General features: G+C 40.7%; 1 protein-coding gene across 4 annotated transcripts; it reads left to right on the top strand.

Moving 5' to 3' along the window:
* The first annotated feature begins 19,693 nt into the window (after nucleotides 1-19,693).
* On the top strand, nucleotides 19,694-210,878 carry LOC139766048 (uncharacterized). Of its 4 annotated transcripts, none has more exons than XM_071694191.1 (6): nucleotides 19,694-19,798; nucleotides 56,307-56,481; nucleotides 131,717-131,953; nucleotides 176,613-176,740; nucleotides 192,738-192,941; nucleotides 205,827-210,878. In XM_071694191.1, exons 2-6 carry the CDS (start codon nucleotides 56,315-56,317, stop codon nucleotides 205,880-205,882), a joined length of 792 nt encoding a protein of 263 aa, XP_071550292.1. In that variant the 5' UTR covers nucleotides 19,694-19,798; nucleotides 56,307-56,314; the 3' UTR covers nucleotides 205,883-210,878. The 4 variants fall into 4 exon arrangements, with proteins under 4 accessions (XP_071550292.1, XP_071550290.1, XP_071550291.1 ...); XM_071694189.1 differs by lacking the exon at nucleotides 19,694-19,798 and adding an exon at nucleotides 19,908-20,125; XM_071694190.1 differs by lacking the exon at nucleotides 19,694-19,798 and adding an exon at nucleotides 19,962-20,125 and having other exon boundaries at nucleotides 205,830-210,878.
* Nucleotides 210,879-228,442: the final 17,564 nt, after the last annotated feature.

Raw genomic sequence — 228,442 nt, 5'->3', positions numbered from 1 at the left:
TCACATTGGCAGCCCTGCTTTCATATTGTAATACATCGATTACTCAGGACATAACCTGTTATTTACCATAACAAATCTTATGCTGTTTTCACATTTTGATGAAAATACCATAAAGAAAGGCTACCATGATTTCTAGGAAATTTGTATCACATTCATGCTCACCAACCCTACCGAGACAACACGAGTCTTATTGATCATTTCTAAATTTATCGGACCCATCTGGGAAAATACTGTTTTTACCGAGTGTACAACGGGCAACAGTGCATGATACGAAGGCTGAGCCATTATACTAGCAAAGAAGTAGAATGCTCTTCCGGAGGTGTCAAAATTGCAAATGTAATCTTGACTTGCATTTATTCTGCAAGAGAAGAAATTGTCAAACATGTTTCTGAGAACAAATCCTGTACGTTAGTTACGTTTCGTTAGGACTAAGCTGTCTAAACTAGCAGATCAGACCACAAGAAACTTTTTGATATAATTGGACAAGGACTGTGATCAGAAATACACTCGATGAAGCTTGTGACCAGAAGAATAGATATCTAAAATCAAGTACAACGAAATATTATTTATATGATCCTATAAAGTGAACATTTATATAAAACGCTTCAACGTAAAAATAGGTGCGTTGGTTTAACCTTTTTAGTAATGAAATTTCTGTCTTGTAGACTCAAAAATACATATACACGTTCGCTGATAGATAAAGAAACTTTACACGTCAAGAGCATAGGTATGGAGGGCAGTGCAGGTATCCGAAATCCCTTAACCTCAGGTAAAATGTTAAGCAAAACAACTTGCAATTGACTTGCAGGTTGGGGAAGAAAGTGAAAGGAACATGGTCGCCAGTAAAGAATACAAGATGACTAATTTTCACTTTTGTTGTAATTCCAGATAGCGTTTACTTTCCCCCTTAAACAACACAGCTAAATAACTCAAGTTTAAGTGCAAATTTGCCCCCATGGATCGGCAGTGAGGCGTTGCCTGTAAAGTCTAGACCTTCTACAAGAGGGAAGCAGCTGCTAAACCCTTGACCACATAATAGAGTTCCACCTTGCCAAAGGCACAGCCCTTACCCCCCCTCAAAACACACACACACACACACACAGTTGGCTACTGCTATTGTTAATTAAGTGTCATACCAAATCCACCTCATGACAATCAACGAATGCAATAATATACGACCATACCTCGACACGGAAAATCTTTCAAAGAGTGTAGGGCGATATCCCTGCCTCGCTCCACCACCCTTCTCGCTCAGTCATAATTCACAGGACAGTGACGTGCCGGCACGCTCCTCAGCCTTCCTTGCCAGCGGTCATAATTCACACCTCATACGGTATCAGGTCCAACGGCTCCGATAAGCCGAGCATCGCTACCCTTAGAGTTCATTCGCAGCCTCACAACAAGGTGCATATGTGACAAAAAAAAAGAAAAGAAAGAATCAAACCGTGTGACCTCCGACGAGGGGTGTCGGAAATTAGCTAGGCCCCAAGATGTGTTGAAAGCCATCACGGGCCACAGGGGTGTTGAAAGCCAGCACGGGCCACAGGGGTGTTGAAAGCCAGCACGGGCCACAAGGGTGTTGAAAGCCAGCACGGGCCACAGGGGTGTTGAAAGCCAGCACGGGCCACAGGGGTGTTGAAAGCCAGCACGGGCCACAGGGGTGTTGAAAGCCAGCACGGGCCACGGGGGTGTTGAAAGCCAGCACGGGCCACAGGGGTGTTGAAAGCCAGCACGGGCCACAGGGGTGTTGAAAGCCAGCACGGGCCACAGGGGTGTTGAAAGCCAGCACGGGCCACGGGGGTGTTGAAAGCAGCACGGGCCACAGGGGTGTTGAAAGCCAGCACGGGCCACGGGGGTGTTGAAAGCCAGCACGGGCCATAGGGGTGTTGAAAGCCAGCACGGGACACAGAGGTGTTGAAAGCCAGCACGGGCCACAGGGGTGTTGAAAGCCAGCACGGGCCACAGGGGTGTTGAAAGCCAGCACGGGCCACGGGGGTGTTGAAAGCCAGCACGGGCCACGGGGGTGTTGAAAGCCAGCACGGGCCATAGGGGTGTTGAAAGCCAGCACGGGCCATAGGGGTGTTGAAAGCCAGCACGGGCCACAGGGGTGTTGAAAGCCAGCACGGGCCACAGGGGTGTTGAAAGCCAGCACGGGCCACAGGAGTTTCAAGAACCAATACAGCTCCCTGGTAAAGCAACATCCACCGTCCGCTCCCACTTCAAATGCAATGTTTTTAGAGGAACTTTCTCACTCTGTTTTTAATTTCATGAGAATCTACTAAAGAGAAAATCTCATGTTAGGGTAGCGGCGAGCTATGATTAACAAAGTCAAACTGCATTTAGTGTAATAAGTAACGATGACGAAGTGAGAACGATGGTTTGCACTCGAAGTAAGCGGAAAAAAAAAACTTGAAAATTATTTCTTGGCCATTAAAATCCTGGAGAAGATATAATCACAGAATTTTGTGTAAGATGGACAATGGAGATATTCGGAAGGAGATAAAGGAATTTAAGTAACTTTACCAACATTCTAAATCCTTAAGATGACGTAAATCTGATACAACTACGATCGCCAAATGGTGTTTGAAAATGAAGATCACTAGAGCGAGATGGCTCCGTGTTGGGCGTTGGTCGATCCACAGACGCGAGAACTTCCCTGAGGTTTAGATTGGAGTGGTGGGTCATCCTGGGCTACATGTGGGAATACACGTCGAAGGCCCATGAAAAAGAATCCGAAAACATATATGGATGCAGGTAGTGAAGCTTGCCCCAGCAGTAGCTCTTGGAGGAATCCAAAGCGTAGCCTCACGAAGGTTTCTCAAAGCATTACCAATACACAATGCTGAAATGAATGACACCAACTTAAGGTGCCCGTGGATTTGTTTATACAGGAGAGGTGCTTTAGTGGAGCAGATGCTCCTGCATGTGCTTCCAACAATGTTATATGGTTGCGGAGGAGGGTGGATGTGTTGGATATGAGATGTTTGAGGACATGTGGTGTGAGGTGGTTTGATCGAGTAAGTAATGAAAGGGTAAGGGAGAAAGAATACATCCCACGCATTCCTCACGTGTCGTAAAGGCTACTAAAGGGGACGGGAGCGGTGGGCTAGAAACCCTCCCCTACTTGTATTTTAACTTTCTAAAAGGGAAACAGAAGAAGTAGTCACGCGGGGAGTGCTCAACCTCCTCGAAGGCTCAGATTGGGGTGTGAAAATGTGTGTATATGTAACCAAGATGATAAAATAGGAGAGATAGGTAGTATGTGTGAGGAAAGGAACCTGGATGTTTTGGGTTAGTGAAATAAACCTCAAAGGTAAAGGGGAAGAGTGGTTTGGGAATGTCTTGGGAGTAAAGTCATGGGTTAGTGAGAGGACAAGACCAAGGGAATGAGTAGCATTACTCCTGAAACAGGAGTGGTGGGAGTATGTGATAGAGTGTAAGAAAGTGGATGGAGAATGATGGGTGATTATTGGTGCATATGCACCTGGGCATGAGAAGAAGATCATGAGAGGCAATTGTTTAGGGAGCAGCTGAGTGTTAGTAGTTTTGATGCACGAGACCAGGTTATAGTGATGGGTGATTTGAATGCAAAGGTGAGTAATGTGGCAGTTGAGGGAATAATTGGTGTACATGAGGTGTTCAGTATTGTAAATGGAAATGATGAAGAGCTTGTAGATTTATGTGCTGAAAAAGGACTGGTGATTGGGAAAACTTGGTTTAAAAAGAGAGATATACATAAGTATACGTATGTAAGTAAGAGAAATGGCCAAAAAGCGTTATAGGGGCAAGTATGCAGTCTGTTGTGGATGAGAGAGCTTTGGAAGTGAGTCAGATGTTGTTAGTTGATGATACAGCGCTGGTGGCTGATGCGGGTGAGAAACTGCAGAAGCTGATGCCTAAGTTTGGTAAAGTGTGTGAAATAAGAAGGCTGAGTCATTGTGAATAAGAGCAAGGTTACTAGGTACAGTAGGGTTGAGGGACAAGTCAATTGGGGTTTAAAATTTGGATGGAGAAAAACTGGAGGAAATCAAGTGTTTTAGATATCTGGGAGTGGATTTGGCAGCGGATGGAACCATGGAAACGGAAGTGAATCATAGGGGGAGGGGGCGAAAGTTCTGGGAGCGTTAAAGAATGTGTGGAAGTCGAGAACATTATCCTGGGAAGCAAAAATGGGTATGTTTGAAGGAACAGTGGTTCCAACAATGTTATATGGTTGCGAGGCGAGGGCTATAGATAGAGTTGTGCGGAGGAGGGTAGATGTGCTGGAAATGAGATGTTTGAGGGCAATATGTGGTGTGAGGTGGTTTGATCGAGTAAGTAATGAAAGGGTAAGAGAGATGTGTGGTAATAAAAAGAGTGTGGTTGAGAGAGCAGAAGAGGGTGTTTTGAAATGGTTTGGTCACATGGAGAGAATGAGTGAGGAAAGACTGACAAAGAGGATATATGTGTCAGAGGTGGAGGGAACGAGAAGTGGGAGACCAAATTGGAGGTGGAAAGATGGAGTGAAAAAGATTTTGAGCGATTGGGGCCTGAACATGCAGGAGGGTGAAAGGCGTGCAAGGAATAGAGTGAATTGGAACGATGTGGTATACCGGGGTCGACATGCTGTCAATGGATTGAATCAGGGCATGTGAAGCGTATGGGGTAAACCATGGAAAGTTTTGTGGGGCCTGCATGTGGAAAGGGAGCTGTGGTTTCGGTGCATTATACATGACAACTAGAGACTGAGTATGAACGAATGTGGCCTTTGTTGTCTTTTCCTAGCGCTACCTCACGCACATGCGGGGGAAGGGGGTTGTCATTTCATGTGTGTTGGGGTGGCGACGGGAATGAATAATGGCAGACAATATGAATTATGTACATTTGAACGTATATATGTATATGTCTGAGTGTGTATATATATGTATATGTTGAAATGTATAGGTATGTATATGTGCGTGTGTGGACATGTATGTATATACATATGTATGGGGGTGGGTTGAGCCATTTCTTTCGTCTGTTTCCTTGCGCTAACTCGCTAACGCGGGAGACAGCGATAAAGCAAAATAGATAATATATATATATATATATATATATATATATATATATATATATATATATATATATATATATATATATATATATATATATATATATATTTGATTTTATTTTGCTTTGTCGCTTTCTCCCGCGTTTGCGAGGTAGCGCAAGGAAACAGACGAAAGAAATGGCTCAACCCACACCCATACACAATGTATACACACACACGTCCACACACGCAAATATACATACCTATACATCTCAATGTACACATATATATACATACACAGACACATACATATATACCCATGCACACAATTCACACTGTCTGCCCCCATTCACTCCCATCGCCACCTCGCCACACATGGAATACCTTCCCCCTCCCCCCTCATATGTGCGAGGTAGCACTAAGAAAAGACAACAAAGGCCCCATTCGTTCACACTCAGTCTCTAGCTGCCACGCAATAATGCCCGAAACCACAGCTCCCTTTCCACATCCAGGCCCGACACAACTTTCCATGGTTTACCCCAGACGCTTCACATGCCCTGATTCAATCCACTGACAGCACGTCAACCCCGGTATACCACATCGATCCAATTCACTCTATTCCTTGTCCTCCTTTCACCCTCCTGTATGTTCAGGCCCCGATCACACAAAATCTTTTTCACTCCATCTTTCCATCTCCAATTTGGTCTCCCACTTCTCCTCGTTCCCTCCACCTCCGACACATATATCCTCTTGGTCAATCTTTCCTCACTCATTCTCTCCATGTGCCCAAACCATTTCAAAACACCCTCTTCTGCTTTCTCAACCACGCTATTTTTATTTCCACACATCTCTCTTACCTTTACATTACTTACTCGATCAAACCACCTCACACCACACATTGTCCTCAAACATCTCATTTCCAGCACATCCACCCTCCTGCGCACAACTCTATCCATAGCCCACGCCTCGCAACCATACAACATTGTTGGAACCACTATTCCTTCAAACATACCCGTTTTTGCTTTCCCAGATAATGTTCTCGACTTCCACACATTCTTCAAGGCTCCCAGGATTTTCGCCCCCTCCCCCACCCTATGATTCACTTCCGCTTCCATGGTTTCATCCGCTGCCAGATCCACTCCCAGATATCTAAAACACTTTACTTCCTCCAGTTTTTCTCCATTCAAACTTACCTCCCAGTTGACTTGACCCTCAACCCTACTGTACCTAATAACCTTGCTCTTATTCACATTTACTCTTAACTTTCTTCTTTCACACACTTTACCAAACTCAGTCACCAGCTTCTGCAGTTTCTCACATGAATCAGCCACCAGCGCTGTATCATCAGCGAACAACAACTGACTCACTTCCCAAGCTCTCTCATCCCCAACAGACTTCATACTTGCCCCTCTTTCCAAAACTCTTGCATTCACCTCCCTAACAACCCCATCCATAGACAAATTAAACAACCATGGAGACATCACACACCCCTGCCGCAAACCTACATTCACTGAGAACCAATCACTTTCCTCTCTTCCTACACGTACACATGCCTTACATCCTCGATAAAAACTTTTCACTGCTTCTAACAACTTGCCTCCCACACCATATATTCTTAATACCTTCCACAGAGCATCTCTATCAACTCTATCATATGCCTTCTCCAGATCCATAAATGCTACATACAAATCCATTTGCTTTTCTAAGTATTTCTCACATACATTCTTCAAAGCAAACACCTGATCCACACATCCTCTACCACTTCTGAAACCACACTGCTCTTCCCCATTCTGATGCTCTGTACATGCCTTCACCCTCTCAATCAATACCCTCCCATATAATTTACCAGGAATACTCAACAAACTTATACCTCTGTAATTTGAGCACTCACTCTTATCCCCTTTGCCTTTGTACAACGGCACTATGCACGCATTCCGCCAATCCTCAGGCACCTCACCATGAGTCATACATACATTAAATAACCTTACCAACCAGTCAATAATACAGTCACCCCCTTTTTTAATAAATTCCACTGCAATACCATCCAAGCCTGCTGCCTTGCCGGCTTTCATCTTCCGCAAAGCTTTTACTACCTCTTCTCTGTTTACCAAATCATTTTCCCTAACCCTCTCACTTTGCGCACCACCTCGACCAAAACACCCTATATCTGCCACTCTATCATCAAACACATTCAACAAACCTTCAAAATACTCACTCCATCTCCTTCTCACATCACCACTACTTGTTATCACCTCCCCATTTGCGCCCTTCACTGAAGTTCCCATTTGCTCCCTTGTCTTACGCACTTTATTTACCTCCTTCCAGAACATCTTTTTATTCTCTCTAAAATTTAATGATACTCTCTCACCCCAACTCTCATTTGCCCTCTTTTTCACCTCTTGCACCTTTCTCTTGACCTCCTGTCTCTTTCTTTTATACATCTCCCACTCAATTTCATTTTTTCCCTGCAAAAATCGTCCAAATGCCTCTCTCTTCTCTTTCACTAATAATCTTACTTCTTCATCCCACCACTCACTACCCTTTCTAATCAACCCACCTCCCACTCTTCTCATGCCACAAGCATCTTTTGCGCAATCCATCACTGATTCCCTAAATACATCCCATTCCTCCCTCACTCCCCTTACTTCCATTGTTCTCACCTTTTTCCATTCTGTACTCAGTCTCTCCTGGTACTTCCTCACACAAGTCTCCTTCCCAAGCTCACTTACTCTCACCAACCTCTTCACCCCAACATTCACTCTTCTTTTCTGAAAACCCATACAAATCTTCACCTCAGCGTCCACAAGATAATGATCAGACATCCCACCAGTTGCACCTCTCAGCACATTAACATCCAAAAGTCTCTCTTTCGCGCGCCTGTCAATTAACACGTAATCCAATAACGCTCTCTGGCCATCTCTCCTACTTACATACGTATACTTATGTATATCTCGCTTTTTAAACCAGGTATTCCCAATCACCAGTCCTTTTTCAGCACGTAAATCTACAAGCTCTTCACCATTTCCATTCACAACACTGAACACCTCATGTATGCCAATTATTCCCTCAACTGCCACATTACTCACCTTTGCATTCAAATCACCCATCACTATAACCCGGTTTCGTGCATCAAAACCACTAACACACTCATTCAGCTGCTCCCAAAACACTTGCCTCTCATGATCTTTCTTCTCATGCCCAGGTGCATATGCACCAATAATCACCCATCTCTCTCCATCAACTGTCAGTTTTACCCATATAAATCGAGAATTTACTTTCTTACATTCTATCACGTACTCCCACAACTCCTGTTTCAGGAGTACTGCTACTCCTTCCCTTGCTCTTGTCCTCTCACTAACCCCTCACTTTACTCCCAAGACATTCCCAACCCACTCTTCCCCTTTACCCTTGAGCTTCGTTTCACTCAGAGCCAAAACATCCAGGTTCCTTTCCTCAAACATACTACCTATCTCTCCTTTTTTCACATCTTGGTTACATCCACACACATTTAGACACCCCAGTCTGAGCCTTCGAGGAGGATGAGCACTCCCCGCGTGACTCCTTCTTCTGTTTCCCATTTTAGAAAGTTAAAAAATACAAGGAGGGAAAGGATTTCTGGCCCCCCGCTCCCGTCCCCTCTAGTCGCCTTCTACGACACGCGAGGAAAGCGTGTGAGGGATTCTTTCACCCCTATCCCCAACGATAATATATATATATATATATATATATATATATATATATATATATATATATGTATATATATATATATATATATATATATATATATATATATATATATATATATGTATATATATGTATGTATACGTTGAAATGAATGGGCATGTATATGTGCGCGTGTGGACGTGCATGTATATACATGTGTATGTGGATGGGTTGGGCCATTCTTTCGTCTGTTTCCTTGCGCTACCTCGCTGACGCGGGAGACGGCGATTAAGCATAATATATATATATATATATATATATATATATATATATATATATATATATATATATATATTTATCTTTTTTTTTCAAACTATTCGCCATTTCCCGCATTAGCGAGGTAGCGTTAAGAACAGAGAACTGGGCCTTTGAGGGAATATCCTCACCTGGCCCCCTTCTCTGTTCCTTCTTTTGGAAAATTAAAAAAAAAAATAATGAGAGGGGAGGATTTCCAGCCCCCCGCTCCCTCCCCTTTTAGTCGCCTTCTACGACACGCAGGGAATACGTGGGAAGTATTCTTTCTCCCCTATCCCCAGGGATAATATATTTATCTATTTATTTATATATTTATTTTTTATTTATTTTGCTTTGTCGCTGTCTCCCGCGTTAGCGAGGTAGCGCAAGGAAACAGACGAAAGAATGGCCCAACCCATCCTAATACACATGTATATACATACACGTCCACACACGCAAATATACCTACCTATACATCTCAATGTATACATATATATATACACACACAGACATATTCATATATACACATGTACATAATTCATACATTCTGCCTTTATTTATTCCCATCGCCACCTCGCCACACATGGAATAACAACCCCCTCCCCCCTCATGTGTGCGAGGTAGCGCTAGGAAAAGACAACAAAGGCCCCATTCGTTCACATTCAGTCTCTAGCTGTCATGTAATAATGCACCGAAACCACAGCTCCCTTTCCACATCCAGGCCGCACAGAACTTTCCATGGTTTACCCCAGACGCTTCACATGCCCTGGTTCAAGCAATTGACAGCACGTCGACCCCAGTATACCACATCGTTCCAATTCACTTTATTCCTTGCACGCCTTTCACCCTCCTGCATGTTCAGGCCCCGATCACTCAAAATCTTTTTCACTCCATCTTTCCACTTCCAATTTGGTCTCTCTCACATTATTCGCGTGATCTACTATATTCCTAGGAATTCACGGGGAAATGAAACACGGTAAGTTACCAAGTGCACTTTCGTGTAATAATCACATTATCAGGGAAGATTCAAAAAAGAAATATAAGCCCGTTGACATACAACGAAGAGACGTACCTAAGACGCCTTTTGGTAAACAAGTTATTGTCCAAGACAGACAACGAGCGTATCATAGACTTACTATGTGGAGAAAAAGGTTATAATTCCTTGTGTATTTAATAACAGAAGATACAGTGATATTTTTCGTTGTATTCTAGGTAGAGTTGATAACTGAGATGGCTTTATGCTCGTTGTCTGTGTTGGCTGTTCTGGCAGACAACGAGCGTATCATAAACTTATTATGTGGACAAGAAGGGGAATTGTTTACAAATCTTATCAACAATAAAGCTATCCAATTTTTATAGACCTTTACTAATATTAAGGTTATTATTCTTTGAGTATTTAATATTTAAAGATTCAATGATATTTTTCGTGTTAATAGAGTTAATAACTGAGACGGCATTACTCCAATCAATACAAGGATCATAATGTTAAACGTGATTAAACAAGGTATTTTATTCTTGTCCCATTGTTGCGAAAGGTAATGGTTCTCTTATCTAAAGTTTGTCGTCTTTGTCCCCTTCATTGCCATATATGTATGGACTTATCAAAACACATACACAAAATTTTCCAGCAAGTCCTATAGTGAGTTCAGTAGGCTCCATCACATATAAATTGTCAAAATGGTTAGTTTCTTTATTACGCCCTTTAGTGGGTAAGATATCAAATTCTAATATCATGAACAATGTAGATTTAGTTAACAAGCTTAACAATATCAATGTTAATTTTGATTTCAAACTAGTTAGCTTTGATGTTTCCTCACTTTTCACAAAACTTCCAGTTGATGACCTTTTAGAAAATTTATTTGATGTTTTGGATGGTATTTATTTACCTGTTTCAAAGTCTGTTTCTATTGAACTGATAAAATTGTGAATAAAAGACTGTGTATTTCAAGTCAATGGAGATTATTATGCTCAAAAATTTGGTATGGCAATGGGTAACCCTCTTTCATCTGAACTAAGTAATCTTTATATGGAATTTTTTGAAACAAAATTACTAAAGGATATCTTACTTTCTAATGCAATTTGGTTTAGGTATGTAGATGATGTTCTTTGTGTTTGACCAACAAATAAAAACTTACAAATATTTCTCACCTTACTTAACAATTTAGTACCTTCCATCAAATTTACTGTAGAAAATGAAAATAATGGTATGTTACCATTTTCAGATTGCATGATCCATAGGCAAGGAAACAAGTTTAAGTTTAGCATATACAGAAAACCCACCAATGTATGCTCATATATTCATTATTACTCAACATGACAGAGTTGAATTATCATCATTTCAATTTATGTTCCTTAGGGCATTACGAATTTGCAGTCCAGAGTTTATTGATGATGAGTTTGAGAAGATATATTCTATTGGATCTAAGTTAAACTACCCTAGATCTTTCATTGATAAATCCCTTAAGTTAGCAAAGAAATCATTTTATAGAGTTGAGCCCAAACCTCCCATTGACACCAAGAATCTTTTAGTTCTCCTTTTTAATAATAATTTCACTTTGCTTCCCATGTTGCTTAAAATCCTTTCATGTAAATGTTGTCTTCAGCAACAATGATATTATAAAGTATATCTTAATCAAGAACTCACCAGAAAATTCTCCTGGATGCATTTCTAAAGTGCCATGTAGAAATTGTGATAGATTTTATGTTGGTCAGACTGGTAAGGATCTTTCTGTTAAACTTAAACAACATGAATATAGTATAAGAACAGGACAAGAATAAAATGCCTTGTTTAATCACGTATGAAATTATGATCATTGTATTGACTGGAGTAATGACTTTTTAGCTATGAACTCTAACTCCAGTATCACAAGAAGTATCGTAGAATCTTCCATTATCAAATACACAAAGAATGATAACCTTAATATTCGTGAAGATCTATACAAATTGGATGGCTTTATTGTTGTTAAAATTTGTTAGCAATTCCCCTTCTCATCCACTTAATAAGTTTATGATACTTTCGTTGTCTGTCTTGAACAGTCACTTATTTACAAAATGGCGTCCTTCTGTGTCTTTTCGTTGTATATCAACTGACATATTTCTTTCTTGTATCTCCCCTGATTATGTGATCATTACACGAAAGTGCACTTGGGAACTTATCGTGTTTCATTTTCCTGTGGTCATAGGAATATACTTGATCACGCGCAAAATTGTGGTCCTTTCCAATATATATATATATATATATATATATATATATATATATATATATATATATATATATATATATATATATATATATATATATATATATATATATTGTGAATGTTGGGGTGAAGAGGGTGGTGAGAGTAAGTGAGCTTGGGAAGGAGACCTGTGTGAGGAAGTACCAGGAGAGACTGAGTACAGAATGGAAAAAGGTGAGAACAATGGAAGTAAGGGGAGTGGGGGAGGAATGGGATGTATTTAGGGAATCAGTGATGGATTGCGCAAAAGATGCTTGTGGCATGAGAAGAGTGGGAGGTGGGTTGATTAGAAAGGGTCGTGAGTGGTGGGATGAAGAAGTAAGAGTATTAGTGAAAGAGAAGAGAGAGGCATTTGGACGATTTTTGCAGGGAAAAAATGAAATTGAGTGGGAGATGTATAAAAGAAAGAGACAGGAGGTCAAGAGAAAGGTGCAAGAGGTGAAAAAAAAAAGGGCAAATGAGAGTTGGGGTGAGTGAGTATCATTAAATTTTAGGGAGAATAAAAAGATGTTCTGGAAGGAGTTAAATAAAGTGCGTAAGACAAGGGAGCAAATGGGAACTTCAGTGAAGGGCGCAAATGGGGAGGTGATAACAAGTAGTGGTGATGTGAGAAGGAGATGGAGTGAGTATTTTGAAGGTTTGTTGAATGTGTTTGATGATAGAGTGGCAGATATAGGGTGTTTTGGTCGAGGTGGTGTGCAAAGTGAGAGGGTTAGGGAAAATGATTTGGTAAACAGAGAAGAGGTAGTGAAAGCTTTGCGGAAGATGAAAGCCGGCAAGGCAGCAGGTTTGGATGGTATTGCAGTGGAATTTATTAAAAAAGGGGGTGACTGTATTGTTGACTGGTTGGTAAGGTTATTTAATGTATGTATAACTCATGGTGAGGTGCCTGAGGATTGGCGGAATGCGTGCATAGTGCCATTGTACAAAGGCAAAGGGGATAAGAGTGAGTGCTCAAATTACAGAGGAATAAGTTTGTTGAGTATTCCTGGTAAATTATATAGGAGGGTATTGTTTGAGAGGGTGAAGGCATGTACAGAGCATCAGATTGGGGAAGAGCAGTGTGGTTTCAGAAGTGGTAGAGGATGTGTGGATCAGGTGTTTGCTTTGAAGAATGTATGTGAGAAATACTTAGAAAAGCAAATGGATTTGTATGTAGCATTTATGGATCTGGAGAAGGCATATGATAGAGTTGATAGAGATGCTCTGTGGAAGGTATTAAGAATATATGGTGTGGGAGGCAAGTTGTTAAAAGCAGTGAAAAGTTTTTATCGAGGATGTAAGGCATGTGTACGTGTAGGAAGAGAGGAAAGTGATTGGTTCTCAGTGAATGTAGGTTTGCGGCAGGGGTGTGTGATGTCTCCATGGTTGTTTAATTTGTTTATGGATGGGGTTATTAGGGAGGTAAATGCAAGAGTTTTGGAAAGAGGGGCAAGTATGAAGTCTGTTGGGGATGAGAGAGCTTGGGAAGTGAGTCAGTTGTTGTTCGCTGATGATACAGCGCTGGTGGCTGATTCATGTGAGAAACTGCAGAAGCTGGTGACTGAGTTTGGTAAAGTGTGTGGAAGAAGAAAGTTAAGAGTAAATGTGAATAAGAGCAAGGTTATTAGGTACAGTAGGGTTGAGGGTCAAGTCAATTGGGAGGTGAGTTTGAATGGAGAAAAACTGGAGGAAGTGAAGTGTTTTAGATATCTGGGAGTGGATCTGGCAGCGGATGGAACCATGGAAGCGGAAGTGGATCATAGGGTGGGGGAGGGGGCGAAAATTCTGGGGGCCTTGAAGAATGTGTGGAAGTCGAGAACATTATCTCGGAAAGCAAAAAATGGGTATGTTTGAAGGAATAGTGGTTCCAACAATGTTGTATGGTTGCGAGGCGTGGGCTATGGATAGAGTTGTGCGCAGGAGGATGGATGTGCTGGAGATGAGATGTTTGAGGACAATGTGTGGTGTGAGGTGGTTTGATCGAGTGAGTAACGTAAGGGTAAGAGAGATGTGTGGAAATAAAAAGAGCGTGGTTGAGAGAGCAGAAGAGGGTGTTTTGAAGTGGTTTGGGCACATGGAGAGAATGAGTGAGGAAAGATTGACCAAGAGGATATATGTGTCGGAGGTGGAGGGAACGAGGAGAAGAGGGAGACCAAATTGGAGGTGGAAAGATGGAGTGAAAAAGATTTTGTGTGATCGGGGCCTGAACATGCAGGAGGGTGAAAGGAGGGCAAGGAATAGAGTGAATTGGAGCGATGTGGTATACCGGGGTTGACGTGCTGTCAGTGGATTGAATCAAGGCATGTGAAGCGTCTGGGGTAAACCATGGAAAGCTGTGTAGGTATGTATATTTGCGTGTGTGGACGTATGTATATACATGTGTATGGGGGGGGGGGGGTGGGGCCATTTCTTTCGTCTGTTTCCTTGCGCTACCTCGCAAACGCGGGAGACAGCGACAAAGTATAATAAAAAAATAATAATAATAATATATATATATATATATATATATATATATATATATATATATATATATATATATATATATATATATATATATATGCAGCGGATGGAACTATGGAAGCGGAAGTGAATCATAGGGTGGGGGAGGGGGCGAAAATCCTGGGAACCTTGAAGAATGTGTGGAAGTCGAGAACATTATCTCGGAAAGCAAAAATGGGAATGTTTGAAGGAATAGTGGTTCCAACAATGTTGTATGGTTGCGAGGCGTGGGCTATGGATAGTTGTGCGCAGGAGGGTGGAAGTGCTGGAAATGAAATGTTTGAGGACAATGTGTGGTGTGAGGTGGTTTGATCCACTAAGTAATGTAAGGGTAAGAGAGATGTGTGGAAATAAAAAGAGCGTGGTTGAGAGAGCAGAAGAGGGTGTTTTGAAATGGTTTGGGCACATGGAGAGAATGAGTGAAGAAAGATTGACCAAGAGGATATATGTGTCGGAGGTGGAGGGAACGAGGAGAAGTGGGAGACCAAATTGGAGGTGGAAAGATGGAGTGAAAAAGATTTTGAGTGACCGGGGCCTGAACATGCAGGAGGGTGAAAGGCGGGCAAGGAACAGAGTGAATTGGATCGATGTGGTATACCGGGGTTGACGTGCTGTCAGTGGATTGAATCAGGGCATGTGAAGCGCCTGGGGTAAACAATGGAAAGTTGTGTAGGGCCTGGTTGTGGAAAGGGAGCTGTGGTTTCGGGCATTATTGCATGACAGCTAGAGACTGAGTGTGAATGAATGGGGCCTTTGTTGTCTTTTCCTAGCGCTACCTTGCACACATGAGGGGGGAGGTGGATGGTATTCCATGTGTGGCGAGGTGGCGATGGGAATGAATAAAGGCAGACAGTGTGAATTGTGTGCATGGGTATATATGTATGTGTCTGTGTGTGTATATATATGTGTACATTGAGATGTATAGGTATGTATATTTGCGTGTGTGGATGTGTATGTATATACATGTGTATGGGGGTGGGTTGGGCCATTTCTTTCGTCTGTTTCCTTGCGCTACCTCGCAAAAGCGGGCGACAGCGACAAAGCAAAATAAATAATAAATATATATATATATATATATATATATATATATATATATATATATATATATATATATATATTTTTTTTTTTTTTTTTTTTTTTATACTTTGTCGCTGTCTCCCTGGGGATAGAGGATTAAGAATACTTCCCACGTATTCCCTGCGTGTCGTAGAAGGCGACTAAAAGGGGAGGGAGCGGGGGCTGGAAATCCTCCCCTCTCGCTTTTTTTTAATTTTCCAAAAGAAGGAACAGAGTGGGGCCAGGTGAGGATATTCCAAAAAAGGCCCAGTCCTCTGTTCTTAATGCTACCTCGCTAACGCGGGAAATGGCGAATAGTTTAAAAGAAAGAAAAAGAATATATATATATATATATATATATATATATATATATATATATATATATATATATATATATATATATATATATATATTGAGTCCACGGGGAAAATGAAACACGATACGTTCCCCGTGTGTGTGTGTGTGTGTCTGAGAGAGAGAGAGAGAGAGAGAGAGAGAGAGAGAGAGAGAGAGAGAGAGAGAGAGAGAGAGAGAGAGAGAGAGAGAGAGAGAGAGAGAGAGAGAGAATGTAACCGGACTCCGCTTACTTCTATACCGCTAGTAAAAAAAAGTCTCCTTTTGGTGAGGACATAGGAACAGTACACTACTCAAGGTAACATTAGATAAGACGAAAGAAAAGTCCCTCGAAGAGATGCAAGATCAGGGATCAGAGAAGCTGTACACTTGTATTCTTCATCTGAAAGGAGGAAAGTCGCTGTAAGCAATAATAAAGCGATCTAGAGACATGGATTTAACAGGAAAGGCTCATGATGCTATATAAGCAAGAGACCCACGATGGGATACTCAGTACCGGCTCTGAGGCATAGCTACCCTAACGTTTGAGGATCATAAATAGAACTGAAGAGGTTCCAAGAGTATCAATAATCAAATGGCTTCAATAAACTAAGCAACAAATACACAGAAGGGTAGTCTGACTATTGTCGGTGCATTGGTCTTAAATGAAAATAAATGTGGCATATGAAGAAAAGGTGAAGAAGCCAGATATGAGATAGTACTTGAGGAAATGACACAGAAAGAGATGACTCAAGCGGATACAATGGTTTTGTAGACACAAAGACGAGCAGCTAAGACTCGATTAGCCCAGATGGAGCACGAATGAAAGGAATATGCATTTGCTATTGTTAATTTCCCATTATTGTATATTATTGTTATCATTGTTGTTATCATCATCATTATTCATTTCCGTGAGGCTGTTTCTCCAACGGAGGAGCAAGGGCCTAAGGGTGTACTTATCACGAATAATGCACTAAAACCAGACTATGATATCTAAACAAAATCCCAGGCACCATCCCATCCATATTACATTATTATTAAGCTGAATATAAAGGTACAGTTTCCGAACGCCAATTTCTACAGCAGGAAATTCGATCCTGTGATATCCATGAAAGATATCACCATTGGCCAGATTTCTGCATTGTACGTCCATCTTGGTACGAGCAGAAGTGTAACATAATACACCCTAACCCTATCTCGACGCCCTAATACAATACGATTATTTTCGTAAGAAAATTACAGTAGCGTTAGTTTATTGGTCCCCAACACAGATACCAAACGCAGATGAGAGACTTTATGAGCAGATAGCAAAAAATAGCAATGAAAACGATTTGATCGTAGGAGATTTTACTTAATCTAAATGGGGAGAATCCCTGTTCAGATGCTGAGGGGGAACGGGATTTACCTAAATCTGCTGAATAACACATGATACAATTAAACCTACTGGCGACGAGAACATAGTAGATTTAGTTTCAGCAACAAATTAGGATCTGGTTGACGAGGGTCGAGAAAAGTTTGGTGCAAGTGATCACCGGGAAATGACTTTGATCTTTCACCAATGTCTGTAATGCTGGTCAACGTGAGAGTCGCAAAGAAAAAAAAAAAAACCAAATTCTAGACATGCAGATTCTAAAGATCTTCGCATTACTCTTTACAAGCAAACATGAGATGACGTCATTAATGAAAACGATAGGAATGTAGCTTGGGAAAGTCCAGTCAAACGTTCAAAGCAGAAGTACGTCTAACGATTTTTTTCCAGTGTGAAACCAAGACACAAAGAAGTGCCCGTTGTCTTCTGAGAAGCAACACATAAGAAACTCATAAAGACCAACAACCAGCATGATAAAGCAAATAATGTAAGTCTACGAAGAGAAACTAAGAAACTTTTAAGTCAAAGTAATCGTGATTATGAAACATAGATTGCCGAAAACAGCAAAAAGATATCGGAAGGACCTATGTGAATATGTTAGAATGCAGAGAGTCATTACCCACTCAACTGGTCCATTGATAACTAAAAATGGTAATGTGGTTCATGACAACGAAGACATGGCAAATATTTTGAATGATTTCTTGCATCTGCATTTACATGTGAGGGTACAACTCATGTCCCGAATCCATTTCCACTGCTAAGAGAAAAACATTTTGCGACACATGGATAAGAGTTTAAGATATGATATCAGCACTAAATGAAATAGAAATTAATAAAACAGCAGACCCAGGGAAGTTTAGTTCCGAAGACAATGAAAGAGGCGAAAATGAGATAGTTAAACCCTTGACTGCTGCTCTCCTCAATAAGTCACTCGCTACGGGGAACGTTTAGGGTAATGACAACTTGCTAATGTAACAGCCATTTTCACAAATAGTAACAAATCACTGCCCTAAAATCATCTTTCTATTATTTTAACGTTTGCTTTTGATCAAATTACGGAAACAATTACTCGGGACAAGATCGTCAACTATCAACAGGCCCGCCACTTAACTAAAGTCTTTGTGTTGCTTTCGACCAATTCCTACATGTCTGACTTGATTTCTTTAGTGATATAATCAACATGAATAATGAAAGTAAAGCATTTTCTTAGATATCCAAAAAATATTCGGTAAAGTTCCACACCAGAGGTTTCAAACTAAAATTGTCACATGGTATAGATGGGGTTGTATACTTCCTTAGTTTATGAATTGGTTGACTGGCTTTAAGGTGAGTTGTATATAATGGCCAAGCCTCTGGATGGTTAGAACTAACAAGTGGTGTACCGCATGGATCAGTTTCAGGAGCGGTTCGCTTCCTCTTATGTATTAATGGTAATGATGAAGGGCTGCATTGTAAGATATCGAAATTATCAAACAGTATTTCTTAGAAAACAGATTTCCAAGAGAAACAACGTTTCAAGCTTCAAATGGGCACATGCAAACTGATGGATGGGACCACAGGTGGCAAATTAATTCTGATATCAAGTGCAAGTTTTACATATCGCTACTAAGAATGAAAAGGCAGACTACATCAGGAATTCTCTTGAACTACAAAATGTAAACAGATAATAACAAGATTTGGGTTAATAATGACTGGTGCGCAGAAGCAGTTAAAAAGGTACATGACAAACAAGGATGGGAAGAGTACACAGACGAACTACCCCAGATGATTCCCAATCTGAGAAACAAATCCTGTGAGAGCCGACTAAACGATTTGAATCTACTTAGTTTGAAAAAAAGAAGAAAAGAGAGAATGTTAAGGGGTGATCTGATATAGGCTTTCAAAGTTATCAAATGCTTTCTAATCTCGAGGTTGCGAGCAGAATAGGAATAAATTCATTTGATTTCACTCGGGAGAATTGTTACAAAAACGTGGGAAAACATTTTGCCTCAAATAAAACGAAATTTTTTTCTTAATATTGTCAGCACATGGAATGATTGATTAATTACAGTGGCCAAAAGTGGTGCCATAGATACGTTTAGAAATAGACGTGATATATATTTGCTTCAAATATATATCCATGACTGACATTTTTTGCGTCTACTTATGTACAAGAAAATTTTATATAATTTTTCTTATATGTACGTATTTCTACTCTTACTATACTAATCTATGTGTTTCATATCTTTTCCTCTGTCACAAAGAGCCATGGAGAGACCCAATGGTGGCGTTGTTTGGATTCCTCTGTGTTACCGCAAGAATTACCAGAATCCACCAGTTATCGTATGACAGATCGTCTATGCTCGATAAGCTGACGTTTGTTTTGCCAGTGTTATTGTTATCTACTGTTGTTGTACAGTAATTGTGCATACTATTGTTTCCAAGGGAAATTTTTTCTGCTGGTGTTGGGATGGGGAAGGATTAGACGGTTCGCTATAGTGTAGCGGTGTAAGCGCTTTCCTCAGCATTGTCTTTCCAGGTTATGGCAACACTTATTGTCAGTCTCAATCCAGCCGTATCCGAGTGAACACCTGGTATCCAGTGCTCGTAAATATACATAGGACTATATAAAGAAAGATAAGATGGAAAGACATTTGAAATATCTCGTGGCCACTGTGGCGTTTACCTGTATCATCCATTGTGGTAATTTTATTGCTGATTTTGTTTATATCCGGTATATTGTTATCCTAAAATAGAATTGTTTGTTTTCCCGTAGCAAGGCATATTTGTCCTTGGTAAAATGAACTGTCCTTACCTAGCTTTTTTGAATTTGTTTACCACTTATAACTTTTATGTGAGAAGTCAGCAGCCATAATAAATACTGCTTTCTTTGTAGGTATGTACTAGGATGATAGAGGCATCTAATTAATGGTGTAAGGTGTGGCAGCAAGGAAGTGTTCAACCCACATCAAAGGTTAACTCGTTGAGCAAGAAGTTGAGTCATGGGTTTCCGGATATTAAGTGACGTATGGGTGTGTTCTCAGACGTGGGTGGAGGACCTAAATTATGGCAGTTGGAATAATATAGGGTATTAAGGCCTCGAGTACGACGGCATGACCCTTTGTTTACAATGACCTGTTGTCACACATTACCCTCAAAGGCTGTCATTGCTAAGGGTTGTGCCGTCGGGCTTAAGAAGTTCAATGTATGTCAAAGATATGAATGATGAGTAGAATGATATAGAGTGATACTACATGGGCATCATGTATTTTTTTCCCCATGATCTATATTACCAAGACGTTGGGAAAGAGGGAGACCTGTTCATGGGACTATCAACTTGGACTCTTGACATGATAACCATACAAGTTTTAAATGCAGTTTCCTTTCCAGGTTTGCTGTCCACATTGGACTGTGATGCTTTACTGTTGTTTATCTGTAAAGAAGTATGTTGTTGTCTTCATCACCAACTTTATGTTAAATAATCATTTTTTTTTTTTCTTTCATACGATTCGCCATTTCCCGCGTTTGCGAGGTAGCGTTAAGAACAGAGGACTGGGCCTTAGAGGGAAAATCCTCACCTGGCCCCCTTCTCTGTTCCTTCTTTAAAAAAAAAAAAAAAAAACGAGAGGGGAGGATTTCCAGCCACCCGCTCCCTCCCCTTTTAGTCGCCTTCTACGACACGCAGGGAATACATGGGAAGTATTCTTTCTCCCCTATCCCCAGGGATAATATATATATATATAAATATATATATATTTGATCAACCCTCCTGACACAACATATTGTCCTCAAACATTTCATTTCCATCACATTCACCCTATCCTTTATATTTTTGTCAAAGGCCTACATGCCATGTCCATATAGCACAAACAGAACTACTGAATTATCAAACATATCCATCTTTCCCATAAAAGACAGTAACCTCTTTCCACACATTTCTCAGTGCACCAAAGACCTTTCCACATTCGACCACCCAATGTTTCAATTCGGCCACCATGATTTCATTTGCTGCCATTTCCACTCCCAAGCTCCAAAAACACTCCACTTCCTCTTACTTCTCTCCATTCAAACTCACCGTCCAAATAACCTGTCTCTTTTCACTGCTAAACCAAATCATCTTCCTTTATTCACATTTATTTTCAACTTTCTCCTCTCCATACACATTCTCAAACTCATACACCAACTAGTGCTATTTCTCACTTGAATATGCCTTCAGCGTCATATCATCAGCAAATAGCAACCGACACCTAAGTTCCCCTTCCTTAACATACCTGCTACTCACTCCAAGACCCTTGCAGTCACCTTCACTACCCCATACAGTAACATTAAACAGCCATGGTGACATAACACATTCCTGCCACATACCCACCTTCACCTGGAACCACTCACCTTCTTATTTGCGTACTTGCACACACACCATACTTTCTTCAGTAAACTCCTCACTGCTTCTAATAACTTTCCTTCCACATGATAGATTCATAAGACCTTCCATAGATTATGAATATAAACCCCATCATATGCTTTCTTCAGATCCATAAATGCCACATACATATTCTTGTTTCTTTAAGACTCTGTCCATCTCTATATTGAAAATTCTTCACAACTTTCCTCTCCTTTGATTGTTCTATAGTTCCACCCCAACTCAATGAATATAAGTGGAATTACTGTGACATCCACTATGTTTTGAAAATAATCATAAAAGATTATTTTCATAATTGGTTGGGGATTTTCCTTTGGGTGTTGCTGCTTCACCAATGGATATTAATTATACTTGAAATTGTATTGGTAATATCCATCATTTTGAGTGGCAAAGCATGATCATCCGGAGTGTCATCTTCATCTCCATTTGCAGACTTGGGTACATGGCAACATATCTCTGATGAGATTGCATGTGCAACATTATAACTCCAACATTAGGAAGCCTCAGGGAAGTTTTACATGCTTGATATTCCAACGAATGTTGCATTTTTATGTGTGTGTAAACAAGAGAAAGAGATAAGCAATCCAAGATAAACTTTGTAAAGTTTTTGCTTACTCAGCATGTCTGACAGACAGTATTCCTACAGTCATATATGAATACATTAGGGAATATTTCCATACCCAGCAGGGAATTTTACAGTCCCCCCCCCCCCTTTCCTGAAATTTAGAAACAAAACTACATCACCACCACCCTGAGTGTGATAGAGAGCAAATGTAAATGCAAGTGCACGTGAGGAGAGAAAAATATGGGTTGTGCTGCAAAGATTGCTATGTGGCAGGTACTATTTGACACACCTTAATACATTCAAGATAGATTTCTTGGTTTATGTTGTAGATGGGTTCTTTGAGATCTTGAGTGTAATATGAAAAACTGTAAATCTAAGACACCTTTCTCAGAAGTGTAATGTGAATTGATGCATTCTAGGGCAGCAATTTTTGGTTATCCTTGCCTAAGTAAATATTAAAGACATGATAACTAAATATGTATTAGTACAGAACATACATAAGATACTAAAGGCTTGGTAACAAGATAAATCAAAATTGAACAGATTAAGTTTATGGGCATTACCAGACTCTGCCTACATGTTACACTGTGAGTGAAAAGTCACCTTTGGTGAGCCATGTGAATATTTAGGTCTGGAACCAAAATTACAACTTGTACCAATGTAACAGGACTAGAAGGCCATGTGGAGTCAGACTATATATGATAGATACTCCTGTAGCTAATGAATGTAACTCCTCAAATGATGCAGTAGAAGCACATGTCTTCAAGGTTGGAAACCAAAACTTGGTCATTGCATTAATCTATTGACCACTTCAGATCCTCAAGAGTTTTATGTAACACATAAGAAACATAAACCTATGTCTTGACCTCCCAGAAACTCGACCCCAAATGTACTTGTACTGGGTGACTTTAACCTACCACACATTAAATGAAGACAGGGAGGAAATGACATTGTAGCAGAAAATGCTGACACAAGAAGCAGCTCAGACAAACAGCTGAAAAAAAAAAAAGGGGTTTCAGACTGTGTGAAAAGTTCACCTTTAATCAACAAATAACAAAATCAACCAGAAGAAATAACACTCAGGACTTATTCCTTACAAATAATGTGGACTTGACATGTGACTTCACCATATCAAACACGCTGTTCTCTGACCAAATCCTAATCGAAGGAAAAAGAACCTTGCATGCTAAATTGCCTTGACAGAGCATATATAGTAGTGGAGGTGTATCGATTGATTTCAGTTTTATTGATAATCATATAATGGGAAGATGTGATCAATGAGATGTCTGTGACATGATAGGAAACCCTGTGAAGAACCAAACCAGAGGAGGAGCGTATAAATGACATGACTTTGGTAGCTGTATATCAGTAAGAAGAAAGCACAGAAAGGTGTATGGTAGAATGAGTAAGACAGACTCTTTATGGGAGGCAAAAAGAGAATTGCATACCCAAAGAAGTCACAGTTCACCCAGCAAATGAATGTAGTATGGAACACAAGTGTAGTATGAAACACAGGAAAAGGAAGAAGAGGAAAAAGCTATTGATGAAATAAGAAATAACCCTCAATACTTTTATGCAAAATGCAAATCCAGGGCCACAAACTCCATTGGCTTACTAAAAAAAGATATTTTTATTGAAGACTGCTCGGAAATGAGAGATTCTTTAAAGGCAATATGGATTTATTGATGGAAAACCCAAATTAAAGATATATGAACCAACACTTTTTCCTAAACAGTAATCCTCCATTGTTGTACATATCAGATATCACCTTCAACTAAACACAGAATTTTGAGGGGGCCACTCACTCAGCCCCAGGCCTGGAGTCGAGTAACTCGGTCTTCACAGTAAAAAGCAAAACACCTTTAGCACAAGGATTAAATATCTTCTAGAGAAAATGCCTAGATTCTGTCATCATTCTCAAGAGTTGAAGACTAAGTCACGTCACCCCATTCAAAAAAGATGGACAAAAAGCAATCCCAAAAAGCTGTTGCTTGAGAGCATTAGTGTCACATTATTAAAGTTGACTAAAGGGGATGTAACCAAGATGAGAAAAAAGGAGAGATAGGTAGTATGTTTGAAGAAAGGAACCTGGATATTTTGGCTGTGAGTGAAACGAAGCTCAATGGTAAAGGGGAAGAGTGGTTTAGGAATGTTTAGGGAGTAAAGTCAGGGGTTGGTAAGGGGACAAGACTAAGGGAAGGAGTAGCACTACTCCTGAAACAGGAGTGGTGGGTGTATGTGTTAGAGTGTAAGAAAGTAAACTCTAGATTGATATGGGGTAAAGCTGAAAGTGGATGGAAAGAGATGGGTGATTATTGGTGCCTATGCACCTAGGCATGAGGAGAAAGATCATGAGAGGCATGTGTTTGGGTGCAGCTGAGTGAGTGTGTTAGTTTTGATGCACGAGACCGGGTTATAGTGATGGATGATTTGAATGCAAAGGTGAGTAATGTGGGAGTTGAGGGAATAATTGGTGTATATAGGGTGTTCAGTGTTGTAAATGGAAATGGTGAAGAGCTTATAGATTTGTGTGCAGAAAGAGGACTGGTGATTAGAAATACCTGGTTTAAAAAGAGAGATATACATAAGTATATGTATGTAAGTAGGAGAGATGGCCAGAGAGCGTTATTGGTTTACGTAATTGATAGGCACGTGAAAGAGAGACTTTTGGATTTTAATGTGCAGAGAGGTGTAACTGGATTTTTAGAGGTTTTCAGAAAAGAAGAGAGAATGTTGGGGTGAAGAGAGTGGTGAGAGCAAGTGAGCTTAGGAAGGAGACTTGTGTGAGGAAGTACCAGGAGAGACTGAGTGCAGAATGGAAAAAGGTGAGAGCAAAGGACGTAAGGGGAGTGGGGGAGGAATAGGATGTATTTAGGGAAGGATTGATGGCTTGCGCAAAAGATACTTGTGGCATGAGAAGTGTGGGAGGTGGGCAGATTAGGAAGGGTAGTGAATGGTGGGATGAAGTAAGGTTATTAGTGAAAGAGAAGAGAGAGGCATTTGGACGATTTTTGCAGGGAAATAGCGCAATTTACTGGGAGATGTGTTAAAGAAAGAGGCAGGAGGTCAAGAGAAAGGTGCAAGAGGTGAAAAAGAGGGCAAATGAGAGTTGGGGCGAGAGAGCATCCTTAAGTTTTGGGGAGAATAAAAAGATGTTTTGGAAGGAGGTGAATAAAGTGCATAAGACAAGAGAACAAAAGGGAACATTGGTGAAGGGGGCAAATGGGGAGGTAGTAACAAGTAGTGGTGATGTAAGAAGGAGGTGAGTATTTTGAAGGTTTATTGAATGTCTTAGATGATAGAGTGGCAGATGTAGGGTGTTTTGGTCAAGGTTGTGTGTGAAGTGAGAGGGTTAGGGAGAATGATTTGGTAAACAGAGAAGAGGTAGTAAAAGCTATGCGGAAGATGAAAGCTGGCAAGGCAACGGGTTTGGATGGTATTGCAGTGGAATTTATTAAAAAAGGAGGTGACTGTGTTGTTGACTGTTTGGTAAGGATATTTGATGTATGTATGACTCATGGTGAGGTGCCTGAGGATTGGTGGAATGCATGCATCGTGCCATTGTACAAAGGCAAAGGGATAAAGGTGAGTGCTCAAATTACAGAGGTATAAGTCTGTTGAGTATTCCTGGGAAATTAAATGGGAGGGTATTGATTGAGAGGGTGAAAGCATGTACAGAGCATCAGATTGGGGAAGAGTAGTGTGGTTTCAGAAGTGGTAGAGGATGTGTTGATCTGATGTTTGCTTTGAAGGATGTATGTGAGAAATACTTAGAAAAGCAAATGGATTTGTATGTACCATTTATGGATCTGGAGAAGATATGTGATAGAGTTGATATAGATGCTCTGTGGAAGGTATTAAGAATATATGGTTTGGGAGGCACATTGCTAGAAGCAGTGAAAAGTTTTTATCGAGGATGTAAGGCATGTGTACGAGTAGGAAGAGAGGAAAGTGATTGGTCCCCAGTGAATGTCGGTTTGCGGCAGGGGTGCGTGATGTCTCCATGGTTGTTTATTTTGTTTATGGATGGGGTTGTTAGGGAGGTGAATGCAAGAGTTTTGGAGAGAGGGGCAAGTTTACTGTCTGTTGTGGATGAGAGTGCTTGGGAAGTGAGTCAGTTGTTGTTTGCTGATGGTACAGCGCTGGCGGCTGATTCGGGTGAGAAATTGCAGAAACTGGTGACTGAGTTTGGTAAAGTGTGTGAAAGAAGAAAGCCGAGAGTAAATGTGAATAAGAGCAAGGCTTTTAGGTACAGTAGGGTTGAGGGACAAGTCAATTGGGAGGTAAGTTTGAATGAAGAAAAACTGGAGGAAGTTAAGTGTTTTAGATATCTGGAAGTGGATTTGGCAGCGGATGGAACCATGGAAGCGGAAGTGAGTCACAGGGTGGGGAGGGGGCGAAAGTTCTTAGAGCGTTGAAAAATGTGTGGAAGTCAAGAACATTATCTTGGAAAGCAAAAATGGGTATGTTTGAAGGAATAGAGGTTCCAACAATGTTATATGGTTCCGAGGCGTGGGCTCTAGATAGAGTTGTGCGGAGGAGGGTGTGTTGGATGTGTTGGAAATGAGATGTTTGAGGACAATAGGTGGTGTGAGGTTTTTTGATCGAGCAAGTAATGAAAGAGTAAGAGAGATGTTTGGTAATAAAAAGAGTGTGGTTGAGAGAGCAGAAGAGGGTGTTTTGAAATGATTTGGTCACATGGAGAGAATGAGTGAGGAAAGATTGACAAAGAGGCTATATGTGTCAGAGGTGGAAGGAACGAGGAGAAGTGGGAGACCAAATTGGAGGTGGAAGGATGGAGTGAAAAAGATTTTGAGCGATAGGGGCCTGAACATGCAGAAGGGTGAAAGGCGTGCAAGGAATAGAGTGAATTGGAACGATGTGGTATACCGGGGTCGGCATGCTGTCAATGGATTGAACCAGAGCATATGAAGCGTCTGGGGTAATCCATGGAAAGTTTTATGGGGCCTTGATGTGGAAAGGGAGCTGTGGTTTCGGTGCATTATACATGACAGGTAGAGACTTAGTGTGAACGAATGTGGCCTTTGTTGTCTTTTCCTAGCGCCACCTTGTGCGCATGCAGAGGGAGGGGGCTGTCATTTCACGTGTGGCGGGTTGGCGACGGGAATGATTAAAGGCAGCAAGTATGAATTATGTACATATGTATATATGTATGTGTCTGTGTATGTATATATATGTATATGTTGAAATGTATAGGTATGTATATGTGCGCATGTGGACATGTATGTATATACATGTGTATGTGGGTGGTTTGGGCCATTCTTTTTTCTGTTTCCTTGCGCTACCTTGCTAACGTGGGATACAGCGACAAAGTATAATAAATAAATGAAAATTATTAAAGTCTTTGAAAGAGTCCTAAGAGGCAAACTGGCTAAATCTATGGACCTAAACAATCTGTGTATCCCATGAGCACATGATTTTAGGGCAGGAATACCTTGTGTCTTTCATTTGTTTGACATGATTGTTGAAGCTCTGAAAAACAAACCAAATGCTGATGTGGTTTGCACATGCTTTGCAAGAGCATTTTATATATGTGACCATGGTGTTATAGTACATAAAATGTGAAAGATGGGAATAACAAAAAAAAGGGAAATGGATATACAACATTTTAGCTAAGAGATCACAACATGTAATGGTAAAGTATGCCATCTCCAGTGCCTCCACTGCAAAAAGTTCAGTCCCCTAAGGAATTGCACTTGCATCTCCTCTGGTTCCTTATTCATGTTTCTGGCATTTGTCTCAGGCTTGAACCATAGTCTCATATGCAGATGATAAAAGAATAAATATGAAAATTGCATCAATAAAGGATGCTGAAAATCTACAGATTAATAGGAAATCTTCAACTGGGCCACCAAGGACAACATAAGTTTCACTTCTATCATGGGGAAATGAAAAAATCAAACAGTACCCAGTTCTGAGGCCATTCAGGCAAGGTATGAGGCATATCAGACTTGGAAAAATTCTCCTTTCTCTGGCTTCTATTCAGTTTTTATCACTGCAAGGACATTATCCATGAGGCAAAATGTGCCTTTATTTAAAGGGAGCGCAATAACCTCCCCTCGTCATCCACTGATAGGCTTTCTGGTTTTCAGCTAAGGGCATCTCGAACATTTTTGTTGCTCTACCTGTCCTTCAACTCATTTTGGTTCCCGTTTCTCCTCTAACTTCACCTTGGAAGATTCTAACATTCCTTCACCCCCTGATGCTCTTCTTACTAATCCTATGCTCCATCCTGTAATCTCTTTTTGGACGGTCCAGAAAGAACTCTCAGGACACAAGCAAGGCTTATGGTCCTCATGGCATGCATCCCTCCCTGTGTACTGAAGGAGTGTGCCTCTGAACTTGCACCTGTGCTTGTTCTGTTTCTCGTTAAAAACCAAAACTTTTCCTTCTCCTTGGAAGCATGTATTGATACATCCCATCCTTATGTAGGTTGACCATTTTGACCCCTCTTACTATCATCTCCCATTTCCAAAGTCTTTGAATCCATTCTTCACTCCTCTATTAAACTGCAAAAATCAGCCTTCTCTCTGGTCATCAGTATGACTTTGTAAGGTGAGATCCCCTTGTGATATTATTAATGTCTGGTCATCATCCCTGAAAGATTTTTGGGACTCATGTTCAATTGCCTTTGTCATATCTAAGGCTTTTGACAGTGTGTGGCATTGGGGCCTCATCTCTAAGCTCTCCCCTTTTGGTTCCCTTTCTCATTTTGTTGCTTCGTATCTAGCTTCCTCTCCAGCTGATCTGTATCTGTGGTTGTGATGGATTAGCCTCCCTCCTTTCCTCTATCAACAGCAGTGTCCCTCAAGGTTCTGTCCCGTCTCCACTTTTTCTCCTATTTTCTACAATTTCCTCTCTGCAAATAATCAAATGCTCTCATGCAGTGATGACTAAACGCTGCATTCGTCCACATCCTTCAATTCTGCTCTTTCTTCTCTCACTCATTCTGCATCTTGTCTTGACACAGCATCATCAATAAACTCAGACTTGGACTGGATATCTAATTGGGGTACACAGAATGTTTTTAAGTTTAAAGCCTCCAAGACCCAATTTCTACCCATCTTTCTATCGAAAACTCCTCACAACTGTCCTCTCTTCTTTGATGGTTCTGTAATTTCACCTCTTAACTCAGTGAACTTAATTGGTATTACTGTAACATCCTCTCTTTCTTGGAAACCCCACATCACAGGAATAGCTAAGTCTGCCTCTAAGAAACTGGGTGTCCTGTTTAGATGTTGAAACTTCTTTCTTATGAACAGTTGCTCCATTTATACAAAGGATTGATTCATCCATGTATGGAGTACTGCTTTTACTTCTGGGTTGGTTCTAGCTCTGTATCCTTACTTGGCAGAGTAGAGTTGAAAATTGTCCTGCTTATAAACTGTCCCAGGCTAACTTTCAATGTTGGTTCACTTTCCCTCTTCTATAGGTATTACTTTGGTTTATGTTCCCGAGAGCTGGTTGTTTGTGTGCCCACACCATTAACTAGACATTGCAATACTTGGCAAGCTGCTGCATCGGCAACTCAAGGTTGAGCTGTTTTGATAACTGCTGCTCTCCCCACCCATCAAGCTTTGCGACTCTACCTTTTTGTGTCTTTCCCAATGACTATCACCTGGCACATTTCAAATGACAGGTTTTTCACTTTCTCAGAAATTTGTAAATACTTTCCTTTGTCGTTTCTTTTTCCATTTCATAATTTTCTCTATATTTCAATTAAAGCCCAGCCTTGATGTGGACTTTTGTCTGTGACTGGAGCCTTCAAAAAAAAAAAGTTGAAGTGTGAAAGACCTCAGAGTAATAACACCAAACAAACTCACCCTCAGAGGTCACAGCAAAACATCAGTTACCTCCTCCAGAAGGATGTTGGGCAGGATTCTGCAGACTTTCAAGACAAGAGAAGAAAACCTAATGATGTTATTTAAAGCTGTAGTGCTTTTATGAGTTGAATACTTCTGTGTTCTAACATCACCAAATAAGGCAGGCTAAATTGCAGAATTAGAAAGTATTCAGAATCTTTCTTAGCCCATATTGATTTGGTAAATTATCAGAATTACTAGGATTGGCTGAAATCTCTTGAGGCTATACTTCCTGGAGCACAGGTGAGGGAGATGTATCATCATCTAGACTGGAAAATCCTAGGTGTGGTTCCCAACCTACATTGTATCTTGAGTTGTTGCTTTGACTTGTAGTATTTCTTCGTTTTTTTAATACTATATCAATTCCCATATCCTCAGAGACCTTGAATCTCACAATTTCCTGTAAGGCGAGATCCACTGGTAATATCCTTTCCTATTTTACTAATGTCTGGTCATCATCCCTGGAAGATTTTGGTGAATCCTATTTAGTTGCCCTCGATATATCCAAAGCCTTTGATAGGATGTGACATCAGGGTCTCACCTGCAAGCTTCCCTATTTTGGCTCCATTATATTTATCTTCCTCTCTGGCCAATCTAACTCTTTGGTTGTTGATAGACCAGCCTCTCCCTTTTTCTCCATCAACAACAGTGTTCTGTAAATCTCCTATAATATTTCTCCTTTTTACCAAGAATTTTCTGTCTTCCACAAATAACCAGATGCACTCATATGGTGACAACTAATGCTGCATTCTCCACATTCTTCACATCTGCTTTTTCTTTTCTCACTTGATTTGTGGCTTGTCTCAACATGACTTTCTCATTAAACCCAGATTTGGACAGGATATCTCAATGGGCTAGATAGAACCTGGTTAAATTTGATGTCTCCAAGATCCATTTTCAACCCATCTCCTGTCAAAAATTCCACACAATTTCCACCTCTGTTTTGGAAGTCTCACATTATGGAAAGCTACGTCTGCCATTAAGAAACTGAGTCCTGTATAGACGTCAAAATATCTTCTGAACAGTTGCTCCATTTATTTGAAGGAATGATACATCCTTGTTTGGAGTACTGCTCTCACATCTGGAAAGATTCCAGGGGGTAAAGGTTCTGGGAGCATTGAAGAATGTCTGAGTGTGCAAAAATGGGTAGGTTTGAAGGAATAGTGTTTCCAACAGTGTTATGTGGTTGCAAGGTTGTGCGGAGGAGGAGGATGTGATGGAAATGAAATGTTTGAGGACAATGTGTGGTGTGAGGTGGTTTGATTGAGTAAGTAATGAAAGGGTAAGAGAGATGTATGGTAATAAAGAGTGTGGTTGAGAGAGCAGAAGACGGTGTTTTGAAATGGTTTTGTCACATTGAGAGAATGAGTGAGGAAAAATTGACAAAGAGGATATATGTGTCAGAGGTGAAAGGAACAAGGAGAAGTGGGAGACCAAAGTGAAGGTGGAGGTATGGAGTGAAAAAGATTTTGAGCAATTGGGGCCTGAACGTAGAGGAGGGTGAAAGATGTGCAAGGAGTAGAGTGAATTGGAACAATGTACTTTACTGGGGTCTATGTGCTGTCAGTGGATTGAACCAGGGCATGTGAAGCGTCTGGAGTGAACCATGGAAAGTTTTGTTAGGCCTAGATGTGGAATGGGAGCTATGGTTTCGGTGCATTACGCATGACAGCTAGAGACTAAGTGTGAACGAATGTGACCGTTGTTTTTCCTAGCGCTACCTCGCACGCACGCGGGGTGAGAGGGGTGCCATTTCATGTGGCGGGGTGGCGACAGGAATGGATGAAGGCATTATGTATGAGTATGTACATACATATATATATATATATATATATATATTTTTTTTTTTTTTTTTTTTTTTTTTTTTTTGCTTTGTCGCTGTCTCCCGCGTTTGCGAGGTAGCGCAAGGAAACAGACGAAAGAAATGGCCCAACCCACCCCCATACACATGTATATACATACGTCCACAGACGCAAATATACATACCTACACAGCTTTCCATGGTTTACCCCAGACGCTTCACATGCCCTGATTCAATCCACTGACAGCACGTCAACCCCGGTATACCACATCGCTCCAATCCACTCTATTCCTTGCCCTCCTTTCACCCTCCTGCATGTTCAGGCCCCGATCACACAAAATCTTTTTCACTCCATCTTTCCACCTCCAATTTGGTCTCCCTCTTCTCCTCGTTCCCTCCACCTCCGACACATATATCCTCTTGGTCAATCTTTCCTCACTCATTCTCTCCATGTGCCCAAACCATTTCAAAACACCCTCTTCTGCTCTCTCAACCACGCTCTTTTTATTTCCACACATCTCTCTTACCCTTACGTTACTTACTTGATCAAACCACCTCACACCACACATTGTCCTCAAACATCTCATTTCCAGCACATCCATCCTCCTGCGCACAACTCTATCCATAGCCCACGCCTCGCAACCATACAACATTGTTGGAACCACTATTCCTTCAAACATAGCCATTTTTGCTTTCCGAGATAATGTTCTCGACTTCCACACATTCTTCAAGGCTCCCAGAATTTTCGCCCCCTCCCCCACCCTATGATCCACTTCCGCTTCCATGGTTCCATCCGCTGCCAGATCCACTCCCAGATATCTAAAACACTTCACTTCCTCCAGTTTTTCTCCATTCAAACTCACCTCCCAATTGACTTGACCCTCAACCCTACTGTACCTAATAACCTTGCTCTTATTCACATTTACTCTTAACTTTCTTCTTTCACACACTTTACCAAACTCAGTCACCAGCTTCTGCAGTTTCTCACATGAATCAGCCACCAGCGCTGTATCATCAGCGAACAACAACTGACTCGCTTCCCAAGCTCTCTCATCCCCAACAGACTTCATACTTGCCCCTCTTTCCAAAACTCTTGCATTCACTTCCCTAACAACCCCATCCATAAACAAATTAAACAACCATGGAGACATCACACACCCCTGCCGCAAACCTACATTCACTGAGAACCAATCACTTTCCTCTCTTCCTACACGTACACATGCCTTACATCCTCGATAAAAACTTTTCACTCCTTCTAACAACTTGCCTCCCACACCATATATTCTTAATACCTTCCACAGAGCATCTCTATCAACTCTATCATATGCCTTCTCCAGATCCATAAATGCTACATACAAATCCATTTGCTTTTCTAAGTATTTCTCACATACATTCTTCAAAGCAAACACCTGATCCACACATCCTCTACCAGTTCTGAAACCACACTGCTCTTCCCCAATCTGATGCTCTGTACATGCCTTCACCCTCTCAATCAATACCCTCCCATATAATTTACCAGGAATACTCAACAAACTTATACCTCTTTAATTTGAGCACTCACTCTTATCCCCTTTGCCTTTGTACAATGGCACTATGCACGCATTCCGCCAATCCTCAGGCACCTCACCATGAGTCATACATACATTAAATAACCTTACCAACCAGTCAACAATACAGTCACCCCCTTTTTTAATAAATTCCACTGCAATACCATCCAAACCCGCTGCCTTGCCGGCTTTCATCTTCCGCAAAGCTTTTACTACCTCTTCTCCGTTTACCAAATCAATTTCCCTAACCCTCTCACTTTGCACACCACCTCGACCAAAACACCCTATATCTGCCACTCTATCATCAAACACATTCAACAAACCTTCAAAATACTCACTCCATCTCCTTCTCACATCACCACTACTTGTTATCACCTCCCCATTTGCGCCCTTCACTGAAGTTCCCATTTGCTCCCTTGTCTTACGCACTTTATTTACCTCCTTCCAGAACATCTTTTTATTCTCCCTAGGTAGTATGTTTGAGGAAAGGAACCTGGATGTTTTGGCTCTGAGTGAAACGAAGCTCAAGGGTAAAGGGGAAGAGTGGTTTGGGAATGTCTTGGGAGTAAAGTCAGGGGTTAGTGAGAGGACAAGAGCAAGGGAAGGAGTAGCAGTACTCCTGAAACAGGAGTTGTGGGAGTATGTGATAGAATGTAAGAAAGTAAATTCTCGATTAATATGGGTAAAACTGAAAGTTGATGGAGAGAGATGGGTGATTATTGGTGCATATGCACCTGGGCATGAGAAGAAAGATCATGAGAGGCAAGTGTTTTGGGAGCAGCTGAATGAGTGTGTTAGTGGTTTTGATGCACGAGACCGGGTTATAGTGATGGGTGATTTCAATGCAAAGGTGAGTAATGTGGCAGTTGAGGGAATAATTGGTATACATGGGGTGTTCAGTGTTGTAAATGGAAATGGTGAAGAGCTTGTAGATTTATGTGCTGAAAAAGGACTGATGATTGGGAATACCTGGTTTAAAAAGAGAGATATACATAAGTATACTTATGCAAGTAGGAGAGATGGCCAGAGAGCGTTATTGGATTATGTGTTAATTGACAGGCGCGCGAAAGAGAGACTTTTGGATGTTAATGTGCTGAGAGGTGCAACTGGAGGATGTCTGATCATTATCTTGTGGAGGCTAAGGTGAAGATTTGTATGGGTTTTCAGAAAAGAAGAGTGAATGTTGGGGTGAAGAGGGTGGTGAGAGTAAGTGAGCTTGGGAAGGAGGCTTGTGTGAGGAAGTACCAGGAGAGACTGAGTACAGAATGGAAAAAGGTGAGAACAATGGAAGTAAGGGGAGTGGGGGAGGAATGGGATGTATTTAGGGAATCAGTGATGGATTGCGCAAAAGATGCTTGTGGCATGAGAAGAGTGGGAGGTGGGTTGATTAGAAAGGGTAGTGAGTGGTGGGATGAAGAAGTAAGAGTATTAGTGAAAGAGAAGAGAGAGGCATTTGGACGATTTTTGCAGGGAAAAAATGCAATTGAGTGGGAGACGTATAAAAGAAAGAGACAGGAGGTCAAGAGAAAGGTGCAAGAGGTGAAAAAAAGGGCAAATGAGAGTTGGGGTGAGAGAGTATCATTAAATTTTAGGGAGAATAAAAAGATATATATATATATATATATATATATATATATATATATATATATATATATATATATATATATATATATATATTTTTATATATTTTTATTTTTTATATTTATTTTGCTTTGTCGCTGTCTCCCGCGTTTGCGAAGTAGTGCAAGGAAACAGACGAAAGAAATGGCCCAACCCACCCCAATACACATGTATATACATACACGTCCACACACGCAAATATACATACCTATACATCTCAGTGTACACATACATATACACACACAGACTCATATACACATGCACACAGTTCACACCGTTTGCCTTTATTCATTCCCATCGCCACCTTCGCCACACATGGAATACCATCCCCCTCCCCCCTCATGTGTGCAAGGTAGCGCTAGGAAAATACAACAAAGGCCTCATTCGTTCACACTCAGTCTCTAGCTGTCATGCAGTAATGCCCGAAACCACAGCTCCCTTTCCACATCCAGGCCCCACACAACTTTCCATGGTTTACCCCAGACGCTTCACATGCCCTGATTCAATCCACTGACAGCACGTCAACCCCGGTATACCACATCGATCCAATTCACTCTATTCCTTGCACGCCTTTCACCCTCCTGCATGTTCAGGCTCTGATCACTCAAAATCTTTTTCACTCCATCTTTCCACCTCCAATTTGGTCTCCCACTTCTCCTCGTTCCCTCCACCTCGGACACATATATCCTCTTGGTTAATCTTTCCTCACTCATTCTCTCCATGTGCCCAAACCATTTCAAAACACCCTCTTCTGCTCTCTCAACCACGCTCTTTTTATTTCCACACATCTCTCTTACCCTTACATTACTTACTCGATCAAACCACCTCACACCACACATTATCTTCAAACATCTCATTTCCAGCACATCCACCCTTCTGCGCACAACTCTATCCAAAGCCCATGCCTCGCAACCATACAACATTGTTGGAACCACTATTCCTTCAAACATACCCATTTTTGCTTTCCGAGATAATGTTCTCGACTTCCACACATTCTTCAAGGCTCCCAGGATCTTCGCCCCCTCCCCCACCCTATGATTCACTTCCGCTTCCATGGTTCCATCCGCTGACAGATCCACTCCCAGATATCTAAAACACTTTACTTCCTCCAGTTTTTCTCCATTCAAACTTACCTCCCAATTGACTTGACCCTCAACCCTACTGTACCCAATAACCTTGCTCTTATTCACATTTACTCTTAACTTTCTTCTTTCACACACTTTACCAAACTCAGTCACCAGCTTCTGCAGTTTCTCACATGAATCAGCCACCAGCGCTGTATCATCAGCGAACAACAACTGACTCACTTCCCAAGCTCTCTCATCCACAACAGACTGCATACTTGCCCCTCTTTCCAAAACTCTTGCATTCACCTCCCTAACAACCCCATCCATAAACAAATTAAACAACCATGGAGACATCACACACCCCTGCTGCAAACCTACATTCACTGAGAACCAATCACTTTCCTCTCTTCCTACACGTACACATGCCTTACATCCTCGATAAAAACTTTTCACTGCTTCTAACATCTTGCCTCCCACACCATATATTCTTAATACCTTCCACAGAGCATCTCTATCAACTCTATCATATGCCTTCTCCAGATCCATAAATGCTACATACAAATCCATTTGCTTTTCTAAGTATTTCTCACATACATTCTTCAAAGCAAACACCTGATCCACACATCCTCTACCACTTCTGAAACCGCACTGCTCTTCCCCAATCTGATGCTCTTTACATGCCTTCACCCTCTCAATCAATACCCTCCCATATAATTTACCAGGAATACTCAACAAACTTATACCTCTGTAATTTGAGCACTCACTCTTATCCCCTTTACCTTTGTACAATGGCACTATGCACGCATTCCGCCAATGCTCAGGCACCTCACCACGAGTCATACATACATTAAATAACCTTACCAACCAGTCAACAATACAGTCACCCCCTTTTTTAATAGCTTCCACTGCAGTACCATCCAAACCTGCTGCCTTACTGGCTTTCATCTTCCGCAAAGCTTTTACTACCTCTTCTCTGTTTATCAAATCATTTTCCATAACCCTCTCACTTTGCACCCCACCTCGACCAAAACACCCTATATCTGCCACTCTATCATCAAACACATTCAACAAACCTTCAAAATACTCACTCCATCTCCTTCTCACATCACCACTACTTATTATCACCTCCCCATTAGCCCCCTTCACTGAAGTTCCCATTTGATCCCTTGTCTTACGCACTTTATTTACCCTCCTTCCAGAACATCTTTTTATTCTCCCTAAAATTTAATGATACTCTCTCACCCCAACTCTCATTTGCCATCTTTTTCACCTTTTGCACCTTTCTCTTGACCTCCTGTCTCTTTCTTTTATACATCTCCCACTCAGTTTCATTTTTCCCTGCAAAAATCGTCCAAATGCCTCTCTCTTCTCTTTCACTAATAATCTTACTTCTTCATCCCATCACTCACTACCCTTTCTAATCAACCCACCTCCCACGTTTCTCATGCCACAAGCATCTTTTGCGCAATCGATCACTGATTCCCTAAATACATCCCATTCCTCCCCCACTCCCCTTACTTCCATTGTTCTCAGCATTTTCCATTCTGTACTCAGTCTCTCCTGGTACTTCCTCACACAAGTCACCTTCCCAAGCTCACTTACTCTCACCACCCTCTTCACCCCAACATTCACTCTTCTTTTCTGAAAACCCCTACAAATCTTCACCTTAGCCTCCACAAGATAATGATCAGACATCCCTCCAGTTGCACCTCTCAGCACATTAACATCCAAAAGTCTCTCTTTCGCGCGCCTGTCAATTAACACGTAATCCAATAACGCTCTCTGGCCATCTCTCCTACTTGCGTACGTATACTTATGTATATCTCGCTTTTTAAACCAGGTATTCCCAATCACCAGTCCTTTTTCAGCACATAAATCTACAAGCTCTTCACCATTTCCATTACAACACTGAACACCCCATGTATACCAATTATTCCCTCAACTGCCACATTACTCACCTTTGCATTGAAATCACCCATCACTATAACCCGGTCTCGTGCATCAAAACCACTAACACACTCATTCAGCTGCTCCCAAAACACTTGCCTCTCATGATCTTTCTTCTCATGCCCAGGTGCATATGCACCAATAATCGCCCATCTCTCTCCATCAACTTTCAGTTTTACCCATATTAATCGAGAATTTACTTTCTTACATTCTATCACATACTCCCACAACTCCTGTTTCAGGAGTACTGCTACTCCTTCCCTTGCTCTTGTCCTCTCACTAAACCCTGACTTTACTCCCAAGACATTCCCAAACCACTCTTCCCCTTTACCCTTGAGCTTCATTTCACTCAGAGCCAAAACATCCAGGTTCGTTTCCTCAAACATACTACCTATCTCTCCTTTTTTCACATCCCTGTTACATCCACACGCATTTAGACACCCCAATCTGAGTCTACGAGGAGGATGAGCACTCACCGCGTGACTCCTTCTGTTTCCCATTTTTTAGAAAGTTACAATACAAGGAGGGGAGGATTTTTTTTTTTTTTTTTTTTTCCCCAAAAAGAAGGAACAGAGAAGAGGGCCAGGTGAGGATATTTCCTCAAAGGCCCAGTCCTCTGTTCTTAACGCTACCTCACTGTCGCGGGAAGTGGCGGATAGTATGAAAAAAAAATATATATATATATATATATATATATATATATATATATATATATATATTTATATATATATTTATATATATATATATTTATATATATATATATATATATATATATATATATATATATATATATATATATATATATATATATATATATACATATATATTTTTTTGCCACTGTCTCCCGCGTTTGCGAGGTAGCGCAAGGAAACAGACAAAAGAAATGGCCCAACCCACCCTCATACACATGTATATACATACGTCCACACACGCAAATATACATACCTACACAGCTTTCCATGGTTTACCCCAGACGCTTCGCATGCCCTAATTCAATCCACTGACAGCACGTCAACCCCGGTATACCACATCGATCCAATTCACTCTATTCCTTGCTCTCCTTTCACCCTCCTGCATGTTCAGGCCCTGAACACAAAATCTTTTTCACTCCATCTTTCCACCTCCAATTTGGTCTCCCACTTCTCCTCCTTCCCTCCACCTCTGACACATATATCCTCTTGGTCAATCTTTCCTCACTCATTCTCTCCATGTGACCAAACCATTTCAAAACACCCTCTTCTGCTCTCTCAACCACACTCTTTTTATTTCCACACATCTCTCTTACCCTTACGTTACTTACTCGATCAAACCACCTCACACCACACATTGTCCTCAAACATCTCATTTCCAGCACATCCACCCTCCTGCACACAACTCTATCCATAGCCCACGCCTCGCAGCCATACAACATTGTTGGAACCACTATTCCTTCCAACTTACCCATTTTTGCTTTCTGAGAAAATGTTCTCGACTTCCAAACATTCTTCAAGGCTCCCAGAATTTTCGCCCCCTCCCTAATGATTCACTTACGCTTTCATGGTTCCATCCGCTACCAGATCCACTCCCAGATATCTAAAACACTTCACTTCCTCCAGTTTTTCTCCATTCAAACTTACCTCCCAATTGACTTGACCCTCAACCCTACTGTACCTAATAACCTTGCTCTTATTCACATTTACTCTTAACTTTCTTCTTTCACACACTTTGCCAAACTCAGTCACCAGTTTCTGTAGTTTCTCACATGAATCAGCCACCAGCGCTGTATCATCAGCAAACAACAACTGACTCACTTCCCAAGCTCTCTCATCCCCAACAGACTTCATACTTGCCCCTCTTTCCAAAACTCTTGCATTCACCTCCCTAACAACCCCATCCATAAACAAATTAAACAACCATGGAGACATCACACACCCCTGCCGCAAACCTACATTCACTGAGAACCAATCACTTTCCTCTCTTCCTACACGTACACATGCCTTACATCCTCGATAAAAACTTTTCACAGCTTCTAACAACTTGCCTCCCACACCATATATTCTTAATACCTTCTACAGAGCATCTCTATCAACTCTATCATATGCCTGTTTATGTCTGTTATGTCTGTTTATGTATATACATATGTATGTGGGTGGATTTGGCCTTTCATCTGTTTCCTTGCGCTACCTCACTAACATGGGAGACAGCGACATAGTATATTAGAATAATATTAATTGAATTAGCGTTACACCAGTCAGTTTTCCATGAGACTCTGTGAACACAGCCCGCACAATTTTCTGGTGAGTTTTTGATTAAAATACTCTTTATCGCATCGTTATTGCTGAAGGCTACATTTACATTAAGGATTTGAGCAACCTTGGAAGTAATGTAAAATTATCACTAAATGGGAGAACTAAAAGATCTTGGTATCAAGGGGAGGTGCGAGTTGGATTCTGTAAAATGATTTCTTTGCTAACCTAAGGCATTTATCAATGAAAGATCTAGGATAATTTAACATGGATTCAATACAATATATCTTCTCAAACTCATCGTTAGTAAATTCTGGACTGCATATATGTAGTGCCGTGAGGAGGATAGACTGGAATGATGATAATTTAACTCATGTTGAGCTGAGTAATGATGAATATATGTACAGACTGATGGGTTTTCTGTATATGCTAAGCTTAGACATGATTCTATCCCTATGAATCATGCAATCTAAAGATGGTAACATATAATTGTTTTCCACTTCAACAGTAAAGTTGATAGAAGGTGCTAGATTGTTAAGTAAAGAGAAATGTTTGTAAATTTTCATTTATTGGCCACAGACAAAGAACATTATCTACTTAGCTAAACTAATTTGTCTTAAAGGGTAAGATATCCCTTAGTAATTTTGTTCTAAAGAATTCCATATAATGTAAAATATCTTTTTTTGTGATGATACAACGTACTTTAAACTTGCTAGAAATCCTGTAGAAGCAGTTGATTCTCACTTTGATAAAGAAGTGAAGCTGTTGTTAAAAGGTAATGAATCTCTCATCAAAAGATTTTCATCATTGTCCCGTTCTTTGCCATATTTGTATATATGGACTTGTCATAACACATTAGCCAAAGTTTCTAGCAAGACCCATAGTGACTTCATTGAGCTTCATCACATATGAATTAACAAAATGGTTAGTTTCTTTATTAAGTCCGCTAGTGATTAAGATATCAAATTCTGATATCATGAATGATGTAGATTTAGTTAACAAGCTTAATGACATCCATGTTGATTTTGATTTCAAACTGGTAAGTTTTGATGTTTCATCCTCGTTCACAAAAGTTCCAGTTGATCTCTTGGAATATTTGGTTGATATCATGGATGATATTGATTTGTTTAAAATTCTGTTTATTGAATAGATAAAATTATGTATAAAAGACTGAGTATTTCAATTTGATGGAGAATATTATGCTCAGAAATTTGGTATGGCAGTGGGTAACCCCCTTTCACCATTATTAAGTAATCTTTATATGGAATTTTTTTAAACAAAATTACTAAGGAATATCTTGCCCTCTAAGGCAATTTAGTTTAGGTATGAAGATGTTCTTTGTGTTTGGCCAGTAAATGAAAATTTACAAACATATCCCCCTTTACTTAACAATTTAATACCTTTTATCATCTTTCCTGAGGAAGTGGAAAATAATTATACGCAACCATTTTAGACTGCATGATTCATAGGGATGGAAACATGTTTAAGTTTAGCATGTACAGAAAACCCACCAATGTTTTTTTTTTTTTAATATTTTTATTATTTTGCTTTGTCACTGTCTCCCGCGTTTGCGCGGTAGCGCAAGGAAACAGACAAAAGAAATGGCCCAACCCACCCCCATACACATGTACATACATACACGTCCACACACGCAAATATACATACCTATACATCTCAATGTACACATATATATACACACACAGACATATACATATATACACATGTACATAATTCATACTGTCTGCCTTTATTTCTTCCCATCGTCACCTCACCACACATGGAATAACATCCCCCTCCCCCTCATGTGTGCGAGGTAGCGCTAGGAAAAGACAACAAAGGCCCCATTCGTTCACACTCGGTCTCTAGCTGTCATGTAATAATGCCCGAAACCACAGCTCCCTTTCCACATCCAGGCCCCACAGAACTTTCCATGGTTTACCCCAGACGCCTCACATACCCTGATTCAATCCATTGACAGCACGTCGACCTCGGTATACCACATCGATCCAATCACTCTATTCCTTGCCCACCTTTCACCCTCCTGCATGTTGTTTATATATTGATTATTACTCAGCTCAACATGACAGAGTTAAATTATCATCATTCCAGTCTGTGTTCCTTACAGCACAACATATATACAGTCTAGAATTCATTGACAATGAGTTTGAGAAGATATTATGTATTGGATCCATGTTAAAGTATCCTAGATTAATCATTTATAAATGCCTTAAGTTGTTAAAAAATCATTTTATATCAACCTCCCCTTGATACCAAGAGTCTTTTAGTTCTACCTTGTAGTGATAATTTTGCATTATTCCCTGTTTGCTCAAATCCTTTAATGTAAATGTAACCTTCTGCAATAACATTACTATAAAGAATTTTTTTTTTTTTTTTTTTTTTCTTTTTTTTTGCTTTGTCGCTGTCTCCCGCGTTTGCGAGGTAGCGCAAGGAAACAGACGAAAGAAAATGGCCCAACCCACCCCCATACACATGTATATACATACGTCCACACACGCAAATATACATACCTACGCAGCTTTCCATGGTTTACCCCAGACGCTTCACATGCCTTGATTCAATCCACTGACAGCACGTCGACCCCGGTATACCTCATCGCTCCAATTCACTGTATTCCTTGCCCTCCTTTCACCCTCCTGCATGTTCAGGCCCCAATCACACAAAATCTTTTTCACTCCATCTTTCCACCTCCAATTTGGTCTCCCTCTTCTCCTCGTTCCCTCCACCTCCGACACATATATCCTCTTGGTCAATCTTTCCTCACTCATTCTCTCCATGTGCCCAAACCATTTCAAAACACCCTCTTCTGCTCTCTCAACCACGCTCTTTTTATTTCCACACATCTCTCTTACCCTTACGTTACTTACTCGATCAAACCACCTCACACCACACATTGTCCTCAAACATCTCATTTCCAGCACATCCATCCTCCTGCGCACCACTCTATCCATAGCCCACGCCTCGCAACCATACAACATTGTTGGAACCACTATTCCTTCAAACATACCCATTTTTGCTTTCCGAGATAATGTTCTCGACTTCCACACATTCTTCAAGGCTCCCAGAATTTTCGCCCCCTCCCCCATCCTATGATCCACTTCCGCTTCCATGGTTCCATCCGCTGCCAGATCCACTCCCAGATATCTAAAACACTTTACTTCCTCCAGTTTTTCTCCATTCAAACTTACCTCCCAATTGACTTGACCCTCAACCCTACTGTACCTAATAACCTTGCTCTTATTCACATTTACTCATAACTTTCTTATTTCACACACTTTACCAAACTCAGTCACCAGCTTCTGCAGTTTCTCACATGAATCAGCCACCAGTGCTGTATCATCAGCGAACAACAACTGACTCACTTCCCAAGCTCTCTCATCCCCAACAGACTTCATACTTGCCCCTCTTTCCAAAACTCTTGCATTCACCTCCCTAACAACCCCATCCATAAACAAATTAAACAACCATGGAGACATCACACACACCCCTGCCGCAAACCTACATTCACTGTGAAACAATCACTTTCCTCTCTTCCTACACGTACACATGCCTTACATCCTCGATAAAAACTTTTCACTGCTTCTAACATCTTGCCTCCCACACCATATATTCTTAATACCTTCCACAGAGCATCTCTATCAACTCTATCATATGCCTTCTCCAGATCCATAAATGCTACATACAAATCCATTTGCTTTTCTAAGTATTTCTCACATACATTCTTCAAAGCAAACACCTGATCCACACATCCTCTACCACTTCTGAAACCACACTGATCTTCCCCAACCTGATGCTCTGTACATGCCTTCACCCTCTTAATCAATACCCTCCCATATAATTTACCAGGAATACTCAACAAACTTATACCTCTGTAATTTGAGCACTCACTCTTATCCCCTTTGCCTTTGTACAATGGCACTATGCACGCATTCCGCCAATCCTCAGGCACCTCACCATGAGTCATACATACATTAAATAACCTTACCAACCAGTCAACAATACAGTCACCCCCTTTTTTAATAAATTCCACTGCAATACCATCCAAACCCGCTGCCTTGCCGGCTTTCATCTTCCGCAAAGCTTTTACTACCTCTTCTCTGTTTACCAAATCATTTTCCCTAACCCTCTCACTTTGCACACCACCTCGACCAAAACACCCTATATCTGCCACTCTATCATCAAACACATTCAACAAACCTTCAAAATACTCACTCCATCTCCTTCTCACATCACCACTACTTGTTATCACCTCCCCATTTGCGCCCTTCACTGAAGTTCCCATTTGCTCCCTTGTTTTATGCACTTTATTTACCTCCTTCCAGAACATCTTATTATTCTCCCTAAAATTTAATGATACTCTCTCACCCCAACTCTCATTTGCCCTTTTTTTCACCTCTTGCACCTTTCTCTTGACCTCCTGTCTCTTTCTTTTATACATCTCCCACTCAATTGCATTTTTTCCCTGCAAAAATCGTCCAAATGCCTCTCTCTTCTCTTTCACTAATACTCTTACTTCTTCATCCCACCACTCACTACCTTTTCTAATCAACCCATCTCCCACTCTTCTCATGCCACAAGCATCTTTTGCGCAATCCGTCACTGATTCCCTAAATACATCCCATTCCTCCCCCACTCCCCTTACTTCCATTGTTCTCACCTTTTCCCATTCTGTACTCAGTCTCTCCTGGTACTTCCTCACACAAGTCTCCTTCCCAAGCTCACTTACTCTCACCACCCTCTTCACCCCAGCATTCACTCTTCTTTTCTGAAAACCCCTACAAATCTTCACCTTAGCCTCCACAAGATAATGATCAGACATCCCTCCAGTTGCACCTCTCAGCACATTAACATCCAAAAGTCTCTCTTTCACGTGCCTGTCAATTAACACGTAATCAAATAACGCTCTGTGGCCATCTCTCCTACTTACATAAGTATACTTATATATATCTCGCTTTTTAAACCAGGTATTTCCAATCATCAGTCCTTTTTCAGCACATAAATCTACAAGCTCTTCACCATATCTTAATCAAAAACTCACCAGAAAATTGTGAAGACTGTGTTTACAGGGTACCCTGTAAAAACTTTTATGTAGGGCAGACTGGTAAGGATCTTCATGTTAGACTTAAGCAACATAATTATAGTATAAGAACAGGGCAAGAATCAAATTCTTTGTTTAATCATGTTAAAAATTATGGCCATTGTATTGATTGGTGTAATGCTAATTCAGTTATTAATTGTAAAGCCTTTACCACAAGAAATGTAATGTAATCATCTATTGTCGAATACACAAAGAATTGTAACATTGATTTTGCTGAAGGTCTATACGAACTTGATAGCTTTGATATAGACAAAATTTGTAAGCAGTTCCCTTTCCTGTCCACATAATAACGATTATATGACAGGAAAGTGATTGGTTCTCAGTGAATGTAGGTTTGCAGCAGGGGTGTATGATGTCTCCATGGTTGTTTAATTTGTTTATGGATGGGGTTGTTAGGGAGGTGAATGCAAGAGTTTTGGAAAGAGGGGCAAGTATGAAGTCTGTTGTGGATGAGAGAGCTTGGGAAGTGAGTCAGTTGTTTTTTGCTGATGATACAGCGCTGGTGGCTGATTCATGTGAGAAACTGCAGAAGCTGGTGACTGAGTTTGGTAAAGTGTGTGGAAGAAGGTTAAGAGTAAATGTGAATAAGAGCAAGGTTATTAGGTACAGTAGGGTTGAGGGTCAAGTCAATTAGGAGGTAAGTTTGAATGGAGAAAAACTGGAGGAAGTAAAGTGTTTTAGATATCTGGGAGTGGATCTGGCAGCGGATGAAACCATGGAAGCGGAAGTGAATCATAGGGTGGGGGAGGGGGCGAAAATCCTGGGAGCCTTGAAGAATGTTTGGAAGTCGAGAACATTATCTCGGAAAGCAAAAATGGTTATGTTTGAAGGAATAGTGGTTCCAACAATGTTGTATGGCTGCGAGGCGTGGGCTATGGATAGAGTTGTGCGCAGGAGGGTGGATGTGCTGGAAATGAGATGTTTGAGGACAATGTGTGGTGTGAGGTGGTTTGATCGAGTAAGTAATGTAAGGGTAAGAGAAATTTGTGGAAATAAAAAGAGCATGGTTGAGAGAGCAGAGGGTGTTTTGAAATGGTTTGGGCACATGGAGAGAATGAGTGAGGAAAGATTGACCAAGAGGATATATGTGTCAGAGGTGGAGGGAACGAGGAGAAGAGGGAGACCAAATTGGAGGTGGAAAGATGGAGTGAAAAAGATTTTGAGTGATCGGGGCCTGAACATGCAGGAAGGTGAAAGGCGGGCAAGGAATAGAGTGAATTGGATCGATGTGGTATACCTGGGGTCGACGTGCTGTCAGTGGATTGAATCAGGACATGTGAAGCGTCTGGGGTAATCCATGGAAAGTTCTGTGGGGCCTGGATTTGGAAAGGAAGCTGTGGTTTCGGTGCATTATTGCATGACATCTAGAGACTGAGTGTGAACGAATGGGGCCTTTGTTGTCGTTTCCTTGTATTTCAATTTCTAGAAGGGGAAACAGAACAAGGAGTCAAGTGGCGAGTGCTTATTCTCCTCGAAGGCTCAGATTGGGGTGTCTGAATGTGTGTGGATGTAATCAAGAGAAGAAGGGAGAGATAGGTATTATGTTTGAACAAAGAAACCTGGATGTTCTGGCTCTGAGTGAAAGGAAGCTCAAGGGTAAAACCGAAAGTGGATTGAGAGAGATGGGTGATTATTGGTGCTTATGCACCTGATCAAGAGAAGAAAGATCATGATAGGGAAGTGTTTTCGGAGCAGCTGAGTGGGTGTGTCATCAGCAGATACATGAGATTGGGTTTTAGTGATGGGTGAATTAAATGCATAGGTGAGTAATGTGGCAGTTGAGGGTATAATTGGTGTTCATAGGGTATTCAATGTTGTGAATGGAAATGGAGAAGAGCTTGTGGATTTGTATGCTGAAAAAAGACCGGTGATTGGGAATCCCTGGTTTAAAAAGAGAGATTTATGTAAGTATATGTATGTGAGTAGGAGAGATGCTCGAAGGGTATTATTGGATTGTGTTAATTCATAACCATGCAAAAGAGAGACTTTTAGATATTAATGTGCTGAGAGGGGCAGCTGGAGGGATGTCTGATCACTATCTTGTGGAGGCAAAGGCAAAGATTTGTAGAGGTTTTCATAAAAGAAAAGAGAATGTTGTGGTTAGGAGAATGGTGAGAATAAGTGAGCTTGGAAAGGAGACTTGTGAGAGGAAGTACCAGGAGAGATTGGGTGTAGAATAGCAAAAGGTGAGAGCAAATGACATGAGGGGAGTGGGTGAGGAATAGGATGCATTGAGAAAAGTAGTGATGGCATGTACAAAAGATGCATGTGGCATGAGAAAGATGGGTAGAGTAGAAAGGGTAGTGAGTGGTGGGATGAAGAAGTAAAGTTGTTAGTGAAAGTGGATGGAGAGAGATGGGTGATTATAGGTGCATATGCACCTGGGCATGAGAAGAAAGATCATGAGAGGCAAGTGTTTTGGGAGCAGCTGAGTGAGTGTGTTTGTAGTTTTGATGCACGAGACCGGGTTATAGTGAGAGGTGATTTGAATGCAAAGGTGAGTAATGTGGCAGTTGAGGGAATAATTGGTGTACATGGGGTGTTCAGTGCTGTAAATGGAAATCTTGAAGAGCTTGTAGATTTATGTGTTGAAAAAGGACTGGTAATTGGGAATAACCAGTTTAAAAAGAGAGATATACATAAGTATACGTATGTAAGTGGGAGAGATGGCCAGAGAGCGTTATTGGATTATGTGTTAATTGATAGGCATGTGAAAGAGAGACTTTTGGATGTCAATGTGCTGAGAGGTGCAACTGGAGGGATATCTGATCATTATCTTGTGGAGGCGAGGGTGAAGATTTGTAGAGGTTTTCAGAAAAGAAGAGAGAATGTTGGGGTTAAGAGAGTGGTGAGAGTAAGTGAGCTTGGGAAGGAGACTTGTGTGAGGAAGTACCAGGAGAGACTGAGTACAGAATGGAAAAGGTGAGAACAAAGGAGGTAAGGGGAGTGGGAGAGGAATGGGATGTATTTAGGGAAGCAGTGATGGCTTCTGCAAAAGATACTTGTGGCATGAGAAGCATGGGAGGTGGGGAGATTAGAAAGGGTACTGAGTGGTGGGATGAAGTAATATTATTAGTGAAAGATAAGAGAGAGGCATTTGGACGATTTTTGCAGGGAAATAATGCAAATGTCTGGGAGATGTATAAAAGAAAAAGGCAGGAGGTCAAGAGGAAGGTGCAAGAGGTGAAAAAGAGGGCAAATAAGAGTTGGGGGTGGAAGAGTATCATTAAATTCTAGGAAGAATAAAAACATGTTTTGGAAGGAAGTAAATAAAGTGCGAAAGCCAAGGGAACAAATGGGAACATCAGTGAAGGGGGCTAATGGGGAGGTGATAACAGGTAGTGGTGATATGAGAAGGAGATGGAGTGAGTATTTTGAAGGTTTGTTGAATGTGTTTGATGATAGAGTGGCAGATAAAGGGTGTTTTGGTTGAGGTGGTGTGCAAAGTGAGAGGGTTAGGGAGAACAATTTGGTAAGCTGAGAAGAGGTAGTAAAAACTTTGCAGAAGATGAAAGCTGGCAAGGCACCTGGTTTGGATGGTATTGCAGTGGAATTGTTGACTGGTAGGTAAGATTATTTAATGTATGTATGACTCATGGCGAGGTGCCTGAGGATTGGCGGAATGCTTGCATAGTGCCATTGTACAAAGGCAAAGGGGATAAAAGTGAATGCTAAAATTACAGAGGTATAACTTTGTTGAGTACTCCTGGGAGGGTATTGATTAAGAGGGTGAAGGCATGTACAGAGCATCAGATTGGGGAAGAGCAGTGTGGTTTCAGAAGTGGTAGAGGATGTGTGGATCAGGTGTTTGCTTTGAAGAATGTATTTGAGAAATGCTTAGAAAAGCAAATGGATTTGTATGTAGTATTTATGAATCTGGAGAAGGCATATGATAGAGTTGATAGAGATGCTCTGTGGAAGATACTAAGAATATATGGTGTGGGAGGCAAGTTGTTAGAAGCAGTGAGAAGTTTTTATCAAGGATGAAAGGCATGTGTATGTGTAGGAAGAGAGGAAAGTGATTGGTTCTCAGTGAATGTTGGTTGGCAGCAGGGGTGCGTGATGTCTCCATGGTTTTTTAATTTGTTCATGGATGGGGTTGTTAGGGAGGTGAATGCAAGAGTTTTGGAAAGAGGGGCAAGCTTGCAGTCTGTTGTGAATGAGAGAGCTTGGGAAGTGAGTCAGTTTTTGTTTGCTGCAGAAACTGGTGACTGAGTTTGGTAAAGTGTGTGAAAGAAGAAAGCTGAGAGTAAATGTGAATAAGAGCAAGGTTATTAGGTATAGTAGAGTTGGGGGATAAGTCAATTGGGAGGTAAGTTTGAATGGAGAAAAACTTGAGGAATTGAAGTGTTTTAGATATCTGGGAGTGGATTTGGTAGCAAATGGAACCATGGAAGCAGAAGTGAATCATACGGTGGGGGAGGGGGCAAAAGTTCTGGGAGCGTTGAAAAATGTGTGGAAGTTGAGAACGTTATCTTGGAAAGCAAAAATGGGTATATTTGAAGGAATAGTGGTTCTAACAATGTTATATGGTTGCGAGGCATGGGCTATAGATAGAGTTGTGCGGAGGAGGGTGGATGTGCTGGAAATGAGATGTTTGATGACAATATGTGGTGTATATACATTATACATTATACATTATCGATATACATTATCTCCATGTGACCAAACCATTTCAAAACACCCTCTTCTGCTCTCTCAACCACACTCTTTTTATTTCCACACATCTCTCATACCCTTACATTACTTACTCGATCAAACCACCTCACACCACATATTGTCCTCAAACATCTCATTTCCTGCACATCCACCCTCTTGTGCACAACTCTATCCATAGCCCACGCCTCGCAGCCATACAACATTGTTGGAACCCCTATTCCTTCAGACATACCCATTTTTGCTTTCCGAGATAATGTTCTTGACTTCCAAACATTCTTCAATGCTCCCAGAATTTTCGCCCCCTCCCCCACCCTATGATTCACTTCCGCTTCCATGGTTCCATCTGCTGCCAGATCCACTCCCAGATATCTAAAACACTTTACCTCCTCCAGTTTTTCTCCATTCAAACTTACCTCCCAATTGACTTGACCCTCAACCCTACTGTACCTAATAACCTTCCTCTTTTTCACATTTACTCTTAACTTTCTTCTTTCACACACTTTACCAAACTCAGTCACCAGCTTCTGCAGTTTCCACCAAATTGGAGGTGGAAAGATGGAGTGAAAAAGATTTTGAGTGATTGGGGCCTGAACATGCAGGAGGGTGAAAGGCGTGCAAGGAATAGAGTGAATTGGAATGATGTGGTATACCAGGGTCGACGTGCTGTCAACGGATTGAACCAGGGCATGTGAAGCGTCTGGGGTAAACCATGGAAAGTTCTGTGGGGCCTGGATGTGGAAAGGCAGCTGTGGTTTCAGTGCATTATTACATGACAGCTAGAGACTGAGTGTGAACAAATGAGGCCTTTGTTGTCTTTTCCTAGCGCTACCTCGCACACTTGAGGGGGGAGGGGGATGTTATTCCATGTGTGGCGAGATGGCGATGGGAATGAATAAAGGCAGACAGTATGAATTATGTACATGTGTATATATGTATATGTCTGTGTGTGTGTATATATTTGTGTACATTGAAATGTATAGGTATGTATATTTGCGTGTGTGGACGTGTATGTATATACATGTATATATATATATATATATATATATATATATATATATATATATATATATATATATATATATATATATATATATATATATATATGAATATTTTTTTTTTTTTTCCAAAAGAAGGAACAGAGAACGAGGCCAGGTGAGGATATTCCCTCAGAGGCCCAGTCCTGTGTTCTTAACGCTACCTTGTTAACGCGGGAAATGGCGAATAGTATGAAAGAAAGAAAGAAAAGAAATTTTTATTATTATTATTATTTTGCTTTGTCGCTGTCTCTCGCGTTAGCGAGGTAGCGCAAGGAAAAAGACGAAAGAATGGCCCAACCCACCCACATACACATGTATATACATACACATCCACACATGCAAATATACATACCTATACATCTCAATGTACACATATATATACACACACAGACATATACATATATACACATGTACATAATTCATACTGTCTGCCATTATTTATTCCCTTCGCCATCCCACCACATGGAATAAGAACCCCCCCCCCTCATGTGTGCAAGGTAGCGCTAGGAAAAGACAACAAAGGCCCCATTCGTTCACACTCAGTCTCTAGCTGTCATGTAATAATGCACCGAAACCACAGCTCCCTTTCCACATCCAGGCCCCACAGAACTTTCCATGGTTTACCCCAGACGCTTCACATGCCCTGGTTCAATCCATTGACGGCACATCGACCCCGGTATACCACATTGTTATAATTCACTTTATTCCTTGCATGCCTTTCACCCTCCTGCATGTGCAGGCCCCGATCACTCAAGATCTTTTTCACTCCATCTTTCCACCTCCAATTTGGTCTCCCACCTCTCCTCGTTCCCTCCACCTCTCTGACACATATATCCTCTTGGTCAATCTTTCCTCACTCATTCTCTCCATGTGCCCAAACCATTTCAAAACACCCTCTTCTGCTCTCTCAACCACGCTCTTTTTATTTCCACACATCTCTCTTACCCATACATTACTTACTCGATCAAACCACCTCACACCACACATTGTCCCCAAACATCTCATTTCCAGCACATCCACCCTTCTGCGCACAACTCTATCCATAGCCCACGCCTCGCAGCCATACAACATTGTTGGAACCACTATTCCATCAAACATACCCATTTTTGCTTTCCGAGATAATTTTTCGACTTCCAAACATTCTTCAAGGCTCTCAGAATTTTCGCCCCCTCCCCCACCCTATGATTCACTTCCACTTCCATGGTTCCATCCGCTGCCACATCCACTCCCAGATATCTAAAACACTTTACTTCCTCCAGTTTTTCTCCATTCAAACTTATCTCCCAATTGACTTGACCCTCAACCCTACTGCACCTAATAACCTTGCTCTTATTCACATTTACTCTTAACTTTCTTCTTTCACACACTTTACCAAACTCAGTCACCAGCTTCTGCAGTTTCTCACATGAATCAACCACCAGCGCTGTATCATCAGCGAACAACAACTGACTCACTTCCCAAGCTCTCTCATCCACAACAGACTGCATACTTGACCCTCTTTCCAAAACTCTTGCATTCACCTCCCTAACAACCCCATCCATAAACAAATTAAACAACCATGGAGACATCACACACCCCTGCCGCAAGCCTACATTCACTGAGAACCAATCACGTTCCTCTCTTCCTACACGTACACATGCCTTACATCCTCGATAAAAACTTATATATATACACTTATATTCTGAGTACAGAATGGAAAAAGGTGAGAACAATGGAAGTAAGGGGAGTGGGGGAGGAATGGGATGTATTTAGGGAAACAGTGATGGATTGCGCAAAAGATGCTTGTGGCATGAGAAGAGTGGGAGGTGGGTTGATTAGAAAGGGTAGTGAGTGGTGGGATGAAGAAGTAAGAGTATTAGTGAAAGAGAAGAGAGAGGCATTTGGACGATTTTTGCAGGGAAAAAAATGCAATTGAGTGGGAGATGTATAAAAGAAAGAGACAGGAGGTCAAGAGAAAGGTGCAAGAGGTGAAAAAAAGGGCAAATGAGAGTTGGGGTGAGAGAGTATCATTAAATTTTAGGGAGAATAAAAAGATGTTCTGGAAGGAGGTAAATAAAGTGCGTAAGACAAGGGAGCAAATGGGAACTTCAGTGAAGGGTGCAAATGGGGAGGTGATAACAAGTAGTGGTGATGTGAGGAGATGGAGTGAGTATTTTGAAAGTTTGTTTTATGTGTTTGATGATAGAGTGGCAGATATAGGGTGTTTTGGTCGAGGTGGTTGCAAAGTGAGAGGGTTAGGGAAAATGATTTGGTAAACAGAGAAGAGGTAGTAAAAGCTTTGCGGAAGATGAAAGCCGGCAAGGCAGCAGGTTTGGATGGTATTGCAGTGGAATTTATTAAGAAAGGGGGTGACTGTACTGTTGACTGGTTGGTAAGGTTATTTAATGTATGTATGACTCATGGTGAGGTACCTGAGGATTGGTGGAATGCGTGCATAGTGCCATTGTACAAAGGCAAAGGGGATAAGAGTGAGTGCTCAAATTACAGAGGTATAAGTTTGTTGAGTATTCCTGGTAAATTATATGGGAGGGTATTGATTGAGAGGGTGAAGGCATGTACAGAGCATCAGATTGGGGAAGAGCAGTGTGGTTTCAGAAGTGGTAGAGGATGTGTGGATCAGGTGTTTGCTTTGAAGAATGTATGTGAGATATACTTAGAAAAGCAAATGGATTTGTATGTAGCATTTATGGATCTGGAGAAGGCTTATGATAGAGTTGATAGAGATGCTCTGTGGAAGGTATTAAGAATATATGGTGTGGGAGGCAAGTTGTTAGAAGCAGTGAAAAGTTTTTATCGAGGATGTAAGGCATGTGTATGTGTAGGAAGAGAGGAACGTGATTGGTTCTCAGTGAATGTAGGTTTGTGGCAGGGGTGTGTGATGTCTCCATGGTTGTTTAATTTGTTTATGGATGGGGTTGTTAGGGAGGTGAATGCAAGAGTTTTGGAAAGAGGGGCAAGTATGAAGTCTGTTGGGGATGAGAGAGCTTGGGAAGTGAGTCAGTTGTTGTTCGCTGATGATACAGCGCTGGTGGCTGATTCATGCGAGAAACTGCAGAAGCTGGTGACTGAGTTTGGTAAAGTGTGTGAAAGAAGAAAGTTAAGAGTAAATGTGAATAAGAGCAAGGTTATTAGGTACAGTAGGGTTGAGGGTCAAGTCAATTGGGAGGTGAGTTTGAATGGAGAAAAACTGGAGGAAGTGAAGTGTTTTAGATATCTGGGAGTGGATCTGGCAGCGGATGGAACCATGGAAGCGGAAGTGGATCATAGGGTGGGGGAGGGGGCGAAAATTCTGGGAGCCTTGAAGAATGTGTGGAAGTCGAGAACATTATCTCGGAAAGCAAAAATGGGTATGTTTGAAGGAATAGTGGTTCCAACAATGTTGTATGGTTGCGAGGCGTGGGCTATGGATAGAGTTGTGCGCAGGAGGATGGATGTGCTGGAAATGAGATGTTTGAGGACAATGTGTGGTGTGAGGTGGTTTGATCGAGTAAGTAACGTAAGGGTAAGAGAGATGTGTGGAAATAAAAAGAGCGTGGTTGAGAGAGCAGAAGAGGGTGTTTTGAAATGGTTTGGTCACATGGAGAGAATGAGTGAGGAAAGATTGACCAAGAGGATATATGTGTCGGAGGTGGGGGGAACGAGGAGAAGAGGGAGACCAAATTGGAGGTGGAAAGATGGAGTGAAAAAGATTTTGTGTGATCGGGGCCTGAACATGCAGGAGGGTGAAAGGAGGGCAAGGAATAGAGTGAATTGGAGCGATGTGGTATACCGGGGTTGACGTGCTGTCAGTGGATTGAATCAGGGCATGTGAAGTGTCTGGGGTAAACCATGGAAAGCTGTGTAGGTATGTATATTTGCGTGTGTGGACGTATGTATATACATGTGTGTGGGGGTGGGTTGGGCCATTTCTTTATTCTGTTTCCTTGCGCTACCTCGCAAACGCGGGAGACAGCGACAAAGCAAAAAAAAAAAATATATATATATATATATATACACATTATTAAAAAATTTTATTGCATATACTGAATAACTGATTATGGATAATGCATTTTTGTATACCAGAGAGTTTCGACTTGCTATAATCTTGAAAACAGTGATTAGGAAATTTTTGTAATATTTATTGGAATGTATTTTGTGAACTTTATGAGGTTTGTCTAGTTATATGTGCTGTGGCCTCTAACAGCTTTGTCTGCCAACAACCCAGCACAGGAGCTTGAACTTGGTCTGATTTATAATGAGATTATAACATCTCCAAAGACAGCATAAGGTAATCATAAGATAAAGTTAAACCCTTTTTATTTTTCTACTGTATAGTCCATAGTGTTTGTAATGGGTAGAGGCATTTTGTTAAACATTCATGAGACTGATGTTTACACATTTTAGTATTTGATGTGTTAAATGTTTCTATATTTTATAATCACATTTTGGAGTTTTCCCATGCCTTACATGTCAATAGGGAACTAGTTTTTAGTGTAAATTGGGAATCACATTGTCCATGATTTTCCAGCTGTGAATTATGATACACTTTACTGTCTGCTACAAGGAGTGTAATCTATGAGTTTGTTATTCCCTGTAGTTCAGATCCTAGACATAGTCACTGTGGGCTGTGAAGGATTTTTGCACACCTAACTGTAATTTTGCGTGTTCTAAAAGGTCTAACTAGTGCACAACAGCATTTGTTTTGGGAAAGCTTTATAGCCTTAAAGAGCATCATCATTTGTTTTGCCTCTGGTATTTGTGTGATGTCTACAGTACCTAATGTTATACTCAAAGCACCACACCTGCAGCACCCAGCAGCTCTCAGTATCATGCACACATACAGGATCTAACAACATATATTCAGGAGACGACGCCATACCTGCAACACCCTTATTGTCCAGCACACCTGCCTCTTCAACATTACACCTGCATCACTTGACACCATACCTGAAGTACTCGTCAACACACTTGCAATACCCAGTAACATACTTGCAGCTAATCATATTTGTTTTTTACAGGCTCAGCAATGACATGCAACAGAGAAAATATATGGGGACAAACGGTCTCCTTGACTTGCCCCCAGCCAACCAATTCGCCCGATGAACAGTATTGTTGTGGAAGCGAGGAAAATCGTTACTGCTGTAGCACCCCTTTTATGATTGATGAGGATGTTATCAAAGAATTGGCCGACAAGTAAGACTGGCTTTCTATATTTGGGATTTTTTCTTGTAAAACAAGATAACTTCAGAATATGTGGAAGGGTATTTCAAAGGGAAAATCTGAGAGTGGAAAGTAAGGGGGGCATTTATATTTATCTGACTGTCTTTATCTCTGACACCTGTTGCCTTTGGGAACTCCCTCAAGGGGGTGGCCATGGCATAAGTCTCCATAACTGGTAAACTCCAGTAATTTTTATCCTCAGTACTATAAGAAAAGTAGTTGATTTGTGTGTATCTTCAGGAATATATATATTTTTTTTTTTGATAGGTTTAGAATGTGTATCATACAGTGTTTTATGTAGTGCTCCAAAAATGATGGGTGTGAATTTTGAAGGTTCTTGATTTTTTCTTACAAAGATAAAACTGATGATAATTCCAGGCCTGAATTTTTTTTCTCCATCTAGAAATATTACAATTTTCTTATTTAGAAAGTACCATAACAAGGTTTTCTGATTCTCCCCAGGTAAATTCCTATGGTAACTTTATTAACACTTTTACTGTTTTGATACTTCCTTGGTTTAATTGATTTTTATATACTACATACATTCTTAAATTTTAAGGGATTGTAATAATGCTAATAAAGTAAATTAACATAGTTAAAGTAGATATAATGAAAATGTTGAAGTATCAAAAAGGAGACCATCTCATTTTATCTCTTAGAACTGAGTGTATATTAAGAGAGTGAGAAAATTGATTGTTGGGAATGGAACTTGGCTACACAAAGTCCTTGTGTATCATTCTCTAAGGCAACCATGTTCCATTTGAATGATGATAGTAGAACTCGGTTTACTGATCAAGATAGACATAAAGGAAATTGAAAGCTGATATGAATCATGTGAAAAGATGCTCTAGTAATTTCATTTCAACTTGCTTTATTAAGAAAAGAATGAAAGCTGGTATGAATCAAGTGAAAAGATGCTTCAGTAACTTCAACATCAGCTTAATTTATTGCTGTATATACCACAATTGATATTATACACTACAAGAAGTTGTATATGTGGAACATTATTGTTAGTTTTCATAGCTGTATGTCAGGTGAACATAAGTAAGTCTTGCAGCAAGGAGCACATATATTGCTTTCAGGCACTGAGACACTTGAAAGGTTGTGAAGGGGTCTTTTATTAACTAGGGAGTTTTACTTTAGAAAATTTCGTTAACCGTAGGCTCCTTGCTAATTTTCTCCTCCACCTCTTGACTCTTCATCCATCACATGGATTGTCTGCAGACAAAGGGAGTTAGTTTTGTTTCATCTTGGTAGTTTAGTAATGATTTCCAAATGGCCCAGAAGTGAGGCCAGCCAAACTTGTTTATTAGGAAATGGAAACTTGTTTTATACCCATCATAATTTCCTGCATTAATAAGTGTCCAAGCTGACCCATTGTTTTAGGCTCCTTATAATTTCCTTTATTAATGAGTCTCTAAGCTGAAACATGTGTTCAGGGTCAGATAGAGGTTATGGAGGGGTCCAAAAGTTTTTTTTTTTTTTTCTCCAAAAGAAGGAACAGAGGGGGGCCAGGTGAGGATATTCCAAAAAAGGCCCAGTCCTCTGTTCTTAACGCTACCTCGCTAACGCGGGAAATGGCGAATAGTTTAAAAGAAAAGAAATATATATATATATATTTTTTTTTTTTTGCTGCTGTCTCCCGCGTTTGCGAGGTAGCACAAGGAAACAGACGAAAGAAATGGCCCAACTCACTCCCATACACATGTATATACATACCTACACAGCTTTCCATGGTTTACCCCAGACGCTTCACATGCCCTGATTCAATCCACTGACAGCACGTCCCCGGTATACCACATCGATCCAATTCACTCTATTCCTTGCCCTCCTTTCACCCTCCTGCATGTTCAGGCCCCGATCACACAAAATCTTTTTCACTCCATCTTTCCACCTCCAATTTGGTCTCCCACTTCTCGTTCCCTCCACCTCCGACACATACATCCTCTTGGTCAATCTTTCCTCACTCATTCTCTCCATGTGCCCAAACCATTTCAAAACACCCTCTTCTGCTCTCTCAACCACGCTCTTTTTATTTCCACACATCTCTCTTACCCTTACGTTACTTACTCGATCAAACCACCTCACACCACACATTGTCCTCAAACATCTCATTTCCAGCACATCCATCCTCCTGTGCACAACTCTATCCATAGCCCACGCCTCTCAACCATACAACATTGTTGGAACCACTATTCCTTCAAACATACCCATTTTTGCTTTCCGAGATAATGTTCTCGACTTCCACACATTCTTCAAGGCTCCCAGGATTTTCGCCCCCTCCCCCACCCTATGATCCACTTCCGCTTCCGTGGTTCCATCCGCTGCCAGATCCACTCCCAGATATCTAAAACACTACTTCCTCCAGTTTTTCTCCATTCAAACTTACCTCCCAATTGACTTGACCCTCAACCCTACTGTACCTAATAACCTTGCTCTTATTCACATTTACTCTTAACTTTCTTCTTTCACACACTTTACCAAACTCAGTCACCAGCTTCTGCAGTTTCTCACATGAATCAGCCACCAGCGCTGTATCATCAGTGAACAACAACTGACTCACTTCCCAAGCACTCTCATCCCCAACAGACTTCATACTTGCCCCTCTTTCCAAAACTCTTGCATTCACCTCCCTAACAACCCCATCCATAAACAAATTAAACGACCATGGAGACATCACACACCCCTGCCGCAAACCTACATTCACTGAGAACCAATCACTTTCCTCTCTTCCTACACGTACACATGCCTTACATCCTCGATAAAAACTTTTCACTGCTTCTAACAACTTGCCTCCCACACCATATATTCTAATACCTTCCACAGAGCATCTCTATCAACTCTATCATATGCCTTCTCCAGATCCATAAATGCTACATACAAATCCATTTGCTTTTCTAAGTATTTCTCACATACATTCTTCAAAGCAAACACCTGATCCAAACATCCTCTACCAGTTCTGAAACCACACTGCTCTTCCCCAATCTGATGCTCTGTACATGCCTTCACCCTCTCAATCAATATCCTCCCATATAATTTACCAGGAATACTCAACAAACTCATACCTCTGTAATTTGAGCACTCACTCTTATCCCCTTTGCCTTTGTACAATGGCACTATGCACGCATTCCGCCAATCCTCAGGCACCTCACCATGAGTCATACATACATTAAATAACCTTACCAACCAGCCAATAATACAGTCACCCCCTTTTTTAATAAAATCCACTGCAATACCGTCCAAACCTGCTGCCTTGCCGGCTTTCATCTTCCGCAAAGCTTTTACTACCTCTTCTCTGTTTACCAAATCATTTTCCCTAACCCTTTCACTTTGCACACCACCTCGACCAAAACACCCTATATCTGCCACTCTATCATCAAACACATTCAACAAACCTTCAAAATACTCACTCCATCTCCTTCTCACATCACCACTACTTGTTATCACCTCCCCATTTGCGCCCTTCACTGAAGTTCCCATTTGCTCCCTTGTCTTACGCACTTTATTTACCTCCTTCCAGAACACCTTTTTATTCTCCCTAAAATTTAATGATACTCTCTCACCCCAACTCTCATTTGCCCTCTTTTTCACCTCTTGCACCTTTCTCTTGACCTCCTGTCTCTTTCTTTTATACATCTCCCACTCAATTGCATTTTTCCCTGCAAAAATTGTCCAAATGCCTCTCTCTTCTCTTTCACTAATAATCTTACTTCTTCATCCCACCACTCACTACCCTTTCTAATCAACCCACCTCCCACTCTTCTCATGCCACAAGCATCTATTGCGCAATCCATCACTGATTCCCTAAATACATCCCATTCCTCCCCCACTCCCCTTACTTCCATTGTTCTCACCTTTTTCCATTCTGTACTCAGTCTCTCCTGGTACTTCCTCACACAAGTCTCCTTCCCAAGCTCGCTTACTCTCACCACCCTCTTCACCCCAATATTCACTCTTCTTTTCTGAAAACCCATACAAATCTTCACCTTAGCCTCCACAAGATAATGATCAGACATCCCTCCAGTTGCACCTCTCAGCACATTAACATCCAAAAGTCTCTCTTTCGCGCGCCTGTCAATTAACACGTAATCCAATAACGCTCTCTGGCCATCTCTCCTACTTACATACGTATACTTATGTATATCTCGCTTTTTAAACCAGGTATTCCCAATCACCAGTCCTTTTTCAGCACATAAATCTACAAGCTCTTCACCATTTCCATTTACAACACTGAACGCCCTATGTATACCAAATATTCCCTCAACTGCCACATTACTCACATTGACATTCAAATCACCCATCACTATAACCCAGTCTCATGCATCAAAACCACTAACACACTCATTCAGCTGCTCCCAAAACACTTGCCTCTCATGATCTTTCTTCTCATGCCCAGGTGCATATGCATCAATAATCACCCATCTCTCTCCATCAACTTTCAGTTTTACCCATATTAATTGAGAATTTACTTTCTTACATTCTATCACATACTCCCACAACTCCTGTTTCAGGAGTACTGCTACTCCTTCCCTTGCTCTTGTCCTCTCACTAACCCCTGACTTTACTCCCAAGACATTCCCAAACCACTCTTCCCCTTTACCCTTGAGCTTCGTTTCACTCAGAGCCAAAACATCCAGGTTCCTTTCCTCAAACATACTACCTATCTCTCCTTTTTTCACATATTGGTTACATCCACACACATTTAGACACCCCAGTCTGAGCCTTCGAGGAGGATGAGCACTCCCCGCGTGACTCCTTCTTCTGTTTCCCATTTTAGAAAGTTAAAAAAATACAAGGTGGGGAGGATTTCTGGCCCCCCGCTCCCGTCCCCTCTAGTCGCTTTCTACGACACGCGAGGAATGCGTGGGAAGTATTCTTTCACCCCTATCCCCTGGGGGCCAGATGAGGATATTCCCTCAAAGGCCCAGTCCTCTGTTCTTAACGCTACCTTGCTAATGCGGGAAATGGCGAATAGTATGAAAGAAAGAAAAGAAGATATATATATACTTAGAAAAGCAAATGGATTTGTATGTAGCATTTATGGATCTGGAGAAGGCATATGATAGAGTTGATAGAGATGCTCTGTGGAAGGTATTAAGAATATATGGTGTGGGAGGAAAGTTGTTAGAAGCAGTGAAAAGTTTTTATCGAGGATGTAAGGCATGTGTACGTGTAGGAAGAGAGGAAAGTGATTGGTTCTCAGTGAATGTAGGTTTGCGGCAGGGGTGTGTGATGTCTCCATGGTTGTTTAATTTGTTTATGGATGGGGTTGTTAGGGAGGTAAATGCAAGAGTTTTGGAAAGAGGGGCAAGTATGAAGTCTGTTGGGGATGAGAGAGCTTGGGAAGTGAGTCAGTTGTTGTTCGCTGATGATACAGCGCTGGTGGCTGATTCATTTGTGAAACTGCAGAAGCTGGTGACTGAGTTTGGTAAAGTGTGTGGAAGAAGAAAGTTAAGAGTAAATGTGAATAAGAGCAAGGTTATTAGGTACAGTAGGGTTGAGGGTCAAGTCAATTGGGAGGTGAGTTTGAATGGAGAAAAACTGGAGGAAGTGAAGTGTTTTAGATATCTGGGAGTGGATCTGGCAGCGGATGGAACCATGGAAGCGGAAGTGGATCATAGGGTGGGGGAGGGGGCGAAAATTCTGGGGGCCTTGAAGAATGTGTGGAAGTTGAGAACATTATCTCGGAAAGCAAAAATGGGTATGTTTGAAGGAATAGTGGTTCCAACAATGTTGTATGGTTGCGAGGCGTGGGCTATGGATAGAGTTGTGCGCAGGAGGATGGATGTGCTGGAAATGAGATGTTTGAGGACAATGTGTGGTGTGAGATGGTTTGATCGAGTGAGTAACGTAAGGGTAAGAGAGATGTGTGGAAATAAAAAGAGCGTGGTTGAGAGAGCAGAAGAGGGTGTTTTGAAGTGGTTTGGGCACATGGAGAGGATGAGTGAGGAAAGATTGACCAAGAGGATATATGTGTCGGAGGTGGAGGGAACAAGGAGAAGAGAGAGACCAAATTGGAGGTGGAAAGATGGAGTGAAAAAGATTTTGTGTGATCGGGGCCTGAACATGCAGGAGGGTGAAAGGAGGGCAAGGAACAGAGTGAATTGGAGCGATGTGGTATACCGGGGTTGACGTGCTGTCAGTGGATTGAATCAAGGCATGTGAAGCGTCTGGGGTAAACCATGGAAAGCTGTGTAGGTATGTATATTTGCGTGTGTGGACGTATGTATATACATGTGTATGGGGGGGGTTGGGCCATTTCTTTCGTCTGTTTCCTTGCGCTACCTCGCAAACGCGGGAGACAGCGACAAAGTGTAAAAAAAAAAAAAGAAAAAAAAAATATATATATATATATATATATAAATATATATATATATATATATATCCCTGGGGATAGGGGAGAAAGAATACTTCCCACGTATTCCCTGCGTGTCGTAGAAGGCGACTAAAAGGGAAGGGAGCGGGGGGCTGGAAATCCTCCCCTCTCAATTTTTTTTTCTTTTTTATTTTCCAAAAGAAGGAACAGAGAAGGGGGCCTGGTGAGGATATTCCCTAAAAGGCCCAGTCCTCTGTTCTTAACGCTACCTCGCTAATGCGGGAAATGGCGAATAGTATGAAAGAAAAAAAAAGAATATATATATATATATATATATATATATATATATTGTGAAATAAGTGTATTGTGAAATAAGTGGCATTTGCCATGGGTGCTATGCTCTTGCCCTTTCTTTTGGCAAAGTGTCTTTGAAGGTGCTCTTATTGTGTAACATGAAATTGGATATTTAGTTTTGCAGTCCTGTTTTGGTTTGAAAATTCCTTGACTCTTGAAGGAAAAGGAGCAGCCAGAATGATGGATGATTGCCTCTTGTAGGATTTTACTTTGAATCCCTTCTGAATTCTGAACTAGCAATATATGTGGATAGCTTTGCCATGTTTAGGCAGTTACATTAGCTGTATTTTCTGTTGTTGCCATTTTTGGTGACTTCCACAGGAAAAGTGTATTTGTGACTCTTGGGCATCCTTCGTTCTATAGAAAAGCATCTGTGCGCTTTCATTTCTTATCCTAATTCTATCTTATGAATAAAAGGAGTAATCTTGCTCATGCATGAATTGAAATTCCTTAAGCTGTGCACATCATTTTACTTTATCTCTTTATATTTTTTCCTCATCTTTTCAGGATTATTTTATGCCAGTGTTTGAAATCTGGATAAGGCTTTTTCACTATCTCTGAATACGAATTAAGCGGTCATTGCTATCTTCACATGAATATACTTTATGCTAAAATTGAGTATGGTGCACCTTATTTGATATCTTTTAAGCTTATTTGAAAATGTTTGTTTTAAAGTACTTTACATTTGACATTTAGGATCGATGAGATCTAATTCAGACTTAACATTTTTCTTACATTTTTCAACAGAAAACCACAGATGTGTATTTATATAATATGAAGATTTAGTGAGGTGGCTTTAACAACCTAGAAGAAAAAGAATGAGCTTAGAATTTCACAAACATCATATAGTTAAAGTTTTTTGTTGATTTTTCTTGCATAGAAGTTTTGGCCAATTTCTCTCAGTAGGGACTATTGAAATTGTTCCTTTACCAGTTTCTTGGGAAATTTTTAGTGACCTGAAAAAAGGTATTTTCATGTTTCAGATCTTTTCTCATGATGATGGTTTTAACAATTAGCAACTTTTTGTGTTATTTTCTAAGCATAGATCAAGATACTGACCATGTTTTGAGCATTTTGTCAACTTCACTGTTAAGTTTCCATAGCTTCCTTTTATTGCTTGCCTTGTTCTTTGCTAATATTTCTTGTCATGTTCTTTCCGACTTGACAGGTTTTCATGTGGATTTTGATTGCTCTTTTAAATGCATTCTTTCACTCCTCCTACTTTATACCTCTGTGGCCTTTCAGGACTTCCCTTTTTATTCACTCTCAGGACTAAATAATGCTAATTTTTTCTGCATAGAAAATTTATTGGATTTAAAGCATATTTTATGTTTGAGTTGCTCTAAGCTCATTAATTGAATAAAGTTTTCTCTGTGCTGATTTCCATAAAGTTCTGATGTTAATGGAGGATGCTTCCCTGTTGAAGATTGATTTTAATTTTCAGCAACTAACCCTCATTTCAAATTGAGGTCATTACTTGGAAGGTTCAACCTTCTGTTCCTGATGCGACCTCACTTATGTGGGAGAGAGAGAGCAGGCACAAGCTTTCCTTTTAGAGTTTCCTATTTCTGCTGTTCTGTTCCTGTGATAACTCCATCTTTCTCTGCAACTTTAAGAATAACTGCCAGTTTTCTTTTCTTTATTTGTTTGTAACACCTGTATAGCCATATCAGAATAGATGAAATGTAAATCTTTGTTTAATAGAGCAAAAGATTTTTATGATGTTATCCTTCCAGCATTTATGTTAGGCTGCCTGTCTGATTTTAGAAAGTTATTCCCTAACCTTACTTTCAGGCATAAGTGATTGTATGTGGGTAGTCATAGTTTTTTTTTTACTGAACTGGGGATAGGGGAGAAAGAATACTTCCCACGTATTCCCTGCGTGTTGTAGAAGGCGACTAAAAGGGGAGGGAGCGGGGGACTGGAAATCCTCCCCTCTCATTTTTTTTAATTTTCCAAAAGAAGGAACAGAGAAGGGAGCCAGGTGAGGATATTCCAAAAAAGGCCCAGTTCTCTGTTCTTAACGCTACCTCGCTAACGCGGGAAATGGCGAATAGTTCGAAAGAAAAGAATATATATATATATATATATATATATATATATATATATATATATATATATATATATATATATATATTTTTTTTTTTTTTTTTGCTTTGTCGCTGTCTCCCGCGTTTGCGAGGTAGCGCAAGGAAACAGACGAAGGAAATGGCCCAACCCACCCCCATACACATGTATATACATACGTCCACACACGCAAATATACATACCTACACAGCTTTCCATGGTTTACCCCAAACGCTTCACATGCCCTGATTCAATCCACTGACAGCACGTCAACCCCGGTATACCACATCGATCCAATTCACTCTATTCCTTGCCCTCCTTTCACCCTCCTGCATGTTCAGGCCCTGATCACACAAAATCTTTTTCACTCCATCTTTCCACCTCCAATTTGGTCTCCCACTTCTCCTCGTTCCCTCTACCTCCGACACATATATCATCTTGGTCAATCTTTCCTCACTCATTCTATCCATGTGCCCAAACCATTTCAAAACACCCTCTTCTACTCTCTCAACCACGCTCTTTTTATTTCCACACATCTCTCTTGCCCTTACGTTACTTACTCGATCGAACCACCTCACACCACACATTGTCCTCAAACATCTCATTTCCAGCACATCCATCCTCCTGCGTACAACTCTATCCATAGCCCACGCCTCGCAACCATACAACATTGTTGGAACCACTATTCCTTCAAACATACCCATTTTTGCTTTCCGAGATAATGTTCTCGACTTCCACACATTCTTCAAGGCTCCCAGAATTTTCGCCCCCTCCCCCACCCTATGATCCACTTCCGCTTCCATGGTTCCATCCGCTGCCAGATCCACTCCCAGATATCTAAAACACTTTACTTCCTCCAGTTTTTCTCCATTCAAACTTACTTCCCAATTGACTTGACCCTCAACCCTACTGTACCTAATAACCTTGCTCTTATTCACATTTACTCTTAACTTTCTTCTTTCACACACTTTACCAAACTCAGTCACCAGCTTCTGCAGTTTCTCACATGAATCAGCCACCAGCACTGTATCATCGGCGAACAACTGACTCACTTCCCAAGCTCTCTCATCCCCAACAGACTTCATACTTGCCCCTCTTTCCAAAACTCTTGCATTCACCTCCCTAACAACCCCATCCATATATACATATATATATACATACACATACACACACACATATACACACACACACACATATACATATATATACATATGAAAAAAGTAAGAAATAATTTAGAAAACTGAAACTTCTAGCTTGAAATGAAATGAGAAAATGAGTCGCATAATGGTTCAACCTCTGGCTATGGAAAAGGGAAATATATAATTTATTTACACAAATGTCAATAGTAGTTCTCATCAATTTAACCACTGTATCAATAAGCTTCAATGTCTAAGCTACATTTTTTTTTCCAATTTCACTATTTTCTTGTCAAAGCACCATGTATGAAAACTATCACTCCAGTAACACAACTATAAACATTTACTTCCCCTTTAAAAAAGTTCTGGGGAAGTCTGTCTCGATACACTGCGGGACACTCTACCACCTGGCGAGGTTTGTGTTGCAATGGTTCTTGATTTACAAACGTAGTAGCATCACTGGTGGGCGGAAGAACATTCTTATAACCACAGCAAGGATCACAGTCCGTGCAACTCCATAATGATGGTTCTCCATTATGATGGTTCTTCTCAGCAGATGATCCCAATGATGAAGGGGGACGGTGGGGTAAAGGAGGTCGACAACAGTTTGGTTACTCGCTGGAGCTGAAGGGAGGGTGTGCTGCCCCCCTGCTGGCAGACTATTGTCTTCATTTTCTGTGCTTTATCCCCACAATCTTTGGATGTCTTTCTGCACACACACACACACACATATATAGGGAAAATGATTTGGTAAACAGAGAAGAGGTAGTAAAAGCTTTGCGGAAGATGAAAGCCGGCAAGGCAGCAGGTTTGGATGGTATTGCAGTGGAATTTATTAAGAAAGGGGGTGACTGTATTGTTGACTGGTTGGTAAGGTTATTTAATGTATGTATGACTCATGGTGAGGTGCCTGAGGATTGGCGGAATGCGTGCATAGTGCCATTGTACAAAGGCAAAGGGGATAAGAGTGAGTGCTCAAATTACAGAGGTATAAGTTTGTTGAGTATTCCTGGTAAATTATATGGGAGGGTATTGATTGAGAGGGTGAAGGCATGTACAGAGCATCAGATTGGGGAAGAGCAGTGCGGTTTCAGAAGTGGTAGAGGATGTGTGGATCAGGTGTTTGCTTTGAAGAATGTATGTGAGAAATACTTAGAAAAGCAAATGGATTTGTATGTAGCATTTATGGATCTGGAGAAGGCATATGATAGAGTTGATAGAGATGCTCTGTGGAAGGTATTAAGAATATATGGTGTGGGAGGCAAGTTGTTAGAAGCAGTGAAAAGTTTTTATCGAGGATGTAAGGCATGTGTACGTGTAGGAAGAGAGGAAAGTGATTGGTTCTCAGTGAATGTAGGTTTGCGGCAGGGGTGTGTGATGTCTCCATGGTTGTTTAATTTGTTTATGGATGGGGTTGTAAAGGAGGTAAATGCAAGAGTCCTGGAAAGAGGGGCAAGTATGAAGTCTGTTGGGGATGAGAGAGCTTGGGAAGTGAGTCAATTGTTGTTCGCTGATGATACAGCGCTGGTGGCTGATTCATGTGAGAAACTGCAGAAGCTGGTGACTGAGTTTGGTAAAGTGTGTGGAAGAAGAAAGTTGAGAGTAAATGTGAATAAGAGCAAGGTTATTAGGTACAGTAGGGGTGAGGGTCAAGTCAATTGGGAGGTGAGTTTGAATGGAGAAAAACTGGAGGAAGTGAAGTGTTTTAGATATCTGGGAGTGGATCTGTCAGCGGATGGAACCATGGAAGCGGAAGTGGATCATAGGGTGGGGGAGGGGGCGAAAATTTTGGGAGCCTTGAAAAATGTGTGGAAGTCGAGAACATTATCTCGGAAAGCAAAAATGGGTATGTTTGAGGGAATAGTGGTTCCAACAATGCTGTATGGTTGCGAGGCGTGGGCTATGGATAGAGATGTGCGCAGGAGGATGGATGTGCTGGAAATGAGATGTTTGAGGACAATGTGTGGTGTGAGGTGGTTTGATCGAGTAAGTAACGTAAGGGTAAGAGAGATGTGTGGAAATAAAAAGAGCGTGGTTGAGAGAGCAGAAGAGGGTGTTTTGAAATGGTTTGGGCACATGGAGAGAATGAGTGAGGAGAGATTGACCAAGAGGATATATGTGTCGGAGGTGGAGGGAACGAGGAGAAGAGGGAGACCAAATTGGAGGTGGAAAGATGGAGTGAAAAAGATTTTGTGTGATCGGGGCCTGAACATGCAGGAGGGTGAAAGGAGGGCAAGAAATAGAGTGAATTGGAGTCATGTGGTATACAGGGGTTGACGTGCTGTCAGTGGATTGAAGCAAGGCATGTGAAGCGTCTGGGGTAAACCATGGAAAGCTGTGTAGGTATGTATATTTGCGTGTGTGGACGTGTGTATGTACATGTGTATGGGGGGGGGGGTTGGGCCATTTCTTTCGTCTGTTTCCTTGCGCTACCTCGCAAACGCGGGAGACAGCGACAAAGTATAAAAAAAAAAAAAAAATATATATATATATATATATATATATATATATATGTGCATGTGTGTTTTTGTGTAAGTGCATATATGTATCTGTTGTATGTGAGTGGATGGGTCTTCCTTTGTCTCTTTCCCATCATTACCTCACTAACACGGGAAAGGACAATCAAGTATAATAATATAATAGTGATATTATCCCCATTATGTACAGTTGCAAAACAAAGAACCTGAACACAACTGGCAACCTCTGGCAACAACTCTAATAGTAAACAATGAAATGGTAGTGAAAAGTCATGAATGGAGGGGGACCGTTTGTGTCATAGAGTGTGATCAGTCGATGTATTGCAGTCTCAATCACTGCCATGTAGTCACATATTGGGGAGGGTTCTGTGTGTGGATGATCTATGTAGATGTGAATTATATGTATGTGTATCCTGTGCAAAACTTTAGTATAAGATCTAAATATTATGCACAGTTGATTTATGTTAGGTATTATGACTCATAGTAAAGGCACTACACAGGTGAAAGTATTCATGGAGTTGGTGTCTTCCATCAGGGGTTTGGATTGAAACATTTATCTCATTTAATGTTTCGAACATATGATATTAGAAGCCTTGGCATTGTTTGACCTTCGGTTGGCAGTCTTCTAACATTCGCTCTACGCATCCTGTCATCAATTGTCAAAATGTACTCGACGAAGATTGCTCAACATGTATGCATTGTGGGCATGAGAGACTCTGGCCTGACGCCATCAGAAATATTGTGGGAGCTAGAGATATCCTGCACAACAGTGTATAGATGGTTAAGAAATGGGATGAAGATCTTGATGATATACCAAAGTCAGGATGCCCCAGAGAAACTACACCAGCTCAGGATGAAGCTATGCATGGAGCAGCTGCAGCATAACCCCCACGAATGCTACCATTAGGGGACAGCTAAGACTCGACGTTACTCCAAGGATGGTGAGGAAGTGGCATACACCATCAGACGCCTGTTATCAAAGAAAAGCTCAGTGAGAGACACAGAGAACACTGGCTTTGCTTTGCCCAACAGTATGCAGACATGTGTCATTTGGAGTGCTGAACAGTCTTTCCATTCATCATCATCAAGGAAGTTCATTGCTGTGCAGAAATAATGGAAGATAAGACTAAATTAGTAGGATATATATTGCAGTGACTACAAAATACTATAGGGTTTCACAATTATTCATTTATTCCTTTGCTTACATCTTATAGGATATTACATTATCAGTTACATTTTCTATCGCCACGTTATATTTTCTATCGCCACGTAATGCCTGTGGCAACTAAGAACATTAGTTTGCTTTTAAAAATATTGCACTGCCTATGTTTTCAGTCCTGTTCCTACCCTTCTCTACATCTGTATTGGCTCCAGGAGAAGTTATATTATAACATGCAGTAAATGCCAGTCAAAAAGTCCCTCCTACTTATTGTCCATCGGTTTATTAGTTTTTCTCTTTTATGTATCATAGGGGCTGGAAATCCTCCCCTCTCGCTTTTTTTTTTTAATTTTCCAAAAGAGGGAACAGAGAAGGGTGCCAGGTGAGGATATTCCCTCAAAGGCCCAGTCCTCTGTTCTCAACGCTACCTTGCTAATGCGGGAAATGGCGAATAGTATGAAAGAAAGAAAAAGATGTATACTGAATAACAGAGTAATCAACATGAAAAAAATTGAAACAGTTGTGTGTGCTACAACATCCATGAGGTGGCCAGAAGCGGTCTTATCACTGTCAATGTGTGGGGCTGGATCTACCTGCACAGGATAAGTGAGCTGGTTGACATTGAGGGACATTTGACTGCAGACAAGTATATAGAAATACTTGGTCATCCTCTGCTCAGTGCGGACCCACACTCTACCCTACCCGTAAAGGATCATCTTTATGCAGCACAACTGCCCCATACACACATGGCCAGGATCACCAGACACTGATTCTAAGATCAGAGGAATATTGAACTCCTCGAATGGCCAAGCTAAGCAAAAAATCTCAATCCTGTTGAGAATATATGGGCAAATATTGTTAGTGTGTGGGAGCCAGTACAGAGACGAACATTGGATCACTGCATGCCAAGAGGGAGTAGGAAATCTTGAGGAGGAAGCTGGAACTTGTGTTAAGGCACATGGCCTCTGTTCCCGAATGTCTGCAAGAAGAAATTGAGATGGGCGGAGGCTGAACTGGCCACTAAGTATGGATCTGAAATGTGAGCTTGAGAGCATGGAAGAATCTGCATGCATGTTTGAGTATGTTTTTATGTATAAGTGTTGGTAGCTATGACTTGTGATCAAAATAAAAGTGCTTTACCATTCTTACTGACACCTGCTTGTCATATTTGGAGCAGCACAAATTTACATATGAGTAAACGTCCCCTCTGCAGTATCTACCATATTGATAAATGCAAAGGAGAGCCAATGGTGAATTGTTGCAAACTATGATGGGTTAAAGAAGGTTGTAAGACTCAATATTCTGAAATGAATTGCACCATAAGAAATCAGAGCCCAGTATTGTAATAATATAGCAAAGTCATAGCATGACTATAATGTTGGCACAGAAGGCTGATCACTCTGCAACTTAAGTTTGTGGAATATTGTTAAATTTGCTGGTTACATGTTATCCATATCATTTTATGCAAATGACTTAAACATTCATATTAACCATACATTATGAATGCAACCAGTTTAGGAAGGCTGTGATTCCTAATTATTCATTGTGTATATCCATTTTACACTTTAAGTGCACCTATGCTGTCCTCAGGTGATGACCGCTGAATCCTTTAGTCTGTTTCTTGAGTGGAGAACAGTTGTTAGCTTCAAAAAACCTGCTACAGTGTGTAAAGATGTGACCTCTCGTGAGAGAGGCATGATAATGTTGCAAACCTTGGGACGTCATTTCCATCAACATAGGCAACATAATCAAACATGAGGAAACACGATGGTGTTGATTATTATTGAGAGCCTGAGTCTGGATGAAAAACAAAACATTTATGAGAAATAAAGCTGGATGGAGAAGACATCGTCACATAAAATATTATATAATCCTTTATTCCATGGATAACCCTTATTGAAGGCGGATTGTTCCTGGTTGTCAGTAGAATCATTTGCCATTAAACGTAGTAATATATTAGATGGTTTGCCGTTTTCATTGAAACCTTAAGAATACATTATTCAGTTAGCATTACAATTTTAAACTTTTTTATGGTATTTCATATGAGTGACATTGCCCGAGGTAATACAGAGCATACTATAAACTGTTTGTGCTATTTTTAGTCAGTCTACTGCTTAACAAATTCACTTTTTGCTTGAAAAGACACTATGTGTGCAAAATGCAATTATTGTAATCTCAGTAAGTTTCCCAAGCATACGTCACTTTTCTACAGTAACCGACATGGCACAGACAGTCCTGCCCAAATCTTCTGCTGTTATCGGGCTAAAAAGAAAAAATTAGGGCCAAAGCAGTGAAAGTAGGAGAAGGAATAGTTAATTAGTGCTCCTGAAATGTTTATAGACCGGCCTCTTGTTGTTGTAAAGGTTTTAGCAAGGGGGGAAGACAAAAGAGGGAAGAGATTGCTAAGAGCAGCACTGCATGTGACTTACTCTTACTTATACCAGACTATTTTACTCAGACTGTCACTGCATGATTATATTCGTCATAAGGGAATCCCATTCTTTCGTCTGTTTCCTTGCGCTACCTCGCTAACGCAGGAGACAGCGACAAAGCAAAATAAATAGATAATAAAAAAAAGGGAAATCCCACACACATAGCAAAAGTGTTAACCCTTAATGTGTAAATGAATTTAAATAGTCTAGTATAAAAGAATGTGTCCATCAGCTCTTTGGAGTTAATTATTGTAGTGTGTCTACCTCGTAACACGTCCAGGGGATCAAGAAACTCTTAACCTACGAGTGCCATCATTTGCACTAACTTGAAAATGCACTTTCCCCCAGAAGGGTTCATTAGAATTCCATGGATTTCAACTGTAGAGTGACAGATCACTGCTTTATCAACACAACATTTTCAGTACATTACTTTGATGTGCCAATTTTGTGACTGAACACAAAGTGGGGTATCATCTGTCTTGTAAGTATAGAAGGATGGACGAGATTAGGGAAGAGAATGTGGGAGGTGAGTGCTCATGTGAAGCTAGCTGGAAGATAAGGACTTGTGTGAAGCTAGTTCATTGAAGAGGTTGTATGGCAAGAGGGTAGAGATGCTAAGAGGAATGTTTTGAGTATCAGGGCCACAATTTGTTTTTATCATAGATCTAGCAAACATCAGTTTAGTAACAGCATAGATTTTTTTTATCAGTTGAATGAAGGAAGTAACAAATAATGAGTGTGTATGTACTCAATGAAGCTCTGTCCATCTTCAAGGGAGGCACCTTGTATTTACTGAGAACGTGACTAAGTGATAAAGATTATTAACAACAATGCCATATTTCATTGATATACCCATTACTAAAACATGTGGATGAAAGCACTGATAAAATATTTCATTTGATATGAATTAATCAAACATTTGAGGCTTCAGTCTTGTAGCCAACCCACACCCTAGACAGATGCCGTTGACTTCACAAATACTTTTAGTTGTGCAGTGCCCTAAATATGAGTCATAATTCCTAATTTATTATTATTATTATACTTAGTCGCTGTCTTGCATGTTTGCAAGGTAGCGCTAGGAAACAGATGAAAGAATGGCCCAACCCACCCACATACACATGCATATACATAAATGCCCACACATGCACATATACATACCTATACATTTCAATGTATACATACGTATACATGCACAGACATATACATATATACACATGTACATATTCATACTTGCTGCCTTCATTCATTCCTGTCGCCACCCTGCCACAGCTGAAACAGCACCCCCTCCCCCTGTGCGTGCTTGAGGTAGCACTAGGAAAGGACAACAAATGCCGCATTCATTCACACTGGGTCTCTAGCTGTCATGTGTAATGCACTGAAACCACAGCTCCCTTTCCACATCCAAGCTTCACATCCCCTGGTTCAATCTATTGACAGCATGTTGACCCCGGTATACCACATCATTCTAATTCACTCTATTCCTTGGACGCCTTTCACCCACCTGTATGTTTAGGCCCCGATCGCTCAGAATTTTTTTCACTCCATCCTTCCACCTCCAATTTGGTCTCCCACCTCTCCTCATTCCCTCCACCTCTGACTCGTATATCCTCTTTTCTCACTCATTCTCTCCTCGTGACCAAACCATTTCAATGCACCCTCTTCTGTCTCTCAACCACACTCTTTTTATTACTGCACATCTCTCTTACCCTTTCATTACTTACTTGATCAAACCACCTCACACCACTTATTGTCCTCAAACATTTCATTTCCAACACATCCACCCTCCTCTGCACAACCATATCTATATCCCATGCCTCGCAGCCATATAACATTGTTGGAACCACTATTCCTTCAAACATACCCATTTTTGCTCTCCGAGATAGTGTTCTTGCCTCCCACACATTCCTCAATGCTTCCAGAACCTTCACCCCCTCCCTCACCCTATGACTTACTTCCACTTCCATGGTTCCATCCGCTGCTAAATCCACTCCCAGATATCTAAAACACTTCGCTTCCTCCAGTTTTTCTCCATTCAAGCTTACCTCCCTATTAACTTGTCCCTCAACCCGACTGAACCTAGTAACCTTGCTCTTATTCACATGTACTCTCAGCTTCCTTCTTTCACACACTTTACCAAACTCAGTCACCAACTTCTGCAGTTTCTGACCCGAATCAGCCACCAGTGCTGTATTGCCAGCGAACAACAACTGACTCACTTTCTAAGCCCTCTCATCCACAACAGACTGCATACTTTCCCCTCTCTCCAAAACTCTTGCATTCACCTTCTTAACAACCCCATCCATGAACAAATTAAACAACCATGGAGACATCACGCACCCGTCACAAACCAACATTCACTGGGAGCCAATCACTTTCCTCTCTTCCTACTCATACTTATGCCTTACATCCTTGATAAAAGCTTTTCACTGCTTCTAGCAACTTACCTCCCACACCATATACTCATAATACCTTCCACAAAGCATACCTATCAACTCTATCATATACCTTCTCAAGGTCCATAAATGCTACATACAAATCCATCTGTTTTCTAAGTATTTCTCACATACATTCCTTCAAAGCAAACACCTGATTCACATATCCTCTACCACTTCTGAAACCACACTGCTCTTCCCCAATCTGATTCTCTGTACATACCTTTACCCTTTCCATCAATACCCTCCCATATAATTTCCCAGGAATACTCAACAAACTTATGCCTCTGTGATTTGAACACTCACTCCCCTTTGGCTTTGGGCAATGGCATGATGCATGCATTCCTCCAATCATCAGAGTAAGTGAGCTTGTGTGAGGAAGTACGAGGAGAGATTGAGTGCAGAATGGAAAAAGTTGAGAGCAAATGACGTAAGGGGAGTGGGGGAGGAATGGGATGTACTTAGGGAAGCAGTGATGGCTTGTACAAAAGATGCATCTGACATGGGAAAGGTGGGAGGTGGGCAGATTAGAAAGGGTAATGAGTGGAGGGATGAAGAAGTAAGATTGTTAGTGAAAGAGAAAAGAGAGGCATTTCGACAGTTTTTGCAGGGAAGTAGTGCAAAAGACTGGGAGATGTATAAAAGAAAGCAGCAGGAGGTCAAGAGAAAAGTGCAAGAGGTGGAAAAGAGGGCAAATGAGAGTTGGGGTGAGAGAGTATCATTATATTTTAGTGGGGAGGCAGGTGCCATTTCATATGAGGCCGGGTGGCGATAGGAATGGATGAAGGCAGCAGTTATGAGTATGTGTATATATGTGTATGTCTGTGTAAGTATATGTATGTATATGTTGAAATGTATAGGTATATATATGTGCATATGTGGGCATTTATGGAAATGCAAGTATATGTGAGTGGGTTAGGTCATTCTTTCATCTGTTTCCTTGTGCCACCTCGCTCATGCGGGAGACAGCGAGAAAGTATAATGAATAGAGGAGTCACATGGGGAGTACTCATCCTCCTCGAAGGCTCAGATTGGGGTGTCTAAATGTGTGTGGATGTAACCAAGATGAGAAAAAAGGAGAGATAGGTAGTGTGTTTCAGGAAAAGAACCTGGATGTTTTGGCTCTGAGTGAAATGAAGCTCAAGGGTAAAGAGGAAGAGTGGTTTGGGAATGTCTTGGGAGTAAAGTCAGGGGTTAGTGAGAGGACAAGAGCAAGGGAAGGAGTAGCACTACTCCTGAAACATGAGTGGTGGGAGTATGTGATAGAGTGTAAGAAAGTAAACTCTAGTTTGATATGGGTAAAACTGAAAGTGGATGGAGAGAGAGGGGTGATAATAGGTACATATGCACCTGGGCATGAGACAAAAGATCATGAGAGGCAAGTCTTTTGGGAGCAGCTGAGTGAGCGTGTTAGTAGTTTTGATGCACGAGACCGGGTTATAGTGATGGGTGATTTGAATCCATAGGTGAGTAATGTGGCAGTTGAGGGAATAATTGGTGTATGTAGGGTGTTCAGTGTTGTAAATGGAAATGGTGAAGAGCTTGTTGATATATATGCTGAAAAAGGACTGGTGATTGGGAATACCTGGTTTAAAAAGAGAGATAAACATAAGTATATGTATGTAAGTAGGAGGGATGGCCAGAGAGCATTATTGGATTACGTGTTAATTCATAGGCGTGCGAAAGAGAAACTTTTGGATGTTCATATGCTGAGAGGTGCAACTGGTGGGATGTCTGATCATTATCTTGTGGAGGCGAAGGTGAAGACTTGTAGAGGTTTTCAGAAAAGAAGAGAGAATGTTAGGGTGAAGAGAGTGGTGAGAGTAAGTGAGCTTGGGAAGGAGACTTGTGTGAGGAAGTACCAGGAGAGACTGAGTACAAAATGGAAAAAGTGAGAACAAAGGACGTAAGGAGAGTGTGGGAGGAATGGGATGTATTTAGGGAAGCAATGATGGCTTGCGCAAAAGATGCTTGTGGCATGAGAAGTGTGGGAGGTGGGCATATTAGAAAGGGTAGTGAGTGGTGGGATGAAGAAGTAAGATGATTAGTGAAAGAGAAGAGGGAGACATTTGGACGAATTTTGCAGGGAAATAATGCAAATGAGTGGGAGATGTATAAAAGAAAGAGGCAGGTCACGAGAAAGGTGCAAGAGGCAAAAAAGAGAGCAAATGAGAGTTGGGGTGAGAGAGTATCATTAAATTTTAGGGAGAATAAGAAGATGTTTTGGAAGGAGGTAAATAAAGTGTGTAAGACAAGGGAACAAATGAGAACATCAGTGAAGGGGGACAAATGTGAGAAGCAGATAGAGTGAGTATTTTGAAGGTTTGTTGAATGTGTTTGATGATAGAGTGGCAGATATAGGGTGTTTTGGTTGAGGTGGTGTGCAAAGTGAGAGGGTTAGAGAGAATGATTTAGTAAGAGTAGAGGTAGTAAAAGCTTTACAGAAGATGAAAGCCTGCAAGGCAGCAGGTTTGGATGGTATTGCAGTGGAATTTATTAAAAAAGTGGGTGACGGTGTTGTTGACTGGTTGGTAAGGTTATTTGATATATGTATGACTCATGGTGAGGTGCCTGAGGACTGGCAGAATGCTTGCATAGTGCCATTGTACAAAGGCAAAGGGGATAAGAGTGAGTGCTTAAATTACAGAGGTATAAGTTTGTTGAGTATTCCTGGTAAATTATATGGGAGGGTATTGATTGAGAGGGTGAAGGCATGTACAGAGCATCAGATTGGGGAAGAGCAGTGTGGTTTCAGAAGTGGTAGAGGATGTGTGGATCAGGTGTTTGCTTTAAAAAATGTATATGAGAAATACTTAGAAAAGCAAATGGATTTGTATGTAACATGAAGTATGAAATCTGTTGGGGATGAGAGAGCTTGGGAAGTGAGTCAGTTGTTGTTCACTGATGATACAGCGCTGGTGGCTGATTCATGTGAGAAACTGCAGAAGCTGGTGACTGAGTTTGGTAAAGTATGTGAAAGAAGAAAGTTAAGAGTAAATGTGAATAAGAGCAAGGTTATTAGGTACAGTAGGGTTGAGGGTCAAGTCAATTGGGAGGTAAGTTTAAATGGAGAAAAACTGGAGGAAGTGAAGTGTTTTAGATATCTGGGAGTGGATCTGGCAGCGGATGGAACCATGGAAGCGGAAGTGGATCATAGGGTGGGGGAGGGGGCGAAAATCCTGGGAGCCTTGAAGAATTTGTGGAAGTCGAGAACATTATCTCAGAAAGCAAAAATGGGTATGTTTGAAGGAATAGTGGTTCCAACAATGTTGTATGGTTGCGAGGCGTGGGCTATGGATAGAGTTGTGCGCAGGAGGATGGATGTGCTGGAAATGAGATGTTTGAGGACAATGTGTGGTGTGAGGTGGTTTGATCGAGTAAGTAACGTGAGGGTAAGAGAGATGTGTGGAAATAAAAAGAGCGTGGTTGAGAGAGCAGAAGAGGGTGTTTTGAAATGGTTTGGGCACAAGGAGAGAATGAGTGAGGAAAGATTGACCAAGAGGATATATGTGTCGGAGGTGGAGGGAACGAGGAGAAGTGGGAGACCAAATTGGAGGTGGAAAGATGGAGTGAAAAAGATTTTGTGTGATCGGGGCCTGAACATGCAGGAGGGTGAAAGGAGGGCAAGGAATAGAGTGAATTGGATCGATGTGGTATACCGGGGTTGACGTGCTGTCAGTGGATTGAATCAGGGCATGTGAAGCGTCTGGGGTAAACCATGGAAAGATGTGTAGTTATGTATGTTTGCGTGTGTGGACGTATGTATATACATGTGTATTGGGGTGGGTTGGGCCATTTCTTTCGTCTGTTTCCTTGCGCTACCTCGCAAATGCGGGAGACAGCGACAAAGCAAAAAAAAAAAAAAAGAATTATGGATCAGAAGAAGGCGTATGATAAGAGTTGATAGAGATGCTCTTTGGAAGGTATTAAGAATATATGGTGTGGGAGGTAAGTTGTTAGAACCAGTGAAAAGTTTTTATCGAGGATTTGAGGCATTTGTACATGTAGGAAGAGAGGAAAGTGATTGGTTCTCAGTGAATGTTGGTTTGCAGCAGGGGTGTGTGATGTCTCCATGGTTGTTTGATTTGTTTATGGATGGGGTTGTTAGGGAGGTGAATGCAAGAGTTTTGGTAAGAGGGGCAAGTATGCAGTCTGTTGTGGATGAGAGAGCTTGGGAAGTGAGTCAGTTGTTGTTTGCTGATGATACAGCGCCGGTGGCTGATTCGGGTGAGAAACTGCAGAAGCTAGTGACTGAGTTTGGTAAAGTGTGTTAAAGAAGAAAGCTGAGAGTAAATGTGAATAAGAGCAAGGTTGTTAGGTACAGTAGGGTTGAGGGTCAAGTCAATTGGGAGGTAAGTTTGAAAGGAGAAAAACTGGAGGAAGTGAAGTGTTTTAGATATCTGGGAGTGCATTTGGCAGCGGATGGAACCATGAAAGCGGAAGTGAATCATAGGTTGGCGGAGGGGGTGAAAGTTCTGGGAACTTTGAAAAATGTGTGGAAATTGAGAATGTTATCTCGGAAAGCAAAAATGGGTATGTTTGAAGGAATAGTGGTCTCAACAATGTTATATGGTTGCGAGGCATGGGCTATAGATAGAGTTGTGCAGAGGAGGGTGGATGTGCTGGAAATGAGATGTTTGAAGACAATATGTGGTGTGAGGTGATTTGATCGAGTAAGTAATGAAAGGGTAAGAGATGTGTGTGGTAATAAAAAGAGTGTGGTTAAGAGAGAAGATGATGATGTTTTGAAATGGTTTGTTTACATGGAGAGAATGAGTGAGGAAAGATTGACAAAGAGAATATATGTGTCAGAAGTGGAGGGAATGAGGAGAAGTGGGAGACCAAATTGGAGGTGGAAAGATTGAGTGAAAAAGATTTTGATTGATCGGGGCTTGAACATGCAGAAGGGTGAAAGGTGTGCAAGGAATAGAGTGAATTGGAACGATGTGGTATACCGGGTTCGAGGTGCTGTCAGTGGATTGAACCAGGGCATGTAAAGCGTTAAGGGTAAACCATGGAAAGTTTTGTGGGGCCTGGATGTGGAAAGGGAGCTGTGGTTTCAGTGCATTATACATGACAGCTAGAGACTGAGTGTGAACAAATGTGGGCTTTGTTGTCTTTTCCTAGCGCTACATGATGCACATGCGGGGGGAGGGGGTTGTCATTTCATGTGTGGCAGGGTGGCGATGGGAATGAATAAGGGCAGACAGTATGAATTATGTACATGTGTATATATGTATATGTGTGTGTGTGTATATATATGTATACATTGAGATGTATAGGTATGTATATGTGCATGTGTGGACATGTATGTATAGACATGCATGTGTATGTGGGTGGATTGGGCCATTCTTTCATCTGTTTTCTTGTGTTACCTCGCTAATGCGGGAGACAGCGACAAAGTATAATGAAATAAAAAGATGTTTTGGAAGGAGGTAAATAAAGTGTGCAAGACAAGAGGACAGATGGGAACATCGGTGAAGGGGGCTAATGGGGAGGTAATAGCAAGTAGTGGTGATATGAGAAGGAGATGGAGTGAGTATTTTGAAGGTTTGTTGAATGTGTTTGATGATAGATTGGCAGATATAGGGTGTTTTGGTCAAGATGGTGTGCGAAGTGAAAGGGTCAGGGAGAATGGTTTGGTGAATAGAGAAGAGGTAGTGAAAGCATTGCAGAAGATGTAAGCCAGCAAGGCATTGGGTTTGGATATTATTGCTGTGGAATTTATTAAAAAAGAGGGTGACTGTGTTGTTGACTGGTTGGTAGGGATATTCAATGTATGTATGGTTCATGGTGAACTGCCTGAGGATGATTCCTAATACAACTAATAGGATGTGTGTAATAGATAGATATTATATTAACGTATTACACAGGATACGTACGCATATGATTCACATCTATTACATAGAGTCCTCATACACAGAACCCTCCCCAATATATGACTACATAGCAATGATTAAGACTGCGATACGTCAACCAATCACACACTATGACACAAACGTTCCCCCTCCATTCATGACTTTTCACTATCATCTCCGTGTTTACTATTAGGGTTGTTGTCGATAGTTGTCAATTGTGTCTTGGTTCTTTGTTCTGCTACTATGCATAACATTTTGAGTAATATTTGGTACATTATTCCCATTATGTGCGTAAAAATTTGATTTTTTTCCCTTGGCTCCTATCCCCTTACTTTAGTGGAAATGGATGTCACATAAGATTCTGCTTGAATATTTTGGCACCTATCTTGTGTTATTCTGCGTGTCAGCTATATACTGGATGAGGAAATGTCCCAGTTGCCAACGGAACTACCTTGGCCCACCAGTGATGCTACTACGTTTGTGAATCAAGAACCATTGCAACACAAACCTCGCCAGGTGGTAGAGTGTCCCGCAGTGTATCGAGACAGACTTCCCCAGAACTTTTTTTTAAAGGGAAAGTAAATGTTTATAGTTGTGTTACTGGAGTGATAGTTTTCATACATGGTGCTTTGAGAAGAAAATAGTGAAATTGGAAAAAATGTAGCTTAGACATTGAAGCTTATTGATACAGTGGTTAAATTGATGAGAACTACTATTGACGTTTGTGTAGATAAATTAAACATTTCCTTTTTCCATAGCCAGAGGTTGAACCATTATGTGACATTCATTTTTTCATTTCATTTCAAGCTAGAAGTTTCAGTTTCTAAATTGTTTCTTACATTTTTCACATGTATATATATGTATGTGTGTGTGTGTGTATGTGTGCGTGTGTGTGTGTATGTGTGTGTATGTGTATATATATATGTATATTATCCCTGGGGATAGGGGTGAAAGAATACTTCCCACGCATTCCTCGCGTGTCGTAGAAAGCGACTAGAGGGGACGGGAGCAGGGGGGCCAGAAATCCTCCCCTCCTTGTATTTTTTTAACTTTCTAAAATGGGAAACAGAAGAAGGAGTCACGCGGGGAGTGCTCATCCTCCTCGAAGGCTCAGATCGGGGTGCCTAAATGTGTGTGGATGTAACCAAGATGTGAAAAAAGGAGAGATAGGTAGTATGTTTGAGGAAAGGAACCTGGATGTTTTGGCTCTGAGTGAAACGAAGCTCAAGGGTAAAGGGGAAGAGTGGTTTGGGAATGTCTTGGGAGTAAAGTCAGGGGTTAGTGAGAGGACAAGAGCAAGGGAAGGAGTAGCAGTACTCCTGAAACAGGAGTTGTGGAAGTATGTGATAGAATGTAAGAAAGTAAATTCTCGATTAATATGGGTAAAACTGAAAGTTGATGGAGAGAGATGGGTGATTATTGGTGCATATGCACCTGGGCATGAGAAGAAAGATCATGAGAGGCAAGTGTTTTGGGAGCAGCTGAATGAGTGTGTTAGTGGTTTTGATGCACGAGACCGGGTTATAGTGTTGGGTGATTTGAATGCAAAGGTGAGTAATGTGGCAGTTGAGGGAATAATTGGTATACAAGGGGTGTTCAGTGTTGTCAATGGAAATGGTGAAGAGCTTGTAGATTTATGTGCTGAAAAAGGACATGATTGGGAATACCTGGTTTAAAAAGCGAGATATACATAAGTATACTTATGTAAGTAGGAGAGATGGCCAGAGAGTGTTATTGGATTACGTGTTAATTGACAGGCGCGCGAAAGAGAGACTTTTGGATGTTAATGTGCTGAGAGGTGCAACTGGAGGGATGTCTGATCATTATCTTGTGGAGGCTAAGGTGAAGATTTGTATGGGTTTCCAGAAAAGAAGAGTGAATGTTGGGGTGAAGAGGGTGGTGAGAGTAAGTGAGCTTGGGAAGGATACTTGTGTGAGGAAGTACCAGGAGAGACTGAGTACAGAATGGAAAAAGGTGAGAACAATGGAAGTAAGGGGAGTGGGGGAGGAATGGGATGTATTTAGGGAATCAGTGATGGATTGCGCAAAAGATGCTTGTGGCATGAGAAGAGTGGGAGATGGGTTGATTAGAAACGGTAGTGAGTGGTGGGATGAAGAAGTAAGAGTATTAGTGAAAGAGAAGAGAGAGGCATTTGGACGATTTTTGCAGGGAAAAAATGAAATTGAGTGGGAGACGTATAAAAGAAAGAGACAGGAGGTCAAGAGAGAGGTGCAAGAGGTGAAAAAAAAGGGCAAATGAGAGTTGGGGTGAGAGAGTATCATTAAATTTTAGGGAGAATAAAAAGATGTTCTGGAAGGAGGTAAATAAAGTGCGTAAGACAAGGGAGCAAATGGGAACTTCAGTGAAGGGCGCAAATGGGGAGGTGATAACAAGTAGTGGTGATGTGAGAAGGAGATGGAGTGAGTATTTTGAAGGTTTGTTGAATGTGTTTGATGATAGAGTGGCAGATATAGGGTGTTTTGGTCGAGTGGTGTGCAAAGTGCGAGGGTTAGGGAAAATGATTTGGTAAACAGAGAACAGGCTGTAAAAGCTTTGCGGAAGATGAAAGCCGGCAAGGCAGCAGGTTTGGATGGTATTGCAGTGGAATTTATTAAAAAAGGGGGTGACTGTATTGTTGAGTGGTTGGTAAGGTTATTTAATGTATGTATGACTCATGGTGAGGTGCCTGAGGATTGGCGGAATGCGTGCATAGTGCCATTGTACAAAGGCAAAGAGTGAGTGCTCAAATTACAGAGGTATAAGTTTGTTGAGTATTCCTGGCAAATTATATGGGAGGGTATTGATTGAGAGGGTGAAGGCATGTACAGAGCATCAGATTGGGGAAGAGCAGTGTGGTTTCAGAAGTGGTAGAGGATGTGTGGATCAGGTGTTTGCTTTGAAGAATGTATGTGAGAAACACTTAGAAAAGCAAATGGATTTGTATGTAGCATTTATGGATCTGGAGAAGGCATATGTTAGAGTTGATAGAGATGCTCTGTGGAAGGTATTAAGAATATATGGTGTGGGAGGCAAGTTGTTAGAAGCAGTGAAAAGTTTTTATCGAGGATGTAAGGCATGTGTACGTGTAGGAAGAGAGGAAAGTGATTGGTTCTCAGTGAATGTAGGTTTGCGGCAGGGGTGTGTGATGTCTCCATGGTTGTTTAATTTGTTTATGGATGGGGTTGTTAGGGAGGTGAATGCAAGAGTTTTGGAAAGAGGGGCAAGTATGAAGTCTGTTGGGGATGAGAGAGCTTGGGAAGTGAGTCAGTTGTTGTTCGCTGATGATACAGCGCTGGTGGCTGATTCATGTGAGAAACAGCAGAAGCTGTTGACTGAGTTTGGTAAAGTGTGTGAAAGAAGAAAGTTAAGAGTAAATGTGAATAAGAGCAAGGTTATTAGGTACAGTAGGGTTGAGGGTCAAGTCAATTGGGAGGTGAGTTTGAATGGAGAAAAACTGGAGGAAGTGAAGTGTTTTAGATATCTGGGAGTGGATCTGGCAGCGGATGGAAACATGGAAGCGGAAGTGGATCATAGGGTGGGGGAGGGGGCGAAAATTCTGGGAGCCTTGAAGAATGTGTGGAAGTCGAGAACATTATCTCGGAAAGCAAAAATGGGTATGTTTGAAGGAATAGTGGTTCCAACAATGTTGTATGGTTGTGAGGCGTGGACTATGGATAGAGTTGTGCGCAGGAGGATGGATGTGCTGGAAATGAGATGTTTGAGGACAATGTGTGGTGTGAGGTGGTTTGATCGAGTAAGTAACGTAAGGGTAAGAGAGATGTGTGGAAATAAAAAGAGCGTGGTTGAGAGAGCAGAAGAGGGTGTTTTGAAATGGTTTGGTCACATGGAGAGAATGAGTGAGGAAAGATTGACCAAGAGGATATATGTGTCGGAGGTGGAGGGAACGAGGAGAAGAGGGAGACCAAATTGGAGGTGGAAAGATGGAGTGAAAAAGATTTTGTGTGATCGGGGCCTGAACATGCAGGAGGGTGAAAGGAGGGCAAGGAATAGAGTGAATTGGAGCGATGTGGTATACCGGGGTTGACGTGCTGTCAGTGGATTGAATCAAGGCATGTGAAGCGTCTGGGGTAAACCATGGAAAGCTGTGTAGGTATGTATATTTGCGTGTGTGGACGTATGTATATACATGTGTATGGGGGTGGGTTGGGCCATTTCTTTCATCTGTTTCCTTGCGCTACCTCGCAAACGCGGGAGACAGCGACAAAGCAAAAAAAAAAAAAAAAAATCTTGTGTTATATCCCAACCTTACTGTACATGAAAATCACAATGAATAGACTAAAAACATTATGAAACCAAGTGGTCAGAGTGCAGTGCCTCAAAGAGCTACTAGATTGTGGCTCTTACATGGGAAGGTGATACAGAAAATGAATTCTTTAGAATTCCTTTGTGCATGGTACAGCAATAATCAAGAAATCTGGGAGTCTTTAAAATTTACGGAATAAAGAGGATGATTCTTTTATTACTGAAATTTTAAAGCAAGCTCTGTTAGGTGTGAAAATGGCACCAACACACACACACACACACACACACACACACACTCAAAGCTATTTTGGAGGTTGTGCATTTCACTACTATGTATGATAATGATGAGGCACGTACAGATATGTTACTCAAAGGCTCATAGCAGGTACGTGCTTGGATGTGGTGATCTGGTTCTAAGTGACATGTGGCATAAGGAGAAGAGGGAAGAATGGTTTGGGATGTCTGAGTGCTAGAGTTTGGGGTGAGAGTGAGAGCAAAGAGGGAGTGGCTTTATTGTTAAAAGAGGAGTTGTGGAAACGAGTTAAAGAGCTTAAAGTGAATTCCAGACTGATTTGGGTGAGAATGAAAGTGGATTACAAAAGGTGTATGATTTGAAAGGAGCAAGGGTGAGTGATATGGTAATATGGTGGATGAGTGTATGATTGGGCAGCATAAAATACCCATTGTAAATGAAAATGTTGAACAGTTTGTTGAGTTGTTTGCTGAAGAAGAGCTGGTGATTGGTAATATCTCATTTAAAAAAAAAGATGTATATATAAGTACATTTGTGTGAGTGAAGGCCATGATGAGTAGATATTATTGGATTGTTTTAACTGACGGGCATTTTAAAAGAAAGACTAATAGATGTGAATGTGCTGAGATGGGCAGCTGGTGGGATGTCTAATCACTTATTGATGAAGACATATGTGAAAGTTTTTGTTGGCTGAAGGAAAAGAGGAAATAACATAGATGGTGGTGAATGTGAGTGGCTTTGGAAAAGATCCCTGTATGTGGAGAAACTCAGAAAGAATGGGTGAAGAAAAGCATAAGGGGAGAGTGTATATAACCAGGGGAGTGGTCACAGAATGAAAGTTACTTGTGGAAACATTGTTTTTTATATGTAGATAGTGTGGCATACAGTGGGTGAGCATTTGAGAAAGGGTAGCAAGTGGTCTGATGAGGAAGTTGAGTTGCTAATGAGAGAGAAAAGAGAGATATGGGCACTACATGCAGGGAAAGAATGCAAGTGATTGGGTGATGTACCAGAGAAAGTGGCTGGAGGTCAAGAAGAAGGTGCAGGTACTGTAAAAGAGAAAAGTTGTGAAATGGAGTGAGAAAATATTGGCATACTTCAGGAAGAGCAAAAAGAAATATTTTGGATGGAGGTAAACAGTGCAAGACAACAAGAGAACAAATAGGGGCATCAGTAAGGAGAGCATGCAGATCACTGTGAGGTGCACATAGGATAAAGTGAATTGGAGTGATACGGTATTTCTTGAGCAATTTGGTGTAAGTGGGCTGAACCAGGGCATATGAAACTCAAAGGGACAGTCACAGAAAGATCTTTGGGGCTTGGATGTGAATAAAGAGCCCTGCTTTTGGTACATTGTACATGACAGTTACTTTGTGACCAGGGTGCACAAAGCAGGTCAGTTGGGGCTTAACTGTGAATAGAGAACTCTTGCTGTGTTGCATGATACATGACAGCTGGAGTGAAGCTTTGAGCAAATTTGGCCATTCTTCATCTTTGTGTTGTGTTACTTCGCTACATGGGAAATGAACTATTATGAAAAATAATACTGCTTACAGTATAGATTGTTTCTGGGGATCTTTTATTCATTTACATTGCCTAATCATACTTTTTTAAGTTTCCATATATTTTGTTTCAATAGTAGTTGTATTTTATGGTTGAAAGTTCTCACAGTATTATAGTAAAGGGTGTCTCTCATCATTTTATAATGATTTTGAGTAAGCCTTCCCAAACACTGGAGCATTCACTGGGGCCCAAGCCTAGAGTGCTTAAAACTTGTGTGCAAAGTGAAATATTAGGTAGAATATTTACAATTGTCAAAGTTCATTTTTCATATTTAAACATTGTTCATAGGTTGAGGATTTTTGTGAAAGAATTTAGACTCTGCACATACTTAATACATCCCAGGTATTGTACATGGAGTTATTGATGATATATTGATATACAGTCTGTGCCAAAAGTTAGGTCATAAGGTAAAAAAATCTGGTTAAGTGGCTTAAAAGATATAAATAACACTTCATCATAACAGATATTTTGTTATATTCCCCTTCCAGTATCTTTTTAGAAGGCTGTCAGCAAGATTCTTGTGTAGGTTTGGGAAAAGTAACCCCTTACCTGCTTCATTGTTGCCCCAAGCATTGTTACAGAGGACATGTCCATATCACAGTGGACCACAGGTCATTATATTACAATGGACCACAGGTTTTCAGTTGGGTTTAGATCATTGCTGTTTCATGGCCAGTCCTTGAAGTACTTTATCTCTATCATTCAGCCACTGTGTAGCAGAACGAGCAGTGTGACAAGGAGCCCCTTCCTGCATTGATATTTTAGCTTTTGCACTTGTAAAGGAATCAGTTAGATAGTCATTAATTAGATTAAAGTACACTACCTGGTTCACTTTCACATTAATGGGTAAGATTACCAAACCATCAACACCATACAGCTGAAACATTACCAAACTATAAGAAAAGGATGGGGTTTTATAGTGTTTTCTTTTTACTGTGGCAGGTGCGGGCCTGAGTGGGGTTGCTCTAATACTCTCCCTCTGGTGTTTACAGTCTCAGCAAATATCAACCTGTCACTTCACATAACAGATCTATGTTTCCTGTCTTAAACACTGTATTTCTTGCAAACTTCCACTGTTTTATCATTCTGGGTGGTAGTCAGTGGAGGTTTACATTGGATATGAAAACTACGAAATCCCATCTCATTATGAAGTAACGTTTGAATGTTTCTTCTCAAGACATGTTTGAACAAGTTTGGGTTTTTCTGCTTTTTCACATATCAGGGACGGGCAGGCCTTAACTTGTCTAGGAATCACTTTGTGAGTCTTGACAAACATCAATTTTGGCCTTCCAGACTTGGGAAGTGGAGCTGGAGGAATATTCTCCCCTAATTCCGTAAACTGCTTCACTGACCTTTGTACAGTTCACAGGCAGACATCTGTTTGCTTGGTGATATATTTTAAATTGTGCTCTGCTTTATATAAAGCTATCACTGCTGCAATGTTTTTCTTGGTTGTAACTCTCATGGGCATAACTGGATGGCAAAACAACTAGGTAATCACAGACAAATATGGAGGAAAAAATACCTATCACACTAAGACTAACAAAACAGACATGATCACCACAGTAGCTAGACACTGACTGATGGTTGTGATGTAGTACCATAGTGTTGCATAACATATGATTAGCGCTGTCGATGCATGACAGTATATTACACTTGCCAGGGTCTCTGTAAGAGACTTGACATGATTTCCACAATGATTGAAGCCACTGGCCCCAATTTGCCATAAATTTTGGCACTAATAGGAAGCATATTAAGTAAGCTTGCAGTAGGATAATGACACTCCTTAGGAAAAAATTTTTGTGTGTTAACCAGTATTGGTAGTTACTGTCACAGTAAAACCATTGTCAACATAAGAGCTTTTGCATGTACGAAGATGCACATTTCTAAGACATAGCTTTCAATCAGAATATATGAGTTGTCTTCTAAAAGTCAAACCTCATAAAATTATCAGTATTTTTTTTATTTTCTTTATGATTGAGCTGATAGGGAATATCTGATATGTACGACTTTGGTCTGATATATTTTTATTCACCCTCATGTTTATGTTGAAGTGGCTACATAGCCTTTCATTTTCAATACTGTTCTGTGCATTGCTTAAAAGATGAGGAAGGAAGGTCATCCACCTTGCCATTTGTTTAATTATTTCAATTCAGTCTGAAAAGGAGATGCAGTGTAATACATGTGGTACATCTTTAATATTTTGTTGTGAAATACATAGCTTGATTATAGTTGATACATCGTCAAAAAAGTCCATTGATGAAGTACAGAACTGAACTCAGACATAACACACTTTTACCAAGGTAGTATGATGGATTTTTCCTCTTTTTTAAGGTTATGTTTAGTAAATTTTTCCAAATTTAAGGATGCAGATGAGGAAGATAAAACCCGGGAAAAGACCAAGGCTATATTTAATTGATCATGTATTTTCATTGTCATGTGACCTTTATGAGAAGTAAATGCCTCTTGATCCATGCCTTTTCCATAGGTGAAGATGAGATAATAACATATTCCCCATTTAACAGGTCAACAGTTTCAGAAAATAGAGTAACAGTGGCAAGTCTTAAAGCAAAGTCCAAATTTCGAGGATTTATGAAGTCGTAAGTTAATGTGTATACCTCACAACCGTAGGCTTGGCCAGTTGTTAATATGTATACCCTTTTAGTTATTGATATGAGCATACGTATTATTTTGGTACATTTATTTATTGTGTTTTATTTTCCTTTTTCTCTTCCTGTTTGCATGGCAACAAAGAGAAGCATTTCTTTAACTTGCAGGTTGTCTGTCTATGGATTGATGGTACTTATTATTTTTTAAAGAGGTGATTATTGTGATTAGGGGTTTATTTTATTGAAGCTTTTGAGCTGTCTAGGATATTCTCTAGTATCCACAGTGGTTCAAAAAGTAAACTCACGTTTTTTGGGGAAAGTTTAGAGGTGAGGTGGAACTAATGCCATTCTCTGTTCTGTATGAGACATTTGAAAATTTAGGTAAAGTAGAGAAGGTGCAAGTGCATTCCAGATTCTTTGAAATTGAATTACATGTAGTTTTTATACAGCATTAGTGCATCTTTTGTGAATTAATTGATACACCTTATTTCTTTCAAGTAAATATCCAGCCCACATGCTCATCGCTGTCGACTTTGAAGTGTTTGGAATTATGCATAGTGTCTTCTTTAGAAAGTGCACTCATTATAAGGCAGGTGAACTTGATATATGGGGGTGGTGTAAGAACATAGAGCAAGGAACAATCCTTGGCCGCTTGGAAGGCACAATAAAGTCTGTTTCAGTCATGAAAGAATGGCTACAGAAGACTGGGAGCCCAAGATCTTGTATAGATAAAGTGGAATTCAGAAATGAGGGGAATTTCAAGATTATACTACATGAGCTTTTTTTTTTATCAAGGACTAACCTATGCCTGTATTGATAGTGAAAATTTTATCTTTTCTTGTGGTTGGTGATGGAGAAACCTGTTATTTATGAGTTCGTAAAATGCAGTCTGCATGCAGATTTAAAGGGAGATTGTGCAAAGAGTAGCACAGGATGAGAGTAAGTGAAACAAAGGGAATGAAAGATAATCATGGAACTACTGTTTGTATGTGTGGTTGAAATGTGGGAGGTAGTAGGAGGGATGCGGATGTATGAAAAAGATTAGTGAATGATAGGATGAGGATATGAGTCGATTGTTGTTAGCTGATGATACAGCACTGGTGGCTGATTTGTTGTTAAATAATTTTGCAATCCTTATAATTCAAAATGGCATCAAGTGATTGTAAGAGGTGCAATGAAAGCAGGCAGTCCATCCTCACTTTATCATAAAGAAGTATCCTTTCACAGGAGAGGGGTGGCATCACCTCTATCTCAGTCTGACTCTTGTCTTCAACTGCCCAGCAAGCATTCCCATGCTGCCAGGTGCTTGCTGCCTAACTACCGTACTACATACTAAACCCTAGGGTGATACAGTTGAAAAAAAAGCATGTAAACTCAAATGTGGCACAGAAATAGGTTACATTTGATTAAATAGACTTTCGTCATTAACAGACACCCCTTCCCCCCAATTAGTCCATTAAATCAAGGGTTTGCTGTATTCCTCAGATACATTCTTCAAAGAAAACACCTGATCCACTCTCCTTTATCACTTCTGAAACCACACTGCTTCTCCCCAATCTGATGCTCTTTACATGCCTTCACCCTCACAGTCAATACCCTCCCATTCAGTGTTCAAGGTGTACTCAACAAATGTGTGCGTCTTTACTTAGACACTCACCTTTATCCCCTTTGCCTTTGTACAATGACATTTTACATGCATTCCGCTAACCCTCAGGCATTTCACTATGATCTATACATACATTGAATATCCTTACCAATCAACAACACAGTCACCCCCTTCTTACTAAGTTCAACTGCAATATCATCCACTCAGGCCACCTTGCCGGATTTCATCTCCTGTATGGCTCTCACCACCTCTTCTCTCTTCAAACTCCTCTCCCCAACTCTTTCACCTAGCGTACCACCCCAAACAAAACACCTTTCTATCATCAAACGCATTTAACACTCATTCAGCATATTCACTCCATCTCCTTCTCACTCCATCACCGATGTTTCCATTTGTTCTCGTCTTTCGCACATTATTTACCTCCTTACATAACATCTTATTCTTCCTAAAGTTTAATGATACTCCCTCACCCCAACTCTCACTTGCCCTCTTTTTCAACTCTTTCACCTTCCTCTTAACCTCCTGCCACTTTCTCTTATACATCTCCCTGTCATTTGCACTCTTCCTTTGTAAGTTTTGTCCAAACACCTCTCTTTTCTCTTTCACAAACAACTTAACTTCATCATCCCTCCACTCACTACCCTTTCTAATCGGCCCACCTCCCACCTTTCTCATGCCACATGCATCTCTTGCACATGCCATCACTGCTTTCCTAAATTCATTCCCATCCTGCTTTCCTAAATTCATTCCCATCCTCACCCACTCCCCTCACTTCATTTGGCCTCACCTTTTGCCATTCTACACTCAATCTTTCCTGGTATATCTTCATGCAAGTCTCCTTTCCAAGCTTACTTACTCTCACTACTCACTTCTCCCCTACATTGTCTTCACTTTTTTGAAAACCTCTGCAAATCTTCACCCCCGCCTCCACAAGATAGTAATCAGACATCCCACCAGCAGCCCCTCTCAGCACATTTACATCTAGAAGTCTATCTTTCACATACCTATCAATTAAGATGTAATCTTATGATGCCCTTAAACCATTTTTCCTGCCCTTATACCTATACTTTTGTATATCTCTCTTTAAACCAGGTATCCCCAATCTCCAGTCTTTTCTCAGCACAAATTCACAAGGTCTTCACCACTTCCATTCACACTGCTAATTATGAATACTCCCTGAAAAACAGTTATATCCTCAATTGCCACAGTACTCACCTTTACATTTAAATCACTCATCAGTAATACCTGGTCTTGTGCACCAAAATTGCTGACACACTCATTCAGCTGCTCCCAAAAGACTTACATCTCATGATCTTTTGTCTCATAACCAGGTGCATAAATACCAACAATCACCCATCTTTTGCCAGTCAATTTCAGTTTTACCCGCTTCGATCTAGAATTTACTTCCTTACACTCTATTATGCACTCCCACAACTACTTCAGGAGTGATGCTATTCCTTTCTTAGCTCTTGTCCTCTCACCCACCCCTGACTTTACTCCCAATACATTTCCAAACCATTCTTCCCCTTTACCCTTGAGCTTTGTTTCACTCAGGGCCAGAACATCCCACTTCAGCAGGGTGGCGCCAAGAAACAGACTAAAAAAGGCCGCATTCATTCACACTCAGTCTCTAGCTATCATGTGTAATACACCAAAACCACAGCTCCTTACCAACATCCAGGCCCACAGACCTTTCCATGGTTTACCCCAGATGCTTTCCATGCCCTGGTTCAGTCCATTGATAGCACGTCAACCCACATCGTTCCAATTCACTCTATTCTTTGTATGCCTCACCCTCCTGTATGTTCAGTCCCCGATTGTTCAAAATCTTTTTCACTCCATCCTTCCACCTCCAGTTTCGTCTTCCACTTCTCCTTGTTCCCTCCTCCTCTGACACATGCATCCTCTTTGTCAGTCTTTCCTCACTCATTCTCCATGTGCCCAAACCATTTAAACACACCCTCTTCTGATCTCTCAACCACACTCTTTTTATTTCCAAACATCTCTTACCCTTTCATTACTTACTTGGTCAAACCACCTCACACCACATAATGTCCTCAAGCATTTCATTCCCAATAAATCCACCCTCTTTAGTACAACCCTATCTATAGCCCATGCCTCCCAATCAAATTACATTGTTGGAACTACTATTCCATCAAACATTCCCATTTTTTCTCTCCGAGATAACGTTCTCTCCTTCCACACATTCTTCATCGCTTCCAGAACCTTTACCACCTCCCCCTCCCTGTGATTCACTTCCGCTTACATGGTTCCATCCACTGCTAAGTTCACTCCCAGATATCTAAAACACTTCACTTCCTCCAATTTTTCTCCATTCATACTTACATCTTACATCCCAGTTAACTTCTTCTGCACCCCTACTGAACCTAATAACCTTGCTCTTATTCACATTTACTCTCAACTTTCTCCTTTCACACACTTTTCCAAACTCAGTCTTCAACCTCTGCAGTATCTCTCCCAAATCAGCCTCTAGACCTGTACCATCGGCAAACAACCGACTTATTTCCCAGGCCCTCTCATCCCCAACAGACTAGTGTGGGGTGGTTTGATCGAGTAAGTAATGAAAGGGTAAGAGAGATGTGTGGTGGTAAAAAGAGTGGTTGAGAGAGCAAAAGAGGGTGTGTTGAAATGGTTTGGACACATGGAGAGAATGAGTGAGGAAAGGTTAAAGATTGACAAAGAGGTTATATGCATCAGAGGAGGAGGGAACAAGGAAAAGCAGATCAAATTGGAGGTGCAACGATGGAGTGAAAAAGATTTTGAGCAATTGGGGCCTGAACATACAGGAGGGTGAAAGGCTTGCAAGGAATAGAGTGAATTAGAATAATGTAGTGTACCGGGGTTGATGTGCTGTCAATGGATTGAACCAGGGCATGTGAAGCATCTGTAGTAAACCATGGAAAGGTCTGTGGTGCCTGGATGTGGAAAGGGAGCAGTGGTTTCAGTGCATTAAACATGACAACTAGAGACTGAGTGTGAATGAGTGTGGCCTTTTTTGTCTGTTCCTGGTGCTACCTTGCTGAAGGGGGGGGAGATTTTTTTTTGTCATGTGTGGCAAGGTGGCAATGGGAATGGATGAAGGCAGCAAGTATGAATATGTACATGTGTATGTATATGTGTGTATACGTTGAAATGTGTACGTATGCATATGTACGTGTGTGGGCTTTTATGTAAATAGATGTGTATGTGGGTGGGTTAGGAAATTCCTCATCCATTTCCTTGTGCTACCTTGATAATGTAGGAGACAGCAATTAAGTAAAATAGATGAATATTTATTTATATATTTATTTATCATACTTTGTTGCTGTCTCCCACGTTTGCGAGGTAGCGCAAGGAAGCAGATGAAAGAATGGCCCAACCCATTCACATACACATGTATATACTTACACATCCACACACGCACATATACATACCTGTACATTTCAACGTAGACGTATATAAACATACACAGACATATACATATATATACATGTACATAATTCATACTTGCTGCCTTTATTCATTCCCGTCGCCACCACGCCTGCACATAAAATGACACCCCCCTCCCCCCGCACGTGCACGAGGTGGCACTAGGAAAAGACAACAAAGGCCACCTTCGTTCACTCAGTCTCTAGCTGTCGTGTGTAATGCACTGAAACCACAGCTCCCTTTCCATATCCAGGCCCCACAGACCTTTCCATGGGTTACCCGAGATGCTTCATATTACCTGTTTCAATTGATTAACAGCACGTAGACCCTGGTATACCACATCGTTCCAATTCACTCTATTCCTTGCACGCCTTTCACCCTCCTTTATGTTTAGGCCCCAATCCCTCGAAATCTTTTTCACTCAATCCTTCTGCCACCAATTTGATCTCCCACTTCTTCTTCCCTCCACCTCTGACACATATATCCTCTTTGTCAATCTTTTCTCTCTCAATCTCTCCATGTCTCCAAATCATTTCAACACACCCTCTTCTGCTTTCTCAACCACAATCTTTTTATTTGCACACATCTCGCATATCTCTTACTTTTTCATTACTTACTCGTTTTTCATTACTTACTCGATCAAACCACCTCACACCGCATATTGTCCTCAAACATTTAATTTCTAACACATCCACCCTCCTCCACACAACCCTATCTATAGCACATGCCTTGCAACCATATAACATTGTTGGAACCATTATTCCTTCAAACATACCTAATTTTGCTCTCCAAGATAATGGTCTCTCCTTCCACACATTCTTCAGTGCTCCCAGAGCCTTTGCCCCCTCCCACACCATGTGACTCACTTCCGCTTCCATGACTCCATCCGCTGTTAAGTCCACTCCCAGGTATCTAAAACACTTCACTTCCTCCAGTTTTTCTCCATTCAAACTTATCTCCCAACTGACTTGTCCCTCAACCCTAATGAAACTAATAACCTTGCTCTTATTCACATTTACTCTCAACTTTCTTCTTTTACACACTTAACCAAACTAAGTCACCAGCTTCTACAGTTTCTCACCCGAATCATCCACCAGCGCTGTATCACCAGTGAACAACAACTGACTCACTTCCCAAACCCTCTCATCCAGAACAGACTGCATACTTGCCCCTCTCTCCAAAACTCTTGCATTCACCTCCCAAACCATCCCATTCATAAACAAATTAAACAACCATTGAGACATCATGCACCCCTGCCGCAAAGCAACATTCACTGGGAACCAATCACTTTCCTTTCTTCCTACTCGAACACATGCCTTACATCCTTAGTAAAAACTTTTCTCTGCTTCTAGCAACTTACCTCCCATGTCATCCCATGTCATATACTCTTAAATCCTTCCACAGAACATCTCTATCAACCCTATCATATGCCTTCCCCAGATCTGTAAATGCTACATACAAATCCATCTGTTTTTCTAAGTATTTCTCTCATCCATTCTTTATCCCTGGGATAGGGGAGAAAGAATACCTCCCATGCATTCCCGTGTGTCGTAGAAGGCGACTAAAGGGGACGGGAGCAGGGGCCAGAAACCTTCCCCTCCTTGTATTTTACCTTTAAAAAGGGAAACAGAAGAAGGAGTCACGCAGGGAGTGCTCATCCTCCTCGAAGGCTCAGACTGGGGTGTCTAAATGTGTGTGGATGTAACCAAGATGAGAAAAAAGGAGAGACAGGTAGTTTGTTTGAGGAAAGGAACCTGGATGTTTTGTCTTTGAGTGAAGCGAAGCTCAAAGGTAAAGGGGAAGAGTGGTTTAGGAATGTTTTGGGAATAAAGTCAGGAGTTGGTGAGAGGACAAGAACATAGGAAGGAGCAGCACCACTCTTGAAACAGGAGTTGTGAGAGTATGTGATAGAGTGTAGGACAGTAAACTCTAGATTGATATGGGTAAAACTGAAAGTGGATGGAGAGAAATGGGTGATTATTGATGCCTTTGCACCTGGTCATGAGGAGAAAGATCATGAGAGGCAAGTGTTTTGGGAGCAGCTGAGTGTGTGTGTTGGTAGTTTTGATGCACGAGACTGGGTTATAGTGATGGGTGACTTGAATGCAAAGGTGAGTAATATGGCAGTTGAGGGAATAATTAGTGTGCATGGTTTGTTCAGTATTGTAAATGGAAATGGTGAAGAGCTTTTAGTTTAGTGTGCTGAAAAAGGACTGGTGATTGGGAATACCTTGTTTAAAAGAGAGATATACATAAATATGTGTATGTAAGTGGGAGAGATGGTCAGAGAGTGTTATTGGATTACATATTAATTGATAGGCATGTGAAAGAGAGACTTTTGGATGTTAATGTACTGAGAGGTGCAACTGGAGGGATGTCTGATCATTATCTTGTAGAGGCGAAGGTGAAGATTTGTAGAAGTTTTCAGAAAAGAAGAGAAAATGTTGGGGTAAAGAGAGTGGTGAGAGTAAGTGAGCTTGGAAAGGAGACCTGTGTGAGGAAGTACCAGGAGAGACTGAGTACAGAATGGAAAAAGGTGAGAGCAAATGATGTAATGGGAGTGGGGGAGGAATTGGATGTGTTTAGTGAAGCAGTGATGGCTTGCGCAAAAGATGCTTGTGGCATGAGAAGCGTGGGAGGTGGGCAGAATAGAAAGGGTAGTGAGTGGTGTGATGAAGAAGTAAGATTATTAGGGAAAGAGAAGAGAGAGGCATTTGGACGATTTTTGCAGGGAAAGAGTGCAAATGACTGGAAGATGTATGAAAGAAAGAGGCAAGAGGTCAAGAGAAAGTTGCAAGAGGTGAAAAAGAGAGCAAATGAGAGTTGGGGTGAGAGAGTATCAGTAGATTTTAGGGAGAATAAAAATATGTTATGGACTGAGGTAGATAAAGTGCGTAAGACAAGAGAACAAATGGGAACATCGGTGAAGGGGGATAATGAGGAGGTAATAACACGTAGTGGTGATGTGAGAAGGAGATGGAGTGAGTATTTTGAAGGTTTGTTGAATGTGTTAGATGATAGAGTGGCAGATATAGGGTGTTTTGGTCTGATGTGCAAAGTGAGAGAGTCGGGGAGAATGGTTTGGTAAACAGATGTAGTGAAAGCTTTGCGGAAGATGAAAGCCAGCAAGGCAGTGGGTTTGGATGGTATTGCAGTGGTATTTATTAAAAAAGGGGGTAACTGTGTTGTTGACTGGTTGATGAGGATATTCAACGTATGTATGGTTCATGGGGAAGTACCTGAGGGTCGGCGGAATGCATGCATAGTGCCAATGTACACAGGAAAAGGGGACAAAGGTGAGTGTTCAAATTACAGAGGCATAAGTTTGTTGAGTATTCCTGAGACATTATATGGGAGGGTATTGATTGAGAGGGTGAAGGCATGTACAGAGCATCAGATTGGGGAAGAGCAGTGTGGTTTCAGAAGTGGTAGAGGATGTGTGGATCAGGTGTTTGCTTTGAAGAATGTAAGTGAGAAATACTTAGAAAAGCAAATGGATTTGTATGTAGCATTTATGGATCTGGAGAAGGCATATGATAAGAGTTGCTAGAGATGCTCTGTGGAAGGTATTAAGAGTATGTGGTGTGTGAGGCAAGTTGCTAGAAGCAGTGAAATGTTTTTATCGAGGGTGTAAGGCATGTGTGCAAGTAGGAAGAGAGGAAAGTGATTGGTTCTCAGTGAATGTCGGGTTGTGGCAGGGGTGCATGATGTCTCCATGGTTGTTTAATTAATGTTCTTGACTTCCACACATTCTTCAAGGCTCCCAGGATTTTTACCCCCTCCCCCACCCTATGAATCACTTCTGCTTCCATGGTTCCATCCGCTGCCGGATCCACTCCCAGATATCTAAAACACTTTACTTCCTCCAATTTTTCTCCATTCAAACTTACCTCCCAATTAACTTGACCCTCAACCCTACTGTACCTAATAACCTTGCTCATATTCACATTTACTCTTAACTTTCTTCTTTCACACACTTTACCAAACTCAGTCACCAGCTTCTGCAGTTTCTCACATGAATCAGCCACCAGTGCTGTATCATCAGCGAACAACAACTGACTCACTTCCCAAGCTCTCTCATCCACAACAGACTTCTTACTTGCCCCTCTTTCCAAAACATTTGCATTCACCTCCCTAACAACCCCATCCATAAACAAATTAAACAACCATGGAGGCATCACACACCCTTGCCGCAAACCTACATTCACTGAGAACCAATCACTTTCCTCTCTTCCTACACGTACACATGCCTTACATCCTCGATAAAAACTTTTCACTGCTTCTAACAACTTGCCTCCCACACCATATATTCTTAGTACCTTCCACAGAGCATCTCTATCAACTCTATCATATGCCTTCTCTAGATCCATAAATGCTACATACAAATCCATTTGCTTTTCTAAGTATTTCTCACATTCTTCAAAGCAAACACCTGATCCACACATCCTCTACCACTTCTGAAACCACACTGCTCTTCCCCAATCTGATGCTCTGTCCATGCCTTCACCATCTCAATCAATACCCTCCCATATAATTTACCAGGAATACTCAACAAACTTATACCTCTGTAATTTGAGCACTCACTCTTATCCCCTTTGCCTTTGTACAATGGCACTATGCAAGCATTTTGCCAATCCTCAGGCACCTCACCATGAATCATACACACATTAAATAACCTTACCAACCAGTCAATAGAGGTGCAACTCGAGGGATGTCTGATCATTATCTTGTGGAGGCTAAGGTGAAGATTTGTATGGGTTTTCAGAACAGAAGAGTGAATGTTGGGGTGAAGAGGGTGGTGAGAGTAAGTGAGCTTGGGAAGGAGACTTGTGTGAGGAAGTACCAGGAGAGACTGAGTACAGAATGGAAAAAGGTGAGAACAATGGAAGTAAGGGGAGTTGGGGAGGAATGGGATGTATTTAGGGAATCAGTGATGGATTGCGCAAAAGATGCTTGTGGCATGAGAAGAGTGGGAGGTGGGTTGATTAGAAAGGGTAGTGAGTGGTGGGATGAAGAAGTAAGATTATTAGTGAAAGAGAAGAGAGAGGCATTTGGACGATTTTTGCAGGGAAAAAATGCAGTTGAGTGGGAGATGTATAAAAGAAAGAGACAGGAGGTCAAGAGAAAGGTGCAAGAGGTGAAAAAAAAGGGCAAATGAGAGTTGGGGTGAGAGAGTATCATTAAATTTTAGGGAGAATAAAAAGATGTTCTGGAAGGAGGTAAATAAAGTGCGTAAGACAAGGGAGCAGATGGGAACTTCAGTGAAGGGCGCAAATGGGGAGGTGATAACAAGTAGTGGGGATGTGAGGAGATGGAGTGAGTATTTTGAAGGTTTGTTGAATGTGTTTGATGATAGAGTGGCAGATATAGGGTGTCTTGGTCGAGGTGGTGTGCAAAGTGAGAGGGTTAGGGAAAATGATTTGGTAAACAGAGAAGAGGTAGTAAAAGCTTTGCGGAAGATAAAAGCCGGCAAGGCAGCAGGTTTGGATGGTATTGCAGTGGAATTTATTAAAAAAGGGGGTGACTGTATTATTGTGTATATATATATATATATATATATATATATATATATATATATATATATATATATATATATATATATATATATATATTGCAGTGGAATTTATTGAAAAAGGGGGTGACTGTATTATTGACTGGTTGGTAAGGTTATTTAATGTATGTATGACTCATGGTGAGGTGCCTGAGGATTGGCGGAATGCGTTCATAGTGCCATTGTACAAAGGCAAAGGGGATAAGAGTGAGTGCTCAAATTACAGAGGTATAAGTTTGTTGAGTATTCCTGGTAAATTATATGGGAGGGTATTGATTGAGAGGGTGAAGGCATGTACAGAGCATCAGGTTGGGGAAGAGCAGTGTGGTTTCAGAAGTGGTAGAGGATGTGTGGATCAGGTGTTTGCTTTGAAGAATGTATGTGAGAAATACTTAGAAAAGCAAATGGATTTGTATGTAGCATTTATGGATCTGGAGAAGGCATATGATAGAGTTGATAGAGATGCTCTGTGGAAGGTACTAAGAATATATGGTGTGGGAGGCAAGTTGTTAGAAGCAGTGAAAAGTTTTTATCGAGGATGTAAGGCATGTGTACATGTAGGAAGAGAGGAAAGTGATTGGTTCTCAGTGAATGTTGGTTTGCGGCAGGGGAGTGTGATGTCTCCATGGTTGTTTAATTTGTTTATGGATGGGGTTGTTAGGTAGGTGAATGCAAGTGTTTTGGAAAGAGGGGCAAGTATGAAGTCTGTTGGGGATGGGGGAGCTTGGGAAGTGAGTCAGTTGTTGTTCGCTGATGATACAGCGCTGGTGGCTGATTCATGTGAGAAACTGCAGAAGCTGGTGACTGAGTTTGGTAAAGTGTGTGAAAGAAGAAAGTTAAGAGTAAATGTGAATAAGAGCAAGGTTATTAGGTACAGTAGGGTTGAGGGTCAAGTCAAATGGGAGGTAAGTTTGAATGGAGAAAAACTGGAGGAAGTAAAGTGTTTTAGATATCTGGGAGTGGATCTGGCAGCGGATGGAACCATGGAAGCGGAAGTGGATCATAGGGTGGGGGAGGGGGCGAAAATCCTGGGAGCCTTGAAGAATGTGTGGAAGTCGAGAACATTATCTCGGAAAGCAAAAATGGGTATGTTTGAAGGAATAGTGGTTCCAACAATGTTGTATGGTTGCGAGGCGTGGGCTATGGATAGAGTTGTGCGCAGGAGGATGGATGTGCTGGAAATGAGATGTTTGAGGATAATGTGTGGTGTGAGGTGGTTTGATCGAGTAAGTAACGTAAGGGTAAGAGAGATGTGTGGAAATTAAAAGAGCGTGGTTGAGAGAGCAGAAGAGGGTGTTTTGAAATGGTTTGGGCACATGGAGAGAATGAGTGAGGAAAGATTGACCAAGAGGATATATGTGTCGGAGGTGGAGGGAACGAGGAGAAGTGGAAGACCAAATTGGAGGTGGATAGATGGAGTGAAAAAGATTTTGTGTGATCGGGGCCTGAACATGCAGGAGGGTGAAAGGAGGGCAAGGAATAGAGTGAATTGGATCGATGTGGTATACCGGGGTTGACGTGCTGTCAGTGGATTGAATCAGGGCATGTGAAGCGTCTGGGGTAAACCATGGAATGCTGTGTAGGTATGTATATTTGTGTGTGTGGACATATGTATATACATGTGTATGGGGGTGGGTTGGGCCATTTCTTTCGTCTGTTTCCTTGCGCTACCTCGCAAACGCGGGAGACAGCGACAAAGCAAAAAAAAATATATATATATATATATATATATATATATATATATATATTTTTTTCATACTATTCGCCATTTCCCGCGATAGTGAGGTAGCATTAAGAACAGAGGACTGGGCCTTTGAGGGAACATCCTCACCTGGCCCCCTTCTCTGTTCCTTCTTTTGGAAAAAAAAAACGAGAGGGGAAGATTTCCAGCCCCCCGCTCCCTTCCCTTTTAGTCGCCTTCTACAACACGCAGGGAATACGTGGGAAGTATATATATGAAAAATGTAAGAAATAATTTAGAAAACTGAAACTTCTGGCTGGAAATGAAATGAAAAATGAATGTCACATAATGGTTCAACCTCTGGCTATGGAAAAGGGAAATGTATAATTTATTTACACAAACGTCAATAGTAGTTTTCATCAATTTAACCACTGTATCATACTGCCTGGTCCACTTCTTCTCTTATGAAATTGGAATATTGGCTTATGATGTTTCACAATTGTCTCCACTACACGAAGTACAACCATATCTTGGATACATGAGGGTAGGTAGTTGGTCATCCGCCATAATAAAGTCTTGACAGACCAAAAGTTTAACTGGACCTCATGTTTTCCAGTACATTCATGAAAAACACCTTTTTGCTTTCCATCTCTATCACTTTGAAGAAAAATGCTCCATTTGATCACGTTTCAGTGAAAGAATAAGCTTTAGTGTCTAAGCTACATTCTTTTCCAGTTTCACTATTTTCTTGTCAGAGCACCATGTATGAAAACTATCACTCCAGTAACACAACTATAAACATTTACTTCCCCTTTAAAAAAATTCTGGGGAAGCTTGTCTCGATACAATGTGGGTCACTCTACCACCTGGCGAGGTTTGTGTTGCAATGGTTCTTAATTCTGTAGGGGCATGCACAAGTAGATCAGCTATTTCCCGTGTTCAGACGAGTCTCTTGGGTCTCGTCCATCTCTTGTATCCTCAGGCCTCCGTAGCTGATCGTAGATATATATATATATTTTTTTTTTTTTTGCTTTGTCGCTGTCTCCCGCGTTTGCGAGGTAGCGCAAGGAAACAGACGAAAGAAATGGCCCAACCCACCCCCATAGATGAAAGCCGGCAAGGCAGCAGGTTTGGATGGTATTGCAGTGGAATTTATTAAAAAAAGGGGGTGACTGTATTATTGACTGGTTGGTAAGGTTATTTAATGTATGTATGACTCATGGTGAGGTGCCTGAGGATTGGCAGAATGCGTGCATAGTGCCATTGTACAAAGGCAAAGGGGATAAGAGTGAGTGCTCAAATTACAGAGGTATAAGTTTGTTGAGTATTCCTGGTAAATTATATGGGAGGGTATTGATTGAGAGGGTGAAGGCATGTACAGAGCATCAGGTTGGGGAGGAGCAGTGTGGTTTCAGAAGTGGTAGAGGATGTGTGGATCAGGTGTTTGCTTTGAAGAATGTATGTGAGAAATACTTAGAAAAGCAAATGGATTTGTGTGTAGCATTTATGGATCTGGAGAAGGCATATGATAGAGTTGATAGAGATGCTCTGTGGAAGGTATTAAGAATATATGGTGTGGGAGGCAAGTTGTTAGAAGCAGTGAAAAGTTTTTATCGAGGATGTATGGCATGTGTATGTGTAGGAAGAGAGGAAAGTGATTGGTTCTCAGTGAATGTAGGTTTGCGGCAGGGGAGTGTGATGTCTCCATGGTTGTTTAATTTGTTTATGGATGGAATTGTTAGGGAGGTAAATGCAAGAGTTTTGGAAAGAGGGGCAAATATGAAGTCTGTTGGGGATGAGAGAGCTTGGGAAGTGAGTCAGTTGTTGTTCGCTGATGATACAGCGCTGGTGGCTGATTCATGTGAGAAACTGCAGATATATATATATATCTTTTCTTTTTTCTTTCATACTATTCGCTATTTCCCGCATTAGCGAGGTAGCGTTAAGAACAGAAGACTGGGCCTTTGAGGGAATATCCTCACCTGGCCCTCTTCTCTGTTCCTTCTTTTGGAAAAAAAAAAAATGAGAGGGGAGGATTCCCAGCCCCCCCGCTCCCTTCCCTTTTAGTCGCCTTCTACGACACGCAGGGAATACGTGGGAAGTATTCTTTCTCCCCTATCCCCAGGGAGATATATATATATACATATATATATATTTATTTATTTTTTATTTTGCTTTGTCGCTGTCTCCCGTATTTGCGAGGTAGCGCAAGGAAACAGACGAAAGAAATGGCCCAACCCACCCCCATACACATGTATATACATACACGTCCACACACGCAAATATACATACCTATACATCTCAATGTACGCATATATATACACACACAGACACATACCTGTATACCCATGCACACAATTCACACTGTCTGCCTTTATTCATTCCCATCGCCACCTCGCCACACATGGAATACCATCCCCTCCCCCCTCATGTGTGCGAGGTAGCGCTAGGAAAAGACAACAAAGGCCCCATTCGTTCACACTCAGTCTCTAGCTGTCATGCAATAATGCCCGAAACCACAGCTCCCTTTCCACATCCAGGCCCCACAAAACTTTCCATGGTTTACCTCAGACGCTTCACATGCCCTGGTTCAATCCATTGACAGCACATAGACCCCGGTATACCACATCGTTCCAATTCACTCTATTCCTTGCGTGCCTTTCACCCTTCTCTATGTTCAGGCCCCTATCGTACAAAATCTTTTTCACTCCATCCTTACACCTCCAATGTAGTCTTCAACTTCTCATTCCCTCCACCTCTGATGCAAATATCCTCTTTGTCAATCTTTCCTCTCTCATTATATCCATGTGACCAAACTATTTTGAAAAACCTTCTTTTGCTCTTTCAACCTCAACCAAACCCTTTTCATTACCACACATCTCTCCTACCCTTTCATTACTTACTAGATCAAACCACCTCACACCACATATTGTCCTCAAACATCTCATTTCCAACACATCTCCCCTCCTCCACACAATCCTATGTATAGCCAATGCCTTGCACCCATATAACATTGTTGGAACCAATTTTCCTTCAAACATACCCATTTTTGCTCTCTAAGGTAACGTTCCCGCCTTCAACATATTCTTCAATGCTCCCAGAACCTTTGCCCCTTCCCCCACCCTGTGACTCACTTCCACTTCCATGGTTCCAACTGCTGCTAAATCCACTCCCAGATATCTAAAACACTTCACTTCCTCCAGTTTTTTTCCATTCAAACTTACCTCCCAATTTACTTGTCCCTCATCCCTACTGAAGCTAATAACCTTGCTCTTATTCACATTTACTCTCAACTTTCTTCTTTCTCACACTTTACCAAACTCAGGCACCAACTTCTGCAGTTTCTCACTGGAATCAGCCACCAGTGCTGTATCATCAGCGAACAACAACTAACTCACTTCCCAAGCCTTCTCATCCAGAATAGACTGCACACATGCCTCTCTCTCCAGAATTCTTGCATTCACCTCTCTAACAACCCCATCCATAAACAAATTAAACAGCCATGGAGATATGATTCACCCCTATCTTTAAACCAACTTTCACTGGGAAACAATCACTTTCCTCTCTTCTTATTCGTACAAATGCCTTACATCCTTGGTAAAAACTTTTCACTGCTTCTAGCTACTTACCTCCCATGTCATATACTCTTAAATCCTTCCACAAAGCATCTCTGTCAACTCTTATCAGATGCTTCACATGTACTGGTTCAATCCAGTGACCACGTTAACTCTGGTATACATCGTTCCAATTCACTCTATTCCTTGCACGCCTTTCACCCTCCTGTATATTCAGGCCCTGATTGCTCAAAATCTTTTTCACTCCATCCTTCCACTTCCAATTTAGTCTCCCACTTCTTATCGTTCCCTCCACCTCTGAAACATATATTCTCTTTGTCAGTCTTTCCTCATTCATTATCTTCATAGGACCAAACCATTTTAATACACCCTCCTCTGCTCTCTCAACCACACTCCTTTTATTACCAAACATCTCATCTCTCTTACCCTTTCATCACCTAATCAATCAAACCACCTCACACCACATATTGTCCTCAAACATTTCATTTCCAATACATCCACCCTCCTTTGCACAACCTTATCTATAGCCCATGCCTCGCAAGCATATAATATTGTTGGAACCCCTATTCCTTCAAACATACCCATGTTTGCTCTCTGTGATAACATTCTCACCTTTCACATAGTCTTCAATGCTCCCAGAACCTTCGCCTCCTCCCCCATCCTGTGACTCACTTCTGCTTCCATGGTTCCATCTGCTGCTAAATCCACTCTCAGATATCTAAAACACTTCACTTCCACCAGTTTTTCACTATTCAAACTTACCTCCCAATTTACTTGTCCCTCAACCCTACTGAACCTAATAACCTTGCTCTTATTCACATTTACTCTCAGCTTTTTTCTTTCACACACTTTACCAAACTCAGTCACCAACTTCTGCAGTTTCTCACTGGAATTAGCCACCAGTGCTGTATTATCAGCGAACAACAACTGACTCACTTCCCAAGCCCTCTTATCCACAACAGACAGCATACTTGCCCCTCTCCAAAACTCTTGCATTCACCTCCCTAAAAACCCCATCCATAAACAAATGAAACAACCATGAGATATCACGCACCCCTGCCACAAACCGACGTTCACTGAGAACCAGTCACTTTCCTCTCTTCTTACTCTTATGCATGCCATACATCCTTGAATAAAACTTTTCACTGCTTCCAGCAACTTACCTCCCACACTATATACTCTTAATACCTTCCACAAGCCTCTCTATCAACTCTTATCATATGCCTTCTCCAGACCCATAAATGCTTCATACAGATCCATCTATTTTTCTAAGTATTTCTCACATACATTCTTCACAGCAAACACCTGATCTACACATCATCTACCACTTCTGAAACCATACTGCTCTTCCCCAGTCTGATGCTCTGTACATTCCTTGACCCTCTTAATCAATACCCTCCCATATATTTTCCCAGGAATACTCAGTAAACTTATACCTTTGTGATTTGTACACACCTTTATCCCCCTTTGCCTTTGTACAATGGCACTATGCATGCATTCCGCAGACCCTCAGGCACTTCACCATGAACCATACATACATTGAATATCCTCACAAACCATCCAGTCAACAACACAGTCACCCCCTTTTTTAATAAATTCCTCAGCAGTACCATCCAATACCACCGCTATGCTGGCTTTCATCCTCTGCAAAGCTTTGACTACCTCTTCTCTGCTTACCAAACCATTCTCCCTAACCCTCTCACTTCGCACACCACCTCGACCAAAACACCCAATATCTGCCACTCTATCATCAAACACATTCAGCAAACCTTCAAATTACTCGCTCCATCTCCTCACTTCACCACTACTTGTTATTACTTCCCCATTAACCCCCTTCACCGATGTTCCCATTTGTTCTCTTGTCTTGTTCACTTTATTTACCTCCTTCCTGCAAAATTCGTCCAAATGCCTCTCTCTTCTCTTTCACTAACAATCTCACTTCTTCATCCCACTACTCACTACCCTTTCTAATCTGCCCACCTCTCACCTTTCTCATGCCCAAGCATCTTTCGCACAAGCCATAACTGCTTCCCTGAATACATCTCATTCCTCCCCCACTTTCCTTATGTCATTTGCTCTCGCATTTTTCCATTCTGCACTGAATATCTCCTTGGACTTCTTCACACAAGTCTCCCTTCCAAGCTCATTTACCTATCACCACTATCTTCACCATTTTCTCTTCTTTTCTGAAAACCTCTACAAATATTCACCTTTGCCTCTACAAGATGATGATCAGACATCCCTCCAGTTGCCCCTCTCAGTACATTGACATCCAAAAGTCTCTCTCACATGCCTATCAGTTAACATGTAATCCACATGTAATACACTCTCTGGCCATCTCTCCTGCTCACATACGTATACTTATGTATATCTCTCTTTTTAAACCAGTTATTCCCAATCACCAGTCCTTTTTCAGCACACGAGTCTACAAGCTCTTCACCATTTCCATTTACAACAATGAACACCCCATGTACACCGATTATACTCTCAACTACCACTTTACTCACCTTTGCATTCAAATCATCCATCACTATAACCCGGTCTTGTGCATCAAAGCTGCTAACACATTCACTCAGCTGCTCCCAAAACACTTACCTCTCATGATCTTTCTTCTCATAACCAGGAACATAGGCACCAATAATCACCCATATCAATCTAGAGTTTACTTTTACACTCTATCACATACTCCCACAACTCCTGTTTCTGGAGTAGTGCTACTCCTTCCTTAGCTCTTGTCCTCTCACCAACCCCTGACTTTACTCCCAAGACATTTCCAAACCGCTCTTCCCCTTTACCCTTGAGGTTTGTTTCACTCAGAGCCAAAACATCCAGGTTCCTCTCCTCAAACATACTCCCTATCTCCTTTTTTCTCATCTTGATTACATCCACACACATTTAGACACCCCAATCTGAGCCTTCGAGGAGGATGAGCACTCCCTGCATGACTCCTGTTTCCCCTTTTAGAAAGTTAAAATACAAGGAGGGGAGGGTTTCTTGCCCCCTGCTCCCATCCCCTTTAGTTGCCTTCTATGGCATGCAGAGAATGCATGGGAAGTATTCTTTCTCCCCTATCCCAGGGATATAAATGCTCATACACGCACATATACATATCAACATATCCACATATACATACACATACACAGTCATATGCATATATACACATATACATACACATACACAGTCATATGCATATATACACATGCACATATTCATACTTGCCTGCCTTCATCCATTCCCAGCACTACCCTACCCCACAGAAAACAGCATTGCTACCCCCTGCTTCAGCAAGGTAGCGCCAGAAAAAGACTAAAAAGGCCACATTCGTTTACGCTAACTCTCTAGCTGTCACGTGTAATGCACCGAAACCATAGCTCTCTATCCACATCCAGGCTCCACAGACCTTTCCATGATTTACCCCAGATACTTCACATGCCCTGGTTTAGTCCATTGACAGCACTTATACCACATTTTTCCAATTCACTCTATTCCTTGCATACCTCTCACCCTCCTGTATGTTTAGGCCCTTATTGCTCAAAATCTTTTTCACTCCATCCTTTCACCACCAATTTGGTCTCTTGCTTCTCCTTGTTCCCTCCTCCTTTGACACATATATCCTCTTCGTCAGTCTTTCCTCTCTTTCTCTTCATATGTCTGAACTATATCAACACACCTTCCTCTGCTCTCTCAACCACACTCTTTTTATTTCCACACATCTGTCTTACCCTTTCATTACTTACTCAGTCAACCCACTTCACACCACATATTGTCCTCTAACATTTCATTTCCAACATATCCTCCCTCCTCCACACAACCCTATACATAACCCATGTCTCACAACCATATAACTTTGTTGGAACTACTATTCCTTCATACATACCCATTCTTGCTCTCCAAGATAACGTTCTCTCCTTCCACGCATTCTTCATCACTCCCAGAATGTTCACCCCATCCTCCTCCCTGTGACTCACTTCCGCTTCCATCGCTCCTTTCACTGCTAAGTACGCTCCCAGATGTCTAAAATACTTCACACCTTCCAATTTTTCTCCATTCTCTAATACATCCCAATTAACCTGTCCTTGAAACATACTGAACCTAATAACATTGCTCTTATTCACATTTACTCTCAACTTTCTCCTTTCACACTTTTCCAAACTCAGTCACCAACTTCTGCAATTTCTCACCCGAAGCAACCACTAGAGCTGTATCATGTTGCTCTTATTCACATTTACTCTCAACTTTCTCCTTTCACTTTTTTCCAAACTCAGTCACCAACTTCTGCAAATTCTCACCTGAATCAACCACTAGAGCTGTATCTTCAGAGAACAATATCTGACTCACTTCCCAGGCCCTCTTATCCCCAACTTCCCAGGCCCTCTTATCCCCAACAGACTGCATACTTGTCCCTCTCTCCAAAACTCTTGTATTTTCCTCCCTAGCCTTCCCATCCATAAACAAATTAAACAACCATGGAGACATCACATACTCCTGCCACAGACCAACATTCACTGGGAACCAATCACTCTCCTCTCCTCCTACTCATACACATGCCTTACATCCCTGGTAAAACTTTTTCACTGCTTTTAGCAACTTACCTCCCGCACCATATACTCTTAAAACCTTCCACAAAGCATCTCTGTCAGCCCTATCATATGCCTTCTTCAGATCCATAAGTGCTTCTTACAAATCCATCTGTTTTTCTAAGTATTTCTTACACGCATTCTTCAAAGCACACACCTGATGCACACATCCTCTACCACTTCTGAAACCACACTGCTCTTCCCCAATCTGATGCTCTATACATGCCTTCAAGCTCTCTATTAATACCCTTCCATGTTATTTTCCAGGAATACTCAACTAATTTATGCCTCTGTGGTTTGAACACTCGCCTTTGTCCCCTTTTCCTTTGTACAGTGGCACTATGCATGCATTCTGCCAATTCTCAGGCACTTCACCGTGATCCATATATACTTTGGATTTCCTTACCAACCAATCAACAACATAGTCACCCCCATTTTTGATAAATTCTACTGCAGTACCATCCGAACCTGTCGAGTTGACAGATTTCATCGTCTGCAAACCTTTCACTACCTCTTCTCTCTTAACCAAATTGTTCTCCCTGGCTCTCTCACTTTGCACACCACCCCCAACCAAAACACCCTATATTTGCCACTCTGTCATGAAACTTATTCAACAAACCTTCAAAATACTGCATATCCTCATTTCATTACTACCTGTTATTACTTCCCCTCTTGCCCCCTTCACCAGTATTCCCATTTGTTTTTGTGTCTTATGGAAGTTATTTTCCTCCTTCCAAAATGTTTTTTTTTATTTTTCCCAAAATTTAATGATACTCTCTCACCCCAACTCTATTTGCCCTCTTTTTCAACCCTTGCACCTTTCTCTTGACCTCTTGCTGCTTTCTTTCATACTTCTCCCAGTCATTAGCACTCCTTCCTTGCAAGTATTGTCCAAACACCCCTCTTTTTCATTCACTAACAGCTTTCCTTCTTCTCACCACTCACTACCCTTTCTAATCTGCCCATCTCCCACTTTTCTCTTGGCACATGCATCTTTTGTGTAAGCCATCACTGCTTCCCTAAATACATCCCATTCCTCACCCACTCCCCTCATGCCATTTGCTCTCTCCTTTTGCCATTCTACACTTGAGATTTTCAAGCTCACTTACTCTCACCACTCTCTTCTCCCTAACATTCTTTCTTCTTTTTGAAAACCTCTACAAAATCTTGACCTTTGCCTCCACAAGTTAGTGATCAGACATCTCTCCAGCTGCCCCTCTTAGCACATTGATATCCAAAAGTCTCTTTTCAAACCTATCAATTAACATGTAATCCAATAATCTCCCTCTCACCTACATATACATATGTATATCTCTCTTTTTAAACCAGTTATTCCCTATCACCAGTCTTTTTTTTTTTCAGCACACAAATTCACAAGCTCTGCCATTTCCATTCATAACACTGAATATCTCAAGTACACCAATTAAACCCTCAACTGCCACATTACTCTCCTTCACATTTAAATCACCCATCACTAAAACCCAGTCACATGCATCAAAGCTGCTGACACACTGACTCAGCTGCTCCCAAAACACTTGCCTATCATGATCTTTCTTCTCATGACCAGGTGCATAGGCAGCAATAACTTTAACATCGTTCCAATTCACTCTATTCCTTGCACGCCTTTCACCCTCCTGTATATTCAGGCCCTGATTGCTCAAAATCTTTTTCACTCCATCCTTCCACTTCCAATTTAGTCTCCCACTTCTTATCGTTCCCTCCACCTCTGAAACATATATTCTCTTTGTCAGTCTTTCCTCATTCATTATCTTCATAGGACCAAACCATTTTAATACACCCTCCTCTGCTCTCTCAACCACACTCCTTTTATTACCAAACATCTCATCTCTCTTACCCTTTCATCACTTAATCAATCAAACCACCTCACACCACATATTGTCCTCAAACATTTCATTTCCAATACATCCACCCTCCTTTGCACAACCTTATCTATAGCCCATGCCTCGCAAGCATATAATATTGTTGGAACCCCTATTCCTTCAAACATACCCATGTTTGCTCTCTGTGATAACATTCTCACCTTTCACATAGTCTTCAATGCTCCCAGAACCTTCGCCTCCTCCCCCATCCTGTGACTCACTTCTGCTTCCATGGTTCCATCTGCTGCTAAATCCACTCTCAGATATCTAAAACACTTCACTTCCACCAGTTTTTCACTATTCAAACTTACCTCCCAATTTACTTGTCCCTCAACCCTACTGAACCTAATAACCTTGCTCTTATTCACATTTACTCTCAGCTTTTTTCTTTCACACACTTTACCAAACTCAGTCACCAACTTCTGCAGTTTCTCACTGGAATTAGCCACCAGTGCTGTATTATCAGCGAACAACAACTGACTCACTTCCCAAGCCCTCTTATCCACAACAGACAGCATACTTGCCCCTCTCCAAAACTCTTGCATTCACCTCCCTAAAAACCCCATCCATAAACAAATGAAACAACCATGAGATATCACGCACCCCTGCCACAAACCGACGTTCACTGAGAACCAGTCACTTTCCTCTCTTCTTACTCTTATGCATGCCATACATCCTTGAATAAAACTTTTCACTGCTTCCAGCAACTTACCTCCCACACTATATACTCTTAATACCTTCCACAAGCCTCTCTATCAACTCTTATCATATGCCTTCTCCAGACCCATAAATGCTTCATACAGATCCATCTATTTTTCTAAGTATTTCTCACATACATTCTTCACAGCAAACACCTGATCTACACATCATCTACCACTTCTGAAACCATACTGCTCTTCCCCAGTCTGATGCTCTGTACATTCCTTGACCCTCTTAATCAATACCCTCCCATATATTTTCCCAGGAATACTCAGTAAACTTATACCTTTGTGATTTGTACACACCTTTATCCCCCTTTGCCTTTGTACAGTGGCACTATGCATGCATTCCGCAGACCCTCAGGCACTTCACCATGAACCATACATACATTGAATATCTTCACAAACCATCCAGTCAACAACACAGTCACCCCCTTTTTTAATAAATTCCTCAGCAGTACCATCCAATACCACCGCTATGCTGGCTTTCATCCTCTGCAAAGCTATGACTACCTCTTCTCTGCTTACCAAACCATTCTCCCTAACCCTCTCACTTCGCACACCACCTCGACCAAAACACCCAATATCTGCCACTCTATCATCAAACACATTCAGCAAACCTTCAAATTACTCGCTCCATCTCCTCACTTCACCACTACTTGTTATTACTTCCCCATTAACCCCCTTCACCGATGTTCCCATTTGTTCTCTTGTCTTGTTCACTTTATTTACCTCCTTCCTGCAAAATTCGTCCAAATGCCTCTCTCTTCTCTTTCACTAACAATCTCACTTCTTCATCCCACTACTCACTACCCTTTCTAATCTGCCCACCTCTCACCTTTCTCATGCCCAAGCATCTTTCGCACAAGCCATAACTGCTTCCCTGAATACATCTCATTCCTCCCCCACTTTCCTTATGTCATTTGCTCTCGCATTTTTCCATTCTGCACTGAATATCTCCTTGGACTTCTTCACACAAGTCTCCCTTCCAAGCTCATTTACCATCACCACTATCTTCACCATTTTCTCTTCTTTTCTGAAAACCTCTACAAATATTCACCTTTGCCTCTACAAGATGATGATCAGACATCCCTCCAGTTGCCCCTCTCAGTACATTGACATCCAAAAGTCTCTCTCACATGCCTATCAGTTAACATGTAATCCACATGTAATACACTCTCTGGCCATCTCTCCTGCTCACATACGTATACTTATGTATATCTCTCTTTTTAAACCAGTTATTCCCAATCACCAGTCCTTTTTCAGCACACGAGTCTACAAGCTCTTCACCATTTCCATTTACAACAATGAACACCCCATGTACACCGATTATACTCTCAACTACCACTTTACTCACCTTTGCATTCAAATCATCCATCACTATAACCCGGTCTTGTGCATCAAAGCTGCTAACACATTCACTCAGCTGCTCCCAAAACACTTACCTCTCATGATCTTTCTTCTCATAACCAGGAACATAGGCACCAATAATCACCCATATCAATCTAGAGTTTACTTTTACACTCTATCACATACTCCCACAACTCCTGTTTCTGGAGTAGTGCTACTCCTTCCTTAGCTCTTGTCCTCTCACCAACCCCTGACTTTACTCCCAAGACATTTCCAAACCGCTCTTCCCCTTTACCCTTGAGGTTTGTTTCACTCAGAGCCAAAACATCCAGGTTCCTCTCCTCAAACATACTACCTATCTCCTTTTTTCTCATCTTGATTACATCCACACACATTTAGACACCCCAATCTGAGCCTTCGAGGAGGATGAGCACTCCCTGCATGACTCCTGTTTCCCCTTTTAGAAAGTTAAAATACAAGGAGGGGAGGGTTTCTTGCCCCCTGCTCCCATCCCCTTTAGTTGCCTTCTATGGCATGCAGAGAATGCATGGGAAGTATTCTTTCTCCCCTATCCCAGGGATATAAATGCTCATACACGCACATATACATATCAACATATCCACATATACATACACATACACAGTCATATGCATATATACACATATACATACACATACACAGTCATATGCATATATACACATGCACATATTCATACTTGCCTGCCTTCATCCATTCCCAGCACTACCCTACCCCACAGGAGACAGCATTGCTACCCCCTGCTTCAGCAAGGTAGCGCCAGAAAAAGACTAAAAAGGCCACATTCGTTTACGCTAACTCTCTAGCTGTCACGTGTAATGCACCGAAACCATAGCTCTCTATCCACATCCAGGCTCCACAGACCTTTCCATGATTTACCCCAGATACTTCACATGCCCTGGTTTAGTCCATTGACAGCACTTATACCACATTTTTCCAATTCACTCTATTCCTTGCATACCTCTCACCCTCCTGTATGTTTAGGCCCTTATTGCTCAAAATCTTTTTCACTCCATCCTTTCACCACCAATTTGGTCTCTTGCTTCTCCTTGTTCCCTCCTCCTTTGACACATATATCCTCTTCGTCAGTCTTTCCTCTCTTTCTCTTCATATGTCTGAACTATATCAACACACCTTCCTCTGCTCTCTCAACCACACTCTTTTTATTTCCACACATCTGTCTTACCCTTTCATTACTTACTCAGTCAACCCACTTCACACCACATATTGTCCTCTAACATTTCATTTCCAACATATCCTCCCTCCTCCACACAACCCTATACATAACCCATGTCTCACAACCATATAACTTTGTTGGAACTACTATTCCTTCATACATACCCATTCTTGCTCTCCAAGATAACGTTCTCTCCTTCCACGCATTCTTCATCACTCCCAGAATGTTCACCCCATCCTCCCCCCTGTGACTCACTTCCGCTTCCATCGCTCCTTTCACTGCTAAGTACGCTCCCAGATGTCTAAAATACTTCACACCTTCCAATTTTTCTCCATTCTCTAATACATCCCAATTAACCTGTCCTTGAAACATACTGAACCTAATAACATTGCTCTTATTCACATTTACTCTCAACTTTCTCCTTTCACACTTTTCCAAACTCAGTCACCAACTTCTGCAATTTCTCACCCGAAGCAACCACTAGAGCTGTATCATGTTGCTCTTATTCACATTTACTCTCAACTTTCTCCTTTCACTTTTTTCCAAACTCAGTCACCAACTTCTGCAAATTCTCACCTGAATCAACCACTAGAGCTGTATCTTCAGAGAACAATATCTGACTCACTTCCCAGGCCCTCTTATCCCCAACTTCCCAGGCCCTCTTATCCCCAACAGACTGCATACTTGTCCCTCTCTCCAAAACTCTTGTATTTTCTTCCCTAGCCTTCCCATCCATAAACAAATTAAACAACCATGGAGACATCACATACTCCTGCCACAGACCAACATTCACTGGGAACCAATCACTCTCCTCTCCTCCTACTCATACACATGCCTTACATCCCTGGTAAAACTTTTTCACTGCTTCTAGCAACTTACCTCCCGCACCATATACTCTTAAAACCTTCCACAAAGCATCTCTGTCAGCCCTATCATATGCCTTCTTCAGATCCATAAGTGCTTCTTACAAATCCATCTGTTTTTCTAAGTATTTCTTACACGCATTCTTCAAAGCACACACCTGATGCACACATCCTCTACCACTTCTGAAACCACACTGCTCTTCCCCAATCTGATGCTCTATACATGCCTTCAAGCTCTCTATTAATACCCTTCCATGTTATTTTCCAGGAATACTCAACTAATTTATGCCTCTGTGGTTTGAACACTCGCCTTTGTCCCCTTTTCCTTTGTACAGTGGCACTATGCATGCATTCTGCCAATTCTCAGGCACTTCACCGTGATCCATATATACTTTGGATTTCCTTACCAACCAATCAACAACATAGTCACCCCCATTTTTGATAAATTCTACTGCAGTACCATCCGAACCTGTCGAGTTGACAGATTTCATCGTCTGCAAACCTTTCACTACCTCTTCTCTCTTAACCAAATTGTTCTCCCTGGCTCTCTCACTTTGCACACCACCCCCAACCAAAACACCCTATATTTGCCACTCTGTCATGAAACTTATTCAACAAACCTTCAAAATACTGCATATCCTCATTTCATTACTACCTGTTATTACTTCCCCTCTTGCCCCCTTCACCAGTATTCCCATTTGTTTTTGTGTCTTATGGAAGTTATTTTCCTCCTTCCAAAATGTTTTTTTTTATTTTTCCCAAAATTTAATGATACTCTCTCACCCCAACTCTATTTGCCCTCTTTTTCAACCCTTGCACCTTTCTCTTGACCTCTTGCTGCTTTCTTTCATACTTCTCCCAGTCATTAGCACTCCTTCCTTGCAAGTATTGTCCAAACACCCCTCTTTTTCATTCACTAACAGCTTTCCTTCTTCTCACCACTCACTACCCTTTCTAATCTGCCCATCTCCCACTTTTCTCTTGGCACATGCATCTTTTGTGTAAGCCATCACTGCTTCCCTAAATACATCCCATTCCTCACCCACTCCCCTCATGCCATTTGCTCTCTCCTTTTGCCATTCTACACTTGAGATTTTCAAGCTCACTTACTCTCACCACTCTCTTCTCCCTAACATTCTTTCTTCTTTTTGAAAACCTCTACAAAATCTTGACCTTTGCCTCCACAAGTTAGTGATCAGACATCTCTCCAGCTGCCCCTCTTAGCACATTGATATCCAAAAGTCTCTTTTCAAACCTATCAATTAACATGTAATCCAATAATCTCCCTCTCACCTACATATACATATGTATATCTCTCTTTTTAAACCAGTTATTCCCTATCACCAGTCTTTTTTTTTTTCAGCACACAAATTCACAAGCTCTGCCATTTCCATTCATAACACTGAATATCTCAAGTACACCAATTAAACCCTCAACTGCCACATTACTCTCCTTCACATTTAAATCACCCATCACTAAAACCCAGTCACATGCATCAAAGCTGCTGACACACTGACTCAGCTGCTCCCAAAACACTTGCCTATCATGATCTTTCTTCTCATGACCAGGTGCATAGGCAGCAATAACCACCCATCTCTCTCGATCCACTTTCAGTTTTACCTACAACAATCTTGAATTTACTTTCTTACACTCTATCACATACTCCCACAACTCCTCTTATATTGCAAGAAGTCACTGTGGTGCACGTGATATAGTATATGCATAAAATTACATGAAAATGTAACACAGTAAGTTCCCAAGTGCACTTTTATGTAATGATCACATTCTCAGGGGAGATATAAGAATGACAAGACTTAAAGCAGTTAGTTGATATACAAAGAAGAGACATAGCTAAGACGCCATTGGTAAATGAGTGTTACCAGATGGTGTTGTTCGGGGTCTGGCAACATGCCTGTCATAAAATTTTTATTATGTGGACCAGGAAGGGAACTTTTTACAAATATATGATGGCAGCACTGGGATCAAGGAATTCCAGCCTCGAATCAAGAATTTGGAACATTCTGGTGAATCCCAGTGGAATGCTGGTGTTTACTGTTATTCTTGTTCTGGCTGACATGTTTTGAAGAAGTGTTGTACTAGCACCCTCCAAATTTCATGAATATTTTCCCTTGTCTTTTCTATTTCCTTGTATTAACCACTCCATATTTCAAAAATGCCCATCCTAGATGTGGACTGTAGCCTCCAACTTAAAAAAAAAAAAGTATAGAAAAGGCAAATATTTAATCTATGGAAATACAGCAGTTAGGTGTTCCTGTTAAAATTATTTTCAAATTAAAAACTTTGTTTACATAGAGCTATTTAAAAAATTATTTTTAGTTTATTGTTCTCATCAGCAGTTATACAGAAATGGTGTTTCAAGGAATTGGGTTCATGAAATATGGTTGCAGAGAAATGATTTCCAAATGAAAAAATTATTTCTCTCCATATACCTCGTACTTCATACTTGTTTGCCATTTCCCAAGTAAGCAAGGTAGCATCAGGAACAGGTGAAGAATGTCTGCATTTGTTTACACCCACACTCTAGATGTCATGTGTAATGTATCAGACCCACAGCCCCCTATCAACAACCAGACCCACAGACCTTTCCATGGTTTCCTCTGGCTGTTTCATATTCCCTGGTTTAGTCTGTCGACAGCACTTCTACCCCTGTATACCACATTGCCTTTGCATGTTCTGGCCCTGATCACTCAAAGTGTTTTTTGCTGCATCCTTTCATCTTCAATTTGGTCTCCACGTTCTCCTTTACCCTTTCACATCAAACACATATATCCTCTTTTTTAAACTCCCACTCATTCTCTCCACATATCCAGACCCTTTCAGCACCCTCTTCAGCTTTCTCAACCACACCCTTATTTCCACACCTCTCTCATACCCTTTTGTTGCTTAGTCAATCAAACCACTTCTTACCACATTTTGACCTCAAACATTTCATTTCCAGTGCATCCACCTTCCTTTGCACATTCTCATCCATAACTCATGCCTCACATCTGTACATCGTTGGGACTGCTTTACCTTCAAACATCCTCATTTTCACTCTCCCACATAATGACCTCTCTTTCTACACATTTGTCACTGCTTCCAGAACCATTGCCCCTTCACTCAATTTAAACTCACACCCTAACTAATCTGTCTATATACCCTGCTAAACCTTACAACCTTGCTTTTATTTGCATTTACTCTCAACTTCATCCTTTCATGCACTCTCCCAGACACATTCACCATCTGCAGTTTCTCACTTGAATGTGCCATCAGTGCTGTCTCCTCACTTCAGGCTTCCCTCACCCTCTGTGGACTGCATACTCACCCCACTCTCCAAGACCCTGCATTTGACTCCCTCACCACCCCATCCATAAACAAATTCAGCTATGGTGACATCGCACACCCCTGCTGCAGACCAACATTCACTTTGAACCATTTACTGTCATCACCTCCTACTTTTACACCTGGCTTACACTCATGGTAAAAACTTCTTATTGCTTTAATAGCTTTCCTCCTGTACCATATTCGTAAAATGTCCCTCAAGGCATCTTTGTAAGCCTGTCATAAGCATTCTCCAGATCCATAAATGCTTCATACAGATGCTTCTGTTTCTCTTACTATTTCTTACAAATTATTTTCAGCAAACACCTGATCCTCTACCACTCCTGTCAACACATTTTTCCTCCCCAACCTGATGCTCTGTACATGCGTTCACTCTTTCAGTCATCGCTCTCCTTTGCAACACACCAGGTATACTCGACAAACTTTTACCTCTCTAATGTTAACTCTCAACTTTGTCCGCCGTGCCTATATAATACATGCATCACTGTAACACTATCCATCTATCTATATCTCTGATGCCTGTTCCCTTCAGGAAGTCCCTCAGGGGGGTGGCCTTGGCAATAGTCTCCATAACCAGTGAACTCCAGTGCTACTTTGTAGCCTTTTATGCTTCACCCTTAAAAGGACACTGGTAGAGGGCCAGTCTAGTGCAGTATTTGCAGAGGCTTGTACCTAATGTTCCTACTGACTACTACTACCTAATGCTCATACCTACCTACTACCATGATACTTTCATTGAAAATCCTAACTAACCAATAAACTACACAGTAGCCCCCTTCTTAAGAAATATGTCTGCAACACCAGCTACTCCAGCTGCCTTGCCACATTTTATGATATGCAAGACTTTTTTCTTTTCACCAAAGCTTTTTCCATTCCAGTTTCACTTTGCATATCCCCCGAACCCAAACACCCTGCATCTGCCACATTTAACAGTCCTTCAGTGTACTCACTCTATCACCTCATCACTGTCTGTTAACACTTATTCATTTGCCCCATTACTGATGTTTCCATTTGTTCTCTTGTTTTTCTCACCCTATTAACGTCCTTCTAAAGCATCTTTTTTTTTTTTTTTTTTTTTTTTTTTTTTTTTTTTTACCCTGAAGTTACTGATACTCGCTCACCCTTGTATCCTCCTCTTGACCTCTTGCTGCTTTCTCTTTACATCTCCCAGTCATTTACACTCCTCCATAATTACTGCCCATATATAATTCCTTTCTCTTTCACTAGCATCTTTATTTCTTCATCCCACTGCTCACTGCCTTACTCAGCTGCCCACTTCTACCTTGCACATGCCAGCACTGCTTCCTTAGATATCTTCCATTCCACACCATTTCCTTACTTTCACATATTCTCACTTTTTGCCATTCTACATTCAGTCTCTCCAGATATTTCCTCGCACAGGTTTCTTTTCCAAGCTCACTTTATTTCAACACCCTCTTCTCACCAATATCTTTTCCTCTTTTCTGAAAACTTTTTACAGATTTTCATCCTTGCCTCCACCAGGTAATGATCAGACATCCACCAGCTGCCTCTCTCAGCCAGCACATTCATATCCAAGAGTCTTTCTTTTGCACCGCTATCAGTTAGTGTGTAATCCAGTACATACTACTACACATAGCTGTGTGGTTGAAGTAGTTTATTGTTTCTTATGTCCTATAGAAATTATATGCCAAGGAATTGGACTGGTGAAATGTGGTTGAAGAGAAGTGAAGGCATGTGAATAAGACATCAGTAGAGGCTGCCACAAAATTAGTGGAACTAAACTGTAAGACTTGGATTTGGAAAGAAAGGAACAACATAATGGTATGATGAAATAAGTTAAGTACAGTATACATAGAGTGAAATAATCTGAGTCTTCTAGAAAATGGTGAATGGAGAGCAAAGAGTGGAGAAAACATGGACCAGAAAAATAGTATAAATGAATTAGAAATTTGTGTTGACTGTGTAAGAAACTTGCACTATGAAGATTTTTAGGTAAGAGAAATAGATAGATAGCAGCCTCCAAAAACACTGCACTAGAGTTGCCCTCTGCCAGTGGCCTGTTAAGGATGAGGCAATAAAAGCTTAGAAGTTCAACAGTTTGGGAGACTCTTGCTGTGGCTACCCTCTCAAGGGAGTTTCCAAAGGGAATGGGCATCACACATATAGATAAAGAACAGAAATAGATATTCTTAACCTTTGTAGTTTAGTTGAAATCAGTTGAAAAGATGTGATGATAAGGATATTAACACAAGTGACATGAGTTGATGAAGATCTTTGATAGTATGAGAGAAAATATGAGGAAAGGAGGTAGATTATAAGAGAGATGGACATACACAATGTATGATTGGTTGATGGCACACATTATCTGAAGGTGCCAGAATGACTGTGTACCATAAAGGACTGTTGTTGATAAGAATGGAAGTGTGAATGGACACCTTACTCTTGAATTAGAAATCATTGTTGTTTGTAAAATTAGTAATTAAGAAGTGCTACAGTATTATTTAAGCTGTTCCTCACTTGGGGCATTGGAAACAAGTTCTGGATGTATATGAAAAAGCTAAAAGGCAAAATGTATTTGATGTACCCATGGATTCAGAAATGGAGTTTGAGATGATATACAGGTAATGGAATTCCTGTTTAACATTGTCCATGCTTTTGTAATACACATTATATCAATGAAATTAATTTGAAAATGTTTTTCAATTCACAGCAAAATGTGGCATGTAGAAAACATTATTAGGAAAGTATGGCTCAAGATTTTTTATTTTCAAAGAATGGGTTTTTATTTTCTTGCTTTTTTTTACCATTGTTCCTCTGAGGACAGAAAATGGATTTACTAAATGGCATCATGGTGGGTATCCTCACTTCACCAGAATATCCCCTTTGTTTCTTATTTTTTTTATGTGTTTAACTAAACCTTGTAGCATGCTGTGAATTTGCTTGTTTTTATAGAGAAGTTCATAAATACTATTATTAGTATTATTATACTTGACCACTGTTTCCAGCATCAGCGAGGTAGCACAGGGAAACAGACAAAAAATGGCCCAGCCACACACACATACATACATAAACACCCATACACTCACTTTCTTTTCATACATATTCGCCATGTCCCACATTAGCGAGGTAGCATTAAGAACAGAGGACTGAGCCTTAAAGGGAATATCCTCACTTCTGTGTTCCTTCTTTTGGAAAATTAAAGAACGGGAGGGGAGGATTCCACCCCCCTGCTCCTTCCCTTTTAGTTGCCTTCTACAACGTGCAGAATGCATGAAAAGTATTATTTCTCCCTTATCCCCGTACATATACATTTCATTGTATACATACACAGACATATACATATATACACACACATGTACATACATATTCATACTTGCTGCCTTCATCCATTCCCATCACCACCCCATCACACATGAAATAGCATCCCCCCTCCATATACTAACATATATAGAAGATCCCCCCATTCCAGTCATGGGCAAAAGTCCATATCAACGCTGGGTTTTAATCAAACTATAAAGAGGTAAAGTGTGTGAAAGAAGAAAGTTAAGAGTAAATGTGAATAAAAGCAAGGTTATTAGGTACAGTAGGGTTGAGGGTCAAGTCAATTGGGAGGTAAGTTTGAATGGAGAAAAACTGGAGGAAGTAAAGTGTTTTAGATATCTGGGAGTGGATCTGGCAGCGGATGGAACCATGGAAGCGGAAGTGGATCATAGGGTGGGGGAGGGGGCGAAAATCCTGGGAGCCTTAAAGAATGTGAGGAAGTCGAGAACATTATCTTGGAAAGCAAAAATGGGTATGTTTGAAGGAATAGTGGTTCCAACAATGTTGTATGGTTACGAGGCGTGGGCTATGGATAGAGTTGTGCGCAGGAGGGTGGATGTGCTGGAAATGAGATGTTTGAGGACAATGTGTGGTGTGAGGTGGTTTGATCGAGTAAGTAACGTAAGGGTAAGAGAGATGTGTGGAAATAAAAAGAGCGTGGTTGAGAGAGCAGAAGAGGGTGTTTTGAAATGGTTTGGGCACATGGAGAGAATGAGTGAGGAAAGATTGACCAAGAGGATATATGTGTCGGAGGTGTAGGGAACGAGGAGAAGTGGGAGACCAAATTGGAGGTGGAAAGATGGAGTGAAAAAGATTTTGTGTGATCGGGGCCTGAACATGCAGGAGGGTGAAAGGAGGGCAAGGAATAGAGTGAATTGGATCGATGTGGTATACCGGGGTTGACGTGCTGTCAGTGGATTGAATCAGGGCATGTGAAGCATCTGGGGTAAACCATGGAAAGCTGTGTAGGTATTTATATTTGCGTGTGTGGACGTGTATGTATATACATGTGTATGTGGGTGGGTTGGGCCATTTCTTTCGTCTGTTTCCTTGCGCTACCTCGCAAACGCGGGAGACAGCGACAAAGCAAAAAAAAAAAAAAAAAATAAAGAGGTTAATGAAAGTTTTGCAGATTTTGGAGGAATTGAAAAACCTGTCTTTTAAAAAGTGTCTGGTGTTAGTTAGTGGGAAAAATGTAAGATGATAGAGAGTTTCAAAACTTTGAGGTATTGGGAAAGTTACAGTTATCATAATGGCCCACCCAAGATTTGCCAGCAGCCACACAGTAATCATGTGATGCAGCAGTGTGCTGAGTATTGTGTGGTCTAGCTAGTGGCAGGGGCACATGAGCAACCAGCTCCTGGGAGTAAAAACCAAAGTAAGACCTGTAGAAGAGGGAAAGTGAACCACCGTAGCAGTGTATGGCAAGCAGGTCAAGTTTTGAAGTTAGCCGAGGAGAGTTGATAAGTCAGACTGATTTTGATTCAACTCAGTCAAGTAAGGATGTAGAGCTAGAGCCACCACAGATGTGACAACAGTACTCCATTGAAGGACAGATCAGTCCTTTGAATAAATAGAGCCACTGTTTGGGAGAAAAGAAGATTCGACTTCTTAACAAGACTCCCAGTTTCGTAGATAGGCTTAGATATTTCCATAGTACAGGGTTTCTAAGATAGTATGGATGTTAGTAATACCAAATATATTCATTGAATCAAGAGATGGAATTACAGAACCTTTGAAGGGGAGAGGAAAGTTGAGAGACTCTAAACAGAGAGTTGGGCAGAAACTGGATCTTGGAGGCATTAAAGTTAGTTAGATTTTGTCTGTCCCACTGAGTTATCCTGTCCAAGTCTGATTTTATTGAGGAAGGTGTGTTAAGAAGAGATGCAGATCAAGTGAAGGGAGCACAATTGAAATATGTGGAGGAATTCATTGTTAAGTCATCAGCGTATGAGGGCATTTGGTTATTTGAAGAAGAAAGGTTATCATTGATAGAAAAGGAAAAAAAGGTGTAGGAGACATGATAGAACCTTGACGGACTTTAGAAGTAGTAGGTATCAAACAATAGGACAGTGAATTAAGGGGTTTGAACAGTTACCTTCTTAGGGATGTAATAGAACAATGCATGCTTCCAAGAAGATGGAAAAGTTCTGGTTTATCACACAGTCATATTTTAACTTTTATGTACCACCATAGGTTTTTTGATATAAGGTAATGGTTTAGTCAGCATGTAGGTCAGTGCTACCGTGATCTGTCATTCACAGTGTTTCTTTATGTTGAAATGTTATCAGTGTAGCTATGTGGTCAAAGCTTCTTGAGAATGGAGATTTTTTGCATCGTTTAATACCAAGACCCTATGATACAGTAATATAACACCCTTAGAATACATCTGTAATTATTGTAATAAAGTTGTTACTAAGCATGTGTAATTAGCCAACACTATTTCTTTTTTATGAGCATGACCCTGTGTTATTTGTCTGAGGTATGTCTTGATGTTGTAACTGTTTTTTATGTTAGTGTTATCTTTTCAAAAATTCATTTGTAATGCAAATAACTGATCTACGTTTTGATTGAATGAATTTATGGGTTTACAATGTAGAAACTAACAAGCTTTATCCCTTTTTTGTTTTTATGTCATCTAGATTGCATTGGTAAATTTACTAGATACATTCGTGACATTGATGTTGTCAGAGCACACGTGGCTTTGGCACAGGTGCAGCCTAGCTCTGTAGTACCTGAGACTATTGAAGATCGAAAAGGCATTAACTCGACTGTGGATCGCATCAAATTGAAGATCAGTGATACTGTCCAAGCTGCAAAGGACACTGTTAAAGTAGGGTTGAGGAGAATCTTAGACAAAGCCAAAAAGAAAATCAAGGACAAAATAAAAGAAAAGACACCTAAGCTATCGTAAGTTTGATGGATTTATTAGTTTAGGTGCTGCATAGCCAGGTTCTGCAAAAAAAAAAAAAAAAATCTTTTGCATAAGCAATGTGTGAAACCAGACACTCTGCTTAACCCACTTCTACTAAAATGATAGACTGATGCCACTTTGATAACTTTGGATTTAATTTAGTATTTACTTCACCTGTAGTGCGTTATTTCAGAGAACTGTAAAAGCAAATGTTTTTTCATGTGGAATAGGTAATTGCACTCAGTAGTCTTTTAAAAAAAACAGTAGACTTAGGAGTGAAAGAAAATTTAGCCTTCAGTAAGGCATCTATACCTTCATGAGAGTAGAAAGGGTTAATACCTAGCATGAGTCGTATTTAGAACTCTTATTCTTGCCTGATTTTCATATTCACTGGAAAAGCCTGAAAAATCTTTGTAGTAGTAAAACTTGCTTGCTTACACAGAAGAATGTTTCCTAATGACGAGTTTGTCAGCTGGCAAGAAAATGCATGAAATTCTTTTTATATATTGTACAGCCAATAAGTCTCAAGATGTGTTCTAAACTAGACTGAGAAGAATTTAGGACTGCATCAGATTGTATATACCCTGAGTGGAAAGGTATACAGGCTTGAAAAGAAGTGAAAAAATTGACTTTGTTGAAAGACAGTAAGAGGATTGATTGATCCTCTTGCAGACCATCGATGTAGAATTTGTCTCCAAGTGTCCTGTTGCTCTTGGAACCTGTCCTGCTTATCATCTGCTTATAAGAAATATACCTATCACATTCAACTGATGGCTAGGTGCACAATAAAATTTTTTTCAATAGTTTGTTGTTTTAAAATCCATGGGAGCGATAAAATTGCATTTCAGTGGTAAGTAACACAGGAAGAATGTAGTTGCTGTGACTGAGAAACAAATGATGTGTTCAGTAGCTACTGAGACCGAGACTCTACTAGCTAGGCTTAATGATTAGGTATGGATCATGTATGGGTTTAGACAAGCCATATGTTTACACATTTGATGTATTTGATTAAAAGATTCATGTGATGTGTGCAAAGTGATGCATTCTGTGGCATGAAACACTTTAGTGTGTGAGATTGTTAGGGACACGAAGTGTGTCACAAGATGTCAAGTGGTTGAGATTTGCAGATAATGGCAGAACTTGAGATAGCTAGTATATATCTTGTTGAAAGTGCCATCTTAAGTTTTCAGTTAATTGTTACTGACTTGACTTGTGAAATGGTGAAAATCTAGGGCAAAATGAATTTGATATCTTTAGAAAAGAGAAGTAGATGAATATTTATGTCAGATAGTTTGGCTAGTAAGCATTGCTGGAATGAAAGCTTTAGAAATCTAATATGTAGGGCAGTGAGGATGACCCACACACAGTTGGTATTCTCTTGGGAGAATCAGTTGAATGGCCAAGTAAATGAGAAAATGTTTTGGAGACCTTTGAAATGTTGGATAAAAAGTATTCTGTTCATGTTTAGATTAATAGATTGGACTTTTAAGAATGAGATATGATAAATCTGTTTAATTTTCTTTCAGCAATCTCTCTCTCTCTCTCTCTCTCTCTCTCTCTCTCTCTCTCTCTCTCTCTCTCTCTCTCTCTCTCTCTCTCTCTCTCTCTCTCTCTCTCTCTCTCTCAAAACTTTACCGATGTAAGTTTCACATCTCATCAGAAATTTTGAGTTCAGGGGTATACAGTAAAGAGACTAACCAGTAGAATTTTGCATTCCATAATTGCTCATCATTTGACAACATTTTTAAAGAACTAGAGAATAAGTAAATCTTAGTGTCATGAATGAAATGTTTACAAAACCTGTAGTTAGAGAAAGTGCATGCTTTACAGTTTCTAACTATTGTATTTGAACACATAACCCACACAATATCTGATGTGACATGCTTCACTGGTAAATGAGAAAACTCAGCTCCTAAGGAATTGTATGTGCACCTCTTGTAATTCTGTAGTAATGTTGTTTCATTAAAAAGAAATTACTGCACAGGACACTGTTAAAGTATATTACAGGTACACCACCGATTTTCCGGCAACTGATGGTTCGGCACCTCCTTTAGTCTGAACAAAAGTACATGAGAAAACTTGAAATTACTGTGGCCACCAGACTAGTTTATTGGGCAGCCACAGATGGCGTTGTGTGTAGGGTGCGCTTATTTACATTCTTTACATGGCACTTGTTGGTTGTGATACTGCAATTGTTTGTGATTCTTAGCTTATTTTGCTTAGATTTAACCCTAGCTATGGCTTCTAAGACATATGAGAGTGTCAGTCGTGGCGTCAAACATATACACCAGTCCATATCATTCCAAGATAAAGTAGAGCTGTTGAAAAAAATGGACCGTGGTGTTTCGGTGCGTAATCTGTGTAACATCTACAGTATTGGTTCATCAGTTGTTTATGATATAAAGAAGCAAAGGGAGAAATCGTTGAAATTCTATGCAGACAGCGGTTCCAAGAAGCAAATGACGATTAGACAAATTTTGAAAGATGGTAAGAGTACTGAGCATGATCGAGTGATGATGGAATGGTTTCGACAGCATTTGAGTGATGGAGTGGACTTGTCAGGTAGCATGATAATGGACCAGGCTAAGTTGTTCCATAAAGAATTTGAATTACAACATAAGTGTGACTATAGTGAAAGATGGATTTAAAGATTCAAGAAGCATCATAGAATTTCCATGAATAAAAGTGTGTGGAGAAAAGTGGTCTGCACACCATGAAGGAACTGCCGAGTATGTGGACGAATTTGTGAAACTCATAGGTCACGAGCACTAGTCCTGAGCAGGTATATAATGTATTTCATTTATTAATTGAATTTACATTTGGTATTTGTTAGACTTAAATTTCTAGCAGTCCATGGCATACTTTAGACACATGGGAGATGTATGATTAGCGGGTTAGAGGTGTGTTGATGAATTATTACATGACCACAGTTGGTCAGGCAGAATTGTTAATTTGGCAAGGCTTTGGAACCAAGAGTGCCGGAAAATCGGTGGCGAACCTGTAATACTTTAGTAGTTTCCTTAAAGCTGGTGATTGTTAATATGTTTAAGGATTTTTTTTTAGATTTGTATATGAGAGTGGTTCCTTTTTTGGTTAATAGAATCCATCAAGATTTGCTGGTAGAATATCTCTGACCTAGAAAGTATAGGTTGGAATATCAAAAATTGCAGTATAATTTTGGATTTTATGGATTTTAAAACTTGGGGCCACACACTGATCTGAACATGTAATTTTTACAGTGTTTTGCATCAGTAATATAGGTTTTATATGTTATTTGTTTGTCATATATGTAAATATGTGGTACACAATACTGTACTAAATGTGATGAAAATATTCTCTAATTTTTTCTTACTTATTCACCATTCCCTGCATTAGCTAGGTAGTTTCTGGAACAGATGAAGAAAATTACTTGTTTCACTAGTTGGCTCCACATACCTTTCTGTAGTTTCCCCCAGCTGCTTCATGGGCCCTGGTTTAGTCCATGGACAACACATTGCTCCAGTTCACTCTATTCCGTGAATGCCTTTCACCCTCCTGCATGTTCAGACCCCCCAAGGACTCAAAATGTTTTTTTTTTTACTCCATCCTTCCTTGTCTACTTTGGTTCTTCTCCACTTACGACTTCTTTTAACTCATTCTTTTCATGTGTCCAAAGTGTTCCAGCACACCCTCTTTGGCTTTCAGCCATACTTTTCCTCTCTCTCACCCAATCATTACTTACTTGATAAACCCTCTTCATGCCACGTTTTGTCTTCAGTCATTTCATGGATATATACTGATAAAACTCCTCCAGCTCTAGGAACTCATGAGTTGGCAGTAAATATGTATGTAATGAAATTATTAGAGAAGCCCCAATCTACACTGTTGTCCTCTGCAGTAATTTCTTTTTATGAAGTGGCATTTTGTTTGTATCTGTTAGATGTGAAATGGAATTAATAGAGGTAGAAGACAATTTTCAGGGAACTAAGTGTTTTTATTAAGTTACATATTTAGGATATTCTGCCTCTTGTGTTGTTTATTGTTAGCCAAGTAATAGTTAGTGCCTTCAACTTTGATGATCCAGGTGACCATCTTTATCGTGAGAGAGCATTGTGAGTTATTTTAAGCTTTAGGATGACAAAACAGTGATGAAGGAAAGATTTTGTTTGTGATTGGTAAGTAGTCTCCACCACTCACTGAGTTTAGTTTACCATCACATCAGTTAAGAAAGAGTTCTCCAGCATAGAGTTGAAAGAAGTGTCCACCACTCATTGAGTTTGGTTTACCATCACATCAGTGAGACAGAGTTATTTAGCTCAAGAGTTGTAAGTAGTGTCCATCATTCACTGAGTTTAGTTTCCCATCTCATCTCTCGATCTATTTGTCTATCTATCTATATCTTTGATGCTCATCTCCTCTGATCAATGAAACAGGATTCTCTAGCTTAGAGTTATAAGTAGTGTCCACTACTCACCACAGTTAGTTGGCTCAGCAAAGTAAAAAAATTGATATGTTCCTTGTCCATTGTAGATGAATTGTTTCTATAAGTGTAAGAATTATTTTTGCACAACAGAAATATGTGTCCACTACTCACCTCAGTTAGTTGGCATAGCAAAGTAAAAAAAACTTGATATGTCCCCTGACCATTGTAGATGAATGGTTTCCATAAGTGTAAGAATGATTTTTGCTCTACAGAAATATGTAAGGTACCTCAGCTATACTTTCCATCTACCCTTTTCGGTGTGTGAGAAATTTCAGGAATCTACACATAGTAACTGCTGTTTGTGTGTTTGTGGGTAGAGGAAAGATGGTTATGTTATGCATAGTTGGTCTTAGAGTGTTGATGTGTTTGCATCAAAACTTGCTGTGCTTTGTTTGATGATATTCTAAGCCTTTAAAGGTCCACTATCATGTAAGCATGCACTGAGGCCTTCTCTCATCCTGTAAGGTTAGAGTTCATTAGTTTACATGGAATCATGATGCAGACTTAGCCATTCTTTCATCAGAATTAGATTACTGTAGTATACAGTATCAGAATAAAGTATGTGTGAAAGAAATTTCTTTAACATATGTTGCTTTATAGTTTAGAATCAACTGTTTTTACTGTTGTAGATCTTTAAGGTAGTTTTATTTATCTAAAGTTATGATTTTACAACCAGAACTTTCTGAAGATTTTTTCCCACAACTAGACACGGCACTAACCTCTGTGTTGGTGATGTAGCACCAGGAAACAGACGAAGAAAGGCACATCTGGTCACATACATACATGCAGATAAGTATATTCATGCACATATGATAAAAGATAAACACATACATAAAGATACTTATTTACAAATGTACACATTCATACATGCTCTCTGTCATCCATCCCCATTACCACCCTGCCCCACAGAAAGTAGCATTAATGTATAAAAGAAAAGAAAAAAATAATGATATACTTTCTCTTCTCCCCCACACCCGATCCCTGCCTCCAGCATCATTGAGGTAGCACTTGGGAACAGATGAAGAAAGGCTGCATCCATTCACATCCTCCATTATTATCATGCCTGTCATTCTTATCAAAAATTTTTTGTTTACAAATGGTAACCTTGTATAAGTAGGTCATTCTCAGAAATCTTTTATTCCCCAATTCTGTGTGAATAATGATAGTGAAAGCTGGTTTTTATCACTTGTGGTTATGCCATGAGTGAGATGTCACTATCAGTGAGGCTGTATCGTTATCAATGAATGGTAAAGAGAACAGTTCTGTTGTGGACCTTCTTGCTCCAAAGAGTCCGTCATTACCCTCCTCCTCCATGTACTACAGCCTTACGGCTGCTGGAGCCCCATAAAGTGGTAATGAGGTTGTAGAAAAATAATGATGTTAATGAAAACTACTCTTAGAAAATTTCTTGAGACATATCTTGGATTTGGTCCAGCTTCCTCTTACAGGAGGTATTTTGAGTTAGCTCTATTCAGTACATAACTCAATCACTGCATTGTCTAAACCAGTTGGCTAGCACAGAGTTCTTATTTTTTGTGTCATTGTCCATAGTGTTTGATTTATGCATATATTAATGTCTTTTTTTATATTGGCTTAGTCTTAGTTTTGTTACATTGATTCCATTATTCATGTATAGTGGTTTGAATTGCATTCTTCAACTCGTGAAAATCTAGCTTACCTTTTTCTTTAACCTTTTGTCTTTTTAAGAATGAAGTCTTGAAACTCCTGTGGAGCTTAGATTAGTTTTTTTCACATTTTGCTTATATTTTTTTATTTTTAGTTTATTTGCTATTTTGTATAAGTTGTAGATTTCTGTAGGTAAATTAGTAACATTAATGTTACCAGAGCACCAGTGGCTCTGGCTCAGGTTCAGCCTAGCCCTGTGGTACCCGAGACTGTTGAAGATCGAGAGGGTGTTCGCTCGACTGTGGATCGCATCAAAGGGAAGCTTAATGATACCATCACTACTGCAAAGGAAAAAGTAGGAGGGAAGGTCAAAGACAAAGTCAAACAGAAAATTAAAGACAAAATAAAAGATAAGGCAACAAAAAAGTTGGACCCAACAGGAGGGCATGCTAAGTTGTAAGTTTGATGGATTCATTAGTGCTTTAGGTGATGGAACTTAAATGCTTTGAAAAAGTTTAACTTCTTAAACATGGGTGCTCCAAGTTTAGGTGAAGCTTAACTGTACGTTTTTTCATTCAGCAACAGCATGTCTTTTAATTGTAGAGCTAGCTGACCTTTATGCTTGCTTCTGCTGGCTTGTGAAGAATATCTTTAGACACCTGTAGAGACAAAGGAACCCTTCTATTTTACCTAATTGTAAAGACCTTGCTACTTAGAATCCATTAATGCGACATTTGGTAGATGTGATAAACCTGGGTAACCTTTCCAACATGGATACCAGTATTTTTAACAGAACTTTGCATTTTTTTTTTTATGCAAATTGAAGGCATTTGCTTTATGGTAGTTCTCCAAACCAACTTTCAGAAATCTTGAACAGATATTTTGTGTGTTCTTTTGCATTTTCTACTTTAGGGGCACTTAGAGACACATTAGGTTGTAGGCTGTTGACAACAGCCGCTCAGGGTGGTACTACCATCTTGACTGAGGAGTGTTAAAGTAGTGCCTGGAATCATATTAACACTGTCCATGTCAAGATTGCTGGTCTTACTTCCTGTCTCATCAAAACAGGTCTACTGGGCTAGTTCTGCCATCTTCTTACAAGCACCATGCACTTACTCAGACCTTGTTATTATTTTTTTTTTTTTCATAAGTATTCTTACCAATTCCTGTCCACTCAAACATTTTTGATTATTATGAAAAAAGGTGTAATTGATGTGTACAGATGAATCTGCATGTGATTATATAGCATGAGTGTTGATGGCAGAAATCATTTTATTTAGTTGACATCATTATGTTTAGAAAGAATAGTGACAGCATATTAAGCATGTTGAGCTGTATTTAAAGTTGGCATATGCTGAGGCTCATGACGAAAAGGATTGGTATGCAATTCATTGTCACTTTTTGTGTTCACATCAGTGGTTTGTTAAAACCATATATTCATTAAAATATTCATTAAAATGGTGAAGGATAGAATATTAAAATATTATCATGACAGAAGTTACATTGTTTGCACAGAAATGCTACCTGATGACTTCAGTTGCAGTGGTGTGCTAGTGACAGAAAGTCACAATGAAAACAATTTTTTTAGTCTTATTATGAAGTTTGTGAGTGGAGAATGTTCAAGAACATGATGATAGTAAACTGATTAAGACTTTTGGATGTGGTTATGGTAGAGGAATCTTGCCTGAATAGCATGATAAGTGGATTTCTGAAAGAGATTTTTTTTTATTAACTTTATTCCAATCCTCAGATACTATGAAGTCTTTCTGTTTTCTCAAGTTTTCTCAACTGCCTGCTTATATGCAAAAATGTGGTCCATAGTCCTACCTTTCCTCAGTCTATCTGGTTCCTTACAGAGGTTCTCCAATCCTTTTAACACAGTCACAGGCTAACCACACACTTTGTCAGATTTGCTAAGATTTTTGCAGTCTCAAAATGTGGGAGGGTGTTCTTGTTCCCTATCATTTAGTAACAGGCACACTTGTAGGATTTTGCTTTAATAGTGCTGGTTACATGATGACAGGGAGAGAGAACACATTCTCATAGTATAATGCATTCACTAGAGCAGGTTTGAAACTTGAGAATGCCATATGTGGGTCACTTCAATAAATGATATAACAAGTTTTCGGTATGACTTGTGCAGGCAAGCGAGTTGAATGTGTACATGTTTGTGTGTGTGTGTATGCATATGTATATATATGTTGATATGTATGTATGTATGTGAGAAATACTTAGAAAAGCAAATGGATTTGTATGTAGCATTTATGGATCTGGAGAAGGCATATGATAGAGTTGATAGAGATGCTCTGTGGAAGGTACTAAGAATATATGGTGTGGGAGGCAAGTTGTTAGAAGCAGTGAAAAGTTTTTATCGAGGATGTAAGGCATGTGTACGTGTAGGAAGAGAGGAAAGTGATTGGTTCTCAGTGAATGTAGGTTTGCGGCAGGGGTGTGTGATGTCTCCATGGTTGTTTAATTTGTTTATGGATGGGGTTGTTAGGGAGGTGAATGCAAGAGTTTTGGAAAGAGGGGCAAGTATGAAGTCTGTTGGGGATGAGAGAGCTTGGGAAGTGAGTCAGTTGTTGTTCACTGATGATACAGCGCTGGTGGCTGATTCATGTGAGAAACTGCAGAAGCTGGTGACTGAGTTTGGTAAAGTGTGTGAAAGAAGAAAGTTAAGAGTAAATGTGAATAAGAGCAAGGTGATTAGGTACAGTAGGGTTGAGGGTCAAGTCAATTGGGAGGTGAGTTTGAATGGAGAAAAACTGGAGGAAGTGAAGTGTTTTAGATATCTGGGAGTGGATCTGGCAGCGGATGGAACCATGGAAGCGGAAGTGGACCATAGGGTGGGGGAGGGGGCGAAAATTCTGGGAGCCTTGAAGAATGTGTGGAAGTCGAGAACATTATCTCGGAAAGCAAAAATGGGTATGTTTGAAGGAATAGTGGTTCCAACAATGTTGTATGGTTGCGAGGCGTGGGCTATGGATAGAGTTGTGCGCAGGAGGATGGATGTGCTGGAAATGAGATGTTTGAGGACAATGTGTGGTGTGAGGTGGTTTGAGCGAGTAAGTAACGTAAGGGTAAGAGAGATGTGTGGAAATAAAATGAGTGTGGTTGAGAGAGCCTAAGAGGGTGTTTTGAAATGGTTTGGGCACATGGAGAGAATGAGTGAGGAAAGATTGACCAAGAGGATATATGTGTCGGAGGTGGAGGGAACGAGGAGAAGAGGGACCAAATTGGAGGTGGAAAGATGGAGTGAAAAAGATTTTGTGTAATCGGGGCCTGAACATGCAGGAGGGTGAAAGGAGGGCAAGGAATATACATAGACGTCCACACACGCAAATATACATACCTATACATCTCAACGTATACATATATATACACACACAGACATATACATATATACACATGTACATAATTCATACTGTCTGCCTTTATTTATTCCCATCACCACCTCACCACACATGTAATAACAACCCCCTCCCCCCTCATGTGTGCAAGGTAGCGCTAGGAAAAGACAACAAAGGCCCCATTCGTTCGCACTCAGTCTCTAGCTGTCATGTAATAATGCACCGAAACCACAGCTCCCTTTCCACATCCAAGTCCCACAGAACTTTCCATGGTTTACCCCAGACGCTTCACATGCCCTGGTTCAATCCATTGATAGCACGTCAACCCCGGTATACCACACCGTTCCAATTCACTCTATTCCTTGCACGCCTTTCACCCTCCTGCATGTTCAGGCCCCGATCACTCAAAATCTTTTTCACTCTATCTTTCCACCTCCAATTTGGTCTCCCACTTCTCCTCGTTCCCTCCACCTCTGACACATATATCCTCTTGGTCAATCATTCTCTCGCTGTAACCAAACCATTTCAAAACACCCTCTTCTGCTCTCTCAACCACACTCTTTTTATTACCACACATCTCTCTTACCCTTACATTACTTACTCGATCAAACCACCTCACACCACATATTGTCCTCAAACATCTCATTTCCAGCACATCCACCCTCCTGCGCACAACTCTATCCATAGCCCACACCTCACAACCATACAACATTGTTGGAACTACTATTCCTTCAAACATACTCATTTTTGCTTTCGGAGATAATGATCTCGACTTCCAAACATTCTTCGAGGCTCGATAAAAACTTTTCACTGCTTCTAACAAATTGCCTCCCACACCATATATTCTTAATACCTTCCACAGAGCATCTCTATCAACTCTATCATATGCCTTCTCCAGATCCATAAATGCTACATACAAATCCATTTGCTTTTCTAAGTATTTCTCACATACATTCCTCAAAGCAAACACCTGATCCACACATCCTCTACCACTTCTGAAACCACACTGCTCTTCCCCAATCTGATGCTTTGTACATGCCTTTACCCTCTCAATCAATACCCTCCCATATAATTTACCAGGAATACTCAACAAACTTATACCCCTGTAATTTGAGCACTCACTCTTATCCCCTTTGCCTTTGTACAATGGCGCTATGCAAGCATTCCAACAATCCTCAAGCACCTCACCCTGAATCATACATACATTAAATAACCTTACCATCCAGTCTACAATACAGTCACCCCCTTTTTTAATGAATTCCACTGCAATACCATCCAAACCTGCTACCTTGCCGGCTTTCATCTTCCGCAAAGCTTCTACTACCTCTTCTCTGTTTACCAAAGCATTTTCCCTAACCCTCTCACTTTGCACACCACCTTGACCAAAACACTCTATATCTGCCACTCTATCATCAAACACATTCAACAAACCTTCGAAATACTCACTCCATCTCCTTCTCACATCACCACTTCTTGTTATCACCCCATTAGCCCCCTTCACTGAAGTTCCCATTTGCTCTCTTGTCTTACGCACTTTGTTTACCTCCTTCCAAAACATCATTTTATTCTCCCTAAAATTTAATGATACTCTCTCACCCCAACTCTCATTTGCCCTCTTTTTCACCTCTTGCACCTTTCTCTTGACCTCCTGCCTCTTTCTTTTATACATCTCCCACTCATTTGCATTTTTTCTCTGCAAAAATCGTCCAAATGCTTCTCTCTTCTCTTTCACTAATAATCTTGCTTCTTCATCCCACCACTCACTACCCTTTCTAATCAACCCACCTCCCACACTTCTCATGCCACAAGCATCTTTTGCGCAAGCCATCACTGCTTCCCAAAATACATCCCATTCCTCCCCCACTCCCCTTACCTCCTTTGTTCTCACCTTTTTCCATTCTGCACTCAGTCTCTCCTGGTACTTCCTCACACAAGTCTCCTTCCCAAGCTCACTTATCATACCACTCGCTTCACTCCAACATTCTCTCTTCTTTTCTGAAAACCCCTACAAATCTTCACCTTCACCTCCACAAGATAATGATCAGACATCCCTCCAGTTGCACCTCTCAGCACATTAACATCCAAAAGTCTCGCTTTCGCGCGCCTGTCAATTAACGCGTAATCTAATAACGCTCTCTAGCCATCTCTCCTACTTACATACGTATACTTATGTATATCTTGCTTTTTGAACCAGGTATTCCCAATCACCAGTCCTTTTTCAGCACATAAATCTACAAGCTCTTCACCATTTCCATTTACAACACTGAACTCCCCATGTATACCAATTATTCCCTCAACTGCCACATTACTCACCTTTGCATTCAAATCACTCATCACTATAACCCAGTCTTGTGCATCAAAACCAGTAACACATTCAGCTGCTCCCAAAACACTTGCCTCTCATAATCTTTCTTCTCATGCCCAGATGCATATGCACCAATAATCACCCATCTCTCTCCATCAACTTTTAGGTTTTACCCATATCAATCCAGAATTTACTTTCTTACACTCTATCACATACTCCCACAACTCATGTTTCAGGAGTACTGCTACTCCTTCCCTTGCTCTTGTCCTCTCACCAACCCCTGACTTTACTCCCAAGACATTCCCAAACCACTCTTCCCCTTTACCCTTGAGCTTCGTTTCACTCAGAGCCAAAACATCCAGGTTCCTTTCCTCAATCATACTACCTATCTCCTTTTTTCTCATCTTGGTGACATCCACACACATTTAGACACCCCAATCTGAGCCTTCGATATGAGCCCTCCCCACATGACTCCTTCTGTTTCCCCCTTTTAGAAAGTTAAAATACAAGGAGGGGAGGGTTTATAGCCCCGTGCTCCCGTCCCCTTTAGTCGTGCTCTACGACAGGTGAGGAATGCATGGGAAGTATTCTTTCTCCCCTATCCCCAGGGATATATATATATATGTATATATATATATATATATATATATATATATATATATATATATATATATATATATATATATATATCTGCCACTCTATCATCAAACACATTCAACAAACCTTCAAAATACTCACTCCATCTCCTTCTCACATCACCACTACTTGTTATCACCTCCCCATTTGCGCCCTTCTCTGAAGTTCCCATTTGCTCCCTTGTCTTACGCACTTTATTTACCTCCTTCCAGAACATCTTTTTATTCTCCCTAAAATTTAATGATACTCTCTCACCCCAACTCTCATTTGCCCTTTTTTTCACCTCTTGCACCTTTCTCTTGACCTCCTGTCTCTTTCTTTTATACATCTCCCACTCAATTGCATTTTTTCCCTGCAGAAATCGTCCAAATGCCTCTCTCTTCTCTTTCACTAATACTCTTACTTCTTCATCCCACCACTCACTACCCTTTCTAACCAACCCACCTCCCACTCTTCTCATGCCACAAGCATCTTTTGCGCAATCCATCACTGATTCCCTAAATACATCCCATTCCTCCCCCACTCCCCTTACTTCCATTGTTCTCACCTTTTTCCATTCTGTACTCAGTCTCTCCTGGTACTTCCTCACACAGGTGTCCTTCCCAAGCTCACTTACTCTCACCACCCTCTTCACCCCCAACATTCACTCTTCTTTCTGAAAACCCATACAAATCTTCACCTTAGCCTCCACAAGATAATGATCAGACATCCCTCCAGTTGCACCTCTCAGCACATTAACATCCAAAAGTCTCTCTTTCGCACGCCTGTCAATTAACACGTAATCCAATAACGCTCTCTGGCCATCTCTCCTACTTACATAAGTATACTTATATATATCTCGCTTTTTAAACCAGGTATTCCCAATCATCAGTCCTTTTTCAGCACATAAATCTACAAGCTCTTCACCATTTCCATTTACAACACTGAACACCCCATGTATACCAATTATTCCCTCAACTGCCACATTACTCACCTTTGCATTTAAATCACCCATCACTATAACCCGGACTCGTGCATCAAAACCACTAACACACTCATTCAGCTGCTCCCAAAACACTTTGGTCGAGGTGGTGTGCAAAGTGAGAGGGTTAGGGATAATGATTTGGTAAAAAGAGAACAGGCTGTAAAAGCTTTGCGGAAGATGAAAGCCGGCAAGGCAGCAGGTTTGGATGGTATTGCAGTGGAATTTATTAAAAAAGGGGGTGACTGTATTGTTGACTGGTTGGTAAGGTTATTTAATGTATGTATGACTCATGGTGAGGTGCCTGAGGATTGGTGGAATGCGTGCATAGTGCCATTGTACAAAGGCAAAGGGGATAAGGGTGAGTGCTCAAATTACAGAGGTATAAGTTTGTTGAGTATTCCTGGTAAATTATATGGGAGGGTATTGATTGAGAGGGTGAAGGCATGTACAGAGCATCAGATTGGGAAAGAGCAGTGTGGTTTCAGAAGTGGTAGAGGATGTGTAGATCAGGTGTTTGCTTTGAAGAATGTATGTGAGAAATACTTAGAAAAGCAAATGGATTTGTATGTAGCATTTATGGATCTGGAGAAGGCATATGATAGAGTTGATAGAGATGCTCTGTGGAAGGTACTAAGAATATATGGTGTGGGAGGCAAGTTGTTAGAAGCAGTGAAAAGTTTTTATCGAGGATGTAAGGCATGTGTACGTGTAGGAAGAGAGGAAAGTGATTGGTTCTCAGTGAATGTAGGTTTGCGGCAGGGGTGTGTGATGTCTCCATGGTTGTTTAATTTGTTTATGGATGGGGTTGTTAGGGAGGTGAATGCAAGAGTTTTGGAAAGAGGGGCAAGTATGAAGTCTGTTGGGGATGAGAGAGCTTGGGAAGTGAGTCAGTTGTTGTTCGCTGATGATACAGCGCTGGTGGCTGATTCATGTGAGAAACTGCAGAAGCTGGTGACTGAGTTTGGTAAAGTGTGTGAAAGAAGAAAGTTAAGAGTAAATGTGAATAAGAGCAAGGTGATTAGGTACAGTAGGGTTGAGGGTCAAGTCAATTGGGAGGTGAGTTTGAATGGAGAAAAACTGGAGGAAGTGAAGTGTTTTAGATATCTGGGAGTGGATCTGGCAGCGGATGGAACCATGGAAGCGGAAGTGGACCATAGGGTGGGGGAGGGGGCGAAAATTCTGGGAGCCTTGAAGAATGTGTGGAAGTCGAGAACATTATCTCGGAAAGCAAAAATGGGTATGTTTCAAGGAATAGTGGTTCCAACAATGTTGTATGGTTGCGAGGCGTGGGCTATGGATAGAGTTGTGCGCAGGAGGATGGATGTGCTGGAAATGAGATGTTTGAGGACAATGTGTGGTGTGAGGTGGTTTGAGCGAGTAAGTAACGTAAGGGTAAGAGAGATGTGTGGAAATAAAATGAGTGTGGTTGAGAGAGCCTAAGAGGGTGTTTTGAAATGGTTTGGGCACATGGAGAGAATGAGTGAGGAAAGATTGACCAAGAGGATATATGTGTCGGAGGTGGAGGGAACGAGGAGAAGAGGGACCAAATTGGAGGTGGAAAGATGGAGTGAAAAAGATTTTGTGTGATCGGGGCCTGAACATGCAGGAGGGTGAAAGGAGGGCAAGGAATATACATAGACGTCCACACACGCAAATATACATACCTATACATCTCAACGTATACATATATATACACACACAGACATATACATATATACACATGTACATAATTCATACTGTCTGCCTTTATTTATTCCCATCACCACCTCACCACACATGTAATAACACCCCCCTCCCCCCTCATGTGTGCAAGGTAGCGCTAGGAAAAGACAACAAAGGCCCCATTCGTTCGCACTCAGTCTCTAGCTGTCATGTAATAATGCACCGAAACCACAGCTCCCTTTCCACATCCAAGTCCCACAGAACTTTCCATGGTTTACCCCAGACGCTTCACATGCCCTGGTTCAATCCATTGATAGCACGTCAACCCCGGTATACCACACCGTTCCAATTCACTCTATTCCTTGCACGCCTTTCACCCTCCAGCATGTTCAGGCCCCGATCACTCAAAATCTTTTTCACTCTATCTTTCCACCTCCAATTTGGTCTCCCACTTCTCCTCGTTCCCTCCACCTCTGACACATATATCCTCTTGGTCAATCATTCTCTCGCTGTAACCAAACCATTTCAAAACACCCTCTTCTGCTCTCTCAACCACACTCTTTTTATTACCACACATCTCTCTTACCCTTACATTACTTACTCGATCAAACCACCTCACACCACATATTGTCCTCAAACATCTCATTTCCAGCACATCCACCCTCCTGCGCACAACTCTATCCATAGCCCACACCTCACAACCATACAACATTGTTGGAACTACTATTCCTTCAAACATACTCATTTTTGCTTTCGGAGATAATGATCTCGACTTCCAAACATTCTTCGAGGCTCGATAAAAACTTTTCACTGCTTCTAACAAATTGCCTCCCACACCATATATTCTTAATACCTTCCACAGAGCATCTCTATCAACTCTATCATATGCCTTCTCCAGATCCATAAATGCTACATACAAATCCATTTGCTTTTCTAAGTATTTCTCACATACATTTTTCAAAGCAAACACCTGATCCACACATCCTCTACCACTTCTGAAACCACACTGCTCTTCCCCAATCTGATGCTTTGTACATGCCTTTACCCTCTCAATCAATACCCTCCCATATAATTTACCAGGAATACTCAACAAACTTATACCCCTGTAATTTGAGCACTCACTCTTATCCCCTTTGCCTTTGTACAATGGCACTATGCAAGCATTCCAACAATCCTCAAGCACCTCACCCTGAATCATACATACATTAAATAACCTTACCATCCAGTCTACAATACAGTCACCCCCTTTTTTAATGAATTCCACTGCAATACCATCCAAACCTGCTACCTTGCCGGCTTTCATCTTCCGCAAAGCTTCTACTACCTCTTCTCTGTTTACCAAAGCATTTTCCCTAACCCTCTCACTTTGCACACCACCTTGACCAAAACACTCTATATCTGCCACTCTATCATCAAACACATTCAACAAACCTTCGAAATACTCACTCCATCTCCTTCTCACATCACCACTTCTTGTTATCACCCCATTAGCCCCCTTCACTGAAGTTCCCATTTGCTCTCTTGTCTTACGCACTTTGTTTACCTCCTTCCAAAACATCATTTTATTCTCCCTAAAATTTAATGATACTCTCTCACCCCAACTCTCATTTGCCCTCTTTTTCACCTCTTGCACCTTTCTCTTGACCTCCTGCCTCTTTCTTTTATACATCTCCCACTCATTTGCATTTTTTCTCTGCAAAAATCGTCCAAATGCTTCTCTCTTCTCTTTCACTAATAATCTTGCTTCTTCATCCCACCACTCACTACCCTTTCTAATCAACCCACCTCCCACACTTCTCATGCCACAAGCATCTTTTGCGCAAGCCATCACTGCTTCCCAAAATACATCCCATTCCTCCCCCACTCCCCTTACCTCCTTTGTTCTCACCTTTTTCCATTCTGCACTCAGTCTCTCCTGGTACTTCCTCACACAAGTCTCCTTCCCAAGCTCACTTATCATACCACTCGCTTCACTCCAACATTCTCTCTTCTTTTCTGAAAACCCCTACAAATCTTCACCTTCACCTCCACAAGATAATGATCAGACATCCCTCCAGTTGCACCTCTCAGCATATTAACATCCAAAAGTCTCGCTTTCGCGCGCCTGTCAATTAATGCGTAATCCAATAACGCTCTCTAGCCATCTCTCCTACTTACATACGTATACTTATGTATATCTTGCTTTTTGAACCAGGTATTCCCAATCACCAGTCCTTTTTCAGCACATAAATCTACAAGCTCTTCACCATTTCCATTTACAACACTGAACTCCCCATGTATACCAATTATTCCCTCAACTGCCACATTACTCACCTTTGCATTCAAATCACTCATCACTATAACCCAGTCTTGTGCGTCAAAACCAGTAACACATTCAGCTGCTCCCAAAACACTTGCCTCTCATAATCTTTCTTCTCATGCCCAGATGCATATGCACCAATAATCACCCATCTCTCTCCATCAACTTTTAGGTTTTACCCATATCAATCCAGAATTTACTTTCTTACACTCTATCACATACTCCCACAACTCATGTTTCAGGAGTACTGCTACTCCTTCCCTTGCTCTTGTCCTCTCACCAACCCCTGACTTTACTCCCAAGACATTCCCAAACCACTCTTCCCCTTTACCCTTGAGCTTCGTTTCACTCAGAGCCAAAACATCCAGGTTCCTTTCCTCAATCATACTACCTATCTCCTTTTTTCTCATCTTGGTGACATCCACACACATTTAGACACCCCAATCTGAGCCTTCGATATGAGCCCTCCCCACATGACTCCTTCTGTTTCCCCCTTTTAGAAAGTTAAAATACAAGGAGGGGAGGGTTTATAGCCCCGTGCTCCCGTCCCCTTTAGTCGTGCTCTACGACAGGTGAGGAATGCATGGGAAGTATTCTTTCTCCCCTATCCCCAGGGATATATATATATATATATATATATATATATATATATATATATATATATATATATATATATATATATATATATATATATATATATCTGCCACTCTATCATCAAACACATTCAACAAACCTTCAAAATACTCACTCCATCTCCTTCTCACATCACCACTACTTGTTATCACCTCCCCATTTGCGCCCTTCTCTGAAGTTCCCATTTGCTCCCTTGTCTTACGCACTTTATTTACCTCCTTCCAGAACATCTTTTTATTCTCCCTAAAATTTAATGATACTCTCTCACCCCAACTCTCATTTGCCCTTTTTTTCACCTCTTGCACCTTTCTCTTGACCTCCTGTCTCTTTCTTTTATACATCTCCCACTCAATTGCATTTTTTCCCTACAGAAATCGTCCAAATGCCTCTCTCTTCTCTTTCACTAATACTCTTACTTCTTCATCCCACCACTCACTACCCTTTCTAACCAACCCACCTCCCACTCTTCTCATGCCACAAGCATCTTTTGCGCAATCCATCACTGATTCCCTAAATACATCCCATTCCTCCCCCACTCCCCTTACTTCCATTGTTCTCACCTTTTTCCATTCTGTACTCAGTCTCTCCTGGTACTTCCTCACACAGGTGTCCTTCCCAAGCTCACTTACTCTCACCACCCTCTTCACCCCAACATTCACTCTTCTTTTCTGAAAACCCATACAAATCTTCACCTTAGCCTCCACAAGATAATGATCAGACATCCCTCCAGTTGCACCTCTCAGCACATTAACATCCAAAAGTCTCTCTTTCGCACGCCTGTCAATTAACACGTAATCCAATAACGCTCTCTGGCCATCTCTCCTACTTACATAAGTATACTTATGTATATCTCGCTTTTTAAACCAGGTATTCCCAATCATCAGTCCTTTTTCAGCACATAAATCTACAAGCTCTTCACCATTTCCATTTACAACACTGAACACCCCATGTATACCAATTATTCCCTCAACTGCCACATTACTCACCTTTGCATTTAAATCACCCATCACTATAACCCGGACTCGTGCATCAAAACCACTAACACACTCATTCAGCTGCTCCCAAAACACTTTGGTCGAGGTGGTGTGCAAAGTGAGAGGGTTAGGGATAATGATTTGGTAAAAAGAGAAGAGGTAGTGAAAGCTTTGCGGAAGATGAAAGCCGGCAAGGCAGCAGGTTTGGATGGTATTGCAGTGGAATTTATTAAAAAAGGGGGTGACTGTATTGTTGACTGGTTGGTAAGGTTATTTAATGTATGTATGACTCATGGTGAGGTGCCTGAGGATTGGCGGAATGCGTGCATAGTGCCATTGTACAAAGGCAAAGGGGATAAGGGTGAGTGCTCAAATTACAGAGGTATAAGTTTGTTGAGTATTCCTGGTAAATTATATGGGAGGGTATTGATTGAGAGGGTGAAGGCATGTACAGAGCATCAGATTGGGAAAGAGCAGTGTGGTTTCAGAAGTGGTAGAGGATGTGTAGATCAGGTGTTTGCTTTGAAGAATGTATGTGAGAAATACTTAGAAAAGCAAATGGATTTGTATGTAGCATTTATGGATCTGGAGAAGGCATATGATAGAGTTGATAGAGATGCTCTGTGGAAGGTATTAAGAATATATGGTGTGGGAGGAAAGTTGTTAGAAGCAGTGAAAAGTTTTTATCGAGGATGTAAGGCATGTGTACGTGTAGGAAGAGAGGAAAGTGATTGGTTCTCAGTGAATGTAGGTTTGCGGCAGGGGTGTGTGATGTCTCCATGGTTGTTTAATTTGTTTAAGGATGGGGTTGTTAGGGAGGTAAATGCAAGAGTTTTGGAAAGAGGGGCAAGTATGAAGTCTGTTGGGGATGAGAGAGCTTGGGAAGTGAGTCAGTTGTTGTTCGCTGATGATACAGCGCTGGTGGCTGATTCATGTGAGAAACTGCAGAAGCTGGTGACTGAGTTTGGTAAAGTGTGTGGAAGAAGAAAGTTAAGAGTAAATGTGAATAAGAGCAAGGTTATTAGGTACAGTAGGGTTGAGGGTCAAATCAATTGGGAGGTGAGTTTGAATGGAGAAAAACTGGAGGAAGTGAAGTGTTTTAGATATCTGGGAGTGGATCTGGCAGCGGATGGAACCATGGAAGCGGAAGTGGATCATAGGGTGGGGGAGGGGGCGAAAATTCTGGGGGCCTTGAAGAATGTGTGGAAGTCGAGAACATTATCTCGGAAAGCAAAAATGGGTATGTTTCAAGGAATAGTGGTTCCAACAATGTTGTATGGTTGCGAGGCGTGGACTATGGATAGAGTTGTGCGCAGGAGGATGGATGTGCTGGAAATGAGATGTTTGAGGACAATGTGTGCTGTGAGGTGGTTTGATCGAGTAAGTAACGTAAGGGTAAGAGAGATGTGTGGAAATAAAAAGAGCGTGGTTGAGAGAGCAGAAGAAGGTGTTTTGAAATGGTTTGGGCGCATGGAGAGAATGAGTGAGGAAAGATTGACCAAGAGGATATATGTGTCGGAGGTGGAGGGAACGAGGAGAAGAGGGACCAAATTGGAGGTGGAAAGATGGAGTGAAAAAGATTTTGTGTGATCGGGGCCTGAACATGCAGGAGGGTGAAAGGAGGGCAAGGAATAGAGTGAATTGGATCTATGTGGTATAATGGGGTCAACGAGCTGTCAATGGATTGAATCAGGGCATGTGAAGTGCCTAGGGTAAACCATGGAAAGTTGTGTGGGGCTTGGATGTGAAAAGGGAGCTGTGGTTTCGGTCATTATTACATGACAGCTAGAGACTGAGTGTGAACGAATGTGGCCTTTGTTGTCTTTTCCTAGCGCTACCTCACACACATGAGGGAGGAGGGGGATGTTATTCCATGTGTGGTGAGGTGGCGATGGGAATGAATAAGGGCAGACAGTATGAATTATGTACATGTGTATATATGTGTATGTCTGTGTGTGTATATATATGTATACATTGAGATGTATAGGTATGTATATTTGCATGTGTGGACGTGTATGTATATACATGGTATGTGGGTGGGTTGGGCCATTTCTTTCGTCTGTTTCCTTGCGCTTCCCCGCAAACGCGGGAGACAGCGACAAAGCAAGATAGATAAATATAGGGTAAAGGGGAAGAGTGGTTTGGGAATGTCTTGGGGGTAAAGTCAGGGGTTAGTGAGAGGAGAAGATCAAGGGAAGGAGTAGCAGTACTCCTGAAACAGGAGTTGTGGGAGTATGTGATAGAATGTAATAAAGTGAATTCTCGATTAATATGGGTAAAACTGAAAGTTGATGGAGAGAGATGGGTGATTATTGGTGCATATGCACCTGGGCATGAGAAGAAAGATCATGAGAGGCAAGTGTTTTGGGAGCAGCTGAATGAGTGTGTTAGTGGTTTTGATGCACGAGACCGGGTTATAGTGATGGGTGATTTGAATGCAAAGGTGAGTAATGTGGCAGTTGAGGGAATAATTGGTATACATGGGGTGTTCAGTGTTTTAAATGGAAATAGTGAAGAGCTTGTAGATTTATGTGCTGAAAAAGGACTGGTGATTGGGAATACCTGGTTTAAAAAGCGAGATATACATAAGTATATGTATGTAAGTAGGAGAGATGGCCAGAGAGCGTTATTGGATTACGTGTTAATTGAGAGGCGCATGAAAGAGAGACTTTAGGATGTTAATGTGCTGAGAGGTGCAACTGGAGGATGTCTGATCATTATCTTGTGGAGGCTAAGGTGAAGACTTGTATGGGTTTTCAGAAAAGGAGAGTGAATGTTGGGGTGAAGAGGGTGGTGAGAGTAAGTGAGCTTAGGAAGGAGACTTGTGTGAGGAAGTTACAGGAGAGACTGAGTACAGAATGGAAAAAAGGTGAGAACAATGGAAGTAAGGGGAGTGGGGGAGGAATGGGATGTATTTAGGGAATCAGTGATGGATTGCGCAAAAGATGCTTGTGGCATGAGAAGAGTGGGAGGTGGGTTGATTAGAAAGGGTAGTGAGTGGTGGGATGAAGAAGTAAGATTATTAGTGAAAGAGAAGAGAGAGCCATTTGGACGATTTTTGCAAGGAAAAAATGCAATTGAGTGGGAGATGTATAAAAGAAAGAGACAGGAGGTCAAGAGAAAGGTGCAAGAGGTGAAAAAGAGGGCAAATGAGAGTTGGGGTGAGAGAGTATCATTAAATTTTAGGGAGAATAAAAAGATGGTCTGGAAGGAGGTAAATAAAGTGCGTAAGACAAGGGAGCAAATGGGAGCTTCAGTGATGGGCGCAAATGGGGAGGTGATAACAAGTAGTGGTGATGTGAGAAGGAGATGGAGTGAGTATTTTGAAGGTTTGTTGAATTTGTTTGATGATAGAGTGGCAGATATAGGATGTTTTGGTCGAGGTGGTGTGCAAAGTGAGAGGGTTAGGGAAAATGATTTGGTAATCAGAGAAGAGGTAGTAAAAGCTTTGTGGAAGATGAAAGCCGGCAAGGCAGCAGGTTTGGATGGTATTGCAGTTGAATTTATTAAAAAAGTGGGTGACTGTATTGTTGACTGGTTGGTAAGGTTATTTAATGTATGTATGACTCATGGTGAGGTGCCTGAGGATTGGCGGAATGCGTGCATAGTGCCATTGTACAAAGGCAAAGGGGATAAGAGTGAGTGCTCAAATTACAGAGGTATAAGTTTGTTGAGTATTCCTGGTAAATTATATAGGAGGGTATTGATTGAGAGGGTGAAGGCATGTACAGAGCATCAGATTGGTGAAGAGCATTGTGGTTTCAGAAGTGGTAGAGGATGTGTGGATCAGGTGTTTGCTTTGAAGAATGTATGTGAGAAATACTTAGAAAAGCAAATGGATTTGTATGTAGCATTTATGGATCTGGAGAAGGCATATGATAGAGTTGATAGAGATGCTCTGTGGAAGATATTAAGAATATATGGTGTGGGAGGCAAGTTGTTAGAAGCAGTGAGAAGTTTTTACCAAAGATGAAAGGCATGTGTACGAGTAGGAAGAGAGGAAAGTGATTGGTTCCTAGGGAATGTCGGTCTGCGGCAGGGTTGTGTGATGTCCCCATTGTTGTTTAATTTGCTTATGGATGGGGGTTGTCAGGGAGGTGAATGCAAGAGTTTTGGAAAGAGGGGCAAGTATGAAGTCTGTTGTGGATGAGAGAGCTTGGGAAGTGAGTCAGTTGTTGTTCACTGATGATACTGCGCTGGTGGCTGATTCATGTGAGAAACTACAGAAGCTTGTGACTGAGTTTGGTAAAGTGTGTGAAAGAAGAAAGTTGAAAGTAAATGTGAATAAGAGCAAGGTTATTAGGTACAGTAGGGTTGAGGATCAAGTCAATTGGGAGGTAAGTTTGAATGGAGAAAAATTGGAGGAATTGAAGTGTTTTAGATATCTGGGAGTGGATTTGTCAGTGGATGGAACCATGGAAGCGGAAGTGAATCATAGGGTGGGTGAGGGGGTGAAAATTCTGGGAGCCTTGAAGAATGTGTGGAAGTCGAGAACATTATCTCGGAAAGCAAAAATGGGTATGTTTGAAGGAATAGTGGTTCTAACAATGTTGTATGGTTTCGAGGCGTGGGCTATGGATAGAGTTGTGCGCAGGAGGGTGGATGTGCTGGAAATGAGATGTTTAAGGACAATATGAGGTGTGAGGTGGTTTGATCGAGTAAGTAATGTAAGGGTAAGAGAGATGTGTGGTAATGAAAAGAGTGTGGTTGAGAGAGCAGAAGAGGGTGTTTTGAAATGGTTTGGTCACATGGAGAGAATGAGTGAGGAAAGATTGACAAACTAGATATATGCGTCAGAGGTGGAGGTAACAAGGATAAGTGGGAGACCAAATTGGAGGTGGAAAGATGGAGTGAAAAAGATTTTGAGTGATCGGGGCCTGAACATGCAGGAGGGTGAAAGGCGTGCAAGGAATAGAGTGAATTGGAACGATGTGGTATACCGGGGTCGACATGCTGTCAATGGATTGAACCAGGACATGTGAAGCGTCTGGGGTAAACCATGGAAAGTTGTGTGGGGCCTAGATGTGGAAAGGGAGCTGTGGTTTTGGTGCATTATTACATGACAGCTAGAGACTGAGTGTGAACGAATGGGGCCTTTGTTGTCTTTTCCTAGCGCTACCTCGCACACATGAGGGGAGGGTGTTGTTATTTCATGTGTGGTGAGGTGGCGATGGGAATGAATAAGAGCAGACAGTATGAATTATGTACATGTGTATATATGTATATGTCTGTGTGTGTATATATATATATATAAATGTATACGTTGAGATGTATAGGTATGTATATTTGCATGTGTGGACGTGTATGTATACGGATGTGTATGTGGGTGGGTTGGGCCATTCGTTCGTCTGTTTCCTTGCGCTACCTCGCTAACGCGGGAGACAGCGACAAAGCAAAATAATAATAAATGATATATATGTATGTGTGTATATGAGTGGATGTGCCAGTCCTCCTCTGTTTCCTGGTGCTACTTCGCTGAATCACAAAACAGCGATTAAGTATAATAAATGAGTATGCATTTCAAAATACAATATTCATTGCATGATTACTGGCAGGTATAGATAATTATTTTAATATTTGTGAAATATCATTTCTGGTACTACCCTACTTATGAACCGGCTCAGGAACATAACCTGTTGACAATTAGGTACAAGCAAAATTATTATTATTTTTTTTCGTATTTGATTGCTGTTTCTTGTGTTTTCAAGGTAGTTTCAGGAACAAAGAAAGGCTGCATTTGTTCACATCCATTCTTTAGCTGTCATGTGTAGTGCACCAAAAGTACAGCTACATATCCACAACTAGGCCCTAAAGACCTTTCCATAGTGCACCCCAGGTGCATCATATGTCCTGATTCAGCCCACTGATAGCACATTGAACCCTGTATACCACATTGTTCCAGATCACTCTATCCTGTGCATGCCTTTCAACCTCTTGCATGTTCTGGCCTTGATCATGCAACACCTTTTTCACTCCATCTTTCCATCCATTCCCCATTCCATATTTCTTCCTCTAATGACAAGTATATCCTCTTTATCAACCACTTCTTACTCATTCTCTCCATGTCTCGATCCATTTCAGCACGCCCTCTTCGACTTTTTCAACCACAGTCTCTTCATTACATCTCTCCCCCACCCTTTTATTACTTGCTTGATCATACTGCCTCACACTACATATTTTTCTCTGATATTTCGTTTCCAACACATCCGCCCTCACATCTTCATCTGTTATCTGCACTTTGCATCCATATAACATCTATTTATTTATCCTTTTTTTTTATCACTGTTTCATGTATTAGAAGATAGTGCCCGAATTTTTTCACATCCGCGCTTTATCTGTCATGTGCTGTGCACCAAAACCACAGTTCCTTATCCACAACCAGGCCCGACCTTTCCATGGTGCACCCCTGATGCTTCATATGCCCTGGCTCAGTCAATTGACAATACATCGATCCCAGTATATCACATCATTATAATTCACTCTTATCCTGTACACTCCTCTCACCTCCTGCATGTTCTGGCCCCAGTTGCTCAAAATCTTTTTCACTCCGTACTTCTATAGCCACCTTCCTCCAAAAAGCGTTATCTATAGCACATGCTTTGCATCCATATATTTGTTGTTGGGACTGCTGTAACTTCAAACATGCCTATTTTTGCCCTCCAGATAATATTTTCTCTTTCCACATGTACTTCAGTGCTCTCGGAACCATTATCCCTCACCGACTCTATGTCTCCCTTCTGCTTCCATGATTCCATTCACTGTCATGTCCATCCACTCAGAGTTATCTGAAACACTTCACTTCCTCCAAGCCTTTGCCAATTTAACTCACACCCCAAGTAAGCTATCCCCTAGTCCTGCTAAACCTAATAACTTTGCTGTTATTCACATTTACTCTCAACTTCCTCCTTTCACACACTCTTCCAAACTAAGTCCCCAACTTCTGCAGTTTTTCACTCAAATCTGCCACCAGTGCTGTATCATTAGCAAACAACACCTGACTCACTTCCCAGGCCCTCTCATTGCCAAGACTGCATACTCACTCGTGTCTCCAAGATCCTTGCTTATACTTCCCTCGCCACCCTATTCATAAACAAAGTGAACAACCATGATGACATCACACAGTTCTTTTATTTTCTTTCAACATTCTTCTTGCCTAACTTCTTGTTATGGCCCCTGGTTACTCAGCCATTACATGTCATGAAGAACTCTGTTTACCTTGTCCAGCTGATTAAGAAGTTTGAATATTGTGGACAGATATATAGCTTCTCATTGTAGCTTAGCTTTCATAATTCTAGTAGGTCCCCCTCTCAGATCTTTGTGCTTCCTTAGGTTTGGTGACCACACTGGATAAACTGGAAAAGCATAACCCAGTTTTGATCTGTATTGCAAAAAGTTTAGCTAACTTTTCCATCTTCACATTCTTAAATGCAAGTCTATGTCAGCAGACTTTACCATTATCACGATTCTCCAGGTGTGGAGCTATTGTAGAAGGCAAGGCTTGGTGTTTAACCCTAGTTGTCTTTCACGCACTGATTCTGTTACACCTAATTACTGCTATTTAGTGTAAATATACTGAATGAATTAGATAATGTAGACCCATGGATATTTTTGCCACATATGTACTGTACTGCAATAGCAGGCAAATAGCTTTCAGTGTTTATTCACAAGTAAGTGCAGTGCCTAATATTCACAAGTGAGTGCAGTGCCTAACAAGACAGCCAGCCTATTAGGATACATGACTTATGATGGTCATTCAGCCTGCGTTCTTATGTTGTGATATTGGTTATAACCCTCAGTGAGTCATGCTTGTAGAAAGAAAAGGATAAGGATAACCTCAAGCTGAAAGAGATTTTTACTTAGCAGGAAATAGTTACACCTAATGACTGCTGTACATTGGAGATGCATTCCTGGAAAACACATCTCTGCAGCATTGTTATATAGTGGAACCCATTTTATCACTGGATATAGTGAAAAGTCTCACTTTTGGTAAGTAACTACCATTAGGAGTACAGTCTTGTCAAAGAACTTTCACTCTTGAGGAGTCCACATTTCCCTGCTTCCAGAAGTAGCACAAACTTGGCTTACAGGAGCTTTTGAAAATACAACCTAGGTTATAACCATGACTCTCTACTTAGAAATAGGTCCTGTAGTGATTATAAAACAAATAAGAATAAAGCCTTTTTCATCATGTACCCTTTTTTAGCACAGCTGAATTCATACTGTAGCCTACCTTCTTTTACTGCTGATATGCAGAACTTTACAATTCTAATTATTGAAATTCATTTGCTACTTGGGAGCCCATTCTGTTAATCTATATCAACTTGCATCTGTTGATGTCGAGTGTGTGAGAACAGTTGAAACACTTTATAAAGGTTGTCTTGCATTGCAGAGAATATGGAGGCATATGTACAGCATCAAACCGTTGGGTCCTTTCAAGGTTGTATGTGATTATAGAGGAGATTAGAAAGAGAGATTAATCTGATAAGTAAATAAATGACTTAGGGAGAAATACCAGTAAACTTTATATGTAACTAAGTTGGAACAAATAAGGTTGTCAGGCATGGATTTCATTTGAAATATATTTCACCTATTCTTGAATATATTCATGATATATGTAACTCCTCTTACTGCTAACTCATTCCATATGCTCACAGTTCTGTTGTAGAAAATGTTTATTGCCTCGTTTGAGGTAAACAGTGAGTTTCTATCTATGACTGTGAATGAAATCAGGCAAATGTAACCTTGAATGGCTACTTAGTTGAAGTTATCAGATCCTTTGATATCGCATTCTTGAATGTGCATCAGATTCTCTTAACCTTCTAATTTTTCTTAAGTCAATAAGTTTGGTTTTTCTGAAATTTGTTTCTTAGTGTGGAAATTATTTGGATGGCTTACTACTCCTCTCTTTCTCTGGTTTTAGAAGGTGCAGGTCATCACTTACAAACCTTGAAATTTATCATGACGAGCAATTGATATATTTCTGAACTTCAAAAAAGTATTCAACAAAGTCCCCCACATTAAATTGGTGTTTAAAGTCCAGGTCTTGGGGATTGCTGGTTGAATAGGAAATTGTGCAAATGCTTGGTTTTGTGATAGGGAGCAGAGTCTTAATGAATAGTGTATCATCACTGTGGTCAGCCATTACTGTTGGGTTCCTCAGAGATCCTTAAGGACATAAACTTAAAATTTTGCATCATTTATGTTGGCAGCATGTGACACAAAGTTCAGTGCATATTAACTGAATAAGATAGGCTTAGATTACAAGATATAGATAAAATCGCTGAATGGTCTAGAAAATGGCTAATCCCATTTTCCATTGATGAATATCAGCTGTTACAAGTAGGAAACCTTAGCAGAAATTTCAGTTATGAACTGATGGGCCACAAGATAAAGGACACCCCTCGTGTGAGGGATCTAGAGGTCACTGTCTCCAACAACTTCAAAGTCTCCCAGCATTGTATTGAAGCTGCCAAGAGTGCAAATAGGATATTAGGATTTATTGTCAGAAACACTACAAACAAAAGCAAGGATGTGATATTGCCATTATATCTAAGTCTAGTTAGACCACACCTCGAATATGCAGTACATTTTGGGTCCCCCACATAAGCAAGGATATTCTTAAACTTGAAGCAGTACAGCAAAGAGTATGTAAATTGATTCCTTCCTTGCGTAACAAACCATATGAGGAGAGATTGGAAGAAATAAACTTGTTCTCCCTAAGCAAGAGGCATCTCATAGGCTAACTGATAGAATACTATAGAATAATGATTTGAATGCAAAGGTGAATAATGTGGCAGTTGAGGGAATAATTGGTGTACATGGGGTGTTCAGTTTTGTAAATGGAAATGGTGAAGAGCATGTAGATTTATGTGCTGAAAAAGGATTGGTGATTGGGAATACCTGGTTTAAAAAGAGAGATATACATAAGTATACGTATGTAAGTAGGAGAGATGGCCAGAGAGCATTATTAGATTACGTGTTAATTGATAGGCACGCGAAAGAGAGACTTTTGGATGTTAATCTGCTGAGAGGTGCAACTGGAGGGATGTCTGACCATTATCTTGTGGAGGCAAAGGTGAAGATTTGCAGAGGTATTCAGAAAAGAAGAGAGAATGTTGGGGTGAAGAGAGTGGTGAGAGTAAGTGAGCTTGGGAAGGAGACTTGTGTGAGGAAGTACCAGGAGAGACTGAGTACAGAATGGAAAAAGGTGAGAACAAAGGAGGTAAGGAGAGTGGGTGAGGAATGGGATGTATTTAGGGAAGCAGTGATGGCTTGCGCAAAAGATGTTTGTGGCATCAGAAGCATGGGAGGTGGGCAGATTAGAAAGGGTAGTGAGTGGTGGGATGAAGAAGTAAGATTATAAGTGAAAGAGAAGAGAGAGGCATTTGGACGATTTTTGCAGGGGAATAATGCAAATGAGTGGGAGATGTATAACAGAAAGAGGCTGGAGGTCAAAAGAAAGGTGCAAGAGGCGTAAAAGAGGGCAATGAGAGTTGGGGTGAGAGAGTATCATTAAATTTTAAGGAGAATAAAAAGATATTTTGGAAGGAAGTAAATAAAGTGTATAAGACAAAAGAACAAATGGGAACATCAGTGAAGGGGGCTAATGGGGAGGTGAAAACAATTAGTGGTGACATGAGAAGGAGATGGAGTGAGTATTTTGAAGGTTTGTTGAATGTGTTTGATGATAGAGTGGCAGATATAGGGTGTTTTGGTCGAGGTGGTGTGCAAAGTGAGAGAGTTAGAGAGAATGATTTGGTAAACAAGAGAAGAGGTAGTAAAAGCTTTGCGGAAGATGAAAGCCTGCAAGGCAGCGGGTTTGGATGGTATTGCAGTGGAATTTATTAAAAAAGGGGGTGACTGTATTGTTGACTGGTTGGTAAAGTTATTTAATGTATGTATGACTCATGATGAGGTGCCTGAGGACTGGCGGAATGCTTGCACAGTGCCATTGTACAAAGGCAGAGGGGATAAAAGTGAGTGCTCAAATTACAGAGGTATAGGTTTGTTGAGTATTCCTGGGAAATTATATGGGAGGGTACTGATTGAGAGGGTGAAGGCATGTACAGAGCATCAGATTGGGGAAGAGCAGTGTGGTTTCAGAAGTGATAGAGGACGTGTGGATCAGGTGTTTGATTTGAAAAATGTATGTGAGAAATACTTGGAAAAGCAAATGGATTTGTATGTAGCATTTATGGATCTGGAGAAGGCATATGATAGAGTTGATAGAGATGCTCTGTGGAAGGTATTAAAAATATATGACGTGGGAGGTAAGTTGTTAGAAACAGTGAAAAGTTTTTATCGAGGATGTAAGGCATGTGTACGTGTAGGAAGAGAGGAAAGTGATTGGTTCTCAGTGAATGTTGGTTTGCGGCAGGGGTGCTTGATGTCTCCATGGTTGTTTAATTTGTTTATGTATGGATGGGGTTGTTAGGGAGGTGTATGCAAGAGTTTTGGAAAGAGGGATAAGTGTGCAGTCTGTTGTGGATGGGAGGGCTTGGGAAGTGAGTCAGTTGTTCGCTGATGATGCAGTGCTGGTGGCTGATTCGGGTGAGAAACTGCAGAAGCTGGTGACTGAGTTTGGTAAAGTGTGTGAAAGAAGAAATTTAAGAGTAAATGTGAATAAAAGCAAGGTTATTTGTTAGGTACAGTAGGGTTGAGGGACAAGTCAATTGGGAGGTAACTTTGAATGGAGAAAAACTGGAGGAAGTGAAGTGTTTTAGATATCTGGGAGTGGATTTGGCAGCGGATGGAACCATGGAAGCGGAAGTGAATCATAGGGTGGGGAGGGGGCGAAAGTTCTGGGAGCATTGAAAAATGTGTGACCCTCAACCCTACTGTACCTAATAACCTTGCTCTTATTCACATTTACTCTCAGCTTTCTTCTTTCACACACTTTACCAAACAAAGTCACCTGCTTCTGCAGTTTCTCACATGAATCAGTCACCAGCGCTGTATCATCAACGAACAACAACTGACTCACTTCCCAAACTCTCTCATCCACAACAGACTGCATACTTGCCCCTCTTTCCAAGACTCTTTTATTCACCTCCCTAACAACCCCATCCATAAACAAATCAAACAACCATGGAGACATCACACACCCCTGCGGCAAACCAACATTCACTGAGAACCAATCCCTTTTCTCTCTTCCTACACATACGCATGCCTTACGTCCTCGATAAAAACTTTTCACTGCTTCTAACAATGTGCCCCTCCCACACCATATATTCTTAATACCTTCCACAGAGCATCTCTATCATCTCTTATCATGTTGCTTCTCCAGATCCATAAATAATTCATTTGCTTTTCTAAGTATTTCTCACATACATTTTTCAAAGCAAGCACCTGATCAACGCATCCTCTTATCATTTCTGAAACCACACTGCTCTTGCCCAATCTGATGCTCTGTACATGCCATCACCCTCTCAATCGATACCCTCCCATGTAATTTCCCAGGAATACTCAACAAACTTATACCTCTGTAATTTGAGCACTCACTTTTACCCCCTTTGCCTTTGTACAATGGCACTATGCAAGCATTCCTCCAATCCTCAGGCACCTCACCATGAGTCATACAAACATTAAATAACCTTACCAACCAGTCAACAATAGAGTCACCTCCTTTTTTAATAAATTCCACTGCAATACATTCCAAACCCGCTGCCTTGCCGGCTTTCATCTTCCGCAAAGCTCTTAGTACCTCTTCTCTGTTTACCAAATCATTCTCCCTAACCCTTTCACTTTGCACACCACCTCGACCAAAACACCCTATATCTGCCACTCTATCATCAAACACGTTCAACAGACATTCAGAATACTCACTCCATCTCCTTCTCACATCACCGCTACTTGTTATGACCTCCCCATTATCCCCCTTCACTGAAGTTCCCATTTGTTCCCTTGTCTTATGCACTTTATTTACTTCTTTCCGAAACATCTTTTTTTTTTCTCCCTAAAATTTAATGATACTCTCTCACCCCAACTCTCATTTGCCCTCTTTTTCACCTCTTTTACCTTTCTCTTGACCTCCTGCCTCTTTCTTTTATACATCTCCCACTCATTTGCATTATTTCCCTGAAAAAATTGTCCAAATGTCTCTCTCTTCTCTTTCACTAATAATCTTACTTCATCCCACCACTCACTACCCTTTCTAATCTGCCCACCTCCCACGCTTCTCATGCCACAAGCATCTTTTGCGCGAGCCATCACTGCTTCCCTAAATACATCCCATTCCTCCCTCACTCCCCTTACCTCCTTTTTTCTCACCTTTTTCCATTCTGTACTCAGTCTCTCCTGGTACTTCCTCACACAAGTCTCCTTCTCAAGCTCACTTGCTCTCACCACTCTCTTCACCCCAACATTCTCTCTTCTTTTCTGAAAACCTCTACAAATCTTCACCTTTGCCTCCACAAGATAATGATCAGACATCCCTCCAGTTGCATTTCTCAGTACTTTAACATCCAAAAGTCTCTCTTTCACATGCCTATCAATTAACACGTAATCCAATAACGCTCTCTGGCCATCTCTTGTACTTACATACGTATACTTATGTATATCTCTCTTTTTAAACCAGGTATTCCCAATCACCAGTCCTTTTTCAGCACATAAATCTACAAGCTCTTCACCATTTCCATTTACAACACTGAACACCCCATGTACACCAATTATTTCCTCAACTGCCACATTACTCACCTTTGCATTAAAATCATCCATCACTATAACCCGGTCTCATGCATCAAAACTACTAACACACTCACTCAGCTGCTCCCAAAACACTTGCCTCTCATGATCTTTCTTCTCATGCCCAGGTGCATATGCACCAATAATCACCCATCTCTCTTCATCCACTTTCAGTTTTACCCATATCAATCTAGAGTTTACTTTCTTACACTTTATCACATACTCCCACCACTCCTGTTTCAGGAGTAGTGCTACTCCTTCCCTTGCTCTTGACCTCTCACTAACCCTTGACTTTACTCCCAAGACTTTCCCAAACCACTCTTCCCCTTTACCCTTGAGCTTCATTTCACTCAGAGCCAAAACATTCAGGTTCCTTTCCTCTAATATGCAACCTATCTCTCCTTTTTTATATATAGGAATAATAATTGCTAGTTTCCAGTCACTTGGCACCTGACCATCTGATAAAGATTTGTTGAATATTTTTGTTATGGGGTATGTCAGCTGTTTTCTGACCTCGTCTAGAGGTCTTGGAGCTAAGTTATCTGGGCTGTTGAATTTGTTAGGATTTAATTGGTCCAATTGTTTAAGTACTTCAGAGCTATTTGTTTCTGTGACCTTGAACTCTTTTTCATCAGATCCTTGAAACATTTTCATTGGTTGCGGTATTCGAGATGTTTCTTCAGTTGTGAATACTGAGTTAAAGGAATGATTTAGTATGGTAGCCATTTCCCTGTCGTCAGTAGTTAGTGTGACGTATTTGTTTTGCAATGGTCTAATTCCTTATTTTACTGTCTTTGTGTTATATATTTGAAGAATTCATTAGAATTATTCTTAACTTTCAAAGAAATTCTTTTCGTCCATGTTTACTCAGTTTTATGACCTTCTTACACTGTTTGGATTTTGATTGATTCCTGTCAATTTTCATTGGTTCTTTTCTTTTACGTTTTCTTCTTTTGGCAGATTAATCTTTTTATGCTCCTGTTCATCCATGATGGTTTTGAATTATTGCAAGTTCTCTTCATAATTCATGTAGTATATTTATTTTCAATCTCGAGTAGTGTGTTTTTAGAATTTTTCCACATTTTCTCTACTGTGTGAACGTCAAGGTTTTTGTCCAATTGGTATTGCAACTTTCATGTCCAATGTTTTCAAAATTTGCTCACCTGTAATTGAGAAGTCCTAAGTAGTTGATTGATACAGGTGATTAGCTGGTAGATGACTCAACTGTTGCAGTCTATCGGTTGGGTCAGTTAACTTTCAGAGTTATTGTGTTAATTCTGGAATATTAACTAGCTCAGTTATATTTGATATTATAGAACCTGAGTCAGTGGAAGGGAAACGGTAGACTCCTTGGTATAAGAAGGTTTTCAACGAGATTATACTTTAATGAGACGACATCACTGAAGGCGACTTTTTTTCTTACAGCATAACCACAAGGTGAAGTCTGGTAGCAACTAGTTATGCCTGTTAAAACAGTTGATTAATTGGCAAAAAGTTAGTTGACTTAACTGAACCAACCATGCTTTGCAAAGTTGTTAACACTGTCTGATTTAAAGTTTGCCGAAGATGAAATACATTCCTTACAAGATTTGACATTTTAATTTTACAGTTTTGTGGTTTGTAGCTTGCTGCTTGTCATTTCAAAAATATCCACTTTTTGATTAGCATCTGGATCATACTCTTAGGGGGTGGCCTTACAAGAGAACACTTTTTTTTTTTTATTCACATCAAAGAATGTTAAAAAATGGATTGATCTTGTGTGCCATAGGTTTCGGTAGATATTATGTACACAAGTGTCCAGAGGATAGGTGATAGATTTAAGGGGTACAAAATGCTTTTTACCCTTTCTATTGAATTTTACATAATCCAGAAACCAGTAGTGAGTTACCAGGATCAGTGCAGTATTTCAAAGATTGTTCACCCAAAAGGAAACTGTCTACTGTTCTCAGTGGCCATATATTTGATTTTTTGTAGTTGATGTACATTGTGGCATGGTTCTGCATACTTGAGTTTATTTCTTTGTTTCTCTTACATTGCTGAATTTACATGGACAGTAAAAGTATCTTTACATTAATAAATGACTTTATATATTGACTTATGTTGTGGCAAGAATCTGACTCCAGTGCAGCATGATGTTTCTCTGGAATTTGTAAACACATCAGAGGCATGTCACCTACTTTTCCACATACAAGCAAACCCCAAAGCATCTTCAAAGAGTACACAGCTTACAAGTGGTTAGAACATTTTAACCCTTGCCAAATTAGCAAAAATTCCTCCTTTCAATATCCAAAACAAATTGAGTCTAATTGATGCTCATTACCAGGACTCATTGATCAGGCAGCAACTGCCCAGACATGTGATGTCACAGCCTCAGCTGATATAAGGGACCCAGGCACCTTGCAAACCCTTAATTTTATCTTGCTTGCTTTGTCTGATGCTTCTGACTTGACAATTTTATCATGTTCCAGTCTGTGCTCCTGTTTCTTGTCATGTTGGATTGGTATCCTTTGTCATTTTTTCATCTGAGCATACAGGAATTCTGTTTATTTATTTATTATACTTATCTGCCGTCTCCCACGTTAGCAAGGTAGTGTAAGGAAATGGACTAGGAATGGCCCAACCCACCCACATTTCACAGGTATGTACATAAACACCCAGACACGCACATATACATATACATTTTACCGTATATGTACACAGACAAATACATATATACACATGCACATAATCATACTTGCTGCCTTCATCCATTCCCGTCATCATCCTGCCACACACAAAATAGCATCCCCCCTCCTCCTCCTCCTCCAGCGAGGTAGCACCAGGAACAGACAAAAAAGGCCATATTCGTTCACACTCAGTCTCTAGCTGTCATGTGTACATTATTCATTGTTAAGTATTATAGGCTACAGGTAGACTTGTCAGCACTAAAAGTCACAGTGTGATGGTGATCATGTTATGTTTTTCCCTCCTTCATATATCCTTTACTGATATTTTATTTCTTATTAACTTTTCTCTCTTTTTGTTTTATACCTTTAGTTAGTGGATTTTTTTTTTTTTTGTAGGGGACATTCACAAAGGCATGGAATTTGAAACAGTGTCATCTGCTATTGAGGACACTTGTTCAACCCCTTGAGAGGTTTACTTCACAGATATGGTCTGTCATGAGGCTATCTTCACAAACTTTTGTGTGTTTGCAGTAAGTAGTGTTCCAGTTGCCAAGTCTTGTTGACAGAGAAGACTTGTAACCCCATGTCTTAGAGAGGAAAGTGAGATTAGCACAAGTATATTGTGACACCCTTGGAGATTTCAAGTCAGTGAGTGCCTTCTTAGAGAGTCTGTGCAATACCTCTCCTTATCTCTTAGGCTATGTTGGTCATAGATTCTTCTTGATTTTTCATTGGAGATTATTTTTTAACCCAGGGTCATTGACAGGGAATACAAAGATAGACCCCAAAGCTGGAAGTTCCAAAGACCCAGTTGGTGTAGCAATGAAACACTGATGAAACTTTTTAAGGGCTTTTTCCCTATTGGTATCTCTTGCAGAACCCAAACCAAACTTGGTGGCCTTTAGTATACGAAAGCCCTGATGTTTACTTTAGATCCAGTTGAAGTCAAAAGCGCAATGTATTCATTTAAGAATTATGGTAATACAAGCATAGGCCCCAAGTCTAAAAGGGCTGTACAAGGTTCCTATCAATATATAGATGATCCACTAGAAGCTTTGGGTAGGAGGATGTCTACCAGTGCCATCATCCTTGCTGATTGGATTTGGTGCAATAAAGCTCTGTGCTTTTCTGTTAATTGTTTGCTATTTTCTTGAATTCTGCCCTTATAATGGCTTCCAAGATGTGAATAGGTTATAGCACTAGGTATAGTTTTGCAAAGGAGATGCATGTTGTGCTATCAATTGTGCAGAAAGTGGAAAAATGAAAAAAGAATAATTGTATTAGATTATTGTCTGGTGTTGTTAACTCATATACATGTATTTATGATATTAAGAGACAGTTTGAAAAGTTTTCATGATTCTGCACTTGGAGTGAATCTAAGAAGGGCATTGCTTATTGTACAAAAGTGTATGAAACTAGATCAGACAACCGTGATAAGCTTTTATTTAAGTGCTTTTCCTGTTGCCTTATCCTCATCTGTGCCTGAGTCCATCCATATTCAGTACTTTTAGTTAAGTACCAACCTGTATTATTATGAGAGTTTAAACAAGGAAGGGTTTTGGATAATTGTAGTACAGTAATGGTAGTAAATGTTTGTTTATGTTTTATTTTGTGCGTTTAGGTAAGTTACCAGACCCTGTTTGCATAAGTTTACACCACAAATGGAAAGTCACCATCAGTGGACAAAAAGGAATACAATCTCATTGAGGAACATCTCACTTCAAAGGAGTTTATTGTTTTCATGCTACTTATTGTAGTGCCTTCTTGAAGCTGGTTATAGTATATTCATAACTCAATCTGTGGCCTTTATTTTTTGAATCCATACATTGTCTGCCTTGAGGGATATACATTTTCGTATTCTGCCTGTAGCTTCATGACTGTCACACTTTGCATCATCTTTGTGTAGGTGTAAGAGTCTAGTTTATATCAGTCATGATTTTGAGATATCTTGTATGTACATTTCTGGAACAAATGCTTATAATTAAAAAGTAAACCAGTTCATTGATATAAATTAACTGGCTATAGATATATATGTGCAAGAACTAAAATGATCTTGCCTTATTATCCCTGTAAAACACTACTTTATTGCAGGAACTATACTAGAAATCTTAATTTCAAAGCCAAATTTCTGTTTTTTAGAGACAAGAAGATTGACTCAAAACTTGCATATGAATGTGCTAAATGACACACTTGTTTATTAAAGATATCAAAACAGGTCTCGGTACATATGTTTAATCTAGTGATTTTCTCAGCAACATGATTTTTTGACATGGAACTTTTCATAACTATACAGATGTTGAGAAAAGGAATAATATCACATTTTAATTCAAGAGTATTTTTTTTTTGCCTTGTGCAATAATGAATGCACATGATTTTAGTTATAATACCTAATTTGAAACATGGATTGTTTGGGTTGCCAGATCAATTTTCACTATTTGTCTCTCCTTTCCAAGTTTAGTTTTTCATGTTTTCCTTACCACGTTTGCACATAATTGCATGGTTAATGCTTTACAGTGCAAATATTGCATGATTGCATCCTGAATTAAGATTGTTTATTTCAGAAAATATAATTTTACAAATTTATGTGCTCAGTTTACTGCATTGATTTGTTTTTATTTCCAATAGAAAAGATACCTGATATTTTTAAAGTTTTAGTAAATGCTGTTGAGTAATTTTTCCTCTTGTATTCCATAGCCATCTTTCTGTTTTGTAATACAGAGGACCATGCCAAGTTTTTATTAAGCCTATGTCACTTCTTATATCCATAACAACCCTTATATTCTACAGGCATGTCACCAAGTTTGTATTTTTTCACCTTGAGTCTGCCTTTTGTGTACTGAGAGAGAAAGAGAGAGAGAGATGGAATACTTCATGTAATACGGTTAGTATGCAAGATGCTAAGCATAACTTGGGACATATTTTCCCAGATATGTCCCCATCCATGCCTTGGAATGAAGGATAGCACCAATTACACAAAAGTGTAATAAGGAGCGGCTTTGTCAACCATCATGCATTATTGTCACTCACACTTGTGAGTGGCTCACTTAATCATTGGATTTCTTCATAGCAAAACAGTCATCAACTTTCTTCCCTCTATTTGTTTCAAGGGCTTACTTCCTTTGTAAGATGGTTTATGCTGAGTTAGAAATGGAGAGGAGGAAATGCACTATTGTCAATACTTTGAAGTTAGACCAATGAAACTGAACCTTCCTTGTTGGATTCCAGATCAGTTTTGCTGATACTAACGAAAATTGTATTCCATGTTACTTTAAGGCTTTTTCCATCAGAATATCCATCTCCAGGAGCTATTTAGTAAAATGAATTTTGTCAGAATTTTCCAGCCAAATGAAGAATCCAAGTTCTACCACCCTATGTCTGCTAAAACTAGGCTTTATATTTATTATATTATACTTAATCACTGTTTCTCACATCAAGCAAGGTAGCGCCAGGAAGCAGACGAAGAATGGCCCATCCACTCATATATACATATACATAAATGACCATACACGCACATATACGTATATATACATACATATACACAGACATTTACAAGTATACACGTGTAAATATTCATAATTCTTGCCTTCATCCATTCTTGGCACTACCACACCTATCCACATGTAAATATTCATAATTCTTTCCTTCATCCATTCCTGGCACTACCACACCTGACAGGAAACAGCATCGCTACTGCCTGCTTCAGCGATGGAGCGCCAGGAAAGCACACAAACAGGTAACATTAGTTCATACTCAGACTCTAGCTGTCATGTGTAATGCACTGACGCCACAGCTCCCTATCCACATAAAGGCCACACAGACGTTTCACAGACCCTAGTTCAGTCCATTGACAGCACATCGACCCCAGTGTACCACATCATTCTAATTCACTCTATTCCTTGGATGCCTCTAACCCTCCTGTATGTTCAGGCCCTGATAACTCGAAATCTTTTTCACTCCATCCTTCCACCTCCAATTTGATCTCCCACTTCTTCTTGTTCCCTCCACTTCTGACACATATATCCTCTTTGTCAATCTTTCCTCACTCTCTCCATATGCCCAAACCATTTCAACACACCCTCTTCTTACTCAACCTCACTCTTTTCATTTCCACACATCTCTCTTACCCTTTCATTACTTACTTGATCAAACCACCTCACACCACATATTGTCCTCAAACATTTCATTTCCAACACATCCACCCTCCTCCATACAACCCTACCTTAAGCCGGTGCCTCGCAACCATATAACATTGTTGGAACTACTATTCCTTCATGCATACCCATTTTTGCTCTCCCAGATAACATTCTCTCCTTCCACACAAACTTCATTGCTCTCAGAACCTTTACCCCCTCCCAAACCCTGTGACTCACTTTCGCTTCCATGGTTCCATTCGCTGCTAAGTCCTTTCCCAGATATCTAAAACACTTCACTTCCAATTTTTCTCATTTAAATCTTACATCTCAGTTAACTTGTCCTTTAACCAACTGAACCTTGATAACCTTGCCCTTATTCACATTTGCTCTCAACTTTCTCCTTTCACACACTATTCCAAACTCTGTCACCAACTTCAGCAATTTCATACTTGAGTCAGCCTTTAGAGCTGTATCATCAGCAAATAACAACTGACTCACTTTCCAGGCCCTCTCATCCCCAACAGACTGCATACTTGCCTGTCTTCAGAACTACCCCATCCTTAAACAAATTAAACAACCATGAGGATATCACACACCCCTGCCACATTCCAGCATTCACTGGGAACCAGTGACTCTCTATTCCTACTCATACACATGTCTTACATCCTTGATGAAAACCTTTTCACTGCTTCTAGCAACTAACCTCCCACACTACATACTCTTAAGACCTTCCACAGAGCATCTCTATCCACCCTATCATATACCTTCTCCAGGTCCATAAATGCTGCAAACAAATCCATCTGGTTTTCTAGGTATTTCTCGCATACATTCTTCAAAGCAAGCACCTAATCCACACATCCTCTACCACTTCTGAAACCACTCTGCTCTTCCCCAATCTGATGCCCTGTACATGCCTTTACTCTCTCATTGAATACCTTCCCATATAATTTCCCAGGAATACTCAACAAACTTATGCCTCTGTAATTTGAACACTCACCTTTATCCCCTCTGCCTTTGTACAGTGGCACTATGCATGCATTCTGCCAATCCTCAGGCACTTCACCATGATCTGTACATGCACTGAATATCCTTACCAACCAATCAGCAGCACAGTCACCCCCTTTTTTCATAAATTCCATCTTCAGCAAAGATGGTGGTTCCAACAATGTTATATGGTTGCGAGGCATGGGCTGTAGATATGGTTGTGCAGAGGAGGGTGAATGTGTTGGAAATGAAATGTTTAAGGAAAATGTGTGGTGTGAGGTGGTTTGATCGAGTAAGTGATGAAAGGGTAAGAGAGATCTCTAGTGATAAAAAGAGTGTGGTTGAGAGAGTAGAAGAGAGTGTGATGAAATGGTTTGGTCACATGGAGAAAATGAGTGAGGAAAGATTGACAAAAAGGGTATATGTATCAGAGGTAGAGAGAATGAGGAGAAGGGTGAGACCAAATTGGCAGTGGAAGGATGGAGTGAAAAAGATTTTGAGCGATCAGGGCCTCAACATACAGGATGGTGTAAGGAGTGCAAGGAATAGAGTGAATTGGAATGATGTGGTATAGTAGGGTTGATATGCTGGCAGTGGATTGAGCCAGGGCGTGTGAAGTGTCTTGGGTAAACCATGGAAAGTTTTGTGGGGCCTGGATGTGGAAAGGGAGCTGTGGTTTCGGTGCATTACACATGACAGCTAGAGACTGAGCGTAAATGAATGTGACATTTTTTGTCTTTTCCTAGTGCTACCTTGCATGGTGTGTGTGTGTGTGTGTACTATTTTATGTGTGATGAGGTGTCGACAGGAATGGATGAAGGCAGCAAGTATGAATATGTACTTGTGTATGTCTATGTATGTATACATTGAAGCGTATATGTATGTATATGTGTGTGTGTGGGCGTTTATGTATATACATGTACATGTGGATGGGTTATATATATATATATATATATAATTGAAAGTTGATGGAGAGAGGTGGGTGATTATTGGTGCATATGCACCTGGGCATGAGAAGAAAGATCATGAGAGGCAAGTGTTTTGGGAGCAGCTGAATGAGTGTGTTAGCGGTTTTGATGCACGAGACCGGGTTATAGTGATGGGTGATTTGAATGCAAAGGTGAGTAATGTGGCAGTTGAGGGAATAATTGGTATGCATGGGGTGTTCAGTGTTGTAAATGGAAATGGTGAAGAGCTTGTAGATTTATGTGCTGAAAAAGGACTGATGATTGGGAATACCTGGTTTAAAAAGCGAGATATACATAAGTATACTTATGTAAGTAGGAGAGATGGCCAGAGAGCGTTATTGGATTACGTGTTAATTGACAGGCGTGCGAAAGAGAGACTTTTGGATGTTAATGTGCTGAGAGGTGCAACTGGAGGGATGTCTGATCATTATCTTGTGGAGGCTAAGGTGAAGATTAGTATGGGTTTTCAGAAAAGAGGAGTGAATGTTGGGGTGAAGAAGGTGGTGAGAGTAAGTGAGCTTGGGAAGGAGACCTGTGTGGGGAAGTACCAGGAGAGACTGTGTACAGAATGGAAAAAGGTGAGAACAATGGAAGTAAGGGGAGTGGGGGAGGAATGGGATGTATTTAGGGAATCAGTGATGGATTGCGCAAAAGATGCTTGTGGCATGAGAAGAGTGGGAGGTGGGCTGTTTAGAAAGGGTAGTGAGTGGTGGGATGAAGAAGTAAGAGTATTAGTGAAAGAGAAGAGAGAGGCATTTGGACGATTTTTGCAGGGAAAAAATGCAATTGAGTGGGAGAAGTATAAAAGAAAGAGACAGGAGGTCAAGAGAAAGGTGCAAGAGGTGAAAAAAAGGGCAAATGAGAGTTGGGGTGAGAGACTATCAGTAAATTTTAGGGAGAATAAAAAGATGTTCTGGAAGGAGGTAAATAGGGTGCGTAAGACAAGGGAGCAAATGGGAACTTCAGTGAAGGGCGTAAATGGGGAGGTGATAACAAGTAGCGGTGATGTGAGAAGGAGATGGAATGAGTATTTTGAAGGTTTGTTGAATGTGTCTGATGACAGAGTGGCAGATATAGGGTGTTTTGGTCGAGGTGGTGTGCAAAGTGAGAGGGTTAGGGAAAATGATTTGGTAAACAGAGAAGAGGTAGTAAAAGCTTTGCGGAAGATGAAAGCCGGCAAGGCAGCAGGTTTGGATGGTATTGCAGTGGAATTTATTAAAAAAGGGGGTGACTGTATTGTTGACTGGTTGGTAAGGTTATTTAATGTATGTATGACTCATGGTGAGGTGCCTGAGGATTGGCGGAATGCGTGCATAGTGCCATTGTACAAAGGCAAAGGGGATAAGAGTGAGTGCTCAAATTACAGAGGTATAAGTTTGTTGAGTATTCCTGGTAAATTATATGGGAGGGTATTGATTGAGAGGGTGAAGGCATGTACAGAGCATCAGATTGGGGAAGAGCAGTGCGGTTTCAGAAGTGGTAGAGGATGTGTGGATCAGGTGTTTGCTTTGAAGAATGTATGTGAGAAATACTTAGAAAAGCAAATGGATTTGTATGTAGCATTTATGGATCTGGAGAAGGCATATGATAGAGTTGATAGAGATGCTCTGTGGAAGGTATTAAGAATATATGGTGTGGGAGGCAAGTTGTTAGAAGCAGTGAAAAGTTTTTATCGAGGATGTAAGGCATGTGTACGTGTAGGAAGAGAGGAAAGTGATTGGTTCTCAGTGAATGTAGGTTTGCGGCAGGGGTGTGTGATGTCTCCATGGTTGTTTAATTTGTTTATGGATGGGGTTGTTAGGGAGGTAAATGCAAGAGTCCTGGAAAGAGGGGCAAGTATGAAGTCTGTTGGGGATGAGAGAGCTTGGGAAGTGAGTCAGTTGTTGTTCGCTGATGATACAGCGCTGGTGGCTGATTCATGTGAGAAACTGCAGAAGCTGGTGACTGAGTTTGGTAAAGTGTGTGGAAGAAGAAAGTTAAGAGTAAATGTGAATAAGAGCAAGGTTATTAGGTACAGTAGGGTTGAGGGTCAAGTCAATTGGGAGGTGAGTTTGAATGGAGAAAAACTGGAGGAAGTGAAGTGTTTTAGATATCTGGGAGTGGATCTGTCAGCGGATGGAACCATGGAAGCGGAAGTGGATCATAGGGTGGGGGAGGGGGCGAAAATTTTGGGAGCCTTGAAAAATGTGTGGAAGTCGAGAACATTATCTCGGAAAGCAAAAATGGGTATGTTTGAAGGAATAGTGGTTCCAACAATGTTGTATGGTTGCGAGGCGTGGGCTATGGATAGAGATGTGCGCAGGAGGATGGATGTGCTGGAAATGAGATGTTTGAGGACAATGTGTGGTGTGAGGTGGTTTGATCGAGTAAGTAACGTAAGGGTAAGAGAGATGTGTGGAAATAAAAAGAGCGTGGTTGGGAGAGCAGAAGAGGGTGTTTTGAAGTGGTTTGGGCACATGGAGAGAATGAGTGAGGAAAGATTGACCAAGAGGACATATGTGTCGGAGGTGGAGGGAACGAGGAGAAGGGGGAGACCAAATTGGAGGTGGAAAGATGGAGTGAAAAAGATTTTGTGTGATCGGGGCCTGAACATGCAGGAGGGTGAAAGGAGGGCAAGGAATAGAGTGAATTGGAGCGATGTGGTATACAGGGGTTGACGTGCTGTCGGTGGATTGAATCAGGGCATGTGAAGCGTCTGGGGTAAACCATGGAAAGCTGTGTAGGTATGTATATTTGCGTGTGTGGACGTGTGTATGTACATGAGTATGGGGGGGGGGGTTGGGCCATTTCTTTCGTCTGTTTCCCTGCGCTACCTCGCAAACGCGGGAGACAGCGACAAAGTATAAAAAAAAAAAAAAAAAAAAAATATATATATATATATATATAACCTGGGGATAGGGGAGAAAGAATACTTCCCATGCATTCCTCACGTGTTGTAGAAGGAGACTAAAGGGGACGGGAGCACGGGGCCACAAACCCTTCCCCTCCTTGTATTTTAACTTTCTAAAAGGGGAAACAGAAGAAGGAGTCACGCGGGGAGTGCTCATCCTCCTTGAAGGCTCAGATTGGGGTGTCTAAATGTGTGTGGATGTAACCAAGATGACAAAAAAGGAGAGATAGGTAGTATGTTTGAGGAAAGGAACCTGGATGTTTTGGCTCTGAGTGAAACGAAGCACAAGGGTAAAGGGGAAGAGTGGTTTAGGAATGTCTTGGGAGTAAAGTCAGGGGTTATTGAGAGGACAAGAGCAAGGGAAGGACTAGTACTAATCCTGAAACAGGAGTGGTGGGAGTATGTGATAGAGTGTAAGAAAGTAAACTCTAGATTAATATGGGTAAAACTGAAAGTTGATGGAGAGAGATGGGTGATTATTGGTGCATATGCACCTGGGCATGAGAAGAAAGATCATGAGAGGCAAGTGTTTTGGGAGCAGCTGAATGAGTGTGTTAGTGGTTTTGATGCATAAGACTGGGTTATAGTGATGGGTGATTTGAATGCAAAGGTGAGTAATGTGGCAGTTGAGGGAATAATTGGTATACATGCGGTGTTCAGTGTTGTAAATGGAAATGGTGAAGAGCTTGTATATTTATGCGCTGAAAAAGGACTGGTGATTGGGAATACCTGGTTTAAAAAGTGAGATATACATAAGTATACATATGTAATTAGGAGAGATGGCGAGAGAGCGTTGTTGGATTACGTGTTAATTGATAGGTGCGCGAAAGAGAGACTTTTGGATGTTAATGTGCTGAGAGGTGCAACTGGAGGGATGTCTGATCATTATCTTGTGGAGGCGAAGGTGAAGATTTGTAGGGGTTTTCAGAAAAGAAGAGAGAATGTTGGGGTGAAGAGAGTGGTGAGAGTAAGTGAGCTTGGGAAGGAGACTTGTGTGAGGCAGTACCAGGAGAGACTGAGTACAGAATGGAAAAAGGCGAGAACAAAGGAGGTAAGGGGAGTGGGGGAGGAATGGGATGTATTTAGGGAAGCAGTGATAGCTTGCGCAAAAGATGCTTGTGGCATGAGAAGTGTGGGAGGTGGGTTGATTAGAAAGGGTTGGGAGTTGTGGGATGAAGAAGTAAGATTATTAGTGAAAGAGAAGAGAGAGGCATTTGGATGATTTTTGCAGGGAAAAAATGCAAATGAGTGGGAGATGTATAAAAGAAAGGGGCAGGAGGTCAAGAGAAAGGTACAAGAGATGAAAAAGAGGGCAAATGAGAGTTGGGGTGAGAGAGTATCATTAAATTTTAGGGAGAATAAAAAGATGTTTTGTAAGGAGGTAAATAAAGTGCGTAAGACAAGGGAGGAAATGGGAACTTCAATGAAGGGGGCTAATGGGGAGGTGATAACAAGTAGTGGTGATGGGAGAAGGAGATGGAGTGAGTATTTTGAAGGTTTGTTGAATGTGTTTGATGATACAGTGGCAGATATAGGATGTTTTGGTAGAGGTGGTGTGCAAAGCGAGAGGGATAGGGAAAATGATTTGGTAAACAGAGAAGAGGTAGTAAAAGCTTTGCGGAAGATGAAAGCCGGCAGGGCAGCAGGTTTGGATGGTATTGCAGTGGAATTTATAAAAAAAAAGGCGGTGATTGTATTGTTGACCGGTTGGTAAGGTTATTTAATGTATGTATGATTCATGGTTAGGTGCCTGAGGATTGGCGGAATGCTTGCATAGTGCCATTGTACAAAGGCAAAGGGGATAAGAGTGAGCACTCAAATTACAGAGGTATAAGTTTGTTGAGTATTCCTGGTAAATTATATGGGAGGGTATTGATTGAGAGGGTGAAGGCATGTACAGAGCATCATACTGGGGAAGAGCAGTGTGGTTTCAGAAGTGGTAGAGGATGTGTGGATCAGGTGTTTGCTTTGAAGAATGTATGTGAGAAATACTTAGAAAAGCAAATGGATTTGTATGTAGCATTTATGGATCTGGAGAAGGCATATGATAGAGTTGATAGAGATGCTCTGTGGAAGGTTTTAAGAATATATGGTGTGGGAGGCAAGTTGCTAGAAGCAGTGAAAAGTTTTTATCGAGGATGTAAGGCATGTGTATGTGTAGGAAGAGAGGAAAGGGATTGGTTCTCAGTGAATGTTGGTTTGCGGCAGGGGTGTTTGATGTCTCCGTGGTTGTTTAATTTGTTTATGGATGGGGTTGTTAGGGAGGTGAATGCAAGAGTTTTGGAAAGAGGGGCAAGTATGCAGTCTGTTGTGGACGAGAGAGCTTGAGAAGTGAGTCAGTTGTTGTTTGCCAGTGATACAGCGCTGGTGGCTGATTCATGTGAGAAACTGCAGAAGCTGGTGACTGAGTTTGGTAAAGAGTGTGAAAGAAGAAAGTTAAGAGTAAATGTGAATAAAAGCAAGGTTATTAGGTACAGTAGGGTTGAGGGTTAAGTCAATTGGGAGGTAAGTTTGAATGGAGAAAAACTGGAGGAAGTGAAGTGTTTTAGATATCTGGGAGTGGATCTGGCAGCGGATGGAACCATGGAAGCGGAAGTAAATCATAGGGTGGGGGAGGGGGCGAAAATCCTGGGAGCCTTGAAGAATGTTTGGAAGTCGAGAACATTATCTAGGAAAGCAAAAATGGGTATGTTTGAAGGAATAGTGGTTCCAACAATGTTGTATAGTTGCGAGGCGTGGGCTATGGATAGAGTTGTGCGCAGGAGGATGTTGTGCTGGAAATGAGATGTTTGAGGACAATGTGTGGTGTGAGGTGGTTTGATCGAGTAAGTAATGTAAGGGTAAGAGAGATGTGTGGAAATATAAAGAGCGCGGTTGAGAGAGCAGAAGAGGGTGTTTTGAAATGGTTTGGGCACATGGAGAGAATGAGTGAGGAAAGATTGACCAAGAGGATATATGTGTCGGAGGTGGAGGGAACGAGGAGAAGTGGGAGACCAAATTGGAGGTGGAAAGATGGAGTGAAAAAGATTTTGAGTGATCGGGGCCTGAACATGCAGGAGGGTGAAAGGCGGGCAAGGAATATAGTGAATTGGATCGATGTGGTATACCGGGGTTGACGTGCTGTCAGTAGATTGAATCAGGGCATGTGAAGGGTCTGGGGTAAACCATGGAAAGTTGTGTGGGGCCTGGATGTGGAAAGGGAGCTGTGGTTTCAGGCATTGTTGCATGACAGCTAGAGAATGAGTGTGAACGAATGGGGTCTGTGTTGTCTTTTCCTAGCGCTACCTCGCACACATGAGGGGGGAGGGGGATGGTATTCCATGTGTGGCGAGGTGGCGATGGGAATGAATAAAGGCAGACAGTATGAATTGTGTGCATGGGTATATATGTATGTGTCTGTGTGTGTATATATATGTGTACATCGAGATGTATAGGTATGTATATTTGCATGTGTGAACATGTATGTATATACATGTGTATGGGGTGGGTTGGGCCATTCCTTTCATCTGTTTCCTTGCGCTACCTCGCAAACACAGGAGACAGCGACAAAGTAAAATAATAAATAAACATATATATATATATATATATATATATATATATATTTTTTCTTTTTTGCTTTGTCACGGTCTCCCACGTTTGCGAGGTAGCGCAAGGAAACAGACGAAAGAAATGGCCCATCCAACCCCCATACACATGCATATACATACGTCCACACACGCAAATATACATACCTACACAGCTTTCCATGGTTTACCCCAGACGCTTCACATGCCCTGATTCAATCCACTGACAGCACGTCAACCCCGATATACCACATCGATCCAATTCACTCTATTCCTTGCCCGCCTTTCACCCTCCTGCATGTTCAGGCCCTGATCACCCAAAATCTTTTTCACTCCATCTTTCCACCTCCAATTTGGTCTCCCACTTCTCCTCGTTCCCTCCACCTCTGACACATATATCCTCTTGGTCAATCTTTCCTCACTCATTCTCTCCATGTGCCCAAACCATTTCAAAACACCCTCTTCTGCTCTCTCAACCGCGCTCTTTATATTTCCACACATCTCTCTTACCCTTACATTACTTACTCGATCAAACCACCTCACACCACACATTGTCCTCAAACATCTCATTTCCAGCACATCCACCCTCCTGCGCACAACTCTATCCATAGCCCACGCCTCGCAACCATAAAACATTGTTGGAACCACTATTCCTTCAAACATACCCATTTTTGCTTTCCGAGATAATGTTCTCGACTTCCACACATTTTTCAAGGCTCCCAGGATTTTCGCCCCCTCCCCCACCCTATGATTCACTTCCGCTTCCATGGTTCCATCCGCTGCCAGATCCACTCCCAGATATCTAAAACACTGACACATATATCCTCTTGGTCAATCTTTCCTCACTCATTCTCTCCATGTGACCAAACCATTTCAACACACCCTCTTCTTACTCAACCTCACTCTTTTCATTTCCACACATCTCTCTTAGCCTTTCATGACTTACTCGATCAAACCACCTCACACCACATATTGTCCTCAAACATCTCATTTCCACACAAACTTCATTGCTCTCAGAACCTTTACCCCCTCCCAAACCCTGTGACTCACTTTCGCTTCCATGGTTCCATCCGCTGCCAAATCCAATCCCAGATATCTAAAACACTGACACATATATCCTCTTTGTCAATCTTTCCTCACTCTCTCCATATGCCCAAACCATTTCAACACACCCTCTTCTTACTCAACCTCACTCTTTTCATTTCCACACATCTCTCTTAGCCTTTCATGACTTACTCGATCAAACCACCTCACACCACACATTGTCCTCAAACATCTCATTTCCAACACATCCACCCTCCTGCGCACAACTCTATCCATAGCCCACGCCTCGCAACCATAAAACATTGTTGGAACCACTATTCCTTCAAACATACCCATTTTGCTCTCCCAGATAACATTCTCTCCTTCCACACAAACTTCATTGCTCTCAGAACCTTTACCCCCTCCCAAACCCTGTGACTCACTTTCGCTTCCATGGTTCCATCCGCTGCCAAATCCAATCCCAGATATCTAAAACACTGACACATATATCCTCTAGGTCAATCTTTCCTCACTCATTCTCTCCATGTGACCAAACCATTTCAAAACGCCCTCTTCTTCTCTCTCAACCACACTCTTTTTATTACCACACATCTCTCTTACCCTATTATTACTTAATCAAACCACCTCACACCACATATTGTCCTCAAACATCTCATTGCCAGCATATCCACCCTCCTGCGCACAACTCTATCCATAGCCCACGCCTCGCAAGCATACAACATTGTTGGAACCGCTATTCCTTCAAACATACCCATTTTTGCTTTCCGAGATAAGGTTCTCGCCTTCCACACATTCTTCAAGGCTCCCAAAATTTTCACCCCCTCCCCCACCCTATGATTCACTTCTGCTTCCATGGTTCCATCCGCTGCCAAATCCAATCCCAGATATCTAAAACACTGACACATATATCCTCTTTGTCAATCTTTCCTCACTCATTCTCTCCATGTGACCAAACGATTTCAAAACCCCCTCTTCTGCTCTCTCAACCACACTCTTTTTATTACCACACATCTCTCTTAGCCTTTCATGACTTACTCGATCAAACCACATCACACCACATATTGTCCTCAAACATCTCATTTCCAACACATCCACGTTCCTCCGCACAACTCTATGTATAGCTCACGCCTCGCAACCATATAACATTGTTGGAACCACTATTCCTTCAAACATACCTATTTTCACTCTCCAAGATAACATTCTCACCTTCCACACATTCTTCTACGCTCCCAGAACTTTCGCCCCCTCCCCCACTCACTTCCGCTACCATGGTTCCATCCGCTCCCAAATCCATTGCCAGATATCTAAAACACTTCACTTCCTAAGTTTTCAAGGACTGCAACTATTCAATTACTTTACATGAAGTCAGTTTCTCATTTTAGCCTTGCTGGTATTATACTCATGTCTTTGTTGGGTGATCCCAAATTTATGGTAGAGTATGAAAGTCTGGGAGTTATCAAGGGATTCTCATAACTCCCTGTTATCCTGTTTAGTTTCTCAAGAATTTCCTGAGCCTGACAGAGACCTACCAAGAGGAATGCCTTTTCTGTCTCCATGCTCTGTTTTTCCCCTCTGCATGAAAGATTGCTTTGTGGTTGATGAAATTGATTTGTTTCTTACTGCTCGGTCTTTCACCCCATTCATATGGCATCAGGAAGGTGCCTGCCACTTTCCCTTTCCAAAGGACTGTCACTAGAAGATAACAAGCAAGGCTTATGGAGTTTAACCAACACCTTTTTAACTTCTTGCTCTGCTTAGGTTTGTTTAATGTTCTCTGTGTACCCTTGGGTATAATGCTACCAGGTAGAGACTCTTTGTTTCAGGGGAGCAGCCATGAATTGAAGGGTAGTTTGTCATGAGGTCCCAATCAATCTCTTTGTGTTTGTACTTGTAACACCCACGAGGCAGCCCTTATCTTACAGTGGAGAAATGAAAGCTTCAAGAACTGAAAAAGTGTTTCTCCACAGAATGGGAGGCTTCATGGGTGTGGGTTATGTTCCCATCCCATCCTTCCTCTTCTCCTCTCTCGTTTTCCTTTATTTAACTCTTGCAAGGTTCTCCACCATTTTTGAAGTGAGCTGGTCAGGCTTGCAAGTGACTGGCAAGCAGGAAAGTGGACAAAGTTAGGGAGAGAAACCTTGTGTTATAGGCACTCTCCCATCTTCCTTGGGGCAGAAAGGGACATGTTATGGGAAAATAGTCACTGCAGTTGATAATAGTGTGCATAGTAACTGTATTATATGAATTCCTTACTCTAATACCATCCATAAGGTCTCCTTCTAATAGAAAATTATCTTGTATTTTTCAAAACTTTCATGTTATCAATGAAAAAGGTTTTATGGTGTTCTTTTTATTTTCCAGAATGCCAATGATTCTTGGAGTTGTTGTTGCTCTGATTTTGGGAGTGATTGTGTTGTGCATAGTGTGTTGCTGCTGCTGCCCATTCTGTATCCTCTACAAGCGTCGTAACCGGGGAACTGTCCATCAGCGTAAGTTATTTTATTGGTATTTATTTTACATTTACTGAATGCTATATTTTATTTTTATTTTAAACATGTCCTCTGAATTTTTAAGTCTTTCCAGGTTTTACGTCATTATTATTTAATGTTTCATTACTCTTGCTTTGATTTTTCTCCCTCCACTCTCTAGCAGTCATGTATAGTGCACTGAAACCAAAGCTAACCCTCTATAGCCAAGCCCCGCAGACCAAAGTCTATGGTTTCTATTAATTGCTTCATATGCCTGTATATATAAGAAGCTAAATTGAATAGTGTTGTGTCATAGGGTTGCCAACCAAATAAGTGGAAATGAATAAGTTAGGGGGAATTCAGAAACTCCTCACAAGGAAAATTTAAAAAACTGAATTGTCATGAGACGCTGCAAGAACTTAAACTTTGCAGCTGGGAGAGAAGACACAAAAGATATGTGACAGTCTACAGATGACAACAAAATAAGTGAATGATTGAAGGTGTACCAGGCCTGAAAGCCTCTCAGCAAGGGGGAAAACAAGTTTATTAAGTCTGCATCAATACCATGGAATAAACCTAAAAGATATAAAATGAAGACATATGAGATGAGCATGTAAGGTGGAAAGACTGTTCAGTGCATTATCTAGCAAAATAAGAAAAATACATGGGACAAGCACAGAAAAGTTGAAAAGAAACACGTAAATGGGTGAAAATTGTTGCAGATGAACTCGGATTGAGAGTTGATTACATTGTAATGTGTGGTGGTGGAGAAAAATAGTATTGTCAGTCAAGCAGGGTGTGCAGTGAGTGCTTCACACTGACCCTGTATTTTGGCAAAATATCATCATAGTTGCTGTGACTTTTAATAGGTACTCTATCTCCATCACCTGTAACTGTATTGCCTATAAAGAAGGGAAAGATGTGATGTTCTATCTCTGCATGATTTCAAATTGAAAGTGAAAAAAAATGTGTTAAACTTGAAAGCTTCTCAGCATAAAGCATACAGAGTTCTTAAGTCTTCAAGAACGCCATGGAACCTACCAAAAATAAATCAGACTATAATATTTGACAGACCAACCATGAAGCTATAATGATTATTCATTCTACTGCCAGGAGAAAAATAGAACATCCATGGAACAACTACAGAAATATTTTAAAAAAAGTTGACATATGGTTGAAATCAGTCCCAGATGAACTAAGAATCAATAATTATGTAATTTAGGTGGCAGTTGAGAAGGATAGTCTTATACATCAAGACATTATGTCAGCGCTTCACACTAGCCACACCATTTGGGGTAAATTTTATCTTAGAAACTCGTAGGTAGGTACTCTCTCTGGATACAGTTTTCCTTGATTTTCCTAAGGCATTTGACAAAGTGATCCACAGGATTTTATCAGAGAAAGTAATGAAGCAAAACAGTAGTGATAAGATGAAATGATAAATCAGATTTTTTGATTATTATTATTATTATTATTATTATTATTATGAAGTCAGGGGTTAGTGAGAGGACAAGAGCAAGGGAAGGAGTAGCAATACTCCTGAAACAGGAGTTGTGGGAGTATGTGATAGAATGTAAGAAAGTAAATTCTCGATTAATATGGGTAAAATTGAAAGTTGATGGAGAGAGGTGGGTGATTATTGGTGCATATGCACCTGGGCATGAGAAGAAAGATCATGAGAGGCAAGTGTTTTGGGAGCAGCTGAATGAGTGTGTTAGCGGTTTTGATGCACGAGACCGGGTTATAGTGATGGGTGATTTGAATGCAAAGGTGAGTAATGTGGCAGTTGAGGGAATAATTGGTATGCATGGGGTGTTCAGTGTTGTAAATGGAAATGGTGAAGAGCTTGTAGTTTTATGTGCTGAAAAAGGACTGATGATTGGGAATACCTGGTTTAAAAAGCGAGATATACATAAGTATACTTATGTAAGCAGGAGAGATGGCCAGAGAGCGTTATTGGATTACGTGTTAATTGACAGGCGTGCGAAAGAGAGACTTTTGGATGTTAATGTGCTGAGAGGTGCAACTGGAGGGATGTCTGATCATTATCTTGTGGAGGCTAAGGTGAAGATTAGTATGGGTTTTCAGAAAAGAGGAGTGAATGTTGGGGTGAAGAAGGTGGTGAGAGTAAGTGAGCTTGGGAAGGAGACCTGTGTGGGGAAGTACCAGGAGAGACTGTGTACAGAATGGAAAAAGGTGAGAACAATGGAAGTAAGGGGAGTGGGGGAGGAATGGGATGTATTTAGGGAATCAGTGATGGATTGCGCAAAAGATGCTTGTGGCATGAGAAGAGTGGGAGGTGGGCTGTTTAGAAAGGGTAGTGAGTGGTGGGATGAAGAAGTAAGAGTATTAGTGAAAGAGAAGAGAGAGGCATTTGGACGATTTTTGCAGGGAAAAAATGCAATTGAGTGGGAGAAGTATAAAAGAAAGAGACAGGAGGTCAAGAGAAAGGTGCAAGAGGTGAAAAAAAGGGCAAATGAGAGTTGGGGTGAGAGACTATCAGTAAATTTTAGGGAGAATAAAAAGATGTTCTGGAAGGAGGTAAATAGGGTGCGTAAGACAAGGGAGCAAATGGGAACTTCAGTGAAGGGCGTAAATGGGGAGGTGATAACAAGTAGTGGTGATGTGAGAAGGAGATGGAATGAGTATTTTGAAGGTTTGTTGAATGTGTCTGATGACAGAGTGGCAGATATAGGGTGTTTTGGTCGAGGTGGTGTGCAAAGTGAGAGGGTTAGGGAAAATGATTTGGTAAACAGAGAAGAGGTAGTAAAAGCTTTGCGGAAGATGAAAGCCGGCAAGGCAGCAGGTTTGGATGGTATTGCAGTGGAATTTATTAAAAAAGGGGGTGACTGTATTGTTGACTGGTTGGTAAGGTTATTTAATGTATGTATGACTCATGGTGAGGTGCCTGAGGATTGGCGGAATGCGTGCATAGTGCCATTGTACAAAGGCAAAGGGGATAAGAGTGAGTGCTCAAATTACAGAGGTATAAGTTTGTTGAGTATTCCTGGTAAACTATATGGGAGGGTATTGATTGAGAGGGTGAAGGCATGTACAGAGCATCAGATTGGGGAAGAGCAGTGCGGTTTCAGAAGTGGTAGAGGATGTGTGGATCAGGTGTTTGCTTTGAAGAATGTATGTGAGAAATACTTAGAAAAGCAAATGGATTTGTATGTAGCATTTATGGATCTGGAGAAGGCATATGATAGAGTTGATAGAGATGCTCTGTGGAAGGTATTAAGAATATATGGTGTGGGAGGCAAGTTGTTAGAAGCAGTGAAAAGTTTTTATCGAGGATGTAAGGCATGTGTACGTGTAGAAGAGAGGAAAGTGATTGGTTCTCAGTGAATGTAGGTTTGCGGCAGGGGTGTGTGATGTCTCCATGGTTGTTTAATTTGTTTATGGATGGGGTTGTTAGGGAGGTAAATGCAAGAGTCCTGGAAAGAGGGGCAAGTATGAAGTCTGTTGGGGATGAGAGAGCTTGGGAAGTGAGTCAGTTGTTGTTCGCTGATGATACAGCGCTGGTGGCTGATTCATGTGAGAAACTGCAGAAGCTGGTGACTGAGTTTGGTAAAGTGTGTGGAAGAAGAAAGTTAAGAGTAAATGTGAATAAGAGCAAGGTTATTAGGTACAGTAGGGTTGAGGGTCAAGTCAATTGGGAGGTGAGTTTGAATGGAGAAAAACTGGAGGAAGTGAAGTGTTTTAGATATCTGGGAGTGGATCTGTCAGCGGATGGAACCATGGAAGCGGAAGTGGATCATAGGGTGGGGGAGGGGGCAAAAATTTTGGGAGCCTTGAAAAATGTGTGGAAGTCGAGAACATTATCTCGGAAAGCAAAAATGGGTATGTTTGAAGGAATAGTGGTTCCAACAATGTTGTATGGTTGCGAGGTGTGGGCTATGGATAGAGTTGTGCGCAGGAGGATGGATGTGCTGGAAATGAGATGTTTGAGGACAATGTGTGGTGTGAGGTGGTTTGATCGAGTAAGTAACGTAAGGGTAAGAGAGATGTGTGGAAATAAAAAGAGCGTGGTTGAGAGAGCAGAAGAGGGTGTTTTGAAATGGTTTGGGCACATGGAGAGAATGAGTGAGGAAAGATTGACCAAGAGGATATATGTGTCGGAGGTGGAGGGAACGAGGAGAAGAGGGAGACCAAATTGGAGGTGGAAAGATGGAGTGAAAAAGATTTTGTGTGATCGGGGCCTGAACATGCAGGAGGGTGAAAGGAGGGCAAGGAATAGAGTGAATTGGAGCGATGTGGTATACAGGGGTTGACGTGCTGTCAGTGGATTGAATCAAGGCATGTGAAGCGTCTGGGGTAAACCATGGAAAGCTGTGTAGGTATGTATATTTGCGTGTGTGGACGTGTGTATGTACGTGTGTATGGGGGTTGGGCCATTTCTTTCGTCTGTTTCCTCGCGCTACCTCGCAAACGCGGGAGACAGCGACAAAGTATAAAAAAAAAAAAAAAAAAAAAAAAAAAATTATTATTATTATTATTATTATTATTATTATTATTATTTTTCTTTGTTGCTGTCTCCCGTGTTAGCGAGGTAGCGCAAGGAAACAGACGAAAGAATGGCCCAACCCACCCACATACACATGTATATACATACACCTCCACACATATACATACCTATGCATCTCAATGTATACATATATATATACACACACAGACATATACATATATACACATGTACATAATTCATACTGTCTGCCTTTATTCATTCCCATTGCCACCTTGCCACACATGAAATAACAACCCCCATCCCCCTTATGTGTGCAAGGTAGCGCTAGGAAAGGACAACAAAGGCCACATTCGTTCACACTCAGTCTCTAGCTGTCATGTAATAATGCACCGAAACCACAGCTCCCTTTCCACATCCAGGCCCCACAGAACTTTCCATGGTTTACACCAGACGCTTCACATGCCCTGGTTCAATCCATTGACAGCACGTCGACCCCGGTATACCACATCATTCCAATTCACTCTATTTCTTGCACGCCTTTCACCCTCCTGCATGTTCAGGCCCCAATCACTCAAAATCTTTTTCACTCCATCTTTCCACCTCCAATTTGGTCTCCCACTTCTCGTTCCCTCCACCTGTGACACATATATCCTCTTTGTCAAAATCTTTCCTCACTCATTCTCTCCATGCGACCAAACCATTTCAAAATGCCCTCTTCTGCTCTCTCAACCACACTCTTTATTTCCACACATCTCTCTCACCCTTACATTACTTACTCGATCAAACCACCTCACACCACATATTGTCCTCAAACATCTCATTTCCAACACATCCATCCTCCTGCGCACAACTCTATCCATAGCCCACGCCTCGCAACCATACAACATTGTTGGAACCACTATTCCTTCAAACATGCCCATTTTTGCTTTTCGAGATAATGTTCTTGACTTCCACACATTCAGCAAGGCTCCCAGAATTTTCGCCCCCTCCCCCACCCTATGATTCACTTCCGCTTCCATGGTTCCATCCGCTGCCAAATCCACTCCAGATATCTTACAGCACTTCACTTCCTCCAATTTTTCTCCATTCAAACTTACCTCCCAATTGACTTGACCCTCGACCCTACTGTACCTAATAACCTTGCTCTTATTCCTATTTACTCTCAACTTTCTTTTTTCACACACTTTACCAAACTCATAGACATAGACATAGAATTTACTTTTGAAGCACACTGAACAGTCTGATGATGTTCTAGTGGGGGTGCCACAAGGAATGATATTGGCCTCAGTTCTCTTTATGGTAGTAGTATCAAAAATAAACAAAGGAGCAAAAGGAAGTATAGTCAGAAGGTTTGCTGAAGACAAAGAAGAAATTTGAGCAGAGCTGAATCATACTTAGATATGGGCAGAAAAAAATGTGTTGAAATTAAATGAAAAATTTGAGCAATTTAGTCATGGATATACTAAAAGTATTTAGTCATAGATATGCTAAAAGTATATGAGTGATTCCTTATAAATGCTAATCAGGGAAAGACATGGAATGTGAAGCAAACACCAGAGCATCTCAATGTTATCATAAATGAGGAGCTTGAATTAAAAAGGTCACATTGATAATATGATACTGTCAAACTAAGTAATGAGTGGTATGATAACATAAGCCTTTTCTACAAGAAACAGAAATCTGATAATGATAATGTTTGTAAGTTTATGCACAAGCAAAATGGAATACTGCTTCATCATATGAGCATCAGCCAATTCAGCAGAAATAAGCAAGATAGAGTTCAGAAACACTTCACAAGGAAATTTAAGGGAATGGAACTTGTGAACTATCTTGAGAGGCTGAAAGAACATGAAATCTACAGCCAGGGGAGAGGATAGAAAGATACATTACAATGAATGCAGGTGACAAATAGAGGATATCAAGAAATATGTCCTAAGCCAGTAAGCATCTCAACAAGAAATAAACAGAATTATTAAGTCTGAAATAATACATTGGAATGTGCCTCAAAGATATCAAGAAAAATATACAAGAATCTGGCTAAGGTGGATTCATCTAATTATTAGATTGTATTATTAAAATTGTACAAGTTATAGTACACTAAACACTGATTAAATCTCATGGAAACAATGAGAGACTGAGAAGGGGTTAGAAAATAATGGATTCAAGAACCAATTTTAACAAAAATAAGTTACATTAGATGTTACCTGTTTACAAATTAGTATGAAAAACAGTAGTACAGACACAGATGCAGTACACTTCTGCAGCCCAACACAAGTACTGAATACAGAATAGTACACTTGGAAAGTTGAGGACTACAACATATAAAACTATAGGGGTGAGATGCACAAAGTACACCACATGGCTTAGGAATTACAACAAGGTTCTAGCTTACACACACACACTGAATACAGGCTTCTCATCCTTAGTAGCTTCAGTGTTAAGGCAGGAGTTTAATGTGTTGGTTGAAGGAGTAGTGCAACATAACTCTTCTGTTTACATATAAGAGATACAGTACAGGCTTGCCACAGTGTTTACATATGGGGAGATGGGAGGACCTCAGTAAGTTCATGTACAAGATTTAAAAGAGGAATGAGCAGGCACAAGTTAAATGGCAAGGACTATAAAGTGAATTAAGAAATATGCATAACACAAGTACGAGTGATTAAAAGAAACCTAGGTATTTGGTTGAAATTAGTCTCACATGAACCCAGAATTTATGATTATTAGATGAATTTGGTCTGTTTATCTGTCTCTGATGCCTGGTTCCACTTGGAACTCCCTCAAGGGGGTGGTGACAGCAATAGAGATACAGTACAGGCTTGCCACAGTGTTTACACATAGGGAGATGGGAGGAACTCGGTAAGTTAATGTACAAGATTCAAAAGAGGAATGAGCAGGCACATGTTAAATGGCAAGGACAATAAGGTGAATTAAGAGATATGCATAAAACAAGTACAAGAGTGATTAAAAGAAACCTAGATATTTGGTTGAAATTAGTCTCACACGAACCCAGAATTTATAATTATTAGATGAATTTTGGTCTGTTTATCTGTTTATCTATGTCTCTGATGCCTGTTCCCAACTGGGACTCCCTCAAGGGGATGGTGACAGCAGTAGTCTCCATAGCTTGTGAACTCCAGTGCTGCTTCTTAGCCTTTAGTGCTTGGGAGAGGGAAACTCTGGCGCATTGTTTGCAGAAGCTCCCACCTAATGTTCCTATGGACTACGTTTGCCTAATGCTCTTTCCTAATAATCCTGCCTACTGCTTCTACCTAATGTTTCTACCTAATGTTCCTTCCTAAATGTTCCTACCTGCTACTACTGTCTGTTGCTCCTACCATTTTGGCAAAAGGCAAGGCTAGCACCAAGTGCTTACGGCAGAGAAATCTAAAGTAACAAAGAATGAGCTGTTTGAGTTGAGTTTTTTCAAGTGTTATGTGTGACAAGAAAAGATTGCATGTTTGTGGACAGAATGCTCATAGTCCATGTGTGGGTGAGGCAGAAAGATAAGACAGCTACCTGGGTCAGAGGAATGCTACATGTCAACCACTGAAGTGCTAGCTCTCTTCACACCCATCACTAACCCTCCTGATTCTCAAGCAGGTAGCACTGGTAATATATGATATATGAGAGGCAAGTGTTTTGGGAGCATCTGAGTGAGTGTGTTAGCAGCTTTGATGCATGAGACCGGGTTATAGTGATGGGTGATTTGAATGCGAAGGTAAGTAATGTGGCAGTTGAGGGTATAATTGGTGCAAATGGAAATTGTTAAGAGCTTGTCGATCTGTGTACTGAAAAAGGACTGGTGATTAGGAATACCTGGTTTAAAAAGAGATACACATAAGTATACGTATGTTTTGGAAGGAGGTAGATAAAGTGCGTAAGACAGAGAACAGATAGGAATATCGGTGAAGAGTGCTAATGGGGCAGTAATAACAAGTAGTGGTGATGTGAGAAAGAGATGGTGAGACTATTTTGAAAGTTTGTAGAATGTGTTTGATGATAGAGTGGCAGATATAGGGTGTTTTGGTAGAGGTGGTGTGCGAAGTGAGAGGGTTAGGGAGAATGATTTGGTGAACAGGGAAGAGGTAGTGAAAGCTTTGCAGAAGATGAAAGCCAGCAAGTTGGTGGGTTTGGATGGTATTGCAGTGGAATTTATTTAAAAAGGGGGTGACTGTGTTGTTGATTGGTTGTTAGGGATATTCAATATATGCATGGATCATGGTGAGGTTCCTAAGGATTGGCGGAATGCATGCATAATGCCATTGTACAAGGGCAAAGGGGATAAATGTGAGTGTTCAAATTACAGAGGTATAAGTTTGTTGAGTATTCCTGGAAAATTATATGGAAATGGTATTGATTGAGAAGGTAAAAGTATGTACAGAGCATCAAACTAGGGAAAAGCAGTGTGATTTCAGAAATGGTAAAGGATGTGTGCATCAGGTGTTTGCTTTGAAAAATGTATGTGAGAAATACTTGGAAAAACAGGTGGATTTGTATGTAGCATTTTTGGATCTGGAAAAGGCATATGGTAGGGTTGATAGAGATGCTTTGTGGAAGGTATTAAGAGTACATGGTGTGGGAGGTAAGTTGCTAGAATCAGTGAAAAGATTTTACCAGGGTATAAGGCATGTGAACGAGTAGGAAGAGAGGAGAGTGGTTGGTTCCCAGTGAATGTCGGTTTGCAGCAAGGATGTCTGATGTCCCTATGGTTGTTTGATTTGATTATGGATAGGGTTGTTAGGGATGTGAATGCAAGAGATTTGGAGAGAGGGACAAGTATGCAGTCTGTTGTGGATGAGAGGGCCTGGGAAGTGAGGCTGTTGTTGTTCGTTGATGATACAGTGCTGGTGGCTGATTGGGATGAGAAACTGCAGAGGTTGGTAAATGAGTTTAGTAAAGTGTGTGAAAGAAGAAAGTTTGGAGTTTAATGTGAAGAAGAGCAAGGTAATTAGGTTCTGTCAGGTTGAGGGACAAGTTAAATGGGACTTAAGTTTGAATGGTGAAGATTTGTAGAAGTTTTCAGAAAAGAGAGAATGTTGGGGTGAAGAGAGTGGTGTGAATAAGTGAGCTTGGGAAGGAGACTTGTGTGAGGAAGTACCAGGAGAGACTGAGTGCAGAATGGAAAAAGGGGAGAGCAAAGGACGTAAGGGGAGTGGGGAAGGAATGGGATGTATTTAGGGAAGCAGTGATTGCTTCTGCAAAAGTTGCTTGTGGCATGAGAAGCGTAGGAGATGGGCAGATTAGAAAGGGTAGTGAGTGGTGTGATGAAGAAGTAAGATTATTAGTGAAAGAAAAAGAGAGGAATTTGGACGATATTTTCAGTGAAATAGTGCAAATGACTGGGAGATGTATAAAAGAGGCAGGAGGTCATGAGAAAGGTGCAAGAGGTGATAAAGAGGGCAAATGAGAGTTAGGGTGATTGAGAGGGTATCATTAAATTTTAGGAAGAATAAAAAAATATTTTGGAAGGAGATAAAAGAGTTTGGGTGAGAGGGTATCATTAAATTTTAGGGAGAATAAAAAGATGTTTTCGAAGGAGGTAAATAAAGTGCTTAAGGCAAGAGAGCAAATGAGAACATTGGTGAAGGCGGCTAATGGGGAAGTAATAACAAGTTGTGGTGATGTGAGAAGGAGATGGAGTGAGTATTTTGAAGGCTTGTTGAATGTGTTAGATGATAGAGTGGCAGATTTAGGGTGTTTTGGCTGAGGTGGTGTGCGAAGTAAGAGGGCGAGGGAGAATTTTTTCGTAAACAGAGAAGAGGTAGTGAAATCTTTGCGGAAGATGAAAGTTGGCAAGGCAGTGGGTTTGGATGGTATTGCAGTGGAATGTATTAAAAAATGGGGTGACTATGTTGTTGACTGGTCGGAGGGGTATTCAGTGTATGAATGGCTCATGGTGAGGTGCCTGAGGATTGGCAGAATGCTTGCATAGTGCCATTGTACAAGGGCAAAGGGGATAAAGGTGAGTGTTCAAATTACAGAGGTATAAGCTTGTTGAGCATTCCTTAGAAATTAAAAGGGAGGGTATTGATTGAGAGGGTGAAGGCATGTACAGAGCATCAGATTGGGGAAGAGCAGTGTGGTTTCAGAAGCGGTAGAGGATGTGTGGATCAGGTGTTTGCTTTGAAGAATGTATGTGAGAAATACTTAGAAAAACAAATGGACTTGTATGTAGCATTAATGGATCTGGAGACGGCATATGATGGAGTTGACAGAGATTCTCTGTGGAAGGTAATAAGAATATATGGTGTGAGAGGCAAGTTGTTAGAAGCAGTGAAAGGTTTTTATCGAGGATGTAAGGCATGTGTACGTGTAGGAAGAGAGGAAAGTGATTGGTTCTCAGTGAATGTAGGTTTGCGGCAGGGGTGTGTGATGTCTCCATGGTTGTTTAATTTGTTTATGGATGGGGTTGTTAGGGAGGTGAATGCAAGAGTTTTGGAAAGAGGGGCAAGTATGAAGTCTGTTGTGGACGAGAGAGCTTGGGAAGTGAGTCAGTTGTTGTTCGCTGATGATACAGCGCTGGTGGCTGATTCATGTGAGAAACTGCAGAAGCTGGTGACTGAGTTTGGTAAAGTGTGTGAAAGAAGAAAGTTAAGAGTAAATGTGAATAAGAGCAAGGTTATTAGGTACAGTGAGGTTGAGGGTCAAGTCAATTGGGAGGTAAGTTTGAATGGAGAAAAACTGGAGGAAGTAAAGTGTTTTAGATATCTGGGAGTGGATCTGGCAGCTGATGGAACCATGGAAGCGGAAGTAAATCATAGGGTGGGGGAGGGGGTGAAAATCCTGGGAGCCTTGAAGAATGTGTGGAAGTCGAGAACATTATCTCGGAAAGCAAAAATGGGTATGTTTGAAGGAATAGTGGTTCCAACAATGTTTTATGGTTGCGAGGCGTGGGCTATGGATAGAGTTGTGCACAGGAGGGTGGATGTGCTGGAAATGAGATGTTTGAGGACAATGTGTGGTGTGAGGTGGTTTGATCGAGTAAGTAATGTAAGGGTAAGAGAGATGTGTGGAAATAAAAAGAGCGTGGTTGAGAGAGCAGAAGAGGGTGTTTTGAAATGGTTTTGGGCACATGGAGAGAATGAGTGAGGAAAGATTGACCAAGAGGGTACATGTGTCAGAGGTGGAGGGAACGAGGAGAAGTGGGAGACCAAATTGGAGGTGGAAAGATGAAGTGAAAAAGATTTTGAGTGATCGGGGCCTGAACATGCAGGAGGGTGAAAGGCGGGCAAGGAATAGAGTGAAGTGGATCGATGTGGTATACCGGGGTTGACGTGCTGTCAGTGGATTGAATCAGGGCATGTGAAGCGTCTGGGGTAAACCATGGAAAGTTCTGTGGGGCCTGGATGTGGAAAGGGAGCTGTGGTTTCGGGCATTATTGCATGACAGCTGGAGACTGAGTGTGAACGAATGGGGCCTTTGTTGTCTTTTCCTAGTGCTACCTTGCACGCATGAGGGGGGAGGGGGATGGTATTCCATGTTTGGCGAGGTGGCGATGGGAATGAATAAAGGCAGACAGTGTGAATTGTGTACATGGGTATATATGTATGTGTCTGTGTGTGTATATATATGTGTACATTGAGATGTATAGGTATGTATATTTGCGTGTGTGGACATGTATGTATATACATGTGTATGGGGGTCGGTTGGGCCATTTCTTTTGTCTGTTTCCTTGCGCTACCTCACAAATGCAGGAGACAGCAACAATGCAAAATGATAAATAATAATAATCTCTCTTACCTTTCATTACTTACTCGATCAAACCACCTCACACCACATACTGTCCTGAAACATCTCATTTCCAACACATCCACTCTCCTCCGCACAACCCTATCTATAGCCCATGCCTTGCAACCATATAACATTGTTGGGACCACTATTCCTTGAAATATATCACTTTTGCTTTCTGAGATAATGTTCTCGCCTTTTACACATTCTTCAATGCTCCCAGAACCTTCGCCCCCTCCCCCACCCTGTGACTCACTTCTGCTTCCATGGTTCCATCCGCTGTTAAATCCAGTCCCAGATATCTAAAACACTTCACTTCCTCCAGTTTTTCTCGATTCTTACTTACCTCCCAATTGACTTGTCCCTCAACCCTACTGTACGTAATAACCCTAAGCTTTCTTCTTTCACACACTTTACCTAACTCATTCACCAGCTTCTGCAGTTTCTCACATGAATCAGCCACCAGCGCTGTATCATCAGCGAACATCAACTGACTCACTTCCCAAGCCCTCTCATCCACAACAGACTGCATACTTTCCCCCCTCCAAAACTCTTGTATTCACCTCCTTAACAATCCTATCCATAAACAAATTAAACAACCATGGAGACATCACACACCCCTGCCGCAAACCAACATTCACTGGGAACCAGTCACTTTCCTCTCTTCCTACTCGTACACATGCCTTACATCCTCAATAAATACTTTTCACTGCCTCTAGGAACTTTCCTCCCACACCATATGCTCTTTATATCTTCCAAGCGCATCTCTATCAACTCTATTATATGCCGTCTTCAGATCCTTGAATGCTACATACAAATCCATTTGTTTTTTTAAGTATTTTTTCACATACATTCTTTAAAGCAAACACCTGATTCACACATCCTCTACTACTTCTAAAACCACACTGCTCTTCCCCAATCTGATGCTCTGTACATGCCTTCACCCTTTCGATCAATACCCTCCCATATAATTTCCCAGGAATACTCAACAAACTTATACCTCTGTAACTTGAACACTCACCTTTACCCCCTTTGCCTTTGTACAGTGGCACTATACATGCATTCTGCCAATCCTCAGGTACTTCACCATGAGCCAAACATACATTGAATGTCCTCATCACCCCCTTTTTAATAAATTCCACTGCAATATCATCCAAACCCACCACCTTGCCAGCTTTCAACTTCCACAGAGCTTTCACTACCTCTTCTCTGTATACCAAACAGTTCTCCCTGACCCTTTCACTTCGCTCACCACCTCGACCAAACACCCTATATCTGCCACTCTATCATCTAACACATTCAACAAACCTTCAAAATACTCAATCCATCTCCTCACATCACCACTACTTGTTATTACCTCCCCATTACCCCCCTTCACTGATGTTCCCCTTTGTTCTCTTATGCACTTTATTTACTTCCTTCCAAAACTTTTTTTTATTCTCCCTAAAATTTAATGATACTCTCACACCCCAACTCTCATTTGCCCTCTTTTTCACCTCTTGCACCTTTCTCTTGATCTCCTGCCTCCTTCTTTTGTACATCTCCCTGTCATTTGCGCTATTTCCCTGCAAAAATCGTCCAAATTCCTCCCTCTTCTCTTTCACTAATAATCTTATTTCTTCATCCCACCACTCACTACCCTTTCTAATATGCCCGCCTCCCACGTTTCTCATGCCACAAGGATCTTTTGCACAAGCCATCGCTGCTTCCCTAAATACGTCCCATTCCTCCCCCACTCCCCTTACGTCCTTTGCTCTCACCTTTTTCCATTCTGCACTAAGTCTCTCCGGGTACTTTCTCACCCAAGTCTCCTTCCCAAGCTCACTTACTCTCACCACTCTCTTCACCCCAACATTCTCTCTTCTTTTCTGAAAACCTCTACAAATCTTCACCTTCGCCTCCACAAGATAATGATCAGACATCCATCCAATTACACCTCTCAGCAGATTAACATCCAAAAGTCCCTCTTCCTTGCCCATATCAATTTAACACGTAATCCAATAATGCTCTCTGGCCATTGTTATTATCAATTACTATTATTAACAGTACTTTGATTAACCAATGTCACCTGCTTTGAGAAAGTAATTAAGAATTACTGTATTAAATCTTCATCATCAGGAATGACATAGGCATGGTAAGTCAAGAGGCTGGAGTTCAAGTTAATCCTTAGCATTGTCTTTATAACAGAAAGTATTTCCTATGTTTAGGGCTCCAATCACGGACAAAAAGTCTGCATTAAAGCCGGGTCTTAATTGAAATATAGAGAGAATTATGGAACGGGAAAAGAAAAGACAAGGGAAAGTATTTACGAATTGTGAAGGAAGTGAAAGACCTGTCATTTGAAATGTGCCAGGTCATAGTTACTGGGAAAAACATGAGAAGGTAGAGAGTTCCAAGCTTTGACGTGTAGAGAAAGAAGCAATCAGAATGGCCCACCCTTGAATTGTTGATGGCCACACAATAATCATGCTTCGCAGCAGCTTGCCGAGTATTGTGTGGTCTATATGATGGTGGGGGCACACAAGCAGCCAGCTATTGAGAGCAGAAACGGAGGAATACCTATAGAAGAGGAAAAGTGAACCAGCATTGCGGCATAGGTCAAGGGGGTCACGTTTGGAAGTTAGCCCGGGACAGTTTGGAAGTCAGATCGCTTTCAACTCAACTCTTGTCAAGTAAGCATACAGAGCTAGAATCACCCCAAATTTGAGAGCAGTACTCCTTACAAGGACGAATCAATCCCTTGTATAAACGGAGCAACTGTTCAGAATAGAAGTTTCAACATCTAAACAGGACACCCAGTTCCTTAGAAGCAGACGTAGCTATTCCTGCTATGTGAGGTTTCCAAGAAAGAGTGGATGTTACAGTAAAGTTGGTATTCCTGAAATGGTAACCATGAGCAGATGGAATGATCATAAATGATTTACCAGTGCTTGTTGGATATGAATCTGATAATATTTAGCTCTGATATTATAAAAGGTACCTTTACTGCGAAATCTTACAATGCCTTTGAACATTTCATTGTCAATAGAAATTAATTTTTTCAGTTGTTATTATTGCAAGATCTTAGTGTCGTTCTCTGAATTTGTACCCAATTCTGAAACACCTTATTTGTGTAATATCACTATTAGCCATCATTATGTGAGGGGCCCCTGGTATTTGAAAGCATTCAACTTTTCGTCAATGACAATTACAAAAACATTGAAAAGAAGACATTACTTATGGTTGAAATGAGGCCCAGCTGAAACCAGAATAGATCATTATGTAAAGCATCATGCAATACTTTCAGTGACCTCCATGTCCTAGCCCTGCCATTTTGGCATAATCTCATCGCAGGTACTCATAGGTAGACATTCTCTCTCTCTCTCTCTCTCTCTCTCTCTCTCTCTCTCTCTCTCTCTCTCTCTCTCTCTCTCTCTCTCTCTCTCAAAACAGTGGAGATCATTAAAGCTGCAAGAATACCATGAACATACGAAAAATTTATGAGACAAAATATGAAAGCCTGTCCAGGAAGCTTGAATGCCTATTTAGTATACTACCAGGACAAATAAGAAACATGCATGGAACAACCTCACAAACATTTAAAAGAAAGCTTCACATATGGTTAAAATTAGTCCCAGATGAACCCAGAATGTATAATTACGTAGTACAGGTGGCAACAAAGAGGGATTTTATTATTCATCAGGTAGATGTGCAGTAAGCATTGCATGCCCTGCTATTTTGACAAAATATTGTAGCTACTCATAGGTATGCATCTCTCTCTCTCTCTCTCTCTCTCCACTTACATAGGTCCAGCTTTAACAGAAATCTCTTATCACACAGCTAATGCAGATATAGCAGTGATGCAACCACTTCAGAACCCACCTCAGGCATATGGACCACAACCTGCATATCCACCACAACCTGGATATGCACCACAGCCTGGATATGTACCACAGCCTGGATATGCACCACAGCCAGGATACCCTCCACAACCAGGGTATCCAGTACCACAGCCTTACCAGACACAGCCATACCCTCCTCCAGGTAATGGATTTGGAAATTACTGTCGGGTTTTTCATTTATCCTATTTCAGATTTACTCGCCATTTCAACATTAACAAGGTAACATCATGAACAGATGAAGAAATGGCCTTATTCACTCACATCTACCCTCTAGCTGTTATGTATAATGCACAGAAACCTGAGCCCCCTTTCCACAAAAATTCCCCCACAGAACTTTCTATGGCAGCCCTTGACCACTTCAGATGCTTGGTTTAGCCCATTGACAGTATATCATTCCACATGTATTTTATGTTAGCTGAGGTGGCATAGGCTATTGAATGCCCTAGACAAGGCCATCTCAATGCTATACATACACACACACACACACACACACACACACACACAATATGTGATGTGAGGTGGTTTGATCGAGTAAGTAATGAAAGCATAAGAGAGATGTGTGAAAATAAAGAGTGTGGTTGAAAGATCAGTAGAAGGTGTGTTGAAATGATTTGTACACATGGAGAGAATGAGTGAGGAAAGATTGACAGAAAGAGATATACGTGTGTCAGAGGTGGAAGGAACAAGGGGAAGTGGGAGACCAAATTGGAGCGATTGGGGCCTGAACATATAGGAGGGTGAGAGGCGTGCAAGGAATAGAGTGAATTGGAGGCGTGCAAGGAATAGAGTGAATTGGAACAGTGTGGTATACTGGGGTCGACATGCTGTCAGTGGACTGAACCAGGGCATTTGAATCATCTGGGGAAAGCCATGGAAAAGTCTGTGGGACCTGGACATGGATGGGGAGCTGTGGTTTTGATACATTACACATGACAGCTAGAGACTGAGTATGAATGAATGTGGCCTTTTTATGTCTTTTCCTGGTGATACCTTGCTGATGCAGGGGGTGGTAATGCTGTTTCCTGTGGGGTGGGGTGGTGCCTTCATCCATTCCAGTTCCTACCCTGCCACTCAGGAAATAGCATCACTAACCCACATCCACAACAGACTGCATAATTGCCCCTCTATCCAAAACTCTTTTATTCACCTCCCTAACAACCCCATCCATAAACAAATTAAACAACCATGGAGACATCACACACCCCTGCCACAAACCAACATTCACTGAGAACCAATCACTTTCCTCTTTTCCTATATGTACACATGCCTTACATCCTCGATAAAAACTTTTCACTGCTTCTAACAACTTCCCTCCCCCCACACCATATATTTTTAATACCTTCCTCAGAGCATCTCTATCAACTCCATCATATGCCTTCTCCAGATCCATAAATGCTACATACAAATCCATTTGCTTTTCTAAGTATTTCTCACATACATTCTTGAAAGCAAACACCTGATCCACATTTATATATATATGAGTGCTCATCCTCCTCGAAGGCTCAGACTGGGGTGTCTAGATGTGTGTGGATGTAACCAAGATGTGAAAAAAAAAAAAGGAGAGATAGGTAGTATGTTTGAGGAAAGGAACCTGGATGTTTTGGCTCTGAGTGAAACGAAGCTCAAGGGTAAAGGGGAAGAGTGGTTTGGGAATGTCTTGGGAGTAAAGTCAGGGGTTAGTGAGAGGACAAGAGCAAGGGAAGGAGTAGCAGTACTCCTGAAACAGGAGTTGTGGGAGTATGTGATACAATGTAAGAAAGTAAATTCTCGATTAATATGGGTAAAACTGAAAGTTGATGGAGAGAGATGGGTGATTATTGGTGCATATGCACCTGGGCATGAGAAGAAAGATCATGAGAGGCAAGTGTTTTGGGAGCAGCTGAATGAGTGTGTTAGTGGTTTTGATGCACGAGACCAGGTTATAGTGATGGGTGATTTGAATGCAAAGGTGAGTAATGTGGCAGTTGAGGGAATAATTGGTATACATGGGGTGTTCAGTGTTGTAAATGGAAATGGTGAAGAGCTTGTAGATTTATGTGCTGAAAAAGGACTGGTGATTGGGAATACCTGGTTTAAAAAGCGAGATATACATAAGTATACATATGTAAGTAGGAGAGATAGCCAGAGAGCGTTATTGGATCAAGTGTTAAATGACAGGCGCGCGAAAGAGAGACTTTTGGATGTTAATGTGCTGAGAGGTGCAACTAGAGGGATGTCTGATCATTATCTTGTGGAGGCTAAGGTGAAGATTTGTATGGGTTTTCAGAAAAGAAGAGTGAATGTTGGGGTGAAGAGGGTGGTGAGAGTAAGTGAGCTTGGGAAGGAGACTTGTGTGAGGAAGTACCAGGAGAGACTGAGTACAGAATGGAAAAAGGTGAGAACAATGGAAGTAATGGGAGTGGGGGAGGTACGGGATGTATTTAGGGAATCAGTGATGGATTGCGCAAAAGATGCTTGTGGCATGAGAAGAGTGGGAGGTGGGTTGATTAGAAAGGGTAATAAGTGGTGGGATGAAGAAGTAAGATTATTAGTGAAAGAGAGGAGAGAGCCATTTGGACGATTTTTGCAGGGAAAAAATGCAATTGAGTGGGAGATGTATAAAATGAGAGTTGGGGTGAGAGAGTATCATTAAATTTTAGGGAGAATAAAAAGATGTTCTGGAAGGAGGTAAATAAAGTGCGTAAGACAAGGGAGCAAATGGGAACTTCAGTGAAGGGCGCAAATGGGGAGGTGATAACAAGTAGTGATGATGTGAGAAGGAGATGGAGTGAGTATTTTGAAGGTTTGTTGAATGTGTTTGATAATAGAGTGGCAGATATAGGGTGTTTTGGTCGAGGTGGCTTGCAAAGTGAGAGAGTTAGGGAAAATGATTTGGTAAACAGAGAAGAGGTAGTAAAAGCTTTGCAGAAGATGAAAGCTGCCAAGGCAGCAGGTTTGGATGGTATTGCAGTGGAATTTATTGAAAAAGGGGGTGACTGTATTATTGACTGGTTGGTAAGGTTATTTAATGTATGTATGACTCATGGTGAGGTGCCTGAGGATTGGCAGAATGCGTGCATAGTGCCATTGTACAAAGGCAAAGGGGATAAGAGTGAGTGCTCAAATTTCAGAGGTTTAAGTTTGTTGAGTATTCCTGGTAAATTATATGGGAGGGTATTGATTGAGAGGGTGAAGGCATGTACAGAGCATCAAATTGGGGAAGAGCAGTGTGGTTTCAGAAGTGGTAGAGGATGTGTGGATCAGGTGTTTGCTTTGAAGAATGTATATGAGAAATACTTAGAAAAGCAAATGGATTTGTATGTAGCATTTATGGATCTGGAGAAGGCATATGATAGAGTTGATAGAGATGCTCTGTGGAAGGTATTAAGAATATATGGTGTGGGAGGCAAGTTGTTAGAAGCAGTGAAAAGTTTTTATCGCGAATGTAAGGCATGTGTACGTGTAGGAAGAGAGAAAAGTGATTGGTTCTCAGTGAATGTAGGTTTGCGGCAGGGGTGTGTGATGTCTCCATGGTTGTTTAATTTGTTTATGGATGGGGTTGTTAGGGAGGTGAATGCAAGAGTTTTGGAAAGAGGGGCAAGTATGAAGTCTGTTGTGGATGAGAGAGCTTGGGAAGTGAGTCAGTTGTTGTTCGCTGATGATACAGCGCTGTTGGCTGATTCATGTGAGAAACTGCAGAAGCTAGTGACTGAGTTTGGTAAAGTGTGTGAAAGAAGAAAGTTAAGAGTAAATGTGAATAAGAGCAAGGTTATTAGTTACAGTGGGGTTGAGGGTCAAGTCAATTGGGAGGTAAGTTTGAATGGAGAAAAACTGGAGGAAGTAAAGTGTTTTAGATATCTGGGAGTGGATCTGACAGCAGATGGAACCATGGAAGCGGAAGTGGATCATAGGGTGGGGGAGGGGGCGAAAATCCTGGGAGCCTTGAAGAATGTGTGGAAGTCGAGAACATTATCTCGGAAAGCAAAAATGGGTATGTTTGAAGGAATAGTGGTTCCAACCATGTTTTATGGTTGTGAGGCATGGGCTATGGATAGAGTTGTGCGCAGGAGGGTGGATGTGCTGGAAATGAGATGTTTGAGGACAATGTGTGGTGTGAGGTGGTTTGATCGAGTAAGTAACGTAAGGGTAAGAGAGATGTGTGGAAATAAAAAGAGCGTGGTTGAGGGAGCAGAAGAGGGTGTTTTGAAATGGTTTGGGCACATGGAGAGAATGAGTGAGGAAAGATTGACCAAGAGGATATATGTGTCGGAGGTGGAGGGAACGAGAAGTGGGAGACCAAATTGGAGGTGGAAAGATGGAGTGAAAAAGATTTTGTGTGATCGGGGCCTGAACATGCAGGAGGGTGAAAGGAGGGCAAGGAATAGAGTGAATTGGATCGATGTGGTATACCGGGGTTGACGTGCTGTCAGTGGATTGAATCAAGGCATGTGAAGCATCTGGGGTAAACCACGGAAAGCTGTGTAGGTATGTATATTTGCATGTGTAGACATGTATGTATATACATGTCTATGGGGGTGGGTTGGGCCATTTCTTTCATCTGTTTCCTTGCGCTACCTCGTAAACGTGGGAGACAGCGACAAAGCAAAATATATATATATATATTTATATATATATATATATATATATATATATATATATATATATATATATATATATATATATATATGTGTGTGTGTGTGTGTGTGCGTTTGATGATAGAGTGGCAGATATAGGGTGTTTTGATCGAGGTGGTGTGCAAAGTAAGAGGGTTAGGGAGGACGATTTAGTTAATGGAGAAGAGGTAGTAAAAGCTCTGCGGAAGATGAAAGCCGGCAAGGCAGCAGGTTTGGATGGCATTGCAGTGGAATTTATTAAAAAAGGGGGTGACTGCATTGTTGACTGGTTGGTAAGGTTATTTAATGTATGTATGATTCATGGTGAGGTGCCTGAGGATTGGCAGAACACTTGCATAGTGCCATTGTACAAAGGCAAAGGGGACAAAGGTGAGTGCTCAAATTACAGAGGTATAAGTTTGTTGAGTATTCCTGGGAAATTATATGGGAGAGTATTGATTGAGAGGGTGAAGGCATGTACAGAGCATCAGATTGGGGAAGAGCAGTGTGATTTCAGAAGTGGTAAAGGATGTGTGGATCAGGTGTTTGCTTTCAAGAATGTATGTGAGAAATACTTAGAAAGACAACTGGATTTGTATATACAATTTATGGATCTGGAGAAGGCATATGATAGAGTTGATAGAGATGCTCTGTGGAGGGTATTAAGAATATATGATGTGGGAGGCAAGTTGTTAGAAGCAGTGAAAAGTTTTTATCGAGGATGTAAGGCATGTGTATGTGTAGGAAGAGAGGAAAGTGATTGGTTCTCAGTGAATGTAGGTTTGTGGCAGGGGTGCGTGATGTCTCCATGGTTGTTTAATTTGTAATGAGAGGCCTTGGGAAGTGAATCAGTTTATGTTCGCTGATGATACAGAGTGCTGGTGGCTGATTCAGGTGAGAAACTGCAGAAGCTGGTGACTGAATTTGGTAAAGTGTGTGAAAGAAGAAAGCTGAAAGTAAATGTGAATAAGAGCAAGGTTATTAGGTACACTAGGGTTGAGGGACAAGTCAATTAGGAGGTAAGTTTGAATGGAGAAAAACTGGAGGAAGTGAAGTGTTTTAGATATTTGGGATTGGATTTAGCAATGGATGGAAGCATGGAAGCGGAAGTGAATCATAGGGTGGGGGAGGGGGCAAAAGTTCTGGGAGCATTGAAAAATGTGTGGAAGTCAAGAACATTATCTCGGAAAGCAAAAATGGGTATGCATGAAGGAATAGTGGTTCCAACAATGTTATATGGTTGCAAGGCATGGGCTATAGATAGAGTTGTGCGGAGGAGGGTGGATGTGCTGGAAATGAGATGTTTGAGGACAATATGTGGTGTGAGGTGGTTGATCAAGTAAACAATAATAGGGTAAGAGAGATGTGTGGTAATAAGAGTGTGGTTGAGAGAGCAGAAGAGGGTGTATTGAAATGGTTTGGTCACATGGAGAGAATGAGTGAGGAAAGATTGACAAAGAGGATATATGTGTTAGAGGTGGAGGGAATGAGGAGAAGTGAGAGACCAAATTGGAGGTGGAAAGATGGAGTGAAAAAGATTTTGAGTAATCGGGGCCTGAACATGCAGAAGGGTAAAAGGCGTGCAAGGAATAGAGTGAATTGGAACCATGTTGTATACCGGGGTCACCGTGCGTCAGTGGATTGAACCAGCGCGTGTGAAGCGTCTGGGGTAAATCATCGAAAGTTCTTTGGGGCCTGGATGTGGAAAGGGAGCTGTGGTTTCAGTGCATTATACATGACAGCTAGTGACTGAGTGTGAACGAATGTGGCCTTTGTTGTCTTTTCTTAGCGCTACCTCGCGCACATTTGGGGGGAGGGTGTTGTTATTCCATGTGTGGCGGGGTAGCGATGGGAATGAATAAAGGCAGACAGTATGAATTATGTACATGTGTATATATGTATATGTCTGTGTGTTTATATATATATGTATACGTTGAGATGTATAGGTATGTATATTTGCGTGTGTGGACATGTATGTATATACATGTGTATGTGGGTGGGTTGGGCCATTCTTTCGTCTGTTTCCTTGCGCTACCTTGCTAACGCGGGAGACAGCGACAAAGTGAATCATGAGGGACAAGTCAATGAATAAATATATTTTTTATTTTTTATACTTTGTCACTGTCTCCCGCGTCAGTGAGGTAGCACAAGGAAACACACAAAAGAATGGCCCAACCCACCCACATACACATGTATATACATACACGGCCACACACGCAAATATACATACCTATACATCTCAACATATACATATATATATATATATACATACACAGACATATACATTCATACACATTTACATAATTCATACTTGCAGCCTTTATTCATTCCCATTGCCACCCAGCCACACATGAAATGACAACCCCCTCCCCCCACATGCGCGTGAGGTAGCGCTAGTCAAAGAAAAGAAAGGCCACATTCGTTCACACTCAGTCTCTAGCTGTCATGTATAATGCACCGAAACCACAGCTCCCTTTCCACATCCAGGCCGCACAAAACTTTCCATGGTTTACCCTAGACACTTCACATGCCCTGGTTCAATCCATTGACAGCACGTCGACCCCGGTATACCACATCGTTCCAATTCACTCTATTCCTTGCACGCCTCTCACCCTCCTGCATGCTCAGGCCCTGATCGCTCAAAATCTTTTTCATTCCATCTTTCCACCTTCAATTTGGTCTCCCACTTCTCCTCGTTCCCTACACCTCTGACACATATATCCTTTTTGTCAATCTTACCTCACTCATTCTCTCCATGTGACCAAACCATTTCAAAACACCCTCTTCTGCTCTCTCAACCACTCTCTTTTTATTACCATACATCTCTCTTACCCTTTCATTACTTACTCAATCAAACCACCTCACACCATATATTGTCAAACGTCTCACTTCCAACACATCCACCCTCCTCCGCACAACTGTATCTATAGCCCACGCCTATCCCTGGGGATAGTGGAGAAAGAGTACTTCCCACGTATTCCCTGCTTGCCGTAGAAGGCAACTAAAAGGGAAGGGAGCGGGGGGCTGGAAATCCTTCCCTCTCATTCTTTTTTCTTATTATTTTCCAAAAGAAGGAACAGAGAAGGGGGCCAGGTGAGGATATTCCCTCAAAGGTCCAGTCCTCTGTTCTTAACGCTACCTCGCTAACGCGGGAAATGGCAAATAATATGAAAGAAAAAGAAAAAATGTGTGTGTGTGTGTATATTTATATATCCATACCCTAGCATAAGAGAGGTACCCATAATTTAATTATCAACCATCTCCTAGGGGTGGATGAACTGCTTGGGTTGCTTTTGACAGAATTCTGCAACCACGATATGAACCTATGCATTTGGCCCTGGTTGGCCCATGAATGTGTCTGTCAGCAACATTAACCATTACATCATATAGTTCCAATTCAGTCTATCTCTTGTACACCTCACACCTTCCTGAATGTTCAGGCCTAACCTGTAAAACATCTCGTAACTTTAATCTTCTACCTCCAACATGGTTTCCCCTTTTCCTTGTTCTCTCCACTTCAGATGTGTATGCCCTCTTAATCATCCTCTCCTTGTGTCCAAACCATTTCAGGACACTTCAGGTCTCTCATACATATTCCTCTTACTCTGTCATTCCTTATTTGATCAGCCTTCCTCACACTGCATATTATCCTCAGATATTTCATTTCCATCACATGTGCCCTCTTCATATTTTTATCTGAGGTCCGTGCCTCGCATCCATACAACACCGATGGGACTACTATACTATCTAACACATTCATCTCTGCCCTTAACCCTTTCCCATACTATCCTGTGTATAGGCAGGCTCAGCTTCAGCTTTTGTGTAAATAATTATCATCCCAAAGTAATGCAGTTCAATTTTGTTCTAAAAATTATCCTTATGTAACTCTTGTAGGGTTCCAGAAATGTTTTCTGTAATTTCCAGGTGACAGAAGCATAGTAGGTGCCATTTCTGTCAATAGATGTCATTACAAGCACTTTTTTGCATCTGCAGATAGCAGCATGGTGAGGTGGGTCTCAGGGAAGGTGCTAGTGTGTGCCTTATTTTCACTCATTTTTTGGCTTTTTTTGAATGCCATTATCTTGAGTGATGACATGTTAATGATGATGAGTATTGCAGACACACAAATGAAAATGATTCATCTAATGAGGAGAAAAGCTCCAAATTGGGTTGTCATGCAGATGAATTATTTTTTATTATACTGAATTGCCATCTCCTGTGTAAGTGAGGTAGCACAAGGAAACAGACGAAAGAATGGCCCAACCCACCCACATACACATGGATACGCATAAACGCCCACACACGCACAGATACATACCTTTGCATTTCAATGTATACATACATATACATACACAGATATACATATATACACATGTACATATTCATCCTTGCTGCCTTCATCCATCCCTGTCGCCACCCCGACACACATGAAATAGCATTCCTCCCCTCTTAGAGGAGGTGCAGATGTGTGGTTTATTTTTGCCTTTCTATTATTTTTTCACCCTCAGTATGCTGAGTGATAATGAGTGTGACAGTGATGACTATACTGACATAATAAAGAAAATACCTCAACATTCTACAAGCACTGTCTAAGATACTCCAGCTGATGCTATGGAATTGACCGCAGTAAAGTTATCTTTTCCTCTTATTGCACCTACCCAACCATATTCTGTGCTGATAATAACACTGTCAGTTATGAAAATGCTTAACGTCAGAATATGTAGCAGTAATTTTAAGTTTCCTATATACAGTAATAAACTTTCTGACATGACAGTTGGAGGGGCAAGGAGGTTTGTGAAAGAAGGGTTGATAGTAGCATTATGGGATAATGAAAATAATAATGAAAAGGTTGACAGCAGCATCACGGGATAATGAAGTTATAAAGTAAAGGTTGGCAGCAGCATTATGAGATAATGGAAGTAATGATACAAATGTTGACAGCAGAATCTTGGGATAATGAAAGTAATATAGCAAAGGTTTACATCAGCATCGCAGGATATTGGAAGTAATAAAGGTACTCTGTGAAAAGTAACAAAACAATAGGATTTATGCATATCTATTGTAGGTTATTATTTTTCATTGTCATTTCTGATGTCTTCTGCAATCTGAAGTTCATAAATTTTCATTTTCTATTTTTTACAATTATTTCTTTTATTCATAGAGATAGCTTGAACACGTAATAACTTTGTATTTCATTATGTAATTTTTCTAAGATATTAACATTTTAGAGAAAAGTATGCTGTGTTTTCCTTTTTTCTGTCTACACATTTCAAAACTGCATTAAGAAAATTCATAATTTTTGGAACATTGAAAAAACAAGAAAAGGAAGGGTTAAGTACAGTAACCACTCTTTCCACACATTCCTGAATGTGCCCAGGACCTTTTCCTCCCTCACCCACCCTATAGCTCACTTTAGCTTCCATGGTTCCATTTGCTCTCATATCCACTACCGTGGTATCTGATACACTCCACTTCCTCCCTATCAAAACTCACACTCCAACTTACCTGTCACTCTCCATTGCCAAGCATAATAATCTTGCTTTTATTCACTAACATCCTCAACTTTTCCATTTGTGCACTTTCCCAAACTCAGACACCAACTTCTGCAATTTCTAAATTGAATTTGTTGCCAGCTCCATGTCATTATCAAACAAAAACTATCCTTCCAGGTTCCCCCAACTCCAGATTGCTTACCTGCTCCACCCTCCAAAACCCATGTGTTAACATCCCTCAATACCCCATCCTAAAACAAATTAAGCAGCCATGGTGACACCACACACCCCATCCGCAGACCCTGTCACCTGGAACCACTCATCTTCCTCTCTTTCTGCTTGCACACGTCTTAATCTCTTGACGATGACTCCTCACTGCTTTTAGCGGCTTTCCTCCCTCACTACATATTTGCAATACCTTTCACAGAGTATCTGTTAATCCTGTCATACATTTTTCCCATATCCATAAATGCCATATACAAGTCCCTCTTTTTCCCCAAGTATTTCATCCACACATTCTTCAGAGCAAGCACCTGATTCACACATCCTCTGTCACTCCAAAGCCACAATGTTCCTACCCAATCTGAAACTGTGTTTTTACCACCACCCTCTCAGTCGCCACTCTCATGCAGCTTTCGTGGTGCATTCAACAAACTTGTATCTCTGAATATTTACTCTTGTCCTTCTTATCTTTATACACTGGTGCTGTACAAGGATCCTTCTGATCCTCAAGTGCCTCACCATGAGCCATATGTACATTGAAAATCCTAACTATCCAATCAGCAGCACCATCTTTCCCTTTCTTAAGAAATTCAGCAGCGCTCCTAACCACTCCAGCCACTCTGCTGCATTTTATTGTGTGCAAGACTTTCACCAAACCACTTTCCATGACTCTCCCACTTTGCATAGCTCCACATCCAAAACATCCCATAGCTCCCATACTATTTTTTAACACATTTAACAAGCCATCAAAATACTCACTCCCTCTCATTTAGAGCTGTGACTTTGCTGCCGTGGTGTACACAAGACAGCAAGAGAATTGATGTGAGTGAATGCAGCCTCTCTTCATCTGTTCCTGGCATTACTTCTCTAACCTGGGAAACAGTGAACAAGTTTGAAAGAAAGAGTAGATGTGGCCTTTCTTCGTCTGTTCTTGGTGCTACCACACTAATGCAGGAAACGAGATCTACTATGAAAGAAGAAGTTTGAATGGAGAAAAATTGGAGGAAGTGAAGTGTTTTATATATCTGGGAATGTACATAGTAGCGAATGGAACCATGGAAGCAGAAGTGAGTCACAGGGGGAGGGGGTGAAGGTTCTGGGGCGATGAACAATGTGTGGAAAGAGAGAACAATATCTGAGCAAAAATGGGTATGTTTGAAGGAATACTAGTTCCAACAATATTATGTGGGTACAAGGCATTGGCTATTGATAGGGTTGTACAGAGGAAGGTGGATGTGTTGGAAATGAAATGTTTGATGACTGTATGTGGTGTGAGGTGGTTTGATCGAGTAAGTAATGAAAGGACAAGAGAGATGTGTGGAAATAAAGAGAATGTGGTTGAGAGAGCAGAAGAAGGTGTGTTGAAATGGTCTGAACATATGGAGAGAGTGAGTGAGGAAAGATTAACAAAGAGGATATACATGTCAGAGGTGGAGAGAACAAGGAGAAGCAGGAGACCAAATTGGAGGGGGAAGGATGGTGTGAAAAAGATTTTGAGCTATTGGAGTCTGAACATACAGGAGGGTGAGAGGCGTGCAGAGAATAGAGTGAATAGGAATGATGTGGTATGCCTTGATCGACATGCTGTCAGTGGACTGAACTAGGGCATGTGAAATGTCTGGGGTAAACCATGGAAAGGTCTGTAGGGCCTGGATGTTGATAGGGAGCTGTGGTTTTGGTGCATTACATATGACAGCTACATCCCATTCCTCACCCACTCCCCTCACACCATTTGCTCTCACCTTTTGCCATTCTACACTCAGTCTCTCCTGGTACTTCCTCACACAAGTTTCCTTTCCAAGCTCACTTGCTCTCACCACTCTCTTCATCCCAACATTCTCCCTTCTTTTTTGAAAACCTCTACAAATCTTCACCTTTGCCTCCACAAGATAGTGATCAGACATCCCTCCAGCTGCCCCACTCAGCACATTTAGCTCCAAAAGTCTCTCTTTTACATGCCTATCAATTAACATGTAATCCAATAATGCCCTTTGACCATCTCTCCTACTCACATACATATACTTACATATATATCTCTTTTTAAACCAGGTATTCCCAGTCACCAGTCTTTTTTCAGCACACAAATCCACAAGCTCTTCACCATTTCCAGTTACAACACTGAATACCCCACGTACACCAATTATACCCTCAACTTCCACATTACTCACCTTCGCATTTAAATCACCCATCACTAAAACCTGGTCTTGTGCATCAAAGCTGCTGATGCACTCACTCATCTGTTCCCAAAACACTTGCCTCTCATGATCTTTTTTCTCATGACCAGGTTCATAAGCACCAATAATCACCCATCTCTCTCCATCCACTTTCAGTTTTACCCACATCAATCTAGAATTTATTTCCTTACACTCTGTCACATACTCCCACAAGTCCTGCTTCAGGAGTAGTCCTACTCCTTCCTTAGTTCTTGTCCTCTCACCAACCCCTGACTTTACTCCCAAGACTTTTCGAAACCACTTTTCCCCTTTGCCCTTGAGCTTCATTTCACTCAGAGCCAGAACATCCGGGTATCTTTCCTCAAACATACTACCTGTCTCTCCTGTCTTCTCACCTTGGTTACATCCACACACATTCAGACACCCCAGTCTGAGCCTTCTATGCTTGTGTGTAGTATTATACTGGTAGATTCTTGTTTATTTTTCAAATGAAGTCTTTACTGGGACTTTCCATATACAGTATTATAATTTTCTTGTGTTTCCACAGCAGACCAGCCACCTTCATACTCTGAGAAGCAACCAGCATTCAACCCAAACTACTAACAGTGATTTGTTTATCTGACTTGAAGGCCATATACGGTAATAAACTTGCTATGTGAGACATATGTGTAATTAGCTTTTGTAAATTTTATGAATTTTGAAACCATGTTTTCAGGTAAGTTTATGATTATCTCAAAACAATCAAGGTGCATATCCCTTGGTGGTAACAAGCATTGGATGTGAAATTCTTTGCCATATGTATCAGCAAATATTGAAAGTTTAAGAATCCTGTTAATGACAGACTATTTGCTGATATAGTTTTATTGAATGTCGTCAATTTTGAAAACTCAAGGATAATAAGATGTGTGCAGTTATTGCTATTTTACTTATGCATTGAAAGAGTAACAGTTTATATGAACTTTCTTGGAATGGAATTTTATCTATTAAATTGTTTTGGAAATTATGCGATAAACTATATTCTTCAGCCTCTTACTGTTTGAAAGCATTTTCAATTTCCTATTGTAAGATGCTTTTAAAAAATTATTGGATTGGAATGTGGTTAGCATACTGCATTGATTATTTAGTATCATGTATATTCTCTGAAACTTATTTCTAAGGTTGATTTTTGGTGGAGGAATATATCCTTTGACTGGCTCAGTTTTCTACAGCTTTGTTTTACAGTGTCATATCTGTTAGGCAGAGTATCCAAAAAAGTTTTTTGTATGAATGTTTAAGCTTTTTTTTCTCTAAAGATTTTCAAGACCCAAAAGAATTTTTAAGGTTCCATATGAGGTTCAAACAAATATATGTAAAAGTATGGAATGTTTTTCACTCCTGTTAGGGTTTTTATATTTTTTCTTCATAGTAGTCTTACTTCTTCCTTCCATGATGTACAACACTGCCTATGTCATGTTTGTCTCAGCCATTACATGGAAAACCATCACCTTCCCTTCCCTGCTCATCTTCTTACCAGTCATGTCTGTATATGTGTTTATACATGGCTTGTGTTTTCTCTTTGCCTTATCACTGTTCCCTCATGATGTATGCTGTCCAAAATACTCACGCTTTCTTCACCCACTCTCCATTGGCAAAAATTGATGATCATTTCTAAGACAACCTCACAGAACTGAAGTTGATGGGACTGGAAGCTTTCTGAATAAAGGAAGTGTTTGTTTTTTTGTAACAGGAGGATCCCCATTCTCCCTGCCTGTCTTAAGACTACTGTACATCAGCTACTTGTAACACTAGCTTTGTAACCATTTTGAAACTTGGTTTTGAAGTAATTTGTTAATTTGGTAAATAGGTTATAATTCCTATGCTTATTATTTTCAAACTTTTCTGTGTGTAGAGGTTTAAGGTACAAAGTGTTAGGAGGAGGAGTAATCCACAAAAGAGACGGATTGTTGTATGGAGAGAATTTATTGGAATTAGGGTTATCCCATATGAGGATATTAGACATATGGTTGGGAATTGGATGCATTGTGCATTTTGTTTTCGGAAGTGGTATGAATGGATACTTTCATTCCAAATGACCAATCAACTTAATGTACAAATTGATTTTTTTCCCCAATATTTCAGAGAGTGTATGTATTTGATCGACACCAGAAACTCTGGATGGAGTAATGATAATAGTGATAATAGTTAGATGGAATTTCTCAAACTTATAGTTTTCTGAAGGTGCAAATTTTATGAACTCCAGTTTTGCAAGGTTGTCTTGTATTTACTCTTCATCTCGTGTACAGTACCCAATCTCTATATCTGTAGTGCAGATCTTAGTGTACAGTATCCAGTCTCCATAGTCTGTAGTGCAAATGCTTTGACAATGATTTTAACCCTATAATGCCCAAATTTTGATAAGTGAAAAAAATATAGGCTGTCTTTTGGTCTACATTAGAGTAAGATGTAACATTATAGAGTAATGCCAAATCCCAATTACTTTTGATTTTGTTGAAATTATACTAGAATGATGCATGATGTGTTGCAGTTTACTTATGATACAAATAGATGTAACCAGTGACAAGAGTTGCCAGCTCTCAAAGTATGAAATAGATCTTGGCAAATTGGAAGCAAGTTTCAGTTCCTCAAAAGAAAATGAAAGCTTTACCTGCAGCCTCTTATTTCATATATCAAAAATGTTACAGTAGGCATTATAAGGTTAATATTATTAATACGGCATAGCATATTGCTGTAAAACTCAGATATCAGGATCATTATTCACCTGTACAACAGTTTTTGTGATGAAACCTTAATTACTGCCACTTTAAACTCACAAACAACTTTTTTCCTCATTGAGATTAGGTTTTCTTTAGAGAGGTAAGGGGATTTACTTGTAAGGTGTAACTGGGAAGGACAAGAGGTGCAAGTTTTTGTTTTTACCATTTTGTGTGACTCTATCCTGCTGTACATTGATTTAGCTCAGAAACTATCCACACTCCCCAGTTATGCTGCATCTCCATTTAACATTTATTCCCGTTTTATACATGTCAGAGGTTGCACATAGATTTGAGTAAACTCATTTTGCTGAGTCCTTGAGTTTGGAATGCAGTTATAATGAAATGGAATCTAGGTCTTTTTGTCATAGGCATTTGAAAAACAATTTCTCTGCTATCCTGCACACTGTGACTGAATACATGTTAATTTTGTAATAATTTATTACATAGTTAAAACATGTGCCTTTTCTTGCAGTCAGGGCAGTAGTAGGTATGTGTAACTGTCCTTTATCAAGTGATAGCTAGACTAATATGCAGAATGATTTAGCAAATATTTGGAACTTTCCTCTTGTCTTCAAAAGACATGAACAAATGGATATATGCTGTGGACAAGGTCACGGGGGAAGAATGTTCTGCTACCCTAAGTTGACTGCAGGAAACAGGCTACCAGGTACAGATAGATTGTGAGATAAGTGGATGCATTCATCATTTGCATTATTCAGGGTTTGCTTTTATGCTAGCAGTGTATTTAGTGAAGATGAGTCACATCAAGTAAACCAAGGCTGTAGTGTGAATTTGGTAGCTTTTGTTTTAATGAATGAAAAGGTTTTATCAACACCTATTTAATTTGATTGTTATTTCTCTGCTGGTTGACTAAATCTTCATGATTCCTGTACCAACCAGCCTAGAGTAGACCAGTTTCCCAGTATAACCAAGGAAATTGGAAAAATATATATGCTTGTGTGAAAAAGGGCAAGGCATGCTCTTGCATATGTACCCTACTCAGCCAACCTTTCAGGGATGTAGCTCATTACCAAAACCTCAGATTGGTCATGTACTCTGTAGGTTTGAGATGGTCACCAAAGTCTTGCTCATTGTTCATTTTTTTAAATTCATTGATGAGTGCCTTCACAGTCAGATTTTTTAACTTGCTAGATCTCTGAGATCATAATAGATAATTCCTTTGTAAAGATCACACATGAAAAATGTGTTCTGAGCTTAAATTTGATATAGAAACTGTTCCTTTGTTGTTACCCTACCTAATTCTAGCACATGAACAGTTGAATCTCAGATAATCCTGGTCATTCTAACCTTGGCTAATTCTGGCACATGAGGAGCTGAATCTCAAAAACAGCTGACTCAGATTTAACTTAAGCTTTCATATGAACTGGGGATATTTGTGTTGACACTTAGAGTTCCAATGAAAAGAATTTTGATTAGACACTGAAAATAGTCTAATTCTCAGGTGTGTTTTTGTGAGGTTGTATTTCATTGTGTTTTTGTATGGTAGTATTTTGTCATATTTTTGTAAGGTTTTATTTCTTCATTTTTTATGAAACTTTAATTTGCTGAGAATAATCACACTTGACTAAATTCACACTAACCAAATTATGAACAAACAAGTTTTGAGTTGTAGCCATTGTTAGTTTTACTATCTCTTTATGATCGTATAATGATGGGGGACAAGTTTTGTAAATTTCACTGCCATTGCTTCTCTTACTTTTAGCACTCGAGGTAACTACTTAATGTGTGCCGTATTTCATATTATAATATAGTGACTCAAAGTGACAGTGGTTTGGTAGTGTATTATTTATTATAATTAACAGAAATAATATTGACAAAAAAATCATAATGCTTGTTTGTATAGCAGATAATGATGCTGTATTTACTTGAAGTATTTCTTGTTTAAGGAGAGATATTGGATACCTCTTAAGAGCTAATCTACATGCTTTTTTATATGAAACTGTATAACATTTTTTCAATTCGTTTGATAAACACCTAGAACAGGTGTTTTAGTTTTAAGCCAAAACTGAAAGGATGCTGTTGATGTCTTGTTAACTTTTAAATGAAAGAGCTTATATTTTCATTACTTATATGTAAATCCAGAATTTCCTGTTCAGCTCTCCTTTTCCTTTATTAACATTTATCAGATAGAAAAATATTGATTGAGAAGGAGGGTATTTATTGTGATTGAGTATAAGTAAGGATCTTAAGTCTGTGTGCTGTTTATTTCTTGCTCTGACTAGGCTCATATTGGAGTGGAAGTGATTGCTACAAGTTGATCATGACAAAGGATGTTCATATTTACAGTAGTTTTAAGTTCGTATTAGTGCAATGCTTCCCATTATAGCACTAGGTGAAATTAGTAGTGAAGGAAGTGTGGGATTACTCCTGGAAAAAAAAAACTTGAAATTAAGTTAAATTATCAAACATAAGGTTTTCAAGTAAATGACAAATCTCTGATGTATTCTTCAGTGTTATGTTTTATCCTTTGCTGCTCTTAAGCACTTAATCATTGTGTCCCTATGTACTACAATCTTCAGTGTTCAAGCTAATGGTCTCTATAGTGAACTGTTTCATACATATCCTATACTGTCACACTATGACATGTACTCTGAAGCACAAATTAATAACTTATCTTCTTAGTGATACCCATATGATAACTTTTTATGAGTAGATGATGTAATATATGAGCTAAGGTGTCACATTATAATATGAACTAAGTTATTAAGTTGCAGTGTAGGCTAAGAGATCAAGATGCAATGTGAGCTGAGGTATTAAGTTGCAGTGTGGACTAAGATATCAAGTTGTAATGTATCAAGTTACAATAGGAAGTCACTTCTATGGAATGCTTATACTTATTCACCTTTCTGAACAACTGATTTTAATAGGGTCTAAATGGTGTTGAGTAAATTATATATATATATATATATATATATATATATATATATATATATATATATATATATATATATATATATATATATATATATATATATATCTTTTAAACTATTCGCCATTTCCCGCATTAGCGAGGTAGCGCTAAGAACAGAGGACTGGGCCTTTTTTGGAATATCCTCAACTGGCCCCCTCTGTTCCTTCTTTTGGAAAATTTAAAAAAAAAAACGAGAGGGGAGGATTTCCAGCCCCCCGCTCCCTCCCCTTTTAGTTGCCTTCTATGACACGCAGGGAATACGTGGGAATTATTCTTAATCCCCTATCCCCAGGGATAATATATATATATATATATATATATATATATATATATATATATATATATATATATATATATATATATATATATATATATATATATATATATATTTTTTTTTTTTTTTTGCTTTGTCGCTGTCTCCCGCGTTTGCGAGGTAGCGATATATATGTATATATATATATATATATATATATATATATATATATATATATATATATTTTTTTCTTCATGATATTCGCCATTTCCCGCATTAGCAAGGTAGCGTTAAGAACAGAGGACTGAGCCTTTGAGGGAATATCCTCACTTGGCTCCCTTCTTTGTTCCTCTTATAGAAAATTAAAGAAAATGAGAGGGGATTTCCAGCCTCCCACTCCCTCCCATTTCAGTTGCCGTCTACGACACGCAGGGAATACGTGGGAAGTATTCTTTCACTCCTATCCCAGGGATAAATATGTATACATATATTGGAAAGGATCACAATTTTGTACATGATCAAAATATTACTATGTTTCATTTTCCCCGTGGACTCATAGGAATATATATATATATATCTTTCATACTATTCGCCATTTCCTGCATTAGCAAGGTAGCTAATTTCTAGAGGTTTTCAGAAAAGAAGAGAGAATGTTGGGGTGAAGAGAGTGGTGAGAGTAAGTGAACTTGGGAAGGAGACTTGTGTGAGGAAGTACCAGGAGAGACTGAGTACAGAATGGAAAAAGGTGAGAACAAAGGTAAGGGGAGTGGGGGAGGAATGGGATGTATTTAGGGAAGCAGTGATGGCTTGCGCAAAAGATGCTTGTGGCATGAGAAGCGTGGGAGGTGGGCAGATTAGAAAGGGTAGTGAGTGGTGGGATGAAGAAGGAAGATTATTAGTGAAGGAGAAGAGAGGGGCATTTGGATGATTTGTGCAGGGAAATAATGCAAATGAGTGGGAGATGTATGAAAGAAATAGGCAGGAGGTCAAGAGAAAGGTGCAAGAGGTGAAAAAGAGGGCAAATGAGAGTTTGGGTGAGAGTGTCATTAAATTTTAGGGAGAATAAAAAGATGTTTTGAAGGAGGTAAATAAAGTGCATAAAACAAGGGAACAAATGGGAACTTCAGTGAAGGGGGCTAATGGGGTGATAACAAGTAGTGGTGATGTGAGAAGGAGATGGAGTGAGTATTTTGAAGGTCTGTTGAATGTGTTTGATGATAGAGTGGCAGATATAGGGTGTTTTGGTCGAGGTGGTATGCAAAGTGAGAGGGTTGGGGAAAATGATTTGGTAAACAGAGAAGAGGTAGTAAAAGCTTTGTGGAAGATGAAAGCTGGCAAGGCAGCGGGTTTGGATGGTATTGCAGTGGAATTTATTAAAAAAGGGGATGACTGTACTGTTGACTGGTTGGTAAGGTTATTTAATGTATGTATGATTCATGGTGAGGTGCCTGAGGATTGGCGGAATGCTTGCATAGTGCCATTGTACAAAGGCAAAGGGGACAAAGTTGAGTGCTCAAATCACACAGGTATAAGTTTGTTGAGTATTCTTGGTAAATTATATGGGAGGGTATTGATTGAGAGGGTGAAGGCATGTACAGAGCATCAGACTGGGGAAGAGCAGTGTGGTTTTAGAAGTGGTAGAGGATGTGTGGATCAGGTGTTTGCTTTGAAGAATGTATGTGAGAAATACTTAGAAAAGCAAATGGATTTGTATGTAGCATTTATGGATCTGGAGAAGGCATATGATAGAGTTGATAGAGATGCTCTGTGGAAGGTATTAAGAATATATGGTGTGGGAGGAAAGTTGTTAGAAGCAGTGAAAAGTTTTTATCGAGGATGTAAGGCATGTGTACGTGTAGGAAGAGAGGAAAGTGATTGGTTCTCAGTGAATGTTGGTTTGTGGCAGGGGTGTGTGATGTCTCCATGGTTGTTTAGTTTGTTTGTGGATGGGGTTGTTAGGGAGGTGAATGCAAGAGTTTTGGAAAGGGGTAAGTATGCAGTCTGTTGTGGATGAGAGAGCTTGGGAAGTGAGTCAGTTGTTGTTCGCTAATTATACAGCGCTGGTGGCTGATTCACATGAGAAACTGCAGAAGCTGGTGACTTGAGTTTGGTAAAGTGTGTGAAAGAAGAAAGTTGAGAGTAAATGTGAATAAGAGCAAGGTTATTAGGTACAGTAGGGTTGAGGGTCAAGTCAATTGGGAGGTAAGTTTGAATGGAGAAAAACTGGAGGAAGTGAAGTGTTTTAGATATCTGGGAGTGGATTTGGCAGCAGATGGAACTATGGAAGCGGAAATGAATCATAGGGTGGGGGAGGGGGTGAAAATTCTGGGAGCCTTGAAGAATGTTTGGAAGTCGAGAACATTATCTTGGAAAGCAAAAATGGGTATGTTTGAAGGAATAGTGGTTCCAACAATGTTGTATGGTTGCGTGGGCTATGGATAGAGTTGTGCGCAGGAGGATGGATGTGCTGGAAATTAGGTGCTTGAGGACAATATGTGGTGTGAGGTGGTTTGATCGAGTAAGTAATAATAGGGTAAGAGAGATGTGTGGTAATAAAAAGAGTGTGGTTAAGAGAGCAGAAGAGGGTGTTTTGAAATGGTTTGGTCACATGGAGAGAATGAGTGAGGAAAGATTGACCAAGAGGATATATGTTTTCAGAGGTGGAGGGAACGAGGAGAAGTGGGAGACCAAATTGGAGGTGGAAAGATGGAGTGAAAAAGATTTTGAGTGATCGGGACCTGAACATGCTGGAGGGTGAAAGGCGTGCAAGGAATAGAGTGAATTGGAACGATGTTGTATACCGGGGTCGACGTGCTGTCAATGGATTGAACCAGGGCATGTGAAGCGTCTGGGGTAAAGCATGGAAAGTTGTGTGGGGCCTGGATGTGGAAAGGGAGCTGTGGTTTCGGTGCATTATTACATTACAGCTAGAGACTGAGTGTGAACAAATGGGGCCTTTGTTGTCTTTTCCTAGCGCTACCTTGCACACATGAGGGGGGAGGGTGTTGTTATTTCATGTGTGGCGATGGGAATGAATAAAGGCTGACAGTATTAATTATGTACATGTGTATTTATGTATATGTCTGTGTGTGTATATATAGGTATACGTTGTGATGTATAGGTATTTATATTTGCGTGTGTGGACGTGTATGTGGGTGGGTTGGGCCATTCTTTCGTCTGTTTCCTTGCGCTACCTCGCTAATGCGGGAGACAGTGACAAAGCAATATGAATATATGAAATAAATAAAATATATATATATTTTTTTTTGTTTATTTTCTTTTGCTTTGTTGCTGTCTCCCGCATTAGCGAGGTAGCGCAAGGAAACAGATGAAAGAATGGCCCAACCCACCCACATACACATGTATATACATACACCTCCACACATGCAAATATACATACCTATACATCTCAACGTATACATATATATACACAGACAGACATATACATATATACAAATGTACATAATTCATACTGTCTGCCTTTATTCATTACCATCGCCACCCCGCCACACATAGAAAATACCCACCCCCCCCAAATGTGTGTGAGGTAGCGCTAGGAAAAGACAACAAAGGCCACATTAGTTCACACTCAGTGTCGAGCTGTCATGTAATAATGCACTGAAACCACAGCTCCCTTTCCACATCCAGGCCCCGCAAATCTTTCCATGCTTTACCCCAGACACTTCACATGCCCTGGTTCAATCCATTGACAGCACGTCGACCCTGGTATACCACATCATTCCAATTCACTCTATTCCTTGCACGCCTTTCACCCACCTGCATGTTCAGGCCCCAATCACTCAAAATCTTCTTCACCCCATCTTTCCACCTCCAATTTGGTCTCCCACTTCTCCTCGTTCCCTCCACCTCTGACACATATATCCTCTTGGTCAATCTTTCCTCACTCATTCTCTCCATGAGACCAAACCATTTCAAAACACCCTCTTCTGCTCTCTCAACCACACTCTTGTTATTAGCACACATCTCTCTTACCCTATTATTACTTACTCAATCAAACCACCTCACACCACATGTTTTCCTCATACATCTCATTTCCAGCACATCCACCTTCCTCTGCACAACTCTATCTATAGCCCATGCCTCGCAACCGTGTAACATTGTTGGAACCACTATTCCTTCAAACATACCCATTTTTGCTTTCCGAGATAATGTTCTCAACTTCCACACATTCTTCAACACTCCCAGAACTTTCGCCCCCTCCCCCACCCTATGATTCACTTCCTCCAGTTTTTCTCCATTCAAACCTATCTCCCAATTGACTTGACCCTCAACCCTACACTACCTAATAACCTTGCTCTTATTCACATTTACTCTCAACTTTCTTCTTTCACACACTTTACCAATCTCAGTCACCAGCTTCTGCAGTTTCCCACACAAATTAGCCACCAGCGCTGTATCATCAGCAAACAACAACTGACTTACTTCCCAAGCTCTCTCATCCACAGCAGACTTCATACTTGCCCCTCTTTCCAAAACTCTTGCATTCACCTCCCTAACAACCCTATCCATAAACAAGTTAAACAACCATGGAGACATCACACACCCCTGCCACAAACCAACATTCACCGAGAACCAATCACTTTCCTCTCTCCCTACACGTACACATGCCCTGCATCTTCGATAAAAACTTTTCACTGCTTCTAACAACTTGCCTCCCACACCATATATTCTTAATACCTTCCACAGAGCATTTCTATCAACTATATCATATGCCTTCTCCAGATCCATAAATGCTACATACAAATCCATTTGCTTTTCTAAGTATTTCTCACATACATTCTTCAAAGCAAACACCTGATCCACACATCCTCTACCACTTCTGAAACCACATTGTTCTTCCCCAATCTGATGCTCTGTACATGCCTTCACCCTCTCAATCAATACCCTCCCATATAATTTACCAGGAATACTCAACAAACTTATACCTCTGTAATTTGAGCACTCACTTTTATCCCCTTTGCCTTTGTACCATGGCACTATGGAAGCATTCCGCCAATCCTCAGGCACCTCACCATGAGTCATACACACATTGAATAACCTTACCAACCATTCAACAATACAGTCACCCCCTTTTTTTAATAAATTCCACTGCAATACCATCCCTGGGGATAGGGGAGAAAGAATACTTCCCACGTATTCCCTGTATGTTGTAGAAGGCGACTAAAAGGGAAGGGAGCAGGGGGGCTGGAAATCCTCCCCCCCCCCCCTTTTTTTTTTTTAATTTTCCAAAAGGAACGGAGAAGGGGGCCAGGTGAGGATATTCCCTCAAAGGTCCAGTCCTCTGTTCATAACGCTACCTTGCTAGTGTAGGAAATGGCGAATAATATGAAAGAATACTTCCCACATATTCCCTGTGTGTCATATTATACTTTTTATTATACTTTGTGGCTGTCTCCCGCATTAGCGAGGTAGTGCAAGGAAACAGATGAAAGAATGGCCCAACCCACCCATATACACATGTATATACATATATGTCCACACACGCAAATATACATACCTATACATCTCAATGTACACATATATATATACACACACAGACATATACATATATACACATGTTCATAATTCATAGTCTTCCCTTATTCATTCCCGTCGCCACCCCGCCACACATGAAATGAAAACTCCCTCCCCCTGCATGTGCGCGAGGTAGCACTAGGAAAAGACAACAAAGGTCACATTCGTTCACACTCAGTCTCTAGCTGTCATGTATAATGCACGAAAACCCCAGCTCCCTTTCCACATCCAGGCCCCACAAAACTTTCCATGGTTTACCCCAGACGCTTCACATGCCCTGGTGTAATCCATTGACAGCACATCGACCCCGGTATACCACATCGTTCCAATTCACTCTATTCCTTGCACTCCTTTAACCCTCCTGCATGTTCAGGCCCCAATCACTCAAAATCTTTTTTCACTCCATCTTTCCACCTCCAATTTGGTCTCCCACTTCTCGCTCCCTCCACCTCTGACACATGTATCCTCTTTGTCAATCTTTCCTCACTCATTCTCTCCAATTGACCAAACCATTTCAAAACACCCTCTTCTGTTATCTCAACCACACTCTTTTTCTTATCTCTCTCTCTCTCATATATATATATATATATATATATATGTATATATATATATATATATATATATATATATATATATATATATATATATATATATATATCTACATTCACTGAGAACCAATCACTTTCCTCTCTTCCTACACGTACACATGCCTTACATCCTCGATAAAAACTTTTCACTGCTTCTAACAACTTGCCTCCCACACCATATATTCTTAATACCTTCCACAGAGCATCTCTATCAACTCTATCATATGCCTTCTCCAGGTCCATAAATGCTACATACAAATCCATTTGCTTTTCTAAGTATTTCTCACATACATTCTTCAAAGCAAACACCTGATCCACACATCCTCTACCACTTCTGAAACCACACTGCTCTTCCCCAATCTGATGTTCTGTACATGCCTTCACCCTCTCAATCAATACCCTCCCATATAATTTACCAGGAATACTCAACAAACTTATACCTCTGTAATTTGAGCACTCACTCTTATCCCCTTTGCCTTTGTACAATGGCACTATGCACGCATTCCGCCAATCCTCAGGCACCTCACCATGAGTCATACATACATTAAATAACCTTACCAACCAGTCAATAATATAGTCACCCCCTTTTTTAATAAATTCCACTGCAATACCATCCAAACCTGCTGCCTTGCCGGCTTTCATCTTTCGCAAAGCTTTTACTACCTCTTCTCTGTTTACCAAATCATTTTCCCTAACCCTCTCACTTTGCACACCACCTCGACCAAAACACCCTATATCTGCCACTCTATCATCAAACACATTCAACAAACCTTCAAAATACTCACTCCATCTCCTTCTCACATCACCACTACTTATCACCTCCCCATTTACGCCCTTCACTGAAGTTCCCATTTGCTCCCTTGTCTTACGCACTTTATTTACCTCCTTCCAGAACATCTTTTTATTCTCCCTAAAATTGAATGATACTCTCACCCCAATTCTCATTTGCCCTCTTTTTCACCTCTTGCACCTTTCTCTTGACCTCCTGTCTCTTTCTTTTATACATCTCCCACTCAATTGCATTTTTTCCCTGCAAAAATCGTCCAAATGCCTCTCTCTTCTCTTTCACTAATACTCTTACTTCTTCATCCCACCACTCACTACCCTTTCTAATCAACCCACCTCCCACTCTTCTCATGCCACAAGCATCTTTTGCGCAATCCATCACTGATTCCCTAAATACATCCCATTCCTCCCCCACTCCCCTTACTTCCATTGTTCTCACCTTTTTCCATTCTGTACTCAGTCTCTCCTGGTACTTCCTCACACAAGTCTCCTTCCCAAGCTCACTTACTCTCACCACCCTCTTCACCCCAACATTCACTCTTCTTTTCTGAAAACCCATACAAATCTTCACCTTAGCCTCCACAAGATAATGATCAGACATACATACATACATACATACATACATACATACATACAGGTACACTGATTTTCTGGCACTCTTGGTTCGAAAGCCTTGCCGGATTAACCATTTTGCCTGACCAACCATGGTCACGTAATAATAATTCATAATCACACCTCTTACCCACTAATTATACATCTCCCATGTGTCAAAAGTATTTGTCTACATTATACACCCACTCAGGACTGAGGTGCTCATCCACTATGAGTTTCGTAAATTCGTCCACATACTCGGCAGCTCCTTCATGGTTTGCAGACCACTTTTCATCGCACACTTTATTCATGGAAATTCCATGATGCTTCTTGAATCTCTGAAGCCATCCTTTACTATAGTCACACTTATGTTATAATTTAAGTTCTTTATGAAACAACTTACCCTGGTCCATTATCATGCTACCTGATAAGTCCACTCCAACACTGTCGAAACCATTCCATTAACACTTGATCATGCTCAGTACTCTTACCATCTTTCAGTTTTTCTAATCGTCATTTGCTTCTTGGAATTGCTGTCTGCAATTTCAGTATTTTCTCCCTTTGCTTCTTTATATCATAAACAGTTGATGGACTAATACTCTAGATATCACACAGCTTATGACCGAAACACCACGATCCATTTTTTTCAACAGTTCTACTTTATCTTGGATCGATATGGACTGGTGTTTACATTTGACACCATGACTGACACTCTCATATGGCTTAGAAACCATAGTTAGGGTTAAATTTAAGCAAAATAAGCTAAGACTCACAGAGTTGTGGTATCACCACCAACAAGTGCAGTTTAAAGAATGTAAATAAGCGTGCCCTACACACAATGCCATGTGTGGCCACCTAGTAAGCTAGTCTGTTGGCCATGGTAATTTCAAGTTCCCTCATGTAATTTTGTCCGGACTAAAGGAAGTGCTGAACCATCAGTTGCCGGAAATTTGGTGATGTACCTGTATGCATATTTACCCTGTGTTCAGTTCTTGTAGTCATTATGTTGGAGAAATAACACAGGAAAGTCATATTTCAAAAGAGGCCTGCATTATGGAGTTTTCATCCAAAGCCTTATGTTTGAATGTGAAGGTTTTGTATTCTTGAGTATGTATAGGTTGAAGAAAAGAGCAATAGAGAGAAAGAGCTCTTATGTTACTGTAGAAAGCAAAAGTAGAGTTAAGAGTGGAGGAGAGGAATGAATGAAAACCTTCTAAGATGCTAAAGCTGTATGGAATATATGGTGATGAAAGTTTTCATAGGTCTTTGAAAATATTACTTAAAATAAGGATTACTTTCAGGGAGACCACAAAATAAATGGACAGTTGCTGGAGTAAACAGTTGAACACTAAGAATATTTTAGCTAAGGATACCAAGGATAATAATTAAAGGTGGACAGTAGAGATATTTGGGTGAAAAGCTAGAAGTTTGAATGAAAATTGTGGTCCTACCGGACAACCTTATTGTGTAAAGTGAATGTTTTGAAAACAGTATCTTAAGGGTTGTAGGGTCACAAGTTTCCCTGAAGGAATTTGGTATCCCTGCCTATTGTCATCATGTGGGGATGGCAGACCATTGTTATGCATGGCTTTATGTACTTTTTCCATCCCATTGGAATGAGATTTAATGATTGTCGTACTCTGAAAGACTCGTTCAGTCCAACACACAAGATATTAAGTTGAGGATATGTGTAAGTATGCCTAGGGCTGTAACACTTGATTCATCCATTTTGAATATGAATGTAGGTAAAGAAGATAAGTGCAGTAAAGTTTTAATCCCTTTAAGTGCCTATGTTAGGCAGAAGGATTTTTACATATTGCTTTATTGTTTCCTGAGCTGTTTGATAGGGCATTGTACATACTGGTGAAATTTATGGATTTATGTAGTTGCAAAGATAAAAGTTTTGGAGATTGTTTTGAAAGGATTAGGAGAAAGTGTGATGTTCTAAGAACCTAGGAATGGACATGGCAATAGATGGAACTATGGGAGCTGTAATGAACAATGGGATGGGTGATGGGGCAAAGGTCCTGGGTACTTTGAAGAGTGTATGAAAAGAGAGGTCACTATGAGGGCAGAAATGGGCATGTTTATTGGTACAGTAGCCCAATAGTGTATGGATATGAGTCACAGGCCATCATTGCAGAAGTGTGCAAGATTGTGAATGTGTTGGAAATGAAATGCCTGTGGACAGTATGTGATATAAAGAGGAATGACATTTGTAAGGATTAGATGTGGTAGTAATAAGTATGTTTGAGAGAGCTTAGCAGTGTGCTGAAATGTCTTCTACTTATGAAGAGGATGAGTGTGGAGAGATTGATTTAGAAGCTATACGAGTCAGAAGTGAAGGGAATGGGGAGTTGGGGGATCAAGGAAGAGACCGAAGAATGGAGTGAAAATGCTTTGAATTATTGTGGCCAGAATATGCAGGAAAGTGTGAGACATGTACAGGGTAGAGTAAATTGGAGTAATTGGGTATACAGGGGGCAACATGCTGGTATTGGAGTGATCCAGGGCATATGAAGTGGTCAGGAGAAATCACAAAAAGATCTGTAGGAATTGTTTCTGGATGGGGGCTCTGGCTTTGATGCATTATACATGACAGCTGGAGAGTGCTATTTCCTTGTCTGTTCCTGGTGCTACCTTGCAATTGTAGAAAATGGTGATTAAGCTTTTTTTTTTTTAAAGAAAAAATGTGGTTTAAATTAACTATTGAATAGTGCCTTAAGTACATGGCAGTGGACTTGGCATGCGATGAAACCAAGAGGGCCAAAGTTGGTCATAGTGTGGAATAGGGAGGGGGTCAAGGTATAGAGTGCATTAAGAAGCATTTGGAAGTCACCATCTGCAGAGGCAAAGATGGATATGTTTGAAGGTATAGTCCCAATGTTGATGTATGGATGAGATTCTTGGGTATTAAATGCAATATAAAAGGGATAGACACAAAATTTAGATATATTTCATCTTTTTGAAGTAATATTAGTCATTTTATGTTCAGCATTATCTTATGTACTTTTGTAATGGATGAGTCATGGGCATTGACTGTAATATAAAAGGACTAAATGTATTTCAATTATTTTTAAGCCATTTCAACCACTTGGAAATCTAGTATTCTACAACCAGGTACTTAACCATTTGTAAAGTCCAGTATTATACAAGTGGATACTTGTGTAGGTTTATTCCATATAAAAATTAACTGAAAATTGACACTAGCCACTGAATTCACATACGGCTGTTATCAGCCAAGAAAATCATTCAGATTTCTCTTCATATGATTTTAGGAAGTAGTGCATAGATATATGGCTAAAGAATGGATTAACTGTTATAAAAGTTTTAGTCCATGTAGTGATTTACCAAAAGATACTTTAATAGAAGCAGAAAATTTTAAAGGCAGACAAGTTGTCAGAACTATAAAGAATAATGGGAAAGATGTGATTTGTTAGAGTAAAAAACAGATGTGGTCCAATCCAGACTGCTATATATTATAAATGTGGGTCCTCAGAACATTTAGAACTCTCTACCTTCTCATGTCTTTCCCAATGACTGTGACCTGGCAAATTAACAAAGACACAGGTCTTTCATGTCTTCCAAAATTCGTAAATACTTTCCCTTGTCTTTTCTTTTTCCATTTCATAATTTTCTATATTTTTCAATTAAGGCCTGGCCTTGATGTGGACTTTTGCCCATGGCTGGAGCCTTCAATATAAGGAAAAATGAAATGGCTAATAAAGTACAATCAGTAAAGTTGGGTTTTCAGAGAAGCAGTTGGAGAGTTTATATGGTTAAGTAAAACGTAGATCAGGGAAAGGATGGTATTGTGGAGGGAATGATTAATAAAAAGATTGAGTACTGTGATGGTTTGGACAATAGGAGAAAACAGATGCTCCCCAACTTAAGACCTATGCAATTTACGACCATCTGTACATGTGACCGGAAAAAATATGAATTAGAAAATATACATAAATGTAAAAATACACTTGGTCATATGTCTACCAGTGCTAAAGGTTGCGCACATACAGAGTGACTCAGACAATATCTTGGCATTGTGTACATCACAGCATCTCTCTCAGTTCTCGTTCTCAGTTACCATTGAGTAAATCATAATGAATTTTCGTGGATTAAACAATTTTTGTATTAAACTCCAAAGAAGATGATGAGCAAGAAGAGAAACCCATCACATGTTGATAGATCTGACAAGAAGCCAAGGAAGATGCTCGATTTGGAATTAAAATGGAATGTAATCACCCTATATGGAGGAGAAAAGTTAACATGATTGCACGTGATCTACAGTTGTCCCATTCAACAGTCTCCATAATTTTAAAGGTCAAAGAAAAAAATATTTGAAATAGTGAAAAGTTCAGCAGGTTTGAAGTCTACATTAATAACAAAGCGATGACAAGGGCCTATCCATGAAATAGAAAAGTTGATGCTTTAGATGGAAGATCAAATACAAAAACATGTACCACTGAGCTAACTAACAATTCAAGCGAAGGCTAGAAGTCTTCTTGAAACTCTGAACTTCACAGCAAGTCATGGTTGGTTCAACAGATATAAAAGAAGATATAGTTTCATCAAGAGCTGACGGAACTGCCAAAAAGTTCATTTAAAGTTTGGATAATTCAATCTGTGAACTAAAGAATCTTAAATAAAAGGTAAGAAGAAACTACAGACTCATAAAATAAAGCTGGTTGATAAAAAAGGAAATCATGATAGAAATAGAGTAGGATATGAATTCTACATGCCATGCTGACATACGTCCAAATTGAGATACGACCAGTCGCTCAGAATGGAACTTGGACATGTGTTGGGGAGCATCAGTATATATAAAGAGAAGGAAGATTATAACTGAGGGATTAGTGGAAACAGAGATAAAGTTTCAGCATCAGGTGAGAGTAGTTGTACAAGAAGAGTATTTACGCAGGAATTTGTTGTTTAGAGGTTGATATATAGAGGTTCTTCATAAACAATCCAGTTTTCTAGTGAAAGCAGGCATAGTGGTTAATCATTGAGTAAAATATTGTTTAATAGAGAAGTAGGTTTCATGTAAACAGGTCACATACAAGTTTAGCTGAATCAGCAAATTTTAATTACATTTCAATTTTGCCATTTTGTTGGTCACCACCAAACCTGAGTAATTTTTGTCTCTGTACACTTACACTTCAAAATGTAAAACCAGCTAAGAGTCAGATTCTTGTTAGCAGCTAAAAGTCTACTGGATGTTAGAAACTCACTGTACTTGAAACATGACTACAATATCCGTTTTGGAATTCCGTGACAACTGTCTCCACTGTCATCCTGTGATTATAGTTGCATGAGTATATGCAGTATGTGCTATATTTTTATGAATACTCATGAGTGCATATCGTAAGAGCTCATAAACCTCTTGTGATCGCTTAGTAAGTTATAGCATCAAGATCATTGCAAAGAGTATGACTTGGAAATCTGTTTTGACCATAATTAGCTGTTGTGAATTTAGATTTCAAAAGGACATTTGCTTGAATGACTACTAGATTTGGTAATAGACCAGATTATCAATGTGCTGCCATTTTATCCACTTGAACCTGAGTATTGTTATGTGATATGTGATATTTTGGCTATGTTATTTGAAACAGGTTACCATTACAGATCTTTACCATTCAGTATTGATGTTCCTTTTCATATTGTAATGTGATGTTGAATTTTGAGAGGAAAGTGATGTATGTATGTATGTATGTATGTATCATTTGAAATACCATCATCATGTGTAGTGATTTAAAGTGGTGCTGGATTTTCTTATGCATTATAAATACTCAAATACTGTATTGAGCTTGAGAATTCATATTTGTTTGGTTGTTTTTGTTCCTTTAGGATGTATGTCAGTAAGGATATTTTACCAGTGAAATTGCTGTCTTGATTTGAATTATTTCTCAGTGCTACTGTATTTTGTCCTTAGTAGAATGTAAATCAATTTAATCATGTTAGTAGTTTACTACACATGGTATTTCATGGTGGAATGATGTAGGCAACTTTTCATCAGTACAGTATTCTGCAAGTCACTGCATAGCTTGTACTGTAGACAGTTTAATACATTACCAGGTATATGATAGAGAAAATACTATATTTTATGATTGTTAGTGCAATCAACTTTATCTGATATCTGCCTGAAAACCTTCTGGATTGTATACATGAAGTACCTGTTAAGGATTGTAACAATTTCTGCCTGAAGAACGACTGGACCCTACCATATCTATAAAGTACCTGGTCAATCTTCTAAGTGTCATCAAACATTCTATTAGATGAGACCTTTGTTTCAGATACTCTGACAGCTGGTTATAAGTGTCTGATGTGCTTTGATGAATTCAAGTTTACATGTATACAGTCTGTATATCACAGTGTCAGCATTACGTTTTCTCTTTTTTATATTCAGATTTACATTTGATCATATAATTGCAACTGAAATGTGTTTTGTTTGATTTAAAAGCGTGTAAAGTGTTCTTATATTGCAAATTTATTGCCCAAATTTTTTTTTTTTAATTTAATGAGTAAAACTGGTGTATTAACTCAGTTTTACTTTGTAAATAAGTGTAAAAAGTATTTTTCATTTTTTCATGTATTTTATTGATATATAAGTTCCATATAGCTGCTGAAATGAAGGTAGCACAAAGCATTTGTTGCTTTCTTCTGAGAATATGTTGGTGAATCACTGCCACTGTTCTATATTAGGTTTATAAAGGCATATGCTTTCAGTTTCATTTTAAGGAATTGGAGCGTTTCTACTTCACCCTGTGTATACAGTTTGTGACTTTTATATGTAATCTCATACAATAAATAGATAAAGTAATTGTAAGTTGTTTATTAAATTAGACATTAGGCAGGCAGAAACCTTTCTTACATTGTTTTCAGTGTAGGTATAATTTGTTTGTGTATATCCATCAGATTGGGGAAGAGCAGTGCGGTTTCAGAAGTGGTAGAGGATGTGTGGATCAGGTGTTTGCTTTGAAGAATGTATGTGAGAAATACTTAGAAAAGCAAATGGATTTGTATGTAGCATTTATGGATCTGGAGAAGGCATATGATAGAGTTGATAGAGATGCTCTGTGGAAGGTATTAAGAATATATGGTGTGGGAGGCAAGTTGTTAGAAGCAGTGAAAAGTTTTTATCGAGGATGTAAGGCATGTGTACGTGTAGGAAGAGAGGAAAGTGATTGGTTCTCAGTGAATGTAGGTTTGCGGCAGGGGTGTGTGATGTCTCCATGGTTGTTTAATTTGTTTATGGATGGGGTTGTTAGGGAGGTAAATGCAAGAGTCCTGGAAAGAGGGGCAAGTATGAAGTCTGTTGGGGATGACAGAGCTTGGGAAGTGAGTCAGTTGTTGTTCGCTGATGATACAGCGCTGGTGGCTGATTCATGTGAGAAACTGCAGAAGCTGGTGACTGAGTTTGGTAAAGTGTGTGGAAGAAGAAAGTTAAGAGTAAATGTGAATAAGAGCAAGGTTATTAGGTACAGTAGGGGTGAGGGTCAAGTTAATTGGGAGGTGAGTTTGAATGGAGAAAAACTGGAGGAAGTGAAGTGTTTTAGATATCTGGGAGTGGATCTGGCAGCGGATGGAACCATGGAAGCGGAAGTGGATCATAGGGTGGGGGAGGGGGCGAAAATTTTGGGAGCCTTGAAAAATGTGTGGAAGTCGAGAACATTATCTCGGAAAGCAAAAATGGGTATGTTTGAAGGAATAGTGGCTCCAACAATGTTGTATGGTTGCGAGGCGTGGGCTATGGATAGAGATGTGCGCAGGAGGATGGATGTGCTGGAAATGAGATGTTTGAGGAAAATGTGTGGTGTGAGGTGGTTTGATCGAGTAAGTAACGTAAGGGTAAGAGAGATGTGTGGAAATAAAAAGAGCGTGGTTGAGAGAGCAGAAGAGGGTGTTTTGAAATGGTTTGGGCACATGGAGAGAATGAGTGAGGAAAGATTGACCAAGAGGATATATGTGTCGGAGGTGGAGGGAACGAGGAGAAGAGGGAGACCAAATTGGAGGTGGAAAGATGGAGTGAAAAAGATTTTGTGTGATCGGGGCCTGAACATGCAGGAGGGTGAAAGGAGGGCAAGGAATAGAGTGAATTGGAGCGATGTGGTATACAGGGGTTGACGTGCTGTCAGTGGATTGAATCAAGGCATGTGAAGCGTCTGGGGTAAACCATGGAAAGCTGTGTAGGTATGTATATTTGCGTGTGTGGACGTGTGTATGTACATGTGTATGGGGGGGGGGGGGTTGGGCCATTTCTTTCGTCTGTTTCCTTGCGCTGCCTCGCAAACGCGGGAGACAGCGACAAAGTATAAAAAAAAAAAAAAAAAAAAAAAAAAAATCCATGAGATATGGGATGGTATTGTTTTAAAAAGGAAGTCAGAATATGAAATATTGTTGAGTTGGTGGTATATGTGGTTACATACTGCTTCAATTTTTTTTCTTTGGATTTTTTTTTTTTCAGGAGGGATAATAAAATAGAAGCAGAAATATCACAATTCTGAAAAGCAAGCAAGTTACCTACACTTTAGACAGCTTAATGAAAAGGAAAAAAATAATGTTATCAAGGATGAGAAGAGGAAAGCAGTGTGAAACTGTGAACATTGTGTTTGAGAAAGTAGATGATGAAAACTGAAGAGGCATAAACATGCTAAAGGAATGATAACAGTATTGAAGTGGAAATATATATAAGGATAGATAAGAGTCTAGTGGAAAAATTTGTGATATATAAAGATTTTTGTGAGCAGAGGAGATTCTACTTGAGCCATCCAGCTGTAAAAGCATGGAACATAAGTCTCTATCTCTGATGCCTGTTCCCTCCAGGAATGTCCATCAAAGGGGTGGCCATAGTAAGTCTCCAGTCATCCCCATCCTTACAAGTGTCTCTCACATACACCATTCCATGCATTCTTCCACCATCTCTCCTCCAATACTCTTCCAATGTATTTCCCCACATGGTAGGTGGTCTTCCTCTCACACCAACCCCTTTGATCACACTATCATACACCGTTCTTGTAAACTCTGTCTTGCATTCTTTCCACATGCATAAATCACCTCAAAGCATTATGTTTCACCCACTTTACCACTCCACAATTCATTCCGTCATTCCAAAGCTCTCAAACACCATTCCATTTCTTTCTTCATTTCATCTAGTCATTCTACATGATCCTCTCAAACAACTAATTTCTACAGCCTGGATTATTGACCTCTGTGAGTCATTCCTTGTCCATATTTTGGTTGCTTAGGTCAGGATCAGGAGAATTATGCTGTCTCTTAATCCTTTCTTCACATCCATACTTACACCTCTACCCTTCATTATTCTATTAAGGGTCCCAGTTACTCTTTTATTCTACCCTGTACTGCTGTTTCCATTATCTATCCATCCATGTCACCAAACTTATCCAAGATAGCTCCCAAATACTTAAATTCTGTCACCTCTTTCAATCTTTTTCCCCACAAATCTATAACACTGTATAGTACACTTTCTTTACTCATGCCTTAGGGCTTTGCAAAATCTGTACTTCATTCAGTATCCTTTTAAACACTATTACTTCATATGTAGTTGCATTTACTTCCAAAAGCTTATGCTTATGTACATCATAAAACAAACAACCTTCTGCAACTCTTCTTTACTATCAGCAAACAACATAGTATCATCCACAAACAGGTTTGTCACTAGCCTACATACCACACCACCACACTCTATCTCTGCACCACCTTTCCCTAATT

The sequence above is a fragment of the Panulirus ornatus genome, chromosome 56, assembly GCF_036320965.1.
Source record: "Panulirus ornatus isolate Po-2019 chromosome 56, ASM3632096v1, whole genome shotgun sequence".
NCBI classification, from domain to species: Eukaryota; Metazoa; Arthropoda; class Malacostraca; order Decapoda; family Palinuridae; genus Panulirus; species Panulirus ornatus.
This window is presented reverse-complemented; position numbering and strand designations above follow the sequence as displayed.

Bases quoted from the DNA above. Each gene is read 5' to 3' on its own strand.
- LOC139766048 (XM_071694189.1), top strand. From the start codon at position 20,065: ATGGAAAGACATTTGAAATATCTCGTGGCCACTGTGGCGTTTACCTGT. The intron at 20,126-56,306 runs GTAATTTTATTG...TGTTTTTTACAG, and splicing joins TACCTGTATCATCCATTGTG to GCTCAGCAATGACATGCAAC. The intron at 176,741-192,737 runs GTAAGTTATTTT...CTTATCACACAG, and splicing joins CCGGGGAACTGTCCATCAGC to CTAATGCAGATATAGCAGTG.